Here is a 288,358-nt window from a genome sequence, read left to right as displayed (position 1 = left end):
TCCGGAGGCACGTCAGCACTGGCTGAAGGTTCAGCCTTTGGGGCGGGGCCAAACTGGGAGGTTATTTGCCCCAAATCTGTCCCAAGTAGCACGTTTGCAGGGATCCGATCAGTTACCCCCACCTCCCTCACCCCTCGCCCTGCGCCCCAGTCCACATAAATGTTAGCAACAGGCAGCGCCGGGTCAATGCCTCCAATCCCGGAGACAGCGAGGGTTTTTCCAGGGATCAAGTCTTGGGGGGACACCATCTCAGGCCGCACCAGAGTCACCTCCGAGGCGCTGTCTCGCAGTCCTATGGTCACAGACCGGCCGACGGTGACAGGTTGGAAGCTGTCCAGGGACCTACCACCACCCCCACCCACACAATACACCTTGGGCGGCCCTTGGGACGGGGACGGAGCCGGGGCCTTGGGACGCTGAGGGCACATGGCCTTGAAGTGTCCAGGTAGGTTGCACTGGTGGCACCGTCTTGGTTCTGCCACGGGCCTGGAGAGGGGAGTTGAGGGGGACACCCCCTGCAGTCTAGGGGCAGGTGGGGCAGTCGCAGAGTTCATCTTACCCCCTCTCCAGGTGCTGCTGGTGGCCGCTCTCCTGGCCTCAGGGGCCCGGTTGTTGGTGTAGTCATCGGCAAGGGCAGCTGTAGCCGTGGACCCCTTTGGCTTCTGGTCTCGGATGAACTGGCGGAGATCCTCAGGGCAGTTCCACAAGAGTTGCTCCGTGATGAACAAGTCCAGGATCTCCGGTCCGGTGGAAAGCTGCAGGCCTTGGGTCCAGTGGTCGGCAGCTCGGGCAAGTGCCCGCCGGTGGTCAGCCCAGGAGTCCTTTGGTCCCTTCTGTAGGCTCCGGAACTTCTTGCGGTAGGACTCTGGAGTGAGGTTGTACTGTTGGATCAGGGCCCGCTTGATGGTGTCGTAGCCCTGATCTGCCTCAGCAGGCAAGTCCCCAAGGACATCCAGGGCCTTACCCCTTAAACGGGGGGTCAGGTATTTGGCCCACTGGTCCTTGTTCAGATGGTGCTGCAAGCAAGTCCGCTCAAAAGCAGTCAAGAAAGAGTCCAAGTCTCCATCCTTCTCCAGCACTGGGAAGTCCTCAACACGGACCTTTGGAAGTTTGGTGTCTTGAAGGTCACGTGTGGCTGATGAGGGCCGGAGCTGAGCTAGCTGCAGCTGGTAGTCACGCTCTGCCTGGCGCTCTTCACGCGCTGCCTGCCGCTCTGCCCTGCGCTCTGCCATGAGTATCTCGTAGGTATCCCGGTCTCCAGCCTGGAGAAGGGCCATAGCCATTTGAAGAAGGCTATCCGAGCCTCCCAGGCTCGGTGGAATGGCACGTGGTGATCTGCGGCCCGCTGCGGAGCCTGGTGATTCACTGTCCATTGCAGAGCGGAGGGCTGGCATCTGGCTCGTTGAGGACCCTTGGGCGAGCTGCTCCTCATCTTGTCCAGCAGTGCCCGGTTGTGCAATGTCCTCTGCAGAGCTGTTTTCTGGCGTCGAGCTCCTGGAGGACTCGTGGGCAACCTCCTCATTGCTGTCCACAGCACCGTCCTCCCTCTCTTCGGCTCCTGCTTTAGCATTGGCCAGTTGCATAGCTCTGCTCCTGGTGCCATCAGCCATTCTTGCAGACTTTTGGTCACTGACACAGAACTGACACCTGATGCCTCCACACACCTTACAGTATCTGCACTCTGACACTCTAGTGTTGAGCTAGTCTGAAGACCCCAGCAGCCACAGCTGCTGCAGGCAGTCTTTAGTGTCTGGGAGTATGGGTCTCACACTCACACACACTATTATCTCGATCCCACCGCTATGCCACCAATATGTCACAAACCACCGGGGGGGTCACTCAGAAATCCCCCGCGCTGGCTACCAGTACGTCACAATCGGGGGGTAACAAGTGGGGGTCACCCCTACTTTATACCTCCCGACCGACAGACAGAGCACGTGACGCGCTCTCTAGTGCCCCTCTTATAGTCAGGCCAATTATGGAATTGCCCGACAATAAGCAAGGAGGCCGCTATACTACTTATGCCGATTATTGCAGGGTCCCCGGTGAGAGTAAGGTATATATTCCCCCGACCTCCGCGGGCGGAATATATAAAATCTCCCCGAATCTCACTGGCCTCCCCACAATAATCCTTGGCACAATTCGCTGCCACCAACCGCTTCACGGTAACTATTAGCCGAACACACAGACGTGGGATTCAAGATCGAGATAACAGAACAGCCCAAGATTAATTATATAATTTAATCGCCTAAAGCACACTAGAAACTACAATATATACAATAGGGAATCTACAGAATATACATATGTCAGAGTACAGTTACAAGCAAAGCATGGGTTACAAACAGGTATACAATTACATCAGTTACCTTGTGTGTCTGGCCACAGGGGGGCGCTGTAGACCAGGTTTCCAGGAACTCTCTCACAGGTCTGTCCCAACCAGGCCCCCGAGCAGAAGAACGCTGGAAAATGGCCGAAGTAGGGTTATCAACCTGGGCAGATCCAGGTCCCCTCCTACCTTAGTGACCTCACAGGGAAGCACTGCCACTCCCCCTGCATGGATCAGAATTATCCAGCAAAGGGGATTTTGGCTATAACTTTGCCTGGGAGCGTCGTAGGCAGACGCCAATGCTCTCATTGTGACAGTTATGAATTTAGCTACAGAACGAGGGGACTCATGACCTGTCTGCCAGTTCCCCATTGGCTGATATCACGCCTGGGGCATTTCCCAATGTCCTGTTCCCATAAAAAGGGGGTGCCGGCATCGTCCACATGCGGAGACACCATTTTTATGGTTGCCATATTTATCGGAAATATGGCTTGCGAGATATGAACCATTTTTTACTGGAGTCGTTCTGTCTGGCTATTTCCAGAGCCTTGCTAATTAGATAGCAGCTCCTACTACAGGGTGACGGCAGGGAGCCATCCTGTGTCCATTGTCCCAAAGCCACCTAATTTCCATATCACAGGACATGGCCATGGAGTTTGTTGCTAAACCAGTTGTGTGGGGGAAAGGGGGGTTGACACCAGGAGAGGGCTTCCTGACATACTTGAATATCATGATTTATCGTCATCTCTCCGGATTTACCTCACAATAGTGTATACAGCAGTGGAGCAGGCACAGGCGGTGGGGTCTCCTGCTATCTCTGACACCCATATCCCCCGCTCCTGCTCCCTCACTATACCCAGCGATCACCTGACTGCGGTGTATGGAGGAGGAGGACGTGCTGTCATATATAGTGTATACAGCAGTGGAGCAGGCACAGGCGGTGGGGTCTCCTGCTATCTCTGACACCCATATCCCCCGCTCCTGCTCCCTCACTATACCCAGCGATCACCTGACTGCGGTGTATGGAGGAGGAGGACGTGCCGTCATATATAGTGTATACAGCAGTGGAGCAGGCACAGGCGGTGGGGTCTCCGGCTATCTCTGACACCCATATCCCCCGCTCCTGCTCCCTCACTATACCCAGCGATCACCTGACTGCGGTGTATGGAGGAGGAGGACGTGCCGTCATATATAGTGTATACAGCAGTGGAGCAGGCACAGGCGGTGGGGTCTCCTGCTATCTCTGACACCCATATCCTCCGCTCCTGCTCCCTCACTATACCCAGCGATCACCTGACTGCGGTGTATGGAGGAGGAGGACGTGCTGTCATATATAGTGTATACAGCAGTGGAGCAGGCACAGGCGGTGGGGTCTCCTGCTATCTCTGACACCCATATCCTCCGCTCCTGCTCCCTCACTATACCCAGCGATCACCTGACTGCGGTGTATGGAGGAGGAGGACGTGCCGTCATATATAGTGTATACAGCAGTGGAGCAGGCACAGGCGGTGGGGTCTCCGGCTATCTCTGACACCCATATCCCCCGCTCCTGCTCCCTCACTATACCCAGCGATCACCTGACTGCGGTGTATGGAGGAGGAGGACGTGCCGTCATATATAGTGTATACAGCAGTGGAGCAGGCACAGGCGGTGGGGTCTCCTGCTATCTCTGACACCCATATCCTCCGCTCCTGCTCCCTCACTATACCCAGCGATCACCTGACTGCGGTGTATGGAGGAGGAGGACGTGCTGTCATATATAGTGTATACAGCAGTGGAGCAGGCACAGGCGGTGGGGTCTCCTGCTATCTCTGACACCCATATCCCCCGCTCCTGCTCCCTCACTATACCCAGCGATCACCTGACTGCGGTGTATGGAGGAGGACGTGCCGTCATATATAGTGTATACAGCAGTGGAGCAGGCACAGGCGGTGGGGTCTCCTGCTATCTCTGACACCCATATCCCCCGCTCCTGCTCCCTCACTATACCCAGCGATCACCTGACTGCGGTGTATGGAGGAGGAGGACGTGCTGTCATATATAGTGTATACAGCAGTGGAGCAGGCACAGGCGGTGGGGTCTCCTGCTATCTCTGACACCCATATCCTCCGCTCCTGCTCCCTCACTATACCCAGCGATCCCCTGACTGCGGTGTATGGAGGAGGAGGACGTGCTGTCATATATAGTGTATACAGCAGTGGAGCAGGCACGGGCGGTGGGGTCTCCTGCTATCTCTGACACCCATATCCTCCGCTCCTGCTCCCTCACTATACCCAGCGATCACCTGACTGCGGTGTATGGAGGAGGAGGACGTGCTGTCATATATAGTGTATACAGCAGTGGAGCAGGCACAGGCGGTGGGGTCTCCGGCTATCTCTGACACCCATATCCTCCGCTCCTGCTCCCTCACTATACCCAGCGATCCCCTGACTGCGGTGTATGGAGGAGGAGGACGTGCTGTCATATATAGTGTATACAGCAGTGGAGCAGGCACAGGTGGTGGGGTCTCCGGCTATCTCTGACACCCATATCCTCCGCTCCTGCTCCCTCACTATACCCAGCGATCACCTGACTGCGGTGTATGGAGGAGGAGGACGTGCTGTCATATATAGTGTATACAGCAGTGGAGCAGGCACAGGCGGTGGGGTCTCGGCTATCTCTGACGCTCCCATCCCCTGCTCCTGCAGCCACACTCTTACATCTAGCTGCGCTCCTATGCGGTGAGGTTTTGGAACGTTGCTGCAGTATTGGAGCGGGACCATCCATACGTTTGAAGTCTACAGGCGGTCTGGAAGCCGTGCAAGGAATTATCCACTATTGGACAGCCCCTTATTATGCGCCTTGTTCTGGTTTATTGTACTTGTCTCTATTATGTTACACCCCTTTTACACATGTAGAATCAGTGTAATCCGAGAAACCGTATTCAACAATCATATAATGGAAAAACTCCTGTACAGGTAAATTCAGAAAAACATGGAGTCAGAATCCATAGTAATCAAGAATAAATACATTTTATTAAACAAAAATAATATACATATGAAAGAAAAAATATGTAATAAAACACTGGGGAATAAGAGGTGCAGAAAGGAAGTGATTACATAAACCCTGAGGTCATGGTAAGGATCGGGTATTCTGTATGGATCAATAGAGGTGTATGTATAGCTGAAAAAATGTGTTGCACTGTGCCCGGCACTATATACACTTAAAGAAATTAAGATAGTATAATATCAATATTGCACAAAACCTAGTGTACCATATACTTAACTGTGATAAAAATCTTTTCAGTACCAAAATGTAAGTGTTAATGTATGAATATCACAGAAAGAAAGGGGACAAAAAATTATAATAGCTAGGCTAGTAAAACGTACCACCAAAATGATAGTTGATCCAATGTGAAAAATCACAATAGGACAGCAAAGCCTGTAGTATGTGTTCAAAGCCACTAGGAGGCAACCCAGTACACACAACATTTAAATCCGCATGTGAAGAGATCCATCTTACCCATATTATCCTGCCTCAGGGAATGTAAACAAAAAGGCCCCGACGCGCGTTTCGCGTTGGGCTTCGTCGGGCAGTAGGGGGGGGGCTAATCAACAGCTGAAGCGGTCACAGGACTGATAAGGGATAACCGGGCTCAGAGAGGAGAAGCAAACCTGATTCAGTAGGTGAGGGAATTAATAAGTGGTTCTCCAATAACAGATGATCCCCCCCCCCCCCCCCCCCCGATTCAGTAGATAAATATTTATTTTGATTTTTACACTGCACATTGATACAATTAATAAGTGGTTCTCCACTAATAGATGATCCCCTTAATATGGTTGCTTATAGGTTTGTTTATTTTATGGTTTAATCAGATTTGACAAATCTTTTTTTTTTATCTTAACAGAAAACGCGTATAAAAATTTGAAGGAAATCTTTGTGTTACCACTAAATTACAAAGTAGAAGATGAAGATTTTAAGCAGCGCTCCTCAGAAGCAAACCTCGTTACCCTTAATGTACATCCAAGACGTCACAGTACAGATAATTCCTCTAATTATGAAGAAACTTCTCCTGCTCAATCACAGATTTTAAGAAAGCTCACGGTGAAGAAACTGTACACCTGCTCAAAATGTGGGAAGTGCTTTACAGATAAATCACGATTTGTTACACATGAGAGAAGCCACACAGGAGAGAAGCCATTCTCCTGTTCTGAATGTGGAAAGTTTTTTACAACAAAATCAAATCTTGTCACACATAGGAGAATTCACACAGGAGAAAAACTATATTCATGTGCAGAATGTGGAAAGTCCTATAGAAATAAGTCAAATCTTGTTATACATGAAAGAAGTCACACAGGAGAGAAGCCATATGCCTGTTCTGAATGTAAGAAATGTTTTATAAGTAAATATAATTTGGACTTGCATCAGAAAATTCACACAGGAGAGAAGTCGCATTTATGTTCGGAATGTGGAAAATGCTTTACCGGTAGATCAAATCTTTTTTTACATAAGAAGACGCACACAGGAACAAAGCCGTATTCCTGCTCGCGATGTGAAAAGTGTTTTGTATTTAGATCAAATCTTGTTAGACATGAGAGAATGCACACAGGAGAGAAGCCGTATTCATGTTCATTATGTGGGAAATGCTTTGCTGGCAAACACGGGCTTGATAAGCATGAAAGAATTCACAGAGAGAAGCCGTATTTATGTCCACAATGTGGGAAGTGCTTTATAGATATCTTGGGTCTTAATAATCATTTAACATCTGTTATCCATTAATCCAAAACAGCGGAAATGTAATATTGCAATCACATCCTCTTATTTAACTGTATAGTAAAACCTTCAATTGAAGTTTCCCTGAGCGGTGGGTATACTGGCTGAAAAGATTCATAAAAAGGTTCTATTATTTAAAAATAAGATGGCAATAAAATATAGACATACAGTTAGGTCCAGAAATATTAGCTGCATGAGCTCCTCTAAACCCATGAGTGGTGGTTCACCCTCAGATTGCCTTTCTCAAGAAATGGTCTCTGGAGAAAGTGGTCTAACCATTCTATTTCGGAGAGTACAGTCTGTGTCCTCAATTACAGTTAGGTCCAGAAATATTTGGACAGTGACACAAGTTTTGTTATTTTAGCTGTGTACAAAAACATGTTCAGAAATACAATTCTATATATAATATGGGCTGAAAGTGCACACTCCCAGCTGCAATATGAGAGTTTTCACATCCAAATCGGAGAAAGGGTTTAGGAATCATAGCTCTATAATGCATAGCCTCCTCTTTTTCAAGGGACCAAAAGTAATTGGACAAGGGACTCTAAGGGCTGCAATTAACTCTGAAGGCGTCTCCCTCGTTAACCTGTAATCAATGAAGTAGTTAAAAAGGTCTGGGGTTGATTACAGGTGTGTGGTTTTGCATTTGGAAGCTGTTGCTGTGACCAGACAACATGCGGTCTAAGGAACTCTCAATTGAGGTGAAGCAGAACATCCTGAGGCTGAAAAAAAGGAAAAAATCCATCAGAGAGATAGCAGACATGCTTGGAGTAGCAAAATCAACAGTCGGGTACATTCTGAGAAAAAAGGAATTGACTGGTGAGCTTGGGAACTCAAAAAGGCCTGGGCGTCCACGGATGACAACAGTGGTGGATGAGCGCCGCATACTTTCTTTGGTGAAGAAGAACCCGTTCACAACATCAACTGAAGTCCAGAACACTCTCAGTGAAGTAGGTGTATCTGTCTCTAAGTCAACAGTAAAGAGAAGACTCCATGAAAGTAAATACAAAGGGTTCACATCTAGATGCAAACCATTCATCAATTCCAAAAATAGACAGGCCAGAGTTACATTTGCTGAAAAACACCTCATGAAGCCAGCTCAGTTCTGGAAAAGTATTCTATGGACAGATGAGACCAAGATCAACCTGTACCAGAATGATGGGAAGAAAAAAGTTTGGAGAAGAAAGGGAACGGCACATGATCCAAGGCACACCACATCCTCAGTAAAACATGGTGGAGGCAACGTGATGGCATGGGCATGCATGGCTTTCAATGGCACTGGGTCACTTGTGTTTATTGATGACAAAACAGCAGACAAGAGTAGCCGGATGAATTCTGAAGTGTACCGGGATATACTTTCAGCCCAGATTCAGCCAAATGCCGCAAAGTTGATCGGACGGCGCTTCATAGTACAGATGGACAATGACCCCAAGCATACAGCCAAAGCTACCCAGGAGTTCATGAGTGCAAAAAAGTGGAACATTCAGCAATGGCCAAGTCAATCACCAGATCTTAACCCAATTGAGCATGCATTTCACTTGCTCAAATCCAGACTTAAGACGGAAAGACCCACAAACAAGCAAGACCTGAAGGCTGCGGCTGTAAAGGCCTGGCAAAGCATTAAGAAGGAGGAAACCCAGCGTTTGGTGATGTCCATGGGTTCCAGACTTAAGGCAGTGATTGCCTCCAAAGGATTCGCAACAAAATATTGAAAATAAAAATATTTTGTTTGGGTTTGGTTTATTTGTCCAATTACTTTTGACCTCCTAAAATGTGCAGTGTTTGTAAAGAAATGTGACAATTCCTACAATTTCTATCAGAGATTTTTGTTCAAACCTTCAAATTAAACGTTACAATCTGCACTTGAATTCTGTTGTAGAGGTTTCATTTCAAATCCAATGTGGTGGCATGCAGAGCCCAACTCGCCAAAATTGTGTCACTGTCCAAAGATTTCTGGACCTAACTGTATATATCCCATGTTAGCTTTAGAAGTTGTTCAAGAAAATGATTGTTTTGTTTAACAATAAATATAACCATGTGTAGAGGAGAGAAAACTATTCAGTCTGACTATAGGTACATTAAACAAATATGAAAGATTTGTCGATATACTGTCTTTTTGTTCTACTTCTGACGCAAATGTAATTGCTTTTTTTTTGTCATATTCTAATGACAGTAGTTACGCTGTTGGCACTTCCAGGAGTGCCAATACTCCTCACGGCTAACCACTGCCGCTGCCTCGGTTTGTCCCTGCGGCCTCTGTGACCCTCCTGTTTACCTGCCAGTGCTCCCTGCGCGTCAGGGGCGCCAACGTTTCGCTGCCGTCCCTGCCTGCTCCACAGTGCCTGGTACGTCTTCTGGCTCCCGAGGCCTGTGCATACGTGGTAGGTCTAGGGCGTGGCTGCACTTTTCTCCCTTTTCTTAAAAGGCTGGCACGACTTAACCCGGAAGTACTTCCCAGTCCCCAACATTAGGCACAGTGTATTTAAGGCATGCACCGCTGGGAGGGGCCTGTTTGTGTCTCCGTAGCTAGTCTGCCCATGCTTGTTGTCAGGTTCCCATGCTATAACCCACATTTCGCATTGGTCTGTGACTGTTTCGACTAGCGGTGCTCGTTTGCCTGCCTGTCACTGTCCTGTGTTCTCCAGTCCCTGCAAGATCCTACCGCATGCTAGTGACTGCTAGTATGAGTCTGTTCTGGACTGCACCAGTCTCTGCCTCGTCCTCTCCGGTTCCTGATCTTCATCCTTTGGCGCCAGCTGCCAAGGGATCTGGATCCGCCGGGGCTGCCTCCTGGCGGTCTTCTATCCTCGTGTGTAACTTGCTTCCACCTCTGGTGGTTGTAGTGAAGACTCAGTGGCTGCTCAGGTCTGCTCCTCCGGGTCAGTGAATGGTACCATGGACCACTGGACTACTACCTCCTTGTCCGGTTACCCGGGCATGACAACAATATTCGTTCATTGACTTGATTTTGCGATTTATGCATAAGAAAACTATTAATAAGGGCATCACAGGCAAACCATAGATTTATATGAAGATGTTTCGTCTCATACTAACCCCCCACAATATGTTGACGTCCAGGCAAAGCCTTCCTTTTATCTTTAACGTTGCAAAGGTTGCGCTTTAAAGACTCTCCATAGGGTGGCCTTGGAGTCCCTAACCCGTGGATCTACTATATTGCGGCGCAGCTGCAGCATTTTAGGGAGTGGGGAAGGGACAACACTTATGACATTGGTGGCAAACTGGTGAGGAGCCTTACAAGATGGAGACATCTGGCAGTCTTTTTGGAGGCGGGATACCTTAATGGTGGTGGACAGGATATGGGTGGACACACTGTATACAGCAATGCTACCTAGATACCTTGACAAATTCCCTTTGCAAGCCAGAGATAAGTGGGAGAGGGACTTAGGCCACCTGACAGAGGAACAATGGGATGAGATCCTGTCTCAGACTCCGAGCCTGATCGTATCCGAAAGTCAACGACTGTTGCAGCTATTTTTACTGCAAAGAGTTTACAGGACATCTAGTCTATTGTATAAGATGGGGATCCGGACAGATGACCATTGTCCTAGGTGTCGGAACGCCAATCTGCTGCATATGATGTGGTCCAGTGGGAATATTGAGAAATAGTAGAGGGCAGTATTAACCCTTATTGTGCAATTTTTCAGCATACTTTTGCAGCCAAGGCCTGTCACGTGCATTCTGGGTCTCCTGGAGGGGGAGTGCGGACTTGAGCTCCCCAGCGATGATCGGTATCACAGACTCCTATATCAGGCTAGGAAACTGTTAGCCTACCACTGGCTGGACCTGGCTCCTCCGGCCATTGGGGACTATAGGGAGAGAGGCAACACTATCCTTTGGTTGGAGAGGGGGTATACCTTAAAAGAAATGCGCTAAAAAAATTCTATAAGACTTGGGGGACGTGGTTGGATACTCCGGGGCTTCCGTCTTCAGCACTACTGCAAGATAGTATGGGGGACCAGGTCCTTCTCCTTTTATAACCGAATAATGATTTATTGGACTAGGGAGGACTACTGTGTCTCTGAAACACAGATGGTGGCCGGGGAAGATGTGGCGTATTTCGGCCATGGGTGGTACACCGAAATGAAACCTCTACCTAGTGGCATGTTTTGATGATGGGTCCACCTGTTCATTTTATGTTATTGTATGATTTAGAGGTTGTTTTTGTGATGGAAGATGGTTTTATTCTTCCCTCTGTATTGTTCGTGCAGGTAAATAGACTGTTATATGTGATATGGGTTTTATTGGTTAATAAAAATGATCCTGATTAGTGTTGAGCGGACCCGGATCTTAAAAATTCGGATCCGCACGGTTTGAGGTTCCGATCAGAGTCCGACCAGTACCCGAGATCCGGGGTGCACGATCCGGATCCGTTTTTTTTTCCTTCCCTTCCCTTCCCATAGCCGCGGATTTCGGATCCGGACCTCGGCGGCAACCCGATTCGGATCCTTCGGACCCGGATTATAGCCGATCCGCTCAACTCTAATCCTGATTTAAAAAAATAATCCTCTCCATAACTTTGTTTTAGAAGCCATTAAGGGATGAAACTTGAATTTTGGAGAGATGATTTTACTAATAATGATGCTGGTGATGATGTACAGAGGGTATGGTGCTTATGAGGGTATGTGCCCACGATCAGGAAATGCTGCATCCTGGACACGGCGGGTCCTAACCTACAGGGCCGTGACTCTCCGCAGTAGACTGCAGCTGCTCGTGCCCACGATCAGGGCTCAGGACATGCGGTCTCTCGCTTGTGTTCTCTCTATGGAGGAAACTTGCGACTCCGCAGCAAACAATTGACATGCTGCGGCCTCAGAAAGCCGCACTGCAGGTCAGTTTTCGCTGTGGACCGCACACGCAAAGTGGGCATGAGATTTCTAGAAATCCCATCCACTGTGCTTGTACTGTACAACGCAGCATTTTGGACGCAGCGAAAACACTGCATCCAAAACGCTGTAAACACTGATCGTGGGTGCGCAGCCGAATAAGTGAAAGGTTTTATGCATTTGTGGCTTTTTAAATAGTAATTGGATTTTTTTTTTTGCATTAAAGATTTTCAGGGTTTTTTTGTCTTGTTTTTTTTTTTTTTTAAATTCACAAAAGTTTTCTTCACATCCGTGTAATTTCAGGGATGCTATCCATTACTTCTCATTTATCACACATTAATTTAACTCTTAAACCGTTTATGGATTGTCCTTATATTTAAGGAGCTTGTCACATTTAAGTGAGAAATTCAGCAAATTATCTCTCCCTCCCAAATTCGCACTCCTTACGTTGGATATCTGTTCTTTTTATTCCAATCTTGACCACACTTTGGGATTAATGACATGAATTTCATCTAATTGGCGCTAGTTCCATTTCTCGGGAACAATGTACAGCACAACACCAAACCTACCAAGACTTGGCCTTCCATCTAACCTGACATCCCCAGTGTCACAGTTCTGATTTGTGGAGCATCCTGTGCTCTGCTCTCTTTCAGAGCCGATGCTCTGCTGTTTCTATTTAGCTCGGGTGACGGGTTGTTTTCCAGCCTTTGGTCCTGCGTTGGCGCTGGGAGGGGGCCTGTTCCCGTGCGCCTCTGTCCGGGTGATTGCTTCATTAGGCAGCAACCTCACCGGAATGCCGCCAGTTGTTCCTGTTCCGCAGTGAGTGCTTCCGACTCCTCCTTGTGTACTGTTCTGATCTTGTCGCTCGACCCTGGACTGTAGTTTACCCTTCTCCGCCCGTTCTCCTGACTTTGTCATTACCTCCTGGCTTCTGACCTTCGGCTTGTACCCCGACCTCGTCTCCACCTGCTCCTTGTGTTCTATCCGTGCTCTCCCGGTATCCTGTCCGACGGCCACTACCTCGACCTAATCTCCGCCTGCTCCCTGAATCCTGTCGTGTCCTCCTTCTCTCCGACCTTGGCTTGTTTGACTACTCCTCAATTCACTACCTACTACAGGGGTCTCAAACTCGGCTGGGTGTATGGGCCGCACAGAGGGAAACAAATAATTTAGGGGGCCGCATTCTTTGCGGGACAAAGTAACATTTTTATTGGTACCATATACTGTATAATAATTTTTTTTTTTTTTTTACACACCTTTTTGGATCACTGATTTTGAATATTTTCACTTGTTTATTATAGCAAACGTGCACATTCTTTGTTTTAAATATTTTTTTTTATTTATTTTATTTTTTTTTACATTCTATTTCTTTCTTGTAACTAATAGTCTTACAATTAGCACTATATAGAAATTTTGACCAACATCTTTTAGTAATGTTCCCCATCTTGTTGTAACGTGCCCATCCTTGTCCCCTTGTAGTATTGTGCCCCATCCCACAGTAATGTGCCCATCCTTGTCCCCATCCTGAAGTAATGTGCCTCATCCTTGTCCCCATGTTATAGTAATGTGCCCATCCTTATCACTATCCTATAGTAATGGCCCCAGCCTTGTCCCCATCTTATTGTAATATGCCCATCCTCTACTAATGTGTTCATCCTTGTCCCCAATCTATAGTAATGTGCCCATCCTATAGTAATGTGCCCATCCTATAGTAATGTCCCCAGCATTATCCCTATTCTACAGTAATGTTTCCCATCCTTGTCCCCTTGTAGTAATGTCCCTATCCTGTAGTACTGTGACCATCCTAGTCCCCATCCTACAGTAATAATGTGCTCACCTTGTCCCCTTCCTATAGTAATGTCCCCAGCCTTGTCCCCATTCTATAGTATTGTGCCTATCCTGTAGTACTGTCCCAATCCTATAGTAATGTCCACAGCCTTATCCCCATCCCACAGTAATGTGCCCACCTTGTCCCCATCCTGTAGTAATGGGGGGGGGTTTAGTGACTATAGCTTACCGATCGCTCTCCTCAGCTTCCACAGGCGCCGGAGTGAAGCTGAGGGGACCGGTCTTCGGCCCCAGATCCACAGTGATTGGACAGATCGGTCACAAGGCCGGTCTCTCCAATCAGAGCTGGGGGCGGGTGAAACTGAGGTCACCCAGCTCCAGCCAATGATCGGTGCTACAGCTGCACTGATCATGGCTGGATTTCAATGTTTCAACGATTTTCAATGGATGAAACATTACAGTGGCTGTGATTGGCTGAGCGGCGTTTGTCAGCCAATCACCGCCTCCGTAGGTCCGGGGAGGAGGCACCACCCCTGCTGAGGTCAGGCAGAGGTCCCCTCCTCCCCGAATCTAAGGTATTTGCAAAGCGATTACATCCACCGGGGCCGCGATTTCACCATGACGTACTGGGTATGTCATGGGTCCTTAAGTACCAGGGAGCCATAACATACCCAGTACGTCATAGGTTGCTAAGGGGTTAATGTGCTGTCCTTCACATACACAAAAAAAAAACCCACCATTCTCCTCACCTGTCCCCCGTTCCCTCGGCTGCCTCACCTCTGCTTCGTGCGGCCCCCAGGCCCGTGCCCCTGTTCAGTATCGCGGCCGGTGCAGGGGCCGCAGCCACGATCAGTGTTTTATGTCAGATGATTGTGTTGCCGGCGTGACAGCGCAGCGCCAGAAAAACATTCAAAACATTCATCTGACGTAAAGCACTGACAGTGGCTGCGGCTCCTGCACCGGCCGCGATACTGAACAGGGGCACGGGCCTGGGGGCCGCATGAAGCAGTCTGAGGGGCTGCGTGTTTGAGAACCCTGACCTACTATTTGTATCTAGCGCCACCTAGTGACTGAGCATCACACCCAGCAAGGAAAGCACTAATTAGAAAAGAAGCCACCCTCTCCATGTGTCTGAAGTAACTCCTCACCTTCTAGAGGTTTGGAAAAGAATGAGGGAGAATGAAGTTTTGTATCACAATGCAGAGAGCTCTTGTTAGTAATTGCATATACCAATATATGGACCGTGCTAACAAGACCAGCTGCCAGCACCAAGTCTGTTAGTTGGCTGTGTCACATTTGCTAGGATTGGATATATGCAGGGCCACCATCAGGGCATGACAACCATGACTGGTGTACGGGGCTCAGTGAAGAGGGAGGCCAGGCTCAGGATAATTACTTAATAAAGTTAAGCCCTGGGCTCCCCCTCTTCACCAGGCCCTAGTCACAGCAGCAGAGGGGCCCGGCTCTGTCACTTCAGTCACTACACTGGCTAATTTACATGCAAAGGGGTATCACATGCAAGCTAGCCATGTGTTGCAGGCAAGGTCAGTGGAGCAGGGCACCGATGAGTCAGCAGCGTGATGAGGTCATCACCTAAGACCTCATAACACTGCAGCCGGCAATGTAGATCTGCGGAGGTGGCAAGGACGCGGCAGCTGGCGAGGAGTGATAAGCGCTCTGTGAGTTGAAGACACGTCTGGGATGATCGTCGGGGTGGTGGGGGGGTCTGCTATCTCCAGTCCCTGCCTTGCTTCAGCTGGATGCGTGTCGAAATATGCACATCCAGCTGAAACGCTTCATGGCTCAGAGAGGAGGCCCCGCGACATGGGAGGTGGGGAATGTGAGTAAAATGTTTTGTTTTTTTATCTTTTTGTGGCAGAGAAATCTACCAGGAGTGGCCCAGGAAGAAGACATAAATATGAGGAATGGGACAGAAACCAGGTTGGGGGACATACTGTATATACCAGAATGTGCCCAGGAGGGGGATATATATACCAGGAGGGGCGCAGGATGGGGACATACACTGGAGATCAAAATTAGAGAACACCACTCAATATCCTAAATGTTCGGGTCCTTCTGTCGTCCTATGTGACTATATCCTGTTATGGTACACAAGAGAAAAAGAAAATGTGCAACAAGTGGGATCACCAGAAATGACCATATAATATCATTTTATTAATCAAAAAGGACATACAAACACACAGATGTTCATTAAAAACAATTCAAAAAAGCTTGTACATACATTTGGTGCCAATAATATGAGCCACCAAAATACACCCCACCCTCTCAGCAAGCCAAAGAGAAACCCCACATAATAAGTCAGAGTGAGTGTGATAGCCAAAAAACCTTGTTCAATCAATAACAGGCAGTGAACACGGCATGCTAAATGAGACAATAGCAGGCAGAAGGACAATTGCTGCATACAAATACCTCAAAGCCGCATGAAAATAATCTGCCCTGAGAACAAATGTCTGGAACCAGTATAAGGCAAATCACATACCCAGGGGTCCTGCACGGGGTAAATGGCAAAGCAAATATCATGAGAAGGGTGGGGTGGAAACCCCACGCGTATCGCTACAAAAAGTTGTAGCTTCCTCAGGGGAAAGTGAGGCACACTATGGTAGGTATGTCTTAAATAGCCATTATAATCAAAGAAGATTGCTTACCAGCATGGGCAAGGAGGAGGAGGGAGAGGTCGCTATGCAACCTGAAGATGCCGATGGGCGCCGCCATTGTGAGTCATGTGATCAAATCATGTGGTACCTTTTTTTTTTTTTTGCAGACAAGCGTCACAGCCCAATTGCAAGCTCCAATGCCAGGTCGCTATGCAACCTGAAGACGCCGATAGGCGCCGCCATTGTGAATCATGTGATCAAATCATGTGGTCCCTTTTTGCAGGCAAACGTCACAGCCCGAACGCAGGCGCAGTGATATCAGCGCCACAAGCACGATTAGCAATCCCTTAGTATAGTGAAATAGGTATACAAAAGACATATATATTGTACACTATGCATGCGAAACAGGTAGTACATATGTGCTAGATGAATAACGCAAGTCACTTTGTATATACGGAAATCCACATGAATCTGCGCGTGCGCAGTTTCAGTAAGAGATCCCCGAAGGGACATTTCAAGTGCAGGGATTAAAAAAACCTGACAGCACAGAGGTAATACTCAAGTTACCACTAGAGTAACATTGAGTGTTAATCCATCATACGGGTACCTATGTTATGCACACACAATGCTGATATGTCACGCACAAACACTTGTGGCCTGCATCACGTGTCTATATGACACCATGCCAAAAACAGTGCTTCTCATCGCGCATGCGCTGAGACATCAGCAATGTCCCATTCAAAAGCAGAGAAATGATCTCAGTGGGCAGCACAGCCCATTAAGGCCAGTATAACTGAATAACAAGAACTCAAGCATTCACAATCTGTGCGCACAGAACCACACGCATACATCCAATAAAGATTGAATATGGATACTGCTCCCGAAAAATATTTATCTCACCACTTAATGCGCATGCGCTATGTAAATGCATACTAGCATAGAGGACTTTGTTGCCCAAAATACGGGCCTACAGGGAAACCACACAGCCATTGTATGAATTTGTCACAGAAAAAAGTCTTTGTTCAGAGGACATAACAGAAAACAGTACAGGTACACGAACCCCCATCCCAGATTAGCACAAAAATAGACCTGTGTGCTTGGATGACACAAGCACATAGTCTGAGTACATGAAGTAGGTAATATGCATATGAAGGACCATAAGAGAACCAAGAAGACCAAATTATTAATACAGAAAGCCCCACTAGAGGGTTGGTAACCTACAAGGGGGCTAGCCAGAAACCGCCTCGGAATTACAAGCAGGTCATGAGACCAAACTGAGCAAGCAAAAGGGTGTGTTCTGGTCACCCATACAGGTATAGCATGTTCACATGATATATAAGTGTCCAAAAAAAGGGGGATTGCCAGGTAGAGATAATGTCCAAATAAATGGCAGAGTCCCATTGAGGCGGGTCTTCCAGACGTGGTCAGCAACTTGAATGTATCCATCACCGAAAGGTAGACAAAAGAACGCTTCAGATCATAGTTCGGGTAATCCCACAGCTCCAAAGACCAAGAAAGAAGGAAGAGCCCAGAAGGACGGACTTCAGTCTGCACGTCACTGGACATCAAGGAACGGACGTCCAAAAGTGATTATTTGTGTGTACATAAATTCTTCACGAGCTGTAGGCAACAGACCCTGTTCAGGGCAAATGGAGCCAAGCCCACATGGTCAGAACCCTGGAATGTTAAAAAGGTAAATACATAATCAAGATTGTATCCACACCAAAGAGTGGGGAGGTGGGAAGAGGGGGGGGGGGGGGGGGAAGAGGGAGGGGGGAAGAGGGGGGGGGGGAGAAAGGGGTGGAAGGCCAGACCCACCAAAAATACTGGTGTAAATGTGATGAGGCTCTCACAAATCCCCAAGTGAATGGGATGCCACATCCAACTGGGAATATCCCATGTAATTGGTGCAGGCCAAGCATTTACTTCTTGTAGAAGCCGGTGAACAAAAGTTCCTCATTCAATCCCTGGGGGGAGAGACTCTGAAGTTGGTATATCCATCTCGCTTCCCTTCTCAATAATTCGTCAGATACCCTACCCCCCCTGATGTTCATTTGAACATGATCCAATACCAGGATCTGGACCTTGCGAAACGAGCAACCATGTGAGTCAAGGAAGTGTTTAGCCACAGAGGAAATGGGCTTACCTTGAGCTTGGTCTTTTTGTGCTCGACCGATGTCAGAGAAATGGTGCTGGATCCTGCGGCGAAGCTCCTGTGTGGTCTGTCCGACATAAAGTTTTGGACACTCGCAAATCAGGAGATACACAACATTCCTACTTCGACAGTTTGAGTAAAATTTGGTGGTGATGGTTCCTGGAAAAACACCAATGCGAACACAACTGTCAGCAACAAGAAAAGGGCAAATGGTGCAGTCCCCACACGGGAAAGACCCAACAAGTTTGTGTCCCCGACCCAAAGGAATAGTGGGTCTCTTAAAATGGCTAGAAGAAAGCATATCCTTCAAATTCATCGCACGTTTTGCGGTCAATTTGGGATGGGCGCTGATAAATGGAGTCAACCTGGGCTCACTAAGGAGGATATTCCAATTTTTTGTAAGAACCTGTCGTACCTTATCCCAATGGTTGTTATATGTGGTCACCAGGTTTATAGTACCCATCTCAGTTCTCAGTCTGCCCCGAAACGTGTCGGACCGTGGAGTGTTGGCTGAGTGTTGGAAGGCTTTAGAAACAACCTTGCGTGGGTATCCTCTCTTGATAAATCGCGTGGTCAAATCTTGTGCCTCATTCCTGAAGGTGGTGACATCAGTACAATTGCGGCGTACTCGCAAAAACTGCCCCTTGGGTATCCCGTCTCGCACATGTTTCGGATGAAAAGAGGAATAATGTAACACACTGTTGGTAGCCGTCTGTTTCCGGAACAGGGATGTTGTAATATGGTTATTCTCCAACATAACCCTCAAATCAAGGAATTCCACCATTGTTGTTGATATACTTGCAGAAAGTCGGATGTGCCACGGGTTCTCATTCAGCTGGGCAATAAAATCTTCACAAGACGCACGGTCACCTGTCCAGAGAAAGAGAACATCGTCGATGTATCTAAACCAGTTTGACACGTGCCTCTGGAACAAAGCGATGGGCGCCACCTGTGTCTCCTCCCACCAACCCAAAAACAGGTTGGCGTAGGAGGGGGCACAGCGGGCACCCATCGCGGTCCCAGACGCTTGTTTATAGAAAACACGATCGAACACGAAAAAACTATTTTGTAAAACAAAATGTAACAGTTCAAGAAGAAACGAATCGTGTTTTCTATCACCTGTAGAGCGACGATCCAGAAAGTAGGTGACCGCTTGAATTCCCAAATCGTGTTCAATGCACGTGTATAGCGACTCGATGTCCATGGTGACCAAGAGTGTACCAGCCTGTACCTCCACCTCCAACCGTCTCCCGTTGAAGCACATGCGAAACACGTATCGGGACCGGGTCCACATGTGAGGCTGACAGACTCCCTTTCTGGGTGCTATACATACCACAGGTAGGTCCTTCAGGTGCCATTTTACCCACCACTATATGACTTTTTTTTTCCTCTGAGATTATTCTGGTGGTGTTACATACTGGTGTATTCAGGCCCTGATCTGGACCTTATCCTGTTGGTACCTGGGACTTTTTTCTCAACTCTGTCTCATCTAATTGGATTTTAACTATGTATGTCTAACTACTAACTGTCATCACATGTGATTTTTGATATTTGCACTTTTTGTAATAATAAAAACTGTACACTTTTTCACAACTGTGGTACAGTAGTTTTACTTACAAAAACCATGATAAATACCCCTTCTTGTTCACAAGTTTTTGTATGTCTCATCATACAGTGTCACAACGTGTAAGAGCATTTTGTACTGAAAGCCCACTCTGCAGTGACCAAACCTCTCAGCAGAAAGAATCACAAGGCCAGACTCACCTTTAGTGAGTAGCATGTTGTGTGGACAAAGGAGAAGTGTCCACAGGTCATTTTAGTGATGAAAGCAAGTGTAATTTATTTGGGTCTGATGGGAAACATTATGTTCATCCACAAACTGGGGAAAGACTGAACCCAAAGTGTGTGAAAAAGTTAGTGACAGGCGGTGGAGGAAGGGTCATGGTTTGGGGAATATTCTCTTCAGCAAGAGTTGGACCTCTCATACACCTACATGGCAGAGTGATACAAGTGTGGATCAGAGTCTTCTTCACAACACGCGGCTCCTTACTTGTGTTCATCACTCAATCAGCTGCAATTTTCATGCAGGACAATGCCCCCTGTCACTTAGCAAAATGGGGAAAGCAGGTCCTGTAAACAGAAAACATTGAAACAATGAAATGGCCACAGCCCAGAGTCCTGATCTAAACCCAATAGAAAATCCTTGGTGACAAAGTTATGGCCAAGAAACCCACAAGAGTCAACTGTGGAAGAGACTGGAAGAAAAATGGGGCAAAATTCCCCCAGAGCAGTGTGAGAGACCAGTGATGTCCTGTGGAAGAGACTGGAAGAAAAGTGGGGCAAAATCCCCCCAGAGCAGTGTGAGGGACTAGTGATGTCCTGTGGAAGAGACTGGAGGAAGAGTGGGCCAAAATCCCCCCAGAGCAGTGTGAGAGACTAGTGATGTCCTGTGGAAGAGACTGGAGGAAGAGTGGACCAAAATCCCCCCAGAGCAGTGTGAGAGACGAGTGATGTCCTGTGGAAGAGACTGGAAGAAGAGTGGACCAAAATCCCCCCAGAGCAGTGTGAGAGGCTAGTGATGTCCGCTGGAAGAAGAGTGGGCCAAAATCCCCACAGAGCAGTGTGAGAGGCTAGTGATGTCCTGTGGAAGAGACTGGAAGAAAAGTGGGGCAGAATCCCCCCAGAGCAGTGTGAGAGACTAGTGATGTCCGCTGGAAGAGGCTGGAAGAAGAGTGGACCAAAATCCCCCCAGAGCAGTGTGAGAGACTAGTGATGTCCTGTGGAGAGACTGGAGGAAGAGTGGACCAAAATCCCCTCAGAGCAGTGTGAGAGACTAGTGATGTCCGCTGGAAGAGGCTGGAAGAAGAGTGGACCAAAATCCCCCCAGAGCAGTGTGAGAGGCTAGTGCTGTCCTGTGGAGAGACTGGAAGAAGAGTGGACCAAAATCCCCTCAGAGCAGTGTGAGAGACTAGTGATGTCCTGTGGAAGAGACTGGAGGAAGAGTGGACCAAAATCCCCCCAGAGAAGTGTGAGAGACTAGTGATGTCCTGTGGAGGAGACTGGAAGAAGAGTGGACCAAAATCCCCCCAGAGCAGTGTGAGAGACGAGTGATGTCCTGTGGAAGAGACTGGAAGAAGAGTGGACCAAAATCCCCCCAGAGCAGTGTGAGAGGCTAGTGATGTCCGCTGGAAGAAGAGTGGGCCAAAATCCCCCCAGAGCAGTGTGAGAGGCTAGTGATGTCCTGTGGAAGAGACTGGAAGAAAAGTGGGGCAGAATCCCCCCAGAGCAGTGTGAGAGACTAGTGATGTCCGCTGGAAGAGGCTGGAAGAAGAGTGGGCCAAAATTCCCCCAGAGCAGTGTGAGAGACTAGTGATGTCCTGTGGAAGAGACTGGAATAGTGGACCAAAATCCCCCCCCCCCCGAGCAGTGTGAGAGACTAGTGATGTCCTGTGGAAGAGACTGGAGGAAGAGTGGACCAAAATCCCCCCCCCCCCCCCCCCCCCCCGAGCAGTGTGAGAGACTAGTGATGTCCTGTGGAAGAGACTGGAAGAAGAGTGGGCCAAAATCCCCCCAGAGCAGTGTGAGAGACTAGTGATGTCCTGTGGAGGAGACTGGAAGAAGAGTGGGCCAAAATCCCCCCAGAGCAGTGTGAGAGACTAGTGATGTCCTGTGGAAGAGACTAGAGGAAGTGTGGACCAAAATCCCCCCCCCCCCCGAGCAGTGTGAGGGACTAGTGATGTCCTGTGGAAGAGACTGGAGGAAGAGTGGACCAAAATCCCCCCCGAGCAGTGTGAGAGACTAGTGATGTCCTGTGGAAGAGACTGGAAGAAGAGTGGACCAAAATCCCCCCCGAGCAGTGTGAGAGACTACTGATGTCCTGTGGAAGAGACTGGAAGAAGAGTGGACCAAAATCCCCCCAGAGCAGTGTGAGAGACTAGTGATGTTCTGTGGAAGAGACTGGAAGAAGAGTGGACCAAAATCCCCCCAGAGCAGTGTGAGAGACTAGTGATGTCCTGTGGAAGAGACTGGAAGAAGAGTGGGCCAAAATCCCCCCAGAGCAGTGTGAGAGGCTAGTGATGTCCTGTGGAGAGACTGGAAGAAGAGTGGGCCAAAATTCCCCCAGAGCAGTGTGAAAGACTAGTGATGTCCTGTGGAAGAGACTGGAAGAAGAGTGGGCCAAAATCCCCCCAGAGCAGTGTGAGAGACTAGTGATGTTCTGTGGAAGAGACTGGAAGAAGAGTGGGCCAAAATCCCCCCAGAGCAGTGTGAGAGACTAGTGATGTCCTGTGGAAGAGACTGGAAGGAGAGAGGGCCAAAATCCCCCCAGAGCAGTGTGAGAGACTAGTGATGTCCTGTGGAAGAGACTGGAGGAAGAGTGGGCCAAAATCCCCCCAGAGCAGTGTGAGAGGCTAGTGATGTCCTGTGGAAGAGACTGGAGGAAGAGTGGGCCAAAATCCCCCCAGAGCAGTGTGAGAGGCTAGTGATGTCCTGTGGAAGAGACTGGAGGAAGAGTGGGCCAAAATCCCCCCAGAGCAGTGTGAGAGACTAGTGATGTCCTGTGGAAGAGACTGGAAGAAGAGTGGGCCAAAATCCCCCCAGAGCAGTGTGAGAGGCTAATGATGTCCTGTGGAAGAGACTGGAAGAAGAGTGGGCCAAAATCCCCCCAGAGCAGTGTGAGAGACTAGTGATGTCCTGTGGAAGAGACTGGAAGAAGAGTGGGCCAAAATCCCCCCAGAGCAGTGTGAGAGACTAGTGATGTCCTGTGGAGGAGACTGGAGGAAGAGTGGACCAAAATCCCCCCAGAGCAGTGTGAGAGACTAGTGATGTCCTGTGGAAGAGACTGGAAGAAGAGTGGGCCAAAATCCCCCCAGAGCAGTGTGAGAGGCTAGTGATGTCCTGTGGAAGAGAATGGAGGAAGAGTGGACCAAAATCCCCTCCCCCCCCCCACCCCCCGAGCAGTGTGAGGGACTAGTGATGTCCTGTGGAAGAGACTGGAAGAAGAGTGGACCAAAATCCCCCCAGAGCAGTGTGAGAGACTAGTGATGTCCTGTGCAAGAGACTGGAGGAAGAGTGGGCCAAAATCCCCCCAGAGCAGTGTGAGAGACTAGTGATGTCCTGTGGAAGAGACTGGAAGAAGAGTGGGCCAAAATCCCCCCAGAGCAGTGTGAGAGACTAGTGATGTCCTGTGGAAGAGACTGGAAGAAGAGTGGACCAAAATCCCCCCAGAGCAGTGTGAGAGACTAGTGATGTCCTGTGGAAGAGACTGGAGGAAGAGTGGCCAAAATCCCCCCAGAGCAGTGTGAGAGACTAGTGATGGCCTGTGGAAGAGACTGGAAGAAGAGTGGACCAAAATCCCCCCAGAGCAGTGTGAGAGACTAGTGATGTCCTGTGGAAGAGACTGGAAGAAGAGTGGACCAAAATCCCCCCAGAGCAGTGTGAGAGACTAGTGATGTGTCCTGTGGAAGAGACTGGAGGAAGAGTGGGCCAAAATCCCCCCAGAGCAGTGTGAGGGACTAGTGATGTCCTGTGGAAGAGACTGGAGGAAGAGTGGACCAAAATCCCCCCAGAGCAGTGTGAGAGACTAGTGATGTCCTCTGGCTGCAGATTTGCTGAAGTCATTCACAGCGACGGCCGGTGCACGTCCTACTGATTGTGACTGTTGTTACCTGCAGAATATTTACTGATCCTCTCTCTATAGTCATTGCCGGACTCTAATTATCATCATCGCATTCTGGGCAAAATAAAGGTTATGTTTTTAAACTTTGGATAGTTTGTAAAACATTCTAGTGGCATGCAGCACCCCTTACATAAAATCTTCAAATGTTTATTAATGTAGATTACATTATTTCTTAAAAAAGCAAGTGATCATACATTGTTCTCTACTTTTTATCTCTAATGTACATACCAGGAGGGGCCAAGGATGGGGACATATATACCAAGAAAGGGACAAATAAACAAAGATGGATAGATACATACCAGAAAGTGCCCAGGATGGGGACATATATACCAAGAAAGGGACAAATAAACAAAGATGGATAGATACATACCAGAAAGGGCCCAGGATGGGGACATGGGGACATATATACCAGGAGGGGCCCCTTGATGGGGATATATACCAGGAGGCATTATATGTATATATATATATATTACACATATATACACACACACACATTATATATATATATATATATATATATATACACACACACACACACACACACACACACACACACACGCACACACACAGTACAGACCAAACGTTTGGACACACCATCTCAAAGAGTTTTCTTTATTTTCATGACTAAAAATTGTAGATTCGCATTGAAGGCATCAAAACTATGAATTAAAACTTGTGGAATGAAATACTTAACAAAAAAGTGTGACACAACTGAAAATATGTCTCATATTCTAGGTTCTTCAAAGTAGCAACCTTTTGCTTTGTTTACTGCTTTGCACACTCTTGTTATTCTCTTGATGAGCTTCAAGAGGTAGTCACCGGAAATGGTTTTCCAACAGTCTTGAAGGAGGTCCCAGAGATGCTTAGCACTTGTTGGCCCTTTTGCCTTCACTCTGCGGTCCAGCTCACCCCAAACCATCTCGATTGGGTTCAGGTCTGGTGACTGTGGAGGCCAGGTCATCTGGCGTAGCACCCCATCACTCTCCTTCTTAGTCACATAGCCCTTACACAGCCTGGAGGTGAGTTTGGGGTCATTGTCCTGTTGAAAAATAAATGATGGTCCAACTAAACGCAAACCGGATGGAATAGCACGCCGCTGCAAGATGCTGTGGTAGGCATGCTGGTTCAGTATGCCTTCAATTTTGAATAAATCCCCGACAGTGTCACCAGCAAAGCCCCCCCACACCATCACACCTCCTCCTCCATGCTTCACGGTGGGGACCAGCCATGTAGAGTCCATCCGTTCACCTTTTCTACAAAGACACGGTGGTTGGATCCAAAGTTCTCAAATTTGGACTCATCAGACCAAAGCACAGATTTCCACTGGTCTAATGTCCATTCCTTGTGTTCTTTAGCCCAAACAAGTCTCTTCTGCATGTTGCCTGTCCTTAGCAGTGGTTTCCTAGCAGATATTTTACCATGAAAGCTGCTGCACAAAGTCTCCTCTTAACAGTTGTTCTAGAGATGAGGGGTGTCCAAACTTTTGGTCTGTAGTGTGTGTGTGTGTGTGTGTGATATATATATAAACTTTGCTTTTACTGATACAAAACATATATGGCTGACAAAAGCAAAGCTTGAAAACCTACCCTTTATTGACTTACTGCCACATTATCTTTAAGATGAGGATTATATTATTTTGTCAACCTTACGTTTTGCATCAATAAGTCATGTCTATACATAAATAGCTGGGTGTGCCCATTTTTTACTCTGCATCCTTGTTTCCCTCTCATGTTGCAATTCATTTTTTTGCATAGTTCTTGTTAGCACTCCTCCATTTATATTTATTACACTGTGGGCCCACTACTTTTTTTTAAAGTGTTGAGAAAAGAAGTGTGTAGGGGATATTATACAGAGGGGCAGTGTGTGTGGGAGGATATTATAGAGGGACAGCTTGTGTGGGGAATATTATACAGTGGGGCAGTGTGTATGGGGGGTATTATACAGAAGGGCCATGTGTGTGGGGGATATTAAACAGAGGAGCAGTGTGTGGGTGGATATTATACAAATGAACAGTGTGTGGAGGGGATTTTATACAGAGAGGCAGTATGTGAGGATGTGTGGGATACAAAGGGGCAGTGTGTGTGTGTGTGTGTGTGTGGGGCGGGGGGATATTATACAGAAGGGCAGTGTGTGTGGGGGATATATTATAGAGAGGGGTGGTGTAGAGGGTGTAATATGGATAGGGGCAGTGTAGAGGGAGTATTATTACTTTTCTAAGGGAAATACTTCATTTTCTGTAACAACTTCAAGGATGCTAGCACTTTTGGCCATGTGTGTATGTATATGTACAAGTGCATGTCAAAAAAATTAGAATGTCATCAAAAAGTTAATTTATTTCAGTAATTCAATAGAAAAAGTTAAACAGATATTATAAAGAGCTATTGCAAACAGAGTGATCTATTTATTTCTGTTAATGTTGATGATTATGGCTTACAGCCAATGAAAACCCAAACATTCTGACAGGTTCCCTTTAAAATGAATTGGTGTGGGAGGATGCTAAGTTCCTCATAGCTTCCTCTCCACAATTTATTATATGGCCTCATAGCCTCCTCCACTCCCCACAATTCATTATGTGGCCCTGATAGCATCCGCCCGAACCCCACAATTCATTACATGAACCTCATAGTGTCCTCCTCACCCCACAATTTATTATATGGCTTTGGTTGTGTCGTGTGTCCCCCACCCCACAATTCATTAAGAAGCGATCAAGGGGCTTATGATAATTTGTAGGGGAGGTCACATGACAGGGACTAAGGCTATGTGCACATGGTCTGGATTTGCAGCATAAAATTGTGCTGCAAATCCTGATGTGTTGGCAGGAAGAACACTGCGTAACATAAGTGTTTTGCTTATAACTGTAAAATGCTGCATATTTTCTGTTGCAAAATCACAATGTGTGCACATAATCTTAAAAATAATTTGGTGGAAAGTCAGAGACTGATTAGTTTATATTTATTGGGTGGCAGAGATTATAGTTAATGAGGGCACAGTGCCGGCATATCACTGTATATTGTGAATGGTGGGTGGCTAATTGCATAATATATAGTTGGGTACATATTATATGCAGGCGCACAGTCTGGGGGAGGCGGTAAGGGTAAGTTCACACAGTGCGTTTTTTTGCGGCGTTTTTCGGGTGCGTTTTTGCTCAGAAAACAGCATGACTTTGCTTCCCCAGCAAAGTCTATGAGTTTTCATTTTTGCTGTCTGCACACAGCGGTTTTTTAGGTGCGTTTTTGTGCTGCACACAAACGCAGCATGTCAATTATTTTTGCGTTTTTCACTGCGTTTTCCACCCATTGAATTCAATGAGATGTTCAAAAATGCAATGAAAAACGCAAATTGCAAATATAGCTGCGTTTTGTTGCGTTTCTATGACTAAAAACGCAGCTATAAACGCAGGAGGTGGGCAGTAAAGTGACGTGTACAGGAAGAGAATTCCTTCTGTCAGTAAACACAGAAGCGTGAATCCTCCCGGTACCGTCACCGCCGCTTTCACCTCCAGTTCAGCGCTATGTCTGCTCCCGTGCGGCGCCATGGTCGGGCGGAAAGTGGAAGCAGCTGCGAAAACAAAAGTGAACAGTAGAAAAAAAAAAAAAAAAGTCATGCTCACCTATCTGCAGACTCCCGGTGCCATGCCCGCTCCCAGCACCTCTCCCGGTACCGCCGCTCCGGCTGTGTGCAGTCTCCCCGGGCACCTCCGATGGCTGCAGGACCTGGCGGTGGATCGCCTGGTGCGGTCACCTGACGCACGTGGCGTCTATCTCTGCACAAGAGGTGTTTTACCCTTGGCTCTACAATCCAGGAAAGCTCCCCTGATGAGTTTGACATTGCGAAACGCGTAGGGAAACTGGAGCATGCCTTTCATGGATCTCACCCTGAGGGGTTGGTGGTAGCTAGGCATTAATTAGCTCCCCCCTCTGCGATCCTTCCATCACCAGGCTGTTGAACAAAAGCTATACCGATGAGACCGTTTCATTATATTTGCCTTATCTTTTAAGGTATTTGTCTAGCCTCTGCAAGCTTTATTGTCAGTAGGCAGCTGTTGTGATCGTCCGATATAGGTCAGCTGACCCTTACTGTATTTACAGCTCCCTTACTATCGGATCATCACTCTATGTGTTCATTGTCTGTGGAATTTCTTCATTTCCCCTGTTTTTAAATAGTACCATTAAAAGCTATACTTTAATATTTACCCTTGTATTTCACACCCGGCCGCCTTTAGAAAGACAGCATCGCCCAGGGCTCATCCCAACTGAACGCCGGCCTCCTTAGGCTAAGTTCACACTTCCGTTGTTTTGCATCAGTCACAATCCGTTGCCTTGAGGAATTACGGTATCCTGCAAAATATTTTGCAGGAATCCTGTTTTTCCCCATAGACTTCTATTCGTGACGGATTGCGACTGATGATGCTGCGTTGCATCCGCTGCGTTCAGTCGTTTTTTAACTGACCGCCGGGCGGGAGCAACGCAGCATGTAACGTTTTTTGAGCAGCGCGATCCATAGGATTTTGCTGCGCATGCTCTCTCTGGCTCCCTGCACCCGTAACCAGGATACACATCGGGTAACCAAGCAATGCGCTTTGGTTAGTTACCCGATATTTACAGTGGTTACGTGTGCAGGGAGCCAGCGCTAAGTGGTGTACGCTGGTATCCAAGATAAATATCAAGTAACCAAGCAAAAAGTGCTTTGCTTTTACCCGATACTTACCCTGGCTGTGCACAGAGCCCGACACTTCCCCGCTCGGCTCCGCCCCCTCCCGCACTCAGCATACACACACACACACCTGTCCCCAGCCCTGCAGTCCCCGCGGCACTGACGTCCTCAGTGCCACGGCCTCGCTCGGCTCCACCCACCCCGAACTCCGGTTCCTCGCACTCTGCCCTCCGCACACAAAACGGAGTCCGACAAAGAAAATTCTGTTCTTTGTCATCCGTTGTACAGCGCATCAGTCACATGCGTCAAGCAACGCATGAGACTGATACAAAACAACGGAAATGTGAACTTAGCCTTAACCGTGGGCAGAACACTACTCAGACAACACAGGGTGAGGGAATCACAATAATTAGTCTTTATTGGATGACCAAACAATTAACGGCACATAACACAACCAGCAAAACACACAAATGTAACCGGCAACAGAGTCTCCCACTTCCGCTGCTCACCAGGGATTAGAATGTCTGTGCCTCAGAGCTTCCAGGGCCACTTACTCCAATCCAGCAGCACCCCGCTTTTGGCGGGCACCCACCGAGAATGGAATAACGCCGGATTTAGGAAGCTGGCTGAGGTCCGCAAAGTCTGTAGTCAGATGAATGGATCGCCCCAAGCTGGATTCCTTCCTTAGGTAGTCCTTGATATCTCAGCCGAATCCTTGCATTCGATGCTGAGGTCCATGTAGTGTTATAATCCAGGTTTGGTTATGGCTTGCCAATCGGATCCGCAGGTCCTAGATTAATATCATGTAGCAAGAGTCTACCCGGGCAATGGACAGACCTCCTTCTTATACCCCTGAGCTCTCCATTCAGACCATTGGGGTCTTCACGATTGGTGGAAAAGACTGGGCTCTTATTGGCTAGATTTCAAGCCATATTCAAATATCCGGAGATGAGGGAGAGACAGGTAAGTTACATCACATCTAGCAATTCACTTAGTAATACAATGGGAGGTTCGCATAATTGAGTTATCTGGGTGTCTGGCCTTCATTAGGCAAGGGAATTACATGAGTCAACAAGAGTCTTGTAAAAACAATGAGGGCTTATCCCCCCCGTCTATAAACAAACTGTCTTCATGTCTGGCTAAATTTTAAGAAATGTAACCCCTGACAGAGTCCAGGTCGTCACATATACCACTGTCTCTTATTATTTAGTGTCCTCTCTAGTTATGTATACCACTGTCTCTTACATAGCGTATTCTCCTTATTTTTGCTATTTATAGCGCCCTCTATTATATAATCCTCTCTTGTTAGATATAAAATGACTGCTGATGGAGCGGTATCTGACCAGAAGACCAGTCTATCAGAAAGTAAGCCTCACCATGTTCCATCAGCCGTCATATCATTTTATATCTAACCAGCGAGGATGCTAACAAGAAAATCAGATATGTAAGGGACGGTAATGTACATAACAAGAGAGGGCACTATGTACTATACATGTGTACATAATTAATATATATATGTACCCTCACCTATCCCTTGTAGACTGTGAGCCCTCGCGGGCAGGGACCTCTCTCCTCCTGTAGACTGTGAGCCCTCGCGGGCAGGGACCTCTATCCTCCTGTAGACTGTGAGCCCTCGCGGGCAGGGTCCTCTCTCCTCCTGTAGACTGTGAGCCCTCGCGGGCAGGGACCTCTCTCCTCCTGTAGACTGTGAGCCCTCGCGGGCAGGGTCCTCTCTCCTCCTGTAGACTGTGAGCCCTCGCGGGCAGGGACCTCTCTCCTCCTGTAGACTGTGAGCCCTCGCGGGCAGGGACCTCTATCCTCCTGTAGACTGTGAGCCCTCGCGGGCAGGGTCCTCTCTCCTCCTGTAGACTGTGAGCCCTCGCGGGCAGGGACCTCTCTCCTCCTGTAGACTGTGAGCCCTCGCGGGCAGGGTCCTCTCTCCTCCTGTAGACTGTGAGCCCTCGCGGGCAGGGTCCTCTCTCCTCCTGTAGACTGTGAGCCCTCGCGGGCAGGGACCTCTCTCCTCCTGTAGACTGTGAGCCCTCGCGGGCAGGGACCTCTCTCCTCCTGTAGACTGTGAGCCCTCGCGGGCAGGGACCTCTCTCCTCCTGTAGACTGTGAGCCCTCGCGGGCAGGGTCCTCTCTCCTCCTGTAGACTGTGAGCCCTCGCGGGCAGGGTCCTCTCTCCTCCTGTACCTGTCTGTACCTTGTGTTGTTTATGATTATTGTACTTGTCCCTATTATGTACACCCCTCCACATGTAAAGCGCCATGGAATTGATGGAGCTATAATAAAATATATATATATATATATTACACACACACACACACACACTATATAATATAATCTGCAGCTTTGTCGCCATGAAGGAAAAGGAGGGGCCAGGCACAATTTCTTGCACAGGGGCTCCAGGCTGTCAGTGTCCACCCCTGATCCCATCCTGTCCAAGCAGCTGTCACACATTAGAGGGAGGTGGCAGAGGAAAGAACTACAACTCCCAGTATATTCAAGCTGTTATGTGCTATCAGAAGACAACACAGAAGGAAAATAAAAAAAAAACAACAAAACAACCCACAATTCCCAGCATTCTCTGCTCTCTGTGGATGAAGGACCACTGACTCCATAACTTCTTTACACAGCACAAGCTCCACCTACACAGTGTAAGCTCCACCCAGGTCACATGGTCACTCTGCTTCACAGATCCTTCATCCACCACCTACAATAAGCTACTGTTGAGCTCCGCCCACTCACGTGACTGATCACATGGTAATGACATCATCACAGGTCCTTCAGCTATTTAGAGTACAAACTGCAGATCAGAAAGGAACATGGCTGAGCCTAGAACGTACGGTCTGCAGTCAGGGCCTGGAAGGAACCCATTCATTGTAGTGTCTTCACTAGTGAGTGTTACAATGCACGGGCTGCAGTCAAGATCTGGAAGGAGCCCGTACATTCTAGCTGATTCACTACTGAAGACACTAGAGTGTACTGGCTCCTTCCAGGTGTAGATTACTGAGGATTTTAGATGTACAGGCTCCTTCCAGGAGTATATTACTGAGGATTTCAGATGTACGGGCTCCTTCCAGGTGTATATTACTGAGGATTTTAGATGTACAGGCTCCTTCCAGGAGTATATTACTGAGGATTTTAGATGTACGGGCTCCTTCCAGGTGTATATTACTGAGGATTTCAGATATATAGGCTCCTTCCAGGTGTATATTACTGAGGATTTCAGATATACAGGCTCCTTCCAGGTGTATATTACTGAGGATTTTAGATGTACGGGCTCCTTCCAGGTGTATATTACTGAGGATTTTAGATGTACGGGCTCCTTCCAGGAGTATATTACTGAGGATTTTAGATGTACAGGCTTCTTCCAGGTGTAGATTACTGAGGATTTTAGATGTACGGGCTCCTTCCAGGGGTATATTACTGAGGATTTCAGATATATAGGCTTCTTCCAGGTGTAGATTACTGAGGATTTTAGATGTACTGGCTCCTTCCAGGAGTATATTACTGAGGATTTTAGATGTACGGGCTCCTTCCAGGTGTAGATTACTGAGGATTTTAGATGCACGGGCTCCTTCCAGGTGTATATTACTGAGGATTTTAGATGTACGGGCTCCTTCCAGGAGTATATTACTGAGGATTTTAGATGTACAGGCTTCTTCCAGGTGTAGATTACTGAGGATTTTAGATGTACGGGCTCCTTCCAGGTGTATATTACTGAGGATTTTAGATGTACTGGCTCCTTCCAGGAGTATATTACTGAGGATTTTAGATGTACGGGCTCCTTCCAGGTGTATATTACTGAGGATTTTAGATGTACGGGCTCCTTCCAGGTGTATATTACTGAGGATTTTAGATGTACGGGCTCCTTCCAGGTGTATATTACTGAGGATTTTAGATGTACGGGCTCCTTCCAGGTGTATATTACTGAGGATTTTAGATGTACGGGCTCCTTCCAGGTGTATATTACTGAGGATTTTAGATGTACGGGCTCCTTCCAGGACCTGACTGCAGCCCATACATTGTAAAAGACCCACTACTGAAGACACTAGAATGTACGGGCTCCTTCCAGGGGTATATTACTGAGGATTTCAGATGTACGGGCTCCTTCCAGGTGTAGATTACTGAGGATTTTAGATGTACGGGCTCCTTCCAGGTGTATATTACTGAGGATTTTAGATGTACGGGCTCCTTCCAGGTGTATATTACTGAGGATTTTAGATGTACGGGCTCCTTCCAGGACCTGACTGCAGCCCGTACATTGTAAAAGACCCACTACTGAAGACACTAGAATGTACGGGCTCCTTCCAGGGGTATATTACTGAGGATTTCAGATGTACGGGCTCCTTCCAGGTGTAGATTACTGAGGATTTCAGATGTACAGGCTTCTTCCAGGTGTAGATTACGGAGGATTTCAGATGTACGGGCTCCTTCCAGGTGTAGATTACGGAGGATTTCAGATGTACGGGCTCCTTCCAGGTGTAGATTACTGAGGATTTCAGATGTACGGGCTCCTTCCAGGTGTAGATTACTGAGGATTTCAGATGTACGGGCTCCTTCCAGGTGTAGATTACTGAGGATTTCAGATGTACGGGCTCCTTCCAGGTGTAGATTACTGAGGATTTCAGATGTACGGGCTCCTTCCAGGTGTAGATTACTGAGGATTTCAGATATACAGGCTTCTTCCAGGTGTAGATTACAGAGGATTTCAGATGTACGGGCTTGTCCTACTCAGATATCACAAAATCAACAGAGCGAGAGATGAGTGAACAATCCAAAGAACATTGATTTCATGCAAAGCAGAAGGTCTATATAATAATGCACCACACAGAAGGTAAAATAGTCCAGTAATGAGATAAATATCCCGGAGACGAGTCACACTCCTTCAGCAATCCTTTTCCAGGGAAATCAGAGTTTCTCTAAAGGCCCCTTTACACACTGAGACTTTCTAGCGATCCCACCAGCGATCCCAACCTGGCCGGGATCGCTACAAAGTCTCTGGTGAGCTGTCAAACAGGCAGACCTGGCCAACGACGCAACAGCGATCCGGACCTGCAGAACAACCTAGCTAGTCATTGGGGACGTTGTCAGGCCTAAAACACACATCCGTGAAAACTGTCGGCAGACAGAGTAGCGCGATGAGAATGAACTCGGGTGAACTTCACCCGACTTCATTGTCATGCCGCGGCTTTGTCTTTGTGCCGTGTACTGATTAGCGGTCACCTGTGAAGGATTCACCGGTGACCGCTAATCCCCCGAGTGACTGAAGTATCCCCCCCTCTCTCATACTCACCGATCCCCGGCGCTGCACGGCATTCACACTGCTCCGGCGGCTTTTTCTAATTTGAAAAAGCCGGCCGCTCATTAAACAATCTCATATTCCCTGCTTTCCCCACCCACCAGCGCCTATGATTGGTTGCAGTGAGACACGCCCCCACGCTGAGTGACAGGTGTCTCACTGCACCCAATCACAGCAGCCGGTGGGCGTGTCACCATGGAGTATAGAAATAAATAATTAAAAAAAACGGCGTGCGGTTCCCCCCAAATTTAATACCAGCCAGATAAAGCCATACGGCTGAAGACTGGTATTCTCAGGATGGGGAGCTCCACGTTATGGGGAGCCCCCCAGCCTAACAATATCAGTCAGCAGCCGCCCAGAATGGCCGCATACATTAGATGCGACTGTTCTGGGACAGTACCCGGCTATTCCCGATTTGCCCTGGTGCGTTGGCAAATCGGGGTAATAAGTAGTTAATTGGCAGCCCATAGCTGCCACTAAGTCCAAGATTAATCATGTCTGGCGTCTCCCCGAGATACCTTCCATGATTAATCTGTAAATTACAGTAAATAAACACACACAACTGAAAAATCCTTTATTAGAAATAAAAAACACAAACACATTCCCTGGTTCACCACTTTAATCAGCCCCAAAAAGCCCTCCATGTCCGGCGGAATCCAGGATGGTCCAGCGTCGCTTCCAGCTCTGCTGCATGAAGGTGACCGGAGCTGCAGAAGAAACCGCCGCTCCTGTCACCTCCACGCAGCAAATGAAGAGAGCCACGTGATCGGCTGAGCTGTCACTGAGGTTACCTGGATCCAGCGGTGGATGCAGCGGTGGCCGCGGGTAACCTCAGTGACAGCTCAGCTGATCGCGCTACTCACCGCCGCTCCGGTCAGCTCCACGCAGCAACTGAGGTTAGTATCGCGATCAGCTGAGCTGTCACTGAGGTTACCCGCGGCCACCGCTGCATCCACCGCTAGATACAGGTAACCTCAGTGACAGCTCAGCCGATCACGCGGCTCTCTTCATTAGCTGCGTGGAGGTGACCGGAGCGGCGGTGTCTTCTGCAGCTCCGGTCACCTCCATGCAGCAGCGCTGGAAGCGACGCTGGAGCATCCTGGATTACGCCGGACATGGAGGGCTTTTTGGGGCTTATTAAATTGGTAATGAGGGAATGTGTTTGTGCTTTTTATTTCTAATAAAGGATTTTTCGGGTGTGTGTTTATTTACTGTAATTTACAGATTAATCATGGAAGGTATATCGGGGAGATGCCTGACATGATTAATCTAGGACTTATTGGCAGCTATGGGCTGCCAATAACTCCTTATTACCCCGATTTGCCAACGCACCAGGGCAAATCGGGAAGAGCCGGGTACAGTCCCAGAACTGTCGCATCTAATGTATGCGGCCATTCTGGGCGGCTGCTGACTGATATTGTTAGGCTGGGGGGCTCCCCATAACGTGGAGCTCCCCATCCTGAGAATACCAGCCTTCAGCCGTATGGCTTTATCTGGCTGGTATTAAATTTGGGAGGAACCGCACGCCGTTTTTTTAAATTATTTATTTCTATACTCCATAGTGACACGCCCACTGGCTGCTGTGATTGGGTGCAGTGAGACACTTATCACTCAGCGTGGGGGCGTGTCTCACTGCAACCAATCATAGGCGTCGGTGGGCGGGGAAAGCAGGGAATACGAGATTGTTTATGAGCGGCCGGCTTTTTCAAATTAGAAAAAGCCGCCGGAGCAGTGTGAATGCCGTGCAGCGCCGGTGATCGGTGAGTATGAGAGAGGGCTGCTAACTTTAGTCACTCGGGGGATTAGCGGTCACCGGTGAATCCTTCACAGGTGACCGCTAATCAGTACACGGCACAAAGACAGAGCCGCGGCATGACAATGAAGTCGGGTGAAGTTCATCCGAGTTCATTCTCCTCCCGCTACTCTGTCTTCCGACATGTAGCGTCATTTTGCATCACACACGGACATTTCTCGGAAGATCAAATAACATGCACGTGTGCCTTTAAACATAAAAAAACATATGTGCACGTTTGGTCGTATGTACGGAAACGGACCAAACACGCACGTTTTAAACGGATGTGTGTTGCAGGCCTAAAGCAGCTTTTTGAAAGGGAAGTCGCTAACGAAGTCGCTGTAAAGTCCCCTTTACACACTGAGACTTTGCTGCACAGCGGGAAACAAAGGACCAAAGAATGGTCCTGAACGATTTGTAGCGATCAGCAACTTCACAGCAGGGGCCAGGAGCTGATGTGTTTCACACACTGCAATGTCGCTGGGGAGGTCGCTATTACCTCACCAAACCGGTGACGTTACAGCGATGTTGTTGCGATGTTGCAGTGTGTAAAGCCAGCTTTAAGGCCCAGTCACACATAACGACTTACCAGCGATCCCGAAAACGATGTGACCTGATAGGGATCGCTGGTAAGTCGCTGGGAGGTCGCAGGTGAGATGTCACACAGTCAGATCTTACCAGCGATGCAGGAACGATACAGGTCGCAGTAGCCACCTGTATAATGATCTCAGCAGTCACTGTGACCCTGTCACACAGTGTCAAACCATGTGTCCTGCCCAGCAGGACGTCGCCTTTGAAGAAAATGGCCTGGACCATTCTGCAACGACTAGAGATCTCACAGCAGGGGCCTGATCGCTGGTAAGTGTCACACATAACGAGATCGCTAACGGGATCGCTACTGTGTCACCAAACAGTGACTCAGCAGCGATCTCGCTAGCGATCTCGTTATGTGTGACGGTACCTTAAGAGTCTCTGGGGTGCTAATCTCTAGCTTCTCTAATCTTGCCCCTTCTACCCTTGTCTTTCTCAGCCAGAATCCCTATGCCTGGGTAAGCAGACAGTTAGGGGTGCTTCACACACAGCGACCTCGCTGCCGAGATCGCTGCTGAGTCACGCTTTTTGTGACGCAGCAGTGACCTCATTAGCGATCTTGCTGTGTGTGACACTGAGCAGCGATCTGGCCCCTGCTGCGAGATCGCTGCTCGTTACACACAGCCCTGGTTCGTTTTCTTCAAAGGCGCTCTCCCGCTGTGACACACAGATCGCTGTGTGTGACAACGAGAGAGCGACGAAATGAAGCGAGCAGAAGCCGGCGTCTGGAAGCTGCGGTAAGCTGTAACCAGGGTAAACATCGGGTAACCAAGGTGGTTACCCGATATTTACCTTAGTTACCAGCCTCCGCAGCTCTCACGCTGCCTGTGCTGCCGGCTCTCTGCACATGTAGCTGCTGTACACATCGGGTTAATTAACCCGATGTGTACTGTAGCTAGGAGAGCAAGGAGCCAGCGCTAAGCTAAGCGGTGTGCGCTGGTAACTAATGTAAACATCGGGTAACCATACCCGATGTTTACCTTAGTTACCAGTGTCCGCAGCTTCCAGACGCCGGCTCCGTGCAAGCGCAGCGTCGCTTGCACGTCGCTGCTGGCTGGGGGCTGGTCACTGGTCGCTGGTGAGATCTGCCTGACTGACAGCTCACCAGCGACCATGTAGCGATGCAGCAGTGATCCTGACCAGGTCAGATCGCTGGTCGGATCGCTGCTGCATCGCTAAAGTGTGAAGGTACCCTAAGGAACTCTCAAGCCCCAACCCCCAGATCTAGACATTGAGGCACTACAGGGGGTGATTCCCAGTATTTGGAGAGCTGGTGGTTAAAGAATGGACAGTCAGGATAGGTCTGTGGGGGTTTAACAAAAGGCATGCAAATGGTAACTGAGCTGGGTAAATTAACCTACAGACAACGAATACATAAAATGAACAGAGCAACGCTCCTAAAATATGAACATACACAACCCACCATACCACACTAACACAGGGCTCCTTCCAGGTCCTGACTGCGGCTCGTAGATTGGAACAGACTCACTACTGAAGACACTAGAATGTATGGGCTCCTTCCGGGTGTATATTACTGAGGATCTCAGATATATGGGATCCTTACAGGACCTGACTGCAGTCCATATATTGTAACAGATTCACCACTGAAGACGCTAGAATGTACGGGCTCCTTCCGGGTGTATATTACTGAGGATCTCAGATATATGGGATCCTTACAGGACCTGACTGCAGTCCATATATTGTAACAGATTCACCACTGAAGACGCTAGAATGTACGGGCTCCTTCCGGGTGTATATTACTGAGGATATCAGATATATGGGATCCTTACAGGACCTGACTGCAGTCCATATATTGTAATGCCTGCTTTACACGCTTCAATAAATCTTTCAATCCGTCGTCGGGGTCAAGTTGTAAGTGACGCACATCCTGCATCGTTCGTGACGTATTTGCGTGTGAAACCTACGTGCGATCAAGATTGACCGAAAATACGGTGATCGCAAACACGCCGTTTATTCCTCATACATTGAGCGTTTTGTTGTATGAACCTAGTGAATTGTAACGTGTGACATCTCTCATACGATTTTGGTGTCTGATGCTATGTGCGCAGGTGTGCGCTCTGCACCGCAGCTTATAAAAGGTCCGCTTCAGAGCGCAGCTGAAAAGCTGCGTTCTGAAGCGCCTCACAATGTCTGTCATGCACTAATCTCTGTCAGTCGGTCACTATCTCTGTCCCTCACTCTCTGTCCATGTCAGTCTATCCCCCTCTCTCATATACTCACCGATCCCCGATGCTGCACGGCATTCACACTGCTCCGGCGGCTTTTACTGTTTTGAAAAAGCCGGCCGCCCATTAAACAATCTCGTATTCCCTGCTTTCCCCACCCACCGGCAAATATGATTGGTTGCAGTGAGACACGCCCCCACACTGAGTGACAGGTGTCACACTGCACCCAATCACAGCAGCCGGTGGGTGTGTCTATACTGTGTAGTGAAATAAATAATTAAATAATTTAAAAAAACGGCGTGCGGTTCCCCCCAATTTTATAACCAGCCAGATAAAGCCATACGGCTGAAGGCTGGTATTCTCAGGATGGGAAGCTCCACGTTATGGGGAGCCCCCCAGCCTAACAATATCAGCCAACAGCCGCCCAGAATTGCCGCATACATTATATGCGACAGTTCTGGGACTGTCGCATACATTATATGCGACAGTTCTGGGACTGTACCCGGCTCTTCCCGATTTGCCCTGGTGCGTTGGCAAATCGGGGTAATAAGGAGTTATTGGCAGCCCATAGCTGCCAATAAGTCCTAGATTAATCATGTCAGGCGTCTATGAGATACCTTCCATGATTAATCTGTAAATTACAGTAAATGAACACACACACGCCAGAAAAAATCCTTTATTAGAAATAAAAAACACACACATATACCCTGGTTCACCACTTTAATCAGCCCGAAAAAGCCCTCCATGTCCGGCGTAATCCAGGATGCTCCAGCGTCGCATCCAGCGCTGCTGCATGGAGGTGACCGGAGCTGCAGAAGACACCGCCGCTCCGGTCACCTCCACGCAGGTAATGAAGACAGCCGCGCGATCAGCTGCTGTCACTGAGGTTACCCGCTGTCACTGGATCCAGCGGTGGCCGCGGGTAACCTCAGTGACAGCTCAGCTGATCGCGCTGACATGATTAATCTAGGACTTATTGGCAGCTATGGGCTGCCAATAACTCCTTATTACTGTTAAAGCCGGGCTCTTGTTTCCTCTCAGGTAGCTGGGACGTCGGCCGGTTGTGAGAGCACGCTTAAATCACCATATGACAGACTCAAGTATATAGTGGTTCATCAGCTCTGCTCCTTTATTGGATCTGAAGGTTTCTTTTATACTTTTCAAGCTGATTACGCAATATGAGACATGTGATATAGTTATACAACTTTAGATTTTACCAAATATAGTCATTTGGAACACAAACATGATATCATCACATAAGGAAAGGATTAGTGTTTCAATGCCAAAGAGATATGTAATAAAAAGTGTTTCAAGAGATGTGATTAAAACTATAAAAACTGATTAAAACTATAAAAACAAGTTCCAGTCACTATAAAAACAAGTTCCAGTCAAGATGACCGTATAAACAATAAAAGAATAGCAGATGTGGAATAAAATAGCAGATGTGAATAGAACATCAATTACTCATTCCTTCCAAGCTTGCATAATGGATTGTGTAACTGATTTCATAACTAGTTAGAAGAAGTCTAACTATCGAGGAGTAACTAGTAACTATCAAGGAGACAAAATGGCTTCTCTAACAATTCCCCTCTTTTGATTAATTATGTTCTATCTCATCTGTCCCTTCCTATAGGGTAGACCGCAGAGCCTTGTCCTACATTCACAATACACTAGGCTTTCCCTACGCGCATCATGGGGCCCTGCCATTCAAACGTGCTCTGTGGGATCGGCCTACATGTCCCTATACCCATCCTATCTACTGTTCCTAGAGGGGAACATATACTTAAGGCTATATAAGGCTATATATGTAGTATAATATCATATATGTATGTTCTACCAGTTTATTCATTATATAAATGTGATATATGTTTATATAGTCCTTGTAGTGTGTTTATATATCACACACTTTATGGTTTTTTTACACAATATTAAAGTTCTTTTCATGCTGATGTTCTTGCATCTTGTGGTCAAACGATTCCATAGGACTTCCACAGTAGGCACAGTCGGTTAAGTCCATCAGGGTATCTTTGTCACATATCATACATCTGCATCTCTTTGTGGTTGTTATGGTCATCATTACTTGAGTTTGGAGGGATTCAGTATCAATAGCTTCTCTCTTTTGGGGTTTGCATGTTCCTGAAAAACAGCTACAATTAGCTCCTAGAATTTTCTTTACAAGCATTACAAATAATTTTACCAATACTGTAATTACTAATATTATAAACGCTCCTTGAATGACATAATGTATTATCCCTGTGATCCATCCACCTACACCTTTGAATAAATTCAGTGGGTTTAACCAGGAAAGCCATTCAGGGAAGGGTAGTTCACTCAATGCATTGGCTTACTTAAATCTCTTTTTAAGTCTTTCTGCTTGGTTCATATCATGTGTAACCTGCATCAGTCCTTCAGGGTTTATGAAGTGACAACATGAAGGTCCCACCACCTGACAAAAACCTCCACTAGAAGCAGTGAGATAATCAAGTACCATTGAATGTTGATTGGTAATGATGATGAGCTGTTTTGTGTAGGCTGATTCTATATTTATAGCATCAAACAATAGATCAGTCACATTATCAAAAATATCTCCGAGTTAATATTACTCCTAATGGACCTGTCAGTACCATTCCTGCCTGCATGTACCATGGTGTACTAAACAAATGCTTCTGTGTCTGTTTGCTAGATTTTGTGTCAGTATCACGTTTTGCAAGCATGTGTTGAGGAATGTTTTTGTATGGGAAATCATCCTCACTCCATATCCATGTTGCAGGTTCCAATCTAGCCAATGTACAGGTTCCCTCCGCTCCCTTTGGAATCCATCTACAAGCTTTTTCCCCACAAACAATGTAAATACCTTTTGGAAGTTCAAACTGATATTCACTTAGTAACGCCATTACTACTGATACAAATCGCAAGGTCTCATCATACAAACACCAAGAATCTTCTAAGTCAGTGGTAACTACTCTATAAAATTGAAAGGGCACACAGTATGGTTCTCTATCATTAGCTATGCTATTGACATATCTGCGGCTTCTTCACCCAACTGCCCTTCTTCAACTTCTTCACTCATGTGTATTGCACTGCGATTTGCACAAGTATCAGTGTCACCATGTTCGAACCTATAGGCTCTGGTCCAGTTAGTTTCATGTATGTATCTTTGTAGGGATATACAAGGAGGTCTGGTACAATACGGATTTTGGTTTGGGGCATAACCCCTTATTTCAAAACTATCTTTTAACATTTGATTGGGTATGGGGGTTACAAAAACAAGACATGATATTAATATATATTCATGCATTACAAATTTATTGTCCCACTGTTTATACCTAAAAGGAAAACAACATATAGAAAGAGAAGCAGTACACGATACTTCCCTAATGTCATTTCTTTAATCTTTGTGAACCCTCCTGCAATGGGATGTATGGACTTTTACTGAGGTTGGTGTACTAAGTTGGACTTGGTGTAGATCCAAGTTTCCCCCACACGCCTCCAGACCGTCACCCAGTCCCCCAAACTTCAGAGAATGTGTGCCAGATTGGAAGGATCTGGAATGAAACTGAAATCAACTGTTTATTACATGGTATTACATATTCAATCAATCATTTATATATCAAAAATTACACGTCTGATTACTGGATCTGTGAACAAAAATTGCATTTTGTACCCTTTTATCTTTTATCTTTTATACATATCTTATATATACAATTTCTATCATGTGCTTTTTTAGTAATAACATATCATTTTCTGCACTGGATTGCTTCTAACCAAATCTGGGAAGAAAACTACAGAACACGCACAAACTTGCATAACACTTGCTCATGGTATATCACTATAATTTATCTGCGGTCTCTGAGATGGGAAGAGCCAATGCAGGGTATATTTCTATGAACTATACAGTTTTCCTTCTTACATTATTTTGGGTATGTGTCTTACAAGTCTGGGTAAATCTGGACTAAATTCTGGTGTCACCCATACCTTGTCTCTTAAGACACACATTAATATCCGTTTTTCACAGAGAATTCCTTATTAATCTATTGGTTACCTGGACCATCAATAAGAAGAGAGCTTATGGCAGAGAAATATTACCGCCCTGTGTTCACAGACCTGGGTCAGCTGGGCTTCCTGCGTCTCTATCTCCACTCCTCGTTGAATTTCTTGTACCTGTAGGGATTTAAGAGCACAAGGAGTGGCAGACGTCACGGACGTGACAGGAGCCACCAAGGTGGTCTGTACAGGGAAAGATGGAAAACTCTCAACTCTAGGCCCGGTTATTGTTTCTTTGTTAACTACACCTGTGTAAGCATCTTTTTGTGCTCCATCACTGTCAGCTCAGGTCTAGACTTTATCTTCATTGTACCTGGCTTATTTAATAACAGGAGAGCAATAACAGGGGAACCTTCATTCGGGCTCATACGTATTCTACAGTTTTTAATTTTAGTTGACATTGTAAAGATCTATCGCTTATATTTTTAACTATCTTACCCAGTTCTGCTTTTCCCATTCAGAGAGGGCCTCATCATCACTGCCTTCTGTACTAATATAGGCAAGAAGGGAGTGGTTTAAATTTTAATTTTTTCGTGCTGTGTAAGCCGTAGCCTTTCCAGTGCAGAAGCAACCAATCATCTGTAAAAACAAAGCTAAAAATATGTCATCATATCATTCTTACAACATTACCTACAACCAGTTAATAGTCTTCAGCATTTATACTTTATATGGATATGGTCAAAAATACTGAACAAAACAATTACCGTATTTTTCGCTTTATAAGACGCACTTTTCCTCCCCAAATTTTGGGAGGAAAATGGGGGGTGCGTCTTATAAAGCGGTAGCGGGGGGGGGGGGGGGTCCTGTCTGAGGCGATCGGGCGGGTGCCTGTGGCTGCATGCAAGCGCCCGGGTACCTGTACTTGCATGCAGCGGCAGCCGGGTACCCGTGGCTGTGTACGGGCGGCAGCGGGTGCTGTGTGGGGTCGGCAGCCAGGTACCTGTGCTTGCATGCGGTGGCAGACGGGTACCCATGGCTGTGTGCGGGCGGCAGCCGGGTGCTGTGTGCGAGCGGCAGTCGGGTGCCCGTGCAGGTACTCGGCTGCCGCCCTCACACAGTCACCCATCTGCCGCCCGCACACAGCCATGGGTACCCGGCTGCCACCGCACGCAAGCACAGGTACCCGGCGGCTTGTACGCGGGGTGGGCGGGCAGCCTGCTGGCTGCCACTCTGTGCATGCGGGGCGGGCGGCTGTGCAGCTTACCAGTTGTCCGCGGTCCCACTTTCAAATGATGGCGCCGGTGGAGCTCTTGGATGAGAGCTCCATCTGCGCACGCGCTGCTCCGGGAGTCAGCGCGTGCGCAGATGGAGCCCTTGGATGAGAGCTCCATCTGCGCATGCGTCGCTCCGGGCGCCATTACTTGAATCGGGACCGCGGACACACTCCACCACTGAGCCGTCGCCGCCGCTCCCACTACTGAGCCGCCGCTGCCACCACTGAACCGGGACCGCGGACACACGCCACCACTGAGCAGTCCCTGCCGCTGCCACCACTGAGCAGTTGCCGCCGCTCCCACCACTGAGCCGCCGCCGCCGCTGCCACCACTGAACCGGGACCGCGGACACACGCCACCACTGAGCAGTCCCTGCCGCTGCCACCACTGAGCAGTCCCTGCCGCTGCCACCACTGAGCAGTTGCCGCCGCCGCTGCCACCACTGAACCGGGACCGCGGACACTCACTGCACCGGCCTGCTGCACGGCTCACACGCCACGGCTGCTGCCGCCACCACGGACCCCACGGATCCTGCCACCGCGGACGCCACCGCGCCTGCAACCACGGCACCTGCAACCACGGACCCCGCTGCCACTGACCTGCCGCGCCTGCCAGCACAACCTGTGCCTCCTGTGACCCCGCTTCACCACCACTGCTGCCCCCCTCCGGTAAGAGAACACCGGAGTATAAGACGGACCCCATTTTTCTTTTTTTTACCTTTTTTATGTCTAAGTTTGGGGTGCGTCTTATATTCCGGTGCGTCTTATAAAGCGAAAAATACGGTATATTTTCATTTTTCTGCTTAATAGACATGTTTCATAGTGGCTATTACAAGGGAAGTGCTACTATACTACTAGAGTATATAATAGATAACCTCCTTTCCCCCCTTTTGTATATTTATTCACTCAAAATTTTTGCTGGACAAATATACAATATACAAACAATTCAAAAGTTGTGGGTTTTCGATACAAACAATTTGTCTCTAAACTTCATTTATCATCTGTGTCGAATAACAAAGTAACTGGATTAAATATTATGAGTAGAGCTACCTTACACTTTGCTAGTCAGTTCATTTAATAAATATTTTGTCAATACTTGAAATAGTAATTACTATACTAAGTATAGTGCCTTGTATTTCTAATGTGTATTACCAAATTAACATTAACATACTTCCTTTGCACGGGTAACCACCACTAGAACATATATATATATATATATATATATATATATATATACATATCCCACTAGATGGTGTTTTGCCCTAAATTATAACAAAACAAATAAAATGAGATATCTTCCAGTGCCGGTGTAGAGGGAATTATGAATCCACAGAGAATGTCATCACTCTTCAGCATCTCAAAACCCTCTTTTGATTTTAGAGTTTTGCTGTTAACATTACATGCTGCCAGCACATAAAATAGTTGGCTGCATTTTTTTTTCTTTTTTTTTTTCCTGACACTGAAGGAATGACATTCCCCAACTCACAACTCACCAATTACTCCAATCCTGTTCTTTTAGATAATTTTCTACCTGTTTTGTGATGGCTTCCATTCTGCTTTCTACTCAGGGGATATTATTTTATACACAAATATACAGGTACCTTAATTTTGATGATGGTTCTCATCCAGCTTGCTTTCATCTATTTAAATCAAAGACATCATTACAACAAGCATATATCCTGTAACAATGATTTCCTTTTTATAATGAACTATTCCAGCATTTCTGTTTATTAATTAGTATAAGGCTTATTCTCATATCTATTATACTATATATATCTTTGCTAGTGGGAAGGGTTACCTGTGCAGTGGCTAGGTTTGACCCTAATTATTTGCTTTCCTTGGGGGCTGCCTATTTCCCAGTCCCAGTATGTTGTTTTTATGATTGCAACCTATATCTGTTCTAACAAATGCTCCCTTTCTCTGTACCTCCCGTTGTTGCCCTTTTCTTCTTATCCTGTAACAGTCTCGTTTATAGTGTCCCCTTTTTCCACATCCAAAACACAATCCCTTTTCTTTATACTCATCAAAATCTGGCATCTTATCCATTCTACGCTCAGTCTGTAATCCTTCCACTGATCTTTTTACCGCATTATCAAATGCTCTTGAGTGTATGTTTACCATTACAGGGGTTTGTTCCTGAGCTTTCTTTTTCATCATCTGATCTTCTATAGCTCTTATCATGTGCAATGATTGTTCAAGTGGTACACATTTATAGTCTATACATGTTCTTACTACTTCTTTTCTAAGATCCCTCCTTAACCCTTCCTTAAACATACCCTTAAAGAGCGCTATTTCCCTAAAGTCCTTTAAGTCATAACCATTATCTATAAAAAGGGAAACACATCGAGCATGATATTTGTCTACTCTTTCATCTTGCCCTTGAAACATTTCTGAACACAATATATCAACAAACTTCTCCTCTGATACCTTAAGTCTATCCTTATCGTCATAGTCATTTATAAGAGGATGATGGCGTTCAGAAGTTCGGAGCCACGCTGCGACTTGAGCATGGTATCCGTGCTTCTGAATCCATTGGTAATTCTCTCGGCCGAACTGCTGCCACCGGCAAAAATCTAAACAACCTATCTTAGGCATCCCCGCCTTCTTCAGTATTTTAGCACTGTTCTTAACTGCTTTCTCTCCATTCTCCATTCTGACCAAGTCAATCATCTTGAATCTTTGATCAATACTGTCTGACTTAGTAGAATGTCTGGTAAGACTGGTTCCCATAGTGTGGTAGTTAAAAGGTAGCGGCCCTCCACCTCACACTATCCCCTGATCCGCCCAAAGGGTAGCGATCCCTTGGTTAGCAGCTCAGATGTTGACTTATGCCCACTAGCTACTAATTCCTTTCCGCTAGCTACAAATTCCCCTCTAGAATCTAGTATTTCCACTAGCAGTCAACGAGGAACCCCTATCTTTCAAGGTAATCAAACCAGTTTGTCTTTCTTTTCTAATATACCATTGTCTAAGCTAGTAAAGACACACAAACAAATACAACACAACTCCAATTGCAATAGCTATATATTCCTCATTCATCAGAATCATCTGATGCTGACACTTCTATTCCTGAATCCACCCATGGTACAGGGTGTGCGTCTATTCTGATCTTATTCCCTGATGTTATGCTGGGGACACAAGATCCTGCTCGTTTTCGTGGTCTTGGTCTGCCACAGGCAGCACAATATTCACGCCAATCAGGATTTTGTTCTCCGCACACACAAGTCCATCCTCCTGGTCCCGTTACTAGGGCTGACTCCCAGAGAATGTAATCCAGTGGATCCTCTCTCATTCCTAGTCCAACAACTCTCTATAGAAGATAACTCTCTATATATCTTCTATTGCAACTTTACCTTCATATCACACAATGTTACTAAGCAAAGACAATGTTCACCAATCCTATGCAAATCATATGCAGCTCAAACCATACCTCTAAACATCAGAGATGTAAAACAACTGTTAACAATATACACTAGACTAGATCTTCTGTTTTTGCCCATCTAGAAACAAATGACATACTTCTAACTCAGTTAATACACGGCATTCCAATTCTATGAGCTCTGTTCAGCGAGTGCAGGTTATAAGGTCACAACGCTGCAGTGCAGTCTCTTTCCTCCCCCCTTCACTTTTCACTGTAAGTCTCTGACTATACAGGGGAAAGTGACAGAATTCTATCACACCTAAAAACAAAAAAACAACTTCAATATAATATATCAGATGGAAAAGGTAAGAAGCAGTAGCCAAGTATTATATTATTAGTTAGTGGGTTAGTATTGTGAAACAGATAAAGAAGAAGACAGAAGAAGAAAGGAAAATCTTTTAGCAGCACTACTTATATATAAAAAACTTTGTTTTCAGCATATAGGACAAGACAAACAAACAATAAACATAAAGGCTACCTGAGGAATCGCGAGTTTCTCGTTTATATCCCCCGGAGACTGACTCGTGCCTTCTACCCCCTCTTGAAGAGAAAATACTTTGAGATCAAAAAGATCAACTTACCTAGGTTTAGTATTTTCTGTTCAAGAAGGAAGATCGCTGTGTTCAGTCTTAGACGGATGGAAAGGGGAAAGTCTGGGGTCCCAGTCATGGGGCTCGCTGAGGGCCTCCAACTGTTAAAGCCGGGCTCTTGTTTCCTCTCAGGTAGCTGGGACGTCGGCCGGTTGTGAGAGCACGCTTAAATCACCATATGACAGACTCAAGTATATAGTGGTTCATCAGCTCTGCTCCTTTATTGGATCTGAAGGTTTCTTTTATACTTTTCAAGCTGATTACGCAATATGAGACATGTGATATAGTTATACAACTTTAGATTTTACCAAATATAGTCATTTGGAACACAAACATGATATCATCACATAAGGAAAGGATTAGTGTTTCAATGCCAAAGAGATATGTAATAAAAAGTGTTTCAAGAGATGTGATTAAAACTATAAAAACTGATTAAAACTATAAAAACAAGTTCCAGTCACTATAAAAACAAGTTCCAGTCAAGATGACCGTATAAACAATAAAAGAATAGCAGATGTGGAATAAAATAGCAGATGTGAATAGAACATCAATTACTCATTCCTTCCAAGCTTGCATAATGGATTGTGTAACTGATTTCATAACTAGTTAGAAGAAGTCTAACTATCGAGGAGTAACTAGTAACTATCAAGGAGACAAAATGGCTTCTCTAACATTACCCCGATTTGCCAACGCACCAGGGCAAATCGGGAAGAGCCGGGTACAGTCCCAGAACTGTCGCATATAATGTATGCGGCAATTCTGGGCGGCTGTTGGCTGATATTGTTAGGCTCCATAACGTGGAGCTCCCCATCCTGAGAATACCAGCCTTCAGCCGTATGGCTTTATCTGGCTGGCATTAAAATTGGGGGGGACCGCACGCCGTTTTTTTTAATTATTTATTTATTTCACTACACAGTATAGACACGCCCACCGGCTGCTGTGATTGGGTGCAGTGTGACACCTGTCACTCAGCGTGGGGGCGTGTCTCACTGTAACCAATCATAGGCGCCGGTGGGCGGGGAAAGCAGGGAATATGAGATTGTTTAATGGGCGGCCGGCTTTTTCAAAATAGTAAAAGCCGCCGGAGCAGTGTGAATGCCGTGCAGCGCCGGGGATCGGTGAGTATGAGAGAGGGCTGCTCAATTCAGTTACTCAGGAGTTTAGCGGTCACCGGTGAGTCCTTCACTGGTGACCGCTAATCAGGACGCGACACAGACAGAGCCGCAGCATGACAATGAAGTCGGGTGAAGTTCACCCGAGTTCATTCTGACAGTGCGGCTCTGTCTGTGTCTGCTGTCATCTGCCATTCAGCTCTGCTACATGGCTGTCTGTGTCTGCTGTCAGCGGCCATGTAGCAAAGCTGAACGGCAGATGACATAGTAAAAACGCATCCCTACACATTACACACGCTTGGCAAGTCAATAAATAAAGAAAAAAAAAGGTGCCCAATGCATACGTCACAGAACACATGATCTAAAGGATCGCACACAAAATTGATCAATTTAACATAGACTACTAACGCACGTGTGACAGCAAATGAACGACCAACGTGCAATCTCATTAGATCGCATATGCGACCTGGGCGTGTCACATCGCATACGAGATCGCACACCTAATTGTAAGATGTAAAGCTGGCTTAACAGATTCACCACTGAAGACGCTAGAATGTACGGGCTCCTTCCAGGTGTATATTTCTGAGGATTATGGATTACGGGATCCTTCCAGGACCTGACTGCAGCCCGTACATTATAACACACTCACTACTCAAGACACTAGAATGTAGAGGCTCTTTCCAGGTGTATATCACGGAGGATTTCATATATACGTGCTCCTTCCAGGTCCTGACTGTAGCCCGTACATTGTAACACACTCACTAGTGAAGACACTAGAATGTATGGGCTCCTTCCAGGTCCTAGAGCACAACTGTGAGAGACAAAATGAGAAAACAAATGCAGAAAATCACCTCTGATTTGGCAAGATTTTTTTTGCAAATTATGGAGGAAAATAAGTATTTAGTCATCCAAAAACATGCAAGATTTCTGGCTCTCACAGGCCTGTAACTTCTTCTTTAAGAGGCTCCTCTGTCCTCCACTCATTACCTGTAGTAATTGCACCTGTTTGAACTTATCAGTATAAAAGACACCTGTCCACAACCTCAAACAGTCACACTCCAAACTCCACTATCGTGAAGACCAAAGAGCTGTCGCAGGACATCAGAAACAAAATTATAGCCCTGCACCAGGCTGGGAAGACTGAATGTGCAATAGGCAAGCAGCTTGGTGTGATGAAATCAACTGTGGGTGCAATATTAAGAAAATGGAAGACAAACAAGACCACGGATAATCTCCCTCAATCTGGGGCTCCACGCAAGATCTCACCCCGTGGGGTCAAAACAATCACAAGAACGGTGAGCAAAAATCCCAGAACCATACAGAAGGACCTAGTGAATGACCTGCATAGAGCTGGGACCACCGTAACAAAGGCTACCATCAGTAACACACTAAGCTAGCAGGGACTCAGATCCTGCAGTGACAGACGAGTTCCCCTGCTTAAGCCAGTACATGTCAGGTTCCGTCTGAAGTTTGCTAGAGAGCATTTGGATTATCCAGAAGAGTATTGGGAGAATGGCATATGGTCTGATGAAACTAAAGTAGAACTGTTTGGTAGAAACACAACTCATCATGTTTGGAGGAGACAATGCAGAGTTGCATCCAAGAACACCATACCTACTGTGAAGCATGGGGGTGGCAACATCATGCTTTGGGGCTGTTTCTCTGCAAAGGGACCATGACGACTGATCCGTGTATATGAAAGAATGAATGGGGCCATGTATCGTGAGATTTTGAGTGCAAACTTCCTTCCATCAGCAAGGGCATTGGAGATGAAACGTGGCTGGGTCTTTCACAGCATGATAAAGATCACAAGCACACTGCCAGGGCAACGAAGGAGTGGCTTCATAAGTGGCATACAAAGATCCTGGAGTGGCCTAGCCAGTCTCCAGATCTCAACCTCATAGAAAACCTTTGGAGGGAGTTGAAAGTGTGTTGCCCAGCGACAGGCCCAAAACATCATTGCTCTATGGGAGATCTGCATGGAGGAATGGGCCAACATCCCACCAACAGTGTGTGCCAACCGGAGGAATGGGCCAACATATCACCAACAGTGTGTGCCAACCGGAGGAATGGACCAACATATCCCCAACAGTGTGTGCCAACCGGAGGAATGGTCCAACATACCACCAACAGTGTGTGCCAACCGGAGGAATGGGCCAACATACCACCAACAGTGTGTGCCAACCGGAGGAATGGGCCAACATACCACCAACAGTGTGTGCCAACCAGAGGAATGGGCCAACATACCACCAACAGCGTGTGCCAACCAGAGGAATGAGCCAACATACCACCAACAGTGTGTGCCAACCAGAGGAATGAGCCAACATACCACCAACAGTGTGTGCCAACCGGAGGAATGGGCCAACATCCCACCAACAGTGTGTGCCAACCGGAGGAATGGGCCAACATCCCACCAACAGTGTGTGCCAACCGGAGGAATGAGCCAACATACCACCACCAGCGTGTGCCAACCAAAGGAATGGGCCAACATACCACCAACAGTGTGTGCCAACCGGAGGAATGCGCCAACATACCACCAACAGTGTGTGCCAACCAAAGGAATGGGCCAACATACCACCAACAGTGTGTGCCAACCGGAGGAATGAGCCAACATACCACCAACAGTGTGTGCCAACCGGAGGAATGAGCCAACATACCACCAACAGTGTGTGCCAACCGGAGGAATGCGCCAACATACCACCAACAGTGTGTGCCAACCAAAGGAATGGGCCAACATACCACCAACAGTGTGTGCCAACCAGAGGAATGGGACAACATACCACCAACAGTGTGTGCCAACCGGAGGAATGCGCCAACATACCACCAACAGTGTGTGCCAACCAAAGGAATGGGCCAACATACCACCAACAGTGTGTGCCAACCGGAGGAATGCGCCAACATACCACCAACAGTGTGTGCCAACCAAAGGAATGGGCCAACATACCACCAACAGTGTGTGCCAACCGGAGGAATGAGCCAACATACCACCAACAGTGTGTGCCAACCAGAGGAATGAGACAACATACCACCAACAGCGTGTGCCAACCGGAGGAATGCGCCAACATACCACCAACAGTGTGTGCCAACCGGAGGAATGGGCCAACATACCACCAACAGTGTGTGCCAACCAAAGGAATGCGCCAACATACTCCCAACAGTGTGTGCCAACCTTGTGAAGACAGAAAACGTCTCACCTCGGTCATTGCCAACAAAGAACATAGAATAAAATATTGAGATGAACTTTTGTTATTGACCAAATATTTATTTTCCACCAGAATTTGCAAATAAAATCTTCCAAAATCAGAGGCGGAGATTTTCTCCTCTTCTCTCCTCGCTGTGGTCACCTGATGTCAGTTACAGGCAAATCTCATCTTTATAAGGGGGAGACGCACACAATTGGGGGCTGATGACTTTTTCCCCACTGTATACCCCTGCCAATACCCCAGCATCGTACACCCCATAAAAATGCCACCACAGGCATCCCCCCACAGCACTACGCACCCCCCAAAATCCCCGCATCTACCAGAGGCACCCCACCCCCATTACAGGCAAACCAACAGTGTCATACACCGCCCACATCCCACCGCAGGCACCCCCCAAGCCACCCCCGAAGCATCATACCCCCCCAAACCCACTCAAGCATCGTACCCCCAAGCATTACACCCCTCCCCAGAACCGCACAAACACACTCCAAAACCAAGTGCAAGCATCCCACAGAATTGTACACCCCCCGCAAATCCCACCAGATACCCCCCCCCGCATCACCCCCCCACCCCGCAGAGAGCCCCCAGCCGCATCACACCCCCCCACCCCGCAGAGAGCCCCCAGCCGCATCACACCCCCCCCCACCCCGCAGAGAGCTCCCAGCCGCATCACACCCCCCCCACCCCGCAGAGAGCCCCCAGCCGCATCACACCCCCCCCACCCCGCAGAGAGCCCCCAGCCGCATCACACCCCCCCACCCCGCAGAGAGCCCCCAGCCGCATCACACCCCCCCACCCCGCAGAGAGCCCCCAGCCGCATCACACCCCCCCCACCCCGCAGAGAGCTCCCAGCCGCATCACACCCCCCCCACCCCGCAGAGAGCCCCCAGCCGCATCACACCCCCCCACCCCGCAGAGAGCCCCCAGCCGCATCACACCCCCCCACCCCGCAGAGAGCCCCCAGCCGCATCACACCCCCCCACCCCGCAGAGAGCCCCCAGCCGCATCACACCCCCCCACCCCGCAGAGAGCCCCCAGCCGCATCACACCCCCCCACCCCGCAGAGAGCCCCCAGCCGCATCACACCCCCCCACCCCGCAGAGAGCCCCCAGCCGCATCACACCCCCCCCACCCCGCAGAGAGCTCCCAGCCGCATCACACCCCCCCACCCCGCAGAGAGCTCCCAGCCGCATCACACCCCCCCACCCCGCAGAGAGCTCCCAGCCGCATCACACCCCCCCACCCCGCAGAGATCCCCCAGCCGCATCACACCCCCCCCACCCGCAGAGATCCCCCAGCCGCATCACACCCCCCCCACCCGCAGAGATCCCCCAGCCGCATCACACCCCCCCCACCCCGCAGAGAGCTCCCAGCCGCATCACACCCCCCCCACCCCGCAGAGAGCTCCCAGCCGCATCACACCCCCCCACCCCGCAGAGAGCTCCCAGCCGCATCACACCCCCCCCACCCCGCAGAGAGCTCCCAGCCGCATCACACCCCCCCCACCCCGCAGAGAGCTCCCAGCCGCATCACACCCCCCCACCCCGCAGAGAGCCCCCAGCCGCATCACACCCCCCCCACCCCGCAGAGAGCCCCCAGCCGCATCACACCCCCCCACCCCGCAGAGAGTCCCCAGCCGCATCACACCCCCCCCACCCCGCAGAGAGTCCCCAGCCGCATCACACCCCCCCACCCCGCAGAGAGCCCCCAGCCGCATCACACCCCCCCACCCCGCAGAGAGCTCCCAGCCGCATCACACCCCCCCACCCCGCAGAGAGTCCTCAGCCGCATCACACTCCCCCACCCCGCAGAGAGTCCTCAGCCGCATCACACCCCCCCCCACCCCGCAGAGAGTCCTCAGCCGCATCACACCCCCCCCACCCCGCAGAGAGCCCCCAGCCGCATCACACCCCCCCCACCCCGCAGAGAGCTCCCAGCCGCATCACACCCCCCCACCCCGCAGAGAGCTCCCAGCCGCATCACACCCCCCCCACCCCGCAGAGAGTCCTCAGCCGCATCACCCCCCCCCACCCCGCAGAGAGTCCCCAGCCGCATCACCCCACCCCGCAGAGAGCTCCCAGCCGCATCACACCCCCCCCACCCCGCAGAGAGTCCTCAGCCGCATCACCCCCCCCCACCCCGCAGAGAGTCCCCAGCCGCATCACCCCACCCCGCAGAGAGCTCCCAGCCGCATCACACCCCCCCCACCCCGCAGAGAGCTCCCAGCCGCATCACACCCCCCCACCCCGCAGAGAGCTCCCAGCCGCATCACACCCCCCCCACCCCGCAGAGAGCTCCCAGCCGCATCACACCCCCCCCACCCCGCAGAGAGCTCCCAGCCGCATCACACCCCCCCCACCCCGCAGAGAGCTCCCAGCCGCATCACACCCCCCCACCCCGCAGAGAGCTCCCAGCCGCATCACACCCCCCCACCCCGCAGAGAGCTCCCAGCCGCATCACACCCCCCCCACCCCGCAGAGAGCTCCCAGCCGCATCACACCCCCCCCACCCCGCAGAGAGCTCCCAGCCGCATCACACCCCCCACCCCGCAGAGAGCCCCCAGCCGCATCACACCCCCCACCCCGCATAGAGCCCCCAGCCGCATCACACCCCCCCCCACCCCGCAGAGAGTCCCCAGCCGCATCACACCCCCCCACCCCGCAGAGAGCCCCCAGCCGCATCACACCCCCCCCACCCCGCAGAGAGCCCCCAGCCGCAGTGCCCAAGGCATAATTATAATGAGCAGGGAAAAACATCGCTAGGCCCCCAACCAAGCCGGCCACGCCTACTAACCGTGCAGGAGCCCGTACATTCTAGGCTTAACCATGGCAATGGGAAACCAGAACACACCCCTAACACGTGACGGAAATGACGTCTTACCTGGAAGTAGCCCGTACATTCTAGCATCTACGCTGAAATCACGTTACAAAGTGCAGATCAGACCAAGGAGGAAGTAAAGGAAAGAGGTAATGGAGGCGGGGATACATGGGGGGGCTGTGGGGTGTTAGTGATGTGGGGGCACTGGGGATACATGGGGGGGCTGTGGGGTGTTAGTGGTGTGGGGGGCACTGGGGATACATGGGGGGGCTGTGGGGTGTTAGTGGTGTGGGGGGCACTGGGGATACATGGGGGGCTGTGGGGTGTTAGTGGTGTGGGGGGCACTGGGGATACATGGGGGGCACTGGGGATACATGGGGGGCTGTGGGGTGTTAGTGGTGTGGGGGGCACTGGGGATACATGGGGGGGGCTGTGGGGTGTTAGTGGTGTGGGGGGCACTGGGGATACATGGGGGGGGGGCTGTGGGGTGTTAGTGGTGTGGGGGGCACTGGGCATACATGGGGGGCTGTGGGGTGTTAGTGGTGTGGGGGGCACTGGGCATACATGGGGGGCTGTGGGGTGTTAGTGGTGTGGGGGGCACTGGGCATACATGGGGGGCTGTGGGGTGTTAGTGGTGTGGGGGACACTGGGGATACATGGGGGCTGTGGAGTGTTAGTGGTGTGGGGGGCACTGGGGATACATGGGGGGCTGTGGGGAGTTAGTGGTGTGGGGGGCACTGGGGATACATGGGGGGGGGCTGTGGGGTGTTAGTGGTGTAGGAGGCACTGGGGATACATGGGGGGGGGCTGTGGGGTGTTAGTGGTGTGGGGGGCACTGGGCATACATGGGGGGCTGTGGGGTGTTAGTGGTGTGGGGGGCACTGGGCATACATGGGGGGCTGTGGGGTGTTAGTGGTGTGGGGGACACTGGGGATACATGGGGGCTGTGGAGTGTTAGTGGTGTGGGGGGCACTGGGGATACATGGGGGGCTGTGGGGAGTTAGTGGTGTGGGGGGCACTGGGGATACATGGGGGGCTGTGGGGAGTTAGTGGTGTGGGGGGCACTGGGGATACATGGGGGGCTGTGGGGTGTTAGTGGTGTGGGGGGCACTGGGGATACATGGGGGGCTGTGGGGTGTTAGTGGTGTGGAGGGCACTGGGGATACATGGGGGGCTGTGGGGTGTTAGTGGTGTGGGGGGCACTGGGGATACATGGGGGGCTGTGGGGTGTTAGTGGTGTGGGGGGCACTGGGGATACATGGGGGGGCTGTGGGGTGTTAGTGGTGTGGGGGGCACTGGGGATACATGGGGGGCTGTGGGGTGTTAGTGGTGTGGGGGGCACTGGGGATACATGGGGGGCTGTGGGGTGTTAGTGGTGTGGGGGGCACTGGGGATACATGGGGGGGGCTGTGGGGTGTTAGTGGTGTGGAGGGCACTGGGGATACATGGGAGGGGCTGTGGGGTGTTAGTGGTGTGGAGGGCACTGGGGATACATGGGGGGGCTGTGGGGTGTTAGTGGTGTGGGGGCACTGGGGATACATGGGAGGGGCTGTGGGGTGTTAGTGGTGTGGAGGGCACTGGGGATACATGGGGGGGCTGTGGGGTGTTAGTGGTGTGGGGGCACTGGGGATACATGGGAGGGGCTGTGGGGTGTTAGTGGTGTGGAGGGCACTGGGGATACATGGGGGGGCTGTGGGGTGTTAGTGGTGTGGGGGGCACTGGGGATACATGGGGGGGCTGTGGGGTGTTAGTGGTGTGGGGGGGCACTGGGGATACATGGGGGGCTGTGGAGTGTTAGTGGTGTGGGGGGCACTGGGGATACATGGGGGCTGTGGAGTGTTAGTGGTGTGGGGGGCACTGGGGATACATGGGGGCTGTGGAGTGTTAGTGGTGTGGGGGGCACTGGGGATACATGGGGGGCTGTGGGGTGTTAGTGGTGGGGGGGCACTGGGGATACATGGGGGGCTGTGGAGTGTTGCAGTTTGGATGCATTTTCCATGCGTTTTGGATCCTTTTATCAGTGCGTTCCCCTGTCAATTCAGCTCTGTGCCCGCTGACAGCAGACACAGACAGAGTTGCTCGATGAGAATGAACTCGGGTGAACTTCACCCGACTTCATTGTCATCCCACGGCTCTGTCTGTTGCATCCTAGTTAGCGGTCAACCTTGAAGGATGCACCGGTGACCGCAAATCCCCTGAGTGACTGAAGTGAGCAGCGCCATCAGCGGTGCCGTCACTCAGGTTACCCACGGCCAGCTGGAGTCCTCCACCTGAGACCGCAATTCGCCTGTGATGTCATCGCTGATCGCGCAGCTCACTTCAGTCACTCGGGCGACTTGCTGTCACAGTTGGAGGATCCAGCGGTGGCCGCGGGTAACCTGAGTGATGTCATCGCTGATGGTGTGACTCACTTCAGTTGCTGCGTGGAGCTCACAGAGCAATCGTGATCTGTGGCCGCTCCTGTCAGCTTCATGTAGCAGAGCTGGATGCGTCGCGGGACCTCATGTGGATTACGTCGGACGTGGAGGGGTATTTGGGGGTTTAATAAAATGGTGAAAGAGGGTTTTTTTGTCTTTTATTCCAAATAAAGGATTTTTGGGTGTATGTGTTTATTTTCTTTAACTTACAGGTTAATCATGGAAGGTATCTCGGGGAGACGCCTGCCATGATTAACCTAGGACTTAGTGGCAGCTATAGGCTGCCATTAACTCTTTATTAACCCGATTGCCACCGCACCAGTGCAATTCGGGATGAGCCGGGTAGAGTCCCAGGACTGTCACATCTAATGTATGCGGCAATTCCGGGCGGCTGCTGGGGGGCTCCCCATAACGTGGAGCTCCCCATCCTGAGAATACCAGCTTTTAGCTGTGTGGCTTTACCCTGGCTGGTATCAAAATTGGGGGGGGGGGATTGTTTTATTTCAATTATTTATTTTACTGCACGATAAAGACCTGCCCACCGGCGGCTGTGATTGGTTGCAGTGAGACAGTTGTCACTCAGCGTGGGGGCGTGTCTGACTGCAACCAATCATAGGCGCCGGTGGGAGGGGAAAGCAGTGAATATGAGATGGAATAATGAGCGGCTGGCATTTTCAAAAGAGGAATAGCCGCCGGAGCAGTGTGACAGCCGTGCAGCGAGACGCCCGTGAGCTGTGAGTATGAGAGAGGGGGGGGGACTGACAGACAGAGAGAGACAGAGACAGAGGGAGACCGACCGACGGACAGAGAGTGACCGACCGACCGACGGACAGAGAGTGACAGACAGAGCGACCAACTGACAGAGAAAAAGACCGACCGACCGACAGAGGGAGATTGATCGACATCGACAGAGAGACTGAAAAGACCTGCGTTTTGTTTGTCAAAAAAGCATGCGGAACGCAACAAAAATGCAGTCCAAGTGCATTTTGGTTGCGTTTTGACCCATATCATTGATTTGAATGGGTGGAGAACGCAGCTACAACGCACAAAAGAAGGGACATGCTGCTTTTTTTTCCGCAGCGATTTTTGGCATCCAAAACCCTGCGTTTACAAATGCAGCGTGTGCATTGAATTTTCGGACTTCTCATAGACTTTGCTGGGGAAGCTGAACACATGCAATTTGGCACTGAAACGCTGCAGTTAAAAAACGCAGCGTTAACGCGGGGAAAAAAACGCAACGTGCGCAAATAGTTGTAGTTCGCCGATGCATCGCGACGAGGAAGGAATCCTTGCGGCGAACTACAAGACCCAGGAGGCCGGCGATGAAACGGAAGGTAAGGTGAGCATAATATGTGTACCGTTCGTTCCATCGCTGGTCTCATGGTTCTTGTAGTTCGCCGCTCCAGGCTGTGTATCGGTAACCATCGGCGACGAAGCAGGAACTTCCGCGTCAGATGCTACTCAAAGGCAGCATGCTGACCAATCAGAGGCTCCTGCCTTTGACGTCAGCACTCTGGGTGCGGAAGTTCCTCCCTCGTCGTCATGGTTACCTGATGCACAGCCCATGCTAGCAAATAGCAAGTCCCACCAGGCCGGCGATGGAACGGAAGGTAAGGTGAGCAATATAATATGTGTTTGTGCGTGTGTGGAATGGCACAACCAGGGACCAGGATGGGACATTCAACAAGTTGTGGAACGAATTGTCTGCATTGCAATGATTTCCTATACATACACATTACTGGGGCCTGTGGGGCATACATACTGGCCCTAGGGATGCTTAGCGCACAGGCTGGTAGTGGTGGAAGACGCTGAGGGCCCAAGCTGGCAGCACTGGAGGGTGCTTAAGGCATAAGCTGGCAGCACTGCGGGGGAGAGCTGAGGGCACAGGCTGGCGTGGTGCTGAGGGCACAGGCTGGCGTGGTGCTGAGGGCACAGGCTGGCGTGGTGCTGGGGGGCGCTGAGGGCACAGGCTGGCGTGGTGCTGGGGGGCGCTGAGGGCACAGGCTGGCGTGGTGCTGGGGGGCGCTGAGGGCACAGGTTGGCAGCATTGCATCACCAAAGCCTGAGAGCTCCTCTGGCTGCTTTCTCTGAGTCCCCTGTTTGTCTGCTTTTTCTATTGCAGGCACAGGGGGGACCTAAGAAGACAAGTGCTGGACTCTCCCCTGCTCTCCCCTCCTGCAGGCACCCTGCTCTCCCCCTCCTGCAGGCACCCTGCTCTCCCCCTCCTGCAGGCACCCTGCTCTCCCCCTCCTGCAGGCACCCTGCTCTCCCCCTCCTGCAGGCACCCTGCTCTCCCCCTCCTGCAGGCACCCTGCTTTCCCCCTCCTGCAGGCACCCTGCTTTCCCCCTCCTGCAGGCACCCTGCTTTCCCCCTCCTGCAGGCACCCTGCTTTCCCCCTCCTGCAGGCACCCTGCTTTCCCCCTCCTGCAGGCACCCTGCTTTCCCCCTCCTGCAGGCACCCTGCTTTCCCCCTCCTGCAGGCACCCTGCTTTCCCCCTCCTGCAGGCACCCTGCTTTCCCCCTCCTGCAGGCACCCTGCTTTCCCCCTCCTGCAGGCACCCTGCTTTCCCCCTCCTGCAGGCACCCTGCTCTCCCCCTCCTGCAGGCACCCTGCTCTCCCCCTCCTGCAGGCACCCTGCTCTCCCCCTCCTGCAGGAACCCTGCTCTCCCCCTCCTGCAGGCACCCTGCTCTCTCCCTGCTACTGGTGCACTTACCTCAGTTGTAGAACAAACGCTTTTGAAGCAGCCGCTGTGTGTAGATGAGCCGGTCACACGTGAGGTCCCTGGGTAGAAGGGGCAGGCAGAGGGGGCATGGCCAGCTTCGAGGGCAGCAGGAGGGGACAAGGAAGGCATCCAAGTGTGTCCAGCATTCAGAGGGGGTGTGGACGACCGCAAAGGGGCGTGGCCAGCGGCATAGATGCCATGGAAGGCATGCAGTATGTGTGGCAGGCATCCGGAGGGGGCGTGGTCGGCAGAGTGCGGGGGCGTGGCAGCTGCTTCTCACTGCACTGCGGGACACAGCTTCCCGGGCGTGAGAACGGGGCTGAAGTATAAAATCGGGGCTGTCCCGCTATATCTGGGACGGTTGGGAGGTATGGTGTTAGTGGTGTGGGGGGCACTGGGGATACATGGGGGGGGTGGTAGTGGTGTGGGGGACACTGGGGATACATGGGGGCTGTGGAGTGTTGGTGGTGTGGGGGACACTGGGGATACATGGGGGCTGCCAGCGTGACGCGAGTGTCATGCAGCTGTGGAGGAGAGGGAGTGGTTAATCTCATCACCTCCATTGTCAGCCTGTGCGTATACCACACTGCACTTGGATGTCATCAGTGCAGTCCGATGTTTCTCTCGCACCCATAGACTTGTATGGGAGTGAGTGATAGGAGACTCGCAGATAATCGCAGCATGCTGAGATTTTTTTCCCCAGTCCAATTAGGGCTGAGGAAAAACTCGTAGACCTGAGCTGCAGCATTGTCTTACATGGGGCCGAGTGCAATGTGCGATTTTCTCGCATTGCACTCATGGGAGTCATACTCATGTGAGCGTACCTTAAGAGAAAACTCAGCTCACTCCCTCCTCCCCACAGCAGGCACAGGTAACACAGAGAAATCAACCGGAAACAGGTGAACACTGGCTGAAGTATCAGTACTCGGCCACATATTGGGACACTAGCTGCCCCAAATCTGCCCCAAGCAGCATATTTGCAGGAATAGTCGCAGTTATTCTCACCTTTGTCACCCCTCTTCCGGCGCCCCAGTTCAAGTAAACCTTGGGGAAGGGCAGTGCTGGTTCGACGCCTCCAATCCCGGAGACCGTGAAGGTTTTCTCAGGTACTTGGCTCACTGATCCTTGGCCAGATGGTGCTACAGGCAAGTCTGTTCAAAGGTCATCAAAAATGAGTCCCAAGGCTCCATCCTTCTCCAGCACTGGGAAAGTCCTCAAGACAGACCTTTTGGAGGCTTGGTCTCTCGATTATCCAGGGTGGGCGTCGCAGTGTTGAGCTGAGCTAGCCACAATTGGTGGTCACGCTCTGCCCGTTGTTTTGCCAGATGCTCTTCACTCTCAGCCCTGCATTCTGCGGCCTCCTACTCTGCCCGGTGCTCAACGACCTCACCCTCAGCTTTGTGCTCTGCCATGAAGAACCAGTAGGTGTTCTGATCTCCAGCCCAGAGACCGGTCACCGCAGCTTAAAGAAGGGCATCCGAGCTTTTCAGTCTGGGGGAATGCGTGTGGGGTGAGCTTCCCGTTGCAGAACTCGGGGGTAAGCAGCTCGCTGCAGCACCTGGTGGTGCGCTGTCCATTGCAGAGCTGATGTCTGGCTCCTTGAGTACATTTGGCTGGGCTCCTTACCACGTACAGTATCCCAGGTGGTGCGCTGTCCATTGCACAGCTGACTGGCATCGGGCTCCTGGGGGACTCGTAGCTGAGCTCCTCCTTACTGTGCACAACAGTCTTCCACCTCTTCATCTCCGACCATAGCATTGGACAATTCCATAGCTTTGCGGCTCCTGGTGCCATTGGCAATTCTTGCATTCTATGGTCACTGACACAAAGGTGCAACCTGATGCACTCACACCCCTTACAGTATCTGCACCCTGACACTCTAGTGCTCAGCTGGTCTTAAGACCCCAACAGCCACAGCTACTACTGACAGTGTTTAGGAGTTTGGGGTCTCACACTCACGCACACTGATATCTCGATCCACAGGTCTGCCACCAATATGTCACGAACCAGGAGGGGGGGGGTCACTCAAGATCCCTCCGCTCGGATGTGGACCTGTCAATCTGTGGCAAAACCACAACTCGTAGCCCCACCCTGACGTCTCTAATATGTCAGAGCCACGCTGTCACGGGTATGACACGATAACCAACCAGGGGTATGAGCACCTAGACTGGCCCTCAGACTAGGAGGCTCTAAAGTTTCTAAACTATCCCTTATTCCAGGGGTAAGTTCGATGGTAGCCAGGCCTGGACTATCAACGTGACCCTAACTCCTGAGCAGCCCTGGTCTAACACCCCCACCCTTTTGTCTTGTTTGTCTACTAGGCATTGCTCCCACCTGGCCAGAATCCTACTCCACACTGATGAGGGGCAATATCCCGAAACAGCTGACTGTGGATGGATACCTGGCCTTGGTATTTCCCTTGTCATATCTTTAAACTCGTCAAGAGTTGGATATTGACTAAAAGAGCCACTTAATATGGTGGTTATGGTGGTCTACAAAGAGTCACTCCTTGGCTAGGTCCTTCCCGGAGGGATATCTAGCTATTTTCCGTGTCGAGACTCCTAATAGAGGCTCCATGGACTTTTATTATTTGCATAACCCCCACCCTTTGGGGAGGGCTGGGACTGGAGTAAAGAATCCTACAAACACCAACCGACAGGGGAAAACCAAATCTCAAACTCACTGCAAGCACACACAGGGAAGAGGCAATACGTGCTCAGAGAGCAATAAAGTACAGGTAGGACATAAACAACAAGGTTATTTCCACAGCACATCAAATAGCATACAACTGTTTACCAACAACTGGGTCAGCAAGCACACAGACAGATGGCTCTGCTCCAGCGTTATCTTCGGCACGTGAGACTAGGTTCCACCATCTTTTAAATGGCCGAGGCAGCTGTGATAGAACGTCAGCAACCTGTGACCCCAGCAGCAATTCACCAGCCAGCAGGAATTAACTCCTGCTCAACTGAAGAGCAGAGAGCACAAGAGTCGACGCCCCACTCTGGCTGAGCAGCTAAGCAGCAAGTTGGTTGCCAGACTCTGCAATGTGAATAGTCTGGAGTCGCCATGACACACGCGATACGACCTCGTTACTTCCGTCAACATGTGACGTGCACCCCCTCAAGGGGTACGTAAGATCCGCTTACCACAATGCAGCACTGCCCCTCCTGTTTCCGCAGGCAAGGGGGAACAGAGTAAGCCGCATGACCTCCAGCGCTGCTCCCAGATTTCCCACAACCCTGCCAGGCGAACAGATACTTTCCACTAGCCCCAGTGGAACAGAATTCTGCTGGTCTGGTACGGTGCAGTAGACTGCCACCAGTTCCTCTTTCGATATAGGCCTGGTCTGTTGGAAGGACTATATCGGGCCAGAAACCAGCCCAGGTAGCGTGTAATGTTAAACTGAACACACGGACATGAGGTTTGAGGATCGAGATAAAAGCAACAGCCCAAGATTAAATTTTATATTTAATCGCCTTAAGGGCACACTAGATAATACACTATATACAAGTTGGAATTTAGAGATTAGATGTCAGAAGTGCAGTTACAGATAAGACATGGTTGCAAACAGATTGATCAGTTACCTTGTTCCTTTGTGAGTAGGCTTGATGTTGGCTGGCACAGGGGAGGCGCTGTAGAGCCACGGGTTTTCCTGGGACTTCTCACATGTGTACCGCACATGACCCCTCAGAGAAGAACACTAACAAGATGTCTGCTCTGGTTTTTAAGAACCTACTTTCCCTCACGTCCCATCCCCACTGTGACCTCATTCTGAGCTGGATAGGGGTTGGGCCTTGAGTTCCCAGAAAGGAATGAATTGGCAGTTTTCCCCTTATCTCCGCCTCGAGTGTGTCCCACGCTGAAGATATGACCATCATTTTTACAGTTGAGTTTCCTATCTGTAGATCGATCCAATCATAAGTTGTCTGTGGGCTTCCTACGGCCAGTTATTAATTTTGGGCAATTCGCACGTCACACTATTAATAGGAAATATGCGTGACGTGCATCTCGCCGTCATGAAGCAGGAAATATACCTGCCCTATTTGTGGGAGTGACACTCTCCCCGATGTTGTAACTTTTATACGGGAGCCGTGAAGTCTACGATTCTGGTTTAAAGCTTGGTCCTAAAACTTGTAAAACCTGAAGTTGCCACCCATCCTCTTGGCTGAATGCTCAGTTCTGCAGGGGAACTTGCTGGGGGCTAGAGCTTCTTCCTTCATCTTAATTGGATTTTGTCACCTTGGCCATTTGCTGATTTGTGGCAGAGCAGGATATGTGTTAAGGGAATGTGACAGCTGCTTGACATGAATGAATGTCATAATTCTCACAATATTTCGCAGAATAATCCTCACGGGACACTGGGGCTGTGTGGTGCTAGTGGCGTGGGGGACACTGGGGCTACATAGGGGCTGTGGGTTGTTACTGGTGTGGGGGGCACGGGGGATAAATGGGAGCTGTGGGATGTTGTTTGAGTTCTCGCTTTACTCCCCCTTTTTTCCTGTTCCCTTTTTCCCTTCCCCTCAGCTCTGAAGTGCTGGGACATTTACAGGACCGGCACTGGAGGATTCTGGGTAATGACGCTATCTTTGTGTGTTGTCAGGTTCCTGTAACTTGTCAGGAAATCTCTATCTATTTCTCTGGAGGAGTCGGAGTATCTGGAAGGACAGGAGGATCTGTATGAGGAGGTGATGATGGAGAGCGCCCCGTGCCCTACATCGCAGGGTGAGAGGAGACTTGTATACAGGGGACACGCTTGGGGACGACGTCTCGTTATACGTTATTTATGGTGGAATTAGTTTTCTGTGGAGCAGAATTTATAGCACATAAATCTTATACCAGACGTTCAGGGCCCAGCGTCTCCATTAGTGGCAGATTATCCGGACATACAGGATAGCAGATATCGTCTCGTGTGACGTTTCGGTCCGGTTTGGATCTTTCTCAGGTTTCGGCCGTTATCTTACACCGGAGTCGCCGGTTTGTGCAGTTACATCTTTTAGTCGTTTTCCACAATGTATCGGTCGATGTTCCTCGCGGGGGCAGTGGAGGAATCGGGGCCTTTATCATGTTGTTCTCTGTTGCCCCCGATGCAGATAACGCTGCCGGATTATCAGGATACGGAACGGTTAATATATTTAATGGTTGAAGGTCAACATCAATCATTTTATCCCAAAACTAAGTAATGAGGGATCATTGGTCTCCTGATATGACGCCCTGTACAGTAATGGACGTTCTGAGGCGATCGTCAGATCTTCAGGGCAGGTCTGACTATATGAGGCTGGAGATAGCCCTGGATCAGGAGGTGATGAGACCCGTGTGATACATAGACAGGTCTCCAGCCGCTAAGGTTCTGTCACTATATGTCTCCCACAGATGGAGAAAGAAACCCACCAGAGAGATGTCCCCGTCCTCTGTATCCCCAGGACCGTCCAGAGGAGAAGCACAGCGTCCCGGAGAATCACCAGGTAGATGGCGCTGAGCTCTACATAATGTCTGTACGGGGGGCTCTGGGTCCTGGGGTCATACAGGTCGTCCTATATTATTGGGGGTTTCCAGCACATAAGGGGCTACACTGGGAAAGACGATGGATTAGACGCTTGGAGTTCAGTTTTATGCTTTAGTATGAAAGGAGCAAAATAACACAAAGAAAGTAGACAGCAACATAAAGCGAGGAAAGTGCTAAAAGCGTAAGCGGGAACTGAGACTTATCTTATCATGTATGAGTAGAATAACTTAGTGATGAGTGGGCACTACCATGCTTGGGTGCTCAGTGCTCGTAACTAGTGATGATGGGCACTACTATGCTAAGGTGCTCTGTACTCGTAACGAGCCTTTTAAGACTCTCACAGGCTTGACTTGTTAACTGATAATAATGGGAATCTATGTGGAGCTCGAATATTTTTCTGGAAAATCTGTTTGAAAAATACTCTAGTTCCCCATAGACTTCCATTATATTGGTTAACAAGTAACACCCATCCGAGCGTCAAAATGCTCATTACGAGTACTGAGAATGGCAGCGCTCGCTCGTTACTAGAGACAAGTTCATAACTCCGCGTTTATTAACCCCTGCTGGTGCGTAACATTTACCTGTCACTGACCGGCGATAGGTTTTCCTGGTTCATTCATGTAATAGCGCGGTCGGCCTGTGTGATTGGACGGTCAGTCGTCCATTGTTCTGTTCCCTGAGGCTGTTGCTGTTCTTAACAGCGCAGTTTTTGTTTACACAGGACGATGCGTTGATGAGGACTATGAGCTTTTTGGTGAACCAATACTACTTTTAACCCATTGAACAAGCATTTTTCTTGTTCATTGGCTAATCGGCAGCCGGTCAGCGCCTTATTTATATATAGAGATGAGTGAATCCAAATCAGGTCGAGGTGACAAGTCATACCTGGCCAAAAACAAACCTGTAAGGAGGAGAGGGTGACACAGTTGCAGACCTCTTCCATTACACTGATGTTGATGCATTTGATTTCTCCATCTTTCGGCCATATTGCACTGACGTGTTACACTTGGTCTATCAGGGGGAAGATCTGACTATTATTAAAGTGGAGGTTAAAGAAGAATCTGAGGAGGTGACGATCGATGCCCCGAGTCTGACCGGAGTGGAAGAGGAGATTAGTGCCGATGAATCCACAGGTGTGTAACGCTGCGGTTTGGTAAGGTGGAAAATTGCTGAACCGACAACTAATGGCCTAATAAAGGCCCCAAGGCACGGAGTAATGCTGGAGCTACCGGAGCCGTGACCGGACAGAGCCAGGAATATATGAAGGGAAGGATGGAAGTAGACAGTTCAATGCCCATGACTAGCGGTTGTAAAGGCGGTAATCACACCGGCAGTACGGCCAAAGAAAGGATTCAGCAGGAATAGAAAGTAAAGCCTCGTCCTCCTCCTGCCGAATCCACTTCTGACCGTGGCTCTAAAAATGTATAAAATTGTGTTTCCAGCGTCACCAGTCCAAGCCCCGGCCATTCCCCCGCTGCTGACCGGGCACATTTTCAGGTCTTTTTCATACGTGATCTAAAGAGCTATGAAACAAATTGTATTTGATAATCAAGTAATTTTTGTCATGGTTTTTTTTCCACGGCATATGGGGCTTAATTTTTGTCAGTCATATTCTTTATTATTATTACTATCACAAAGGATGATTAAATATTTTTATATGTGTATAAAAATGCTTTTTTTGTATTGTTTTATGGATGATAATGACAATTATTTGAATTGACAGCCATGGTTTGTCTTATTTTATGGTTTAATCAAATTTGACATCCTTTTTTTTTATCTTAACAGAAACTCCCAGTAGAAATTCACTAAATTACAAAGTAGAGAATGAAGATCTTATGCAGCGCTCCTCACAAGCAAACCTTGTTACCCTTAATGTGCAATCAGGACTTTGCAGTACTGAGAATGAGAATCCCTCTAATTACGAAGAACCTTCTCCTGCTCAATCACAGATTGTAAGAGAGTTTACGGTGGAGAAACCGTACACCTGCTCAAAATGTGGGAAATGCTTTACATCTAAATCACGTTTCGTTACACATGAGAGATGTCACACAGGAGAGAAGCCATACTCCTGTTCTGAATGTGGAAATGTTTTTACAACAAAATCAAATCTGGTTAATCATCAGAAAATTCACACAGGAGAAAATCTATATTCATGTGCAGAATGTGGTAAGTGCTATACAAATAGATCAAATCTTGTTATACACGAGAGAAGCCACACAGGAGAGAAGCCGTACTCCTGTTCTGAATGTGAAAAGTTTTTTTCATCAAAATCAGCTTTTGTTAGTCATCAGAAAATTCACACAGGAGAAAAACTATATTCATGTGCAGAATGTGGAAAGTGCTATAGAAATAGATCAAATCTTGTTATACATGAAAGAAGCCACACAGGAGAGAAGCCATATGCCTGTTCTGAATGTGGGAATTGTTTTATAAGTAAATATAATCTGGTCTCCCATCAGAAAATTCACACAGGAGAGAAGCCGCATTTATGTTCGGAATGTGGAAAATGCTTTACAGGTAGATCTAATCTTATTTTACATAAGAGAACGCACACAGGAGCGAAGCCGTATTCCTGCTCGCGATGTGAAAAATGTTTTGTGTTTAGATCAAATCTTGTTAGGCATGAGAGAACGCACACAGGAGAGAAACCGTATTCATGTTCATTATGTGGGAAATGCTTTACTGGTAAACAAGGTCTTGATAAGCATGAAAGAATTCACAGAGAGAAGCCGTATTCATGCTCACTTTGTGGGAAGTGCTTTATAGATAGCTCAGGTCTTGAGAAACATCTAACAACCGTTATCCATTAATCCTAAACAGCGGAGACGTAATATTGCAATCACATCCCCCTATTCAACTGTATAGTAAAACCTTCAAATGAAGTTTAACTGAGCGATGCAGATACTGGCTGAAAAGATTCATAAAAAGGTTCTATTATAATAAAAAATGGCAAAAAAAAGCAATATGTATCCCATATTTAGCGTTAGAAGATGGTCAAGAAAATGATGATTTATCTTTATTTTTAAACAAAGCAATGTGTAGAGGAGAGAGAACTTCAGTCTGACTATAGATACATTAAACAAATATGAGATTTGTGGAGAGACGGTCTATCTTTTTGTTCTACTTCTGACGCAGATATATATATTTTTTTTTTATCCTAATGACAGTTGTTACGCCATCGGCACTCCCAGCCCAGGAGTGCCGATACTCCCCTTGGCTTACCTCTGCTGCCCCCACTGCCTCACTTCGTCCCCGCGGTCTCCGGGCCCCTCCTGTTCATCTGTCGGTGCCCCAGCTTCCTGTGTGTCTGGGACGTTTTGCTGCTGTCCCCACCTGCTCCACTCTGCCTGGTCCATCCTCTGGCTCCCAAGGCCCGCGCATGCGCGGTAGGGTTCTTGGGAGCCTGCTTAGAACGTGTCCGTGTTGTTCTCCCTTTTCTTAAAGGGCCAGTGTGACTTAACCCGGAAGTGTCTCCCAGTCCCCGCCATTACGCACAGTGTATTTAAGGCATCCACCATTGGGAGGTGCCTGTTCAACGTGTCCCCGTAACTATTCTTCCTGTGCTAGTTGTCAGGTTTCCGTGCTATAACAAACATTCCGTATTGGTCTGTGACTCTTCCGTCTGGCGTTGCCCAGGCGGGTGCCTGTGACCTTCCTTTGTTCTCCAGTTCCTACAAGCTCCTATCACCTGCCTGTGACCACCAGTGCAAGCTTGTTCAGAACTGCACCAGTCTCTGCCTCATCCGCTCCGGTCCTGGTCTATGTCCTTTGGCGACAGCTGCTGAGGTATCGGAACTCCCCAGGGCTGCCTCCTGGCGGTCACTTATCCACGTGTGTACCTGCTTCCACATCCGGTGGTTGTAGTTAAGATGCGGTGGCCGCTCAGGTCCGCTCTTCTAGGTGAGTGAACGGTACCTTGGACCAGTGAACCTACTTCCTCCTCGTCCGATTACCCGGGCTTGGCAACAATATTAGTACGTTGACTTGATTTTGCAATTATGCATAAGAAAACTATTAATAATAACATCCCAGGCACACCTTAGTTTCATCTGATATTAACTGCTCGGGGGAAAAGGAGAGTAGATAATGACTGTGGGGGTAAAGATCAAGCCCTCCCAGCAGTCACTATCTCCTCTCCCCCTCTTACTCCCCAGCAGTCATTATCAGGTAATGACTGCTGATGATTGGCACAGTGATGTTACTGTACAGGGGTGATGCACATAGCAGTCATTATAACCTCTCCCCATCCTTTCCTTCCTCTCCCATCCCCCCAGCAGTCATTCCTCTCCCTTCCCTCCCCAGCAGTCATTCCTCTCCTCACCCCCCAGCAGTCATTCCTCTCCCCTCACCCCCCAGCAGTCATTCCTCTCCCCTCACCCCCCAGCAGTCATTCCTCTCCCCTCACCCCCCAGCAGTCATTCCTCTCCCCTCACCCCCAGCAGTCATTCCTCTCCCCTCACCCCCCAGCAGTCATTCCTCTCCCCTCACCCCCCAGCAGTCATTCCTCTCCCCTCACCCCCCAGCAGTCATTCCTCTCCCCTCACCCCCCAGCAGTCATTCCTCTCCCCTCACCCCCAGCAGTCATTCCTCTCCCCTCACCCCCAGCAGTCATTCCTCTCCCCTCACCCCCCAGCAGTCATTCCTCTCCCCTCACCCCCCAGCAGTCATTCCTCTCCCCTCACCCCCCCAGCAGTCATTCCTCTCCCCTCACCCCCCCAGCAGTCATTCCTCTCCCCTCACCCCCCCAGCAGTCATTCCTCTCCCCTCACCCCCCAGCAGTCATTCCTCTCCCCTCACCCCCCAGCAGTCATTCCTCTCCCCTCACCCCCCAGCAGTCATTCCTCTCCCCTCACCCCCCAGCAGTCATTCCTCTCCCCTCACCCCCCAGCAGTCATTCCTCTCCCCTCACCCCCCAGCAGTCATTCCTCTCCCCTCACCCCCCAGCAGTCATTCCTCTATCCTCACCCCCCAGCAGTCATTCCTCTATCCTCACCCCCCAGCAGTCATTCCTCTCCCTTCACCTCCCAGTCATTCCTTCCCCTCCCCAGCAGTCATTCCTCTTTCCCTTCCCCCCCACCCCCAGCAGTCATTCCAGCAGTCATTCCTCTCCCCTCCCCCCCCCCCCCCCCAGCAGTCATTTTCTCCTCCCAGCAGTTGTTATCTAATATTGACTGCTAGGGTGAGAGGACATAATGACTGTTGTGTGTATCAACTCTGTACTGTGACATTACGGTGCCAATAAGTATAGGCTGCTTATCATAGGCCACTTTTTTTGTGCTTGCCTTCCAGGCCAAACTTTGGCAACCAGCCCCTGCTGTCAGGTAGTAAAGACAGAGCAGCAAGCAGACAGTGTCAGCATCTAGAGGTGGGGAAACTCTCCTACGGAGAGCGCGGCCCGAATGGCGTCATCTTTCCTCCATTAGTGAAAACAGAGCTCCCACCCGCAGATTTGCACGTAGGCAGCTTGAAATGGCGACGGCTCCTGCGGGATAGGAAAGAGGTGTCAGCCGTGTGTGCTAATGACACACGCGTCATTATCTTACAGCAGTTACTGCTCAGCAATACTGGGGGGAAGAGAACTCCTCATCTGAGAAGTTATTTTAACCCCTAATTGCCTGCAGGTCTAAGAGGCCTATCACCACTCCCCCGATGGAGAACCCAGAAAATAAAAAACAAGATTAAATAAAGGAAGTGGTTGTAGCAGTAGCCGACCCTTTGAAGAGATATGGACTGAGACGTAGGGCATTATTGACCGAAAGGGCAGATCATTTTGCGTACGGTGATGAAATGGTAGTAAGCAGAACGTGGAATATAAATAGACATTTTGAAACTAATCATTCCCAGCTCGTGAAAAAAAAACAGGATGAAAGGAAGGAAGGAATACATTTCCAGGCATCTCTGTAAGAGTCAATCAAATTCCATCTTTACATTTATAAGAGTCTACAAATGTAACATCTGCAAGTTTTAGCATTGCTCACTCCATAGCTCAGCATGGAAAAGCCCTCAGTGACGGAGAATTTATAAAAGAAACTCTTCTAAGATGTGCACCAGCTCTATACCACGATATACAGATTAAAGGGACCTGTCACCAGTTTCTTGCCCTATAAGATGCAGCCACCACCAGTGGGCTCTTACAGTGCCTACAAGTAGTATTCAACCCCCTGCAGATTTAGCAGGTTTACACATTCGGAAGTAACTTGGCATTGTGACATTTGGACTGTAGATCAGCCTGGAAGTGTGAAATGCAGCAAAAAAGAATGTTATTTCTTTTTTTTTTTTTTTTTTTTTAAATTGTGAAACGTTTATTCAGAGGGTCATTTATTATTCAACCCCTCAAACCACCAGAATTCTGTTTGGTTCCCCTAAAGTATTAAGAAGTATTTCAGGCACAAAGAACAATGAGCTTCACATGTTTGGATTAATTATCTCTTTTTCCAGCCTTTTCTGACTAATTAAGACCCTCCCCAAACTTGTGAACAGCACTCATACTTTGTCAACATGGGAAAGACAAAGGAGCATTCCAAGGCCATCAGAGACAAGATCGTGGAGGGTCACAAGGCTGGCAAGGGGTACAAAACCCTTTCCAAGGAGTTGGGCCTACCTGTCTCCACTGTTGGGAGCATTATCCGGAAGTGGAAGGCTTATGGAACTACTGTTAGCCTTCCACGGCCTGGACAGCCTTTGAAAGTTTCCACCCGTGCCGAGGCCAGGCTCGTCCGAAGAGTCAAGGCTAACCCAAGGACAACAAGGAAGGAGCTCCGGGAAGATCTCATGGCAGTGGGGACATTGGTTTCAGTCAATACCATAAGTAACGTACTCCACCGCAATGGTCTCCGTTCCAGACGAGCCCGTAAGGTACCTTTACTTTCAAAGCGTCATGTCAAGGCTTGTCTACAGTTTGCTCATGATCACTTGGAGGACTCTGAGACAGACTGGTTCAAGGTTCTCTTGTCTGATGAGACCAAGATCGAGATCTTTGGTGCCAACCACACACGTGACGTTTGGAGACTGGATGACACTGCATACGACCCCAAGAATACCATCCCTACAGTCAAGCATGGTGGTGTCAGCATTATGCTGTGGGGCTGTTTCTCAGCCAAGGGGCCTGGCCATCTGGTCCGCATCCATGGGAAGATGGATAGCACGGCCTACCTGGAGATTTTGGCCAAGAACCTCCGCTCCTCCATCAAGGATCTTAAGATGGGTCGTCATTTCATCTTCCAACAAGACAACGACCCAAAGCACACAGCCAAGAAAACCAAGGCCTGGTTCAAGAGGGAAAAAATCAAGGTGTTGCAGTGGCCTAGTCAGTCTCCTGACCTTAACCCAATTGAAAACTTGTGGAAGGAGCTCAAGATTAAAGTCCACATGAGACACCCAAAGAACCTAGATAACTTGGAGAAGATCTGCATGGAGGAGTGGGCCAAGATAACTCCAGAGACCTGTGCCGGCCTGATCAGGTCTTATAAAAGACGATTATTAGCTGTAAATGCAAACAAGGGTTATTCCACAAAATATTAAACCTAGGGGTTGAATAATAATTGACCCACACTTTTATGTTGAAAATTTATTAAAATTTAACTGAGCAACATAACTTGTTGGTTTGTAAGATTTATGCATCTGTTAATAAATCCTGCTCTTGTTTGAAGTTTGCAGGCTCTAACTTATTTGCATCTTATCAAACCTGCTAAATCTGCCGGGGGTTGAAGACTACTTGTAGGCACTGTATATACAGTGTTCTAACATGCTGTACAGTGCTGGACGAAAGTATTGGCACCCCTGCAATTCTGTCAGAGAATACTCGGTTTCTTCTTGAAAATGATTGCAATCACAAATTCTTTGTTATTTTTACCTTCATTTATTTTGCTTGCAATGAAAAAACACAAGAGAATGAAACAAAAATCAAATAATTGATTATTTCACACACAACTCCAAAAATGGGCCACACAAAAGTATTGGCACCCTTAGCCTGATACTTGGTTGCACAACCTTTAGCCAAAATAACTGCGAACAACCGCTTCCGGTAACCATCAATGAGGTTCTTACAATGCTTTGCTGGAATTTTAGACCATTCTTCTTTGGCAAACTGCTCCAGGTCCCTGAGATTTGAAGGGGGCCTTCTCCAAACTGCCATTTTGAGATCTCTCCACAGGTCTTCTATGGGATTCAGGTCTGGACTCATTGCTGGCCACTTTAGTGGTCTACAGTGCTTTCTCTCAAACCATTTTCTAGTGCTTTTTGAAGTGTATTTTGGGTCATTGTCCTTCTGGAAGACCCATGACCTCTGAGGAAGACCCAGCTTTCTCACACTGGGCCCTACATTATGCTGCAAAATTTGTTGGTAGTCTTCAGACTTCATAATGCCATACACACGGTCAAGCAGTCCAGTGCCAGAGGCAGCAAAGCAACCCCAAAACATCAGGGAACCTCCGCCATGTTTGACTGCAGGGACCGTGTTCTTTTCTTTGAATGCCTCTTTTTTTTTTTCCTGTAAACTCTATGTTGATGGCTTTTCCCAAAAAGCTCTACTTTTGTCTCATCTAACCAGAGAACATTGTTCCAAAATGTTTTTAGGCTTTCTCAGGTAAGTTTTGGCAAACTCCAGCCTGGCTTTTTTTATGTCTCGGGGTAAGAAGTGGGGTCTTCCTGGGTATACTACCATACAGTCCCTTTTCATTCAGACGCCGACGGATAGTACGGGTTGACACTGTTGTACCCTTGGACTGCAGGGCAGCTTGAACTTGTTTGGATGTTAGTCGAGGTTCTTTATCCACCATCCGCACAATCTTGCGTTGAAATCTCTCGTCAATTTTTCTTTTCCTTCCACATCTAGGGAGGTTAGCCACAGTGCCACGGACTTTACACTTCTTGATGACACTGCGCACCGTAGACACAGGAACTTTCAGGTCTTTGGAGATGGACTTGTAGCCTTGAGATTGCTCATGCTTCCTCACAATTTGGATTCTCAAGTCCTCAGACAGTTCTTTGGTCTTCTTTCTTTTCTCCATGCTCAATGTGGTGCACACAAGGACACAGGACAGAGGTTGAGTCAACTATAATCCATGTCACCTGCTGCAAGTGTGATTTACTTATTGCCAGCACCTGTTAGGTGCCACAGGTAAGTTACAGGGGCTGTTAATTACACAAATTACAGAAGCATCACAGGATTTTTCAAACAGTGCCAATACTTTTGTCCACCCCCTTTTTATGTTTGGTGTGGAATTATATCCAATTTGGCTTTATGACAATTTTTTATTTTTTTTTTTCATTGAAGACAAATTAAGTGAAGATAATAATACCAAAGAATTTGTGATTGCAATCATTCTCAAGAAGAAACTGAGTATTATCTGACAGAATTGCAGGGGTGCCAATACTTTTGGCCAGCACTGTATATAAGAGCCCAGACCTCTGTGTAGAACATAAAAAAAACACTAATACCTAAACCGGTCACTGTGATTGATGTGGGTCAAATGGGCGTCTTCATCCTCCGGTGCCGACGCAGCCTCTTTCGGCCATCTTTGTCGCCGCCTCTTTCGTCCTTCTGAAGCCGGGGGTGTATGATGCGTCCGACGTCTTACACACTCGCCGGCATTCAGGTCCTGAGCAGGCGCACTTTGATCTGCCCTGCTCAGTGCACTTGTGCAGGATTGGCGAGTGTGTATGACGTAGACGCGTCATGCACACAGGCTTCAGAAGGAGGACGAAGATGGCTGAAAGAGGAGGCGCTGGCACCGGAGAACGAAGACGGCCATTTGAGCCACATCCACTGCAGCGACCGGTTTAGGTGAGTGTTATAAAGTGTTTTTTATGTACTACACAGCGGCCTGGGCTCTTATACACAGTATTCTAACATGCTGTATATAAGAGCCCACTGGTGCTGGCCGCAGCTTATAGGCTAAAAAACTGGTGACAGGTTCCCTTTTAAAGGTGCAATTATTAAGCGACTATTTGAGTTACCACTCAGTAGAAATGTCATGAAAGACAGAATGAGACTGAACACAAACCTACAGCATTAATTAAAAAGAGACTTAAGCGGGCTTTACACACTACAATATATCTAACGATGTGTCGGCGGGGGTCACGTCGTAAGTGACGCACATCCGGCATCGTAAGTTATATTGTAGCGCGTGACAGCTACGTGCGATTGAACGTTAAAATGTTCCTCGCACGCACATCGTTCAATTGCTAAAATTTGAACGTCGGTTGTTCAATGTTCCCGAGGTAGCACACATCGCAGTGTGTGACACCCCGGGAACGATGAGCTACAGCTTACCTGCGTCCCGTGGCTCCCGCTGGCAATGCGGAAGGAAGGAGGTGGGCGGGATGTTTACGTCCTGCTCATCTCTGCCCGTCCACTAATATTGGCCGGCTGCCGCGTGAAGTCGCTGTGACGCCGAACGTCCCTCCCACTCCAGGAAGTGGACGTTCGCCGCCCACATCGAGGTCGTATGGAAAGGTAACTACGTGTGACGGCAAATAATCGTTTGTGCGACACGTTCAACAAATTGAACATACCGCACATACGATGGGGGCGGTTACGTTCGCATACGATGATATCATATGCGTAATCGTAAGGTGTAAAGCAGGCTTTAAATAATTGTAGATCTCTTTCGATCTGTCTTGATGGAACTAATGATGTCACATCAAATGCTAGGTTGGCTGTGAATGGTCGATATTCTGACAATGAGAGAAGAATCGATGAAGTTAGAATCAGTGTGAACAAGTACTTCAGGAAGTGAAATATGTAAGGTTGTTATACAGTCATTCCGTGACCTAAGCATTGATAGATCCGCAAGTGCAGAATTGTGATGTTCTCCAATAAGTTTATGGTGCACAGTGGGAGGCACAAACCACTTCCATGAAGGGCAAGAGGCTGGGTTGTTCAGCTGGCCTCCAACACTTCCCCCTCCAGGTATGGGCATAAGGTCGACCACCCCTTCTGCAAAATGTCTACCGGATTCACATGATCACTACGACCAGGGAAGCTCCAGGATAATGCATCTGCCTTGGTGGTGGTTTTTTTTTTTTTTTCTTCTGTAAATCAGATTTTATTAATTTGAAAAAGGCTTCTCCCAATCATGAAACATGTATGGACATCTATGAACAATTAACAAGGAGAGAAACAATACTCCCCTTATTATCTAAAAATTTCAACAGATGTCTCTATGACTCGCACTGAATGTCCATATCCAAATATTACACAACTTCCACAAACAGTTTTGTGCTAAATATGCAGAGCTTTATACAAAAACCACATTATTAGATGAATAGAAAAAGCAAAAAAAAAGGGGAAGAAAGAAAAACGGAAGGGAAAGTGTAGATAGGTAAAGGAGAAAAAAAAGGGAAAGAAGTAGAGTCTCATCCGGATGACCACCCCAATCCAAGACAACACAAGACCTCCTGAAAAAGACTTCTACTGACAAGAGGAGTCAAGCTATCTGACATCTATGAGCTCAGCCATGTCCGGGGAGTCCTAGAACATAATCCAGGGTAACCACGTGTCAAATACCTTGTCAGACCTACCATAGGTCTGGCCTATCACATCTTCCATCCTGAATATGTTGGTAATTCCCACCACCAGTTCAGCTTGTGACGGAAACTTCTCCTGTCTCCAGTACCTCGGGATCAGCCTCTGAGCCGCCGACAATATATGTCTAAGTAAGCCATTGTACCTGGAGACAGAGAACTCCCCTAGGGATAGCATTGCCAGCTCCAGTATCGGCGCCACAGGAAACAGTTTGTTGGCTAGATTAATGGCTCCATCCCAAAAATGTTTTATTGGCGGACAAGACCACGATATGTGCCCTTCTCCTTTAGACATCTCCAGCATATGCCCGAGGCCAGAGGAAACCCAACGCTGATGGCCGCGGGGCACCTGTACCATCTGAACAGACCCTTGTAATTCCTCTCCTGTGACACCGTACAAGGCGAGGACTTATGAGTAAACTGATATTTTGGCACACTCCCCCGCAGAGAAGCTTCTGCCTAAGTCCCGTTCCTATCTAGTCAAGAAGGGTGGATTATCGCTGCTTGCCCCAGTCATGCCCCCCCGAAGCATCTTATATAGTAGTGACACGGTGTGGTCTGGAGGGTCCTGTCGGAGACACCGGTTCTCAAATGCGGTATGTGGGTGAAAAACAGCTTGGCGCAGCAGGGATCTAATAGAACTACCTATTTGTCTATGAAGGAACCAAACGTCCACAGAGGCTTCACCCCTAGGAAAAAAGTCTTGTAAAGGTCTAATACCTGTGTGGGATATGAAGTCAGATATAATCGGGTGATCGGTCCTTGGCTTGGGTAGTAGAGCCTGCCTGTGTGCACCTGTTGGGAACGATGGGTTATCGTATATGGTTGTTAAGGGTCCCGGGACGTAAGATATATGATGTAATTTGCTACACCTTCTAAGGCCTCTTTCACACGTCCGTGAAAAACCACGCACGTTTTTCACAGACGTGTCAGAGGTGCGTTTTGCCCTCCGTGATCCGTGTTTATGGCACACGTGTGTTCTCCGTGTGTTATCCGTGATAACACATGGAGAACGTGAACTTTCTGCTCACCTGTCCCTATCGTCGCTGTCCGTGGTGCTGATCTTCGGTCTCTGGTCCTGCCGACTCCCCGCTGCTGCTGCTTCCGGCCGCAGTGAAGTGAATATTCAATGAGCATAATGAGCGGCGGTTGGAAGCAAGTGACAGCAGTGGCAGAGACTGCAGGGCTGGAGAAGGTAAGTAAAGTTTTTTTTGTTTTTTTTTTTATTTTCTCATACATGTGTGTTTTCTTCGGCACGTGTCACACGGAATACCTCCGTGTGGTCCGTTTGCGTTCCATTTGACACCCGTGATGCCTGAGAAAACCGGACATGTCTACGTGTGGAGCACACGGGCACATGTATGCTCCACACATACATACGGTCCATGGCAGACCATGCACGTGAGCGCAGACCCATTGATTTTAATCGGTTTACGTGTGCCCGTGTCTCCAGTACGTGAGGAAAAGGACCAAACACGCACTGGAGACAAGGACGTGTGAAAGAGGCCTAAAGGGTACTTTACATGCTACGACATCGCTAGCGATCTCGTTAGCGATGTGAAATTCTAGATCTCAAGTGCGATCTTTTGGTATCGCACATAGGTCATGTAACGCATGTGCGATCTCAAAAGATCGCACTTGCGATCTAGAATTTGACATCGCTAACGAGATCGCTAGCGATGTCGCAGCATGTAAAGTACCCTAGCAGATTCCGAGTGATGAGGGGGACTGTGTTCCTCCCATAGAGGAACAGAGAAGTGCCAGGGGGCTGGATGTGCACTGAGAAAATTCCACTTCCACCCAGTTTTTCGTCGACCGGCCATGGAACAGGTCTAATATGCATGTTCCCATCGAGGCATAGTGATAAAGGCAAAAGTTCAGAAGACCCGCGCCGTCCATTTCTCTAGATCTGCTAAGTAGAGAATATGACAAGCGGGGGTGCTCATGTGCCCATACAAATTTAGTTACCGCGGACTTAAGACGGGAGAATGAAGCGGGAAGCAGCAGAGGTAACGCCTGAAAGAAGTATAATAGTGGCAGGATATCCATTGTAATGGTATTAATCCTACCAAACCATGACAGTTTCGCTCTACTCCACCGCACCAAGTCCGCCCCAACTGTCTTCACGATACTTGTGAGATTGGTATCCTATAGCGGGCACGGGTCCGCTGTCAGTTTGATGCCTAAACTCGTTTCTGCCTTCTGTCTTCATTCTAGGCTCACTCTGGCATTGTTTTGTACTAATTCTAGCCGTTGTCTGGCATCCCTCTGTCTTCCTTCCAGCCTCGTTCTGGCCTTGCTGTGTCCTCATTCTGTCCTCCTTCTAGCCTTGCTCTGACATCACTGTTCTCGTTCTGACCTCACTCTTTCCTCATTCCGGCCTCATTCTAGCCTCGCTCTGTCCTTGTTCTGGCCTAATTGTAGCCTCGTTCTGGCCATTCTGGTCTGCTTCTGTCGTCGTTCTGGTCTAATTCTAGCCTCGCTCAGTCCTCATGCAGGCCTCACTCTGTCCTTGTTCTGGCATCATTATGTCCTTGTTACGGTCTAGTCTTGTACTCATTCCAGCCGCACTTTGTCCTCGTTCCAGCCTTGTCCTGGTCTACTCCTGTCCTCTTTATGATCTTGTTCAGGCCTAATTCTAGCCTCAATCTTTCCTTGTTCTCACCTCGCCCTGGGTCTCAGACTTGTATTCAGAGCTTGTGACGTAACTTCTGACTTCCAGCCAGTTAGAAGTTATGGGCACAAGATGGCGCTGGAAGACAGGAGAGGCGTCGGTAAACAGTGAAGGTGCCACAAGGTGAGTACAATACAGGGGACAGGTGGCTTACAATTAAAACACCACTCCAGAGCTTAAAAAAGAGGGCAAATATTGTGCTTTAACCCCTTAGTGATGGAGCGCTGCGGCCAAATTTTAGAAATCTGACCAGTGTTACTTTGTAAGGTAATAACTCTCGAATGCTTAAACGGATCCCAGTGATTCTCAGTTTTTTAGGGACATATTGTATTTCATGTTAGTGGTACATGTAGGAAATTTTTTATTTTTTGCATTTATTTGTTAAAAAAATCTGAAATTTCGCAATTTTCAAACTTTGATTTTTTTTTTGCCCTTAAACCAGAGTTATGTCACGCAGAATAGATAATAAATCACGTTTCCCACTTGTCACTTTACATCAGTGGAATTTTTGAAACATAACTTTTTTGTTTTTGTTGAAGTTAGAAGGGTTAAAAGTTCATTAGAAATTTCTCATTTTTCCAACAAAATTTACAAAACCATTTTTTTTTTTTTTTTTTAGAGACCACATCACATTTGAAATCACTTTGAGAGGCCGAGGTGACAAGAAAATTACCAATAGTGACCCCATTCTAAAAACTGCACCCCTCAAACTGCTCAAACCACATCCAAGAAGAGTATTAACCCTTCAGGTGCTTCACAGGAATTAATGGAACGTGGAATTATATTTGTTTAAATTTTACCTAAAAATGTTGCTTTAGCCCCAATTTATTAACTAAATCGGTCGGTCTCTCTCTCTCTCTGTCGGTGTCTCTCTCTCTGTCCATGTCGGTCTATTCCTTTCCCCCCTCTCTCATACTCACCGATCCCCGGTCTTCGGCGCGGCGCTGCACGGCATTCACACTGCTCCGGCGGCTTCTCCTCTTTTGAAAAAGCCGGCCACTCATTAATCAATCTCGTATTCCCTGCTTTCTCCCCCCACCGGTGCTTGATTGGTTGCAGTCAGACATGCCCCCAAGATTAGTGACAGCTGTCTCACTGCAACCAATCACAGCTGCCGGTGGGCGGGTCTCTATCATGTAGTAAAATAAATAATCTAAAAAAATGGCGTGCGGTCCCCCCCCAATTTTAATACCAGCCAGCATAAAGCCACACGGCTGAAGGCTGGTATTCTCAGGATGGGGAGCTCCACGTTATGGGGAGCCCCCCAGCCTAACAATAACAGCCAACAGCCGCATCCATTAGATGCGACAGTTTTGGGACTGTACCCGGCTCTTCCCGTTTTGCCCTGGTGCGTTGGCAAACTGGGTAATAAGGAGTTAATGTCAGCCCATAGCTGCCAATAAGTCCAAGATTAATCACTGCAGGCATCTATGAGACACCCCCAATGATTAACCGGTAATTTAAAGTTCATAAACACACACAGTGAAAAAATCCTTTATTTGCAATAATAAACACGAACAAATACCCTCGTTCACCACTTTATTAAGCCCCAAAAACCCCTCCAGCTCTGGCGTAATCCACGGAGGTCCTGCGTCGCTTCCAGCTCTGCTACAGGAAGGTGACAGGAGCTGCAGAAGAACATAGCCGCTCCTGACAGCTCCATGCAGCAACTGAGGTGATTAGCGCGATCAGCGATGACGTCACTCAGGTTACTTGCGGCCACCGCTGGATCCTCCAACTGTGACAGCAAGTCGCCAGAGTGACAACGATGAAGTCACAGTTGAGTTGCGGTCACGGGGGGTGGACTCAAGCTAGCCGCGGGTAACCTGAGTGACGGCAGCGCTAATCGCGCTGCTCAATTCAGTCACTCAGGTTATTAGCGGTCACCGGTGAGTCCTTCACGGGTGACCGCTAATCAGGATGCGACACAGACAGAGCCGCGGTATGACAATGAAGTCGGGTGAAGTACATCTGACTTCATTCTGATCGTGCGGCTCTATCTGTGTCTGCTGTCAGCGACTATTCAGCTCTGCTGAATGGCAGGTGACATAGAAAAAGGATCCCATACGCATCAAACATGCATTACACACGCTCTGCTAGTCATTAAATAATTAAAAAAAAAACATCGCACTTGCATTGCACACTGACCTAACGTGAACTAAAATCGGCCGAGTTTTTTTCAGGCAAGTCGGACCGATTTTACACTCATAAATGTGTTTCCAGCCTAACTAAAGGCGTTGCACAGGCACCTCCCCTAGTGGGAGTGTGCCTTAAGTACCTAGTGCATCTCAGCTATAGATTAAAAGGCACTTCTGGAAATTGTGTGCCAGCCCTTTAAAGAGGAGGCCCTAAGTGCAAACATCTTATTGGCTGCATTAGCATTTCACTACGGATTGGTTGTATTTCAATATAATTGGAAAGTAATGTCAAACTGTGTTTATCGGTTCCATCTGACATAGTAATCGTAGGGAATTGTCTCTAAAATGGAGACAGCTCATTAGGGTTTCATATCGGGATCTGGACATTACCGCTGTATATACAGGGCTGCTGTGGGCAGATTTTGTTGCACAGTAGGAGTGGAGAGTGGGGTCTTTTTATACCAATGTTGAGTCAGTCCCCAATTTTTTTTTTTCTTCTTTCAGGACATTTGTTGGGATCCAGGAACTGGAATGGAAGGATGTGGGTTTTTGGGGAATATATTGACGGGTATATACATTTGTTTGTTGGCAATGATACAAACTAAGACTTCTTAAGTGATAAAAGTTTAGTAAAATTAGTGACATCTCCCTTTATACCGGGGGTGGCTAAAACCAGGGGTATTTGAGGGGAAAAGGACTGGTTGGGATATCTCAGTGGAGGGGGCTGCAGAACCTGGCCCGGCCTCTGACATTTCAGCAGTGACTATGGACTCTGCTACCATCGGGGAGTGGGATCCCGCGGAGGAGCAGAGTCATCACTGGCTGAGAACGGTTCTGCTTCACTATTGGAACGGCTGGAGGAAAGCCGCGTGTAATCCTGCTCCGCACTAAACGCTGCGCACCACGGTATTTTATGTCACTGCCTATCTAGAAAAAAAATAAACCCAATCTAGCTAGTATTGTTTGTGTTTGTTTTTTTTAGCCCAAACCATAAGGCGTGGTTCCCACAATTAGGTTTCACAGTGTTTTGGACGCTCCTATTTCCGTTGTGTTCCACAGCGCGAGCACAGTGGATGGGATTTATAGAAATCTGCCCTCTGCGCTTTTCTGCGCAGCGTAATCTGACATGCAGCGCAGCTTTCTAAAATGCAGCATGTCAATTTATACTGTGGAGACGCGAGTGTTGTCAGCAGGGAGAACACGCCGATAAAAGGCGCATCCCCGGTCATTAAAAGGCTTCGACGTGACCAGCAGGCGACCTGCGACGGGCTGGAGGTGGCCGCGGCCTGTGAGGGGCTGGAGGTGGCCCGGGGCTGGAGGTGGCCCGCGGCCTGTGAGGGGCTGGAGGGGGCCTGTGAGGGGCTGGAGGGGGCCCGCGGCCTGTGAGGGGCTGGAGGGGGCCTGTGAGGGGCTGGAGGGGGCCCGCGGCCTGTGAGGGGCTGGAGGTGGCCGCGGCCTGTGAGGGGCTGGAGGTGGCCGCGGCCTGTGAGGGGCTGGAGGGGGCCTGTGAGGGGCTGGAGGGGGCCTGTGAGGGGCTGGAGGGGGCCCGCGGCCTGTGAGGGGCTGGAGGTGGCCGCGGCCTGTGAGGGGCTGGAGGGGGCCCGCAGCCTGTGAGGGGCTGGAGGGGGCCTGTGAGGGGCTGGAGGGGGCCTGTGAGGGGCTGGAGGGGGGCCCGAGGCTTGGAGGGGGCCTGTGAGGGGGGCTGCAGGGGGCCCGCGGTCTGTGAGGGGCTGGAGGGGGCCTGTGAGGGGCTGGAGGGGGCCCGAGGCTTGGAGGGGGGCTGGAGGGGGCCTGTGAGGGGGGGCTGCAGGGGGCCCGCGGTCTGTGAGGGGCTGGAGGGGGCCCGCGGTCTGTGAGGGGCTGGAGGGGGTCAGTGAGGGGCTGGAGGCGCCCGTGGCCTGTGAAGGATGGAGGATGCCCGCGGCCTGTGACGACCTCTGTCCGCTCAGCCTCATACAGCGGCACATTCACGGTCACCTCCTCTACAGCCGTCTCCACGGTTACTGCAATGTCAGCGACATACGTAGCCCAGGATCCTTCACATCGTTAGAACTACAGCTCCCAGCATGCCCTGCCAGGCCGTGATGTCAGTGCACAGTATGGAGAGGATTAAAGCGAGAACTACACGTCCCATCGTGTCCAGGCTGTTATCACACATTACATGGAGGTGACATACAGGAAAGAACTACAACTCCCAGCATCCTCTGCTCTGTATGGAAGAAGGGCCACTGACTCCATCACATCGCCACATAGCACAAGCTCCGCCCCCGCAAGTCACATGATCACTCAGCATCACAGGTCCATCATCTACGACGTACAATATCTACTGCTGAGCTCCGCCTACTCACGTGACTGATCATATGGTGATGACGTCATCAAGGGTCCTTTAGCTACAACCTATTATACTCTCCACTGCTAAACCCCGCCCCTATATACCTGTCACACGTTGATGACGTCATCACAGGTCCTTCAGCTATTTAGATTACAAGTTGTGGATCAGAAAGGAAAGGAAAATACAGAGAAATAAAAGAAGAAGAGGTGATGGTGGGGGGCTGTGGGGTGTTAGTGGTGTGGGGGGCACTGGGGATACATGGGGGGCTGTGGGGAGTTAGTGGTGTGGGGGGGCACTGGGGATACATGGGGGGCTGTGGGGTGTTAGTGGTGTGGGGGGCACTGGGGATACATGGGGGGCTGTGGGGTGTTAGTGGTGTGGGGGGCACTGGGGATACATGGGGGGCTGTGGGGTGTTAGTGGTGTGGGGGGCACTGGGGATACATGGGGGGCTGTGGGGTGTTAGTGGTATGGGGGGCACTGGGGATACATGGGGGGCTGTGGGGTGTTAGTGGTGTGGGAGGCACTGGGGATACATGGGGGGCTGTGGGGTGTTAGTGGTGTGGGGGGCACTGGGGATACATGGGGGGGCTGTGGGGTGTTAGTGGTGTGGGAGGCACTGGGGATACATGGGGGGCTGTGGGGTGTTAGTGGTGTGGGAGGCACTGGGGATACATGGGGGCTGTGGGGTGTTAGTGGTGTGAGGGGCACTGGGGATACATGGGGGGCTGTGGGGTGTTAGTGGTGTGGGGGGCACTGGGGATGCATGGGGGGCTGTGGGGTGTTAGTGGTGGGGGGCACTGGGGATACATGGGGGGCTGTGGGGTGTTAGTGGTGTGGGGGGCACTGGGGATACATGGGGGGCTGTGGGGTGTTAGTGGTGTGGGGGGCACTGGGGATACATGGGGGGCTGTGAGGTGTTAGTGGTGTGGGGGGCACTGGGGATACATGGGGGGCTGTGAGGTGTTAGTGGTGTGGGGGGCACTGGGGATACATAGGGGGCTGTGGGGTGTTAGTGGTGGGGGGCACTGGGGATACATGGGGGGCTGTGGGGTGTTAGTGGTGTGGGGGGCACTGGGGATACATGGGGGGCTGTGGGGTGTTAGTGGTGTGGGGGGCACTGGGGATACATGGGGGGCTGTGGGGTGTTAGTGGTGTGGGGGGCACTGGGGATACATGGGGGGCTGTGGGGTGTTAGTGGTGTGGGGGGCACTGGGGATACATGGGGGGCTGTGGGGTGTTAGTGGTGTGGGGGGGCACTGGGGATACATGGGGGGCTGTGGGGTGTTAGTGGTGTGGGAGCACTGGGGATACATGGGGGGCTGTGGGGTGTTAGTGGTGTGGGAGGCACTGGGGATACATGGGGGGCTGTGGGGTGTTAGTGGTGTGGGGGGCACTGGGGATACATGGGGGGGCTGTGGGGTGTTAGTGGTGTGGGAGGCACTGGGGATACATGGGGGGCTGTGGGGTGTTAGTGGTGTGGGAGGCACTGGGGATACATGGGGGCTGTGGGGTGTTAGTGGTGTGAGGGGCACTGGGGATACATGGGGGGCTGTGGGGTGTTAGTGGTGTGGGGGGCACTGGGGATGCATGGGGGGCTGTGGGGTGTTAGTTGTGTGGGGGGCACTGGGGATACGTGGGGGGCACTGGGGATACATGGGGGCTGTGGGGTGTTAGTGGTGTGGGGGGCACTGGGGATACATGGGGGGCTGTGAGGTGTTAGTGGTGTGGGGGGCACTGGGGATACATGGGGGGCTGTGAGGTGTTAGTGGTGTGGGGGGCACTGGGGATACATGGGGGGCTGTGGGGTGTTAGTGGTGTGGGGGGCACTGGAGATACATGGGGGGGCTGTGGGGTGTTGGTGTGGGGGGGCAATGGGGATACATGGGGGGCTGTGGGGTGTTAGTGGTGTGGGGGGCACTGGAGATACATGGGGGGCTGTGGGGTGGGGGGCACTGGAGATACAAGGGGGGCTGTGGGGGGCTGTGGGGTGGGGGGCACTGGAGATACAAGGGGGGCTGTGGGGTGTTAGTGGTGTGGGAGGCACTGGGGATACATGGGGGGGCTGTGGGGTGTTAGTGGTGTGGGAGGCACTGGGGATACATGGGGGGGCTGTGGGGTGTTAGTGGTGTGGGAGGCACTGGGGATACATGGGGGGGCTGTGGGGTGTTAGTGGTGTGGGAGGCACTGGGGATACATGGGGGGCTGTGGGGTGTTAGTGGTGTGGGAGGCACTGGGGATACATGGGGGGGCTGTGGGGTGTTAGTGGTGTGGGAGGCACTGGGGATACATGGGGGGGCTGTGGGGTGTTAGTGGTGTGGGAGGCACTGGAGATACATGGGGGGGGCTGTGGGGTGTTAGTGGTGTGGGAGGCACTGGAGATACATGGGGGGGCTGTGGGGTGTTAGTGGTGTGGGAGGCACTGGAGATACATGGGGGGGCTGTGGGGTGTTAGTGGTGTGGGAGGCACTGGAGATACATGGGGGGGCTGTGGGGTGTTAGTGGTGTGGGGGGCACTGGAGATACATGGGGGGGCTGTGGGGTGTTAGTGGTGTGGGGGGCACTGGAGATACATGGGGGGGCTGTGGGGTGTTAGTGGTGTGGGGGGCACTGGGGATACATGGGGGGGCTGTGGGGTGTTAGTGGTGTGGGGGGCACTGGGGATACATGGGGGGCTTTGGGGTGTTAGTGGTGTGGGGGGCACTGGGGATACATGGGGGGCTGTGGGGTGTTAGTGGTGTGGGAGGCACTGGGGATAGATGGGGGGCTGTGGGGTGTTAGTGGTGTGGGGGGCACTGGAGATACATGGGGGGGGCTGTGGGGTGTTAGTGGTGTGGGGGGCTGTGGGGTGTTAGTGGTGTGGGGGGCACTGGAGATACATGGGGGGGGCTGTGGGGTGTTAGTGGTGTGGGGGCACTGGGGATACATGGGGGAGCTGTGGGGTGTTAGTGGTGTGGGGGCACTGGGGATACATGGGGGAGCTGTGGGGTGTTAGTGGTGTGGGAGGCACTGGGGATACATGGGGGGGCTGTGGGGTGTTAGTGGTGTGGGAGGCACTGGGGATACATGGGGGGCTGTGGGGTGTTAGTGGTGTGGGAGGCACTGGGGATACATGGGGGGCTGTGGGGTGTTAGTGGTGTGGGGGGCACTGGAGATACATGGGGGGGGCTGTGGGGTGTTAGTGGTGTGGGGGGCTGTGGGGTGTTAGTGGTGTGGGAGGCACTGGGGATACATGGGGGGCTGTGGGGTGTTAGTGGTGTGGGGGGCACTGGAGATACATGGGGGGGGCTGTGGGGTGTTAGTGGTGTGGGGGGCACTGGGGATACATGGGGGGGGCTGTGGGGTGTTAGTGGTGTGGCGGGCACTGGGGATACATGGGGGGGGCTGTGGGGTGTTAGTGGTGTGGCGGGCACTGGGGATACATGGGGGGGCTGTGGGGTGTTAGTGGTGTGGCGGGCACTGGGGATACATGGGGGGGCTGTGGGGTGTTAGTGGTGTGGGGGCACTGGGGATACATGGGGGGGCTGTGGGGTGTTAGTGGTGTGGGGGCACTGGGGATACATGGGGGGGCTGTGGGGTGTTAGTGGTGTGTGGGGCACTGGGGATACATGGGGGGGCTGTGGGGTGTTAGTGGTGTGGGAGGCACTGGGGATACATGGGGGGGCTGTGGGGTGTTAGTGGTGTGGGGGGGCACTGGAGATACATGGTGGGTTGTGGGGTGTTAGTGGTGTGGGGGGCACTGGGGATTCATGGGGGGGATGTGGGGTGTTAGTGGTGATGGTGATTTTATTACACTTGGTGTGAATTTGATTTTTATATATTAAACATTTTTTCATTGATACTTTGCATTTTTTCTAATTGTTGTGAAATGATTTTGATGTCGCTGTTTAATAACCCAGGTTCTGTATTTTCTCCTTTTTTCCTTTCTGCAGTCCCAGAATCCAGGACTTCATCGATATTCGGGTTTTTTTTTCTGTACGACCAGTGAAGAATGGAGAAAAACCGTGACTCGATCAGCAAAAGATTGTTAAACTTCACCATGGAGATCATCTACCTGCTGAGCGGAGAGGTGACGTCTGTTTCTTCTTGTTTGGATTGACTCCCTCAGGTTTTGTAGACTCTGTAATTGTGAATGATTTCAGCTCCGGAGCTGGTGCAGTCTCGCTGTTCTCATGTCTGCTGTGCACCGTGCTCTCCTTTTCTCTGTAGACCCTCTGTAATTGTGAATGATTTCAGCTCCGGAGTTGGTGCAGTCTCGCCTTTCCCGTGCTCCCCCATTTCTCTGTAGACCGCCCTCATATCTGTACCCTCGATGTTCTGCAGTGATCGTCGCTCCGCTGGGTGAGAAGCGGCCGCAGTTCTGTGTCTCGTGAGTGGAGCCTGAGGCCGGGGAAGGACGAGGTTTTTTTTTTGCTGAGATGTTGTTGATATTTGACTTTAGTGATAACATTTTACCGACCTTGAACGTGAAGTTAAAGAACTGAGCAGAAAATGCACAAATGTGTCATATGTGCCCGTGGCCTGGGTATTTAGATGATGCTGTGGAGTACAGTGGAGCTGATCAGGTGTCGGTGTCACCTGTGCCCGTGGCCTGGGTATTAGATGATGCTCTGGAGCACAATGGAGCCGTTCAGGTGTCGGTGTCACCTGTGCCCGTGGCCTGGGTATTAGATGATGCTCTGGAGCACAATGGAGCCGTTCAGGTGTCGGTGTCACCTGTGCCCGTGGCCTGGGTATTAGATGATGCTCTGGAGCACAGTGGAGCCGTTCAGGTGGTGGTGTAACCTGTGCCCGTGGCCTGGGTATTAGATGATGCTGTGGAGCACAGTGGAGCCGTTCAGGTGTCGGTGTAACCTGTGCCCGTGGCCTGGGTATTAGATGATGCTCTGGAGCACAGTGGAGCCGTTCAGTGTCACCTGTGCCCGTGGCCTGGGTATTAGGTGATGCTCTGGAGCACAGTGGAGCCGTTCAGTGTCACCTGTGCCCGTGGCCTGGGTATTAGGTGATGCTCTGGAGCACAGTGGAGCCGTTCAGGTGTCGGTGTCACCTGTGCCCGTGGCCTGGGTATTAGATGATGCTCTGGAGCACAGTGGAGCCGTTCAGTGTCACCTGTGCCCGTGGCCTGGGTATTAGGTGATGCTCTGGAGCACAGTGGAGCCGTTCAGTGTCACCTGTGCCCGTGGCCTGGGTATTAGATGATGCTGTGGAGCACAGTGGAGCCGTTCAGGTGTCGGTGTAACCTGTGCCCGTGGCCTGGGTATTAGATGATGCTCTGGAGCACAGTGGAGCCGTTCAGTGTCACCTGTGCCCGTGGCCTGGGTATTAGGTGATGCTCTGGAGCACAGTGGAGCCGTTCAGTGTCACCTGTGCCCGTGGCCTGGGTATTAGGTGATGCTCTGGAGCACAGTGGAGCCGTTCAGGTGTCGGTGTCACCTGTGCCCGTGGCCTGGGTATTAGATGATGCTCTGGAGCACAGTGGAGCCGTTCAGTGTCACCTGTGCCCGTGGCCTGGGTATTAGGTGATGCTCTGGAGCTCAGCGTCGCTCACGTTTGCTTTTCTCGGTGATGCGGCTCCAGCTGGAGAGCTGTGTCCTCTATGCCGCCGTTATGTCCACACACGGCAGTAGATGCATCTTCTGACTACATAGATGATAACTCTGATAGCCAAGGTGCAGGAATATGGTCACTAGCGCTCCATCCATGACCAGAGCTTCCAGGTGCATAGTCACCATCTTTCTCCATGGTCTTAGTTTGGGCGTCACCAGCACAGCTGCCCCTGACCCTGATAGTTACTACCTCCACCACCAGCACAGCTAGCCCTGACCCTGATAGTCACTACCTCCGTCACCAGCACAGCTAGCCCTGACCCTGATAGTCACTACCTCCGTCACCAGCACAGCTAGCCCTGACCCTGATAGTCACTACCTTCGTCACCAGCACAGCTAGCCCTGACCCTGATAGTTACTACCTCCACCACCAGCACAGCTAGCCCTGACCCTGATAGTTACTACCTCCACCACCAGCACAGCTAGCCGTGTCTTGATTGTTCTCAATCTGGTGTTCCATATTCTTAGCACCAGGAGACAAGGCTTCTGACAGTCGCTGGGGCTCGGTGAAGACACAAATTTTATTGTCTGTATTGAAGGTCCCTAATAATGTTTAACTCTTGAGGAAGAGGAAAGTGCAGACACTGATTCACACTGATAGTGTCGGTTTCAGAGGTAACATCCTGCTGGATGACATGAGTGATGTGTCGTGTAGTCTAATAGCCTCGCTATTGGGTGATGCACAGCAAATTAGTGAAACTATCGCAGAAACCGCTGCCAACCACAATGCTCAGATAAGCCCCTCTGTCCAAGCAAGAAACCGCTGCCAACCACAATGCCCAGATAAGCCCCTCTGTCCAAGCAAGAAACCGCTGCCAACCACAATGCTCAGATAAGTCCCTCTGTCCAAGCAAGAAACCGCTGCCAACCACAATGCTCAGATAAGCCCCTCTGTCCAAGCAAGAAACTGCTGCCAGCCACAATGCTCAGATAAGCCCCTCTGTCCAAGCAAGAAACCGCTGCCAACCACAATGCTCAGATAAGCCCCTCTGTCCAAGCAAGAAACTGCTGCCAGCCACAATGCCCAGATAAGCCCCTCTGTCCAAGCAAGAAACCGCTGCCAACCACAATGCCCAGATAAGCCCCTCTGTCCAAGCAAGAAACTGCTGCCAGCCACAATGCCCAGATAAGCCCCTCTGTCCAAGCAAGAAACCGCTGCCAACCACAATGCCCAGATAAGCCCCTCTGTCCAAGCAAGAAACTGCTGCCAGCCACAATGCCCAGATAAGCCCCTCTGTCCAAGCAAGAAACCGCTGCCAACCACAATGCTCAGATAAGCCCCTCTGTCCAATGTGTATCAGTCTCAATGGTTGATACCCGATAGGAGGGTTCATTGATGCTTCGCTAAAGTCTGACCCTTACGTCAGCATGGTGTATCAGGAATCTGGATGTGACCAGGCAGTGGCTGTTCCTCACGTCTCCGGCCTTTGGCACCAGGACCGGTCGTCTGCTCTTCCGGTTGGCGTTTGGACACCAGCATTGTAATTTGCTAACTCTGCATCGCCTTTTTGTCAGAATGGTTCTGGATATCCTACTCTGACGCCCTCCATCAAACAATGATGTCCACAGGATCCCCCTTTCTGCTGGGTCTTTTATATTGATTCTCGCCCCCAAATCTTGCTATATTTTCCACGGGTCAAGAAAACCCAACAATCTTGGCATTGTCTGACCCTGACCGTGGCTAATTTAGTATCTGTAGCGCCATCGTCGGCCTCGTTCATATTCACTGAGCGCTCGATTCTCCCATCTTCTCGTGGCTTCAAACTAAGCCTGATCCATGAGTTTATGCCGCACTCCAGGGTCACAGGGAAGCTCCAATCATGAAAAGACGGATGCCTAATACTATGGTCATTCAGCTTATAATTAACCGCTTCCCAACACTGGATGTGCTGGTTCTGTATGTCCAGTGTCTGGTCTCGGTCCTTGAGGCGAGTCTAGGAGCGGAGTCCCATCTTTCCCCAGAGATGATGATCTAACAGCAGTGATCGGAGCTCTGCTTGCTGCTGGCTCGTTAAATGCCGGTGTCAATCTCTGATAACAGACATTTACAGCATGCGGCTCAGGTGGTGCGCCATTCCATTGGCCTCCCGTGATGCAGCGCTACGATGGTTAGCTATGGCAGCCGAGGTTCTGCTGAAGACCCCAGTGTGGGCTGTTACGGGGCTCCATTGAAATCCAAGCAGTGTTTGGGCTTCATGTGAGACCATGGGTTTTGGAGGATCAAGTTCCCAAAGTGGATTAGAATGTACTCGGTAAAAAAGTGTATTTTTTTTTTTTTGTTTGCTGCACTTAGATTCCCCCCCCCATTTTTCCAGTTTGTTTAGTGATAGAATGAAAGGTGCCCTTCAAAAGTACAACTCTCCCCACAAATAACACACGTCCACGTGGATGGAAAAATCAAGTTATGGCACATGGAAGAAGGGAAAATCTCCACGTTGGGGAGGGTTAAAGAGGACGGATTGGTTATTATGGGAAATTACAAAAAGATATTAAGTGAAATAAGATATTTTTTGAAAATGTAATTTGCAAGTCATTTTGCTCAATATTTCGAGGCGATGGGTTCTCTTCTCTGGAAGACGTCAGCTGTGATGGGAATGATGATCTAGAGCCTTTTACTCAGATTTAGTAGGATTTGGTCCAATTTAGTCTTTGTAACGCTCGCCGTTGTAGAGGCTGTGAGCAGGCATGGACCCACTGGACCACAGGGGAGACCTGGGTGGAACCGGATGTGGGAGGGGCTTAAGTAAGTGCCTACTGGGTATTCGCCAGAGCCTCTGATGGTGTGGATGGGCTGGCTGTCTGTGAATGCCAGATGCCTCTCCCAGGGGAGTGTCCAAGACTGTGGCAGCTGACCCCCAGTGCAGGGACGGGCTTAGCTACGGACAGGCAGTCACTGGTGAGGACAGGTGCAGCTGATGCAAACAGAATGGCAGGTTCGGAGGGTACTGCAGGGAGATGGGTACGGGTAAGTGGGCACAAGTGAAGGTAAAGGGCAGTGGACAAACTGGACCTAATAACAAGCTAGCAAGCCGGACACAGACTATGTTGCTCAGGCACCTTCCCTAGTGGGAGAATGCCTTAAGTACATTATGCTTCCAAGCCATGGGCAGAGAGGCACTTCTGGGTATTAGTGAACTCCCTGGGGACCTTGGCCGCATGCACAGCCCCTGGGAGCACGAGGCATGAGAAGAGCCATAGGGAAGCAAGGGAGTGTGCGGTTCGGCTGTGGCGGTGAGTTAGTCGGTGTTACTACTGGAGGAGGGACGCAGGGCTGAGCATGGACACCGGCACTACACTCTTCACACATCTCACTGGGCCATCCAGTGTTATGCAAAAAATAATTCACCTCTTTTTCTCATTGTAAATAAAGCAAAAGTTGATCTTACCTTCAACTAGAAGCCTTAACTTTATCTCCAACTGGACATTGCTATTTATCAGCCATATAGTAAAATGTCCCTGTATATATTGTAATAGAAGGATTCAGTTTGCCTGTAAGCCGTTCACCCGAGGGTCTCGCTGCATATTGTACACAGGCAGATAGCCACAGTACGCTAAGGAGGAATGGGGACACAATTGCAGATTCTGTTATTTTCTCCTGCTGCAGCATAATACACAGGAATCCATCTTGCACGGCTTGTTGCCTTACTACATCTAATAAGAAGATAACAGCAGCTCCCCTGCGCTTACATGCCACACAGTCCACACAGTGCTATCCCCCAGCTCAGGAGCAGGAAGTCTCTCATAACTGTGATAGGAGACAGCAGAGAGCCCAGAATTCAGCGGACTTCAGCCTCTCATTCTTAAAGGGCCAGAGCTATTATAAATACATTTGTCAGGATATATATCTTTAAATATAAATATTAGAGAATATTTTATATTTCATTCTTTTTTTTTTTTTATGTCATGAATTATTCCAGGAGGTGATTGCTTCTTTCTAAGGAAAAAGGCTGTCTAGCAGCATCTGGAGGAATATCTCTTGATGTAATGATATAAATCTTTCAAAATGTCAATAAAGTTAGCGGTGATGTCACATGGAGTTTTACACAAACTTTGATGACTGTCATGGCGGCGGCGGACTCTGTTCATATTGCAGATTCTAACAATCCGCCCCATGGTTTGTCTGGTGTCTGGGATCAACACAAGCAGACTTGGGGGTCGACCGGCTGTGTGCTGATTGATTGGCAGGCTAGCAAGAATTAATCTCTACTGGACTGCTTGCTCTTTTAATCACATGTTGTGGGGAGACCTATCACATCTCTTCCCCTCCTATTTATGCTGGTGGAATCCTTACCCATGCCAGCTATAGTTTATTCTGTGTTGGTCTGTGAAGTGTGGTGTCCCAGACTCTGGTGAAACTTGTGCTTTAGTTGTGCCTATTTGCTTGGTGTTGTTGTGGAGTTTAGCCCTGTTGTTTTGTTGCTTCCTTCCTGCTCTTGTTTTTCCTCTTGAATCTCTTATCATCTTTACCGTGTGTGTGTGTGTGTGTGTGTGTGTGTGTGTGTGTGTGTGCGTGTGTGTGTCACGTTTGTCTCTGTTTTTGGAGACAAGTGACAAATTCAGGGTTGGGATCCCTCATTTCCATCTGGAACTCTTCATTTAAACATGGTTTCATTTCTTTCAGTACATCAGAAGTTAATTTCAGTTATGTTGTCCATCAGTTCTTAGCTGAGTGTTTCAGCTGCACTTACTTTGTAGCCACGCCCCTCCAGGATTAAATGTGTCTTTCCAGCAATCCTTGCTGAAGATACAAATTAATTTGTTCTCTGTCCGCCTAGGAGGAAGGTTCTGCTGTGGAAGTTTCCTGCTCTCAGGCTTTATCCTTTTTGTTGTTTTTCCCCCCTGTTTGTCTTACCTTACCTTTTTGTCTAGTTAGTGCAGCGGTGTGGTCTAGTGAACCCCACCTGCCCTTCACTAGTCAGGTCATCTATAGGGTCTTGTCAGGGTGCTGCTCTGTGACAATTGCAGAGATTGGCTAGGAGAGTAGGGACAGCTGCAGGTGAGGATGATCCCACCAACCCCTCTCACTAGTTACAGGGGCTCACACTGTTATTGTGTCCCCGGTGTCCCCTTTGTTTGTGGTGTTTTGTTGTGCGTCAAACGCACATAGGTCTGAACTCCCTGCCATGCTTGTCACACCCGGCAAGCGTGACATTATCATCAGCCCCTTACATTATTTCCCTGTCTCTCTATGGCTCAGGCGACTGCATTCGCACAACTGATCCAGACCCTCTCTCAGGTGGTCACAAATCTACACTCCTTGGTTGGGCAGCAACTGGAGCAAATTGCTAGGTTTTTGGTTTCGGCACATGCTCAGGCACAGCTTGAATCCAATATAGCCCTCCCTGATACGTGGGATAAGTTTACTACCTTCAGTAAAGCCTGTAAGTTGTACTTCAGGCTCCACCCTTGAACTTCCGGGAGCGAAGAACAGCGGGTGGGGATTGTAGTCTCTCTATTGCGGGGAGATCCCTAGTCCGGGGCCTTCTTTCTGTCAACCGACTTCCAGGCATTGCGGTCGGTAGATTAATTTTTCACGGTTTTGGTGTTAGTGTACGGAGACCCTGACGGGGTCGCACTCACGTTGTCTAAACTCCAAAAGCTCCAGCAGGGGCGCGGCCAGTGGAGGAGTATTGCTCGGAGTTCTGTAGGTGGGCCACGGACACCCAGTGGAATGACCCAGCGCTTAGGAGTCATTTCTGTCAGGGGTTGTCAGGTAAGCTTAGGGACTCTGGTGCAATACTCTGCCCCGGAGTCGCTGGAGGCCGCCATGGCCCTCCCTATCAGAATGGATTGACGCCTCAGGAAGAGACCGTCTAAAGGCCGCTTTACATGCTGTGATCTCGCTAGCGGGCGTACCCGCCCCCATCGTTTGTGCATCACAGACAAATCGCTGCCCATGGCTCACAAAATTGCGCGGACCCGTCACACTACTTACCTACCTAGCGATGTCGCTGTGACCGGCGAACCGCCTCCTTTCTAAGGGGGCGGTTCGTTCGGCGTCACAGCAACGTCACTAAGCGGCCACCCAATCAAAGCGGAGGGGTGGAGATGAGCGGGACGAACATCCCGCCCACCTCCTTCCTTCCTTCTTGCCGGTGGACGCAGGTAAGGTGAGGTTCCTCGTTCCTGCGGTGTTACACACAGCGATGTATGCTGCCGCAGGAACGACGAACAACATCGTACCTGCAGCAGCAACGATAATTGCGAATAGGGGGGCATGTCACCGATTAGCGATTTTGCACGTTTTTCCGACTATTCAAAATCGCTCATTGGTGTCACACGCAACGACATCACTAACGCGGCCAGATGTGCGTCACAAATTCCATGACCCCAATGACATCGCTTTAGCGATGTCATAGCGTGTAAAGCGGCCTTAAGGACCCTTTCCTCTATCATTCTCCCCAAGGAAGAGCTCCCACTGGCAAGCCGACGAACCTATGCAGTTGGGGAGAGCCTGTCCTCATTCTGAGTTGCTTGCGGTTCGTCGTGGGTCTGGGTCCTGCTTCTGTGGGGATAAAGGTCATTACATTGGGGCCTGTCCAGTAAGACCTATGTCAAGTCCATGTGGCAATAAGTCGCGTTCTACTAGTTCGTTGGAGGGAAACTAACAGGCCGTGTACATCTCCTCCATTTATACGTCCCGGTTCACCATTACAGCAGAGGTGGTTATAGATGGGAAAACTGAGACGATCTCTGGGCTTGTAGGCAGCGGAGCTGGTGCCAATTTGGTGGATTCTTGCTTTACTCAGACTCTGGGTCTGACGTGTAGTGCATTGTCAAAATCCATGTCCATCCAAGCAACTGACTCTGCTCTGCTCAGCCAGAGAGGGTTCACCCATACCGTGCCTAATATCAACCTGTGAGTGGCTTAGTGCATAGTGAACGACTGTCGTGGTATGTTTTGGAGGGTCTGCCCACTCCCATTATGCTGGGACTTCCCGGTGATTGACTGGCAGTCAGGAGAAGTAGTCAGTTGGGGCAGTTTCTGTGAAGCCAAGTGCCTGTGTGCTACCATCTCTGCGGTGCTTATTACAAACCCGCCACCCTGTCTTCCAGTTACGACCACCAAGATGTAAAAAAAAAGTAATGGTGTGCTACCCCCCACCTCAGGGGAAGAGTAGGCCTCAGTGCGGCACCTGTAGAGGTGATCGGGGGAGGGTAGTCATTCCCTCTTAGTATGCGGCATTGGAGCGTAAGGTGTGGTATGGCATGAGAGGCTCCTCTGTGGTTGGTTCGGCCAGGAGTTTTTCCTCTACTACCAGTTGTATGTATTGTAATAAACGTCCAAGTCCAGACCTGTGTAAAAATGACTGTGTGGGTGTCCACCAAAAATGCCAGGTGGAAGTGTGTGTCTGAGGCTCTAGGCTCGAGATTTATCGGTCTCTTTAGGGTAACTAAGATCCTTAAACCTATGGCCGTACGGCTGGAGCTATCCCCATGAACGATATTGCCTGTCTTGAGAGTCCTGAGGCCTCTCGTTAAAGGAGGGGTACTGTCCTGGTTGTCTCCCTGTTTTTGGAGACTAGTATCGAATTCAGGGTTGGGATACCTAATTTCCATCTGGGACTCTTCATTTAAAAATGGTTTCATTTCTTTCAGTACATTAGGAGTTAATGTAAGTTTTGTTGTCCAGCACTTCCTAGGAGTTTTTCAGCTGCAGCTGCTTTGTAGCCACGCCCCTTCAAGTTTAAATAGTTGTGTCTTCCCAGCATTTCTTGCTGAAGATACAAACTCATTTGTACTCTGGCGACCACGGAGGAAGGTTCTGCTGTGGAGGTTTCCTGCTCTCAGGCTTTATCCTTTTTACTGCTTTTCCCCCCGTTTGTCTTACCTTACCGTTTGTCTTGTTAGTACAGCGGTGTGGTCTAGTGAACCCCAACAACCCTTCACTAGCCAGGGCATCTATCGGGTCTTCTCCAGGTCTGAGGTTCCTGTTCGGCAACAGTTGTGGAGACTGTATAGGGACTAGCTAGGAGAGTAGGGACAGCTGCAGGTGAGGATAGGAGGTGTCCCATCATCCCCTCTCACTAGTTCCAGGGCCCCCCACTGCTATTGTGTCCCCATTGTCCCCTTTGTTTGTTGTGCATCAGATGTATGTTGGTCTAAACACCCCCACCATGCATGTCAGACCCGGCAAGCTTAACAGCGTGATATGTGACAGAGTTTTAGTATTTCTATTGTCTGTCTTATTCTGTGGTTTTAAAACACTCCTGTCCCTTCCCTCCCTGGAAGGAGGGGGAATTAGATCAGAACTGGGAGGGAGAATTAGATCAAGACTGGTCAGGAGCAGGGCCAAGGAGGAGACTCCAGGCTCTCCACCATCAAGAGTATCCCTGAGATTAGGGTTAGCATAGGGTCCCCTAGCTTGAGGGACAGCTTGGGTGCAGCGGTTCCCAGTTATCCCAAAGTCATTGTGACAGGTGATTTTTTTTTCCATTACTGATTTGTAGTTTAATAAAGGGGATTTGGGTGGAAGGAGGCCGGTTGTAATCCTCCTAGAAAAGACTATGATATTTCTCTTGTATTATGTATATAATGGCATTAATCAGTGTCTCTCCATAAACAGGATTACACAATAGTGAAGAAGACTTCGGGTGACTGTGGGACTCCCAGTAACCATGAAGCAGACTCAGGAGGGCGGAGCAAGAGGCGGGGCTCAATCACAGAATCGTCTCCTCACTCCCTTGTATGTGACAAGAACAATAAGCAGATGATCCTAGAACTCACCAACAAGATGATTGAGCTCCTGACCGGAGAGGTGAGGACGCGGGGGCATTCTATGGGACCAGCACTGGAGGATTCTGGGCGATGACACTGTCATTGTTTTGTCAGGTTTCCGTAAGTTGTCAGAACGTCAGTCTATTTCTTTGTAGATGTGGGAGTATCTGGAAGCACACAAGGATCTGTATGAGGACGTCATGATGAAAAATTATCGGTGTCCTACATCACAAGGTAATTTGAGACATAAATACAGTGAATGCTCTTTTCCGATAAGATTGGTCTTGTTAAAACGCCAGTATGTGTATTATGTGGTCTGTATGTAAATCTGTAGAGTAAAACCACAGAAATCATTCAATGTTGAAGCTTTAATCCATGAACGATTATTCGGACAAAGAGGGTAACGGTTATCGTCACAGACAACGTTTCAATGCAATGAGGATCTTTACCAGGAAAATCTGCCAACAAAATGTACCCGGGTATAATAGCTATATAACGGTTTGTATATCTACACGGAGAAAAGCCACATAAAGACGCAATAAACAATGCGGTAGTGGAGACGTAGGAATCAATTAGTGACAAGTAAATTTAAAAATCACACCTGTATGAACAAGGGCGTCCTGTAGAAACTGTAAATCTACTGTAAAAACTGTCCTGTAGAAACTGTAAATCAAGCTATGGCTCCTACACAGATACAGAACCAGACAAGCCTTGTGAACCCAGGACCGACGCAGATGGAGAAGGGCAGGAGTTAGACGTTTATTCTGTCATTTCTGTTGCGGCAGATAGAATTAGGTCAACAATCAAAACCAATTGTCATGTGGTCAAATCTGATCACTTAGTTAAAAGTCATTTCCAGGGAATGTGATGAATGAGGACAGATTAGTGCGTTTGCTGTTTATCAAAGAACAGCAGGAAACGTTACCAAAGCGCTGAGATTTGATCTGACTACCATTCACCATATGTGACTTTCCAACATACAGGATTATAACTATCTATTCGCTCCCATATATCTGTATAGCTACACACGCAGGTGCTGATCAGACCTTGCCGGCACAATACCAATCTGCTTTCCAGTGCCAACGACTGCTGTGATTGGTCAGACAAGTGCCGGAGTTTATGACCTCCTTAGGCATTCAATTTGACAAAACAAGGGCTCGATGTCACTTATTCATTTCTATCGCCATGGTTTTGTTTTTGTTTTATTTTTTTTTTTGCACTTTCCTGAACCAAAAACTGCACCTTAGTGTAAAAAAAAACGCACCAAAAAACACGTGCATTTTTGGGTGTGTTTTTGTGCCATGCACCTTTTTAAGTGAAATCGTTGGCTCAACAGGCTACAAAACATAGGAAGACAGGGACCAACAATTGACGCTGCTTCTTTTTTCTGCACCCAAACCTGCAAGAAAAAAATGAGCAACGTGCGTCCAGCACTTCAGAATTCTCAAACACTTTGCTGGGAGCAGGGTAAACATGGAGATTTGGGCACCAAATCTGAAACAAAAAACTCAGCGTGCGCACACAGCCTTCTAGGACAAGCCATAGATTAAAAAGACCCCAGTCATTTTATCTCTCGTGTTTCCCAAAATTACAAAACATTTCCAAGTGTGGGGAAATAATGAAAAATAAAATGCAATTACATCATTTTTTATTTTCTTAGGTTTGATTTTTAAAGATCACCTGACAACGTGATTTTTCAGGTCACCTTGATTATGGTAGTACCCAATATGTATAGTGTATTGTGTTTTGGTTTTTTTGTTTAGCAGCTTTTTTTTATAGATCAGACTTTTATGCACGGCTGAAATACCTAAAATGTTTGTTTTCCCTTTTTTTATATAAATTCTTTATTTCTAACTGTGAAAAAGGGGGATGATTCCAATTTTTGTTTTATTTTTTGTTTCCAGTCACCACAGGACACTTACAGGGAACCTGTCACCAGAATTGGTGACTATAAGCTGTAGCCACCACCAGTGGGTTCCTGTGTACAGCATTCTAGCATGCTGTATATAAGAGCCCAGGCCGCTGTGTAGAACGTAAAAATCACTTTATAATACTCACCTAACGGGCGGTGCAGACCGGGTCCAGCATTTCCTCTTTCGGCCATCTTTGGCCTCCTTCTTCTGAAGCCTGGGTGTACGACACATCCTATGTCATCCACACTAGCTGGCATTGAGGTCCCACACAGGTGCACTACAATACTTTGATCTGCCCTGCTCAGGTCAGATCAAAGTGCGCCTGCGCAAAACCTCAATGCCGGCTAGTGTGGATGACGTAGGATGCGTCGTGCACCCAGGCTTCACAATCACCAGAAATATCAACACATGAATACACTGTCAGAACTATAAGTACATGAATTCAGCACCATAACCACCATCAATATATGAATACAGCATCAGAACTTTGATCGGTACATGAATTAGGATTAAGCAGATAGCTGGGGGCAAGTATTCTCAGGTTGGGGAGGTTCATGGTTATTGGGCGCTCCCCAGCCTAAAATTAGCAGCCCGCTGCTGCCTCAGAATTCTCAAATCCATTAGATGCGCCAATTCTAACGCTTTATCTGGCTCATCCCGATTCACACCGTACTAGTAAAATCAGGGTAATATAAGGGTTAATGACAGCTGTCATTTGTCAAAAAATCACAACTGTCATCAAGCCCGAGATTAGTAATGATGAGGGGTCTGAGACCCCCTCCCCATTACAAGTAAAAAGAAATAAACACAAAACACAGAGAAAAATCCTATATTTAAAAAAAACAAACAAAAAAACAACCCTCTTTCTCTTATTTTTTTTTTTTTTTACACCTTCCACCCATCCTCCAACCACCCCTGCAGGCCCAATGTAATCCACAGACATGATGTCATATGACAATCCCGGCTCTGTTACATGAGGGGTCAAAGTGCGCCCCCACATTAGCAAACATGACCGCGAGCTGCCGAACACACTGATGGAGCTGCAGACGTGAGAGTGGTGACCTTAGTCGGTTCCCACAGTACCCCAGCTGTGACCTCAGGCGTACTCACGGACGTCACAGCTGTGGCCACGTCATTGAACTAATATCTGGTAATCCGTCAATTACCGGATTATTGACTTCAATGGTGTCGGATTACTCAGTGCCAGATTATAGGAATTTGTAAGCATTCCTGTAATCCAGCATTTAGTTCAATGGGTTCACCTGACGTCACAGCTACGGTACTGTAGGAACCCCAGCTGTAACCTCAGGTGAATTAATTGAGCTCAATGCCCGATTACTGGATTAGGCTTTGTGCGCATGTTGAGTATTTGGTTGCAGACATTTCTGCACTAAATCTGCATCTCATGCAAAAAACGCACCACGTTTTTGGTGCATTTTCTTGTCAGGAGATGTAGATTTGGTGCAGAAATGTCTGCAACCAAATACTCAGTTCACTAAATAAGTTAATCTCTGGCAGTCCTAACTCATTGAAACTTGTACTTCCACCAATACAGTGGAACTCTATAAATGATGGGACCTTTTGTAACATTTTGGCCTCAAAATAAAGTGAAGTATCATGTACACTTATGAGCAGGACAAGTGTTGAGACTCTACTCAAATTCCTGAAGCTCTACATCACCGGGTCTAGTACTATAATGTGGACATGATAATATTATCTTGGTATTCTAGCAAGAGATGGTACCAAGCACAACATTGTTATAAGACCCTGATAACCCTAGAACAAGAGGGGAAGAGAGAAGTGTCTGGTACATACACAGATCTCCAGCTGGTTATAGATTCCATCACTGTGTGGTTGTGTCTCCCACAGATGGATCCAGGGGGAGAAACCCACCAGAGAGATGTCCCCATCCTCTGTATCCACAGGACCGTCCAGAGGAAAATCGCAACGTCCCAGAGAATCATCAGGTAGATGACACCAAAATCTTATCACCGAAATACGACCATTGAGAGGTGGAACCAAAGTTCATGTTTAAGTTATTGTCTTCTCTGTTTAGGGTGAAGATCTGATGGGTATTAAGGTCGTGGTTATAGAGGAAGAGGAGGAGACTGAGGCCAATCAGCCGTGTAAGGAGGAGAGATTATCACTGGTTGTAAACGATGGTCAACTGGATACAACCATTATCTGATCATCACATGCAACCAATCTGTTCTGTGTGTCTCCTACAGATGACAGGAACCCACCAGAGAGATGTCCCCGTCCTCTGCATCCCCGGGACCCACCAGAGAGATGTCCACGTCCTCTGTATCCCCGGGACCCACCAGAGAGAAGTCCACGTCCTCTGTATCCCCAGAACCGGCCAGAGGAGAATAACAATGTCCTGGAGAATCATCAGGTAGATGACGCCGAGCTCTTTGCTAAATCTATAGAAGGAAGTGAGGACATTTTTGTGCCTCAAGTCGTAAATGTTGTCGTAGGTTTTTGGTGGTTTGTAGCAGTCAGCGAGTTACACTATAGCAAAGGTGATGGATTCTTGAGAGCCCACGGGGATAAATCTCCACAAACGTCTACACTTTAGAAAAATACAAAAATATGACACAAAACCAGCAAACTAATTAATAAGAATAAGGCCTAATGAGACTTAATCACATCGCTTCTGGTTATTTCAGTATATGAAGACCAAGGTGTTCACAACTTTGACCCTCATTCCCCAAGTTGTGATCCAAGTTTTCTTTTTATTCCCTTATTAGCTCTGGTTTCTAGAGCCGACCACAGTTACATTAGACAAATAAGGTGACGAGATCATAAGGGTGAAAAATGAAGAATATTAGGCGGTTTCATGTCTGCCGCTAACATTGTTGATGATGCTAGAGACCGGGGTTTGAATCTGGCCATAAACATAAAGGTTGTCCCCATGACGGTGTGACGATAAGAACTTCCAAGGGTGGTGGTTTTGGGGTACTTTTTTTTTATTTATATTTTTTTTTTTTTTTTATGGCTGGGAAAAAAAAGAAACCAGCAATTCTGGCAATGCTTTCCTTTATGTTTTTTCTTTACAGTCATCATTGTGGTGAGGAATAAATATTGTTATAACTTTATGGTTTCAATATGACTATGGCTATATAGTTTAACACTGTTTAAAGCATTTATATAGTACCAAATAACTATATATCTAATATATAAAGCTAGTGTGTGTGTGTGTGTGTGTGTGTGTGTGTGTGTGTGTGTGTGTGTGTCCGCTAAAGGAATTAGCACCTTCGCATTTACAATCACAAAATTTTGCACAGACACCCCATGTGAGCCAGGGAACGTCATAGACTATGTTTTGACGGGAAAATTTAACCCTGCGCTTTACAGTTACTCTCCAAAAAAATCTGCCTCCTTTTAAACTGAATGGAGCTGCGAGCTACAGGCTATTAATAGGAGCTATAATTGTTTGCTATAGGAACAAAGGACATTCATAGCATAAGAAACTTATGTGTGAGGTAATATGATGTCAGTGGGGAGATGGATAGAGAGAGACAGACTGAGAGACAGACAGGGAAAGAGACAGAGACAGACAGAGACAGATAGGAAACAAAATGTCAGACAGACAGAAAGACACACGGGGGAAGTGACAGAGAGACAGATAAAGGCAGACAGGGAAAGAGACAGAGACAAACAGACAGAGACAGATGGGGGAAAAAGACAGAAAGAGAGAGACAGGGAAAGAGACAGACAAAGACATACAGAGACAGACAGACAGACCTGGATAGAGACAGAGACACACATGGATAGAGACACACAGAGACAGACACACAGAGACAGACACAGTTACTATCCCGGGCAATGCCGGGTGCTACAGCTAGTATATACATATTTATGTATATAATTTCTGTTGATGCATTCCACAAACCCATATTTTTTTATTCTTTACATTGATGCTACTGTATGACGGCTCGTTTGTAAAGTCCTACTAATTCATATTGCCGTTATTTTGAGGCACCTATGATTTTTTTTTATTGCTCTTTATTGCCATTTTTTTAAATTGGGCGGAGGGGAAAAAAACCCAAAACAGCATTTTTGGCTTTACGCGTCATTTATTTATTTTTAAGTCCTAGTGGACGGTATCGGACAGTTTTCATTAGCCATTTGTACTTCTTTCCCCAGTATGATAAAGAGCAGGCTACAACACTCAAAGAAAAAAAAACACACCCCACCTAATTTTAACACAGATTTCTGTGCATGTGAGATATACAGTGGGTGAAATAAGTATTGAACACGTCACCAATTTTCCATGTAAATATATTTCTAAAGGTAATATTGATGTGAATTTCTCACCAAATGTCGGTAACAACCCATCGAAAGAAATCAAACCATAAATGTAGATAAATTAAGTGATGTGTAATAAGGAGATACGACACAGGAAAAACTATTCAACACATGAAGAAAGAGCGGTGTAAAAAGACCTGTAAAGGCATGACACCAGCTGAAATCTATCAGTAATTAGAAAGCAATCCTGCCTCTTAGTGGAATAATATCAGCTGGCTCAACTGATTACCAAAGTGCCACACAAGAAACACCTCACCAAGGGTAAAACCAGTGAGCTGTATTAAGACCTTCACATCCTTTTTGTTGTAAAACATATTGATGGCATTGCTTACAGAAGAAATCCTACACTACTAAGGGTCGAGGGAGCACTGCTGGGTCCATAATCCAGAACTGGAAAGAACATTGTTTTACCATAAACCGGTCACAACCAGGTATTTTCCCCCAAGATTTCAGACAGAGGAGTGAAAAGAATTATCTGAAGAGTTGTCTAAGAGCCAATAACCCCCTGTAGAGATCTACAGAAAGGGCTGCAATCAGCATGTATAATTGTGTCACAGAAAACAAGAAGTAATGTACCCCTCTTCCCCTTCCATGGCCTGTATGCACCCTCAACATGCAAAACTCCATTGCTGAAAAAAAAGCACGTTCAGGCACATTAAGTTTGCTCAAAAACATTTAGACAAGTCTGAAATACTGGAGAATATAGTCTGGTCAGATGACACGAAAACTGAACTCTTTTCGAGTCTATCATACACACCATGTTTGGAGGCCAAAAGACAAATCATCCCAAAAATACAAACACCAGTGAAGGGTGGAGGTGCGAACATCATGGTGTGGCACTAAAGGAAGGATGAATGGATATATGTACTGAGGTATTCGTGATAAAAATCTACATGGATGATGAAGATGAAACAAGGGATGACATTTCAGCAGATAATGATCCCAAACACACAACCAAGGAAACTCTTAACTGATTTCAAAGAAAGAAATTAAATCTGCTAGAACGTCCAAGCTACTCACCAGAGCTGAATCCAATGGAAAATGTCTGGAAGGAACTAAAGCTCAAAGTACATAGAAGGAGCCAGGACCTGCAGGAGGTGAGGAGTGTGTGCGCGGAACAATGGACCAAAATCCACCTGAGCAATGCAGGCGACTAGTGTCTCCATACAGGATGTGAGGAGTGTGTGCAGAAGAATGGACCAAAATCCACCTGAGCAATGCAGGTGACTAGTGTCTCCATACAGGATGTGAGGAGTGTGCGCGGAACAATGGACCAAAATCCACCTGAGCAATGCAGGCGACTAGTGTCTCCATACAGGATGTGAGGAATGTGTGTGGAAGAATGGGCCAAAATCCACCTGAGCAATGCAGGAGACTAGTGTCTCCATACAGAATGTGAGGAGTGTGTGCGGAAGAATGGACCAAAATCCACCTGAGCAATGCAGGGGACTAGTGTCTCCATACAGGATGTGAGGAGTGTGTGCGGAAGAATGGGCCAAAATCCACCTGAGCAATGCAGGTGACCAGTGTCTCCATACAGGATGTGAGGAGTGTGTGCGGAAGAATGGGCCAAAATCCACCTGAGCAATGCAGGTGACTAGTGTCTCCATACAGGATGTGAGGAGTGTGTGTGGAAGAATGGACAAAATCCACCTGAGCAATGCAGGTGACTAGTGTCTCCATACAGGATGTGAGGAGTGTGTGCGGAACAATGGACCAAAATCCACCTGAGCAATGCAGGCGACTAGTGTCTCCATACAGGATGTGAGAAGTGTGTGCGGAAGAATGGGCCAAAATCCACCTGAGCAATGCAGGTGACCAGTGTCTCCATACAGGATGTGAGGAGTGTGTGCAGAAGAATGGACCAAAATCCACCTGAGCAATGCAGGGACTAGTGTCTACATACAGGATGTGAGGAGTGTGCGGAAGAATGGGACAAAATCCACCTGAGCAATGCAGGCGACTAGTGCCTCCATACAGGATGTGAGGAGTGTGCGCGGAACAATGGACCAAAATCCACCTGAGCAATGCAGGCGACTAGTGTCTCCATACAGGATGTGAGGAGTGTGTGCGGAAGAATGTGCCAAAATCCACCTGAGCAATGCAGGCGACTAGTGTCTCCATACAGAATGTGAGGAGTGTGTGTGCGGAAGAATGGGCCAAAATCCACCTGAGCAATGCAGGAGACTAGTGTCTCCATACAGGATGTGAGGAATGTGTGCGGAAGAATGGGCCAAAATCCACCTGAGCAATGCAGGTGACTAGTGTCTCCATACAGGATGTGAGGAGTGTGTGCGGAAGAATGGGCCAAAATCCACCTGAGCAATGCAGGTGACTAGTGTCTCCATACAGGATGTGAGGAGTGTGTGCAGAAGAATGGGCACAAAATCCACCTGAGCAATGCAGATGACTGTCTCCATACAGGATGTGAGGAGTGTGTGCGGGAGAATGGGCCAAAATCCACCTGAGCAATGCAGGTGACTAGTGTCTCCATACAGAATGTGAGGAGTGTGTGTGCGGAAGAATGGGCCAAAATCCACCTGAGCAATGCAGGAGACTAGTGTCTCCATACAGAATGTGAGGAGTGTGTGTGCGGAAGAATGGGCCAAAATCCACCTGAGCAATGCAGGAGACTAGTGTCTCCATACAGGATGTGAGGAGTGTGTGCGGAAGAATGGGCCAAAATCCACCTGAGCAATGCAGGAGACTAGTGTCTCCATACAGGATGTGAGGTGTGTGTGCGGAAGAATGGACCAAAATCCACCTGAGCAATGCAGAAGACTAGTGTCTCCATACAGGATGTGAGGAGTGTGTGCGGAAGAATGGGCCAAAATCCACCTGAGCAATGCAGGTGACTAGTGTCTCCATACAGGATGTGAGGAGTGTGTGCGGAAGAATGGACCAAAATCCACCTGAGCAATGCAGGAGACTAGTGTCTCCATACAGGATGTGAGGAGTGTGTGCGGAAGAATGGACCAAAATCCACCTGAGCAATGCAGGTGACTAGTGTCTCCATACAGGATGTGAGGAGTGTGTGCGGAAGAATGGGCCAAAATCCACCTGAGCAATGCAGGTGACTAGTGTCTCCATACAGGATGTGAGGAGTGTGTGCGGAAGAATGGGACAAAATCCACCTGAGCAATGCAGGTGACTAGTGTCTCCATACAGGATGTGAGGAGTCTGTGTGCGGAAGAATGGACCAAAATGCACCTGAGCAATGCAGGCGACTAGTGTCTCCATACAGGATGTGAGGAGTGTGTGCGGAAGAATGGGCCAAAATCCACCTGAGCAATGCAGGAGACTAGTGTCTCCATACAGGATGTGAGGAGTGTGTGCGGAAGAATGGGCCAAAATCCACCTGAGCAATGCAGGAGACTAGTGTCTCCATACAGGATGTGAGGTGTGTGTGCGGAAGAATGGACCAAAATCCACCTGAGCAATGCAGAAGACTAGTGTCTCCATACAGGATGTGAGGAGTGTGTGCGGAAGAATGGGCCAAAATCCACCTGAGCAATGCAGGTGACTAGTGTCTCCATACAGGATGTGAGGAGTGTGTGTGGAAGAATGGGCCAAAATCCACCTGAGCAATGCAGGTGACTAGTGTCTCCATACAGGATGTGAGGAGTGTGTGAGGAAGAATGGGCCAAAACCCACCTGAGCAATGCAGGGACTAGTGTCTCCATACAGGATGTGAGGAGTGTGAGCAGAAGAATGGGCACAAAATCCACCTGAGCAATGCAGGCGACCAGTGTCTCCATACAGGATGTGAGGAGTGTGTGCGGAAGAATGGGCCAAAATCCACCTGAGCAATGCAGGAGACTAGTGTCTCCATACAGGATGTGAGGAGTGTGTGCAGAAGAATGGGCACAAAATCCACCTGAGCAATGCAGGGACTAGTGTCTCCATACAGGATGTGAGGAGTGTGTGCAGAAGAATGGGCACAAAATCCACCTGAGCAATGCAGGTGACTAGTGTCTCCATACAGGATGTGAGGAGTGTGTGCGGAAGAATGGGCCAAAATCCACCTGAGCAATGCAGGCGACCAGTGTCTCCATACAGGATGTGAGGAGTGTGTGCGGGAGAATGGGCCAAAATCCACCTGAGCAATGCAGGCGACTAGTGTCTCCATACAGGATGTGAGGAGTGTGTGCGGGAGAATGGGCCAAAATCCACCTGAGCAATGCAGGCGACTAGTGTCTCCATACAGGAGACGTCTGGAAGCTTTGTCACAAAGAAAGGAGAATATACCAAGTATTAAATAAACCTCACTAACGTGTTCAATACTTTCCTTGTGCCATTTCTCATAATTACACATAATTTAATTTATGGACATCTTTGATTTAATTTGTTTATCTGGTTGGATTGGATGGGTTGTTACCGACATCTAGTGAGAAATTTAATTTCAAAAGCATCTTTAAAAATATACTTATTTAGAAGATTATTTGGAACTATTTAAGCATATCAATCCTGTTCAACATGTAATTTCTATCTTATAAGGCACAGGGACTCTTTTTAACCTTTCAGAAAAAGGGAGAACCAGGAGTCACTGTAGGTATGACATAATATGAACAAACTTTATAGCGATATTCTATATCAAACACATGTAATGATCCCATTGATCAACCCAAATAATGGAAAATATATACCCAGACATGTAAACAGCAGTTGTGAACAGGGATTCAGTCTCGCTGGGATTATCCAATTTTATCTTGTTCTAGTTGTTTGATATAGAAAATCTCAATAAAGCTTGTTAAATTCATGTCATAGCTGCAATAACTCCTGGTACTCCCCTTTTTTTTATTATTTAAAAGTTTAGTGTCATGTTCAATACTTATTTAACTTGCTGTATGGCAGACATCCTCATCTCCTGGTCTAACCTCCTGCATGATTAGAGAGCACAGATGACTCCTTTCATATAAGGTCTATGTGTGGGAAGGGGCAGCACAGCTGAGATTAGCTGTGTCACATTACAACCCTTTCTTACAAAGATTTCCTCCTTTTCTAGCACGGTCTAGTGACGGTAATTTGTTAGATTTCTCCATTTCTCTGCCATATTGTACTGACGTGTTACACTTTGTCTATCAGGGGGAAGATCTGACAGTTGTTAAAGTGAAGGTTGAAGAAGAAGATGAGATGAGCGATCCACGGTGTGACCTGGAGAGGGAAGTACCCCCAGATGTTACCACAGGTATGTCATAATAAACTTATAAGGTGAATTCTGCATTGAGATTGTTATATATTGTGCTGGGAAGCGGTCAGTGCGATAGCTCTGTATTTTGAGAATTGTTTTGAAGCTGATCCGCTTTGAAAAATTGCTCAAAAAATGCTCGAAAGACTCTTCCTGATCATTTTTATTGTAAAATCGCTTTGCTGTTCACATCTTCTGTCTTTCAAATGTTTTTCTTCCACTTATGGTTTTCAAAAAAACGCCTGGTGGGAGAAATAAAAGTTCATGACACTTCCTTTAAAGCGATTCCGGATGAAAAACACTTAAATCTAGGTGCTGTCCAATCAAAAAGCTGCAAAAAAAAGATTCCGGAAAAGAAACTTGTTTGAAAAACTGTTCCAAGAACTGTTTCAGCAACCAAAAACTCCTCCAGAAATTCCTTGAGATGGAGCATTTCCTGAAGTCGCCTCGCTAGAAATGTCGTTGTTTTTTACTTTTTTAATCATCTGTGGGGTAGAAACTGAGTGGATATTCTCCAAATCCTCCTTTTAAAAACCCTTTCCACTCAGTTTTTGCTGTAAAAGCTCAGCAATAAGACTCTGGGTGCGCACTCTCAAAACTAGCATTAGTTTTCTGGGTACAGTAGCCAGAATTTAAAAGGAAAAACCTCAGTTTCCTCACTTAAATGTCCCTTACTAGCACAAACTTGTTGAAACAAACTAATAACTGCTTAAAAATGTAATACATACAAGAAAACCGCATAATACCTAGTAAATACTGTATTTTTTTTTACTGATTACTTGTCAGAAGCCAAACAATGAAACTACTGATGGTTTTAAGTAATGTGTTTCCAGCGTAATATGAATGTTATACATGTATCTGCTCTAAAATTAAAAGATAAATCCCAAAATGTATTTTTTATCTTTAACAGAAAATCCCAGTAGAAATTCTGAGGAAAACTTATTATTATCACTCAACTATAAAGTAGAAGATGAAGATATCGTGCATCACTCCTCAGGAGAAAACCTGATCACCCTTCACAATGCAGATATATCACAAAATTCCTTTAAATATGAAGCACTTGCTCCTGACCAGTCACAGATTGGAAGAATTCACACAGTGGAGAAGCCATACTCCTGTTTAAAATGTGGGAAATGCTTTAGAAATAAAACACATCTCGTTACACATGAGAGAACGCACACAGGAGAGAAGCCGTTTTCATGTCCTCAATGTGGAAAATTTTTTACAACAAAATCAATTCTTGTTAATCATCAGAAAATTCACACAGGAGAGAAGCCGTATTCATGTTCAGAATGTGGGAAATGCTTTATAAATAAATGGCATCTTGTGAATCATCAGAAGATTCACACTGGAGTGAAGCCGTATTCATGTTCAGAATGTGGGAAATATTTTACAGAAAAGGCAAATCTGGTTTCACATGGGAGAATTCACACAGGAGAAAAGCCGTATTCATGTGCAGAATGTGGGAAATGCTTTACAGATAAAACAAGTCTTGTTACACACGAGAGAGGCCACACAGGAGAGAAGCCGTATTCATGTTCACTGTGTGGAAAATGTTTTATAGATAAATCCAATCTTGTTCGACATGAGAGAACGCACACTGGGGAGAAACCGTACTCATGTTCTCAATGCGGGAAATGCTTCACGGGTAGACAAAATCTTGTTAGACATGAAAGAAGTCACAGAGGAGAAAAGCCGTATTCATGTCAACAATGTGGGAAATGCTTCATAGATAAATCAAGTCTTGTTATACATGAGAGAATTCACACAGGAGAGAAGCCATTTTCATGTTCTCAATGTGGGAAATCATTTACAACAAAAAAAATTCTTGTTAGACACGAGAAAATACACACAGGAGAGAATCCATTTTCATGCTTAGAATGTGGGAAATGCTTTACAGACAAAACAAGTTTTGTTGCACATGAGAGAAGCCACACAGGAGAGAAGCCGTACTCCTGTTCAGTTTGTGGGAAAAGCTTTACATATAAATCGAGTGTTATTAAACATGAAAGAAGTCACACAGAAGAGAAGGTGTTTTGATATTTCAATATGTGGAATAGGTTTTACAAGTAAATAATATTTTAATGACTAATCTAGAGACCATTTTTGGAAATGCTATAAGAGCAAAAAAACAATGTCACTAGAATTAACCTACATCTACCAAATCCCCTAATTATATTTTCCAAAGCTCACCTTTTGACCAGGAATCATTTAAAAACAACAGAAGGAAAGAGAGCCTCGTTTTACTGTCTAATGCCAAAACGTGATCACGAACTTTGCTTCTTCTTACTGTATCCGCAATGTTATCTAAACTGAAAAAGAATCCATAGTGACAATGAAAAAAAGTAAGGACACCCTATGTAAACTTTTTGTGAAAATATCCAAATTAGAACTTCAGTCAGAAAGGATAAAAAATGAAAGGTGGTGGAACTGAAATGAGTTGGGCACGCCTTTGCTATGTGTGGCTTAAGTACTTGGTATTGCTCATTTGACAAAAACATGGAAATCTTTTCAGTATACTTATCTCCAACTATGTTCCGCTCCAATTTTTGGATTACAAATACTGATGCAATATAATAACCAAAATACGTAGGTGTGAATGAGGTTGGACGGCGTACTTACTAGTTTCTTATATATGGGAGTTTGATTCTTTCCATGGAGAGCGTTCTCTGCCGGTTTTACATTCTCACAAGTGCTCTACTAGTATGGTAATTGGATTTAGACCCCTGCTTTGACTTGACTATTCAAGAACTCTTCTATTCATCTTTATTCTCTGAAGTCAATATTGGGTTGTTCTGGTAAAATGCAGCCTTCAAATTTTGCCTGTCTTCTGACCATGTAACAGCTTCTTCCAACAGCAGGTTCTTCTTAGTTATGTTGTTTGCCTTTATTTTTTTGTTTTGTGCAACATCCTACTGTATTTTCAAGCTTTGCAGCTTTCTGCAGACATCAATAATTGTGAAAGCTAAAGAAATTCTTTGGTTCTTATAGATGCGGACAGAAGTCTGAGTTCTGCTCTTGATGGCATATCATGCTCGTGGCAGAATGGACTTAGTCTGAAATCCCAACTTTTAGATGATTGCCTGGACAGCGGATTTCTCGCCATTCAGTTGTTTGGCCACCTGCCCTTTTCAGACTCTTGGGCATCCATTATCTTTCTGAAGGTTGCAGTTCTGCCTGGATTTTGATATGTTAATGCCATATATCAGTGAAAACAAATGAGGCACATTCCTCCTGGATACTGCTTAAAGGGGTTGTTAAATTAACACTCAAATCATTGTAAAAACAATTACCGTCTTTTTTGCATTACTAGACTCACTTTTCCTCCCAAAAATTTGGGAAGAAAATGAGGGGTGCGTCTTAAAATCCGAATATAGCTTACCGGGGGGCTGTCTGTGCAGCTCTGTGTGCGGGCAATCGGGTGCGTGCGGGCGGCTAGGTGCGTGTCGCTGCGTGTGGGCGGCTGGGTGACTGTCGGTGTCGGTGGTTGGTTGCCTCTCTGTGTCGGTGGACTGCCTGCTGGCTGCCACTCTGGGCAAGCGGGCGGGCAGGCAGGGGGCTGTGGCTGTGTGGCGAGTGTCCCAGTCTGTTTGCGGTCCCGGTTTCAAATGCTGGCGCCGGGAGTCAGCGCGTGCGCAGATGGAGTTCTTGGATGAGCGATCCATCTGCGCAAGTGCCGATCCAGGCGCCATCGTTTGAACCGGGACTGCGGACACTGGGACACTCGCCACACCGGCCTGCTCCACCACTGACCCGCCGCTGTCACTGACCTACCACTGACCCGCTGCCACCACCATCATGGAGCCGCCGCCACTGCTAGCACAGCCTCTGCCTTCTGTGACCTTGCTCCACCACCGCTGTGGCCCCCCTCCGGTAAGACCAGACCGGAGTATAAGATGGACCCCATTTTTATACCTTTTTTTATCTCTAAATTTGGGGTGCGTCTTAAAAAACGGTAATTTTGCCATTTACTTCTTATTAAAAATCCTCTGTTCTAAGAATGGAGTGACTTTTAGTCCTATTTTGTACGGATTGTTGTCACCCTACCATCCTCAGAATGGCCAGCGATCGAGTCAATGAGCTTGCACCACTTCCAGACTTTATGCTTTATAGCTGACAACCTCCGTTCTGAAACTGACTGGATCCGGCCAGCTTCAGCGCTCTGTGCTGCAAACCTGCCATTGCTAACATCATGAGAGAACGCTTAGGCCCGACCAGCGGTGCCACCATAATCCTGGTGATATGGACTCACTGTTCAGAAGCACACCGTCCCCCGGCAGGCAGGCCGCTAGGTGGCCAAGGAGTGGTCAGGAAGTACTCCAAGCAGGTGCAGACACCCCAGACTTTCCTATTCTTCCATATGTGCTTGTCACATAAACACTAGTGATGGGCGAATAGTAACTGTGTTCAGAAAATGCTTACCGAAAACAGAGTCCATGACTGCAAGAAAAATGCTCGGGTTCCCCATTGACTTGCATTAGGTTTGTTATTTATGATGAATAGCAGAATAGTACTGTGAGATTTGTTACGAGTAATCTGAACACGATTAATTATTGTTCCCCCATCACTAATAAACATCTCTTATATTACATTTCTGAAACTAAAAGGTTTTTGCTACACATCTGCGTTGTGTACTGGTACCTTTCTGCTACAGCCACGTCCGTCTGCCATCTGTTGTTTTGCCTTTCCTCAGCACCTGGACTCATAGTAGAACAGTTATATTCACGCAGCTGTGAAAATCACGGATTTGAGACTCTGCGCGGGTCCTACACTCATCCGTGTTTCCGGATCAGACTCGGACGCGTAAATCGAAATGCTTCCATTTTGCTCTCGTGTTTCACTAATTTGTTGCTCAATGATACATTTAAGTAACAACTTTGACATTTCAGGGGATCCGCTCCAGTGGAAAATCAAAAAAAGAAGTAACTAGGATCCCGTCTGAAAAAATAAATCAGTCCGTGGCTCACAGATGTGTGAATGCGGCCGTAGGCTAAGACCAGACAGCGCATCTGTGACGTGGTCAAAAAAAACAAATGCAGGTTTTCATTTACTAACATGGCAACAGTTCGGTTTCCAGAAATGATACAAATAAAATGGACCTAGATTGTGAGGACGGCACACTCTGCACTCTGCGTCTTTCATTTTATTGGGTGACCATTGCCGCCAAGCCTAACCCAACCTCCATGAACGCCGATGACGTCAGGACTGACTACACATGTAACAGTCGCACGCAGTCCTCTCCTATTATCCTGCTATGAGCATTGTCTGATCTTTTTATAATATAGCTCTTTTTTTTCTCATTTTGTGTAAATTATTCATGTTCGTCGTTTGGTAAATTGAGTTATTGATTTATTTCATCATGCAGTGTCACATGTCAAGGCTTTGCCAGAGGTTTTGCCCCAGTTTTCTGCTGTAAAAATGTTGCTACACAACATTTTTGCCTCCCAGAAACATGCAGCTTCTGTTTTCTTGTAACGTTCAATTACCCAGTGTGTGGCTGTGGTTAGCTATGCAAATAAGGGTTAACCCTCTAAAGAGGACCAACCACCAGGATTTTGCAATATGGAGTAAAGGCAGTGCTATACTGGCACTATGATGCTGAATCCAGGCGAAAGATGAGATAGTTGGTTGCAGAAATATCTTTAAGCAAAATTGCAGAAATGCCCTGCACTTTGATGGGTGTAGTGGGGTGTGCCTTTTGTGGGTTGGGTCCTCACTGTAAAATCCTCCTCCAGCTGCCCCTTTTCTTTCTTTGAATATCGCGCCACCATTGCTGTTTTTGGCGGCAAGTGCACATTGACACATTAATTCTGTCTTCGATAAAATTGCCCCCGAGTCCACGCATGCGTGTACCATGATCTCTGGTGCCATTTTAGTGAAGAGACTGCGATGAAGATGATGAGCAGCAGGGGCGCATATGCAGATGAAAAAAAAAATATCTGCAACGTGCCATTGCCTCTCATAGTCTTCATCGCAGTGTCTTCCATACAATGGCACCAGAGATTGCAGTTCGCACATGGGCGGTCTCCGAAGCCATTTTAATGAAGACAGAGTCACTGTGTCAATGCGCACGCACTGCCATTGCTGCTGCTGTTTGCGATATTCAAATAAAGAAAAGGGGGCAAGCCAGAAGGATGCCGGAGACGGAGGAATAAATGTGAGAACCTGACCCACAAAGACCCCGCTCCCGCTGAACCCGTCAATCAAAGTGCAGGGCATTTCGGCAACTTTGATTAAAGATATTTCTGCAACCAAGTATCTGATCTTTGTAGAACAGGTATTCCCGCAATCAGCATCTTACTGCCTGTATGGCACCGCTTTTAATTCATATAGCAAAATCCTGCTGGTTGGTTCTCTTTAATGACATGAAGTATATCATCCGTATAGGCGATCAAGGGCTGATGCATTACTTTGACAGCTCAGGTCTTGTGGCTGCCACCTTCGTCGTTCTCTGAAGTTCAGCCACAGGCTGGTCTACATACGAGAGCTGCTATTGGTGCTGGAAACTACTGTGCTATGGTAGTGCAGTATAACTTATCACAGGTTCTAGTCTCCGGAGCGTCACGCAAACATCTGAGGTGTCGTCTTAACTTCCCGTAGTATTAATTGAAGAGAGCTGTACACATGTGGAGCCACCTCTCCCTTCATTCTCTGCCCAGATGTTCTGCCAGTCTTAGCAGGCTGATTCGGGACCCCTGTTCACCTAAATGTGAGTCCTTGAAGTGGGCCCATATTTATTTAGGGTCTGTAGTAACCCCTTAACACTGACTGACACACATATCTGTCATTCACTCGTCAGTTAGTGCTCTGACGTATATAATCGTCATGCTGATCGCAAAGTTCAGCTTCTATACCGATGCAATCAGCGGCAGGAGCTTGACTGTTACAGTCGGGCTCTAGCTGTAACTAGAAAGACCGACAAAGTGTTTCTTGAAGCTAATGGGATCCCTTCTTTCTTTTCCCGAATTGTTCTTCCAGGGGAAGGGACTGTTCTATATGTCATGTGGTTTTTTTTATCCTCCCTCACAACGTTTATCGATTGGCGAGGGGCTATGTCTACAACGCACAGGAACTATGGGCAGCAAAATGGCACCCCACAGTATGCCAACCTTTTTGTGTCTAAACTGGCAAATGACTTTTCTTTATCGCTTCATTGTGGGGGACATAGGATACCATAGGTGTATGCTTGCTGCCACTAGGAGGCTGACACTATGCAAAGAAGGGTAGCTCCTCCCCATTAGTATACACCCACCAACTGGCAAACTGGACTTCAGTTTAAGCTTAGTGTCCGTAGGAGGTGGACACATGGGGCTGCTCTCAGCCCCTCTGGATTGTATTAAGGTTTTACCTTTTTTTTTTTCTTTTTTTATTTCTTTCAGACACAGCTCGTCAGGATGACTGAGTAGAATTGTTTACCCAACTCTCCCACCTAGATAGGTTGCACAGTATGGTGTCCACCCGCCACTTACTGGTGTCTTCAGAGTCTGTCTGGCAGGACCCCAGCCCCTCCAACACAGAAGAGTGTTTGAGGGGCATCCGGATAAAGTAGACAAGAAGATTCGAACGACGACCGAGGCGGAGGGTCCTGTCCCCTCCCCAACTCTCTCATTCTCCATAGCCTGATTGTGGGGTAGGATGATGAACACGGTACCTGGAAGGAAAGGTACCCCCTCAAGTCGCCCATGGACTACACTCGGGCCAACTGGACGGCTCTTTGTTACCTCCCTCCCGGATCGATTAACGGTGGTGCCTTCAGGACAGGTACACTCCCCTGTCCTGGGTCATGGGGGCTCAGATTTAAATTAACAAAAAAAACTTCCCCTTTTAAGAATACCACAGTTTTTGCGTTCGGGTACTACTTCATGGGCCCTCCCCTCTGCCGCTTTGCTTCAGTTCTCCGGCAGCATCCTCTTGCATAGGCGCCAGTTTTTAACCCCTGCGTCCCAGCACCGCGCTGCTCCAGTGGCCTTCCTTCTAAATTTAGTCCCCGGATTCAGCGTGGCCTTCTTCTCTGGCCGGGTTATGCCTTCGCTCTGTCCAATCAGTTGCGCCCTGGCTTCATGGCCTCTACGCCCACTGCTGTTGGCCTATCACCGCATGGCTTTGTGCATCGAGTGGGAGCCCTGCGCACACTTTATCTTTCAAATCGCCTTACTCCAGCACCTCAGACAGCATTTGCCGCCATCATTTGCTCCAGCCACGCAGCCTCAGCGCTCCACTCCACTCGGCTCCGCAACTTCAGCAGATGGCCCCAACATCCTGCTGCTCCCCACACTCGGCTACTCTACTCTACTGCAGCACAGGGACCTGCCAGTTTTTACCAACCTGGGTAAGCTTGTTGAGGTGAGACTACAATGGGTCTCTTAAGGTCTAACTGCTGTGTTCAAATTATATTGTCATGTGTGCACGCGAGAAATAACGGACTACGTGTCAGTTATGAACCTTCTCCATGACAGATGCCAGAGAATTCTGCTGCAGTTTATTGTTCAGAAAACTTTATAGTTCTAGAGAAGTAAAGGGTGTAGACAAAATATAGCCCAATCAAATATCACAGGCTGGACTCAGGACGTATAGGAATTTGCATAGTCTCTGCTGGATTGGTTGTTCCAAACTTTGGGAATTCCTCTGTTTCTCAACTTCTTGGGCGGTGTCCAGGATGTAGGAGCCACCTTTAAGTTATATATGCTAGTATATTGTATGAAGGAAAATCACTGAATATATATATATATATATATATATATATATATATATATATATATTAGTAAAGAAACAAAAGCATTCATAAATATGTGTTAGGTATGTAGTCTAGTTGATGTAACCTGAGTCTATAAAATGGCTGAATTAAGTATTTTTGGTTACTTAATTCTTATCCTCAACAAGCTCTGCCCTAGAGGCAGCTTCTCTCCCAGCTCCTAACCCTCTGGCATTCCTGTGGCTTCTTCCACAATGTCATCCGCAGAGTCCCCCTCTGCCCGCAGTGAGAATGCGCCCCCCCCCCCAACCAGAGTGGGATGCGGTTCTCTCCCAGTCCATCGATAACTTAACAAAAGTTTCCGAGACTCTGGTTTCAGTTATAGAGCGCCTGCCCATTTCCACCTCCGGGGCCCCTATTACACCCCAGGGCAAATAGGATCCTGTAGATTCCCACTTCCTCATGGCAGATTGCACTGGAGGCCCAGAAAGCTAATGCTTTCCAATCTCATCTTCTAGGTCACGCACTGCTTCCTCAGTGTTGAGTCACCAGATCCCACTCTCCTGATTCGAACAGACTGGCAGCTCCAGATTCAGACCGTGACACCGGTTCCGACTCCAACCTGGTTTCTGAACAAATCTCTGGGCTCGGTAACTTGGTGGACAGTCTGATTATTGCCGTTAATCAGACTCTCTAGGTAAAAGGAGAGGAATCCGCTCTAGTCACCAAGTCGATTTTCTTCAAGAAATCCAAAAGGGCGCCCAAGTTGTTCCATGAGGAGTTCGACGACATCCTTTCAAGGGATTGGGAACATCCCGATAGACGTTTTCTGAGACCTAAGCGTCTGTGGGTTTTATACCCCTTTCCGCAGGATCTGCGTAAGTGGTCGGAGTTCCCCACAGTGGACCCTCCTGTCTCCCACCTCTCCTCCAGTACCATCCTTCCACTCTTGGATGGGGCTGCCCTCAAGGAGACGTCTGATAGGCTCATTGAGTCCCTGACTAAGTCAGCCTTCCTTTTTGGCCCTTTCGACAGTTTTCAAGCGGGACCTTTAACTGCCGTAACAGATCTCTGACGCCGTGGGTAAAAGAGGTTTTCCTCCAAGCCCACACCTTCCTGGCACTCTTGAGGCTACCAGAGCAAGCCTTCATGCTCTACAGTAGATCTAACAGATTCTTCTCGGCATGACTAGCCTCCCCCACCCGGGAATCACCCCAGGGTGGGAGGTAGTTTTATCTGGTTTAAGGACGTATGGCTGTCCGTGATAGATGATGCCTGGGTCAGAGACAAATTCTCTTACGGCTACAAGATAGTTTTCCTCAGTCCCTCTACCACGCTTCTTGAAACTCCGACCTCCCAGAGATCATTCTTTCATCCCAGCCTTTTTCTCCGCCATTCAGACTCTTCTTGACTCCGGAGTTGTTATTCCTGTTACCTCGCAGGAGCGCTTCCTGGGATTTTACTCAAACCACTTTGTGGTCCCAAAGAAGGAAGAGACTGTCCGTCCCATCCTGCATCTGAAACTCTTGAACAAACGTGTCCATCTCCGACACTTCCGCATGGAGTCTCTCTGTTTGGTCATAGCCTCCATGGTACCCGAGGAGTATCTCTGCTCAGTGGACAAACCGGATGCTTACCTATACTGTATACCAGGAAGGGGTAATAAAAAAGGACAGTTGCACTCTGAAATGCTAAAGCATGCAAACATTGAATGTAAGAATATAGACATGCATTACTGCTAAAGGAAACCTAGGAAAAAGTGAGATATTTAGCATACAAAAATGGCCCCTTCAATATCTGTCCAGTAGTTGCTTCAAGGCATATCTCGTTATGGGGAACCTACACTAAAGTGAAGCATCTCTGTGGGTTATAAACCTCCACGTGTATGGGCATGCAGGTGTCGCGGGCGGAGGAGGGGACGCTGCGCTCTCCCACTGCTCGGGTCCGGCCGCTGCTGCGGCTGCTCGGTGGTGACTCGAGTGGCGTTCCTCGCCCATGAGTGAAAAGGGAGATTGATTGGATGGTGGGGGGATTTGGGTGATTGTCCGTGACGCCACCCACGGTTGTGGTGATATTGGTGACACCACCGCTGCTCTAGACGGGGATCCCGGGAGCGGTGAAAGGAAGCAGCTGTGTTGTTAGTTCTCCCCTCCGTGGGTAGGGGGTTGGTTGTCCCGGTGATGGGGTAGGGATGGATGGCAGGCGGATTACGGGGCCTGGTGAGGTGCAGGGTCGCGGGGGCAGCACTGTGCCGCACGGCACGGTGGTACTCACTCAGCCAATGATGAGGACACAGTTCTCAGTAAAACACACGGCTGGATGGACGGGTCCTACAGACGGCTGCGGTATGGTTTCTCCCGGCAGGTTGATGGTGACTGCCTTTCCCTGCACCTATGTACTGTAAACGGTTCCAATGGGTTCCCACCGGTAACCCGCTCCCCAGCTTGGATGGGAGCCGAAGGAGCCCCTTTTGCCCGCAGGCTCTGGCCCTGGGAACGGTAGCCTTGGCGGTGGCTGTGTTTCATTCTCCCGGTTGGACTGTTGCCTTCTGTCGGGACTTGGCTGCTGGGAAACCCAGGAGGTTCCCTTCGCTAACGAATTTGGCAAATTCATGGCGACTCCTAGCCTTGCCGGGGTCCGTAAGCCCCTGCCAGATGGTGCTGACTTCTTTGTGTACCGGTCCGGTACCGCCGGGCCACCGCCCGTCCACGGTCTTTAAGGTAAACTCCGATAAGCCACTCCTGCAGACGGTCACCACCGTCCAGGCCACACACCCGGACTAACTTCAGTCTGCTCAGCTGCCACTTCACTCCTCTCACTTTCTCCTCCAAACTAAAACTATCTGCTTTTCCCGCCTCCAGGACTGTGAACTCCTCGGTGGGCGGGGCCAACCGCCTGGCCCACCCCCTGGTGTGAACATCAGCCCCTGGAGGGAGGCAACAAGGGTTTTTGTTTGACTTCGGTGTGCCTGACCGGGAGTGTGGGGTGTGGGGGTGTTGTTCTCTGTGGCCCCTGGCTTGTCCAGGGAGCCACACAGGCACCTGTTAATGAAGAATAAAATCACCTGTGGCTAATGGAGAAGGGGTGCACAGTCATAGGGTATGACTCCATAATCAAAACAAAAAGACTGACAGCATTCCAAAAATGTAGCCTGAACAGGTGCAAAACTGCATTGTGGGAGTGCAGATATTACAGAGGGGCAATTTGTGTGTGGGGGATATTATACAGAGGAGGTGTGTGTGTGTGTGTGTGTGTGATATACGGATGGGCAGTGTGTGTATGTGTGGGGGGATGTTATATAGAAGGGCAGTGTGTGTGTGTGGATGTTATACAGAGTAGTGTATGTGTGTGGGGGGGATGTTATACAGAGGGGCAGTGTATGCGGGGGGATGCTACACAGAGGGGCAGTGGGTGTCGGTAAGGGGTAATATACAGAGAGGCAGTGTGTGTGGTGGATATTTCACGTAGAGGCATTGTGTGTGGGGGATATTATACAGAAGAGCACTATGTGGGGGGAATATAATACTGAGGCTGTGTGTGTGGGAGGATATTATACAAAGAGGCACGTGTGTGTAGGGGATATTATACAAAGAGGCAGCGTGTGTGTGGGAGGATATTATACAAAGAGGCAGCGCGTGTAGGGGGGTATTATACAAAGAGGCAGTGCATGTGGGGGGGTATTATCGCAATCGCGTACAAGATTTCTCCCGTGCATCCTCCATACTCTGGAACGCTCTAACTCAGCACATCAGACTCTCCCCTACCGTGGAAAGCTTCAAGACCCACCTCTTCCAACAAGCCTACAACCTACAATAGCCCTCAGTCCAGTAGACCACTGCGCAACCAGCTCTGTCCTTACCTATTGTACCATCACCCATTCCCTGTAGACTGTGAGCCCTTGCGGGCAGGGTCCTCTCTCCTCCTGTAGACTGTGAGCCCTCGCGGGCAGGGTCCTCTCTCCTCCTGTAGACTGTGAGCCCTCGCGGGCAGGGACCTCTGTCCTCCTGTAGACTGTGAGCCCTCGCGGGCAGGGTCCTCTCTCCTCCTGTAGACTGTGAGCCCTCGCGGGCAGGGTCCTCTCTCCTCCTGTAGACTGTGAGCCCTCGCGGGCAGAGTCCCCTCTCCTCCTGTAGACTGTGAGCCCTTGCGGGCAGAGTCCCCTCTCCTCCTGTAGACTGTGAGCCCTCGCGGGCAGAGTCCCCTCTCCTCCTGTAGACTGTGAGCCCTCGCGGGCAGGGTCCCCTCTCCTCCTGTAGACTGTGAGCCCTCGCGGGCAGGGTCCCCTCTCCTCCTGTAGACTGTGAGCCCTTGCGGGCAGGGTCCCCTCTCCTCCTGTAGACTGTGAGCCCTCGCGGGCAGGGTCCCCTCTCCTCCTGTAGACTGTGAGCCCTCGCGGGCAGGGTCCCCTCTCCTCCTGTAGACTGTGAGCCCTCGCGGGCAGGGTCCCCTCTCCTCCTGTAGACTGTGAGCCCTCGCGGGCAGGGACCCCTCTCCTCCTGTAGACTCTGAGCCCTCGCGGGCAGGGTCCTCTCTCCTCCTGTAGACTGTGAGCCCTCGCGGGCAGGGTCCTCTCTCCTCCTGTAAACTGTGAGCCCTCGCGGGCAGGGTCCTCTCTCCTCCTGTAGACTGTGAGCCCTCGCGGGCAGGGTCCTCTCTCCTCCTGTAGACTGTGAGCCCTCGCGGGCAGGGACCTCTCTCCTCCTGTAGACTGTGAGCCCTCGCGGGCAGGGTCCTCTCTCCTCCTGTAGACTGTGAGCCCTCGCGGGCAGAGTCCCCTCTGGACCTCTCTCCTCCTGTAGACTGTGAGCCCTCGCGGGCAGAGTCCCCTCTCCTCCTGTAGACTGTGAGCCCTCGCGGGCAGGGTCCCCTCTCCTCCTGTAGACTGTGAGCCCTCGCGGGCAGGGTCCCCTCTCCTCCTGTAGACTGTGAGCCCTCGCGGGCAGGGTCCCCTCTCCTCCTGTAGACTGTGAGCCCTCGCGGGCAGGGTCCCCTCTCCTCCTGTAGACTGTGACCCCTCGCGGGCAGGGTCCCCTCTCCTCCTGTAGACTGTGAGCCCTCGCGGGCAGGGTCTCCTCTCCTCCTGTAGACTGTGAGCCCTCGCGGGCAGGGTCCCCTCTCCTCCTGTAGACTGTGAGCCCTCGCGGGCAGGGTCCTCTCTCCTCCTGTACCAGCCTGTTTTGTACTGTTAATGATTGTTGTATGTATACCCTCTTTCACTTGTAAAGCACCATGGAATAAATGGCGCTATCATAATAAATAATAATGATATCATACAGCGAGGCAGCGTGTGTGTGGGGGATATCATACAGCGAGGCAGCGTGTGTGTGGGGGATATCATACAGCGAGGCAGCGTGTGTGTGGGGGATATCATACAGCGAGGCAGCGTGTGTGGGGGATATCATACAGCGAGGCAGCGTGTGTGTGGGAGATATCATACAGCGAGGCAGCGTGTGAGGGGGATATCATACAGCGAGGCAGCGATGTGTGTGGGGGATATCGTACAGCGAGGCAGCGTGCGTGTGGGGGATATCGTACAGCGAGGCAGCGTGCGTGTGGGGGATATCATACAGCGAGGCAGCGTGTGTGTGGGGGATATCATACAGCGAGGCAGCGTGTGTGTGGGGGATATCATACAGCGAGGCAGCGTGTGTGTGGGGGGATATCATACAGCGAGGCAGCGTGTGTGTGGGGGGATATCATACAGCGAGGCAGCGTGTGTGGGGGATATCATACAGCGAGGCAGCGTGTGTGTGGGGGATATCATACAGCGAGGCAGCGTGTGTGGGGGGATATCATACAGCGAGGCAGCGTGTGTGTGGGGGATATCATACAGCGAGGCAGCGTGTGTGTGGGGGTATATCATACAGCGAGGCAGCGTGTGTGTGGGGGATATCATACAGCGAGGGCAGCGTGTGTGTGGGGGGATATCATACAGCGAGGCAGCAGTGTGTGGGGGATATCATACAGCGAGGCAGCGTGTGTGTGGGAGATATCGTACAGCGAAGGCAGCGTGTGTGTGGGGGATATCGTACAGCGAGGCAGGCGTGTGTGTGGGGGATATCATACAGCGAGGCAGCGCGTGTGTGTGGGGGATATCATACAGCGAGGCAGCGCGTGTGTGGGGGATATCATACAGCGAGGCAGCGCGTGTGGGGGGATATCATACAGCGAGGGCAGCGTGTGAGGGGGATATCATACAGCGAGGCAGCGTGTGTGTGGGGGATATCGTACAGCGAGGCAGCGTGTGTGTGGGGGATATCGTACAGCGAGCAGCGTGGTGTGTGGGGGGATATCGTACAGCGAGGCAGCGCGTGTGTGGGGGGATATCGTACAGCGAGGCAGCGCGTGTGTGGGGGATATCGTACAGCGAGGCAGCGCGTGTGTGGGGGATATCGTACAGCGAGGCAGCGTGTGTGGGGGATATCGTACAGCGAAGGCAGCGTGTGTGGGGGATATCGTACAGCGAGGCAGCGCGTGTGTGGGGGATATCGTACAGCGAGGCAGCGCGTGTGTGGGGGGATATCGTACAGCGAGGCAGCGCGTGTGTGGGGATATCATACGGCGAGGCAGCGCGTGTGTGGGGGATATCATACGGCGAGGCAGCGCGTGTGTGGGGGATATCATACGGCGAGGCAGCGTGTGTGTGGGGGATATCATACGGCGAGGCAGCGTGTGTGTGGGGGATATCATACGGCGAGGCAGCGGTGTGTGAGGGGGATATCATACGGCGAGGCAGCGTGTGAGGGGGGATATCATACGGCGAGGCAGCGTGTGAGGGGATATCATACGGCGAGGCAGCGTGTGTGTGGGGGATATCATACGGCGAGGCAGCGTGTGTGGGGGATATCATACGGCGAGGCAGCGTGTGTGTGGGGGATATCATACGGCGAGGCAGCCGTGGGTGGGGGATATCATACGGCGAGGCAGCGTGTGTGGGGGATATCATACGGCGAGGCAGCGGTGTGTGTGGGGGGATATCATACGGCGAGGCAGCGTGTGAGGGGGATATCATACAGCGAGGCAGCGTGTGTGGGGGATATCATACAGCGAGGCAGCGTGTGAGGGGGATATCATACAGCGAGGCAGCGTGTGTGTGGGGGATATCATACAGCGAGGCAGCGTGTGTGTGGGGGATATCGTACAGCGAGGCAGCGTGTGTGTGGGGGATATCGTACAGCGAGGCAGCGTGTGTGTGGGGGATATCGTACAGCGAGGCAGCGTGTGTGTGGGGGATATCGTACAGCGAGGCAGCGTGTGTGTGGGGGATATCGTACAGCGAGGCAGCCTGTGTGTGGGGGATATCGTACAGCGAGGCAGCGTGTGTGTGGGGGATATCGTACAGCGAGGCAGCGTGTGTGTGGGGGATATCGTACAGGCGAGGCAGCGTGTGTGTGGGGATATCGTACAGCGATGGCAGCGTGTGTGTGGGGGATATCGTACAGCGAGGCAGCGTGTGTGTGGGGGATATCGTACAGCGAGGCAGCGTGTGTGTGGGGGATATCGTACAGCGAGGCAGCCTGTGTGTGGGGGATATCGTACAGCGAGGCAGCGTGTGTGTGGGGGATATCGTACAGCGAGGCAGCGTGTGTGTGGGGGATATCGTACAGCGAGGCAGCGTGTGTGTGGGGGATATCGTACAGCGAGGCAGCGTGTGTGTGGGGGATATCGTACAGCGAGGCAGCCTGTGTGTGGGGGATATCGTACAGCGAGGCAGCGTGTGTGTGGGGGATATCGTACAGCGAGGCAGCGTGTGTGTGGGGGATATCATACAGCGAGGCAGCGTGTGTGTGGGGGATATCATACAGCGAGGCAGCGTGCGTGTGGGGGATATCATACAGCGAGGCAGCGTGCGTGTGGGGGATATCATACAGCGAGGCAGCGTGCGTGTGGGGGATATCATACAGCGAGGCAGCGTGCGTGTGGGGGATATCATACAGCGAGGCAGCGTGCGTGTGGGGGATATCATACAGCGAGGCAGCGTGCGTGTGGGGGATATCATACAGCGAGGCAGCGTGCGTGTGGGGGATATCATACAGCGAGGCAGCGTGCGTGTGGGGGATATCATACAGCGAGGCAGCGTGCGTGTGGGGGATATCATACAGCGAGGCAGCGCGTGTGGGGGGGATATCATACAGCGAGGCAGCGTGTGTGTGGGGGAAATGCCTAGTGGCGGCCCTGTTAGGCCTGCAGCTGCCATCCACTGCATTATCTGCACCGCGCCCCTCATCTATTGCTGTCTGTGAGGAGGACACAACAGGTCCGTCACTTCTCCACACAGGATTGGCTCCACCCATTATCACATGACTAATCTGCTTCCGTTGGACTCCACCCACTCAAGTGAAGGATCACATGATGGTGACGTAATCATAGGTCGTTTAGCCACAGCCTATGATAGGGTTTTGTTATAAACCCCGCCCCCTCATGTTCTGGTCTCACATTAGTGACGTCACAAAGGTCCTGGAGTTGTAGTTCAGACGGACCGTTACCGAGCGCGGCCTCCCGGACTGTGAGGCGTCGTGCTGGGGGAGAGGCGGCGGCTTCAGGTGAGGGGGCGGCGGCTACAGGTGAGGGGGCGGGGACTACAGGTGAGGGGGCGGGGACACAGAGGGAATGTGCCTTCAGTCTCTGCACACGGAGGAGCCTGAGCGTGTGCCGGAGCCGCGTTCACACCGAGCGCTTGTGTCCGGGGGTGGTAGCGCGTCCTGTGCGGTTATGTGGGTCTCGGGAGCAGTGGTGCTGAACTCGCAGCCTGAGGAGTGCGGCCCCGGTGACCCCCCCCCCCCCCTCCCCTTCCCCAGTACTGAGGTCCCGGTGACCCCCCCCCCCCCCCCCTCCCCTTCCCCAGTACTGAGGTCCCGGTGACCTCCCCTTCCCCAGTACTGAGGTCCCGGTGACCCCCCCCCCCCCTCCCCTTCCCCAGTACTGAGGTCCCGGTGACCCCCCCCCCCCTCCCCCTTCCCCAGTACTGAGGTCCCGGTGATCCCCCCCCCCTCCCCTTCCCCCAGTACTGAGGTCCCGGTGACCCCCCCCCCCCCTCCCCTTCCCCAGTACTGAGGTCCCGGTGATCCCCCCCCCCTCCCCTTCCCCAGTACTGAGGTCCCGGTGACCCCCCCCCCTCCCCTTCCCCAGTACTGAGGTCCTGGTGACCCCCCCCCCTCCCCTTCCCCAGTACTGAGGTCCCGGTGACCCCCCCCCTCCCCTTCCCCAGTACTGAGGTCCCGGTGACCCCCCCCCTCCCCTTCCCCAGTACTGAGGCCCCGGTGACCCCCCCTCCCCTTCCCCAGTACTGAGGTCCTGGTGACCCCCCCCCCTCCCCTTCCCCAGTACTGAGGTCCCGGTGACCCCCCCCCCCCTCCCCTTCCCCAGTACTGAGGTCCCGGTGACCCCCCCCCCCTCCCCTTCCCCAGTACTGAGGTCCCGGTGACCCCCCCCCTCCCCTTCCCCAGTACTGAGGTCCTGGTGACCCCCCCCTCCCCTTCCCCAGTACTGAGGTCCCGGTGACCCCCCCCCCTCCCCTTCCCCAGTACTGAGGTCCCGGTGACCCCCCCCCCCCTCCCCTTCCCCAGTACTGAGGTCCCGGTGACCCCCCCCCCCCCTCCCCTTCCCCAGTACTGAGGTCCCGGTGATCCCCCCCCCCCCCCTCCCCTTCCCCAGTACTGAGGTCCCGGTGATCCCCCCCCCCCCTCCCCTTCCCCAGTACTGAGGTCCTGGTGACCCCCCCCCTCCCCTTCCCCAGTACTGAGGCCCCGGTGACCCCCCCTCCCCTTCCCCAGTACTGAGGTCCCGGTGACCCCCCCCCCCCTCCCCTTCCCCAGTACTGAGGCCCCGGTGACCCCCAACCCCCTCAGTGCTGAGGCCCCGGTGACCCCCTTCCCTCCCTCAGTGCTGAGGCCCCGGTCTCTCCTCCCGCTCTTAGTACTGAGGCCCCGGTGACACCAAGCCCCCCTTCCCTCCCTCAATGCTGAGGCCACTGTGACAACCCCTTCCCCCCTCCCTCAGTGTTGAGGCCCCGGTGTGCCCCCCCCCCCAGCTCTTAGTACTGAGGCCCCGGTGACCCGACCCCCCTTCCCTCCCTCAATGCTGAGGCCACTGTGACAACCCCTTCCCCCCCTCCCTCAGTGCTGAGGCCCCGGTGTCCCCCCCCCGCTCTTAGTACTGAGGCCCCGGTGACACCCCCCCCCCCTTCCCTCCCTCAATGCTGAGGCCACTGTGACAACCCCTTCCCCCCCTCCCTCAGTGCTGAGGCCCCGGTGTCCCCCCCCCCCCCCCCCGCTCTTAGTACTGAGGCCCCGGTGACAACGACCCCTTCCCCAGTACTGAGACCCCGGTGAACCCCCCTCCACCACCCCCCTGGTGACACCCCCCCCCCACCCCGAATCCTTCCATCTGGTGAAGGAAGTAGCTCCATATTCATTGCGGTCTCAGCTGCGGAGTCCGGACTGTCCAGTGCCCGCTGCGCTCTGCTCCCTCCCTGCTATCAGTGCAGGCTCTATAACATGTCCCCCCGGAGCCAGGAAGAGGGTCCCCAGGGTGCGGCCCCTCGTGGTCCCTGAAGCGGTACTGCCCCTCGCGCTCCCTGACGTGGTACCTCCCTTTGCGCTCCCTGACACGGCACCGCTCCCCGCCGCCTGACATGCCTCTCCCTGATGTACCACCCCCATTATGTGATCCAATTTTGGCGCTTTGCCCGGCTCTTCCTGATTGACCTGGTGCAGTGGCACTCGGGGTAACCATTTGTGGGGTTGATGTCTGCTGGCATCTATCCCAGGGGTTAGTAATGGAGAGGCGTCTGTCAGACAATGCTGTTACTAACCCTGTAAGTGTAAAGATTATAAAGCACAGGCAGGAAAAAATAGTTTATTTGAATAAAGACTCTGCACGCCCTCGTTCATCATATTATAAAAAATGCCCCCCGGAAGCTCCTCCATTGTGGTCCACGATCCCCGAATACAGCTCTGGAGACTGATGAGCCGTAAAGTGCAGCAATTCACAAGTGGCGGGTGACGGCCAGAGCCGAGGGAACCTTTTGGCAGTTTGGTTCAGCAGGTACAGTTAAACCTTAGATCAGATTTGGTTTGGGACCTTGACTTGATCTGCACCTCAATGGAAGTCAGTAATTGGGCAGTTTGTGTCTCCGCCCACATGCAGGCAGCCATAAGCAGCACATTTCCAGGGGGCGGATGGGCGGAGTTTTACATTGCATTTAATCACGTTGATTTTACCGCCAGTGTGAATTATTCAAACTGAACGTAACTCGCACAGAGCCGCTCGTCACTCACGCCCACGCACAGAGCCGCTCGTCACTCACGCCCAAGCACAGAGCCGATCGTCACTAACGCCCAAGCACAGAGCCGATCGTCACTCCCGCCCAAGCCCAGAGCCGATCGTCACTCCCGCCCAAGCACAGAGCCGCTCGTCGCTCCCGCCCAAGCACAGAGCCGCTCGTCGCTCCCGCCCAAGCACAGAGCCGCTCGTCGCTCGCGCCCACGCACAGAGCCGCTCGTCGCTCGCGCCCACGCACAGAGCCGCTCGTCGCTCGCGCCCACGCACAGAGCCGCTCGTCGCTCGCGCCCACGCACAGAGCCGCTCGTCGCTCGCGCCCACGCACAGAGCCGCTCGTCGCTCGCGCCCACGCACAGAGCCGCTCGTCGCTCGCGCCCACGCACAGAGCCGCTCGTCGCTCGCGCCCACGCACAGAGCCGCTCGTCGCTCGCGCCCACGCACAGAGCCGCTCGTCGCTCGCGCCCACGCACAGAGCCGCTCGTCGCTCGCGCCCACGCACAGAGCCGCTCGTCGCTCGCGCACAGAGCCTCTCGTCGCCCGCGCACAGAGCCGCTCGCGCCCACGCACAGAGCCGCTCGCGCCCACGCACAGAGCCGCTCGCGCCCACGCACAGAGCCGCTCGCGCCCACGCACAGAGCCGCTCGCGCCCACGCACAGAGCCGCTCGCGCCCACGCACAGAGCCGCTCGTCACTCACGCCCACGCACAGAGCCGCTCGTCGCTCACGCAAGTGGTTTGCACTCGAACTTCAAACTCGAACTTTGTTTTGTAGTTGCTTTCCGAACTTAGAACCTCAGGATCCCTCATCTCTAACGACAACAACTCTCATTAGCGTCACTGGGTCTCTCTGACCCCAGCATTGAGCCGGCTGCTCTGATGAGAGTTGTCGTCAATATCCGGCGCCTGTTAGTCGCTGCACTTTACTGCTCATCAGTCTCCAGAGCAGCATTTGAGGATCGTCAACTACGACAGAGCTTCTGGAACATTTTTTATACTAAATTGGTGAACCAGGGATGCTGTGCAGGAGTCTGTCTTCTAATAAACTATCTTTTTTTCTGTGTGGTGTTTTGTTTTTTTCTTTTTCTTTCCCACTTGCCATGCTCAGGTGCTCTGTACTGGTAACTAGTGATGAGAGAGCACCCGAGCATGGTAGTGCCCGCTCATCACTAGTTACCAGTACTGAGCACCCGAGCATGGTAGTGCCCACTCATCACTAGTTACCAGTACTGAGCACCCGAGCATGGTAGTGCCCGCTCATCACTAGTTACCAGTACTGATCACCTGAGCATGGTAGTGCCCGCTCATCACTAGTTACCAGTACTGATCACCTGAGCATGGTAGTGCCCGCTCATCACTAGTTACCAGTACTGATCACCTGAGCATGGTAGTGCCCGCTCATCACTAGTTACCAGTACTGATCACCCGAGCATGGTAGTGCCCGCTCATCACTAGTTACCAGTACTGAGCACCCGAGCATGGTAGTGCCCACTCATCACTAGTTACCAGTACTGAGCACCTGAGCATGGTAGTGCCCGCTCATCACTAGTTACCAGTACTGAGCACCTGAGCATGGTAGTGCCCACTCATCACTAGTTACCAGTACTGAGCACCTGAGCATGGTAGTGCCCGCTCATCACTAGTTACCAGTACTGAGCACCCGAGCATTGTAGTGCCCGCTCATCACTAGTTACCAGTACTGAGCACCCGAGCATGGTAGTGCCCGCTCATCACTAGTTACCAGTACTGAGCACCCGAGCATGGTAGTGCCCGCTCATCACTAGTTACCAGTACAGAGCACCCGAGCATGGTAGTGCCCACTCATCACTAGTTACCAGTACTGAGCACCTGAGCATGGTAGTGCCCGCTCATCACTAGTTACCAGTACTGAGCACCCGAGCATGGTAGTGCCCGCTCATGACTAGTTACCAGTACCGAGCACCCGAGCATGGTAGTGCCCGCTTATCACTAGTTACCAGTACTGAGCACCTGAGCATGGTAGTGCCCGCTCATCACTAGTTACCAGTACAGAGCACCTGAGCATGGTAGTGCCCGCTCATCACTAGTTACCAGTACTGAGCACCCGAGCATGGTAGTGTCCGCTTATCACTAGTTACCAGTACTGAGCACCCGAGCATGGTAGTGTCCGCTTATCACTAGTTACCAGTACTGAGCACCCGAGCATGGTAGTGCCCTCTAATCACTAGTTACCAGTACTGAGCACCCGAGCATGGTAGTGCCCGCTCATCACTAGTTACCAGTACAGAGCACCCGAGCATGGTAGTGCCCGCTCATCACTAGTTACCAGTACTGAGCACCTGAGCATGGTAGTGCCCGCTCATCACTAGTTACCAGTACAGAGCACCCGAGCATGGTAGTGCCCGCTCATCACTAGTTACCAGTACTGAGCACCCGAGCATGGTAGTGCCCGCTCATCACTAGTTACGAGTACTGAGCACCTGAGCATGGTAGTGCCCGCTCATCACTAGTTACCAGTACTGAGCACCCGAGCATGGTAGTGCCCACACATCACTAGTTACCAGTACTGAGCACCCGAGCATGGTAGTGCCCGCTCATCACTAGTTACCAGTACTGACCCCTCGAGCATGGTAGTGCCCGCTCATCACTAGTTACCAGTACTGAGCACCCGAGCATGGTAGTGCCCACTCATCACTAGTTACCAGTACTGAGCACCCGAGCATGGTAGTGCCCGCTCATCACTAGTTACCAGTACAGAGCACCCGAGCATGGTAGTGCCCGCTCATCACTAGTTACCAGTACTGAGCACCCGAGCATGGTAGTGCCCTCTCATCACTAGTTACCAGTACTGAGCACCCGAGCATGGTAGTGCCCGCTCATCACTAGTTACCAGTACTGAGCACCCGAGCATGGTAGTGCCCGCTCATCACTAGTTACCAGTACTGAGCCCCCGAGCATGGTAGTGCCCTCTCATCACTAGTTACCAGTACTGAGCACCCGGGCATGGTAGTGCCCCCTCATCACTAGTTACCAGTACTGAGCACCTGAGCATGGTAGTGCCCGCTCATCACTAGTTACGAGTACTGAGCACCCGAGCATGGTAGTGCTCGCTCATCACTAGTTACCAGTACTGACCACCCGAGCATGGTAGTGCCCGCTCATCACTTGTCAGTGTCTCTATTTTATATAACTCTATTGTCAAGTTTGAATGCAAGTAAGGTACAATTTCCGCTGGCTCAGCCCTGCTCTTACAGCTCTCTGGCCTCTTTCTCTGCCGTCGCCCTCATGTCTGACTGACACTTTGTTCTTCTTTGTCACCTGCTCCCCCACTCGAGACCTCCTGCACCTGTCGTCATTCTCAGGAGCGGCGAATGCACAGTTTGCGTCTTCAACATGTTCTGGACTCTATTGCGCTTGTGTGACGCCCTGGACCAGCCAGGTAGTCACAGGTAGACCCCCGCACTACCCCTGTCCCCCAAAAAGGTGTCATCAGCCAACCATTAAAACCTAGTCACCTCTCTCAGTGCTCGATGGACACACCAGGGGGCGGAGCTAGGCGGTTGGCCACGCCCGCCGAGGAGTTCAGCGGGCCTGAGGCAGGAAACACAAGCAGATCAGTTTTAAAGTTGAGTTAGAGTGTGGAGCAGTAGAGGAGTCTCACAGGTGCCAGGGTTGGAGCCTGGGCACCTTTTGGCTAGGAGGCAAATGGTGGCCTTAGCCTGCTGGAGTCGGGAAGACTGCTTGGTGGAACAGACAAGGTAGTGGCCCGTCGGTACCGACCCGGGGAACCGACTCGGAACCTGGAGCACAAGAGGGGGTACTCAGACCCAGAACGAGGTCCAGAATCCACTGGACTGAGTTAATTAACTGATTGCGGTCTCGTCTATAGGTCCTTTCCCGCCCAAGTCCTGACTGAAGACAACAGCCCACCGAGGGGAATAGAAAGCCACCGCACAGGCAGAGAGATCCCACAGGCCAGCGTCTGTGGGCAAAAGGGCTCTCCCGACATCTACAAAGCCGGGGAGCGGACTCCCGTCGCTGAAGTGCAGGCAGCCCAAATACACAACACGGTGCAGGAGAAAGGCCAAGACCACCGAACCGGGTGGGGGACCAGACGCAGCCGGCTGCGGGCACCAACCACCATCAATTTGTTTACCAGAGACTTGTGTGTGTCATTAATGTGAGTACAACAGTGCCGTACGGCCGCGCACCTCCCTGCACCGCCCAGCTATCCCCAACGGGTCCCGGGGGCCATCATCCCTGCCCACGGAGGGGTTAACAACTTGCTGCATAAACATCTCCCCCTGGTGCCCCATAACCGCAGCGGTGGTGTCCACCTTCACCACATCCCGTGGGTGGCGTCACGAACTCAAACATGGCTCCGGCCGTACACCTACCTAACCCCTACCAAAAGCGCCAGTATTCCCTTTCAGAGCGACGTGACCCCGGGTCCGGAGGTGCTCGAGCCACCCACCAATGAGCCCGGATCCGAGCGGCTCGGCTGCAGCCGAGCGCGGGGCGGTACACATGCATCACCCACGGGAATGAGGGCACTTGCTCCTGCTCCACCTCCGGTGTGGGAGCAGCTCACATCACTCTTCTGTGTTGGAAACTGACAGGAGCCCAAAGAGCTGTAAGCGTAGGAAAAGCCCAACACGTCTGTGGCTCATTTGCAGAAGGAGACACAGACTTACAATACAAAGGTATAGATGTACTCAGCATTTCCTACTGACAGGTTCCCTTTAATGTCCCAAACAAACTGTGCCTTTTAAGGGGTTAATTATTATCTTAACTAAAGTATTACAGGATCAAGCCAGGATCCAATAGTATCGGACTCCTGAGTGTGGCCTGCTCCAAACATCCACACCCAACCCAGGATCTAATCTTGTGTCCTATGTCTGGAAGGTTTAACCTCGGAAGACTAAACATTAGGAGAATATCATTGAGGAGAGAAGGTCTCTCAGAGGATTCCAGTGATTTATCATTGAGGAGATGAGGTCTCCTGGAAGATCTGAGTGATTTATCATTGAGGAGATAAGGTCTCTGGGAGGATCTGGGTCATTTATCATTGAGGAGATAAGGTCTCTGGGAGGATCCAGGTCATTTATCATTGAGGAGATAAGGTCTCTGGGAGGATCCGGGTCATTTATCATTGAGGACATTAGGTCTCTGGGAGGATCCGGGTCATTTATCATTGAGGAGATAAGGTCTCTGGGAGGATCCGGGTCATTTATCATTGAGGACATTAGGTCTCTGGGAGGATCCCGGTCATTTATCATTGAGGAGATGAGGTCTCTGGGATGATTCATGTCATTTATCATTGAGGAGATTAGGTCTCTGGGAGGATCCAGGTCATTTATCATTGAGGAGATAAGGTCTCTGGGATGATCCGGGTCATTTATCATTGAGGACATAAGGTCTCTGGGATGATCCGGGTCATTTATCATTGAGGAGATGAGGTCTCTGGGATGATTCATGTCATTTATCATTGAGGAGATTAGGTCTCTGGGAGGATCCAGGTCATTTATCATTGAGGAGATAAGGTCTCTGGGAGGATCCTGGTCATTTATCATTGAGGAGATAAGGTCTCTGGGAGGATCCCGGTCATTTATCATTGAGGAGATGAGGTCTCTGGGAGGATCCCGGTCATTTATCATTGAGGAGATAAATGACCTGGATCCTCCCAGAGACCTTATCATTGAGGACATTAGGTCTCTGGGTGGATCCCGGTCATTTATCATTGAGGAGATAAGGTCTCTGGGAGGATCCCGGTCATTTATCATTGAGGAGATAAGGTCTCTGGGAGGATCCCGGTCATTTATCATTGAGGAGATAAATGACCTGGATCCTCCCAGAGACCTTATCATTGAGGACATTAGGTCTCTGGGTGGATCCCGGTCATTTATCATTGAGGACATTAGGTCTCTGGGAGGATCCCGGTCATTTATCATTGAGGAGATTAGGTCTCTGGGAGGATCCTGGTCATTTATCATTGAGGAGATAAGGTCTCTGGGATGATCCATGTCATTTATCATTGAGGAGATAAGGTCTCCTGGAAAATCTGAGTGATTTATCATTGAGGACATTAGGTCTCTGGGAGGATCCGGGTCATTTATCATTGAGGAGATAAGGTCTCTGGGAGGATCCGGGTCATTTATCATTGAGGACATTAGGTCTCTGGGAGGATCCGGGTCATTTATCATTGAGGAGATGAGGTCTCTGGGAGGATCCGGGTCATTTATCATTGAGGAGATAAGGTCTCTGGGAGGATCCGGGTCATTTATCATTGAGAACATTAGGTCTCTGGGAGGATCCGGGTCATTTATCATTGAGGACATTAGGTCTCTGGGAGGATCCCGGTCATTTATCATTGAGGAGATAAGGTCTCTGGGAGGATCCCGGTCATTTATCATTGAGGAGATTAGGTCTCTGGGAGGATCCGGGTCATTTATCATTGAGGAGATAAGGTCTCTGGGAGGATCCCGGTCATTTATCATTGAGGACATTAGGTCTCTGGGAGGATCCCGGTCATTTATCATTGAGGACATTAGGTCTCTGGGAGGATCCGGGTCATTTATCATTGAGGAGATAAGGTCTCTGGGAGGATCCCGGTCATTTATCATTGAGGACATTAGGTCTCTGGGAGGATCCCGGTCATTTATCATTGAGGACATTAGGTCTCTGGGAGGATCCGGGTCATGTCACGATGTCATGCAAGTCTTCTCTAATATCAGTAAGGCTAGCAGAGATATTTCCAGGCCTAATTTGTACATTAAACACCAAAAGTTCGGTAAACATGCAACATTCCAAGCATGTGAATGGCAGCCTCAAGACTAGAAAAAAAACAGAGAAAAATTGTATGAAAAATACCCTGACTATAAATAAATAAATTGCAAGTGCTTAATAACAGGGTACTTAGTATATACATTTTTGCCAAAAGGTAAGAAGCTGTCCCACCTCGTCACGGTGTACCCATCTGGGACAGTCCCTAACCTACTAAAGTTAAAGTTGGGACTGTCCCAGATGGGTACACCGTGACGAGGTGGGACGGCTTCTTACCTTTTTTCAAAAATGTATATACTAAGTACCCTGTTATTAAGCACTTGCAATTTATTTTTCTTTATCGTTCCTATGGGAGACCCAGACATTGGGTGTATAGCTTCTGCCTCCAAAGGACACACAAAGTACTACACTCAAAAGTGTAGCTCCTCCCTCTGAGCTTATACACCCCCTGGAGAACCAGATCTAGCCAGTTTATCGCTTTGTGTTCAGGAGGCATACATCCACACATGCATTCTCATCTGATTTTTCATTTTTGGAAAGAGTTTGAAGAAAAGCGGGTCCAAGCCTGGACCCCCGGCATGTCCCTTCTCACCCCACTGTGTCGGCGGTGTTGTTAAGGTTGATTCCCAGGCTGGAGCCTTACATGCCGTGCTCCTTCACCATCCCTCCTGGGCTCTGGCTGAAGTGGGAGCCAGCACTGTTCTCCATGCTTGGCAGGAGACCGGTCTCCATCCGCAGCCCTTCAGGATCCTGCTGGACCGGAGCACTCATCCCCAGTGACTTGGAACCCTGCGTCTCAGCATTATATATGGGGGTCCCTTGTACTTTATTGTTGTGGGAGAGTGTGCTGAGTGATTTTTGTGACATTTCCGGCGGGTTCTCTGGCTGTTGCCTGAGAACCGCGCCGATGGTGCCTGCGCGCCGGCCGCACCGCTCAAATTTAGGCCCCGGCTTCGCCAGAGGCCTACTTTCGGTTTCACTGCCCTCGCATGTCATTCATGCAAAGGGACAGTGCGGCTCCGCCCAGCGGCCGTTCTACACAGGGGAGAGACACTCCTCACTGAGTTCATGTCTCCTCCCCTGTAGGTCTCTATGGCCCTCCAGATCCCGCTCTCAGAGTAGGTCCCGCCCCCTCTCTTCGCTCCGGCGCCATTTTCTCAGCGTTCTTCCCTGCGATCAGCGCTGGCTGCAGCATCCCTGCTGAGGTGCTTGGGGGTCCGGGCTTTGGGATCTGGAGGGCACACAAACCGCTCCAGCGGTCTGGTAAGCCACAACCTCCGGTTGTGGACCTTCTGTATATACTCTCTGGGGGTCATTCTGGCTGAGCCCCCACTCCAGCAGCATGTCTCACACGAGGAGCAAGGCTCCAAAGCTGTATTCAGTATGCACTGCATGTAAGCTCATACTGCCTGAACCGAGCACCTATCCACATTGTGACGCCTGCTCTAACCTGACGATGCTTCAGCCTGGAATCGCCCCCCCAGTGGTCTCTCCGGCTGCTCCGGCCCCGGTGGCTGAACCCCCGGCTTGGGTAGAATCCTTCTCTAGGTCTATCTCCCAGTCCTTTGCTGAGTCCATGGGACTTCTGTCCAGGACTTTGCTGAACATGCATCAGCCCCCTTCACAGGGTGCCTCTGCTGCTAGGGCTCTCTCAGCGGAGCTCACAGAGGATTCATCATCTGGTCCCAGACTCCGTCCTCCTAAAAGGAGACGCAGGGCTCCCTCTCCTTCCTCGTCCCGCGGCTCTGTTTCAGACGCTGACTCGCGGGACGAGGAGGATGCCTTTACAGGGGGCTCGGAGGCTAACTCCATGTACCCCATTGATCTGTCCGAAAGTGACTCAGATGTTAGTGATTTGATTGCGTCCATTAACTCTGTTCTGGATCTCAATCCGCCAGTATCAGAGGAGCAACCCTCTCTGGCAGAAAAGCACCAGTTTACCTCGCCTAAGAGGACAAAGAGTGTGTTCTTTAACCACTCCAGTTTTCAGGCCGCTGTGTCCAAGCCTAGGGCCTGTCCTGACAAACGCTTCCCAAAGCGTGGTTCTGATGACCGGTTTACATTTCCACCTGAGGTGGTCAAGGAGTGGGCTCATTCACCAAAGGTAGACCCTCCGGTGTCTAGGCTCTCAGCCCGGACCGTTGTATCAGTGGCTGATGGCACCTCTTGAGGATTCCACTGACCGCCAGGTCGACCTTCTGGCCAAATCTGTATATGAGGCGGCAGGGGCCTCGTTCTACCCAACTTTTGCAGCAGTGTGGGCTCTCAAAGCCATCTCTGCTTCTCTGGAGGAGATGCATTCCCTCGCCAGGGAATCTATGCCCGAAATGGTTGCTTTAACTTCCCAAGCTTCAGCTTTTTCATCCTATGCCATGTCTGCCATGCTGGAGGCTTCTCACCGCACTGCGGTGGCTTCGGCTAATTCCCTCGCTATCCGCAGGATCCTGTGGCTTCGAGAGTGGAAGGCAGATGCTTCCTCGAAGAAGTTCCTTGCTGGGCTCCCTTTTGCTGGGTCCAGGCTGTTCGGTGAACAGCTGGATGAAATTATTAAGGAGGCTACTGGCGGGAAGAGTACTTCCATGCCACAAACCAAAACCAGGAAACCTGTCCAGGGTAGGAATCAGTCGAGGTTTCGTTCCTCCAACTGGTCGTCCTCTAAGCCCTCGGCCTCGTCCACTAACTCAGCCAAGGACCAAAAATCCAGCTGGCGCACAAAAGCACGTCCACAGAAGACCGCAGGAGCTGCTGCCACTAAGGCAGCCTCCTCTTGACTATCTGTCCGCGCCAGCAACGTCCTTAGTCGGTGGCAGGCTCTCCCACTTTGGCGACGCGTGGTTTCAACACGTCTCCGATCAGTGGGTGCGGGATATCATCTCCCACGGCTACAGGATAGAATTCTCTTCCAGCCCGCCAAACAGATTTTTTTCTGTCAACTCCCCCCTGCTCCAAGGCCGCCGCCTTCTCTCAGGCCGTGGCATCCTTGCAGGCCAACGGAGTAATTGTACCGGTTCCCGCCCGGGAACGGTTCAGAGGTTTCTACTCCAATCTCTTCCTAGTCCCCAAAAAGGACGGTTCCTTCCGGCCCATCCTGGATCTCAAGCTTCTCAACAAGCATGTTCAGGTGCGGCATTTTCGCATGGAGTCTCTGCGGTCAGTCATTGCCTCAATGACCCAAGGGGATTTCCTGGCATCCATCGACATCAGAGATGCCTATCTGCATGTGCCAATTGCAGTTTCACACCAGCGTTGGCTACGTTTTGCAATTGGAGAGGAACATTTCCAATTCGTGGCTCTCCCCTTCGGGTTAGCCACGGCCCCTCGGGTATTCACCAAGGTTATGGCAGCAGTGGTTGTGGTTCTGCACCTCCAGGGGTTGGCAGTGATTCCTTACCTGGACGACCTTCTAGTCAAGGCTTCATCCAGCGCAGGCTGTCAGCGGAGTGTCTCGCTCACTCTCGCCACTCTAGCCCAATTCGGGTGGCTTGTCAATCTGCCCAAATCCACTCTGACTCCGACCCAGAGTCTCACGTACCTAGGGATGCAGTTCGAGACTCTGCCGGCACTTGTGAAGTTGCCCTTAATCAAACAGCAGTCCCTCCAACTGGCGGTGCGCTCTCTGCTGAGGTCCCGCCGTTATTCCATCAGGCACCTGATGCAGGTGCTGGGTCAGATGGTGGCGTCAATGGAGGCTGTTCCCTTTGCCCAGTTCCATCTGCGTCCCCTGCAGCTGGATATTCTCCGCTGTTGGGACAAGCGGCCTTCCTCCTTGCACAGGTTAGTGGCTCTGTCGCCACAGACCACGAGCTCTCTTCAGTGGTGGCTTCGGCCCCTCTCTCTGTCTCAGGGGCGCTCCTTCCTGGCCCCGTCCTGGGTGATCCTCACCACGGATGCCAGTCTATCCGGCTGGGGAGCGGTATGTCTCCACCACCGAGCGCAGGGCACTTGGACTCCGTCTTAGTCAGCCCTCTCGATCAATGTGCTGGAAACCAGAGCTGTGCTTCTGGCTCTCCTAGCCTTTCACCACCTGTTGGCGGGCAAGCACATCCGAGTCCAGTCAGACAACGCGACAGCGGTTGCCTACATCAATCACCAAGGCGGGACACGCAGCCGCCTGGCAATGTTGGAGGTTCAACGCATCCTTCAATGGACGGAGGACTCAAAGTCCACCATATCCGCAGTCCACATCCCAGGCGTGGAAAACTGGGAAGCAGATTATCTCAGCCGTCAAACCGTGGACAGTGGTGAGTGGTCCCTGCATCCGGCAGTGTTTCAGTCAATCTGCCGCAAGTGGGGCACTCCGGAAGTGGACCTAATGGCATCCTGTCACAACAACAAGGTTCCGGTTTACGTGGCTCGCTCCCACGATCCTCAGGCCTATGCAGCGGACGCTCTGGTTCAAGACTGGTCCCAGTTTCGTCTGTCCTACGTGTTTCCCCCTCTAGCTCTCTTGCCCAGAGTTCTGCGCAAGATCAGAATGGAGGGCCGTCGAGTCATCCTCATTGCTCCGGACTGGCCCAGGCGAGCTTGGTATCCAGACCTGCTCCATCTGTCCGTAGAGGTGCCGTGGCATCTTCCGGACCGTCCAGACCTTCTCTCACAAGGTCAGTTTTTCCGCCAGAATTCTGCGGCTCTCAGATTGACGGCGTGGGTCTTGAGTCCTGGATCTTGACGGCTTCTGGTATCCCTCCTGAAGTCATCTCCACTATGACTCGGGCCCGTAAGTCTTCCTCTGCCAAGATCTATCACAGGACTTGGAAGATTTTCCTGTCCTGGTGTCGCTCTTCCGGCCATTCTCCTTTGGCCTTTTTCCTTGCCAACCCTTCTGTCTTTTCTACAGTCCGGTCTGCAGCTAGGACTGTCCCTCAACTCTCTCAAGGGACAAGTCTCAGCTTTGTCAGTTCTGTTCCAGCGGCGTATCGCCCGGCTGGCTCAAGTCCGCACCTTCATGCAAGGTGCGTCTCACATCATCCCGCCTTACCGGCGGCCCTTGGATCCCTGGGACCACAATTTGGTTCTCACGGTTTTGCAGAAACCCCCCTTTGAGCCTCTTAGGGAGGTTTCTTTGTTTCGTCTTTCACAGAAGATGGTCTTTCTAGTGGCCATAACTTCCCTCAGGAGAGTCTCTGATTTAGCTGCGCTCTCTTCGGAGTCACCTTTTTTGGTTTTTCATCAAGACAAGGTGGTTCTCCGTCCGACTCCGGACTTTCTCCCTAAGGTGGTTTCTCCTTTCCACCTTAACCAGGACATTACCCTACCTTCCTTTTGTCCGGCTCCTGTTCATCGCTTTGAAAAAGCGTTGCATACTCTGGATCTGGTGCGGGCGCATCAGATCTATGTGTCTCGCACCGCTGCTCTTAGGCGGTGCACCTCTCTTTTTGTGCTAACCACAGGTCGGCGTAAGGGCCTCTCTGCTTCTAAGCCGACCTTAGCCCGTTGGATTAGGTCGACCATTTCGGATGCCTACCAATGTTCTCAGGTGCCTCTCCCGCCGGGGATCAAGGCACACTCGACCAGAGCTGTCGGTGCCTCTTGGGCTTTCAGGCACCAGGCTACGGCTCAGCAAGTCTGTCAGGCTGCCACTTGGACTAGCCTGCATACCTTTTCAAAGCACTACCAAGTGCATGCTCATGCTTTGGCAGATGCGAGCTTGGGCAGACGCATCCTTCAGGCGGCTGTCGCCCGCTTGTGAAGTTAGGCTCCGCCTACTTCTCAGTTTTTCTGTTTATTCCCACCCATGGACTGCTTTGAGACGTCCCAATGTCTGGGTCTCCCATAGGAACGATAAAGAAAAAGAGAATTTTGTTTACTTACCGTAAATTCTTTTTCTTATAGTTCCGTATTGGGAGACCCAGCACCCTCCCTGTTGCCTGTTGGCAGTTTCTTGTTCCGCGTGTTATCACCGGCTGTTGTCGTAGACAGAGGCTCCGGTTGTTCCGGTTCTTGCTCTGTTTTTACTTGTGGGTGGCTATTCTCCTTCAGCTTTTGCACTAAACTGGCTAGATCTGGTTCTCCAGGGGGTGTATAAGCTCAGAGGGAGGAGCTACACTTTTGAGTGTAGTACTTTGTGTGTCCTCCGGAGGCAGAAGCTAAACACCCATGGTCTGGGTCTCCCAATACGAAACTAAAAGAATTTACGGTAAGTAAACAAAATTCTCTTTATTTATAGTCAGAGTATTTTTCATACAATTTTTCTCTTTGCTTTTTTTTCTTTTTTGTACATAGATTGAGGCGAGTTTGGTTGAAATAGGCAGATTATAATCCTCTAATAAAGGTCTATGTGACATCATGTACTGATATTTACCAGCATCTCTCCATAGACAGGATACAATAGTGAAGAAGAAGAAGAAGAAGTCAGGTGAATCCCAGCATCCATGAGTCAGGAGGGCGGAGCAGAAGGCGGAGCCCCATCACAGAGCCGCCCCCTCACAGCCTGATACATGTGAGAAACAATAATCAGAAGATTCTTGAACTCTCCACCAAGATGACTGAGCCGATGACCAGAAAGGTGGGAACGCTGGGACATTACATGGGATCGGCACTGGAGGGGTTTGGGAGATGATGGTATCATTGGGTCGGGTTCCTATAAGGTGTCAGGACATGACTGTCTATTTCTCCTTGTAGGTTTGGAAGTATCTGGAAGAACACAAGGATGTCCTAATGGAAAACGACCAGCCTCCTACATCACAAGGTAAGGAGAGTCCTAAATACATTGAAAGGGGTTTGAGACGGCCAAGAAAAAGATGAGCGGAGTATCGGTGAAGAACAGCCGCTCCGGGCCTGGTACCTGAATGTGGCTATGACTGGGTTATATTGGTATGTGAGCAGAGAGTTAGTGAGGACCTCAACAGTGTTATAAGGCTCTGATAAATAACCCTGGAATGGGAGGGGATGAGGGAAGTGTCTGGTACATACACAGATCTCCAGCTGGTTATGGAGTCCATCACTGTGTGGTTGTGTCTCCCACAGATGGATCCAGGGGGAGAAACCCACCACAGAGATGTCCCCGTCCTCTGTATCTGGAGAATCACGACGTCCTAGAGAATCATCAGGTAGATGGTACCAAAATATTATCACCGAAATACGACCATAAAGAGATGTAACCAAAGATCATGTTTCATTGTTGTCTTCTCTGTTTAGGGTGAAGATCCGATGAATATTAAGGTTGAGGTTATAGATGAAGAAGAAGAGACTGAGGACGATCAGCCGAGTAAGGAGAGGAGACCATCACTGGTTGTAACAGAACCTCATCTAGATACAATAATCAACGGATCATCACATGCAACCAATGTGTTCTGTGTGTCTCCTACAGATGACAGGAACCCACCAGAGAGATGTCCCCGTCCTCTGTATCCCCAGGACCCACCAGAGAGATGTCTCCGTCCTCTGCATCCCCAGAACCCACCAGAGAGATGTCCCCGTCCTCTGTATCCCCAGAACCCACCAGAGAGATGTCCCCGTCCTCTGCATCCCCAGAACCCACCAGAGAGAAGTCCCCGTCCTCTGTATCCCCAGAACCCACCAGAGAGATGTCCCCGTCCTCTGTATCCCCAGGACCCACCAGAGAGACGTCCTCGGTATCCCCATGAGCGTGCAGAGGTGACTCACGATATCCCGGAGACTCACCAGGTATATGGCACTGAGGTCTCACCAAATCTACGGTTACAAATAACAGATTTTGTTTGTTTTCTATCAGTCCATAGGTTTTTACATAAGAAGAAAGGCAATTAATTTTTTAAACAATATAAAGATAAAACTTTACATCTTTAAGTATAAAGATTACAGAGCTTACAATTAAAATTAAGGCGACAAAATAGAGTGACATTCTGTAAAACAGTCCAAAATCGCCAACAAAATATAGACCTCCATCGGGTTTCTTCTGCTGGGTAGGAAGAACAAGGGTTACGCGACTTTTGTATTTCTGTCCCATGTTTTTGGCCAGTTTCGCACATCCAGGTATCACAGACCAGGTCTTGCAATCTGAGCATGGTCTGACCACTGGGTCTCTAAATCTCAGCTAACATACAGTAAATGCCGATTGGCTCAGATCGGGAGACCAGAGATTAACCACAATCCAATGGTCTGAGATTCACAGATGTCTGATACCTGCCTCATTTTCACCCTTTTTAGAACGAATTTCCCAGCTGTGGCTTTGGTTCCCTTGTATAAGAAAAGTCCAATACTCATTCATACAGTCACGGCTGAAAGTTTTTGCAACGTTGAAATTTTTCCAGAAAATGAAGTATTTCTTCCAGAAAATATTGTAATTACATTTGTTTTGTTGCACACGTTTCTTTTGTTTTGCGTTCTTTATTTAAACAACACAAAAAACATAAAAAAAGGCAAATTGGACATAATTTCACACACAAATCCAAAAATGGACCGGACTAAATTTTTGCCACCTTTCAAAAATTGTGGATAAATAACTTTGTTTCAAGCCTTTGACGCTCATTCAAACTCCCCTGTGGGGGCAATAAGAAAATCACACCTGACCTGATAAAATGAGAAGTTGACTCAATCTTTGCAGTGTGTGTGTGTGTGTGTGTGTGTGTGTGTGTGTGTGTGTGTGTGTGTGTGTGTGTGTGTGTGTGTGTGTGTGTGTGTGTGTGTGTGTGTGTGTGTGTGTGTGTGTCACACTAAAGGGAAAACTTTTCTCCTTGCGGAGACCTGACAAACCAGTCTGGCTGCCAGTGAGGGGTCTTATAGCTCTATGCCCCTCTCGGAGATATTCAAATTGTCTCTCCAGGGAGGAAGGAGACAAACTCTAGCGCCACCTATTGGAAGTAGCCATTCTAAAAGTCAAAAGTGACCTTTTAACGAACCTTATCTAATGACTAAGGATTTATGCCAGATCAGAACCCCAATTTGCAGACACGGTGTTTCGGGGTGATTGCTCCTCATCAGTGCAAAGTATGGGATCTGATCTGGCAGTATGAGAAGCTTTAGTGGGGTCTAAGGGGAAAACATTTCTCCTTGCGGAGGCCTGACAAACCAGTCTGGCTGCCAATGAGGAGTCTTATAGCTGCAATGCCCCACTAAGCTTGAAGAACAGAGAGAGGAGAAGAGGACTGAGGACCTGGGAAGGGTCTGAGAACTTGATAACCAAAATTGTTAAAAAATATCAACCATATCAAGGTTACACGTCCATCACCAGAGATCTTGATGTTCCTTTGTCCACAGTGCGCAATATAAGGAAGACTTGTACAACCCATGGCACTGTAGCTAATCTCCCTGGATGTGGGTGGCAGAGAAAAGCTGCCTAGAGGTTGTAACGCAGGATAGTCCGGATAGTGGATAAGCCCCAAACAAGGTCCAGAGAAATTCAAGCTGCCAGCTCAGGGGGCATCAGTGTCAGCGCAAACTATCCATCCATATCTAAATGTCTTGAAACACTATGGATGAGACCCCGGAAGACCCCACTGCTGACACAGACAAAAAAAAAAGCCAAAATGTGTGCGAGTAACCAAAATCCTTCTGGGAAAGCATCTCTTGGACAGATGAGACCAAGTTAGAGCTTTATGGTAATCACATTATTCTACTGTTTACCAAAAATGGAATGAGGCCTAAAAAGTAAAGATCACAGCACCTACAGTCGCATATGGTGGAGGTCAGAGATGTTTAGCGTTGTTTTGCTGCCCCTGGCACTGGGTGCGGTGACTGTGTGCAAGGCATCATGAAATCTGAAGATTATCAGAGGACTTTGGGTGGCAATGTAGAGCCCAGTGTCATAAAGCCGGGTAAAGTCCTAGGTCAGGGGTCTCCAGCAGGACAATGACCCCAAACACTTCAAGAAGCCACAGAAATGGATGGAAACAAAGCGCTGGAGAGTTCTGAAGAGACCGCAATGAGTCCGGATCTAAATCCCATTCACACCTATGGAGAGATCTGAAAATTGGGAGAAGAGGAGAGGAGAAGAGAGGCCTTCAGATATGAGAGACCTGGAGATGTTTATGAAGAAGAGTCCCGAGATTCGAGGTGAGAGGAGGAAGACGGTTGTGGATGGGGACAGGAGGCGACTGATGGAAGGGATTTATTCTAAGGAGTAAAGGACGAGAAACCAAATAGTAAACTGAGGGGGCAACAATTCTGTTCTGACCATTTTTGCGGTTTTGTGTGTGATCACCGATTGGTGTAAACGCCATAACTCTTATTTGTTGCCGATTTCCATTATTTATGTAATATTTTAAAGTTTTTATATTTTTGCGCAGTTTTTTTCATTGCATTAGAAGAACGATCTCATTTCGTTTTCTCAGCGCTATGAGGACTTAGTTTCTTGAGAGGTTTTCATTTTCTATTACTATGAGATGAAGAACATTTTACTTTTTCTTAGAATTTGATAACGTCACAATTCTGATGGTTTTGGATCCGGCAGTAACAATCATGCTTTTGTTTGTTTGTTTTTCCATTTTTATTTTATTTTTTTTAAATATAAAGATTTTTGTAAAAGACAAAACAAATGTAATTCTTTTTTCCCCCGAGACACTACACTTAATATTTTATTTTTAAGCTTCGAACAAACTATTCTTCACTATTTCTGTAATATTTTGCCATATATCTGTACACCGCATTCTGCCTGTCGGATTCATACTGGCATTACAGGCAGCCTGACAGATGGACTAAGAGGTTTTCCGTATATGGCTGACCTATAGGGGCCATTTTTAGGCTTTAGTCCATAGTAGCACTGTATTAAGACCCTGTCCCACCAGGGCAGTCAGGTGATATCCGACGCCCACTTTATTCAGCGCGATATGTTGATGCAGACCATTGCATAAAACCCCTTAATGGCGGCAGTAAAAAGGCATTCGTGAATTAATCTGGTTAAAAGGTTCCTCTACTTTCGCAGCTTGGGTACAAAGATATCCATTTGTCCGTCTTCTGAAATCTTTCCAAAGCCGGACGCGCTCGGTCTCCTCCATCGTACGTTGAACAATGCAATTTTTCCATCTATCAGGGTGAAGATCTCACTATTATTAAAGTGGAGGTGAAGGAAGAAGAGGAGGAGGAGTTGATATCGGGCGATTTACCGTGCGTGAGTAACATGGAAGAGAAGATTCCAGTAGCTGTTACTCCAGGTATGTAACACTGACTGTAAAAAGTGAATCCATGTCCCTTCCTGGCACAAAAGAAAGAAAATAACAGAAAATCATACACTAAATATAATATTTTTAAATTACTCCTGTTTATCAGAAGTCCTAGACTATAAGTAGTGGTGGGTGGACCCAGACTGTAAAAGTCCAGATCCGCGCTGTTTCAAATGTATTCGGGCGCCGGTTCCAGGCCCGGAGTTCTCTGAGAACTCCGGCTAATGATCTGGATCCGGTAACTCGGGATATAAAGAAAAAATAAAGCAATTGTGCTGTACTTACCGAGTCTCCAGCACGGCTGTAACTGCTCCCAGGCTGCTCATTCTTCTTCCGGAACAGCTCATTTTTGCTCATACATATTCACTGCTTCCCCGCCCACCGGCAGTCCTGGCATCTGTGATTGGGTGCAGTCAGATGCGCCCCCAGCCAGTGTGACAGAATGTCTAACTGCAACCCAACCAATCACAGACCCTGTCTGAGGGGGTCAGAGTAGATTGGAGTAAAAATAGATAAGGAAACAAAATGGGCGTAGTGTCCCCCATATTATGATACCCAGCACAGATAAAGCATATTGCTACAGGTTACAGTCCCCAGCCATGCGCTTATCTTGGCTGTGTATCAAAATAAGAGGGACCACATGCGATTTTAAAAAAAAAAAAAAAAATTAAACGAGTAATTGAAAAAAAAAAATGGCGTGGGGTCCCCCCCTAATTTTGATACCCAGCCATTATAAAGCCGGCAGCTGGGAGCTGGAATTATCAAACTGGGGAGACCTATGCTTATTGGGCTTCCCGAGCCTTAATATAGCAGCCTCAGGCCGCCCAGGATTGTCATAATGATTAGATGTGACAATCCCAGAACTTTACTCAGCTCTTCCCAATTGCCCTGGTGCGATGGCAATCTGGGTAATAAGGGGATAATCAGAGCTGTCACTAAGCCCTAGATTAGTAATGGAAGGGGTCTATGAGATTCCCCCTCCATTACTAATACTTTAAGTGAAAAAGATAAACACAAACACCCAAAAATCCTTTATTTGAAGTAAAATACAAAAACCCCACCCTCTTTCACCAATTTATTAACTGCAAAAACACCAAGGTCCAGCGTAATCCACACAAGGTCCAACGATGATTCCAGGTCTGCTACATCTGAAGTAACAGGGGGCGGCCATAGAACATGCCCGCAATTTGTGGCTTCAGGCAGAGAATGAGCTGCAGCTTTGAGCGGGGTGACTTCACTCAGGTGATTTGTGGTCACAGCTGGAGGTTCCCACGGTCCTTCATCTGTGATCACAGGTAACCGGATTTCAATAAACTCAGTGACCTCACGTCAAGTAAGGTCACTGAGTTCACAGACCTGCATTTTCTGGTAGAAAACCGCTGGTTTTTTTGCCAATAGATGCAGATTTGGTGCTGAAATCTCTACAGCATATTCCTCCACCCAAATCTACACCTCATGGCAAAAAAACGCTTCACTACCACATGTTTTGCCAGGAGATATAGATTGGGTGGCGGAATATGGTGTAAAAATATCAGCACCATTTCTGCTCATCTCATGGCTCAGTCTCTGCCCAAAGGTCATAGTAAGCGGTAACATTCTATGGCCAAACGCTGTGCCTTCAGATATAGCAGAGCTGGAATCGTTGTGGGACCTCGTGTGGACTATGTGTGACGTGAGTGTTAATAAATTGGAGACAGAAGGTGTTTTATTTTGTTGGGTTTTTTTTGTATTTTATTTCAATTATTGCGGTGTTTTGTGTCTTTTCACTTACATATTAGTAATGGGGGGTCTTATAGACGCCTCCCATTAATAATCTAGGGCTTAGTGGCAGCTGTAGGCTGTTATTAACCCCTTATTACAACAATTACGACAATCCTGGGTGGCTGCTATTTTTTTTAGCCTTGGGGAGCCCAATAAGTATGGGTCTCCCCAGTCTGAGAATACCAGCCCCCAACTGTCGGCTGTTATCATGATTGGGTATCAACATTGGGGAGGACCGCAGTCCCTCTTATTTTGATCCACAGCCAAGATAAGCGCAGGGCTGGGGGCTGCAGCCTGTAGCTGTATACTTTTTTTTTTTTTTTTTATGTGTACTGGGTATCATAATATAGGGGCACCTTACGCCAAATGTTTTATTTCTTTGTCGCTCCATTGGGAGACCCAGACAATTGGGTGTATAGCTTCTGCCTCCGGAGGCCACACAAAGTATTACACTTTAAAAAGTGTAACCCCTCCCCTCTGCCTATACACCCTCCCATGGATCACGGGCTCCTCAGTTTTATGCTTTTTGTGGATAAGAGGCACACATCCACTCATGCATTCTCAACTTAGTTATGTCGGTTGGAAGAAAAGAGGGCCCCCACGGGGCCCCCGGCATGTTCCCTTCTCACCCCACTACGTCGGCGGTGTTGTTAAGGTTGAAGTACCCATTGCGGGTACAGAGGCTGGAGCCACATGCCGTCTCCTTCACCATCCCTTAAGCGGCTCTGGGAGAAGTGGGATCCTAAGCGGTCATCCATTTACTGGGACCGTGCTCCATCCGCAGTCCCTGTGGGAACCTGCCGGACCGGAGCCTCTTCAACCTCAGGGACCGGGCCCTGCAACTCAAAGGTACTCTGTGTCCCCATAGGGGACTGTGCAGGGAGCGCACCTTCTTTTCGGAAGCCGCGGCGGCTGCTGAATTCAGGAGGCTGGTGGACTTCCGCGCCGACCGTGCCTGCTTGTCGGGCGCGGTCTCAAATTTAGTCCCCGGCTTCATCGCGGCCTAGTCGCAAAAATCCCGCCCCCGGGCCTGCCTGTCAGGGGTAAGGGCGGGATTACCGACCTGACGTCGGATGTGAGGGCTGGAGCATCCTGCATGTTTCCTCCCCCCTCACTGATCACTGTGGGGACCCCAGATTCCCGCACTTTGCTGGCGCCGCCCACGACTCCACTCCTCCCCTGAGAGCTCCGGCAGCCATTTTTTGGCATTCTGCCGGTGGAGGATTCTCAGTGAACAGCTCTGCAGCTCCGGGGGATCCAAGGCAGGGAATCTGGAGGACACACTCCCCTCGTTAGCGGTCGGTAAGCCACACCGGTCACCCGGTGCTGCTCCCCCTAGGGTGCCGGATTAGATACGTATATATCTATATCTATCTGTTCGGTGGGCTGTATACCCCTTTCCCATATACCCTCAGTGATCACTCTCCTAGGAGACAACAGCATGTCGTCCACAAGGAGCAAAGCTGCTAAGGCACAGGGTTGTTTTGCGGCCTGTACCTCTTGTGGGGCTATGTTACCTGCGGGTTCCACCTACCCTCACTGTGAGCAATGCTCGACCCCTGTTTCGCTTGCTCAGCCGGAGCCTCGGACACTGGTGGGCCCCTCGGCTCATGTAGACTCCCCTGCTCCCCCTGACCAGGCTGCAGGGACAGAGTTCGCCTCTTTTGCTGAGAAACTCTCGGAGTCACTTTCTCAATCCATTGCACAGTCTATGGACAAATGGTCTTCTAAGCTGCTAGAGGCTTTGCAGTCCAGACCGGACCTTTCACAGGCCCCGGCCCCTGTTGGTTCGTCGCCTCCAGGCCCCTCTCGGTCCGCGCCACAGCGCGCTCATAGGTTGGGCCCTCGGTCTCAGGCGGAAGACTCCTGCCCGGACCGTAGTCCTAGACCGGCTAAGCGGCCTCGCTGGGACTCTTCCCCGACTTCCTCTCGCTGCTCGGGATCCCAGCTTGAGGACTCTCTGGAGGACGAGGCGGACGTCGCAGCTCAGGGCTCTGACCCTGACGTCGCCCTTAACCTTGATATACCTGAGGGGGACGCCTTAGTAAATAATCTTATCTCGTCCATCAACCAGGTGTTAGATCTCTCTCCCCCGCCTCCTCCTGTAGAGGAGTCGGTGTCTCAGCAGGAGAAACACCAGTTTCGATTCCCCAAACGTACACGCAATAAGTTTTTTGATCACTCTAACTTCAGGGACGCTGTCCAGAAGCCCAGAGCGGTCCCAGACAAGCGCTTTACTAAGCGCCTCACTGACACGCGTTACCCCTTCCCATCTGAAGTCGTTAAGGGTTGGGCTCACTGTCCCAAGGTGGATCCTCCAGTCTCAAGATTGGCGGCTAGATCCGTGGTGTCGGTTGCAGATGGCTCATCGCTAAAGGATGCCACTGACAGATTGAGCTCCTGGTGAAGTCCATCTATGAGGCCACGGGCGCGTCTTTTGCCCCGGCCTTTGCAGCCGTGTGGGGGCACTCCAAGCTATCTCGGCTTGTCTGACTGAGATTAATGCTGTCACACGTAATTCTGCTCCGCAAGTTGCGTCTTTGACCTCTCAGGCGTCAGCCTTTTCATCCTACGCCATGAACGCCGTCCTGGACTCTGCTAGCCGTACAGCTGTAGCATCCGCTAACTCTGTGGCAGTCCGCAGGGCCATGTGGCTGCGCGAATGGAAGGCAGATTCGGCTTCCAAGAGGTTCTTAACCAGTTTGCCGTTTTCTGGCGACCGTTTGTTTGGCGAACGATTGGATGAGATTATTAAGGAATCCAAAGGAAAGGATTCCTCCTTACCCCAGGCCAAACCTAAAAGACCTCAACAGAGAAAGGTTCAATCGAGATTTCGGTCCTTTCGTCCCTCCGCCAAGTCCCAATCCTCTTCGTCCAACAGGCCGGAGAAAGGCCAGAGGAACTCCTATGCGTGGCGACCCAAGTCTCGCCCACAAAAGGCCGCAGGAGGCACTGCCTCCAAGACGGCTTCCTCATAACTCTCGGCTTCCCCTGACCGCATCCTCGGTCGGTGGCAGGCTCTCCCGCTTTGGCGACGCCTGGTGGCCACATGTTCAAGACCGATGGGTGAGAGACATTCTGTCTCATGGTTACAGGATAGAGTTCAGCTCTCGTCCTGCGGCTCGCTTCTTCAGAACCTCTCCGCTTCCCGCTCAGGCCGACGCACTTTTTCAGGCAGTAGCCGCTCTAAAGATGGAAGGAGTTGTGATCCCCGTTCCCCTTCAGGAACGTGGTCGCGGATTTTACTCCAACTTGTTCGTGGTGCCAAAAAAGGACGGGTCATTCCGTCCCGTTCTGGACCTCAAGCTACTCAACAGACATGTGAGAACCAGACTGTTCCGGATGGAATCTCTCCGCTCGGTCATCGCCTCAATGTCACAAGGAGACTTCCTAGCATCGATCGACATCAAGGATGCTTATCTCCATGTACCGATCGCACCCGAGCATCAACGTTTCCTGCGTTTCGCCATCGGGGACGAACACCTCCAGTTCGTGGCATTGCCTTTCGGCTTGGCGACAGCACCACGGGTTTTCACCAAAGTCATGGCATCCGTTGTGGCGGTCCTGCATTCTCAGGGCCACTCGGTGATTCCCTACTTGGACGATCTCCTAGTCAGGGCCCCGTCTCGGGTGGCGTGTCAACAAAGTCAATCTGTCGCTCTGGCGACTCTCCAGCGGTTCGGGTGGATCATCAACTTCCCGAAATCCAAGTTGACACCGACCCAATCACTGACGTACCTTGGGATGGAGTTTCATACCCAGCAAGCGTTAGTCAAGCTTCCGAGCGACAAACAGCTTTCTCTGCAGGCAGGGGTGCAATCCTTTCTTCGGAGTCAGTCACACCCCTTAAGGCGCCTCATGCACTTCCTGGGGAAGATGGTGGCAGCTATAGAGGCAGTCCCGTTCGCGCAATTCCATCTTCGGCCACTCCAATGGGACATTCTCCGCAAATGGGACAGGAGTTCGGCTTCCCTCGACAGGAACGTCTCTCTTTCCCTTGCAACCAAGACGTCACTTCAGTGGTGGCTCCTTCCCAACTCTCTGTCGCAGGGAAAATCCTTCCTACCCCCAACCTGGGCTGTGGTCACCACGGACGCGAGCCTGTCAGGGTGGGGAGCGGTTTTTCTCCACCACAGGGCTCAGGGAACCTGGACTCCGATAGAGTCATCCCTTCAGATCAATATTCTGGAGATAAGGGCAGTGTATCTAGCCCTATTGGCTTTTCATCGGTGGCTGGAGGGCAGGCAGATCCGTATCCAGTCGGACAACGCCACTGCCGTCGCATACATCAACCACCAAGGCGGCACTCGCAGTCGTCAAGCCTTCCAGGAAGTCCGACGGATTCTGCAGTGGGTGGAAGCCACAGCTTCCACCATCTCCGCAGTTCACATCCCGGGCGTAGAAAACTGAGAAGCAGATTTTCTCAGTCGTCAGGGCATGGACGCGGGGGAATGGTCTCTGCACCCAGACGTGTTTCGAGAGATCTGTCGCCGCTGGGGAACGCCGGACGTCGATCTCATGGCGTCACGGCACAACAACAAAGTCCCGGCATTCATGGCACGGTCTCAGGATCACAGAGCTCTGGCGGCGGACGCGTTAGTTCAGGATTGGTCGCAGTTTCGACTGCCTTATGTGTTTCCTCCTCTGGCGATGCTGCCCAGAGTGTTACGCAAGATCAGGTCCGACTGCCGTCGCGCCATTCTCGTCGCTCCAGACTGGCCGAGGCGGTCGTGGTACCCGGATCTGTGGCATCTCACGGTGGGTCAACCGTGGGCGCTTCCAGACCGCCCAGACTTGCTGTCACAAGGCCCGTTTTTCCATCTGAATTCTGTGGCCCTCAACCTGACTGTGTGGCCATTGAGTCCTGGCTCCTAGCGTCTTCAGGGTTATCTCAGGATGTCATTGCCACCATGAGACAGGCCAGGAAGCCTACGTCCGCCAAGATCTATTATAGGTCTTGGCAAATCTTCCTATCCTGGTGCGCTAATAACGGTTTTACTCCATGGCCGTTTGCCTTACCCACTTTTCTTTCATTCCTTCAATCCGGAATGGACAAGGGTTTGTCACTCGGCTCTCTCAAGGGCCAAGTATCGGCGCTCTCCGTGTTTTTTCAAAAGCGCCTAGCCAGGCTTCCGCAGGTCCGCACGTTCCTGCAGGGAGTTTGCCACATAGTCCCTCCTTACAAGCGTCCGCTGGAACCCTGGGATCTTAACAGGGTGCTAACGGCTCTTCAGAAACCACCTTTCGAGCCGCTGCGGGATGTCTCTCTATCACGTCTTTCGCAGAAGGTGGCCTTCCTAGTGGCAGTCACATCACTTCGGAGAGTGTCTGAGCTAGCAGCGCTGTCATGCAAAGCCCCCTTCCTGGTGTTTCACCAGGATAAGGTGGTTCTGCGTCCGGTCCCGGAATTTCTCCCTAAGGTAGTATCCCCTTTTCATCTCAATCAGGATATCTCCTTGCCTTCATTTTGCCCTAATCCAATTCACCAGTGTGAAAAGGATTTGCACTCTTTGGATCTTGTGAGAGCACTCCGGCTCTACGTGTCTCGCACGGCGCCCCTGCGTCGTTCAGATGCGCTCTTTGTCCTTGTCGCTGGCCAGCGTAAGGGTTCGCAGGCTTCCAAGTCAACCTTGGCTCGGTGGATCAAGGAACCGATTCTCGAGGCCTACCGTTCTTCTGGGCTTCCGCTTCCTTCAGGGCTGAAAGCCCATTCTACCAGAGCCGTGGGTGCGTCCTGGGCATTGCGGCACCGGGCTACGGCTCAGCAGGTGTGTCAGGCAGCTACGTGGTCTAGTCTGCACACTTTCACGAAGCACTATCAAGTGCATACCTATGCTTCGGCAGACGCCAGTCTAGGTAGGCGAGTCCTTCAGGCGGCGGTTGCCCACCTGTAAGAGGGGGTCGTTTTCGGCTCTTTCTATTGGGGTATTGGTTTACCCACCCAGGGACTTCTCTTGGACGTCCCAATTGTCTGGGTCTCCCAATGGAGCGACAAAGAAGAAGGGAATTTTGTTTACTTACCGTAAATTCCTTTTCTTCTAGCTCCTATTGGGAGACCCAGCACCCGCCCCTGTTCCCTTTCGGGCTGGTTGTTTTTTTGTGTACACATGTTGTTCATGTTGAATTGTTCTTTTGGTTCATGGTTTTCAGTTCTCCGAACATCTTTCGGATTGCATTTACCCCAGACCAATTTATAAGTTTCCTCCTTCCTGCTTTTGCACCAAAACTGATGAGCCCGTGATGCACGGGGGGGTGTATAGGCAGAGGGGAGGGGTTACACTTTTTAAAGTGTAATACTTTGTGTGGCCTCCGGAGGCAGAAGCTATACACCCAATTGTCTGGGTCTCCCAATAGGAGCTAGAAGAAAAGGAATTTACGGTAAGTAAACAAAATTCCCTTCTTTTACACCAATCTACAGTGACCTGCATTCAGCATGTGTGATAGCAAGCAGTATAAGACACTATCACACAGGCTGTGGACTTTGTCTGACAGCAATCAATCACAGACACTGGGACTGCCGGTGGGCAGGGGAAGTAGTGAATATGTATGTGGCTAATGAGCAGCCCTAGAAGGAGATTGAGCGTCCTGGAGCATTTATACCCGCGCCGGAGACTCTAAGTACAGCGCGCTTGCTCTAATGCCCCCCCATTTTTTTCAAGCTCTGGATTCTGGTTCCCATAGACTTTTTTATTGGGGTCTGCGGTCAGATATCCGGGATCAATTCCGGGCTGGAACCAAATTTTTTTTTTTTTTTTATCCTATTAGACCCGCTGATCCCGAATATCTGCGGATTCGCCCATCTCTAGTGTTAACTTTTATCCCTGCTAGAATTGAGCAGTCTCGATCATTGCCCAATCCATTCTTCGAGGCTGCAGGAAAATGCCGGGCGCAGCAGTCATCAGCACCATAGGGAATGTATGGAGCAGTGGGAGGACATGTGCGTTGTGGTTCCATTGTAACAGAACAGTGCACTTTTCCATTGATCGGACTTTTGAGCCAAAGAATGGACTGGATTCAAAAGGAATAGGAAATCTAAAGGAAAAGCTTCTCCTCCTGCTGAATCTGTCGGGCCTAATACTAACTATGCATAACACACACAGTTTTTATGTCTTTTTTTTAATTAAAGTTTTTTTCTCAGAATTTCTAAGATTTTTAAGACCATATCACATGCAGTATGTTTGCACCTTCCAGGCCACGTCTAAGATGCTTCGCATCCCTTCTTGCCCCAATCTGGTACAGATATCCTGGTGTCCTGTACACATTGTGAATCAGGTATAATTGGGAAAGTCTGTGCGCTTCACTAAGAGATTAGGGGGATTATGTCCAAAATTTCCGCCTACTGCCCCTCCTCTATTGGACCAATCTCAGCCTCCCACATCTCTTTACTGCGCTAAGCTCCCAATTAGCTGAACTACCTTACTTGTCTGTACAACAACTGAATTCTCCCTTGTGAAATCCCCTATAAATTCATGTCCCAGCTGAAGGTATTTAGTTTTTATGTCTTTTGATAATATTAATGTTATAAGTTTGTCTACTTTGTTGAAATAGAATTAAAAAATAGTGATTTTTTTTTTTTTAACAGAAAAACCCAATAAGAACTCTGAAGAAAACCTTGATGATGAAGGTAGAATTCAGCGGTCCTCAAGAGAAAAACGCATTAATCTTAATGCCCATCCAGGTCTACAGAGTACAAATCCATTGTATAATCCTCCTAAATCTAAAGAAGCTTCTGCTGGTCAATCACCAAATAGAAAAGATCAGGGTGCAGCCAAGCCATACCAGTGTACAAAATGTGGGAAGGGCTTTACCCTTAAATCACGTTGTATTACCCATGAGAGAACACACACAGGAGAGAAGCCGTTTTCATGTTCTGAATGTAAAAAATGTTTTACAAGCAAATCCCATCTTGTTACACATGAGAAAATTCACACAGGAAAGAGTCCATTCTCATGTTCAGAATGTGGGAAATATTTTGCAAGTAAAACACATCTTGTCACACATGAGAAAACTCACACAGGAGAGAAGCCGTTTTCATGCTCAGAGTGCGGGAAACGGTTTACAGATAAAGCAAATCTTGCTTCACACGGGAGAATTCACACAGGAGTGAAGCCGTATTCATGTTCAGAATGTGGGAAATGTTTTATAAAGAAATCACAACTGGTTACACATCAGAAAATTCACACTGGAGAGAAGCCGTATTCATGTTCAGAATGTGGGAAACGTTTTACAGAAAAGGCAAACCTTGCTTCACACGGGAGAATTCACACTGGAGAGAAGCCGTATTCATGTCCCGAATGTGGGAAATGCTTTAAAGACAGAGCAAGTCTTGTTAACCATGAGAGAAGCCACACGGGGGAGAAGCCATATTCATGTTCAGTATGTGGGAAATGCTTTAAACAACATACAAATTTTATTAGACATGCGAGAACGCACACAGGGGAGAAGCCGTACTCGTGTTCACTATGTGGTAAATGCTTTACTGGTAAGCCAAACCTTATTATACATGAAAGAATTCACCGAGGAGAGAAGCCGTATCCATGTCCACAGTGTGGAAAGTGCTTTACAGATAAATCAAGTGTCATAAAACATCAAAAAAGTCACACAGGAGAGAAGCCAAATTGATTTTTTTTTTTTTTATGTGTAAAATGATTTACAAGTAGATCATATATGATTTGTGTATATTCTTGTTGCAAGTGGGAAATGCTGTAAGAGCAGAAAACTATTTTAGTAGAATCAGCTTGGAGCCCTCAAAAAACAGGGTCCATGGAGAAAATAATTGTCTAGCAGGAGGTACACGAGAGCTTTGTTTGCTACAAACACTACTTTTCTTCGTCGCTCTATTGGGAGACCCAGACAATTGGGTGTATAGCTACTGCCTCCGGAGGCCACACAAAGTATTACACTTAAAAGTGTAAGGCCCCTCCCCTTCTGCCTATACACCCCCCGTGGGATCACGGCTGCTCAGTTTTCATGCTTTGTGCGAAGGAGGTCAGACATCCACGCATAGCTCCACTGTTTTTAGTCAGCAGCAGCTGCTGACTATGTCGGTTGGAAGAAAAGAGGGCCCATACTAGGGCCCCCAGCATGCTCCCTTCTCACCCCACTTTCTGTCGGCGGTGTTTGTAAGGTTGAGGTATCCATTGCGGGTACGGAGGCTGGAGCCCACATGCTGCTTTCCTTCCCCATCCCCCTCAGGGCTCTGGGTGAAGTGGGATCTTACAGGTCTCCAGGCACTGAGACCGGGCTCCATCCACAGACCCAGAGAACCTGCTGGATATGGAGCGGAGTATCGTCAGGGACAGGAACAGGACGTGGAAGATATTCTTAGCTTGGTGCTCGGCTCAGGACGTTTCTCCCTGGCCATTGGCATTGACTACTTTCCTTTCCTTCCTGCAATCCAGGTTGGAAAAAGGTTGGTCGCTCGGCTCCCTTAAGGGACAAGTCTCTGCGCTCTCTGTGTTTTTTCAGAAGCGCCTGGCCAGACTCCAACAGGTACGCACGTTCCTGCAAGGGGTTTGTCATATCGTCCCTCCTTACAAGCAGCCGTTAGAGCCCTGGGATCTGAACAGGGTTCTAATAGCTCTCCAGAAGCCGCTTTTCGAGCCTATGAGGGATGTTTCCCTTTCTCGCCTTTCACGGACAGTGGCCTTTTCTAGTGGCGGTCACGTCTCTTCGGAGAGTGGCCAAGCTAGCAGCGCTGTCTTGCAAATCTCCCTTCCTGGTGTTTTCACCAGGACAAGGTGGTTCTGCGCCCGATTCAGGAGTTCTCCCTAAGGTGGTATCCCCCTGTCATCTCAATCGGGATATCTCCTTACCGTCTTGTCATCCAGTTCATCAATGTGATCGGGATTTGCTTTTGTTGGATCTGGTGAGAGCTCTCAGAACCTACTTTTCACGCACGGCGCTCCTGCGCCGCTCGGAGGCACTCTTGTCCTTGTCGCTGGTCAGCGTAAGGGGTTGCAAGCTTCCAAATCCACCCTGACTCGGTGGATCAACGAACCAGTTCTTGAAGTCTACCGTTCTGCGGGGCTTCCGGTTCCCTCAGGGCTGAAGGCCCATTTTGCCAGAGCCGTGGGTGCGTCCCGGGCATTACGGCACCAGGCTTCGGCCCAGCAGGTGTGCCAGGCGGCTACCTGGTCGAGTCTGCACGCTTTTACCAAGCATTATCAGGTGCATACCTATGCTTCGGCGGACGCCAGCCTAGGTAGAAGAGTCCTGCAGGCGGCGGTTGCCCCCATGTAGGAAAAGGCCATTTTACGGCCTATCACGAGGTATTATTTTACCCACCCAGGGATTGCTTTTGGACATCCCAATTGTCTGGGTCTCCCAATAGAGCGACGAAGAAGAAGGGAATTTTGTTTACTTACCGTAAATTCCTTTTCTTCTAGCTCTAATTGAGAGACCCAGCACCCGCCCCTGTTTTTTTTTTTGGGGTATACATGTTAGTCATGTTGAATGGTTTCAGTTCTCCGATATTCCTTCGGATTGAATTTGCTTAAACCAGTTTATTGGCTTTCCTCCTTCTTGCTTTTGCACTAAAACTGAGCAGCCGTGATCCCACGGGGGGTGTATAGGCAGAAGGGGAGGGGCCTTACACTTTTAAGTGTAATACTTTGTGTGGCCTCCGGAGGCAGTAGCTATACACCCAATTGTCTGGGTCTCCCAATTAGAGCTAGAAGAAAAGGAATTTACGGTAAGTAAACAAAATTCCCTTCATTACTCTGTAAATTCATCTACTCTGCAGGACACTACAGGGTAACGTAGTGACAAAGTAAGGACACCCCATGCAAACGTGATTTGTAAAAATATATTTATCTTGAATGAAGCTTAAATCATGTTGGTTAAACTGAAGAAAAAAAAAACAATTACAGATCTGCCATTTTCTTCTGTGGCGCAAATACCTTGTGCTGCCCCTTTTGCAAAACATGAACGACCTTCACATCTTTCCATTACACTTTATGGTTTTCTGACTCTTACAATTTTGAATTTAAAATAATGATGCGATATAGTATCTAAAGTCCACAAGTGTGAATGAGACCTCCCTGTCTTGTATATGGGATTTTCCTCTCACCGGTATCCTGATGGAAACACGCTTTGACTTGCCTTTCATGGCCCTTCCTGTAATCTTATTTTTTAATGGTGTTTGTCGAATTTTGAGGTTTACTTTGTCAGACTCAACATCAGATGCCTGAATGTTTGTTTTTCTACACCAAAATTCCTATGTATTTTATATTTTTGCAATGCAAACATCAAAAGTAGAATAATTAAGGGCTGCTCAGTGGTTAGCGCTCTTGCTTTGTGGTGCTAGGGTCCTGGGTTCAAATCCGACAAAGGACAACATTTGCTTGAAGTCTGTATATTCTCTACTACCATGCTCGTTTGCTCGGCAGTGCTTGGATGGGTGCAACTCGAGTAACGATGTATAATGGGTGTCAATGGGGAACTCAAGCATTTATTTTTTTTTGGAAGAGGTCGCAGAGAAATGCATGAGTTCTCCACTGACTGCCAGAATACTCGGGTACTTGAGTTGCACCCATCCAAGAATCAGCTACTTGCTATGGGACCTGAGCATGGTAGTGCTCACTCATCACTATTCTCTACAAGTTTGTGTTGGTTTCCTCCAGTTTCTCAAATATCCTCAAACACTCCAAAGATACAGACAGTAATAGTGACAGAGGTGATGGCTGTAGCACTGTGCAATCAACGGTGTTGTGACGACTCAGCGTCTGGCCACTTGTGTGGGGGGAGAACTGATCCTAATTAGTCCAGATGTATGTTTCCTTTGTTGAATCAAGAAAAGCTTGCTGTTGCCTCATGTCAGACTGATCAGAGCCCTATTGTCTGTAAATGTGGATTGCCTCAGCCCTTCTAACTATATAGTTCAGAGGAAAATTATGCATTTTGACTGAACTAGCGACCAATGAGAGAGGAGCCATCTCCAACCAATCATGTAAGTCCCAATACCCTGAATTGAGAACTGAGTAGTATAAAAAGTTCCAAAAAACCTGCATGAGTTCACCATTGACTTCTATAATACTTAGGTACTTGAGCTGCACCTAACCGAGCATACGAGACTCGAGCAGGCTAGTGCTCGCTCATCACTATTCTCAAGGTGTTTCTGTGGGTTTCCTCCGGTTTCTCAAATTACCTGCTATACTCCAAAGATACGGGCTATAATAGTGACCGTGGTGACGGCTGTAGCACTGTGGAATCAACGATGTTGTGACGACTCGGCGTCTGGCCACTTGAGTGCGGGAGAACTGTTCTTAATTAGGCCAGACGTATGTTTCCTTTGTTAAATCAAGAGAAGCTAGCTATTGTCTCATGTCAGACTGATGGAAGTCTGTAAATGTGATTGCCTCAGCCCTTCTAACTACATAGTTCAGAGGAAAATTATGCATTCGGACTGAACTAGCGACCAATGAGAGAGCAGCCATCTCCAACCAATCATGTAAGCCACAATACCCTGAATTGGGAACTGAGTAGTATAAAAGGGCCTTGCTTCTGTCACCAGAGAATTATTCTTCATGACCTCAGCTGAGGAGCAACGGTTCCAGCTGGGGGATCACAGAACTGTTTCAAGATTTGTACAGGATTTCAGCCTAGGATTCACAGTTCTAGCTGAAGGTTCACAGAACTGCTCAACACTGAGCCCACAAATTCATTTGAACAACCAAGGTTAGGACGCTCGGTCACCTGGTACATATCTTGCTGTGCCCGGTCAGCTTCCTAAGCTTGCCGCTATCTCTTCTCAGTGGGTGCACGCCAAAAGCGGGGTGCTGCTGGACTGGGATGGTTGGCCTTGGAAGCCCTGAAGTCACAAAGACTCTAATCCTTGGTGGGCCAGCGGAAGAGTGAGACTCTGTTGCTTACACCATCTTGTGGTCTTGCTGGGAATGTACGATATGTTTTTGCCTGCTGAACCAATAAAGTCTTACCAATGTGTGGTTCCCTTGCCCTGTGTTGTCTGAGTAGTGTTCTGCCTACAGGGAAGCAGTGCGAGCGTCCGGTGGGATGAGCCCTGGTCCGTGCAGTCTTTCTGAAGACAGCCAGGACGGTGGACGAGAGCACCCACTGACCCTCTTGTCTCCACAGGTGTTACTCAAGTGAGTAAAAGAAATAATTTTGGTTCTTTGATGCATCCTGTTGGTATAGACTGGCCTAGACCAAATGAAAGTTATCTGGCATTTCTAATTGTAGATGATTTTCTGGACAGATCTGATGAACAAATCTGCTGACGTTTGATTCACATTAAATTTAAGTAGAGATACAGGAATTGGTTTGCTGCAAATTTTGAGTAATTTGCTGGATCCGGAATCTGCCATTTATCACATTGTAAAAGATTCCATCAGCTAGAGAAGGCTTGGGCACGGCTGGTTAGGCTTCCACATAATGCTTTGCAGTTATCACATCTTATAGTATAGCACAGCCAATCAGGGGAGACCATCATAGCCTGTTTAAAAGCAGAAGCAGGAAATCCAGCTCTCAATCTAATCTGAATAGTTAGAGGACATGCACTACTGTAAACACTGTACTATAGAGATTGAGGAAAGTCATAAAACACTGAACAAACTGTAAATGTGTGACAGTAGCGCAGATTGGTGTAAAAGCAAATATGTTTTTCTAAATATTTAAAAAAAATATGAATCTAAAATTTGAGACATGCATTTGTATTCATGCCCCCTGTGTCAATACTTTGCAGGACTACCTTTCAATTACTGCTGCAGGTCTTCTATGGGGTCTGTCTCTCCAGCTTTGCTCATCTAGAGGTGACATTTTCCATTCTTCTCTCGCTCTGTGAGATTGGTTGGAGATGTATGTGATCAGTTATTTTCCCGTCTTGTCACAAGTTCTCAGTACGATTTTAGTCTGAACTTTGACTGGGCCGGTCACACACAGGAGTATGTTCTGATCTGAACCCTCCATTGTAGATCTACAGGATGTTAAGGGTGGTTGTTCTGCTGGAAAATGAACCTACGCCACGGTCTCATGTCTTCTGCACCCTCTAACAGGTTTTTCTCCAGCATTGTCCTGTAGTTAGCTCCATCCCGTCACCTATCACTGACTTCCCTGCCCCTGCTGATGAAAAGCCGCCCCACAGCAGGATGCTGCCTCCACCATGTGTGACGGTGGGGAGGGTTTTTTCAGTGGGATGTGCAGGGTTAGTTTTCCACCACATACAGCATTTTGCTTATAGCCCAAAAAGCTTTCAAAAATGTCTTTCTTTCCACTCTTTCATAAAGGGCAGATTTGTGGAGTCTACAACCAAAAGTCGTCTTGTAGACAGATTGTAACCCCTGAGCTGTGATTTTTGCGGCTCCTCCAGTGACCATGTGCCTCTTGGGCCTTCTCTCATCTTGGGATGTTAGTTTCGGTGGCTGCCATGTCTTGGTCTTATAGGTCTGCAGTTGTGCCATACTCCTTCCATTTTTTTATTTTTTTTTCTAAACAGATAATTTTTTATTTTCTCCAAGTATATAAAACATGTTATATTTTCAGCAATAACGAGCAGAACTATAAACTTTCCCTCCCCAACATCCCCTCCTCCCTCAGCGTACAGATTACCCATATCAATATCAAAGATCTTACATTTTAACCCTTCAATAGCATATATTGGAATGTATAGAACTAACTATCTCTGCCCATAATCCAACATCTCCCAACTCTAATATTTATCCATATTGCAACCACGGATTCCAAAATCTATCAAAAAGTGCAAGTTGTTTCCTTTTCCCATATATGCTTCTCTCCATTCGAACAATATGGTACTCTTTACACTTTTAGATGATGGATTGAAAAGGGCTTTGAGAGATTTTCACAGCTTGGGCTATTTTTTTTTTATGACCTAACCCTGCTTTACACTTCTCCACAACTTTATCCCTGACCTGTCTGGTGGGTTCCTTGGTTTTCATGATGCTTTTTGATCCTAATGTTCTCACACAAACCTGATCACTCAGGATTTTATTTAGGGGAATCAGACTACAGGGGGCTGAATATAATAGACCTCAGAATTTAAAAATTTAGATTTTTAAAATATTTGGAAAACAGGTATGCTTTCCTTTACATGTCACAAATGCTTGTACTTTGTGTTGGTGTCACATAAAATCCCAATAAAATAGGGGTGTAACGTGCAAAAATGTGAATGGGTTCACGGAGTATGGATACATTTTCAAGGCAGTGGATGTAGCACAAGTCTAGAATATTTGAACTTTAATATTTACAAACTTTATGATCATTTTTTATTAAGTGGGCTTTACACGCTGCGACATCGCTAGCCGATGCTAGCGATGCCGAGCGCAATAGCACCCGCCCCCGTCATATGTGGTGATCGCTGCCGTAGCGAACATTATCGCTACGACAGAGTCACACGCACATACCTGCTCTGCGACGTCGCTGTGACCGGCGAACCGCCTCCTTTCTAAGGGGGCGGTTCGTTCAGCGTCACAGCAGCATCACTGACCAATAGAAAAGGAGGGGCGGAGATGAGTGAGCGGAACATCCCGCCCACCTCCTTCCTTCCTCCTTTTCCGGTGGATGTAGGTAAGGAGATGTTTGTCGTTCCAGCGGCATCACACACAGCGATGTGTGGTGCCGCAGGAACGACAAACAACATCGTACCTGTTGCTGCAGCGATATTAAGGAAATGAGCGATGTGACAACGAGCAACGATTTTTTACGCTTGTGCTCGTTGCTTGTTGCTCATTTGCGTTACACGCTGCGATGTCGGTAACTGCGCCGGATGCGCGTCACTAACGACGTGACCCCCGACGATATCTCGTTGCCGATGTCGCAGCGTGTAAAGCCCGCTTTAGACTAAATTAAGGTTTTAAGATTTAATAAAAAGTCTCACAAGTGAGAATAAAACGAATTAGATGATACAAAAAGTGTCTTGCTTATTTGAGTATCGTCAGAACAATAGATATAAACTCAGACCTAGATTTGACTCTTCTGCATTTGAACATTTTTTTTGCCCATGTCTTGCTTTACATCCTACGTCTTTGGATCAGGTTCATAACCCCTTCAGCCCCCGGGCACTTTCCGTTTTTGCGTTTTTGTTTTTTGCTCCTTTTCTTCCGAGAGCCGTAACTTTTTTATTATTCTGTCAATCTTGCCATATGAGGGCTTGTTTTTTGCGGGACGAGTTGTACTTTTAAATGAAACCATAGGTTTTACCATATATTGTACTGGAAAACAGCAAAAAAAATTCCAAGTGTGGAAAAACTGCAAAAAAAGTGTCATTGCACAATAGTTTTTGGGATGTTTTATTCACAGTGTTCACTATATGATCAAACTGATGTATCTATGTGATGCCTCAGGTCGGTGCGAGTTTGTAGACACCAAACATGCATAGGTTTACTTGTATCTAAGGGGTTAAAAAAAATTCACAAGTTTGTCCAATAAAAGTGGCGCACGTTTTGCGCCATTTTCCGAAACACGTAGCGTTTTTATTTTTTGGGATATATGGCTCAGTGATGGCTTATTTTTTGCGTCTCGTACTGACGTTTATAATGGTACCATTTTTTGCGCAGATGCTACGTTTTGATCGCCTATTATTGCATTTTGCGTAAAACTTGCGGCGACCAAAAAACGTAATTTTGGCGTTTGGATTTTTTTTGGCACTACACCGTTTACCAATCAGATTAATTGATTTTATATTTTGATAGATCGGGCATTTCTGAACGCGGCGATACCAAATATGTGTATATTTATTTATTTTTTAACCCTTTAATTTTCAATGGGGGGAAAGGGGGGTGATTTGAACTTTTAGGTTTTTTTGTTTTTTTTTTATTTTTTAAAACTTTTTTTTTTACTTTTTTTTTTATTTTACTAGTCCCCCTAGGGGGCTATAGCAATCAGCAATCCGATCGCTGATCGCTATCTGCTGATCACAGCAATACAGCTGTAATCAGCAGATTCAGTCACTTTGGTTTTCCCTCTGCTCTCGGCCGAGGGAAAACGAAAGTGAAACATCGTAGCAGCAGGCGTCATCACATGACCCTGTGCTACGATGGCAACCACCGATAGTCACGTGATAACACACGTGACTTCCGGTGGGGGCGGCGGTAAGTAACAAACATGGCCGCGCGCATTTAAATCTTGCTGCCAGACTTTGGCAGCAAGATTTAAGGGGTTAATGGCCGCGGGTGGAAGCGATTCCACCCGCGGCTAGCAGGCACACATGTTAGCTGTTGAAAACAGCTGATATGTGTGCCGATCCACGCCGCCTGCCCGCGGCAGGGGGCGGGGCTTAACGGGACACGATCCTGGACGGATATATCCGCCCAAGGTCGTGAAGGGGTTATAGAAGCCCGACAGTTCATTAGCCAAATGTGTTTGTGAACCGGCACTGAAATGATAAATGGGAAAATAACTCTGAATATTAAATATTTCAGTGATCTGTAAATCGCCTGCCATTTAGCCAGGTAGGGCTCTCGCTCTTATTTCAGAGCTTGTGGACCAGGCTTGGGTTTGAAAGGTCTCGTCTTTGTTGTCTCCAATTGATCAGCCCCAAACCTCTACCAGTGTCCAGCACACCCAACTTATGATAGACAACCTAAACACAACCATTCTTTAGACAATTTACTGTGGGGGAAAATATTTGCTCCACTGATGATTTTGCAAGTTTTCCCACCTACAAAGAATTGAGAGGTCTGTAATTTTTATTGTAAGTTTCATTTCAACTGTGACAGAATAAAAAAAAATCTAGAAAATCCCATTGTATGATGTTTAAATAATAAATTTGCATTTTCTTGCATGAAATAAGTATTTACTCACCTACCAACCATCAAGAATACTGGCTCTCACAGACCTGTTATTTTTTCTATAAGAAACTCCTACACTCATTACCTGGATTAATTTCACCTGTTTGGACTCATTATCTGTATAATAGACACCTTTCCACACAATCACACACTAACCTCTCCATCATGGCCAAGACCAAAGAGGTCACCAGGGACAAAATTGTAAACCTGCACAAGTCTGTGATGGGCTACAGGACAAGAGGCAAGCAGCTTGCTAAAAGGCAACAACTGTTGGAACAATTGTTAGAAAATGGAAGAAACAAAAAGACTGTCGACCTTACTCAGTCTGGGGCTCGATCTCGCCTCGTGAGATAAGGATGATTCTGAGAAAAGTCAGGCATAAGCACAGAACTAAATGAGAGGACCTGGTCCCTGACCTAAAGAGAGCTGGGGTCACTGTGTCAAAGATTACCGTTAGTAGCACACTACGCTGTCATAGATTAAATTCCTGCAGAGAGGCAAAGTGCCCCTGCTCATGCCAGCACATGTCCAGGCCTGTTTAAAATTCGCCTGGATGACCCAGAAGAGCCATGGGAGGTTATGTGGTCAGATGAGACCAAAATAGAACTTTTTGGTATCAATGCCACTCGCCATGCTTTGAGGAAGAAGGATGAGTTCAACCCCAAAAACACAGTCCCAACCGTGAAGCTAGTCTGATTGCCGTATGTGGCGTCAGGAAGGAATTTTTTTCCCCATTGGAGCTTGTTTGCCACATTGTTTTTTTGTTTGTTTTTTTGCCTTCCTCTGGATCAACATGTTAGGCTACGGGTTGAACTAGATGGACTAAAGCGGGCTTTACACGCTGCGACATCGCTAATGCGGAGTCGTTGGGGTCACGGAATTCGTGACGCACATCCGGCCGCATTAGCGATGCCGTTGCGTGTGACACCGATAAGCGATTTTGCATCGTTGCAAAAACGTGCAAAATCGCTAATCGGCGACATGGGGGTCCATTCTCAAATCTCGTTACTGCAGCAGTAACGAGGTTGTTCCTGCGGCAGCACACATCGCTGCGTGTGACGCCGCAGGAACGAGGAAGCTCCCCTTACCTGCCTCCCGGCCGCTATGAGGAAGGAAGGAGGTGGGCGGGATGTTACGTCCCGCTCAGCTCCGCCCCTCCGCTGCTATTGGGCGGCGGTTCAGTGACGTCGCTGTGACGCTGCACGGACCGCCCCCTTAGAAAGGAGGCGGTTCGCCCGTCACAGCGACGTCGCCGGACAGGTATGTATGTGTGACGGCTGTTGTGCGACACGGGCAGCGATTTGCCCGTGTCGCGCAACAGATGGGGGCGGGTACCCACACTAGCGATATCGGGACCGATATCGCAGTGTGTAAAGTAGCCTTTAGAGTCTCCCTTCAACCTTAAAAACTATGATGATACTATGATGATGATAAAGCATGAGGGTGGTAAAATTATACTTTTGGGGTGCTTGTCTGCAAAGGGAACAGGACGACTGCACCACATTGAAGGAAGTATGGCTGGGTCATGAATCAAGAGATTTTGGCAAACAACCTCATTCCCTCAGTAAAAGCATTGAAGATGGGTTGTGCCTGGGTCTTCTGGCACGACGGTCACTCAAAACATACAGCCAGAGCAACAAAGGAGTGGTCCCATAAGAAGCATTTCAAGGTCCTGGAGTGGCCTAGCCAGGCTCCAGACATGAAACCAATAGAAAATCTATGGAGGTGACAAACTCAATGTTGCTGTCACGGGTGACATAGTCATGTAGTTTCTGGCCATAGACGGTCACTGTTTTGCTGCACAGGATGCTCCCTGACATTCCATTGTTTCTGCTGTCCGTATTCATTGGTATAGGTGGCTTTCCTGCTGGATTAATCTCTCTCCCCTTAGGACCCAGCAGGAGCACAATTTACACCCAGCTGCTGATCATCAGCAATATCTTGGTGTTTAAATACCCCTTCCTTCCTTCCTTGGACTAGTTCTGGTGATATTTACAGTTCATTCAAGCCTAGGTTGCAAGTAGGTGGTTTGTACTCCTCTGTGCTGAAAACTCTGCTGAACTTCTACCGGAGTCAGCTAATTATAAGTAGTTTATGCTTTTTCCCCTGTGTGTCCCCCTTGTGTCTTCTATAGTTGTTTAGTGGGGTTGAAGAAGAGCTTATCCCATCCATTCCCTATTTAGGGCCCAGTACTAGGGATACCTAGGGTCAGGTATCTGTCTTGGTGCATAGGTGCAGAACCTTTGTAGGGTGGTGAGGATCCACAGGGACAAGCAGCAGGTTTGGTCAGGGGTCACTATCTTCCCTTTCCCTAGACACAGGGATTACTTTTCCTTTCGCCATGCACTTGGTACTTCCCTGTACCTGGTGTGCCAGTTGCCCAGTGACAGCCCCGAAAACGTAAAGATCTGGAGAAGATCTGTATGGAGGAGTCAGCGAAAATCCCTGCTGCAGTGTGTGCAAACCTGGTCAAGAGCTACCGGAAACGTCCAACTTCTGTAACTGCAAACAAAAGTTTCTACCAAATATTAAAGGGGTTGTCCACTACGTTTACATTGATGGCCTATCCTTAGGATAGGTCATCAATGTCTGATCAGCCAGGGTCCGACACCCTGCACTCCTGCCGATCAGCTATTCTTGGTCCCGGTGGCTGCAGTAGGCAGCTGGAAATGCTCAGCTCCGAAGCTGCACAGTCCTATAATAGCAGCCAAGGCCGGGTACTGCTCATCCGCCTCCCCTTCTAATCAATAGCAGGTGGATGTATAGTACCTGGTCGCTATCAGAAGACTGTGCAGCGCCCGAACTGAGCATTTCTGTCTGCCTGCTGCTGCCACTGGGACCGAGAACAGCTGATCGGCGGTGTGCCGGGTGTCGGACCCCGGCCGATCAGACATTGATGACATCCTAAGGAAAAGCCACCAATATAAAAGTAGTGGACAACCCCTTTTAAGTTCTATTTTTCTATATTTTGAAATGCTTATTTCATACAATAAAATGCAAATTAATTATTTAAAAATCTTACAGTGGGATTTTCTGGATTTTTTTTTATTCTGTCACAGTTGAAGTTACCTACAAGAAAAATTACAGATTCCTCCATTCTCTGTAGGTGGAAAAATTTGCAAAATCATCAGTTTATCAAATACAGTGGAACCTCGCTTAATGAGTAACCCAGTTAGCGAGTATTTCGCTTTACGAGTAAAGCTTACTGTAAATTTGTAACTCAGTTTACAAACTATCTTTGCTGTACGAGCAAAATACTCACCGCACACACTTCCGGTTCCGTACATCCACCGCGCTCTAACCCGCTCTTGCAATCCACACAAACACGCACGCGCACACACACTATGCTCACCTTTCCTTACGTTCCATCGTTGGCCTCATGGTTCTTGTAATTCGCCGGTACAGGATGTGTATCGGGTAACCATCGCGACCCGATACACATCCTATACCGGCGAATTACATTGGGTTGCGATGGTTACCCAATACACAGCCTGTACCGGCGAACTATGAGACTGGCGATGGAACGAACGGTACACATATTATGCTCACCTTACCTTCCGTTCCATCGCCGGCCTCATGGTTTTTGTAGTTCGCTGCTACAGGCTGTGTATCGGCAACCATGGCAACGAGGGAGGAACTTCCGCTGTCAGTCGCTACTCAAAGGCAGCGCACTGGCCAATCAGAGGCAAGCGGCTCCTGCCTTTGACGTCAGCGCTCTGGCAGCGGAAGTTCCTCCCTCGTCGCGATGGTTACCAGATACACATCCTGTACCGGCAAACTGCAAGTTCCAGGAGACCAGCGATGGAACGGAAGGTAAGGTGAGCATAATATGTGCGTGTGCGTGCTTGTGTGTGTTTGTACGTGTGTGGAATGGCACAATAGGGGACCAGGATGGGACATTTAACAAGTTGTGGAAGGAATTGTCTGCATTGCAATGGTTTCCTATGGGAAATCTTGCTTTGCTGAACGAGTAACTTGGTTAACAAGCAACTCCCAGAACAGATGGTTCTCGTTAACCAAGGTTCCACTGTACTTAGAGAAGAAAATATCAATATCCATGACCGTTAACCTTCATACTATCCTGGCACACTTGGGGGTTTGGTTCCTATGATTATTCATCTATCAACACCTCAAGCACCAGAGAGAAGGAGGCCTCATATGTTTAGGGTAGTAACATATACATGTAGAATATATTATGTTACACTATACTGGCCAAAGGTTTGGACACTCCAGTTCATGCAATGAATTTCCTTGTTTCTATTATAAGGTGCACATTGCAGATTCAGACTGAAGGTAGCAAAGCCACAAAAGGAACAAATATGGAAACACAGTAGTAAAACAAACCAGAGTATGTGTAATACCTCATGTGCCCCCTTTCACTGTGATGAAATCTTTGCACTCCTTTTGCATACTCTCCGCAGTTTCATCAGGTAATCACCATAAATCGCTTACTAAATGTTCTGGAGGAGCTCCCAAAAGTACTGAGCTCTTGGCTGCTGTATGTTCACTATTCATCCATCTCATAACAAACCATCCCAATTGGGTTTAAGTGGCGTGACGATGGAGGTCAGGTCAATGGTCGCAGCTCCTTTCCCCTCCTTGATCACGTAGCCCTTACATAGCCTGGAGGTGCGTTTAGGGTCATTGCTATAACACAAATGAGCGCAGAGCAGATGGGATGGTGGCTGGTGTAGAACAATATGATATTCCTGCTGAGTGAGTGTGGCTTCCATTTGAAATAAACCGCTAACAGCAGAGCACCGTCATACCTCCCTCCATGCCTCACGGTGGGAATGGCACATGTAGAAACCATCTGTTCACCTTTTCTGCATCTCACACATGGTCTTTGGTATCAAAAATCTCTATATTTTGTCTCATCAGATCACAGTACAGATTTCCACTGATGTAATGTCCGGTCCTTGTGTTGCTTGGCCCAAACAAGCCTCTTCCTCCTCTTGTGGTCCTCAGTAGTGACTTTTTTTTTGTTTGTTGCATCCATTTAATTAATTTGCAGTAATTTTTTGCAGCCTCCTCTGGACATCTGATGTTCACCTGTGTCTGCTCCTTGATGTCTGTGCATCATTTATGAGGGCTGTTATCAGAGGTGCTGACGATTTGCAGTTTCTGAGGCTGATATCTCTGATAAATTTAGACTCTGTATCAGATCATTCCTGGTGTTTTCCTGGTCAGTCAGGGACAGATGGTATCAATATAAACCCATGACTTGGGCCTGATTGTCAATGGGAAATTAGGAAATTTAGCCGTCACTGGCATCTCAAAAGCTATGACAAAGGGGCATGGCCAAAAGAGAAATATCTGCACTTCCAAAGCCAAGGCCTCCCCCCTTCCCTGATTCAGTGCCTTGCTGCTGTTATAGCGGGTGTACAGGGTGCATTTGTCATGGGTGACAGACAGTCATGTGGTTTCTGGCAATAGAAGGTCACAGCATTTGGCTGCGCAAAATGCTCCCTGACTTTCTATTGTTCCTGCTGTCAGTATTCATTGTAATAGGTAGCTTTCCTGTTGGATTTTCATCTCTCCCCCTTTAAGACCCAGCAGGAGCCCTCCTTCCATTACTTATAGCCACTGCCGGCAACGGAGAGCTTTGGAGAACATTTTTAATGCTAGACAACTGACCCTGCAGCTGTGTGTGTGCGACTCTTCTAATTTCCAGCGCTCATTGGCCAGATCCTGAATTATCTGGGTCAGATTCACCACCTGATTGCAAAGTGCGCGAATGGGATCCATGCTGGCAACAAAAAGTATATGGCCAGTCGTAATGTGACACGGACAACCCGTGAACTAGAATGTTGCACTGAGTTGCAACATTGAGTGAATGTTGCACTCCCGAATAAACCGTGAGACAGGTGATTCAGGGGGTCCAGGGTAGATAATAACAGAGCTCATCATAAACAGAGGGATAAGACAAAGGAGTAATCAGGTAACAGTCTGAGGTCAGAATTCCAGGAAGGTTGCGAATCAAGACAGATGGGCTAGGCAAAACAGATGGTCAAAGGCAAGGTCCAAGGCAGCAAAAGATGAGAAAACCAGAACACTATAAACAAGGCACACACACCACTGAGCTAAGGCTATGACTGGCAATAGTCAGAACACAGTCAGCTAGCTAAATAGCAAGATAATCACTCATAATGGGAGACACGTGGAAGAAAGTCGACATGCCCCAGCATGAGATAGGATGGCCAATTGGTCACTCACAACACTGACACTTCAGCACGCCCCACTAGGACACAGTGAGTGGCAGAATCGTAACAGGTAAAACGTTGAATTGAAAGCGTAGAGTGTTGTGAATGTTAGTTATGTCTTGGCTGCTGGGAGGCTCCCTCTGGTGGCCAGGAATGGTTTGGACTTGGACCAGGTGTGTTGTGCAATGGGTGTTTCCATTGCTAACTCTCTGCTTATTTAAGTCCTGGTCTGATAGCAGGCTGTTGCCGGATGTCAGTTGTTCTTTGTATCTCCAGCCTGCTTCATCCTGCTCTACACCACATCTACCCCAGATAAGTGCTTGCTCTTTATTTATTGCCTGGTTCTTTGCTTATCTGGGTTTGTCATTTGCTGTGGTTGGTTTCAGTTTATTTCCTTCCAGGGATTTTCCCCCTCAGTGGATTGTTGGGGAACTCCCTGCAGTTCTGTGTGGAGTATTGCTCCTATAAGTCCATGTGTTTATGGCTTGTTGAATTTGTTATGATTCTTGTTTTCTGTTCATTGGTATGACAAGGGCACCTGGTATAGGACGGAGTTCAGATCGTGCGATCTGAGGGCCTTTTTGTACTATCAGGAAGTTGGTATTTTGCAGGTTTTTTCTCTGGCCACCATCAGTCCCTTTCCTGTCCTTTCCTATTTTAGTCAGTAGGGCCTCACCTTTTGCTAATCCTGTCATCTACCTGTGCATTGTGTTTTTCCTATATCACCGCAGTCTTTGAATGTGGGGGGCTTGCTATTCTTGTCTATTTTCTGAGGCAGAGAGTTATTCATCTTTCCTACCTTTAGGATAGCTAGTTCTCCGGCTGGGTTCGCGGTGCACAGGATGTTAGTTCACCCCTCGGCTACTTCTAGTTGTGATGGTTAGTAAGGGGATGGCGGCGAGATTAGTTGCCAGTGCTCTTGTCACCTTTTACCAATGATTTCTGGTGGTCTTCCATGGTTCCGGATCATAACAGTAGAGTCTGTCAGCCCTGAATGACCATAAATCTCAGGAATTTCTGGTAGGATGGATGGAAGAGGACATTGTAGTAGGCATAATGCAAGTCAATAGTTGCGATAAGAAAGTCTCTTCCTATTAGGAGGATGGTAGATTTTATATCTTGAACCTCTTGTAGGTGATGCGCAGGTTTAAAGGTCTCAAGTTTATAATTATTCTGTAAGGTCCACTTGTTATTCTGAAAGGAAACGAGTGAGGATGATTACCCCTGCACTGTTCAATTTCTAGATCTGGGGAAACCTCTCCCAAAGAGAGCAAATTCTGGAGACCGGACATCAGAACATCCTGTAACCTCCGAGATGAAAGGGGAAGTTACCTTTAGACTCTGCGGTGGGCTAGGAGTAGAAATTTATCTTCTGTCCTTCTCCGAAGGATTTAAGTACGCACTAATTTGAGGCAACGTTCCGCCACTACCGGTAGGAAAAATATTTCTGAGATTCCTCCTTCCACTGCTCTAGAGTCATTGTTCAGCCCGATGCTGCTTCTGAATGAGTAAAATGTTTCTACCCCTCCACTCTGTGGGATAACTCCGACATCTTGATTGTCCTTCCCTTTCCTTGGTACTGAAGTGGTTGGTTTTGGGATGGACTAAAAGAAGACCTTTTCCTGTAGATCTTTAAGTAATGCAATTATTTTTTCTTATCTAATGTTCTTTCCAGTGATTCATCTAATGCTGAGACGCATCTATATGCTTCCAGGAAGTTAACAGACAAACCTTAGATTTGGAAATTACATCTCTGTTCCATATCTTCAGGCAAAGCGCTCGTCTTGTTGCATTCCAAAGTACCAAAGACCTATTTGCTACTCTGAGTCTGCCAAAGCATCCGCTAGGAATCCCGTTGCTTTCTGGAGGAGAGGCAAGGAGGCTAAGAAATCTCAAACCTATAATCCTGAAGGTGTATCTGGAAAGGTGGACTCCAAGCAGGCTACTGGTGGTGCCCTGATCAGAATTGCTATTTTCCCGGTCACAGCTGGAGGTTCCCACAGTACCCCACCTGTGACCGCAGGTAACCTGACCTCAGGTGACCTCATTAAACTCAGTGACCTCACTTTAGGTCACTGAGTTCACAGACCTGCATTTGTTGGCAGAAAACCGCAGAGGTTTTTTTTTCCCAAGAGATGCAGATTTGGTGCTAAAATTTCTAAACCAAATTCCTGCACCAAATCTGCATCTCCTAGAAAACAAAACCACATGTGTTATGATGCGGTATTATGTGATTTTTTTTTTTTGTCAAGAGATGCAGATTGGGTTCAGGAATATATTGTATAAATTTGAGCACCAAATCTATGTCTCTTGGCAAAAAAAAGCATTTTTTTCCATGAGATGCAGATCTGTCAACTCAATTACCTCACCTAAGGTGAGATCACTGAGTTTAATGAGGTCACCTGAGGTCAAGTTACCTACAGTCACAGGTGGGGTACCGTGGGAACCTCTGCAAATGACCGCAAATAAACTGAGTGACATCACCGCTCATCGCTGCGGCTCAGTCAGTCTCTGTCTGAAACCCACAGTGTGCAGACATGTTCTGAGCCCACGTGCTGTGACTTCAGTATGTAGCAGAGCAAGAATTGTCGTGGGACCTCATGTGGATTACTTCGGAACTGGGTGTTTGGGGCTAATGAAGGGATGAAAGAAGGTGGGGTTTTTTGCATTTTATTTTAAAGAAAGTATTTTTTCGGTGTTTGTGTTTATATCTTTTCATTTGCAGATTAGTAATGTGGGGGGGCTGTTATAGACACCTCCCATTACTAATCTATAGATTAGTGACACCTGTGAGCTATTTTTAGCATCTGATATTACCCCATTGCCACTGTACCAGGGCAATCGATATTAGCCAGGTAAAATTCCAGGATTGTCACATCTAATGAATACGACAATTCTGGGGGGCTGCAGGCTGCTATTTTTAGGCGGAGGGGGCAAAAACCATGGACCTCTCTGGCCTGAGAATATCAGCCCCCAGCTGTCGGTTTTATCATGACTGGGCATCAAAATTGGTGGGACCGCAAGTTGTTTTTTTTTAAGTTATTTAAATCATTAAAAAATCCACATGGGGTCCCTCTTCTTTTGATACACAGCCAACATAAGCACAGGACTGGGAGCTGCAGCCTCTAACCCATATGCTTTATCTGTGCTAGGTATCATTATATGACGGGACACTACCCCAAATTTTTTATTTACTTTTACACCATGATAGAGACACACACAGCATATGAGATTCCAAGCAGTAAGACACACTGTCACACAGGGTGGGGGTGCGGTCTAACTGCAACCAATCACAGTCACCGGGACTGCCAGTGGGCGGGGGAAGCAGTGAATATGCATGTGGATACTGAGCGGCCCTGGAAGCAGTGTTACAGTCTCGTGGGATACTGGTAAGTACGCACCTGCTTTCTTCCTATTTTCTTTCTTTTTCCTTAATTTTTTTATTATCTGGATGGCCAGATCTGGATAGTTACCCAGAGTTCCCTGAGAACTCCAGAGTTGGTGCGCAGATACTTGGTATCCCGCGTGGATGCGTGCTTTTACAGTCAGAGTTTTCCCAACAATAGTAACAAGTTGTAGTTTTGAATGACACCATTCCCTTTATTATATAGGTATAACAATTTCGCCATCATACTTATAACACCATGGAGGCCATAAATGGAGACCCCCTATGGCAAGAGCCTACTCCAAATAGCATGCATAATAGGAGGACAAAGGAGATTGGGCAACAACGTGCACATAAAAAATTCAATTTTATTAGATAAAATCATGTGAAAAACAACTAGTACAAAAGACATATAGTAAGACAAGTCGTACCAGGATGAGGAATAATAGAAAAAAGTGGTAAAAATTAGGTGGGCAAATCAATGCCACACAGCCTGCCCATATACTGTACAGGAGTAAAAAGGCGTCACATTCCACAATTATATGGCGTGGTGATATAGCAATAGAGTGACAGCCTAATGGAGAAAAACAATAGCAGGCATAAAGTGGCGTGCAAAATATTTAGAGTCTTAAGTATACAAGACTAATATTAAATTATATTGTCTCCATATAGGCACATCATAAAAACAATAACACCGCGTCACAGGGGCACTCAGGCAAGGACAAAAGGGAAATGCTATCCCAGTATAGGTATGCACTGATGGATATGTCCCAGCATGAGTGACCCGGCTGTCAAAATAACACAGGGAGCGTGAACAATACCTGAGGTGTAGCGGGGCAGGCTGTGGGGGCAGAGAGCCTCCTTAAGGGGCTGTGGGGGCAGAGAGCCGCCATATAATTGTGGAATGTGACGCCTTTTTACTCCTGTACAGTATATGGGCAGGCTGTGTGGCATTGATTTGCCCACCTAATTTTTACCACTTTTTTCTATTATTCCTCATCCTGGTACGACTTGTCTTACTATATGTCTTTTGTACTAGTTGTTTTTCACATGATTTTATCTAATAAAATTGAATTTTTTATGTGCACGTTGTTGCCCAATCTCCTTTGTCCTCCTATTATGCCTTTATTATATAGCCTACAGGAAAATGTAAAAAAGAATTGTAAATGGGGTAAAATAGTAAACATTTTGACACTGTTTTTTTGGGGTTGATTTTTAGGGTGTTCACAATGCAGTAAAAATGACCTGGAAATGTGATTCTCCAGATCAGGATGATTATGATGATTCCAGACTTGTATACATTTTTGTTTTACTACTTTAGAGACTTAAAAAAAAATAATTTTGAACTTTGTAAAAGAAAGAATTTGGCTTTTGTCTCCATAACTTTTTTTGGATGATATTTGCCCCATAAAGAATAAAATAGGATAATTATAGAGAATAAAGAAAAGGCTGAGATATTAAACAGGCACTTTTCATAAACGTTCACCAAGGAACTGACTGTTCCAGGTACCATTCAACGAGGCAAAAATCAAAATCCCTCGATATAACTAATTTAACACAAGAAGAAGTACGCCTGCGTCTGAGTAAATTAAACATTGACAGATCCCCCGGGCCAGATGGCATTCATGCTCGGATATTAAGGGGGGCTGAGCTCAGTAATTGACAGACCGCTGTATCTCATCTTCTTAGACTCTCTTGTAGCAGGGTTAGTATATCAGGAATGGAGAATGGCTAATGTGGTACCGATATTTAAGAAAGGTAAGAGGGTGCATCCAGACAACTATCGTCCGGTAAGTCTGACATCAGAGGTGTGCAAGGTTTTTGAGGACATTTTTAGAGATGACATGCAACGATATATTAGAAAGAATAATATAATAATTGATATCTTTCATGAGTCCATGCTGGTTAATTTGTGTCCGACCAACATGTTGGGTTTCTATGAGGAGGTAAGTGCAGATCTGGATATAATGCAGCTGATGGGATTTATTTGATCCTGTGCCACATAACAGTGTTGTAATAAAGCTCCAGAGGCCGCCACCAGGTAAAACTTTAAGCAGATGGGTAAGAAACTGGCTAAAAGAGGAAACAAAGAGTTGTCATAAATGGTGCATTCTCTAAATGGGCGATAGTCAGCAGTGGGGACCGCAGGGATCTGTACTGGGAGCAGTGGGGACCGCAGGGATCTGTTCTGGGCAAGTGGAGATATCAGGGATCTGCACTGGAACAAGTGGGGACAGCAGGGATCTGTACTGGGAGCAGTGGGGGCCGCAGGGATCTGTACTGGGAGCAGTGGGGGCCGCAGGGATCTGTACTGGGAGCAGTGGGGGCCGCAGGGATCTGTACTGGGAGCAGTGGGGGCCGCAGGGATCTGTACTGGCAGCAGTGGGGACCACAGGGATCTGTACTGGGAGCAGTGGGGGCCGCAGGGATCTGAACTGGCAGCAGTGGGGGCCGCAGGGATCTGTACTGGCAGCAGTGGGGGCCGCAGGGATCTGTACTGGGAGCAGTGGGGACCGCAGGGATCTGTACTGGGAGCAGTGGGGACCGCCGGGATCTGTACTGGGAGCAGTGGGGACCGCCGGGATCTGTACTGGGAGCAGTGGGGACCGCCGGGATCTGTACTGGGAGCAGTGGGGGCCGCGGGGATCTGTACTGGGAGCAGTGGGGACCGCAGGGATCTGTACTGGGAGCAGTGGGGACCGCAGGGATCTGTACTGGGAGCAGTGGGGACTGCAGGGATCTGTACTGGGAGCAGTGGGGACCGTAGGGATCTGTACTGGGAGCAGTGGGGACCGCAGGGATCTGTACTGGGAGTAGTGGGGACCGCAGGGATCTGTACTGGGAGCAGTGGGGACCGCAGGGATCTGTACTGGGAGCAGTGGGGACTGCAGGGATCTGTACTGGGAGCAGTGGAGACCGCAGGGATCTGTACTGGGAGCAGTGGGGACCGCAGGGATCTGTACTGGGAGCAGTGGGGACCGCAGGGATCTGTACTGGGAGCAGTGGGGACTGCAGGGATCTGTACTGGGAGCAGTGGAGACCGCAGGGATCTGTACTGGGAGCAGTGGGGACCGCAGGGATCTGTACTGGGAGCAGTGGGGACCGCAGGGATCTGTACTGGGAGCAGTGGGGACTGCAGGGATCTGTACTGGGAGCAGTGGGGACCGCAGGGATCTGTACTGGGAGCAGTGGGGACTGCAGGGATCTGTACTGGGAGCAGTGGGGACCGTAGGGATCTGTACTGGGAGCAGTGGGGACCGCAGGGATCTGTACTGGGAGCAGTGGGGACCGCAGGGATCTGTACTGGGAGCAGTGGGGACCGCAGGGATCTGTACTGGGAGCAGTGGGGACTGCAGGGATCTGTACTGGGAGCAGTGGAGACCGCAGGGATCTGTACTGGGAGCAGTGGGGACCGCAGGGATCTGTACTGGGAGCAGTGGGGACCGCAGGGATCTGTACTGGGAGCAGTGGGGACTGCAGGGATCTGTACTGGGAGCAGTGGAGACCGCAGGGATCTGTACTGGGAGCAGTGGGGACCGCAGGGATCTGTACTGGGAGCAGTGGGGACCGCAGGGATCTGTACTGGGAGCAGTGGGGACCGCAGGGATCTGTACTGGGAGCAGTGGGGACTGCAGGGATCTGTACTGGGAGCAGTGGAGACCGCAGGGATCTGTACTGGGAGCAGTGAGGACCGCAGGGATCTGTACTGGGAGCAGTGGGGACCGCAGGGATCTGTACTGGGAGCAGTGGGGACTGCAGGGATCTGTACTGGGAGCAGTGGAGACCGCAGGGATCTGTACTGGGAGCAGTGGGGACCGCAGGGATCTGTACTGGGAGCAGTGGGGACCGCAGGGATCTGTACTGGGAGCAGTGGGGACTGCAGGGATCTGTACTGGGAGCAGTGGAGACCGCAGGGATCTGTGCTAGGACCAATTGTTTTGAATCTCTTTATTAATGACCTTGTGGATGGGATTGAGAGTAAAGTGTCAGTCTTTGCTGATGTTGAGGATAAGAATTAAGTAACCAAAAATAGTTAATTCAGCCATTTCATAGACTCCGGTATGTAGTTTAGTTGATGTAACCTAACACACATATTTATGAATGCCTTTGTTTTTTACTAACACAAAAAATATAAATATATATATATACTAGCTGTAGCACCCGGCGTTGCCCAGGATAGTACCGGTGTCTCTGTCTCTCTCCCAGTCGCTGTCTGTCTGTCTCTTTCCTTGTCTGTCTGTTTCTATCTCTCTTTCTGTATTTGCATCAGTCTATCTGTATCTGTCTCTCTCTCTGTCTCTTTGCCCGGCTGTCTCTTTGGGCATTTGTTTCTTTGCCCGGCTGTCTCTTTCCTGGGCTGTCTCTTTCCTGGGCTGTCTCTTTGGGCATTTGTCTCTTTGCCCGGCTGTCTCTTTCCTGGGCTGTCTCTTTGCCCGGCTGTCTCTTTCCTGGGCTGTCTCTTTGCCCGGCTGTCTCTTTGCCCGGCTGTCTCTTTGCCCGGCTGTCTCTTTGCCCGGCTGTCTCTTTGCCGGGCTGTCTCTTTGCCGGGCTGTCTCTTTGCCAGGCTGTCTCTTTGCCAGGCTGTCTCTTTGCCGGCTGTCTCTTTGCCCGGCTGTCTCTTTGCCCGGCTGTCTCTTTGCCGGGCTGTCTCTTTGCCGGGCTGTCTCTTTGCCAGGCTGTCTCTTTGCCAGGCTGTCTCTTTGCCGGGCTTTCTCTTTGCCCAGCTGTCTCTTTGCCCAGCTGTCTCTTTGCCCGGCTGTCTCTTTGCCCGGCTGTCTCTTTCCTGGGCTGTCTCTTTGGGCATTTGTTTCTTTGCCCAGCTGTCTCTTTCCTGGGCTGTCTCTTTGCCCAGATGTCTCTTTGCCCAGCTGTCTCTTTGCCCAGCTGTCTCTTTCCTGGGCTGTCTCTTTGCCCAGCTGTCTCTTTGCCCGGCTGTCTCTTTGGGCATTTGTTTCTTTGCCCAGCTGTCTCTTTGCCCAGCTGTCTCTTTGCCCGGCTGTCTCTTTCCTGGGCTGTCTCTTTGGGCATTTTTTTCTTTGCCCAGCTGTCTCTTTCCTGGGCTGTCTCTTTGCCGGGCTGTCTCTTTGCCCGGCTGTCTCTTTGCCCGGCTGTCTCTTTGCCCGGCTGTCTCTTTGGGCATTTGTTTCTTTGCCCAGCTGTCTCCTTGCCCAGCTGTCTCTTTGCCGGGCTGTCTCTTTCCTCGCCTGTCTCTTTGCCCGGTCCGGGGTACTAGCGCAACGAGGGGCATAGGACTTTTTCAATATACAGTCCAGAAAATTCCAAGCGTGAACCCTGAGAGCAAGCTCACTCCGTTAGCCTTACGGTTGAGCGGGACCCGACTACTTTCACACTACAGGGGCCATGCAATAAAGAAAGGGCTAAGGAAAAGGTCGCAGGCTATCAAGCAACACCATTGGGCACGGGATCCCAGCGTGCTTCCTCCCTGCTACAGCGGTGCTAAGAATTCCGGTTTACAAGTTGTTGGTGTCAGCGTTATTGGACTGAGTATGCAGTGACCCTTTCCTCCCCAACAGAGCTCCCCTCTCACCACCACCAAGCCCTGGAGCATTCTCCCCCTACCCACGGAGGGGGTTAAACACCTAGCTGCCATACCATCACCACCGGGCGCTCTCCACAGCAGCGGTGGTACTACACCTTACCACGCACCATGGGTGGCATCACGAACTCTAATAACAAAATCCCTTGTAAATACCCCCCCTTTTATTTCGGGTGTCCGCGCGGCCCCTCCCGGGTACGGAGATCCCTTGAGCCACCGCGGATCTGGATCCGAGCAGCAGCCCGGCTGCTGATGCTGGGGCAGTACACGTACGTATTAGATTCAGGGAGCAGACAGAGATGTGGTCAGGTAATGGTCTGAGGACAGAAGTCAGGAGGTAACAACAAAAACAGGGATTGGGCAGAGAGGAGTCAAACAACGGTCCAGGGTCAAGAAACTTAGATCAGAACACGAGCACAAACACAAGCCAAAAGCACAACTGCAGAACCAGAAAGTATGACTGGCGAGGTTCTGGGAGAGCATGTGTACCGCCCCGTGCTCGGCAGCCGAGCCGCTCGGGTCCGGACCTTTAGTGGGTGGCTCGAGGGTCTCTGGACCCAGGGGTCCTGCGGTCACTCCAATCAAAAGGGGGTTTGTGGTTTGGGGATGTAGTTGTACGGCCAGAGCCGTGTTAAGTTCGTGATGCCACCCACGGGATGTGGTGAAGGTGGACACCACCGCTGCAGTTACGGGGCACCTGGGGGAGATGTTGCGCAGCAAGTTGTTAACCCTTCTGTGGGCAGGGATGGTGGCCCAGGGACCCGTTGGGGGGGGATGTTTGGTGGTGCAGGGAGATGGGCGGCCGGAGGGCACTGATGTACTCACTTTTAGTAAACACACGAGTCTCTGGTAAACCAAGGTGATGGTGGTCGGTGCCCGGAGCCGGCTGCAGTCTAGTCCCCCACCCGGCTGGTGGTCTCTGTCTTTTTTGATGGTGGACTACCTGCGCTTGCAACTTCAGGAGTCCGCTCCCGGCTTTTGGTTGCCTGAGGAGCCCTTTGCCCGCAGACACTGGCCCGTGGGATCTGTGCCGTGCCGGTGGCTTTCTATCCCCCTCGTTGGGCTGTTGCCTTCAGTCGGGACAGGACCTCTAGTCCTGGCCGCAATCAGTTAACTAGCTAGCCACCAGTAGCTTCTGGACCTAGCTTCAGGGTCTGAGTACCCCCCTTTGTGCTCCGGTTTCCGAGTCAGTTCCCCGGGTCGGTACCGGCGGGCTACAACCCTGTCCCGGTCCACCTCGGTTCCACCGAGCCGTCTTCCTGGCTCCTGCAGACAGAGGCCTCCGTCTGCCTCCTAGCCAACGATACCATGGCTCCTACCCTGGCACCTGCTCAAATTGGGTTTTTCTCTCCTCTGCTGGAGCTTCACACAGCTCCAGCCCACATACCTCTCAAACTTGAACTCTGAAACTCAACTCTCTACTTTCCCGCCTCAGGCCGTCTGAGACTCCTCGGTGGGCATCTTCCAACTGCCTGGTTCCGCCCCCTGGTGTGTCCATCAAGCTCTGAGGGGGTGACTAGGGTTTATGTGTTTGACTGTATGTTACCTATGAGGGATAGGTGTAATGCAGGGCCCTATTTGTGACTACCTGGCCCGGGCAGGGCGTCACACATGCTCAGTAATGAAACACAGCAATTAGCAGGAAGGCGAAACACCTGACTAAAAGCACCTCTCAGAACCTACATGGAATCCTGTTCTATCAAACAACCTGGCAGATAGTGCTCAAACACAGCAGAGCATCTCCAAATGCAAGATGCTCTGCACAAAGGAATAATGTCACTGCCGGCTCCGTAATTCAAGAAGACGCAGCAGAGCATCACCTGTGTGCAAGATGCTTGTCACAGAGGAATCGTGACAGAACACCTTCTTCAAGAGGGGCCACTGGACCCCCCAGATTTCTCAGGAAATTTCCGATTGTAGGCCTTGACCAATCGACTGGCTCTCACAGAACGAGCCAGAACCCATGATCTCTCCTCGGTTCCGTATCCCTTCCAATGAACTAAGTATTGAAGGGAATTGCGAACCCTACGAGAGTCAACAATCCTGTGCCCCTTATACTCCAAACCTCCACCAATGGGAACAGGAGGAGACGGGGATGAGGAAGACAAGGCTAAGGGAACTTACGGGGACTTATGGAATACATTTAGGATAGGCAGAGACTGAGGAAATCTCAGTCTAAAGGCAACTGGATTGACCTCCTCCAAGATTTCATATGGCCCAATTCAGGACCCAATTTAGGCGAAGGTACCTTAATCTTAATATTCTTGAAGGACAACCACACTTTATCCTCCACCTTAAAGATGGGACTTGAAGAATGTTTCCTATCAGCCTTTTGTTTCTGGCGACTTTGGGCCACCCAAATATTTTTTTGTACCTCCCTCCAGACATCCCCAAGTTTTTGCATGGCTGTGTCTGCTCCAGGACACCCAGAACTTAACCTATAAAATGCTCTAAAATGGGGATGAAAGCCATAATTACAAAAAAAGGAGAAGTCCCAGCAGAATGATTGACCCGACTATTGAAGACAAACTCTGCAAGAGTATAGAACCCATACATAGAAAAACAGCCGAACAACCAATAAAATAATTATTGCTTTATTAATCACATAATCAAAAACAATATTTAAGCAAGGGAAATGGTGACAAGAGACTATCCATGGCACGGGACAAATTTATCATAAGCTATAAATATATAAATAAACAGTGTAATTTTATAAAAAGGCCACCAGATGGCAGTAAGGGATCAAAACAGGAGGGCATACACAGAAAATTACTGCCATGTAGTGCCAATACAAATTAATAAATATAAAGTGCATGTGCTATAAAGCAAACATAAAGTGCACAGAGAGTACTAGTAAAGTTTTCAATAATAAAGTGCACTATAGTTAATAGTAATATATATGGCAGTAAGTTTAATGCATGGCCACGTGTAAAGACACCCAAGCCAGCCACTGGGGTAAAATCCACAGATGCTAAGTCAAATGGAATATATAACATGCATAATGCAAGCAAATGTAAAAATATTATCTATATGAATATACCTGAGGCCATCAGGACCGTGTGTAGGCAGTCTCCAACCCTACACGTGTTTCGGCGCACCTTCGTCAGGGAAATGTATTGAGACAGCTGGTATGGTCTCTTTTTAAATGGCAGCATTCGGTAACCCCGATAAAAGAACAAAGTGTGCTTCCTTATTAAATCGGTCACCTACTACCCAAATCAGCATCTTCCCACCAGACATAGGTATGTCAGTAATGAAACCCAGATGGGTCCACGCACGGTTTTTCAGGAATTTGTATTGGAGACATTTCCCCGGCCAGCTGGTCACGACTTACTTTAGCGCGTGCGCAAGTTTCACAAACAAATACACAATCCTTCACATCAGTATACAAACAAGACCACCAGAAGAACCTGGAAATAGCCCTCTACGTGGCCGTGACCCCAAGGTGACCACTTAACACATAGTTATGAAATTCCTGCATCAAACGCAACCTCAGGTGCACAGGAATAAATATCGACTCAGGAGTAGTGGAAGGAGCCGACGAATGAGCATCACAGATCTCTGCCTCGAATTCAGAGGACAACATGGCAATTACAATACCCTGGGGAACAATGGAGGATGGAGGCTCTGGAGGAAATACAGAATCCAGACTGCGTGATAGAGCGTCAGCCTTCACGTTCTAAGGGCGGCTTTGCACGTTGTGACATCGCTACTGCGATATCGTTGGGGTCAAATCGAAAATGACGCACATCTGGCGCCGGTAACGACGTTGCAACGTGTAAAGCCTAGATGCGCCGATAAACGATTGCAAAAGCGGCATAAATCGGTGATCTGTGTAGTGTCGGTCATTTCCATAATTTCGCTGCAGCGACAGGTACGATGTTGTTCCTCGTTCCTGCGGCCGCGCACATCGCTGTGTGTGAAGCTGCAGGAGCGAGGAACTTCTCCTTACCTGCCTCCACCAGCTATGTGGAAGGAAGGAGGTGGGCGGGATGTTTACGTCTCGCTCATCTCCGCCCCTCCACTTTTATTGGCCGCCTGCCGTGTGACGCCGCACGATCCGCCCCCTTAGGAAGGAGGAGGGTCGCCGGCCAGAGCGACGTTGCAGGGCAGGTGCGTGTGAAGCTGCCGTAGCGATAATGTTCGCTACAGCAGCTATCACAAGAGATCGCATGTGGGACGGGGGTGGGGACTATCGCACTCGGCATCGCTACAATCGGCTAGCGATGTCGCAGCGTGCAAAGTGCCCCTTAGACCCTGGCCTGAATGTGATGAAAATTTAATCTTGAGAAAAATAATGACCACCCGGCCTGTGTAGGGGTCAATCGCTTAGCCAAGTCAATATACGCCAAATTTTGTGATTTGATGGACAGCACCCTCCAAAAAATGCCTCCATTCCTCAAACGCAAGTTTAACAGCAAGCAGCTCACGATTCCCAACATCATAATGTCTCTCTGCAGGCGAGGATTGAGAAAAGGCAGATGGCCGCAAGTTGGTTAACGTTTTAGGATCTTGAGACATTGCCAGTCCCACCACTACCTCAGAGGCATCCGCCTCCACAAGGAACGGCCTCGTGAGGTCCGGCTGAATAAGAACCGGCGCGGACATAAAACAACTCTTCAACTCCAGAAGGACCCCAACACCTCCGACGACCAAACCCCCAGATCCGCCCCCTCACGTGTGAGATCAGGCAGAGGTTTAACAATTTGAGAAAACCCCTTGATACATTTTCTGTAGTAATTGGCAAATCCCAGGAAACGTTGCAATGTTTTAAGGTCACTAGGTTGGACTCAATCAATTATCGCTTGCATCTTTCCAGGGTCCACCACCCAATCGCTGACACAATGAACCCGAGGAAGGAGATTTCCTGAACAGCTAATGTACATTTTTCCAACTTATCAAACAAGGAATTCTCTGTAGGTCTTTATAACACAGAGCGGATATGTTCATAATGAGAATCCAGATTAGGCGAAAAAAATCAAAATATCATCCAGATAAAGCACAATAAACCTTCCAATGTAATCAGAAGACATATCATCCATAACAAAAACAGCGGGTGCACTGGTCAGTCCAAAAGCATCACCAGATTCTCACACAGACCCTCGGAGGTTAAAAATGCCGTCTCCACTCATCACCCCCCGGATGCATATTATAAGCCCCTCTAAGATCGAGCTTGGAAAACCTTTTGGCCCCAGTCACCTGAGTATAAAGGTCGGGGAGAAGTATTTTTAATCGTTATTTTATTCAATTCCCAGTCCAGCGTTACAGCGCACACCATTACGGCCGCCTTCCCTTCCCGCTGTCCCTGTCCACACTCCTCGGGGCTCATACAGTTAGGTCCAGAAATCTTTGGACAGTGACACAATTTTGGCGAGTTGGGCTCTGCATGCCACCACATTGGATTTGAAATGAAATCTCTACAACAGAATTCAAGTGCAGATTGTAACGTTTAATTTGAAGGTTTGAACAAAAATATCTGATAGAAATTGTAGGAATTGTCACATTTCTTTACAAACACTCCACATTTTAGGAGGTCAAAAGTAATTGGACAAATAAACCAAACCCAAACAAAATATTTTTATTTTCAATATTTTGTTGTGAATCCTTTGGAGGCAATCACTGCCTTAAGTCTGGAACCCATGGACATCACCAAACGCTGGGTTTCCTCCTTCTTAATGCTTTGCCAGGCCTTTACAGCCGCAGCCTTCAGGTCTTGCTTGTTTGTGGGTCTTTCCGTCTTAAGTCTGGATTTGAGCAAGTGAAATGCATGCTGAATTGGGTTAAGATCTGGTGATTGACTTGGCCATTGCAGAATGTTCCACTTTTTTGCACTCATGAACTCCTGGGTAGCTTTGGCTGTATGCTTGGGGTCATTGTCCATCTGTACTATGAAGCGCCGTCCGATCAACTTTGCGGCATTTGGCTGAATCTGGGCTGAAAGTATATCCCGGTACACTTCAGAATTCATCCGGCTACTCTTGTCTGCTGTTATGTCATCAATACACACAAGTGACCCAGTGCCATTGAAAGCCATGCATGCCCATGCCATCACGTTGCCTCCACCATGTTTTACAGAGGATGTGGTGTGCCTTGGATCATGTGCCGTTCCCTTTCTCCTCCAAACTTTTTTCTTCCCTTCATTCTGGTACAGGTTGATCTTGGTCTCATCTGTCCATAGAATACTTTTCCAGAACTGAGCTGGCTTCATGAGGTGTTTTTCAGCAAATGTAACTCTGGCCTGTCTATTTTTGGAATTGATGAATGGTTTGCATCTAGATGTGAACCCTTTGTATTTACTTTCATGGAGTCTTCTCTTTACTGTTGACTTAGAGACAGATACACCTACTTCTGTTACGGGGGGCTGTCTGATAACCTAAAGGAGTATCAGACAGTCAGGGTCCACCGTGCAAAGACTCTGCTGCAGACTATGGCAGAGTGCAATACCTCTGTTAACTCACAGAAGGATATAATAAGTAAGTAAAGCAATTCCTCCCTTACTTGGAGGGTGTGTGGAATGATCTCTGTTAATACTCACAGAGACAAAGGCAATGTGTGCGAAATGGCACCTACCTAGGTCCGCTCTTCTAGTGGTGCAAAAGAGACGAACAGCAGCGTAAGCCGCACAAAGCTCCTACCTGCGTTCGCTCCACTAGTGTGCGAGGACACGAACCACTACATATGGCACCTGCCTAGGTCCGCTCTTCTAGTGGTGCAAAAGAGACGAACAGCAGCGTAAGCCGCACAAAGCTCCTACCTCTGTTCGCTCCCCTAGTGTGCGAGGATACGAACAACTGCCAGACGCAGTATAAGGAACGTTACCCTAGCGGCAACGTCCACCTACGAGTCGAACCACAAGGCCCAGCCAGACCATGTGCCTCAGGCACCTGCCTATGTCCGCTCCCCTAAGAGGTAAGGATACGGACAGCAGCCGAAGCTGTAAGGTATAAGAACGCTACCCTGCCGGTAGCGCTCACCTAGCATAGACAGAGGAATGCCTAGAGGAACGCGCACAGAGCGTCTACTCTTATGCATGAACCAAGAGGACTGAGCGCCATGCGGCGTGTGTCAGGGTCTTATATAGACTCTGTGCCTCATCCAAGATGGAGGACACCAGAGCCAATCCGCTGCCAGAACGACAGGAGTGACGTCATGCTGGCCTATCACCGAGCAAGGCATCACAAGCACATGACCAGCGACCAATCGGCATAGAAGGTGTCAGAGACATGTGACCTCGTGTCAGCGATGATGTCACCCGCACATGTGCAATGGCTCCAAGATAGGACTTAGTCTCCGGCGCTCGCACATGTGCAGTAGCAAGAAATCTGGACTTAGTCTCCAGCGCTCGCACATGTGCAGTAGCAAGAAATCTGGACTTAGTCTCCAGCGCTCGCACATGTGCAGTAGTAAGAAATCTGGACTTAGTCTCCAGTGCTTGCAGCAACCGTAACAGTACCTCCCCCTCAAGGGCCCCCCTCCCGGCAACGCAGGTAATCGGCAACTAAGTCGGGAGCATGGACAGCCTCCTCAGGCTCCCAAGAGCGATGTTCCGGGCCGTAACCCTCCCAATCTATCAAGAAGAACCTGCGCCCTCTAACCATCTTAGAACCAACTATGGCTCGTACCTCATAGCTAGAGCGAGAGGAATCAGAGGCAGGAGAGTGCACTTCACGAGCGTGAGGTAAAATAGCCGGCTTTAGCAGTGAGACATGGAATTTGTCATGAATCTTAAGATGGACGGGTAACTTCAATTGGTAGACTACAGGATTTACCTGTCGAAGAACCTCATAAGGACCCAGGAAGCGAGGAGCAAATTTGACAGAGCTCACTCTAAGTCTCACGTGTTTTGCAGAGAGCCACACAAAGTCCCCTGGAGAAAAGACAGGAGCCGGGCGACGAAACCGATCGGACACCGTCTTCATACGGTCCTTAGCTGCTTGGATCGACTCTTGAGTCCGATCCCAAACCTCTCTGGCATTAGTTGCCCAGTCGGCCACAAGAGGAGGAGGTGCAGCAGCGGGAAACGGTACCGGTACCCTAGGGTGTTGCCCATTATTGAGTACGAACGGTGTCTGCCCAGTGGCCTCAGCCAGCGAATTGTTAAAGGCAAATTCTGCCCAGGGTAGGAGGGAGGACCAGTTATCGTGGTTCTCAGCAACAAAGTGTCGAAGGTATATAATCATAGATTGATTGGTACGCTCAACCAAACCATTGGTCTCCGGATGGTATGCCGAAGAGAGATTCAACTCAATTTGCAGAAGGCTACAAAGATCTCGCCAGAAACGGGAAGTAAATTGCGGGCCTCTATCACAAATGATACGATCTGGCATCCCGTGAAGCCTAAAGACATGCTTGAGGAATAGTTTGGCTAGTACCCTGGAAGATGGGATTCTCGATAACGGTACGAGATGAACCATCCGGGAGAAATGGTCCGTAATGACCCACACAAATCTATGTCCCTGTGAACATGGAAGATCACCCACAAAGTCCATGCCTACCACCTCCCATGGTCTATCTGGCACTGGTAAAGGATGCAAGAGTCCAGCCGGTCTCTGCCGTAATGGACGGTTGCGAGCACACGAGTAGCAGGAACCGACATATCTCTTGACGTGGCTGGCTAAGTGTGGCCACCAATACCACCTCTCCAGTAACTCTCGTGTCCGCCTAATACCAAAATGCCCACTGTGAAGATGTAATTTACCCTCTCACTGTATATGCTGTGATACTATGTCATGATATGCATATTTCCCTGGTTGTATTAGTTGTAATTCATGTATTTCCTTGGGGGAGCTACTGGTCTCAATGTGTCTCTCTCATACAATTGTAGTCTTGGCATCTAATGTGATTATGTAAATAGCCTGTCCTCTTCTTTCCAGAGTTGTGTATCTAATCTGTAATTGAATTGGCCAGTGAAGGAATAGTCATTGTTCTGCACAGCAGGGGATCCCTTCATCTACTGTGGCTAGCAGACCTATTGGAGCCCTGTGATGGACCAAACCATTGATGATAGGATGTGTGACCCCCACCCCCTGAACATGGTGGGCTGGTCAAGGAGCACAGACAATGCATTTCCCTTTTTGTGACTTCAGAGTGAGCTGAAACTTGAAGGGAGCAGGAGCTCCAGCCTGTGTGGCTGTGGACAGGGACGGAGCTAGGCCTGTGTGGCGGCCCGTGGGATTGTGTGGAACTCTTTGGACTACTGTAAGGACGATTGCTTTGTAATCCGGTCCGAGGATTGTCGGGAAGGGCCCCCGAATCTGTTTTACGTGGACTTATCGTGTGCTGTTCCAGTGTTCTTGTGAATAAACCTGTTGGATCGTTCCTCGGCCTGTTGTCTCTCCTTGCTCTGCTGTACACCCCGTCACAAACTGGTGGCAGCGGTGGGATCAGAGCAGAAGGAATGGAGGACAATGGCTCAACATCAGGAACCAGCACTGCAGAGTACAAGACCTGGACTTTGGGGAGCCTGCAATCAAAGGCCCGTGAAGTAGGAGTTCGTTTCAAAGGACTCTCCAAGGAGCAGCTGATTGAGGCGCTAGAAGGAGTCTGCTCGCAAAATGACGTGGAGGAAGGATCCTCACAGCAAAGGGAGGAAAGACGGGAGCTGGAGGTAAATACCCATAAAAGTCAATGGATTGTGTGGTACAAGGAAAAGATGGCACTGCTTGGAGATGAGGCCACCATAGAAGATAAGAGGGAGGCCATGCGTGGAGCTGAAGAGAAGGAGCGCAGGATGGAGGAGATGGCATTGCTGGATAAGCAGCTCGCTGTGGAAGCCGCGAGAGGTTCCAGACAGACTGTAACCCCAGCACCCATCATAAGGGAACTTCCCAGAGTGTCCCGCAAAGACTTTAAGCCGTTTAATGAGGCTGCAGGTGACATTGAGGGCTTCTTCCAGGACTTTGAGCATCAGTGTCGATTAATGGAAGTCCCAGAAAGGGAGCGCGTCCGGCATCTGGTTGGGCTCTTAGAGGGTGGAGCTGCTGAAGCCTATAGAGCTATGGACCCTCGGTGGAACTGTGAGTATGCGGAGATTAAACAGACTATTCTAAAACATTATGCTGTGACCCCAGACACTTACAGGACTCAGTTCCGTGCTTTAGCCTGTGATGGGGAAGTGTCTTTTAAGATATATGCTCATAGACTCAAACAAATATGTAATCGCTGGCTGGAGGCAGAGGAGGCCTTATCTTGGGAGACCTTCCTGCAGGTCATCCTAAAAGAACAATTCTTTGCCCAGTGCCCCGCTGAGATCCGGGAATGGGTGCGTGAGAGAAAACCAGCGACAGTGGAGGAAGCTGCTGCTCTCGCTGATGAGGCTCTCACCATCAAGCCTCAGTGGAGGGTTCTGTTGGAGGATGGAGAGACGCCTAACAGCTCCACAACACCGGATGCCCCCAGTTATTCTGTCCCCATTGTTCCCCGTTCCTCTAAGCCAACACATGTTGATACCCGTGTTAATGTGCCTCCAGTTGCTTCTACTGCACTTTCTGGAATACGCCGGGGAGAGGAAGTAACAGAGCGCAGGTGTTATGTTTGTAGGCATCCCGGGCATTTGCAGGCCTCATGCCCAGCCAGGCCATGGAGGAATCATCCTCAAACCCCTACAGCACCTTTAGGTGGGAGCCGGCCTCCAAGTTCCCCTACCCCTTACCCAAGAGGACGCCTTGGATGGAGGGAGACCCAGCACAGATGCTATCAATGTGGACAGCCAGGGCATCGGCAAGTCTCCTGCCCAGCTGTTCAAATGAGGACTGATCCTGCACCCAATCGGATTGTTAATTATTTACAGCCCAGCGCCATGGAGGAAGATGTGGCACCGTTATGTGAGGACTGGCCTAGTGACTCAGCCCCCATGTTGCACCACCAGGAGTTTACGGGGTGCGACCCGCAGTTATGACGACTTCTGCTCATCGAGGTAAGCACTTGCAGGAGGTTGTGCTGGATGGACAGAGACTTGTTGGATTTTGTGACTCGGGTGCTTTCCTCACACTGGCTGATCCCCGAGTGGTTCGGCCTGAGGCAATCCATAGAGGACCTGGGATTGTTATTGAACTGGCTGGTGGACAATGGAGGACTATTCCCACAGCCACTGTGGATCTGAACTTTGGTTTTGGGGTCAGGCGATGTGTGGTTGGGGTGATGGGTGGTCTGCCTGCAGCTGTTCTCCTGGGCAATGATGTGGGAGAGCTACGATGCCAATTCGTGGCTGCATGAAGCCACATGTAAGTAACGCTCTGCCTGTGTGTACTTAACCAGTGACCTGTAGAGGTCCCTAGTACGTACACAAGTTGGGAGGGGGAGGGATTGTGAAGATGTAATTTACCCTCTCACTGTATATGCTGTGATACTATGTCATGATATGCATATTTCCCTGGTTGTATTAGTTGTAATTCATGTATTTCCTTGGGGGAGCTACTGGTCTCAATGTGTCTCTCTCATACAATTGTAGTCTTGGCATCTAATGTGATTATGTAAATAGCCTGTCCTCTTCTTTCCAGAGTTGTGTATCTAATCTGTAATTGAATTGGCCAGTGAAGGAATAGTCATTGTTCTGCACAGCAGGGGATCCCTTCATCTACTGTGGCTGGCAGACCTATTGGAGCCCTGTGATGGACCAAACCATTGATGATAGGATGTGTGACCCCCACCCCCTGAACATGGTGGGCTGGTCAAGGAGCACAGACAATGCATTTCCCTTTTTGTGACTTCAGAGTGAGCTGAAACTTGAAGGGAGCAGGAGCTCCAGCCTGTGTGGCTGTGGACAGGGACGGAGCTAGGCCTGTGTGGCGGCCCGTGGGATTGTGTGGAACTCTTTGGACTACTGTAAGGACGATTGCTTTGTAATCCGGTCCGAGGATTGTCGGGAAGGGCCCCCGAATCTGTTTTACGTGGACTTATCGTGTGCTGTTCCAGTGTTCTTGTGAATAAACCTGTTGGATCGTTCCTCGGCCTGTTGTCTCTCCTTGCTCTGCTGTACACCCCGTCACACCCACCCACCTTTGAGGTGTGGGCCCATGACAGTATATCATTCTGTCGATCAGGTGGAACAAAGGTCTTGCCCGGTGGGATTTGGTCTAACGTCACAGGGGAGAGCGTATGAAAAACCCTGGAGGGAAGGATAAGACGAGGTTCGTCAATCTCCTCCTGGGTAGAAAGCATAGAGCGAGACAGGGCGTCTGCCTTGTTATTCTTACTCCCAGACAGATAGTTGATGGAGAAGTGAAAGCGGGAGAAAAACAAGGACCAGCGGGCTTGGCGAGGATTCAGACGCTGAGCGGTTTGTAAGTACGTCAGATTCTTATGGTCTGTATAGACCTGGAAAGGATGTTTCGCTCCTTCCAGCAAGTGACGCCACTCCTCCAAGGCTAATCTCAAGGCGAGCAGTTCCCTATCCCCAATGGTATAGTTTCTCTCTGCTGGTGAAAAGGTTTTCGCAAAGAAGAAACACGGCCTTTTTCTACCTGCACCGTTCTTTTGATACAAGACCGCACCAGCACCCACTGAAGAGGCATCAACCTCTAAGAGGAAGGGCTTACTCTCATCGGGTCTTTGAAGAACGGGAGCAGTTGAAAAGTGTCTTTTTACTGCCTCAAAAGCCTGAGATGTCTCAGTAGACCAGGCTTTGGGATTAGCACCTTTCTTAGTCAAGGCCACCAAAGGGGCCACCAAAGTAGAAAAATGGGGTATGAACTGCCTGTAATAATTTATGAATCCTAAGAAGCGTTGCACCGCCTTCAAGGAATGAGGTTCGGACCATTGCAGGACAGCAGAGAGCTTCGCAGGATCCATAGCCAGGCCCTCTTGTGAGATAATGTAACCCAAAAAAGGCAATGAGGACTGCTCGAATACACATTTCTCGAGTTTAGCAAACAATGAGTGCTCCCTTAAACGGGAAAGGACACGAACGACATCCTGACGATGAGTCTCCAGATCAGGAGAAAAAATCAGGATGTCGTCCAGATACACCACTACTGAGGATAACAGTAAATCCCTGAACACATCGTTTACGAAGTCCTGAAATACTGCGGGTGCATTACATAACCCAAAAGGCATGACGAGGTATTCATAGTGACCGTCTCGGTTGTTAAAAGCGGTCTTCCATTCGTCACCCTTTCGAATTTGTACCAAGTTATACGCACCCCGCAGATCCAACTTTGTAAAAACTTGAGCTCCTCTCAATCTGTCAAAGAGCTCCCAAATTAAAGGTAATGGGTATTTGTTCTTTATTGTGATTGCGTTGAGACCCCTGTAATCTATGCAGGGACGCAAATCACCCTCTTTCTTCCGAACAAAGAAAAACCCAGCTCCCGCGGGAGAGACAGACTTACGAATGAACCCCTTCTCTAAACTCTCTCTTATATAGGTCGACATGGCCTCCGACTCAGGTATCGACAGGGGGTAAACCCTGCCTTTAGGTGGAACCGAACCTGGGATAAGGTCTATGGCACAGTCATACGGCCTATGGGGTGGAAGAACCTCAGCACCCTGTTTGGAGAACACGTCAGCGAAATCCAGATAGGGTGTAGGTATGGGAGAGAGATCAGTAGATGCAACCGCAATGACCTTAGGTGGTAAGGGAAGACATCGGGACTGACATTTCGAACCCCAACTAATAATGCTGTCAGACTCCCAGTCAATGTGAGGAGCATGAGTCCGAAGCCATGGAAGACCCAGAAGGACGTCGTCTATACCCTCAGGCAAAACAAGAAAAGAAATCTCCTCTATGTGACCCTGAGACAGGGAAAGGCGCAAGGGAACTGTCCTCAATGTAATGGAGTCAGACAACATAGTTCCATTAACAACACGGACAGGAATAGGCGCCTCTAACATGATAGAGGGAATATTGTGTCCCTTTACAAATCCTGAGGACACAAAAGTCCCGTCAGCTCCGGAATCCACAAAAGCCATAATAGGCCATGTATTCTCAGATAACGAGAGCTGACCTGGGATACAACACTTAGAGGGTGCAGAAGACGTCTCTAGTAACCCCCCTCTAATGGTTACTAGGCCAGGGAGTTTCCCTGACGACTAGGACACTTGTTGGCATAGTGCCCAGCCTGACGACATACGTAACATATAGGAGGACCAGACTTGCGTAGTCTGGAAGACGTATGACCTAACTCCATAGGAGTGGGAGATGTTTCAGATGCTGAGGAAGATGGTAGTGGACCCTCAACAACTGGAATAGCCCGATGCTTAGGGCGTGAGGAAGAGACCTCGAGTCTACGTTCCTTATGGCGTACATCGATCCTCGTTGCTACTGTGATCAAGTCCTCCAGAGAAGCAGGGACCTCACGAGTAGCAAGAGCATCCTTGACATAGCCTGCCAACCCTCTCCAGAAGATAGGAATCAACACCTTCTCTGGCCAATCTAGTTCTGCCACCAGAGTTCTAAAAGCAATGGCATAAGAACTAGTGGATAACGAACCCTGAGATAGATCTAACAGTCTCAGGGCCGCATCATGGGTAACCTGCGGACCCATGAATACCGCCTTAAGAGCATCAAGAAAGTCTTGATGTCTCAGAGTAACCACATCAGAGCGCTCCCATAGGGGAGTCGCCCATTCTAAGGCTTTGTCCTGAAGTAAGGAGATGATAAAGCCTACTCTGGACCTCTCCGTAGAGAAGCGAGAAGAGTTGACCTCTAGGTGTATCTGACACTGACTAATGAAACCACGACATGATCTGGCATCGCCAGAATATCTGTTTGGCAGAGCAAGTCGAGGATCATGTGCAGATGTCACCATGGTCTGAGGTTTATCCTCTATACTCTTGAGCCGTGACTCAAGTACTTGTATGTAACGGTGTAACTGCTGATATTCTGCCATAACTGCCAGACCCTTGGCTCAGTCCTAATGTTACGGGGGGCTGTCTGATAACCTAAAGGAGTATCAGACAGTCAGGGTCCACCGTGCAAAGACTCTGCTGCAGACTATGGCAGAGTGCAATACCTCTGTTAACTCACAGAAGGATATAATAAGCAAGTAAAGCAATTCCTCCCTTACTTGGAGGGTGTGTGGAATGATCTCTGTTAATACTCACAGAGACAAAGGCAATGTGTGCGAAATGGCACCTACCTAGGTCCGCTCTTCTAGTGGTGCAAAAGAGACGAACAGCAGCGTAAGCCGCACAAAGCTCCTACCTCTGTTCGCTCCCCTAGTGTGCGAGGATACGAACAACTGCCAGACGCAGTATAAGGAACGTTACCCTAGCGGCAACGTCCACCTACGAGTCGAACCACAAGGCCCAGCCAGACCAATGTGCCTCAGGCACCTGCCTATGTCCGCTCCCCTAAGAGGTAAGGATACGGACAGCAGCCGAAGCTGTAAGGTATAAGAACGCTACCCTGCCGGTAGCGCTCACCTAGCATAGACAGAGGAATGCCTAGAGGAACGCGCACAGAGCGTCTACTCTTATGCATGAACCAAGAGGACTGAGCGCCATGCGGCGTGTGTCAGGGTCTTATATAGACTCTGTGCCTCATCCAAGATGGAGGACACCAGAGCCAATCCGCTGCCAGAACGACAGGAGTGACGTCATGCTGGCCTATCACCGAGCAAGGCATCACAAGCACATGACCAGCGACCAATCGGCATAGAAGGTGTCAGAGACATGTGACCTCGTGTCAGCGATGATGTCACCCGCACATGTGCAATGGCTCCAAGATAGGACTTAGTCTCCGGCGCTCGCACATGTGCAGTAGCAAGAAATCTGGACTTAGTCTCCAGCGCTCGCACATGTGCAGTAGTAAGAAATCTGGACTTAGTCTCCAGTGCTCGCAGCAACCGTAACAACTTCACTGAGAGTGTTCTGGACTTCAGTTGATGTTGTGAACGGGTTCTTCTTCACCAAAGAAAGTATGCGGCGATCATCCACCACTGTTGTCATCCGTGGACGCCCAGGCCTTTTTGAGTTCCCAAGCTCACCAGTCAATTCCTTTTTCCTCAGAATGTACCCGACTGTTGATTTTGCTACTCCAAGCATGTCTGCTATCTCTCTGATGGATTTTTTCTTTTTTTCAGCCTCAGGATGTTCTGCTTCACCTCAATTGAGAGTTCCTTAGACCGCATGTTGTCTGGTCACAGCAACAGCTTCCAAATACAAAACCACACACCTGTAATCAACCCCAGACCTTTTAACTACTTCATTGATTACAGGTTAACGAGGGAGACGCCTTCAGAGTTAATTGCAGCCCTTAGAGTCCCTTGTCCAATTACTTTTGGTCCCTTGAAAAAGAGGAGGCTATGCATTACAGAGCTATGATTCCTAAACCCTTTCTCCGATTTGGATGTGAAAACTCTCATATTGCAGCTGGGAGTGTGCACTTTCAGCCCATATTATATATAGAATTGTATTTCTGAACATGTTTTTGTAAACAGCTAAAATAACAAAACTTGTGTCACTGTCCAAATATTTCTGGACCTGACTGTATAACCTCTGCATTATACCTTACACAGGGATATCCCACTACACAACAATTCACAGCTCACCGCACTATTTACAGAAGACGCAGGACACCATTCACACTACAGAACGTGATTGGTGGATTCAGAGGCAGGAACACGACCACCATTGTCCACCACTGCTACATCAGGAGCGAAAGAGGGAACTACAAGGCCCAGCATGCCCACCCTGCTGTGATGGGATATGTGAGGACATTACAGGGAGGAAGTAGAACTACAATTCCCTGCATGTCTGGGCTTTCACTGATATCACAGGTCATACACAGAGGAGATAGATAAACACTACAACTCCCAGCATTTCCCCGCCCTCTGCGGACGAAAACCACCGACCCCATCACACAGCACAAGCTCCACCCCCTCAGGTCACATGATTTTATCCCTCTAAAGGGCCTTCTATCACCATTTATAAGCTACTGCTAAGCTCCGCCCCCTCACATGACTGGTCACATGGTGATGACATCATCACAGGTCCTTCACTTATTCAGGTGACAAGCCGCAGATCAGAAAGGAAAAAATTCAGAGGAAGAAAAAGAAGAGGAAGAAAGAAGAAGAGGAAGAGGAAGAGGAGGAAGAAAGAAGAAGAAGAAGAGGAAGAGGAAGGAAGAGGAGGAAGAAAGAAGAAGAGGAAGAGGAAGAGGAAGAAAGAGGAGGAAGAAAAGAGGAGGATGAGGAGGATGAGGAGGTGAATATTATTATTGTTCATGAATAGTTTTCCAGTGTAACCCATGCAGTGTATCGGCGGCTGTGGCAGTGGCGCAGTGCGGATGAGACAATCTGGTTTTGCCCTTTCTCTGTAGTTGTTATATCCTTGTTATTGTATCTTGAAGCTGTGATGTCCGGAGCACAGGGCTGTGCATCAGTGGCTATAGACCCCCCTATGTGGAGTACGAGGTCCCCTCCTCCCCCCGCCCCGCCTGCTGCAGCGCCTTATACTGGCAGAGAACGCAGAGTCACCCTGATTAATTCTGTAATATCTATAGGTGTGAATAGTCTCCACACCCCGCCACCTCTCCCTCCATCCCCCGCCACCTCTCCCTCCATCCCCCGCCTCCTCTCCCTCCATCCCCCGCCACCTCTCCATCCGTCCCCCGCCACCTCTCCATCCATCCCCCGCCACCTCTCCATCCATCCCCCGCCACCTCTCCATCCGTCCTCCGCCACCCCTCCATCCGTCCTCCGCCACCCCTCCATCCGTCCTCCGCCACCCCTCCATCCGTCCTCCGCCACCCCTCCATCCGTCCTCCGCCACCTCTCCATCCATCCCCCGCCACCTCTCCATCCGTCCTCTGCCACCTCTCCATCCGTCCTCTGCCACCTCTCCATCCGTCCTCTGCCACCTCTCCATCCGTCCTCTGCCACCTCTCCATCCATCCATCCTCTGCCACCTCTCCATCCATCCTCTGCCACCTCTCCATCCATCCATCCTCTGCCACCTCTCCATCCATCCATCCTCTGCCACCTCTCCATCCATCCATCTATCTTCTGCCACCTCTCCATCCATCCATCCTCTGCCACCTCTCCATCCATCCATCCTCTGCCACCTCTCCATCCATCCATCCTCTGCCACCTCTCCATCCATCCATCCTCTGCCACCTCTCCATCCATCTATCTTCTGCCACCTCTCCATCCATCCACCCTCCGCCACCTCTCCATCCATCCATCCTCTGCCACCTCTCCATCCTCTGCCACCTCTCCATCCATCCTCTGCCACCTCTCCATCCATCCATCCTCTGCCACCTCTCCATCCATCCATCCTCTGCCACCTCTCCATCCATCCATCCTCTGCCACCTCTCCATCCATCCATCCTCTGCCACCTCTCCATCCATCCATCCTCTGCCACCTCTCCATCCATCCATCCTCCGCCACCTCTCCATCCATCCATCCTCTGCCACCTCTCCATCCATCCTCCGCCACCTCTCCATCCATCCTCCGCCACCTCTCCATCCACCCTCCGCCACCTCTCCATCCATCCATCCTCTGCCACCTCTCCATCCATCCTCCGCCACCTCTCCATCCATCCTCCGCCACCTCTCCATCCATCCTCCGCCACCTCTCCATCCATCCTCCGCCACCTCTCCATCCATCCATCCTCTGCCACCTCTCCATCCATCCATCCTCTGCCACCTCTCCATCCATCCATCCTCTGCCACCTCTCCATCCATCCATCCTCTGCCACCTCTCCATCCATCCATCCTCTGCCACCTCTCCATCCATCCATCCTCTGCCACCTCTCCATCCATCCATCCTCTGCCACCTCTCCATCCATCTATCTTCTGCCACCTCTCCATCCATCCACCCTCCGCCACCTCTCCATCCATCCATCCTCTGCCACCTCTCCATCCATCCTCCGCCACCTCTCCATCCATCCTCCGCCACCTCTCCATCCATCCTCTGCCACCTCTCCATCCATCCATCCTCTGCCACCTCTCCATCCATCCATCCTCTGCCACCTCTCCATCCATCCATCCTCTGCCACCTCTCCATCCATCCTCTGCCACCTCTCCATCCATCCACCCTCCGCCACCTCTCCATCCATCCATCCTCTGCCACCTCTCCATCCATCCACCCTCCGCCACCTCTCCATCCATCCATTCATCCTCCGCCTCTGTAAGGATGGCTGTGTTGGGAGTTTTCCTCTGACCCAGGTGGTGAAGACTCTGAGAAGCCACTTTCCTAGATGCTCTGCACTCGCGGTTCTGCATTACATATGTCTCATGTGTGATCAGGAGCCTCTTTATGTGTTCAGGCGTCTGCAGGACGACATCCCGTTTAATAGTTGTTTTCTTGTGTTTTCAATAGGATGGAGAAGGACGATGCGATCACCGGAAGATTATTCAGCTTCTCTCTGGAGATCCTGCAGCTGCTGAGCGGAGAGGTGACCTCTCTGGATTTCTATCATCTTTGTTGGATTGTAAAAAGCACAGCTGTTATTCAGAATGAGCTTCTTCTGTGCACGCGGAGAACCTGCCTCTGCCATGACTTGTATTCTGCATTTATCACCAGTTCTCTCCCGGCAGACTCTACCTCTGATTGGCCGAGCTCCAAAGGTGGAGGAGATGATTTACCTTCATATCCCCTGTGCTGAGAGCAGAGAGAAAAGATCCCACTCTCCCGCTTTCCTGCTCTCCTGTTCTTTTGCTTTCCTGCTCCCTCACTCTCTTGCTCTCTTGCTCTCTTGCTCTCCCACTTTATTGCCCTCTCTTTCTGTTGCCCTCCTGCTTCCCCATTCTGTAGCCCTCCTGCTCTCTTGCTCTCAGGTTCCCCCACTCTATTGTTCTCCTGCTCCCCTGTTCTCTTGCTCTCCTGCCGTCAGGTTCTCCCACTTTCTTGTTCTTCTGCTCTCTTGTTCTTCTGCTCTCTTGTTCTTCTGCTCTCTTGTTCTTCTGCTCTCTTCTTTTTCTTTTGCACTCTTCTTCTTCTGCTCTCTCGCTCAATATTTCCCCCTCTCTCTAGCTCCTCCGCTCTTTTGCTCTCCGTCTCTTTTACTCTCTCGCTCCCCTTCTGTCTCGCTCCCCTTCTGTCTCGCTCCCCTTCTGTCTCGCTCCCCCGCTCTCTGGTTCCTGCCCTCTTGTGCTCCTGCCCTCTTGTGCTCCTGCCCTCTTGTTCTCCCCCGCTGTCTCGCACCCCCGCTGTCTCGCACCCCCGCTGTCTCGCTCCCCCGCTGTCTCGCTCCCCCGCTGTCTCGCTCCCCCGCTGTCTCGCTCCCCCGCTGTCTCGCTCCTCCGCTGTCTCGCTCCCCCGCTGTCTCGCACCCCCGCTGTCTCGCACCCCCGCTGTCTTTTTCTCCTGCTCCCTTCCTCTTCCTTGTATCATTATAATGAACGCACCAATAATAATGTAGGAGCAATTTGTGTGGCCACTAGTCACATTTTAATGAGGTGGAGAGATTTAGAAAGGAGTCAAGAGAATTAGGTGACCAAGTGTAACCAGGAGGCAACTATTATTGCCAAAAGTTATACTAGTTTCGTATCCCTATTACACTGTCACTATAAGGCTAAGTTCACACTTCCGTTATTTTGCATCAGTCACAATTAGTTGTGTGACTGATGCAATGGATGCGTTGCAGATAGTGGCACAACTGATGTGACTGATGATGCAAAAAAAAAAAATCAGTTTTTTTTTTTTTTTACTGTTTTACCGCTGGCTTTTGTGAGCAATCAGCTGATCGCCCGGCGCCCGAGTGATCAGCTGATCGTTCACGGCCGGTCGCCGGGCGAACAGCTGATTGCTCACAAAAGCCGGCGCCCGGGAGATCAGCTGTTCCGGCCGCTGGAACTGGAACTGCATTTACAGTGGATCATGTTTTTTTACTGTGCGCATGCTCCCAGTAAAAAAAACAATCCGCTGCACAAAAAAAACGTTACATTCAGCGTTGCTCCCGCCTGACGGTCACTCAGTAAACAACTGATCGTCAGGCAGCGGATGCAACACAGCGCCATCAGTCACAATCCGTCGCTAATAGAAGTCTATAGGGAAAAATGGATTCCTGCAAAATATCTTGCAGGATACCGTAATTCCTCAAGGCAACAGATTGTGACTGAAGCAAAACAACGGAAATGTGAACTTAGCCTAACAAGGAGATGTCCTCTGCATTTAGAGGAAAAAGGATTTCTACGCCATCATTAAAGAAGATTCTATACTGTTAGAGCAGGGGGAGGAACCTTTACTGGCGGGGGCCATTTGTAAATTTCTACCAGCCTTCGGAGGCCGCACAAAACTATCAATGTAAAAATTACCCGGCTATATTTGATCAAGCAATTAACTCCCCCTAATGTGGTGGCCGGAGCTGCTTCTCTTTGGTTTGGCAGTTAATTTTCGGTGACATTGAGCACGTAATGTGGCTTTTCACAACTACTTTTCCAGGTTTGTCTCTGTCTGGAGCGCAGTCGACTCTTTGTGATAATAAGATTGGTAAATCATATACATAACATAACAGACACCGTATATACATCATAGGAGATACTGGGGGCACGTGCATCACATGAGAAGTGGGGGACATTTATATGCCCCAGCCCCTCCTGTGATGTACAGTGCCTACAAGTAGTATTCAACCCCCTGCAGATTTAGCAGGTTTACACATTCGGAATAACTTGGCATTGTGACATTTGGACTGTAGATCAGCCTGGAAGTGTGAAATGCAGCAAAAAAGAATGTTATTTCTTTTTTTATTTTTTTTTTTTAAATTGTGAAAAGTTTTTTCAGAGGGTCATTTATTATTCAACCCCTCAAACCACCAGAATTCTGTTTGGTTCCCCTAAAGTATTAAGAAGTATTTCAGGCACAAAGAACAATGAGCTTCACATGTTTGGATTAATTATCTCTTTTTCCAGCCTTTTCTGACTAATTAAGACCCTCCCCAAACTTGTGAACAGCACTCATACTTGGTCAACATGGGAAAGACAAAGGAGCATTCCAAGGCCATCAGAGACAAGATCGTGGAGGGTCACAAGGCTGGCAAGGGGTACAAAACCCTTTCCAAGGAGTTGGGCCTACCTGTCTCCACTGTTGGGAGCAGCATCCGGAAGTGGAAGGCTTATGGAACTACTGTTAGCCTTCCACGGCCTGGACAGCCTTTGAAAGTTTCCTCCCGTGCAGAGGCCAAGCTTGTCCGAAGAGTCAAGGCTAACCCAAGGACAACAAGGAAGGAGCTCCGGGAAGATCTCATGGCAGTGGGGACATTGGTTTCAGTCAATACCATAAGTAACGTACTCCACCGCAATGGTCTCCGTTCCAGACGAGCCCGTAAGGTACCTTTACTTTCAAAGCGTCATGTCAAGGCTCGTCTACAGTTTGCTCATGATCACTTGGAGGACTCTGAGACAGACTGGTTCAAGGTTCTCTGGTCTGATGAGACCAAGATCGAGATCTTTGGTGCCAACCACACACGTGACGTTTGGAGACTGGATGGCACTGCATACGACCCCAAGAATACCATCCCTACAGTCAAGCATGGTGGTGGCAGCATCATGCTGTGGGGCTGTTTCTCAGCCAAGGGGCCTGGCCATCTGGTCCGCATCCATGGGAAGATGGATAGCACGGCCTACCTGGAGATTTTGGCCAAGAACCTCCGCTCCTCCATCAAGGATCTTAAGATGGGTCGTCATTTCATCTTCCAACAAGACAACGACCCAAAGCACACAGCCAAGAAAACCAAGGCCTGGTTCAAGAGGGAAAAAATCAAGGTGTTGCAGTGGCCTAGTCAGTCTCCTGACCTTAACCCAATTGAAAACTTGTGGAAGGAGCTCAAGATTAAAGTCCACATGAGACACCCAAAGAACCTAGATAACTTGGAGAAGATCTGCATGGAGGAGTGGGCCAAGATAACTCCAGAGACCTGTGCCGGCCTGATCAGGTCTTATAAAAGACGATTATTAGCTGTAATTGCAAACAAGGGTTAATCCACAAAATATTAAACCTAGGGGTTGAATAATAATTGACCCACACTTTTATGTTGAAAATTTATTAAAATTTAACTGAGCAACATAACTTGTTGGTTTGTAAGATTTATGCATCTGTTAATAAATCCTGCTCTTGTTTGAAGTTTGCATCTTATCAAACCTGCTAAATCTGCAGGGGGTTGTATACTACTTGTAGGCACTGTATATGCCCCAGCCCCTCCTGTGATGTATGTGTCCCAGCCCCTCCTGTGATGTATATGCCCCAGCCCCTCCTGTGATGTATATGCCCCAGCCCCTCCTGTGATGTATATGCCCCAGCCCCTCCTGTGATGTATATGCCCCAGCCCTTCCTGGGATATATATGTCCCCAGCCTCTCCTGTGATATACTGTATATGGCCCCAGTCCCTCCTGTGATGTATATATCACAGAAGACGCTGGGGGCATACACATCACATCACTCTGCTCACTGAGATATTGAGCGCAGGCACAGGGGGAGATTGCTGAAGGATGAAGCGGAGCGTTCTGCTCCATCCTTCATCTTTACTTTGTGCAATGACGGGCGAGGGCGTCCGGTACCTTATCTGGCACGCACTGGGCCCCCTTTACTCACGGGCCCCATAGCGGCCGCATGGTCTGCCACTGAACAGCGCAGCTCCTCTCTCACAGGGGTGCAGAGTCCGGTTGCAGTCGCGATCTCTGCGACTGCGATCGTTATGCCCGTAATTATTACCTAATTGGTCATTGACTCGGATTTGGAGTTTGAAGGGATATGTTTTTGTTTTCCTTTGGACCAACACTGAGGAGGGTGTCGACCGGACTGGACGGACAGATCTCTACTGTTCAACCTTATGCAATATATTAGTATAATCGTCAGTTTTGTGGCTGCACCGGAGTTTAGATGCGGAGCGGTTTGTGGACTTGGGATTCGATGGCCGCTGTAAATTCCTCATATGTTTAATGCTCATTTTTTAACCAATGAAGACAAGATGATGGGGAGAAGACGCCATTAATGAGATTGGGACTGTGCAGGGTCCGGGTCACGATGTGGTGATGGATTCTGCACAATGTCGGGAAGGTTAGCGTTGATGCATAGCGTGTAGATGGGGGAGTTTGGGTGGAAGGAGGCAGAATATAATCCTCCAGAGAGGTCTGTGTGACATTATATGGAGCGTATAATGATATTTACCAGCGTCTCTCCGTACACAGGATTATATCGTAGTGAAGAAGGCGTCAGGTGACTGTGTGACTCCCGGCAGCCATGAGTCAGGAGGGTGGAGCAGTAGGCGGGGCCACATCACAGCCCCTCCCCCTCACTCACTGATACATGAGAGGAGGAAGAAGAAGATCCTAGAACTCACCAATAAGATGATCGAGCTGCTGACCGGAGAGGTGGGAATGCTGGGACATTATAATATGACCAGCACTGGAGGATTCTGGGTAATAACGCTATCATTGTGTGTTGTCAGGTTCCTGTAAGGTGTCAGGACGTCACCATCTATTTCTCCATGGACGAGTGGGAGTATCTGGAAGGACACAAGGATCTGTACGAGGAGGTGATGATGGAGAGCGACCGGCCCCCGACATCACAGGGTAAGAGGAGACGTAAATATAGTGAGAGCTCTCTGAGATGACGACCCAAAATGGCAACATAAGTTGATTTTCAAGGGCGATGCTCTTCTAAAAAAAGGAAAAAGAAGCCGCTGTGCACATTATATAATGGAACTAAGAATCTGTAAAGCAAAATCCACATCTCACCCGACTATCGGTGGCTGAGGTGTAAATCCGTGCGAGTTCACTAAGGCCGACAGGATAACGGATATTGTCACACGCATCATTCTCATCCAATGCGCGGCGTCATGAGGGATATCTGCAAATACATTAGTATTATCATCACACATAACGTTGCGATCCAAGACATTTTCTATGTACAAAAGGCCTTTTTCTTTCAAATATTGTTCCCATATTTGTGTATTTCTGTGGTAGTGATCTGCTGCTGGGAACCCGACCTTGCACAGGCCAAATGTAAGAAACATCAAACTATTCCCAAAAAAAAAAAAAAGTAATAATTTTTGGACGGATTGATAGAAATCCATTGCTTCTTCACCATCCAAACAATAAAACTTACTGATCCTGAGATTTCTGCATAAGTGTGTCCATTTTTTTACTAGCAATTCTACCTTCATTAAATATTTAAAACATCAATTTTAATTAGATAGGTTTAAAAATACAAAATAATCCCACACCGTGAGTAAATACACACAATCAACATAAGCAAAAATGTAGACACAAATGAGGCCACAGTCAGGGACCTCCTTATATGCGGAGTTATTGTGGAATTCTCAGTACTATCTATCTAGATTAGGGCAAAAGTCTAAATACACCCTACATCAATCTGTCCGCTACCTATCAATGGAGATATAACTTACGTTACACGCACCCTATTCCACGGCGGCTAGCCCCTGGAAGCTGTCCCTAAACTCCCTCACTAATACAGATATAGGCAGTTTAGATATTTAAATAATTATTCCAAAATGGTTATTCAACATACTCACAGCAGCTTTTCACATAAATACAATCCGCAGATGAGTCCAAAGAAAAACTCATGAGGCCACAATTGGAGACCTCTTCATATGCGGGGTTATTGTAGAAATCTTAGTACTGTCTATAAAGATTAGGGTAAAAGTATCTAAATACACCCTACATCAATCTGTCCGCTACCTGTCAATGGAGATATAACTTTCGTTACACGCACCCTAAAGTTAAATAGGTGCCCCCATTCCACGGCGGCTAGCCCTTGGAAGCTGCCCCTAAACTCCCTCACTGATTCAGATATAGGCAATTTAGATATTTAAATAATTATTCAAGATGGTCACTTATCTTAAACATTCTCACGGCAGCTTTTCCACATAAATATCGTCCGCAATGAGTCCAAAGAAAACTCGCAATAAGTCCAAAGAAAACTCGCAATGAGTCCAAAGAAAACTCGCAATAAGTCCAAAGAAAACTCGCAATGAGTCCAAAGAAAACTCGCAATAAGTCCAAAGAAAACTCGCAATGAGTCCAAAGAAAACTCGACGCGTTTCCCCCCATTAATGTGTATTGGGGTTCATCAGGAGTTTAAAGGCACAATCGCCTGTGGAATAAATAATACAATTAAAGATCCTGTCCCAAAAGAAAAAGATACCTCTGCCCAGATGGAGGTTCCCCATATCTTATTACGTACCGTTCTGATGTTCAGCTGCACATGTGGCAGCAAGAGTCCCTCAAAGACGGTGCTTGTGGCAGACCAACTTATGTCATGGCCTGAAGCTCTTAAATACCTTCCCTAATAGCAAGATGCAACCCACCTGGATCTACATTGCGGACGATATTTATGTGGAAAAGCTGCCGTGAGAATGTTTAAGATAAGTGACCATCTTGAATAATTATTTAAATATCTAAATTGCCTATATCTGAATCAGTGAGGGAGTTTAGGGGCAGCTTCCAGGGGCTAGCCGCCGTGGAATGGGGGCACCTATTTAACTTTAGGGTGCGTGTAACGTAAGTTATATCTCCATTGATAGGTAGCGGACAGATTGATGTAGGGTGTATTTAGACTTTTGCCCTAATCTAGATAGATAGTACTGAGAATTCCACAATAACTCCGCATATAAGGAGGTCCCTGACTGTGGCCTCATTTGTGTCTAAATTTTTGTTTGTTGATTGTGTGTATTTACTCACGGTGTGGGATTATTTTGTATTTTTAAACCTATCTAATTAAAATTGATGTTTTAAATATTTAATGAAGGTAGAATTGCTAGTAAAAATTTGATATACTGCCTCTAAAAACCATTCTTTCTAGTTGAAAAATAAGTGTGCCCATGTTATCACGGGCTGCTGAGCTCAGCTGTTGCTTCATCATTATTTATGACAGTAAGGATGACCGCATAGTCCCGCCGCTTCAACCATGAAATTTTACTTTGCACAGGAAAAAAAAGTAATTTCCTTTATCGGTGTCAGATTGCTGAAATAAGCCAGTTCTTCTTTGTTTTTGGTGAGAATGAGGATTACCCTGGTGTCCTGATGATATAGGAAAGGAAACAATGGAACAAACTTTTTACTGCTGCCCCCCCCCTTCTCCCCTCCAAACAAAAAAAAAATTGTCATGGCTAAAATACTGTGTGGGCCCTGGGCTGGTGTTTCCATTGCTCCTTCATTGGCCATACTGTCTGCCCCCAATGTCTATTTACTTTATGAACAATCACCAAACCTGTTGATGCTCCACAAATAGAGATAATTTTTTTGACAGCTTAGACTAAGCCAATGCTTCCTTAGTGGACAGCACCAAATCTGTGGCCATCTGTCACACAGCCGTGGCTCCTGTAGTCTGCACTACACGTGGACAAACATCAGCACAATAGGCAATTCATTATTTAGCAATCTGTTGGTATATGCAACAGATGAGGACTTCTTTGACTGTGTGAAGGAGGACTTTTTACTGATCTAACAGTAGATGGCGATGTTGTGCAAAGTTTCCTTACTCACTGAATTGTAAAATGTCTTTTGTTTTTCTTTCTGGTTTCACTTTCTCTTCCTGATGCAATGCTGTATGACTGCATATTGTTACCTTATGTTTTCTGAGAAGTAAAAGAACTTGTTATCCCATGTAATCTGCTCTGTGAACTTTCTTCGGTAACTGGAACGCTAGAAGCTGTGCAACACAATCATACAATGGGATTGTCTGGATTTTTTTATTCTTTCACAATTGAAGTTACCTACAATAAAATTTACAGATTTCTCCATTCTGTGTAGGGGGAAAACTGCAAAATCAGCAGAGAATCAAATCATTATTGTCCCCTCTGTATCAGGCAACTCAACGCTCTGTTCCTCGCCCGAGCGTTGATTCCTAGTCTTTTCGTCTGCTGCTGCCCTGTTTATGCATTTGTTTGATTCTCCCGTTTGTTGCCTGGCTTGAATACCCATCCTGTCTGACCTCTCCGCTCCTGACCGCGGCTTTGTTCTCTGAACCTGAGCTGCCTGCTTGGAACTTGGACCGCCTAACTATGCCTCTGTCTCGTCCTCCTGTACCTCGTTCCTACATCTCTTACCCGCTGGTCAGCTACTGCAGTCCCGGTGACTGCCCTGGAGTGGTACAAGGTGTCTACCGGCAGCCCAGCCTATGCTCAGCATCAGGGACGCGAGTGCAGACCCGGTAGACAGAGATGAGCAGACCCGTGGAAGTTCAGTCAGCGGGGTCAGCCGACCTTTAAATTAATTTCGGTTTGGGAACTGGACTTGACCTGAACTCCAATTGACGTCACTAATTGGGCAGTTTGGGTCTCCGCTCGCATGCAACCAACCATAAGCTGATCACTTCGGATGGATTTTTTTTTATTATTCATTTTTCCTTTGGTGCACACTACATCCGATCATGCTGTTATTCCCCCAGTGTGATCCAAACAAACACTGCAAGTGGCTCGCACTGGGCTGAGGATTGAGCGTATCTGAGCACCGAGCGTACACAAGCAAAACGATGCTCGCGCGAGTGAAGTTCATACATAAAGTGCCAGAACTCAGTTGTTTTATAAAAGTCCGAACACCGAACTTCGGGTTCCTTCATCTCTACCAGTAGACACCTATCAAGCCCCTCCAGGGTAAGCCGGGCCCATGGTGCAGGGGGTCCGCACCCACAAGCATCACACCCTGGAAAATAAACCTTGAAGTGAAGGTGATGAGAAAAGTGTATGATATATAGACCATGTTTCTGTGTCTCCCACAGATGGATCCAGCAGAATAAACCCACCAGAGAGATGTCCCCGTCCTCTGTATCCCCAGGACCTGCCAGAGAGATGTCCCCGTCCTCTGTATCCCCAGGACCCGCCAGAGAGATGTCCCCGTCCTCTGTATCCCCAGGACCCGCCAGAGAGATGTCCCCGTCCTCTGTATCCCCAGGACCCGCCAGAGAGATGTCCCCGTCCTCTGTATCCCCAGGACCCGCCAGAGAGATGTCCCCGTCCTCTGTATCCCCAGGACCCGCCAGAGAGATGTCCCCGTCCTCTGTGTCCCCAGGACCCGCCAGAGAGATGTCCCCGTCTTCTGTATCCCCAGGACCCGCCAGAGAGATGTCCCCGTCCTCTGTATCCCCAGAACCCACCAGAGAGATGTCCCCGTCCTCTGTATCCCCAGGACCCGCCAGAGAGATGTCCCCGTCCTCTGTATCCCCAGGACCCACCAGAGAGAAGTCCCCGTCCTCTGTATCCCCAGAACCCGCCAGAGAGATGTCCCCGTCCTCTGTATCCCCAGGACCCGCCAGAGAGATGTCCCCATCTGCTGTGTCCCCAGGACTGTCCAGAGGGGAATCACAACATCCCGGACAATCACCAGGTACAGTAGATGACGCTGAAGTCTCATCACCAAAATATGACGATAAAGTGACCGAACCAAAGTTAATTTTGCTTTTTCTTTTTAGGGCGATAATTTAATTGATATGAAGATTGTGGTTATAGATGAAGAGGAGACAGCGGCCGATCTACAGGGTAAGGCCGGGAGAGGGTCACTGGTTATAAAAGAAAAACCTTTTTCTGAGTGTCTTCTAGATACAACTCCCATCATCTGATCATCACATGTAAACCATCTATATCCTCACAGTGTGTCAGGTGCGCACCAACACTGATTCCAGTCTGATTCTAGCTATTGTTGTCCCACCCTGAGATCCTCTGTAGGCCATGCATCCTTGTTTTCCATGGCTTCCTTCAATTTCTTGATGACCATTGCCGTGTCATTCTTGGTGGCATCCAGGCTTTGGCATCCACCATATATTCAGACTATAAGACACACCTCCCACTTTCCTCCAAAATTTGGAGGGAAAAAAGTGCGTCTTATAGTCCGAAAAATATGGTACTGTTCTTTTGGTGGCTGGTTATTCTGCCATGGCGTTCCCCTGGGGATTTGTATAGATATTACTAGATATTACAACAATTGTAGTCCTCAACCCACCGCAGCACAGTACAGACACGGGGGGCAGAGTGACGCATGAGGTGGGTGTGGAGGTGGTACCTTTCTGCACCTTCACGTCTGGAGACTCATCCTGCTTCTCCGGATCCCATTCACTTTGTTCAGCATCACACAGCGCTTTCAGTAACGAGTCCACTGCCGGTTAAAACCGTAACAACTTTACTGCAACATCTTTCAACCCACAGCTTCTACTCCACCAAGGAGCATTTTTCCTTTCTTTCCTGACCCAATCATTAAGCATGATGGCTGGTCTGACGGCTCGGCTCTTTAACAACAGAAGGACTCCTTCTGACTAGGATCCTATTGTGCTAGTGACACAGCAGGCCAGATGTCTGTAACACTTACAGCTGCCGGCCTAAGAAAGGGACGCGCTATTCCTTTTCTCTCTCTACTGGAATTACGCTCATTAGCTGAGGGGCTCACACTCCAGTCTCCTTTACTCCTCCTTCCTTCTGTCTTCTCTCTATGCCTGACTCCTCCACACCACCCAACTCCACTCTGTTATGTCTGACCCTGCAGGTCCATTCTCTCTTTTTTATTATTATTATTATTATTATTATTATTTATTTATAGAGCACCATTGATTCCATGGGGCTGTACATGAGAAGGGGGTTACATACAGAATACATATACAAGTTACAATAGACAGACTAGTACAGAGGGAAGAGGACCCTGCCCTTGCAGGCTTACATTCTAAAGGATTTTGGGGAGGAGACAGTAGGTGGGGTGGGGGGGGGGTCGGGCGGCAGCTCCGCACGGTGGTCGGGCGGCAGCTCCGCACGGTGGTCGGGCGGCAGCTCTGCACGGTGGTCGGGCGGCAGCTCCGCACGGTGGTGGGGCGGCAGCTCCGCACGGTGGTGAAGCAGTGAGGTCATTGAAGGTTATAGGCATTTCTGAACAGAAGCTTGCGAGTGTAGCAGATAGTCTGACGTGTTGAGGCAGCGAGTTCCAGAAGACTGGGGATGCTCGGGAGAAGTCTTGGAGGCGGTTGCATGAGGAGCGAATGAGAGAGGAGGAGAGAAGGAGATCTTGGGAGGACTGGAGGTTACGTTTTGGAGTGTAGCGAGAGATTAGTTCAGAGATATACGGAGGAGACAATTTGTGGATGGCTTTGTAAGTCAGTGTTAGTACTCTCTTGTTTTCTCTTCTCTTTTTGTCACTACTCCCTATCTGCCTTGAAATAAGAAGCTCCTTTCCTATATCCTCCTGTGCTGGGGACTCTCCTCCCCCTATTATCCCATGCTGTCCTGTCACTCCCTCTACATTCCCTACACCAAGGGACCAGAGACGGGCAAATTACACAGTAAAAATAAATACATTACTCTACTTGATCATAACTCTTCAGGGGGCGGTAGGACACTGGACACCCTTTTAAATATGTACAGCAAGGAAAACATCCATTTTTTTTTAGAAGGAGTTTGGGTCACCTTCCACCCACTGACGTGAGTGTCTCCACAGATGGAGTCATCGAAAGAAACCCACCAGAGAGATGGCCCGATCTTCCATCTTCCCAGGAGTGCACAGAAGAAGATCACAAAGTGCCAGAGAATCTTCAGGTAGATGAAGCTGAGCCCCAAAAAAAGCCAAAAACTCAGCAAATATTGATAGTGAGCGCATACCCTTATCTTATTCCTGCAGATCCTCTGAGTATTGTGGCTTTTCATTATTTATCCTCTACGAGGTTCCAGAGATGAAGCTGTCTGTTTACGGCTAGGTTTGATGGTTTTTACAAGAGTTGTGGCTCACAGGATCCTCTGATACATAATTACCACTGCTCATTAGTAAAGACCATAAAAATCAGTACTAAATATGAAGGCTCCTATCTCTGGAGCCACATGACAGAAAAAATAAGGAAAATACGCAGCGGAACAGATGAAATAAAATAAAAGCATAAACTGACCACTTTTGACCCGGTGACAGGTTATGGTCGGCCAAGGGTTACATTTTCCTGGTTATGTTGATCGCTTTCTTTAATCTAATGTTGAATAGTGAGATCTTTCCGTCTGTCAGGGGGAAGATCTGATGATTATTAAAGTGGAGGTACAAGCAGAAGACGACCAGATGGCGGGCGATCCATCGTGTGCGAGGAACGCGGAAGAGGAAATTCCAGCAGATGTCACTGCAGGTAATGAGGAATGTAGAAAGTGACTCTGTGTCCCATCGGGGCCTGAACATTTTCTGGGCGCTTATGTTAAACTATAAATGTCCTTTTCTGACCCCAACAAAAGGCCACTTTACACATAATGATATCGCTAGCGATGTTACATGCCCAGATCATTGCTACGATTTGCCGCGATCGCTCATAGGTCGTTTTGTAGAGGTCACATGTACCCATCTCACAAACGACGCTACAGCGTTCAGCGATATATTGTTTGACTAAGACGGTCGTGTTTGACCAAGACCGTCACACAGCATTCCTCCCAACGATTTCGGCAACGACAGAGGCGTATTATTGTCCATAGCATCAACCATGGCTGCCAAATCAGAACGCAGTTGAGACCACCAATCAGAGCGGAGGAGGCGTGGAGCATTGCTCGTAACGACACGCCTGCGTCGCTGATGACGGACGCACTAACAATGTTGTTCGTCGTTGGCAGGGTGTCAAAACGTAGCAATATGTCTGCTGCGTTACAAACGACGAACAATATTTTAAAACTAAACAACGAGTCAACGATCAACGATTATTGCTATTTTTAAGATCCTTCGGAGTTGCTCGTAGGTGTCACACGCAACGACCTCGCTAACGACAACGGAAGTGCGTCACAAAAACCGTGACCCCGATGACATATCGTCAGATAAATCGTAGCGTGTAACGGGGCCTAAAGTTAAAGTGACCAAAATAACAAAGAATGAAATACATACAAGAAACCGAACAACAAATCCGCGAAGCTGTAAGCACTAATATTACGAGTGTGAACCCGTCCCTGACGCTTGTAGCTGCACGGAGCCGACATGTCCACATCTTCCCAAATTCTATCTAAGAATCTGTCAAATTGTCAGAGAGAATAGATTCATATCAAATAAATCTAGTGTTTCCAACCAAAAAGAAAGGAACCATAAAACCATAAAATCATAGGAGTGATTCATATATAAATACACTATAAACAGCACAAATGAACAACATAAAAGGACAGTGTGTATAAACCAGAGCACACACAAAAATAACAATATTGGGACAAAATATTACCCAAAAAATAAATGTACAATAATACAAACACATATTGAAAGCACTTAAAGGGAATCTGTCAGGTGATTTTTTAGTACAATGCTAATGTTATCTTCAAATAGAGCTTAAGGAGACCTTTCAGGATCAATAGCTTATATTGGTCTACCTTATCCTGTTATCTTGCTGTAAGCTGATAGAAGTCACTGTCTTGTGCATGCTAGTCAAGTATACACTTTGCATTTTAAGGCTATGTGCACACAGTGCGTTTTTCGCGGCGTTTTTGCGCGTTTTTCGGGTGCGTTTTTGGCCTCAAAACTGCATGACTTTGCTTCCCCAGCAAAGTCTATGAGTTTTCATTTTTGCTGTCCCCACACAGCGTTTTTTTTCAGCTGCGTTTTTGTGGTGACCACAAAAACGCAGCATGTCAATTATTCCCGCGTTTTTCACTGCGCTTTTCATCCATTGAGTGCAATGGGATGTTGAAAGACGCAATGAGAAACGCAAATAGCTGCGTTTTGGTGCGTTTTGGTGCGTTTCTAAGACCAAAAACGCAGCTATAAACGCAGGAGCTGGGTAGTAAAGTGACGTGTACAGGAAGAGGATTCCTTCTGTCAGTATATACAGAAGCGTGAATCCTCCCGGTACCGTCACCGCCGCGTCCACCTCCCGTCCTGTGCATGTATGCTGCCGTGCGGCGCCATGTACAGGCAGGAGGTGGAAGCGGCTGCGAAAACAAAAGTTAACAGTAGAAAAAAAAAAAAAAAGTTATACTCACCTGTCTGCAGCCTCCCGGTGCCATGCCCGCTCCCATCTCCTCTCACGGTATCGCCACCCCCGCTCCGGCTGTGTGCAGACGGCCGGGAGCCCTACGATGGATGCAGGACCTGGCGATGGATCACCTGATGCAGTCACCTGACGCATCAGGTGATCGTAAGTATCGCGGTGACGCGGGCGCCCGGCCGGTATCAGCGGATGCGTCAGGAGACTTCATCCCTGATTACCGGCAGCTGCTGCAGCGATCGGACAGGATCAGACTCCCGCCCCATCGCTCCAGGAGCTGCCGGTAATCAGCACATAAGTGAGTATTATTTTTTTTATTTTTTTTTGCACCGATGCATCTGCTAATTGTATAATCTGCTTTTATACAATCAGCTGCTGTGTGATGGGATTCAGGCACTTGAACCTGACACATCATCTGATCGCTGTGCCTTCCAGCAAACCGATCAGATGATATTGGATCCGGGGATTGGACGGCGCGGGACCCTGACCCAGGATTACTGCGGAGGGGGGTTCTTTATTTCAATAAAGATGGAGTCCCTAATTGTGTTGTGTTTTATTTCTAATAAAAATATTTTTCTGTGTTGTGTTTTTTTTTTTATCTTTACTAGAAATTCATGGTGGCCATGTCTAATATTGGCGTGACACCATGAATTTCGGGCTTAGGGCTAGCTGATAATATACAGCTAGCCCTAACTCCATTACTACCTAGCTAGCCACCCGGCTTCAGGGCAGCTGGAAGAGTTGGATACAGCGCCAGAAGATGGCGCTTCTATGAAAGCGCCATTTTCTGGGGTGGCTGCGGGACTGCAATTCACAGCGGGGGTGCCCAGAAAGCATGGGCACCCTGCACTGTGGATTCCAATCCCCAGCTGCCTAGTTGTACCCGGCTGGACTCAAAAATTGGGCGAAGCTCACGTCATTTTTTTTTTAAATTATTTCATGAAATTCATGAAATAATTTTAAAAAAAAGGGCTTCCCTATATTTTTGGTTCCCAGCCGGGTACAAATAGGCAGCTGGGGGTTGGGGGCAGCCCGTACCTGCCTGCTGTACCCGGCTAGTATACAAAAATATGGCGAAGCCCACGTCACTTTTTTGTTTGGGGGGGGCAAAGAAATCCTGCATACAGTCCTGGAAGGAGGATGCTGAGCCTTGTAGGTCTGCTCCCCCTGACTCTCCCTCAAGCATATAGTCCTGGATGGAGCATGCTGAGCCTTGTAGTTCTGCAGCTGCTGTCTGCTCTCCTGCATACACTATTGGATGGAATATGCTGAGCCTTGTAGTTCTCCAGCTGTCTGCTCTTCTGCATACACTAGTGGAGAATGAAGAACACATTGAAGAAGGAAATGACATCAGACCTTTTTTTTTTGTTCACTGATAAAAAACGCATAAAGACGCAGTGAGCAAAAACGCAGCAAAACGCAGCAAAAAAACGCACCAAATCGCGGCAAAACGTGTGCGTTTTTTGCCGCGTTTTTTCGACGCAGGTGCGTTTGTGCGTTTTTAGCGGCCAAAAACGCACAAAAACGCAGCGTCAAAAAGACGCAGTGTGTGCACATAGCCTAACTGCTTCCCCCCCTCCCCCGCAGGTCCCAGTGCATGCACTATCACTGCTGAGAGGTGGGAGGGAGTATGGGTGGGGACAGCAGAGCAAATTCAAAATTCAGTTCAGATTTACTATCACTGTCACGCACGTGACTAACAGGGTTTAACAAAATACCCAGTAGGTTTAACTACACACAGGGGTGACAATACAATGGAGGTTGCTGGCAGTAGGGAGAGAGTCACCATCTGCACTCACCTCACCTGATGGCTGAATCCTGCACTACCTGACATCCCTATAAGAGTTTTTTTAACCCCTCGCCGATCACGTTCCTAAACAGTCTCTTGCCCTAAACTCACCCTGGCTAGTGAGCAGGCCAAAGAGCTCTCTAGTCTCACCCACCACTACAATACAGTAACACAAGGGTTGGAAAATAGTTATGAAAAGGGAAAGCACTCTAGGCAATTTCAGTTCAGCTGACACAACCGCTACACACAGCACGACAGACTTCTTCCAGAACTCGCTCCTTCCAAAGTGGACTCCATAGAAATGAGGTTTCTATCACAGGCATCTGCTGATCAGGTACATGATCTTAAATAGTAAAGGGAAGTGAGCTCAAAGAGCCATACCTGAGATTGAATACTATAATCAGCAGCCAGGCAGGAAAAAGTGCTTAACCCTTAGAGCACCACTAGCAAAAAGATGTTATTCAGGTAACAGCAGTGGATCTGTCAGCAGTAAGGTGCTGTGACTTTCTGATACCAGACTCGCCCAAGGTCTGCCCTGGGCAAGACACCCTCATGACAATCACTGATGCCAGCACTGAGAGCTGGGAGGGGGAGCAGGACGTATGCAGTTTGTATTTACAGAAGCTTGACTAGTTACTGCATCACACTGAAATCTACGGAGCCGACAACAAGATAACAGGATAACATAGAGCAATACAACTTACTGTTCCTGTAAGGTCTCCTTAAGCCCTATTTAATGATTACATTAGTATTGTACTAGAACATCACCTGACAGATTCCCTTTAAAGGCCCTATTAGTGGGGCAAAACATAGACTTTGTGGTAGGGGTCATAATAACAATAGCAACAAGTCCCCTCTAACATAAATCTGATATAGTAGTGACACCGTAATACAAAAAAAACAACAACCCCCAAATATATACCAGGTCTATGAGTAGCATTGTAATAAACACAAGTCACTAAGAAACAAAAAATGAGAATATCAGTCACCCTAAATAAATACAGTAATCAATCTGATCAGTAGATAAGGAACAATATGAGCAGAGCCATGTTCACTAATGATGATATGGCTGAAGAAAAAAGAAAAGGGAAAGACGTAAGGCTGCCCCAGGGGGTGAAGGGGTAAAGAAAACCCACAAGACGTCTCCAGTAAAGTGACAAGGAATAATATCATATAGTGTGATCCTCAATAAATAGAACAATCGAAAGTCTGATCAATAAATAAGGAACAATTAGGGCACAGAGATGAGTGATGATGAAACTAAAGAATTTAGAAAAGGAAACAATCTGTCACAGGAGCTTAAAAAGGAGAAAAATCCCCACGAGTATCAATGGTAAAATAACCGGGGACTTCCTCAGGGGTAAAATGACCAGTTTCCTCAGGGGTAAAATGACCAGCTTCCTCAGGGGTAAAATGACCAGCTTCCACAGGGGTAAAATGACCAGCTTCCACAGGGGTAAAATGACCAGCTTCCACAGGGGTAAAATGACCAGCTTCCTCAGGGGTAAAATGACCAGCTTCCTCAGGGGTAAAATGACCAGCTTCCACAGGGGTAAAATGACCAGCTTCCACAGGGGTAAAATGACCAGCTTCCACAGGGGTAAAATGACCAGCTTCCTCAGGGGTAAAATGACCAGCTTCCTCAGGGGTAAAATGACCAGCTTCCACAGGGGTAAAATGACCAGCTTCCTCAGGGGTAAAATGACCAGCTTCCACAGGGGTAAAATGACCAGCTTCCACAGGGGTAAAATGACCAGCTTCCTCAGGGGTAAAATGACCAGCTTCCTCAGGGGTAAAATGACCAGCTTCCACAGGGGTAAAATGACCAGCTTCCTCAGGGGTAAAATGACCAGCTTCCTCAGGGGTAAAATGACCAGCTTCCTCAGGGGTAAAATGACCAGCTTCCTCAGGGGTAAAATGACCAGCTTCCACAGGGGTAAAATGACCAGCTTCCTCAGGGGTAAAATGACAAGCTTCCACAGGGGTAAAATGACCAGCTTCCTCAAGGGTAAAATGACCAGCTTCCTCAGGGGTAAAATGACCAGCTTCCACAGGGGTAAAATCATCAGCTTCCTCAGGGGTAAAATGACCAGCTTCCTCAGGGGTAAAATGACCAGCTTCCTCAGGGGTAAAATGACCAGCTTCCTCAGGGGTAAAATGACCAGCTTCCACAGGGGTAAAATGACCAGCTTCCACAGGGGTAAAATGACCAGCTTCCTCAGGGGTAAAATGACCAGCTTCCTCAGGGGTAAAATGACCAGCTTCCTCAGGGGTAAAATGACCAGCTTCCACAGGGGTAAAATGACCAGCTTCCACAGGGGTAAAATGACCAGCTTCCACAGGGGTAAAATGACCAGCTTCCACAGGGGTAAAATGACCAGCTTCCACAGGGGTAAAATCATCAGCTTCCTCAGGGGTAAAATGACCAGCTTCCTCAGGGGTAAAATGACCAGCTTCCACAGGGGTAAAATGACCAGCTTCCACAGGGGTAAAATGACCAGCTTCCACAGGGGTAAAATCACCAGCTTCCTCAGGGGTAAAATCACCAGCTTCCTCAGGGGTAAAATCATCAGCTTCCACAGGGGTAAAATCATCAGCTTCCTCAGGGGTAAAATGACCAGCTTCCTCAGGGGTAAAATGACCAGCTTCCTCAGGGGTAAAATGACCAGCTTCCTCAGGGGTAAAATGACCAGCTTCCACAGGGGTAAAATCACCAGCTTCCACAGGGGTAAAGTGACCAGCTTCCACAGGGGTAAAATGACCAGCTTCCACAGGGGTAAAATCATCAGCTTCCTCAGGGGTAAAATGACCAGCTTCCTCAGGGGTAAAATGACCAGCTTCCTCTAACATAAATCTGATATAGTAGTGACACCGTAATACAAAAAAAACAACAACCCCCAAATATATACCAGGTCTATGAGTAGCATTGTAATAAACACAAGTCACTAAGAAACAAAAAATGAGAATATCAGAGTCACCCTAAATAAATACAGTAATCAATCTGATCAGCAGATAAGGAACAATATGAGCAGAGCCATGTTCACTAATGATGATATGGCTGAAGAAAAAAGAAAAGGGAAAGACGTAAGGCTGCCCCAGGGGAGAAAACCCACAAGACGTCTCCAGTAAAGTGACAAGGAATAATATCATATAGTGTGATCCTCAATAAATAGAACAATCGAAAGTCTGATCAATAAATAAGGAACAATTAGGGCACAGAGATGAGTGATGATGAAACTAAAGAATTTAGAAAAGGAAACAATCTGTCACAGGAGCTTAAAAAGGAGAAAAATCCCCACGAGTATCAATGGTAAAATGACCAGCTTCCTCAGGGGTAAAATGACCAGCTTCCACAGGGGTAAAATGACCAGCTTCCACAGGGGTAAAATGACCAGCTTCCACAGGGGTAAAATCATCAGCTTCCTCAGGGGTAAAATGACCAGCTTCCTCAGGGGTAAAATGACCAGCTTCCACAGGGGTAAAATCACCAGCTTCCACAGGGGTAAAATCATCAGCTTCCACAGGGGTAAAATCATCAGCTTCCTCAGGGGTAAAATCACCAGCTTCCTCAGGGGTAAAATCATCAGCTTCCACAGGGGTAAAATCATCAGCTTCCTCAGGGGTAAAATGACCAGCTTCCTCAGGGGTAAAATGACCAGCTTCCACAGGGGTAAAATGACCAGCTTCCTCAGGGGTAAAATGACCAGCTTCCTCAGGGGTAAAATGACCAGCTTCCTCAGGGGTAAAATGACCAGCTTCCTCAGGGGTAAAATGACCAGCTTCCACAGGGGTAAAATGACCAGCTTCCTCAGGGGTAAAATGACAAGCTTCCACAGGGGTAAAATGACCAGCTTCCTCAAGGGTAAAATGACCAGCTTCCTCAGGGGTAAAATGACCAGCTTCCACAGGGGTAAAATCATCAGCTTCCTCAGGGGTAAAATGACCAGCTTCCTCAGGGGTAAAATGACCAGCTTCCTCAGGGGTAAAATGACCAGCTTCCTCAGGGGTAAAATGACCAGCTTCCACAGGGGTAAAATGACCAGCTTCCACAGGGGTAAAATGACCAGCTTCCTCAGGGGTAAAATGACCAGCTTCCTCAGGGGTAAAATGACCAGCTTCCTCAGGGGTAAAATGACCAGCTTCCACAGGGGTAAAATGACCAGCTTCCACAGGGGTAAAATGACCAGCTTCCACAGGGGTAAAATGACCAGCTTCCACAGGGGTAAAATGACCAGCTTCCACAGGGGTAAAATCATCAGCTTCCTCAGGGGTAAAATGACCAGCTTCCTCAGGGGTAAAATGACCAGCTTCCACAGGGGTAAAATGACCAGCTTCCACAGGGGTAAAATCACCAGCTTCCACAGGGGTAAAATCATCAGCTTCCTCAGGGGTAAAATCACCAGCTTCCTCAGGGGTAAAATCATCAGCTTCCACAGGGGTAAAATCATCAGCTTCCTCAGGTGTAAAATGACCAGCTTCCTCAGGGGTAAAATGACCAGCTTCCTCAGGGGTAAAATGACCAGCTTCCACAGGGGTAAAATCACCAGCTTCCACAGGGGTAAAATGACCAGCTTCCACAGGGGTAAAGTGACCAGCTTCCACAGGGGTAAAATGACCAGCTTCCACAGGGGTAAAATCATCAGCTTCCTCAGGGGTAAAATGACCAGCTTCCTCAGGGGTAAAATGACCAGCTTCCTCTAACATAAATCTGATATAGTAGTGACACCGTAATACAAAAAAAACAACAACCCCCAAATATATACCAGGTCTATGAGTAGCATTGTAATAAACACAAGTCACTAAGAAACAAAAAATGAGAATATCAGAGTCACCCTAAATAAATACAGTAATCAATCTGATCAGCAGATAAGGAACAATATGAGCAGAGCCATGTTCACTAATGATGATATGGCTGAAGAAAAAAGAAAAGGGAAAGACGTAAGGCTGCCCCAGGGGAGAAAACCCACAAGACGTCTCCAGTAAAGTGACAAGGAATAATATCATATAGTGTGATCCTCAATAAATAGAACAATCGAAAGTCTGATCAATAAATAAGGAACAATTAGGGCACAGAGATGAGTGATGATGAAACTAAAGAATTTAGAAAAGGAAACAATCTGTCACAGGAGCTTAAAAAGGAGAAAAATCCCCACGAGTATCAATGGTAAAATGACCAGCTTCCTCAGGGGTAAAATGACCAGCTTCCACAGGGGTAAAATGACCAGCTTCCACAGGGGTAAAATGACCAGCTTCCACAGGGGTAAAATCATCAGCTTCCTCAGGGGTAAAATGACCAGCTTCCTCAGGGGTAAAATGACCAGCTTCCACAGGGGTAAAATCACCAGCTTCCACAGGGGTAAAATCATCAGCTTCCACAGGGGTAAAATCATCAGCTTCCTCAGGGGTAAAATCACCAGCTTCCTCAGGGGTAAAATCACCAGCTTCCACAGGGGTAAAATCATCAGCTTCCTCAGGGGTAAAATGACCAGCTTCCTCAGGGGTAAAATGACCAGCTTCCTCAGGGGTAAAATGACCAGCTTCCACAGGGGTAAAATCACCAGCTTCCACAGGGGTAAAATGACCAGCTTCCACAGGGGTAAAATCATCAGCTTCCTCAGGGGTAAAATGACCAGCTTCCTCAGGGGTAAAATGACCAGCTTCCTCTAACATAAATCTGATATAGTAGTGACACCGTAATACAAAAAAAACAACAACCCCCAAATATATACCAGGTCTATGAGTAGCATTGTAATAAACACAAGTCACTAAGAAACAAAAAATGAGAATATCAGAGTCACCCTAAATAAATACAGTAATCAATCTGATCAGCAGATAAGGAACAATATGAGCAGAGCCATGTTCACTAATGATGATATGGCTGAAGAAAAAAGAAAAGGGAAAGACGTAAGGCTGCCCCAGGGGAGAAAACCCACAAGACGTCTCCAGTAAAGTGACAAGGAATAATATCATATAGTGTGATCCTCAATAAATAGAACAATCGAAAGTCTGATCAATAAATAAGGAACAATTAGGGCACAGAGATGAGTGATGATGAAACTAAAGAATTTAGAAAAGGAAACAATCTGTCACAGGAGCTTAAAAAGGAGAAAAATCCCCACGAGTATCAATGGTAAAATGACCAGCTTCCTCAGGGGTAAAATGACCAGCTTCCTCAGGGGTAAAATGACCAGCTTCCACAGGGGTAAAATGACCAGCTTCCACAGGGGTAAAATGACCAGCTTCCACAGGGGTAAAATGACCAGCTTCCTCAGGGGTACAATCACCAGCTTCCACAGGGGTAAAATGACCAGCTTCCACAGGGGTAAAATCACCAGCTTCCACAGGGGTAAAATCACCAGCTTCCACAGGGGTAAAATCATCAGCTTCCTCAGGGGTAAAATGACCAGCTTCCACAGGGGTAAAATGACCAGCTTCCACAGGGGTAAAATGACCAGCTTCCTCAGGGGTAAAATGACCAGCTTCCACAGGGGTAAAATCACCAGCTTCCTCAGGGGTAAAATGACCAGCTTCCTCAGGGGTAAAATGACCAGCTTCCACAGGGGTAAAATGACCAGCTTCCACAGGGGTAAAATGACCAGCTTCCACAGGGGTAAAATGACCAGCTTCCTCAGGGGTAAAATGACCAGCTTCCTCAGGGGTAAAATGACCAGCTTCCACAGGGGTAAAATGACCAGCTTCCACAGGGGTAAAATGACCAGCTTCCACAGGGGTAAAATGACCAGCTTCCTCAGGGGTAAAATCACCAGCTTCCACAGGGGTAAAATGACCAGCTTCCTCAGGGGTAAAATGACCAGCTTCCACAGGGGTAAAATCACCAGCTTCCACAGGGGTAAAATCACCAGCTTCCACAGGGGTAAAATCACCAGCTTCCACAGGGGTAAAATCATCAGCTTCCTCAGGGGTAAAATGACCAGCTTCCTCAGGGGTAAAATGACCAGCTTCCACAGGGGTAAAATCATCAGCTTCCACAGGGGTAAAATGACCAGCTTCCTCAGGGGTAAAATGACCAGCTTCCACAGGGGTAAAATGACCAGCTTCCTCAGGGGTAAAATGACCAGCTTCCTCAGGGGTAAAATGACCAGCTTCCTCAGGGGTAAAATGACCAGCTTCCACAGGGGTAAAATGACCAGCTTCCACAGGGGTAAAATGACCAGCTTCCACAGGGGTAAAATGACCAGCTTCCTCAGGGGTAAAATGACCAGCTTCCACAGGGGTAAAATGACCAGCTTCCTCAGGGGTAAAATCACCAGCTTCCACAGGGGTAAAATGACCAGCTTCCTCAGGGGTAAAATCATCAGCTTCCTCAGGGGTAAAATCATCAGCTTCCTCAGGGGTAAAATGACCAGCTTCCTCAGGGGTAAAATGACCAGCTTCCTCAGGGGTAAAATGACCAGCTTCCTCAGGGGTGCATGTTAGTAATTTTCAGTGCATATTATATGGAATCAATTAACATAATTACCAATACCTGAGTATCCAAAGGTTTACACTCATGAAGCAGAGAGAGTCACAAATTAATGATGTAGTATTATTATTATTTTTTTAATTTTTTTAAACTACATGAAGACAACGGCCCAAAGACACATGGGAGTTACAAAAGAGGGGCAGCAGAAAGAAAGCCACATTGGGGACTCTGGACGCCATCTTTCTTTTTGCCTCAGCTGTGTCCACCTTAATTGCGCTTGCACTTCTGCTGCCTTCACTATGTAACGCCTCCTACCTTCCGGTATCCCTCATCTCCCCTCTTGATTTGTCAGAGGTATGTGCTGTTTTCATTGTGGCCTGATGCACATGACGCTGGGTGCGTAAATGAGGAATCAGGAAAACCAACAAGTATGAGACAATCCGGTAGTCACGGAATACAGATGTGGCCACTGGATCAGGATCCTCAGAGTTTATTTGCTCATCTCTAGCTTACATTTCTCCTTCCGGATCTACTTCTGACTTTTGACCCTAAAGATACATAAAAATTGTTTACAGTGTTCTAATAATGTTATACGTTTGTCTAGACTGTGGCTTGAAACATAAATTAAAAAATCTATTTTTAATCCTAACAGAGAATCTAAGTAAGAACGATGAGGAAAAAGTTATGTATAAAGTAGAAGATGGAGATATCATGGCGGATTCCTCAGGAGAAAACCTCATCACCCTTAATCTACATCCAGGACTTCACAGTACAGAGCCATCGTATAATCCTCCTAATTATGAAGAACCTTTTCCTGACCAGTCACAGATTGGAAGAATTCCCTCAGTGGACAGACGGTACCCCTGTTCAAAATGTTGGAAATGCTTTATAGTTAAATCGCAACTTGTTACCCATGAGAGAATGCACACAGGAGAGAAGCCGTTTTCATGTTCTGAATGCGGGAAATGTTTTACAAAAAAATCAAATCTTGTCGCACATCAGAGAATTCACACAGGAGAGAAGCTGTATTCATGTTCAGAATGTAAGAAATGTTTTGTAACTAAAGCTCATCTGCTTACACATCAGAAAATTCACACAGGAGAGAAGCCATATTCATGTTCAGAATGTGGAAAATGTTTTAGAGAAAAAGCAAACCTTGCCTCACACGGAAGAATTCACACTGGAGAGAAGCCGTATTCATGTCCCGAATGTGGGAAATGTTTTAAAGACAGAACAAGTCTTGTTAACCACGATAGAAGCCACAGAGGGGAGAAGCCATATTCCTGTTCACTATGTGGAAAATGCTTTATAGATAAATCACATCTTGTTACCCATGAGAGAACGCACACAGGAGAGAAGCCGTTTTCATGTTCTGAATGCGGTACTTTTTTTACACGAAAATCAAATCTTGTTGCACATCAGAGAATTCACACAGGAGAGAAACCGTATTCATGTTTAGAATGTAACAAATATTTTGTAAGTAAATCACGTCTTGTTGCACATGAGAAAAGTCACACAGGAAAGAGGCCATTCTTGTGTTCAGAATGTGGGAAATATTTTGCAAGTAAAACACATCTTGTCACACATCAGAAAACTCACACAGGAGAGAAACCGTTTTCATGCTCAGAGTGTGGGAAAAGTTTTACAGATAAAGCAAATCTTATTTCACATGGGAGAATTCACACAGGAGTGAAGCCGTATTCATGTTTAGAATGTGGGAAATGTTTTATAAAAAAATCACAACTTGTCACACATCAGAAAATTCACACTGGAGAGAAGCCGTATTCATGTTTAGAATGTGGGAAACATTTTAAAGAAAAGGCAAACCTTGCTTCACACGAGAGAATTCACACTGGAGAGAAGCCGTATTCATGTCCTGAATGTGGGAAATGCTATAAAGACAGAGTAAATCTTGTTACACATGAGAGAAGCCACACAGGGGAGAAGCCGTATTCATGTTCAGTATGTGGGAAATGTTTTAAACAACATTCAAGTTTTTTTAGACATGAGAGAACGCACACAGGGGAGAAGCCGTACTCGTGTTCACTATGTGGAAAATGCTTTACTGGTAAAACAAATCTTGTTATACATGAAAGAATTCACCGAGGAGAAAAGCCGTATCCATGTCCACAATGTGGGAAATGCTTTACAGGTAAATCAAGTGTCATGAAACATCTAAAAAGTCACATACGGGAGAGAAGCCATGCTGATTTTCAAAATGATTTACAAGTAGATTATATTTTATAATTTGCGTATATTTTTGTTAGAATGTGGGAAATGCTGTAAGAGCAGAAAACGATTTTAGTAGAATCAGCTTGGATCCCTCAAAAAACAGGATCCATGGAGAAAATAATTGTCTATTAGGAGGTACACAAGAGCTTTGTTTGCTACAACCACTACTTATTACTCTGTTTGTAAATTCATCTACTCTGCAGAACACTACAGGATGACATAGTGAAAAAGTAAGGACACCCCATGCAAATGTAATTTGTAGAAATATTCTGATTTGCGCTTCAATTCAAGATGAAGTTGGTTAAACTGAAGAAAAAAGAACAATTACAGATCTGCCATTTCGTTCTGTGGCGCAAATACCTGGTGATGCCCCTTTGACAATACATGAAAGACCTTCACATCTTTCCATTACACTTTTCTATAGTTTTGCGACTCTTGAAATTTTGAATTTAAAATAATGATGCGATATAGTATCTAAAGTCCACAAGTGTGAATGAGACCTCCCTGTCTTGTATATGGGATTTGCCTCTCGCCAGGATCCTGATGGACACACGCTTTGACTTGCTGTTCAAGGCCCTCCTGTAATCTTATTTTTTAATGGTGATTGTCGTATTTTAAGGTTTACTTTGTCAGACTCAACATCAGATGCGTTCACGTTCTCCTCAAGCAGCCTCTGGTATAATGAAAAATTAATAGTGGATTTTAGGTTGATAACCTGTACCAGAGGATAATATTTCCACCGTTATGCTCTGCAGTCATTATCGGGTCTTTTTGGTTAAACTCCGTCTTTACATTTTGCTCAAATATGTCTTCTGGTCCTGTGACCAAATAAATGCTTGTTTAAATAGACACTTGTTCTAGAAGAAATGTTATTTGCCTGAATGTTTATTTTTCTACTCCAAGGGCATCACGGTGGCTCAGTGGTTAGCACACTTGCTTTGTGTGGTGCTAGGGTCCTGGGTTCAAATCCCACAAAGGACAACACTTGCTAGAAATCTGTGTATTCTGTACTAGTGATGAGCGAGCACTACCTATAGGTAAAATGCTCAGCTCAGTGTAAAGGGGTCACACCCTATTTGTACTGAGTACAAGAGACTACTAAGAAGCAAAAAAAATGAGCCGGAACATGAGTTGGTATACATGCAACTTATAAGCGCATGTTCACACTGGTCATAGGATAAAGAAAACCCCAAATGAAAATAATATGTTCATACTGCCTTCCAAAAAGATAGGAATAAAAAATTATCCAAAAATATTATGCTCCTGGAAGTGATACTAATAGAAACATCAACTCGTCCCGCAAAACTGGAAACCGCAATGTAAGTTCTCAGCGTAGATAAGACGATAAATGTGATAATAAAATGTTACCAATAAAGCTTCAACTCAATCCACAAAAAAAAGTCCCCACTCAGGTCCATGAACTGTCAATGGAAATATAGGGGGTTTTCAGGCTATTGATAACACAAAGGCTCTGGAAAGGTGCAATGGCTCTTCTCCCCACAAAAGAAATCCAGAAAAACCTGCAGTCTCAAATCTAAATCCCTCCCTGCTGAGCCCCACAGTGTGCCTAAACCACAGAGTATAGGTTTGGCATTACTGTAGTGAGAAGAGCCTGCTTAATTGACAGGGCGCGTGTCTCCCGAAGGATGAGCTGAGCACAATGTACAAGCACTACAGTGTATGGGCACTGCAATGTATGGGCACTTCAATGGCAGACTTGCAATTTTCACTGAACTTCCACTGCTTGTTTCTTTCTGGAAAACACCAATGGAGTCAAAATCATCACTACACCTCTACAGAAATTCCCACATGGGTGTAGTTTCCAAAATGGGGACATTTGAGAGGGATTTTGTTCTTCTGGCACTGAGGGGCTCTGTGTATGGTGTCTTAAATCTATTCTTGAAAAATCTGTGCTCCAAGAGTTGAAAAGCGCTCCTTCCCTCCCGAGCCTCACCACATGGCTGAGCAGCACTGTACTAACACATGTGAGGTATTGCCACGTTTAGCCGAAATTGTGTGACACATTTTGGTGCCTCTTTGACCCCTTTATTGTGGATAAACACAGCACTTCTGTGTGGTAGGTGCTCAAGTAGGATCCAGTCCCATATGTAGCAAAGAGCAAATACTTGGCACTCAAATAGTTGAAGGAACTGGTATTTTATTGCGCAAGCTTGACCGGATACAGCGCAGACATAGACCTTCATCAGCGTGCTGAGGAAACAAAGGAATAAAATCATGGGATTAAAAAATAATGTAGAGTATCATGTCATAAGGCATACGCATAAAATATAACGCTGGAGGGAAGGAAACAATGGATGGGAGATAAAAGGGTGGAGTGATTGTAGCTAATCATGGAGGCAGAGGACCTGGCTAAAGTGCATGTGTCCGGTAACAGACTGGGTGGAGAACTCTTACCAGTGTAGATGGCCTGCTCAGCTTGTGAGTGACAGCAGCGCTGGTGTAGATCGCGGTGTCCACCGCTGTGTGGTCGGGGGAAAGAAGCAAGAAGTATCAGGTGCTGACAAGGGGGATGATGTCAGCGTTGGGGGCTGTAGCATATGTATAGATTTCCATCCATGGCTGAAAGGTCCAAAATACATGCAATATACATGGGATAAATGCAACTATGATGGAAATCTCATAGGCTAGTTTCATACTTGCCTTGAACGGCATCCGTAGCATTGCGTTGTGTGACGGATGCAACGCATGCGTTGCATATAGTGGCACATCGGATGCAACGGATCGTACAAAATAACGCAATCCATTATAGTTTTTCCTTCTTGACTTTACACATCTGGGCATGCGCAGTTGTGTAAAGACTGTTGCGTTAACGGAATCCGTCAAATGACGGATTCTAACGGAATCCGCCACCATAGGCGTCCATTATAAAAACAACGGACGCTGACGGAATCCTGCTGGTTGAGTTTTTTTGACGCTCTGCCAAGCGCAGAAAGACGCTACATGCAGAGTTCCATCCGCCAGGTGGATGCAACGCAGCGTCGGCTGACAGATGCAACGCAAGGCCAACCGTTGCTATCCGTAGATTATAGAAGTCTATGAGGAATAAAACAGTTTCCTGCAACGGTTACCATAATTCCTCAAGGCAGCAGATAGCAACGGATGCCGTTCAACGCAAGTGTGAAATCAGCCTTAGTGGAGAATAAGGCATGAATGAAGGGTAAGTTATGGCGTATAAACATAAGTAAATGACATTATAGGACGGATTGGAGATCATACTCCCTGTTGAGACTTTTGGGATGCAGGGACTGTAATTCGAGGATCCAGTATGCCTCTCTACGTTTCAATAGTCGGACTCGGTCACCATCCCTTTGAGGGGGGTGTACTTGTTCGAGTACTTAAAATCTCATGGGGAACCAGTAGTAAAGTATTTTTTGCAACAGATTGTGGACTTATGTTTGGAAATCCTATCTCTGATGGGTTGCGTTGTTTCACCATTGTAAATCAGACCACAGGGACATTTAATCAGTTATATCACAAAAGATGTATCATAGGTGAAAAAATCTCTGATTGGGTATCTCTTGCCTGTATGTGGGTGATGGAAAGTGTCGCCTTTCAGGACATTGTTGCACTAATTGCAGTGGAGACATGGAAAAGTTCCCACTTTTGGATTCTGTAGGAACCATTGTCTGGGTTGAGAGGAGCTTGGTCCCAGATCAGTCCTGACCAAGCTATCCTTTAAATTTGGTGCCCTTTTAAAGCATGGGAGAAAAGGTGTTTGAAACGCCTTCACCCGTCGGTAAACAGTTTGAAGAATATTCCAGTTCTTTCTTAGGGCCCTATGTAAGATGTAGGTGTGACGCCCTGGGCAAGCCAAGGGTCACAGGTCACAACATCTCATGCACCCCACATTCCCGGCAGGTACACCTAGGCTAACCTAAAATCCTTGTTGCCTTCCTCCAGGGGCTGATGTCCACACCAGGGGGTGGGCCAGGCGGTTGGCTCCGCCCACCGAGGAGTTCACAGCCCTGGAGGCGGGAGAACCAGGCAGATGAGTTTAGGAAGTGAAAGTAGAAGGAAGTGAAGTGGTAGAGGAGCAAAGGAGAGAAGCTGAAGTGGAAAGAAAGTGACAGTTAAGCAAGCCTGAAGTTGGTCCGGGTGTGTGCCCCGGACTGAGACAGCAAGGTCAGCAGACGGCGGTGATAGTCTGCAGGGGGACTGCTTGGAGGTTGCTGGAAGGACCGCGGACAGGTGGTGACCCGGCGGTACCGGAGCAGTATACGAAGAACAGTCAGCACCAGGGCAGGGGCCTTTCGGATCCCGGCAAGGCGAGGAGTCGCCATAATTTGCCAAATCCGTCAGTGAAGGGGACCTTTGTCTCCTAACAACCAAGTCCCGATTGAAGGCAACAGTCCGACCGTTAAGGGGAGACACCGCCACCGCCAAGGCACCAGTTTCCCAGGGCCAGCGCCTGCGGGCAAGAGAGGGGCTCCTCCGGCTCACATCCAGGTCGGGGAGCGGGTAACCGGTGGGGACCCATCGCTACCAAAAGACTTTACATAGGTGCAGGGAAGAGACCATCACCGCTAACTGCAGGGAACAGCAGCACCGTAACCGTCCGAGGGACCCGTCCAACCAGCCGTTTGTTTACCGAGAACTGTGTCGTGTTTACTGGCTGAGTGAGTACCTCCGTGCCGTGCGGCACAGCGCTGCCCCTGCGCCCCTGCACCTCCACAGGCCCCATACCTGCCTGTCCACCATCCCAACCCCATCACCGGGCCCCGGGAGCACCAAACCCCCCTACCCACGGAGGGGCAAATCAACAACTGGCTGCTCCATACCATCACTCCCGGGCTCCCCAGACAGAGCAGCGGTGGTGTCCACTAAATCACCACAACCGTGGGTGGCGTCACGGACAATAAACTATCCCAAAACCCAATCCCCTTTCACTCACGGGCGAGGAGCGCCGCTCGAGTCCCCGGGATCCGGCCCATCGCTCGAGCCACCGAGCAGCGGCAGCAGCAGGCCGCAGCAGCCGCAGCGGCAGCCGGACCCGAGCAGTGGGAGAGCGCGGCGTCCCCTCCTCCGCCCGCGACAACTTGGCATCACGAACAGGATCTTACCGCTCTGCCGTTGGGTAGAGGTGCGCCTTGTGACCGCCGGAGGTGTCCGGCCGAAAAATTTCGGAAGTCGCCATCTTTGGCGCGAAAAGTTCCCGCTCAAGCGTCTTCTCGAGTAGTAGAGGCGCGAAGGCCAAAACCCCGCCCCGATGGAGGAGGGGCCGAAAAGAGGCTGAAGGAGACGGAATGGCGGCGAGCTGCATGTGAGCACGGCTATAAAAGCAGGGACGCCAGGACCCTGCAGCCATCTTGTTCCTGGGAGAAGCCGCCAGCAACATGTGGATGCCGTCCCGCAGCACCGTAGCCCCCGCGCCTGGAACCGCGGCGTGGGTGGAGATCTGGACCGCGCAGCTCTATCAAAGGCTGCAGGTCAAGATGCAGCTCCTCATGGAGGAGTGGGAGACCGACATGGCGGACGTTATAGCGACTGTGCGGAGACGCGAGGAGGAAGCGGAGGAAGGGAGGGTGAGTGACCCACGCTCCGATGCCCTTGAAGGGCCAGTCATCGCGGCTGCGGGACCCGGTCCAAGCCCTCTCCCCCCGCTGCCTCCCTCGCCACCCGTCTCGGAAGCCGTGACCCCGCCATTAGGCCCGCTACCACCGCAACCGGTAGCGATACCCAGCTTGCCCGCCCAGGCGGGCCGACCTGTAGCCAGAGCCCGTAGCCGACCGGAGGTGCTGCCCTGGAAAGCCCCGAAAACGGAACCGGAGGCGTCCCCCGAGAAAGTCCCTGAGCCGGAGCCGATGACCCGCTCCGTGCCGAAGGCCCAACTGCGGAAAGCCCCTGTGCCCATCCCCCACACCTCGGCTGAGGTTGCGCCGGGTTGCCGATGCAAGGCAGCGTCTAAGGCCAAGTCACCGCGGGACCTGTCGCCCAGAGTACCAGCAGTGGGCAATGTCAAACAGGTCTTGCGGGGCCCGACCCGTGCGCCGGAGCTCGCAGCAGCGCCGTACTGGGACAGGGAGCCGGTACCGTTGGGCCTGGAGATCGGTGAGAGGGAGAGGAAGAAAGCGGAGCTGGTGGCCCGTGCAATCAGAGAAAAGGAGAGTCTGAGACAAGCGACTTTCCGTGTCCGGGGCCCGCTGTATGAGGGACAGGTGAGGCGGTTTGATGTCCGCCGGGGCTATGGGTTTATTTATGAACCGGGCCTGGAGGCCGAAGTGTTTATAGCCCGGCGGGATGTGAATGCCCACGTGCCCGAGGAGCACCCCGGTCGTAACTTGATGCCGGGCGACATAGTGCAGTACACCCGGCACTGTGGAGAGAGGGTGTGGTTTGCCCTAGATGCAAAGTTGAGAGGCAGCCAAGAATCCCGTGTGAGTGCTGCACCTCCTCCCCCAGAAGAAGTCGAAGACCCTGAGTAGGACAGCGGAACCCGTTGTCCAGTCCCCGTTGGGACCATAAGTGTGTTTGTTTGAAAGTTCTGCAGATAATGATAAGAGAAATTGATTACCGAACAGTCACCTGATTCAACCGTGATTTGGAAACCGGCCGTTGCCGGCATCGTTGTCCCCGTGGGGACCGCTTGAAAATTGTTGCATAGAGAACTTTCTATGGACAAGCCCGTGAACTTGCAGGGCAACCACAGACGCTAGTGGCTTGTAAATAAGTTGTGTTACCGTTACCGTTTCTGCATTTACCGCCTCCGGAGAGGCAGGTTGGAGGGAGGGCCCACAGCAGAGCAGGCTGGGGCCCAGCCACCACAGGAACCGGTGGCTACCCTCTGGAGGGGAAGGACAGATCCCGCTCGGGTAACTGGTTCAGGACTGGGGTCAAGGGGTGCTGCCTGGGCTTTAGGGGCAGCATCAGGGCCAGGTTACTTGGGTGGGAGAGAGCGGAGACCGTAACCGTTAACTGTTTAAAAACCGTAACGTTTAAGAACCGAACCTCCCGATGTGGGATGATGTCATAAATTGTATATATGTTACCGTTTTTTTTTTATCTTACAGAAAAACAAAAGAAAAATAAAACCGGTGTTGGACGGGCAGCCCGAGGACGGTCTGCGTTTTGCTAAGGGGGAATGTGACGCCCTGGCAAGCCAGGGGTCACAGGTCACAACATCTCATGCACCGCACATTCCCGGCAGGTACACCTAGGCTAACCTAAAATCCATGTTGCCTTCCTCCAGGGGCTGATGTCCACACCAGGGGGTGGGCCAGGCGGTTGGCTCCGCCCACCGAGGAGTTCACAGCCCTGGAGGCGGGAGAACCAGGCAGATGAGTTTAGGAAGTGAAAGTAGAAGGAAGTGAAGTGGTAGAGGAGCAAAGGAGAGAAGCTGAAGTGGAAAGAAAGTGACAGTTAAGCAAGCCTGAAGTTGGTCCGGGTGTGTGCCCCGGACTGAGACAGCAAGGTCAGCAGACGGCGGTGATAGTCTGCAGGGGGACTGCTTGGAGGTTGCTGGAAGGACCGCGGACGGGTGGTGACCCGGCGGTACCGGAGCAGTATACGAAGAACAGTCAGCACCAGGGCAGGGGCCTTTCGGATCCCGGCAAGGCTAGGAGTCACCATAATTTGCCAAATCCGTCAGTGAAGGGGACCTCTGTCTCCTAACAACCAAGTCCCGATTGAAGGCAACAGTCCGACCGTTAAGGGGAGACACCGCCACCGCCAAGGCACCAGTTTCCCAGGGCCAGCGCCTGCGGGCAACAGAGGGGCTCCTCCGGCTCACATCCAGGTCGGGGAGCGGGTAACCGGTGGGGACCCATCGCTACCAAAAGACTTTACATAGGTGCAGGGAAGAGACCGTCACCGCTAACTGCAGGGAACCGCAGCACCGTAACCGTCCGAGGGACCCGTCCAACCAGTCGTTTGTTTACCGAGAACTGTGTCGTGTTTACTGGCTGAGTGAGTACCTCAGTGCCGTGCGGCACAGCGCTGCCCCTGCGCCCCTGCACCTCCACAGGCCCCATACCCACCTGTCCACCATCCCAACCCCATCACCGGGCCCCGGGAGCACCAAACCCCCCTACCCACGGAGGGGCAAATCAACAACTGGCTGCTCCATACCATCCTTCCCGGGCCCCCCAGACAGAGCAGCGGTGGTGTCCACTAAATCACCACAACCGTGGGTGGCGTCACGGACAATAAACTGTCCCAAAACCCAATCCCCTTTCACTCACGGGCGAGGAGCGCCGCTCGAGTCCCCGTGATCCGGCCCATCGCTCGAGCCACTGAGCAGCGGCAGCAGCAGGCCGCAGCAGCCGCAGCGGCAGCCAGACCCGAGCAGTGGGAGAGCGCGGCGTCCCCTCCTCCGCCCGCGACAACAGCGTATGGGTGAAACGTATGCAGGAATGGGATACGATTCTCATTTTTAGGGCGTGGTTTGGGGCGAGTTTTCACACTGCGTTCGGATAGGATGTTTATAGGGTAGTCTCTTTGTGTAAACTTCTCTTTCATCTCCCCAATGTGTTGTGTGCGTATCACTGGATATACTATTCTGGAGATACGCTGTAATTGGTAATTGGGATGTAGGGATGGAGTGTTTCATGGGTAGTGGGGGAAGGCTATCAAAGTGCAAGAGAGTATTCCAGTCCGTTTCTTTAACAAAAAGATCAGAGGTTAGTGTCCCGTCTATGCCCTTAGTAATGGTCATGTCCAAGCAGTTCTGCTTGTTAAGGACAAAAGAGAGGGTGAACCAGAGGCCTGGCCATGAGGTATCCAATACCTGAAAGAATTCACACAAAGTTTCTAGTGGGCCCCCCATATGCAGAAGATATCATGAATGTATCTTTTCCACAGCAATGAGTGCTGTTTAAACAGAGGATTTGGATAGACTATAGCTTCCCCGAATGAAGCCATGTAGCAATTTGCATATGGAAGGGCCACATTGGGGCCCATAGCGGTGGCTTGTCTCTGTAAACAGAATTGGTCCTGAAAGATGAAGTAGTTTTCAGTAAGTACAAGTATGAGAAGGTCCATGCAGAGGCAGATAGTCTTGGAGTCTAGGGTGGAATGGTAAAGTAAGTCCTGCAGAAATGCCCCTGTCATGGGGGACAGAGGTGTAAAGGTTATTTATATCAAGTGTCACCAATAGGGCTTCAATGGGAATGGGACCCAGAGAGGAAATGATTTGGAGAAAAGTGCCAGTGACTAGAATGAAGGAAGTGGTGGTTTTGATGAGGAGGGGGGTCAAGATTTTCTAAAAAGAAATTGAAAAAGTAATAACAAAGAATTCGTAGAGGCACCAATAGGGTTTCCGGGTGGCTTGCCAAGTCTTTTGTGGATTTTGGGTAGGGTGAAAAGACAGGGGTAATGGGATGTTACGTAAGTACTCATAAGTTTTTTGGTCAATGACGTTACTATTTAAATATTTCGATAAAACAGTATCTATATTGCGGTCTGGTTGGCTCGTAGGGTCACAGCGAAATGGTTCATAAACAGTGGGATTGCTCAATGGTCTCAATGCTTCTTCTAAATAGTCTGAACGGTCCATGACCACAATGGCTCCACCTTTGTCTGCAGGTTTAATGACCAACTCCTTATTTTTTTTTAATGCTCTTAGGGCTCGTTGGCCAGTATTAGACAGGTTCGTGAGGCAGTGTAGATGGCCGAGTTCAATGTCTCTCCTCAGAATTTGGAATTCAGAATCTACAAAATTAATAAATGTTTCTAAAGTATGGGAGCCTGTGGGGGGGTCTGAAAGAACTCTTTTTACGAAGTCCCAACTGTGCCGCTGTAATCATGGCTGATGGCAAGAGAGTGGAGGTCGTGGATTCGGGAGATTTCGCAAAGTTGGCTTTAAGCCGTAATGTGTGGTAAAAATGATTGAGGTCCATGTCGAGATTGAAGGTATTATAGCGGTAGGCAAAATGATAGTCCCTTTTGTAGGATAGTTCAGAGATGCTGAGAAAGCTAGATGAAATATTCACCACTATTGAGATTAAAAAATAAAGTAGAGTATCACGTCATAAGGCATAAGCATAAAATATGACGCTGGAGGGAAGGAAACAATGGATGGGAGGAGATAAAAGGGTGGAGTGATTGTAGCTAGAGGATCATGGAGGATAAGGACTTGACAAAACAAAAAGTTTCCTTCCCTCCAGCGTTTTATTTCATGCTTATGGCTTATGACATGATACTCTATTTTTGAATCCCATGATTTTATTACTTTGTTTTCTCAGCACGCTGATGACGGTCTATGTCTGTGATGGATCTGATCAAGCTTACTCAATAAAAAAAAAAATCCAAAATTTGTTTCTTCATCTATTGAGTGCCAAGTATTTGTGCTCTTTATTTTTACTCATTTAGCCCCACATGGGGAAACTTTTTGTAGCAAAACTAATTATTTTTTCTTCACCACCCAATGGTGTAAAATTCTGTGAAGTACCTGTGGTGTTAATTTGCTCACAGCAAATTAATTGATGAATTAATTGAGGGGTGTAGTTTGTAAAATGGCATGACTTATGGGGGGCTCTGCAGACCTGGCACCTCAGGGGCTCTGCCAATGTGACATGGCACCTGCAAACCATTACAACAAAATTGTGGTGCTCCTTTCCTTACGAGCTTTGTACTGTGCCTCAAAAATAGTTTTCAACCACACATGGGGTATTTACTTTCTCAGGAAAAAATGCACAACAAAATGAATGGTCCATTTTCTCCAGTTACCCTTGTAAACATGACAAATTTGGGGCTAAAGATACATTTTTGTGGGAAAAATTCATTTTTTCATTTTCACGTTTCAACATGATACAATTCTGTGTAGCACTTGTAGGTTTAAAGTCCTCACTATACCTCTAAATAGATTCCTTGGGGAGTATAGTTTCCCCAATTGGGTCACTTATGGGGGTTTCCGCCGTTTAGGCACTTCCAGAGGCTCTACAAAATGCCCCATATTCCTGTGCACTGATATTCCTGAGCCCCCATATTCCTAAGTCCCCATATTTCTGTGTCCCCATATATTGTGCCCCGATATTTCTGAGCCCCCCTATTTCTGATCCCCCATATTCTTGTGCCCCCATATTTCGAGCCCCGCTATTTCTGTGCCCTCATATTTTTGTGCCCTCATATTTCTGTGCCCCCATATTCCTGTGCCCCATATACTGTACTCTAAGTGCTGAGAGGAGAAACTGCCAAAACACCAGGCTGACGAGAAAAGCTGCCGGCCGGGATCAGAGGTCTGAGGTGACATGCGGCTAGGAGGGGCGATCTGCAGCCTGAGCCCGGCACTGCACTACAGATGTCACATTGCGATCAGTGCTCCCAGCCGCATACACTCACCTCAGACCTCTGTCCCCGGCAGCCTCTCCTGTCAGCCTAGTGTCTCAGCTGTTCCTCCTATCAGCGATCAGAGAGGAGTGATGAGCTGCCAGGAGCAGAGGCCTGAGGCAAGCACACGCGGGGGAGGGTGGGTGGAGGTTAGCGGGGGGGAGTGGGGGCAGGGGGAGCAGCATACCAGGATCAGTTAAGGTGTGATTGTGGCACCCCAGTGGTCTTGGTAGCCACAGTGGCGTTGTTCTCATCACTGGGAGCATTGCCATGCTTGGAAACAGTGGGAAAGTCTCTGCCAGGTACACTAACATGGAACACCACTTCCTACTCTGGACTAGTAGGGGGAGCTCATAACCTGTGTTAAAGGGAGTCTCTCTGGACTTACTGATTTGGAGGAAGGATTAAGGACCAACAGGAAGCCAGACCTCAGAACAGTAGTAGAAAGCAAGGAGAACGGTCGCTGTCTGAGAGCTGCTAGCTCTCCAGGACCAAGCGCATAGACCGGGACACCGGCGTCCGAGGCTACTGGGTGCTAACGGTCCAGTAGTAGCGCCGGAGGGCAGAAGAGTTCATCTTCTCTGGCTCACCTAAAATCCGGAGGCGAAGTGGCAAGAAAGAGCCCAGGAGCCACTGCTACAGAATGGGCTCCAGCACCAGCTCAAGCTACCCATCAGATGGAAAACTTAACACAGTTAGAAAGAGGGATGCTGTGCAGCTACAGGCCACAGCAACCTACAACTGCGCACAGAAGAAAGCTTACAAGTACCGGGAAGAGAGAAACTCCCCTGCTGCTTCCAGGCTGACTGGGCCACCAACTGGTGGACTTCACCTGATACCAGTAAAAAGGTAAGGGAGATTCTAACCTGTGTCCTCCAGTTCTTGTCGTCACCCTCAGCCCTGCACCCCCAACGTAACACTCCATTCCACAGTCATCCTATCCCTGGGGTCTAGCTTCACCTGCGGGAAGCAAATCTCCCCTAGCTGCAGAGACATCTGCCCCAGAGGACAGCGATAGCAGCGGCGACTGCTACCTGGCCACATACCGCAGGTGGCGTCACAATCATTTTAAGACTTTCCTTCCCTTCCTGTATACCTCGGGGCAACGGAACCAGGCCAAGCCATCCCATGACGACGCAGAGGATCTTTACCCCCGGCCCGGTAACGAGTAGGTTAAAACCCCTGCCCCATGGGGCGCTACACAATTACTGCTGCCCGGCACCGATACTTACCCCATTCCTGATCTCCGCTCTCTATACCTCTTCCTGTGAGGTTGTTGTCTTGTCAACTCCTGTCACAGCTCGAATAGCGCTGAGCACAGAGCAGGCGACAGGGAGAAAGTGCAGCACACAGCATACGCTGTGGGCTCCACAAAGATGGCGGCAGTCTCCTCCCAAAGCTGTGATCTGGACAGCCAAGGGGGCGTGTCCAGCTCACATCAGGAAGCAGTCTCAGTGTAAAAGATAGAGTTGGAGCGCGACTATGAGCCCTAATGCACAGGGTCTGCCGTATTTGAGTTACACACAACAAATCCAAGATGGCAGCCCCCAGTGTTTCAGTAAAAATAGAATTAAATAAAAACTAAATAAACAGTGAATTTAAGTTTGTATTTAAAATAATAGATTTCATAATCACTATTATTAATATAAAAGTTAAAAAACACGACACCTTCCCTTTAACAGGAGTGGATGCAAAACATTTTCAATCTTTTAAAAGCCTCAGTCGCATCTGTTGACCAAACCTTAAGATCAACCTCCTGACATGTAAGATCAATGAGAGGTTAAACGATTTAATAAATAAAATTAATACATTTCCTATAGTAATTGGCGAATCCTAGAAAACGTCACAATGCTTTGAGGTCATGAGGTTGAACCCAATCAATTACGGCCTGCACCTTCCCTTAAACCCTTCTGCCAATACAATGAACCACAAGAATGAAATTTCCTGAACAGAAAAAGTAAATTTTTCCAATTTAACAAACCTTAATTTTGTTTAGTTCATGTAAATCGAGACAAGGACGGAGGCCACCTTCTTTCTTTTTACCAAATGAAAACCCAGGAGCTACAGGCGAGGAGGAAGGATGGAAATGACCTTTCCGTGAACTTTTGTTCACAAAATCTTTCATGGTGTTACGTTCAGGTCCAGACAAATCGTACAAGTGAGCCTTAAGTAATTTGGCATTGAGGACAATATCGATGGCATATTTATAAGAACGATGGGGTAGTAATATCTCTGCCACCTCTTTTTCCGAAGTCTGGAACTGTAATCCTCCCTTGTCAGGTTCATGATCCTTGCCTCAGCACCCTGGATCTTGTCTGGTTCGTCATGGGTCAAACCTAAGGCATCAAAAAGGTGTCAACAGAAGACCATTCTGGAGCCTGTAGGAACAAAGAAAATACCCAGGTCTGAGGGCCATTTGCAGTAGGAAACATGATTCATCCTCTGAACACCGAGGGCGCATGGAAAAAAAAGCTCTCCTTCAATACCCTAATTTTTCTCCCCTGAAAATTTATCAGGAAGAGGCACTATTGTTCGGGAAGACCAACTGCATGTCAAAAGGTTCAGACATCATAGCCACTGGCAACAGAGAGCTATGGCAGGCAAACATTTATTATGCTGGATAGCCGACCCTGCAGCAGTGTTTGCAACGATTCTAAGTTCCAGCGCTCTTTGGCCAGACCCTGAATTATCTGAGTCAGATTTGCCATCTGATTGCAAGGTGTGCGAATGGGATCCATGCTGGCAAAAAGAAAAGTATATGGCCAGTCGTAGTGTGACATGGAATCACTACGTATGGGCAATCCGTGAGCTAAAATGTGATGCTGAGTCACTACTCATGGATAAACCATGAGACAGGGGATTCAGGAGGTCCAGGGTCAGATACCAAGAGAGCTCATCATAAACAGAGGGATAAGACAAAAGAGTAATTAGGTCACAGTCCGAGGTCAGAATTCCAGGAAGGTAGCGGATCAAGAAAAAGGAGCTAGGCAAAACAGATGGTCAAGGTCCAAGGTCGGGCAGAAAAAGATGAGAAAACCAGAGCAGTATAAACAAGCCACACACCACTGAGCTAAGGCTATGACTGGCAACAGTCAGATCACAATCAGCTAGCTAAACATCAAGGTAAATACTCAGAATGGGAGACACGTCGAAGAAAGTCAACATGCCTCAGCATCAGATCGGATGACCTAGTGGTCACTCACAACACTGACACTTCAGCACGTACCACTAGGACACAGTGAGTGGTGGAATCGTAACAGGTAAAATGTTGAATTAATAATGTAGAGTCTGTCAGCCCTGAATGACCACAAATCTCAGGAATTTCTGGTAGGATGGATGGAAGAGGACATTGTAGTAGGCATAATGCAAGTCAATAGTTGCCATAAGAAAGTCTCTTCCTATTAGGGTGAGGGTAGATTTTATATCTTGAATTTCTTTTAGGAGATGCACTAGTTTCAAGTTTATAATTCTGTAAGTTCCACTTGTTATTCTTACAGGAAATGAGTGAGGATGATTACCCCTGCACTGTTCAATTTCTAGAACTGGGGAAACCTCTCCCAAAGAGAGCAAATTCTGGAGACCGGACATCAGAACATCCTGTAACCTCCGAGATGAAAGGAGAATTTACCTTTAGGTGGGCTTTGCACGCTGCGACATCGGTAACAATGTGTTATCGATGCTGCAGCGATAGTCCCGCCCCCGTCGCACGTGCAATATCTAGTGAAAGCTGCCGTAGCGATTATTATCGCTACGGCAGTTTCACACGCACATACTTGCCGTGCGACGTCCCTCTGGCCGGCGACCCGCCTCCTTCCTAAGGGGGCGGGTCGTGCGGCGTCACAGCGACGTCACACGGCAGGCGGCCAATTGATGTGGAGGGGCGGAGATGAGCAGGATGTAAACATCCCGCCCACCTCCATCCTTCTCATTGCAGCCGGGAGGCAGGTAAGGTGAGGTGCCTCGCTCCTGCGGCTTTACACACAGCGATGTGTGCTGCCGCAGGAGCGAGGAACAACATCGCACCTGTCGCTGCACCGGCATTATGGAAATGTCGGAGGCTGCAGTGATGATACGATAACGACGCTTTTGCGCTCGTTCATCGTATCAAAAAGGTTTTACACGTTGCGATATCGACTGCGACGCCGGATGTGCGTCACTTTCGATTTGACCCCATCGACATCGCACGTGCAATGTCGCAACGTGCAAAGCCGCCCTTAGACTCTGCGGTGGGCTAGGAGGAGAAAATTATCTTCTGTCCTTTTCCGACAGATTCAAGAACCCACTAATTTGAGGCAACGTTCTGCCACTACCGGTAGCAAAAATATTTCCAAGATTTTGCCTCCCACTGGTCTAGCATCATTGTTTAACCCGATGCTGCTTCTGAATGAGTAAAATCTTTCTACGCCTCCATTCTTTGCGATAACCCCGATGCCTTGTTTTTCCTTCCCTTCCCTTGGTACTGAGGTGGTTGGTTATATGATGGACGAAAAGAAGACCTCTTTCATAGCCAAACTCGGCTATGTAACTGAGACCTTGCATCAGATCACACCCAGGATCATTCCACTGGAAGACAGCTTTAGGTAATGCTCCTTGAAAGAGATATCCGACCTTACCTTCCTTGAGTATCAGCTTTACTCCCATTGGCTTCAAATATAGTCAAGCCTCTCAGATCGATAATGAGTTGCCATATTCTGGCTTGGTAATTCTCTTCAAGTGAAAGCGAGCCCAAACCTGGTTCTAATGGGAGTCCCGGATTACCCCCTGAGGGGCGTCAACTTCCTTTAGGGGCATGACTAGTTCACCCACTTCGACCTCTAAGCGGCAGCATTCGGTGCTGGTCACAGTAACAGGGAGTTGCCACGCAGCCATTCTACAGGTCAGCTCTTTTCCTCTCCTTTCTAACTCCTTTTTACAAAAAGGTGCCATCCTACTATTCCCTTGGCAGTCAGTTGTATGGCTCTACCTCAGGCAGTGTGGGGTCCCTTCCCGCTGACCCGCTGTCATGATTGACTCCTGCCTCAGCTGGAGCTGAGCCTTTTTTTTAGTTTCACTTCTGATGCAGGTCACGTTAGGGGTTAATCCTTCCTGCCTCGTTCTGGAGGTCAGGCTGCTTTATTAGGGCACTGTGTCTCTTGGACTTCGCCAGTGATATTTCTGGCTCTGCTGTGTTCTGCTCGTGAGTGACCTGTTGTCTGCCCTGACCCCTCCTGACCTCCGTGTTCACCTGACCTGTTAACCTCCTCTGTTGTCTGTTTCCATCAGTGTCTCTCCCGCTGTCTCCCTGTTCGTTCCTTATCGGTTTACCTTAATTCTGTCTTGTCTTCCCACTCCCCCTCGCTTCTAGGCTCTGATTTCCCAGCTACTGACTATTTGCTTCCCTCTGACTACGTTTAGACTTTGCCCTTGTGTACTTACAAGACCTCATGCTGTGACACGGCTTTCTGACGATTCTACTGCCATCTGGTGGGCTTGACTAGTATTACCTCTGCTAGGGAATTCCCTGCTCATACGTTTCCTCCACTTTTACGCCCCCTAGTGGTTTACCAGCTAACTACCTTCTCAGATAGTTTCAGGAATCCTCTCAGTCCCACATTACTGCGCTGTACTGCTATTGTACATCTTAGAGTACAGCGTGACACCCGCCTGTTTCTTTCAGGTCTCCTGTTCTGTACTCTCAATCTTCAATAAGCGGACCTTCTCCTTCCACTTTGTCCAATGGGGTGTACACCAGTCGTCATAGGCTGATATCTCCAGATGTGGGACATTTGTCGATAGGCACAGCTTTTCAAGGGATCGCCAGATTACCCGCTTTGTTGTCCGCCATCTTGAAGTTGATACTCAGTGCCATCTTCAACGTAGCCCGTCTCTTACACAGAACACTTGGATCTTCCATCGGCAAGGCTTGACACTGCTGACTACGCCATGTGTAGAGTGGCGCGGAGTGGTAGTCATAGGAGAGGCACTGATTTAGGATGCCCCAGCACATTACATAAAATATCTGGTCCTGGTTGGGTGTGTATACTTCGGCTGTGTGGGCTGGGAACCCCTGCAGGCCGCATATTTTTGCTGGTGTCAGCCAGGACCAGATGACGACTACCACGCGCCAAGAGACCAACAATTCACTTTACATCACAACTCTTTACTGTACGGTTCACAGTCGTTTACACCTTTACACTCCAGATAGCAGCACATATCTTGCAGAACTTTAGTTTTGTACAACATTATCAGACACAGTTCAGCTTCCCTCTGTGTTTCTTCTGATCTACCTGGGCTGGTGAGTCCCAGTACAGCCCAGTCCAGCGTTACAGCGCACACCATGACGGTCACCTTCCCTTCCTGTAGTCCCTGTCCGGTCTCCTTGGGGCCCATATTACCTCTGCATTATACCTTACACAGGAATATCCCACTACACGACAATCCACAGGACATCGCAGTACACTGTGTGCAGAATTATTAGGCAAATGAGTATTTTGATCACATGATGCTTGTTATACATGTCGTCCTACTCCAAGCTGTATAGGTTTGGGAGCCAACTACCATTTAAGTAAATCAGGTGATGTGCATCTCTGTAATGAGCAGGGGTGTGGTGTAATGACATCAACACCCTACAGTGCTGGCCAGAAGTATTGGCACCCCTGCAATTCTGTCAGATAATACTCAGTTTCTTCTTGAAAATGGTTGCAATCACAGATTCTTTGGTATTATCTTCATTTAATTTGTCTTCAATGAAAAAAGAAAAAAAAAATGTCATAAAGCCAAATTGGATATAATTCCACACCAAACATAAAAAAGGGGGTGGACAAAAGTATTGGCACTGTTTGAAAAATCATGTGATTAATCATGTAATTAACAGCACCTGTAACTTACCTGTGGCACCTAACAGATGCTGGCAATAATAAATCACACTTGCAGCTGGTGACATGGAGTAAAGTTGACTCAACCTCTGTCCTGTGTCCTTGTGTGCACCACATTGAGCACGGAGAAAAGAAAGAAGACCAAAGAACTGTCTGAGGACTTGAGAATCCAAATTGTGAGGAAGCATGAGCAATCTCAAGGCTACATATTCTGTATCTTCCTCATAGCAATGAATCCAACCGCTCTAATTATCAGTCCCTTAGATAACTGTATGGTTTTACTCACTCTACGGCTTCCACAGATAGCTCAACTCAGCCCAACGATGACTTGTAGGAAGACAAGGAGAAACGCTGTAGTTTTCTTCTAGAATCTTGTATTAAGTACAAAGTAAAGGCAGGTGAAAAGGAATAATCTGTACAGGGTTGCAGAGATGTCTCTTCAGCAATGGTTTCTCTAGACTAAACTGAAGGAGAAGGGAGGAGCATTCTATACAGAAGCCAACTAAGGGAGGTACATAGGGACAAACTTCATACAGTCTAATCTACCTAGTAACAATAAAGGAATTTCCTGATAGGAGGAAAAATATGCAATGCAAGAATTACATACAACAGGTTGTTCCCATTCATGGGACACAACACTCCCCGTCTGAAATCATATGATTTCACAAGTCCTTCTACGACGTAAGGAGTCAATCCTGTCCCTCGATGTCACGAAACCTGTAACGAGATAAGAGACAACACAAAAAATGCAACGTAATGCACTGAATTCAAGTCCATGCTTTGTTGATGACGCATTGTCCTTGCGTAAAAAATGAAAAAGTAGAAAAAATGTTAAACATGAATTCAAGTTCAACAAACCCATCTTCAGATTGGGGAAGCCGCAAACATGCCAACTCTTCCTCCAACCCAATGATCCAACGGTAAAGTTTTAATCCAAAGGAAAAGTTCAAGGTTCAATTGGACACGGACAGTTGTGTCTCCGTACAGCAGGGGTAAGGAAAGGTACGCTCCCCGCCGTGGCAGTGTCCAACGACAAAGTTAGTTCATGTAACATCCTCCTTTGGTAAAAGTAGCACGAGTTCGGTGACTGGACGAATCACACACATGTGCCAGCCGTGGCACGTTGAAGACTTGTAGTCGGTGAAACAGTGAGCAATGTGAATAAGACAAGTTACGGCTCGTACCTCAGATGACCAACTTGAGAAGCACTCGAAGCGATGAGATCTCAACTTCTGTTTTGATGTCACTGAAGTGTAGCGAGCGGAGACGACCGGTCTAATTTCCTTGTCGGATTCTGGTTCCACCAGCTCGTACATGTTGCCGACGTAGTTATCGCTGGTCTCCTCGTATAAGATACTTGGAGGTGTCAGCCACATGTTGTCGCCGAGTTTGGCCGCTGCAGTGAGTCTCATTCCTCGGTCAGCTGGATTTTGTTCGGTGGGAATGTGGTGCCACTGTTCAGCGTGATCTCTGTCGAGGATATTTTGCGTAATCTCGACAAAGCATTTCTCCATTTCTGGTTGTCTTTCCAAAGTGCGTTTTAGAGAGGAGGACCTTGCGGTTGCTTGCTGGGAGTTGTTTGGCAACCTTGGCCTTGGAGACCAAAAGGGTAATGGGGCTACCCAACTGTTAGAGTCATTTTGAGAGAACTCTTTATCCATAATCTTTATGAATTCCTTGTCTTCTCTCGTCGGTGCCAACTTGTTGTCTTCATTTGTAGACTCAAACACTGTTGACCCGAAGTCGTCATCCCAGAGATAGTATGCGTCCGCGCAGTCGGGCGGCTGCTGTCGCCACCTGGTGTCGCTCAGCCTCTCTTTCACCCAGTAGTGATGTGGACATGGTTGAAAGTTAGTGCCGCGACCGTTTGGGAGGATGTGCGTCTTGTAGGAGGAGATCGCGTCGGGACTCTTCACTTTGCCTACGCAGACGTTTCCTATGATCACCCAGCCTAGGTCGTAGCGCTGAGCGAATGGCGCATCGTGTGGCCCGTTGATGTGTTGGCGTACTTTGTGTAGCCGGAGGATGTCCCTTCCAATCAGAATCAGGATTTTTGCACTATGATCAAGAGGTGGGATCTTGCTGGCAATAGTTCTCAGGTGAGGGTGGTGAAGAGCTGCCTCTGGCGTTGGAATCTCTTCCCTGTTAGCCGGTATCTGGTTGCACTCGACGAGTGTCGGTAGAGGTATCTCTACGGTATTTTCCAGAGATGTTACCACGAGACCACTGGCTCTTCTTCCGCAGGCTTCTGAGATGCCGCTGCAAGTACCTAGTGTATAAGGGTAGGCATTTCCTTTTAAGCCGAACAAGTCGAAGAGTTCAGACCTGGCAAGTGACCTGTTACTCTGGTCGTCCAGGATGCTGTACACCTTCACAGCCCTTTCTGGGTGACCTTTGGGATATACCCTTACTAAGCATATTTTCGCACAAGACTTGTCCCAGAGATCTTCTCCGCAGACTGCGGTGCACGAGGAGGATACTGTGAGGTGGTTCGCAGCTTGGCCTGTACTCTCCCCGCCATGACTTGTGGTAGGAGAAGGTGTAGGTGCAGGATCAGGCTGAGATGGGTGCAGCGCTTGTACGTGATCTGTGCTGTCACACTCCATACACTTAATTGTAACATTACAGTCCTTGGCAAGGTGTTCTGTAGAGGCACAACACCTGAAACATACCCCAAACCTTTTCAAGAGTTCCTTTCGTTCTTGAAGGGGTTTCTTCCTGAAGCCAATGCACTTCTTCAGGGGGTGTGGCAGTTTGTGAATAGGACATTGGCGGTTCGGATTTTCCGCCTTCCCGCCTTCAGTGCCATTGTCTGGTGCTGATGGTGTAGGTGGTAGAATGTCGGTCTTCTTGACTGATACTGGGCCCCTACGTTTTCTGTCATTTTGACGAGGGCTCTCATATCCGGGAGCTGGTGAAGTGGAGCCGGTTGGTTCTCCACAGGTGAAGCTGGGGTCTGCCTTACGTTCCGCGATGCCGTTGATGAACTCGCAGAAGTAGGAGAATGGAGGGAAGGAGACTTGGTGCTCTTTTTTATAGTTTGTTCCTACCGTAGTCCACCTTTCCTGCACGTTGTAAGGTAACTTGGCGACTATGGGTTTCACCCCACGAGCGGTGTCCAGGTAGCTGAGGCCAGGTAGGTGTGTGTCTGTTTTGGCCAGCTGGAGCTCGGACAGCAGGTCGCTGAGTTCCTGGTACTTTGAAGCATCCTTGCTAGATATTTTGGGAAGGTCGTATAGTTGTTTCAGCAATGCATCTTCAATTGCTTCAGGACTGCCGAAGCCTTTCTCTAGCCTGTCCCATGCGGTTGCGAGACCAGTTGTTGGGTCGCTGATGTAGACGGATCTGAGTCTCTTGATTCTCTCAGTAGACCGTGGCCCTAGCCACCTGATTAGCAAGTCCAGCTCTTCAGCAGCCGTAATGCCAAGGTCACGCGTTGCGGTTTTGAAGGCACACTTCCACCCTCTGTAGTTTTCAGGCTGGTCGTCATACTTTGTGAGACCGGTGTTGGTGAGTTCTCGGCGGATCATGTACCTCGCAAAGTCGGACATGTCTGATCTTTCCGATAGTTGGGGCACATTTGCTGACTGCATGATGCTGGTTGCGTTGTTCGTAGCTTCGTGGTTCGGGAACATGGGAAAGTACGGAGTGGCGTAGGCGTTTAGACTAGTGACCGCCGGTTTGGTGTGTACAGTCTCTGTTGTATGCGGGTCTGGAACTACACGGTTGTTGGGAGTGTAGCGCCTTGCCGGCATGTTAGGTTGCATGTAGACATGGGCATACGGAGGTTGCTGATGCGCAGGGTGTGGCTGTGCATTGGAATATGAAGCTGGTTCAGGCTTGAAAGTCTGAGGTGCATTGGACTGACCTGGAAGGCTGGAAGCTGTAGGTGGATCAGTGTCTTGAGGCTCTGGAGAAGTGTTAGCACTGACGGGAATGTTGATGGTAGTTGGCAGTTCGTCGGCTTGGCTCAGCACGTAATCTCTTGTACGCTTAAGTGAGTCTTCTGTGTCGAGATCACGCAAACTGGCGCTGCCTTCCTGGCTCCCACCCAGAGCTTGCTCGAAGACTTTTAGCCTTGCCATGGCCGCCACATGTTCACATTCCTTCTGAAGGGCTTCAATTTCTGCTTCCTTGCGTGCAGATTCTGCTTTCATCTCTGCTTCTCTGCGTGCAGATTCTGCTTTCATCTCCGCTTCCTTGCGTGCAGATTCTGCTTTCATCTCCGCTTCCTTGCGTGCAGATTCTGCTTTCATCTCTGCTTCCTTGCGTGCAGATTCTGCTTTCATCTCTGCTTCTCTCTGGGCGAAGATGGCGTGTACTTTTGTTGTTTCTGCTTCAGCGCGCGCCTTTATGAGCTGCTCGCTGAGGGTTGAGTACCTTGATGAGCCTGATTTGAGTGAGTGCCTTGAGCTCTTAATGGACCTGGATTTGTAAGATGCCGCTCCTGACATTTGTGCAATTTTTGCTTCAGTCTCGCTCACAATGTCACGCACGGTGCGGTCTCATTCAGCATTAAGCTGTTGGAAGTCCTGTAGTTCTTTTTGAGACTCAGACGTATTTGCTCTCAGCAGGGTAGAGGAATATTTTTTACAAATCTCTTTGTAGGACTGGTATGCTGAGTACAGTTGTTCAAGGGCTCCCTCTGATGGTAGCTCATGAGCACCGGGAGCGGATAAAACAGTCACTTGTTTTTGCACTCTTTGCCACAGTAATGCTGCCTGGGTGTGCAGTTCACTTCTGGCTGTTTCTAGGTTCTCTTTAACCTTCCATGTTGGTTTGGTCAACCGCTTAGATCTTTCACTGCAATGTAAGTGTGAGTCTCTGTCTTCCTCTTGTTGCTTTAAAGCAGGTAGTGAGATAGTTCTCTTTGACTCCATCAGGAAGGGTGAATGCTGCTCTGCACTGGTTGTCAGGGAAACAATACAATGTTGCAATCTCTGCAGCCAGCAGTCTGTGTTTTGCAGGATGTATTTGCAGAGTCTCTGGCTGCAATTTACAATTAGCTTATGGGAGATTCTAGGTTTATAGCTGTACACAGTTCTGATAACAGGTAAATACTTTACAGGGCACTTTGTCTGAAGCTGCTATAAAGTTTTATGCTGTGGCTTGTTATCAGCCCCTTGGGGTAATCCTTTCTCTGGATTGTATGCAGTATAGCACTCCTGGAAACAGGTTATTTACTGATATATGTATACTAATCCCAGTCACAGCTAGTCCTTTTCACTATTCTGTATCTTCCTCATAGCAATGAATCCAACCGCTCTAATTATCAGTCCCTTAGATAACTGTATGGTTTACTCACTCTACCGGCTTCCACAGATAGTGTTAACTCAGCCCAACGATGACTTGTAGGAAGACAAGGAGAAACGCTGTAGTTTTCTTCTAGAATCTTGTATTAAGTACAAAGTAAATGCAGGTGAAAAGGAATAATCTGTACAGGGTTGCAGACATGTCTCTTCAGCAATGGTTTCTCTAGACTAAACTGAAGGAGAAGGGAGGAGCATTCTATACAGAAGCCAACTAAGGGAGGTACATAGGGACAAACTTCATACAGTCTAATCTACCTAGTAACAATAAAGGAATTTCCTGATAGGAGGAAAAATATGCAATGCAAGAATTACATACAACAGGTTGTTCCCATTCATGGGACACAACACTACAAGTCCATCTCCAAAGACCTGAAAGTTCCTGTGTCTACGGTGCGCAGTGTCATCAAGAAGTGTAAAGCCCATGGCACTGTGGTAACCTCCCTAGATGTGGAAGGAAAAGAAAAACTGACGAGAGATTCAACGCAAGATTGTGCGGATGGTGGATAAAGAACCTCGACTAACTTCCAAACAAGTTCAAGCTGCCCTGCAGTCCGAGGGTACAACAGTGTCACCCGTACTATCCGTCAGCGTCTGAATGAAAAGGGACTGTATGGTAGGATACCCAGGAAGACCCCACTTCTTACCCAGAGACATAAAAAAGCCAGGCTGGAGTTTGCCAAAACTTACCTGAGAAAGCCTAAAACGTTTTGGAAGAATGTTCTCTGGTCAGAGGAGACAAAAGAAGAGCTTGGGAAAAGCCATCAACATAGAGTTTACAGGAAAAAAAAAGAGGCATTCAAAGAAAAGAACACAGTCCCTACAGTCAAACATGCCAGAGGTTCCCTGATGTTTTGGGGTTGCTTTGCTGCCTCTGGCACTGGACCGCTTGACCGTGTGCATGGCATTATGAAGTCTGAAGACTACCAACAAATTTTGCAGCATAATGTAGGGCCCAGTGTGAGAAAGCTGGGTCTCCCTCAGAGGTCATGGGTCTTCCAGCAAGACAATGACCCAAAACACACTTCAAAAGCACTAGAAAATGGTTTGATAGAAAGCACTGGAGATTACTAAAGTGGCCAGCAATGAGTCCAGACCTGAACCCCATAGAACACCTGTGGAGAGATCTCAAAATGGCAGTTTGGAGAAGACCCCCTTCAAATCTCAGGGACCTGGAGCAGTTTGCCAAAGAAGAATGGTCTAAAATTCCAGCAGAGCATTGTAAGAAACTCACTGATGGAACCGGAAGCGGTTGTGCGCAGTTATTTTGGCTAAAGGTTGTGCAACCAAGTATTAGGCTAAGGGTGCCAATAATTTTGTCTGGCCCATTTTTGGAGTTTTGTGTGAAATGATCAATGATTTGATTTTTGTTTCATTCTCTTTTGTTTTTTTTTTCATTGCAAGCAAAATAAATGAAGATAATACCAAAGAATCTGTGATTGCAATCATTTTCAAGAAGAAACGGAGTATTATCTGACAGAATTGCAGGGGTGCCAATACTTTTGGCCAGCACTGTATATAAGAGGTGCTTCATTATTAGGCAACTTCCTTTCTCTTGGCAAAATGGGTCAGAAGAGAGATGTGACGGGCTCTGAAAAGTCCATATTGTGAGATGTCTTGCAGAGGGATGCAGCAGTCTTGAAATTGTCAAACTCTTGAAGCGTGATCACCGAACAATCAAGCGTTTCATGGCAAATAGCCAACAGGGTCGCAAGCAGCGTGCTGGGCAAAAAAGGCGCAAAATAACTGCCCATGAATTGAGGAAAATCAAGCGTGAAGCTGCCAAGACGCCATTTGCCACCAGTTTGGCCATATTTCAGAGCTGCAACGTTACTGGAGTATCAAAAAGCACAAGGTGTGCCATACTCAGGGACAGGCCAAGGTAAGGAAGGCTGAAAACCACCACCTCTGACCAAGAAACAGAAGATAAAACCTCAAGACTGGGCCAAGAAATATCTGAAGACTGATTTTTCACAGGTTTTATGGATGATGAAATGAGAGTGACTCTTGATGGGCAGATGGATGGGCCAGAGGCTGGATCTGTAAAGGGCAGAGAGCTCCACTCCGACTCAGACGCCAGCAAGGTGGAGGTGGGCACTGGTATGGGCTGGGATCAGCAAAGATCAACTTGTGGGGTCTTTTCGGGTTGAGGATGGAGTGAAGCTCAACTCCCAGACCTGCTGCCAGTTTCTGGAAGACAACTTCTTCAAGCAGTGGAACGGGAAGAAGTCGCTATCGTTCAAGAAAAACCTGATTTTCATGCAGGACAATGCTCCATCACATGCATCCAACTACTTCACAGCGTGGCTGGCCAGTAAAGGTCTAAAAGATGAGAAAATAATGACATGGCCCCCTTGTTCACCTGATCTGAACCCCATAGAGAACCTGCGGTCCCTCATAAAATGTGAGATCTACAGAGAGGGAAAAACAGTCCACCTCTGGGAACAGTGTCTGGAGGCTGTAGTGGCTGGAGGCTGCGGTGGATGGAGGCTGTGGAGTCTGGAGGCTGCGGTGGCTGGAGGCTGCGGTGGCTGGAGGCTGCGGTGGCTGGAGGCTGCGGTGGCTGGAGGCTGTGGAGGCTGGAGGCTGCGGTGGCTGGAGGCTGCGGTGGCTGGAGGCTGTGGAGTCTGGAGGCTGTGGTGGCTGGAGGCTGTGGAGTCTGGAGGCTGTGGTGGCTGGAGGCTGCGGTGGCTGGAGGCTGCGGTGGCTGGAGGCTGTGGTGGCTGGAGGCTGTGGTGGCTGGAGGCTGCGGTGGCTGGAGGCTGTGGTGGCTGGAGGCTGTGGAGGCTGGAGGCTGCGGTGGCTGGAGGCTGCGGTGGCTGGAGGCTGTGGAGTCTGGAGGCTGTGGTGGCTGGAGGCTGTGGAGTCTGGAGGCTGTGGTGGCTGGAGGCTGCGGTGGCTGGAGGCTGTGGAGTCTGGAGGCTGTGGAGTCTGGAGGCTGTGGTGGCTGGAGGCTGTGGAGTCTGGAGGCTGCGGTGGCTGGAGGCTGTGGAGTCTGGAGGCTGTGGTGGCTGGAGGCTGCGGTGGCTGGAGGCTGCGGTGGCTGGAGGCTGTGGAGTCTGGAGGCTGCGGTGGCTGGAGGCTTTTGGGGTTTTGTTTTTGCACGTCAGAAATGTTTATTTCTATATTTTGTGCAGTTATATTGGTTACCTGGTGACAATAAACAAGTGAGATGGGCATAGATTTTATTAAGTTGCCTAATAATTCTGCACAGTAATAGTCACCTGCACAAAAAGATCCTCCTAAGAAGCCAAATCTAAACCCCTCCAACTGCCAAAATATTAAGCTCTGATATTTATGAGGCTTTTGGGTGATTGAGAACATAGTTGTTTATCAATAATAAAAAAATCCTCTAAAATACAACTTGCCTAATAATTCTGCACACGGTGTATATACAAAACGCAGGACACTATTCACACTACAGAACGCGACCACCATTGTCCACCACTGTCACAGAGCGAAAGAGGGAACTACAAGGCCCAGCATGCCCACCCTGCATGTCTGGGCTTTCACTGATATCACAGGTCATACACAGAGGAGATAGATAAACACTACAACTCCCAGCATTCCCTGCCCTCTGCGGATGAAAACCACCGACTCCATCACACAGCACAAGCTCCACCCCCTCAGGTCACATGATTTTATCCTTCTACAGGTCCTTCTGTCACCATTTATAAGCTACTGATAAGCTCCGCCCACTCACATGACTGGTCACATGGTGATGACATCATCACAGGTCCTTCACTTATTCAGGTGACAAGCCGCAGATCAGAAAGGAAAATAAAAATACACAGAGGAAGAAAAGAGGAAGAAAAGAACGAGGAGGGAGAAGAGGAAGAAAAAGAGGAAGAAAAGAGGAAGAAAAGAGGAGGAAGAAAAGAGGAGGAAGAAAAGGACGAGGAGGGGGAAGAGGAAGAAAGAAGAAGAGGAAGAAAAGAGGAGGAAGAAAAGGACGAGGTTGGAGAGGTGAATATTATTATTGTTCATGAATAGTTTTCCAGTGTAATCCATGCAGTGTATCGGCGGCTGTGGCAGTGGCGCAGTGCGGATGAGACAATCTGGTTTTGCCCTTTCTCTGAAGCTGTGATGTCCGGAGCGCAGGGCTGTGCATCAGTGGCTATAGACCCCCCTATGTGGAGTACGAGGTCCCCTCCTCCCCCGCCCCGCCTGCTGCAGCGCCTTATACTGACAGAGAACGCAGAGTCACCCTGATTAATTCTGTAATATCTATAGGTGTGAATAGTCTCCACACCCCGCCTCCTCTCCCTCCATCCCCCGCCTCCTCTCCCTCCATCCCCCGCCTCCTCTCCCTCCATCCCCCGCCACCTCTCCCTCCATCCCCCGCCACCTCTCCCTCCATCCCCCGCCACCTCTCCATCCATCCCCCGCCACCTCTCCATCCATCCCCCGCCTCCTCTCCATCCATCCCCCGCCTCCTCTCCATCCATCCCCCGCCTCCTCTCCATCCATCCCCCGCCACCTCTCCATCCGTCCCCCGCCACCTCTCCCTCCGTTCCCCGCCACCTCTCCATCCATCCCCCGCCACCTCTCCATCCGTCCCCCGCCACCTCTCCCTCCGTTCCCCGCCACCTCTCCATCCATCCCCCGCCTCCTCTCCATCCATCCCCCGCCTCCTCTCCATCCATCCCCCGCCACCTCTCCATCCGTCCCCCGCCACCTCTCCCTCCATCCCCCGCCACCTCTCCATCCATCCCCCGCCTCCTCTCCATCCGTCCCCCGCCACCTCTCCATCCGTCCCCCGCCACCTCTCCCTCCGTCCCCCGCCACCTCTCCCTCCGTCCCCCGCCACCTCTCCCTCCGTCCCCCGCCACCTCTCCATCCGTCCCCCGCCACCTCTCCATCCGTCCCCCGCCACCTCTCCATCCGTCCTCCGCCACCTCTCCATCCGTCCCCCGCCACCTCTCCATCCGTCCCCCGCCACCTCTCCCTCCGTCCCCCGCCACCTCTCCCTCCGTCCCCCGCCACCTCTCCCTCCGTCCCCCGCCACCTCTCCCTCCGTCCCCCGCCTCCTCTCCCTCCGTCCCCCGCCACCTCTCCCTCCGTCCCCCGCCACCTCTCCATCCGTCCCCCGCCACCTCTCCATCCGTCCCCCGCCACCTCTCCCTCCGTCCCCCGCCACCTCTCCCTCCGTCCCCCGCCACCTCTCCCTCCGTCCCCCGCCACCTCTCCCTCCGTCCCCCGCCACCTCTCCCTCCGTCCCCCGCCACCTCTCCCTCCGTCCCCCGCCACCCCTCCATCTGTCCCCCGCCACCCCTCCATCCGTCCCCCGCCACCCCTCCATCCGTCCCCCGCCACCTCTCCATCCGTCCCCCGCCACCCCTCCATCCGTCCCCCGCCACCTCTCCATCCGTCCCCCGCCACCTCTCCATCCGTCCTCCGCCACCCCTCCCATCCGTCCCCCGCCACCCCTCCATCCGTCCCCCGCCACCTCTCCATCCGTCCCCCGCCACCTCTCCATCCGTCCCCCGCCTCCTCTCCATCCGTCCCCCGCCACCTCTCCATCCGTCCTACGCCTCCTCTCCATCCATCCCCCGCCTCCTCTCCATCCATCCCCCGCCTCCTCTCCATCCATCCCCCGCCTCCTCTCCATCCATCCCCGCCACCTCTCCATCCGTCCCCCGCCTCCTCTCCATCCATCCCCCGCCTCCTCTCCATCCATCCCCGCCACCTCTCCATCCGTCCCCCGCCTCCTCTCCATCCATCCCCCGCCTCCTCTCCATCCATCCCCCGCCTCCTCTCCATCCATCCCCCGCCTCCTCTCCATATGTCCTCCGCCTCCTCTCCATTCGTCCTCCGCCTCCTCTCCATCCATCCCCCGCCTCCTCTCCATCCATTCCCCGCCACCTCTCCATCCGTCCTCCGCCACCTCTCCATCCATCCTCCGCCTCCTCTCCATTCGTCCTCCGCCTCCTCTCCATTCGTCCTCCGCCTCCTCTCCATTCGTCCTCCGCCTCTGTAAGGATGACTGTGTTGGGAGTTTTCCTCTGACCCACGTGGTGAAGACTCTGAGAAGCCTCTTTCTTGGATGCTCCGCACTCGCGATTCTGCATTACATATGACCTGGTCAGGTGTTTAGGTGTCCTCAGGACATCCCGTTTAATAGTTGATGTTTTCTTGTGTTTTCAATAGGATGGAGAAGGACGATGCGATCACCGGAAGATTATTCAGCTTCTCTCTGGAGATCCTGCAGCTGCTGAGCGGAGAGGTGACGTCTCTGGATTTCTATCATCTTTGTTGTATTGTAAAAAGCGCAACTGTTATTCAGAATGAGCTTCTTCTGTGCACGCGGAGAACCTGCCTCTGCCATTACTTGTATTCTGCATTTATCACCAGTTCTCTCCCGGCAGACTCTACCTCTGATTGGCCGAGCTCCAAAGGTGGAGGAGATGATTTACCTTCATATCCCCTGTACTGAGCTCAGAGAGAAAAGATCCCACCATCCCACTTTCCCTTTTTCCTGCACTTTCCCACTCCCTTGCTCTCCAGCTCTTGTGCCCTCCCTTTCTATTGCCCTCCCTCTTTCTAGCTCTCAGGCTCCCCCACTCTCTTGTTCTCCCACTCTCTTCTTTTCCTACTAACTCGCTAACTAGATCCCTCCCGCTCGCTCTTGCCCTCCCGCTCGCTCTTGCCCTCCCGCTCGCTCTTGCCCTCCCGCTCTCTCTTGCCCTCCCGCTATCTTGCTGTCCCATTATCTTGCCCTCCCGCTCTCTCTTGCCCTCCCACTCTCTCTTGCCCTCCCGCTATCTTGCTGTCCCATTATCTTGCCCTCCCGCTCTCTCTTGCTCTCCCTCTCTCTCTTGCTCTCCCTCTCTCTTGCTCTCCCTCTCTCTTGCCCTCCCGCTCTCTTTTTTTCTTCTCCCGCTCTCTCTTGCCCTCCCGCTCTCTCTTGCTGTCCCATTATCTTGCCCTCCCGCTCTCTCTTGCCCTCCCGCTCTCTCTTGCCCTACCGCTCTCTCTTGCCCTCCCGCTCTCTTTTCTTCTCCCGCTCACTTTTTCTCCTTTGTATCATCATAACTAATGCTATAATAGTAATGTAGGAGCAATGTGTGTGGCGACTAGACACATTTTAATGAGGAGGAAAGAGATAGCAAGGAGTCAAGAGAATGGGGTGGCCAAGTGTAACCAGGAGGCAACGATTATTGCCAAACGTCATACTAGTTTCGTGTCCTTATTACACTGTGACTATAATAATGAGACGTCCTCTGCATTTAGAGGAAAAAGGATTTCCACACCTGTTTAATAGTCAGGTTTGTGGCTGGACCGGAGTTTAGATGCGGAGGGTTTGTGGACTTGAGATTCGATGGCCGCTGTAAATTCCTCATATATTTAATGCTCATTTTTTTAACCAATGAAGACAAGATGAGGGGGAGAAGACGCCATTAATGAGATTGGGACTGTGCAGGGTCCGGGTCACGATGTGGTGATGGATTCTGCACAATGTCGGGAAGGTTAGCATTGATGCATATGTACCGCCCTGAGAGGTGCCCGGCCGCTTCCTCCGCTTGCTCGGGCCGAGCCGCTCGAGGTCCGGGCTCGGGTTTTCGGGCCACATCGCTCTTGTTAAGGGAAGGCGGTGGGGGGTGGTGGTCATGTAACGGGTCGTGATGCCACCTACGGGTCGTGGTGACGGGAGATGCACCACCGCTGCGGCTGAAGTGATGATGGGCTCGTCCGGGATCGGTGTTGTGGCCGCAGCTGAGATGTGAGAGGCCTCCGTGGTTAGGGGCGGTGTGTCCCGGGGCCTCGGTGGGGGACTGCAAGGGGTGATGTTGTCGTCGGGGTGCAGGGCGCCGTGCCGCGGTGTAGCGTCGTGCCCGGATGGCACTGGTGTACTCACTATTGATTCACACTCAGAGTCACTGCTAAACCAAAGTTTGGGTGTGGTCGGTCCCCGCGGCCGGCTACTGATGTCCCCTCTGGGGTTGATGGTGGCCCCTTTTCCCGTGCACCTCTGGATGTTTGTGTTTCGGCCCCCCTGCCTAAGCAGTGGTAGCCTGCTCCCCGGCGTTGAGCTGCCGGAGGAGCCCTCGGTTGCCCGCAGGCGCTGGCCCGTCGGGTGTTTGGCCCTTGGCGGTGGCGCTCACCCGGTCTCGGTGGGCTTTTGCCTTCTTTCGGGACTTTGGGTGTGGATGAACCTGTGAGGTCCGGCCAGCAATCAGTCAATTTGCCTATATTCAGTGGCTTCTAAGCTAGGACGGGGTCTGAGTACCCTCCTGTTGGTGCTCCGGTACACGTTTGACTCCCCGGTTCGGGACCGGCGGGCTCCAACCCAGGCCCGGTCCCTACGGTTCCGCCGGTTGCTGTACCGGCACTCCTGCAGACGGCCACCACCGTCTGCCTTCCTGACGTTCTCCAAGGGGCCCAGGCTCCTACCCGGGTCCCTGACAGCTGTTCCTCTACCACTCACTATCAACTCCAAAGCTTAACTGTTTGAACTTCCTGCCCCAGGACAGTAGTCTCCTTGGTGGGCGTGTCTTTCTGCCTGACTCCACCCACCTGGTGTGCTCTACTCACCCTGATGGAGGCATCAGGTCTCCCTTTCGGGTGACATGTGTGTGACCTCACAGGGGATGGGGGTGTGTGTGTATGTGGTAGATGTTATTACCTGTGACCCCTGGGGTCCAGGGCGTCACACATAGCGTGTAGATGGGGGAGTTTGGGTGGAAGGAGGCAGAATATAATCCTCCAGAGAGGTCTGTGTGACATTATATGGAGCGTATAATGATATTTACCAGCGTCTCTCTATACACAGGATTATACCGTAGTGAAGAAGGCGTCAGGTGACTGTGTGACTCCCGGCAGCCATGAGTCAGGAGGGCGGAGCAGGAGGCGGGGCCACATCACAGCCCCTCCCCCTCACTCACTGATACATGAAAGGAGGAAAAAGAAGATTCTAGAACTCCTCAACAAGATGATCGAGCTGCTGACCGGAGAGGTGGGAATGCTGGGACATTATACGGGACCGGCACTGGAGGATTCTGGGTAATAACAGTATCATTGTGTTGTCAGGTTCCTGTAAGGTGTCAGGACGTCACCGTCTATTTCTCCATGGAGGAGTGGGAGTATCTGGAAGGACACAAGGACCTGTACGAGGAGGTGATGATGGAGAGTGACCGGTCCCCGACATCACAAGGTAAGAGGAGATGTAAAATATAGTGAGAGCTCTCTGAGATGACGACCCAAAATGGCAACATAAGTTGATCTTCAAGGGCGATGCTCTTCTAAAAAAAGGAAAAAGAAGCTGCTGTGCACATTATAGGGTGGAACTAAGAATCTGTACAGCAAAATCCACATTTCACCCAACTATCGGTGGCTGAGGTGTAAATCCGTGCGAGTTCACTAAGGCCGACAGGATAACGGATATTGTCACACGCATCATTCTCATCCAATGCGCGGCGTCATGAGGAATATCTACAAATACATTATTATGATATATAGCTATGACATACAGTGTGTCCACCCATATCCTGTCCTCCGCCATTAACCTGAGAACGGCGGCAGCTATAGGCTTAGAAGTGGTGTCTAGGTAAAGTAAAGAATCCATGCGCTACGCAATGAAACCACTTATAGCGCCACCTGGTGGAAAACAACGGAGTTAGCATTTTTATCTCGAAAACAGAACGAGAAAGAGAGAAAAAGTGAATTACAAAGTTTTGGGCATCATCAATTCAATAGGAATCCACACCTTGCACAGAAATGCTGTGATTAGAAGGTGTAAACCTCACAAGGCTGCGGACGTGAAGCGACACCTCATGGAAACCTTCCTACAAGTCATTGGGTATGGAGGCTGCGTGGAGTGGCCTCCACGCTCACCTGACCTGACCCCATTGCACTTCTTTCTGTGAGGTCACATCACACAGCAGATGCATGCGACCCCTCCCCCAACATTGCAGGACCTACGACCACGTATCACAGATGCTTGTGCAAACGTGTCACCTGCCATATTACACAGCGTGCAGCAAGATACAGTATGCTGTGCAGAGCCCAGATGTGCATTGCAGCTGACGGGGGCCACTAATGAGCGCCACATGCGTGACCAGCATTCAATGTTTGGGGGTCATGGGTTTCATATCAGCATTTCTGAATGCAAGGTGGCGATTCGTATTGAATTGATGATGCCCTACAACTTTGTAATTCACTTTTTTTCTCTATCTCGTTCCGTTTTCGAGATAAAAATGCTAACTCCGTTGTTTTCCACCAGGTAGCGCTATAGGTGGTTTCATTGTGTAGCGCATGGCTACTTTACTATACCTAGACTCCACTTCTATGTCTATAGCTGCCGCCGTTCTCAAGTTAATGGCGGTGGATAGGATATGGGTGGACACACTGTATAGACAGATCATGTTTCTGTGTCTCCCACAGATGGATCCAGTGGAATTAACACACCAGAGAGATGTCCCCGACCTCTGTGTCCCCAGAACCCACCAGAGAGATGTCCCAGTCCTCTTTGTCCCCTGAACCCACCAGAGAGGTGTCCCCGTCCTCTGTGTCCCCAGGACTGTACAGAGGATAATCACAACATCCCGGAGAATCACCAGGTACAGTAGATGACGCTGAAGTCTCATCACCAAAATATGACGATAAAGTGACCGAACCAAAGTTAGTTTTGCTTTTTCTGTTCTGTTTAGAGCGATAATTTAATTGATATGAAGATTGTGGTTATAGATGAAGAGGAGACAGCGGCCGATCTACAGGGTAAGGCCGGGAGAGGGTCACTGGTTATAAAAGAAAAACCTTTTTCTGAGGGTCTTCTAGATACAACTCCCATCATCTGATCATCACATGTAAACCATCTATATCCTCACAGTGTGTCAGGTGCGCACTAACACTGATTCCAGTCTGATTCTAGCTATTGGTGTCCGACCCTAAAGTGGGCTTTACACGCTACGATATCGTTAATGTTTTATCGTCGGGGTCACGTTGTTTGTGACGCACATCCAACGTCATTAACGATATCGCAGTGTGTGACACTTATGAGCGACCTAAAACTATCGCAAAAGTGGCAAAAATCGTTTGCCGCGGAGAGGTCGTCCTAAAACAAAAAATCGTTTACCTTTCATTAGCGATGTTGTTCCTCGTTCCTGCGGCCGCGCACATCGCTGTGTATGAAGCCGCAGGAGAGAGGAACATCTCCATACCTGCCTCCACCGGCTATGCGGAAGGAAGGAGGTGGGCGGGATGTTTACGTTCCGCTCATCTCCGCCCCTCCGCTTCTATTGGCCGCCTGGCGTGTGACGTTGCTAGGCAGGTAAGTAGTGTGACGGGGGGTAAGCGAGGTTGTGCGACACGGGCAGCGATATGCCAGTGTCACTCAACCGACAGGGGCGGGTACCATCGCTTCCGATCTCGCTAGCTAGATCGCAGCGTGTAAAGCCCGCTTTAGATCCTCTGTAGGCCATGCATCCTTGTGTGACGCCCTGGCCGGGCCAGGTAGTCACAGATAGGGGACTGGTGTAGTGCGGAACCCTAACAAGGTGACAGCAGCCAAACATTAAAACCCTAGTCCCCCCTTCCTCAGTGCTTGATGGACACACCAGGGGGTGGAGCCAGGCGGTTGGCCACGCCCACCGAGGAGTTCAGAGAGCCTGAGGCGGGAAAAGTAGTCAGTTTCTAGTTGGGAGTTTTCGAGTTGGAGTCTGTTAGTGGAGGAGGTCAGGCCTGTGTGACAGGCCTGTAGCAGACTGATAGATGCCAGGGTAGGAGCCTTGGCACCTTTGGCTAGGAGGCATACGGTGGCCTCTGCCTGCAGGAGCCGAGAAGACGGCGAGGTGGACCGGGACAGGGTAGTGGCCCGCCGGTACCGACCCGCGGAACCGACTCGGAAACCGGAGCACAAAGGGGGGTACTCAGACCCTGAAGCTAGGTCTAGAAGCTACTGGGGGCTAGCTAATTAACTGATTGTGGCCAGGACTATAGGTCCTGTCCCACCCAAAGTCCTGACTGAAGGCAACAGCCCAACAAGGGGGATAGAAAGCCACCGCCACGGCAGAGATCCCACGGGCCAGCGTCTGCGGGCAAAGGGCTCTTCCGACATCTACAAGCCGGGGAGCGGACTCCTGACGTTGCAAGTGCAGGTAGTCCACCATCACAAACAGGTGCAGGAGAAAGGCAGGGACCACCAACCGGGTGGGGGACCAGACTGCAGCCGGCTGTGGGCACCGACCACCATCACCTTGGTTTACCAGAGACTCGTGTGTTTACTAATAGTGAATACATCAGTGCCCTCCGGCCGCCCGTCTCCCTGCACCGCCAAACACCCCCAACGGGTCCCGGGGCCACCATCTTTGCCCACGGAGGGGTTAACAACTTGCTGCATAACATCTCCCCCGGGTGCCCCATAACTGCAGTGGTGGTGTCCACCTTCACCACATTCCGTGGGTGGCGTCACGAACTCAAACACGGCTCTGGCCGAACACCTACGTCACCAAATCACCAAACCCCTTTTGATCGACGTGACCACAGGACCCCCGGGTCCGGAGACCCTCGAGCCACCCACTGAAGGTCCGGACCCGAGCGGCTCGGCTACCGCCGAGCACGGGGTGGCACACTTGTTTTCCACGACTTCCTTCAATTTCTTGACGACCATTGCCGTGTCATTCTTGGTGGCATCCAGGCTTTGATTTTCCCTGATAACTTCTACCACTTACCTTCCCGAGTAACATATTCTCCTTTTCTAATGAATTTGTTCTCACCTGTCCCAACACATGTTTCCATTTTCCGCTTGATAATGTCCAGGCCTCCAAGGTTCATTCCTCCCACGATGGGATTTCCTTCTTTACTGCTCAGGTAGCCCTTTTCATCAGTACGTCAGTAATTGTCCCCTATGTGGGTTCCCCCTCTTGTGTGATCCTTGTCCTGATTTCTTCAGATTTGCCTTCGCTCCTCCCCAGTTGCTTGAATGATGGCATCCATGGGGCCAATGTCGAGATCCATATTTGAAGCATATTGATTCTGATTCTTACAGTTTAATGGTGAAGCTTTTATGGGAGGTCACCAGGTGTTTCCCCATCCGGTAGCACTTAGCCACTGAACGGCTGCAGTTGGTCCGCCATGTGTTTCCATCCTCCCAACACTATTGTTCCAGCAGCTTCTTATCAGTGTCCCTGCTAAGCCGTCCTTAGCATTCCTTCTCTGATCCTCCTCAGCCGGCGCACAGGTCTCTCCACACTGTACAGGGCGACTAACACCAGCCCCCTTGGTCTCGGCCTTCTCCTCACAGCCTTACGTCAATTCCTCCTCACTCTTCTCTGGAGGCCCTCAGACATCTCCACTGCTTCCATCTTGTTTCACATATTCCCCCCTCACAGCTTCTTCCAATAATTCACAATTTCTCTGAGTTTCTCCTTTACATGGCTGTTTCTCACTATTCAGCCAGTCTGAATTATATTTACAAGCAAAATCACTTCTCTTCTGAAAACCCCTCCATGAATGGCCGCTCAGTCCTCTAGTACCTGCAATGACTAATAGATGGAGCCCAAACCATCTGCAGCGCCCAACACAGGGCCTGTGTGCTAACACTACAAAATATACAAAGGAAATGACCTCTGTCAGGCATGAAGTGCAGAGTATAATATCTACCACAAGGAAAGCATCCATTATTTAGAAGGAGTTGGGGTCACCTTCCACCCGCTGACATGAGTGTCTCCACAGATGGAGTCATCGAAAGAAACCCACCAGAGAGATGGCCCGATCTTCCATCTACCCAGGAGTCCACAGAAGAAGGTCACAAAGTCCCAGAGAATCTTCAGGTAGATGAAGCTGAGCCACAAAAAAGCCGAAAACTCAGCAAATATTGATAGTGAGCGCATACCCTTATCTTATTCCTGCAGGTCCTCTGAGTATTTCAGGTTTTATTTTTTTATCCTCTACGAGGTTCCAGAGATGGGGCCTAAGGGGTACTTTGCACACTACGACATTGCAAGCCGATGCTAGCGATGCCGAGCGCGATAGTCCCCGCCCCCGTCGCAGCTGCGATATCTTGTGATAGCTGCCGTAGTGAACATTATCGCTACAGCAGTTTCACACGCACTTACCTGCCCTGCGACGTCGCTCTGGCCGGCGAAGCGCCTCCTTCCTAAGGGGGCGGGTCGTGCGGCGTCATAGCGACGTCACACGGAAGGCGGCCAATAGAAGCGGAGGGGCGGAGATGAGCGGGACGTAAACATCCCGCCCACCTCCTTCCTTCTGCATTGCCGGCGTGAGCCGCAGGTAAGGAGATGTTCCTCGCTCCTGCGGCTTCATACACAGCGATGTGCGCTGCCGCAGGAACGAGGAACAACATCGTAACAGTGGACGCACCGACATTATGGAAATGACACACGCTACACAGATCACCGATTTACGACGCTTTTGCGATAGTTTATCGGCGCATCTAGGCCTTACACGTTGCGACGTCCTTACCGGTGCTGGATGTGCGTCACTTTCGATTTGACCCCGACGATATCGCAGTAGCGATGTCGCAACGTGCAAAGTACCCCTAAGTGTAATGGTCTGTATAAGAAGTTGTGGCTCACAGGGTCCTCTGGTGCATAATTACCACTCCTCCTTGGTAAAGACCATAAAAATCAGTACTAAATATGAAGGCTCCTATCTCTGGAGCCACACTGCAGAAAAAAAAACTAAAATACTCAGCGGCGCAGTGGGAATAAAATAAAAGCATAAACTGACCACTTTTGACCTGGGGACAGGCCATTTTTAAAGGTCATGGTCTATAGGAAATTACGTGGTCATGGTCGGCCGCTGATCGCTTTCCTTAATCTTATGGTAAATTGTGAGATCTTTTCGTCTGTCAGGGGGAAGATCTCATGATTATTAAAGTGGAGGTAAAACCAGAAGAAGAAAAGATGGCGGGCGATCCATCGTGTGCGAGGAACGCGGAAGAGGAAATTCCAGCAGATGTCACTGCAGGTAACGAGGAATGTAGAAAGTGGCTCCGTGTCGGGGGCTGAACACTTTCTGAGCGCTTAGGTTAAACTATAAACGTCCCTTTCTGGCCCCAACAAAGTTAAATAAAGTGATAAAAATAATAAAGAATGAAATAAATACAGTGGGTATGGAAAGTATTCAGACCCCTTACATTTTTCCCTCTTTGTCTCATTGCAGCCATTTGGTAAATTCTCATTAATGTCCACTCTGCACCCCATCCCCCATCTTGACAGAAAAAAAAAACAGAAATGTAGAAATTTTTGTAAATTTTTTTTAAACAAGAAAAACTGAAATATCCCATGGTCATAAGTATTCAGCCCCTTTGTTTAGTATATCCCATGGTCATAAGTATTCAGCCCTTTTCTCAGTATAACACATGGTGATAAGTATTCAGCCCCTTTGCTCAGTATAACACATGGTGATAAGTATTCAGCCCCTTTGCTCAGTATAACACATGGTGATAAGTATTCAGCCCCTTTGCTCAGTATAACACATGGTCATAAGTATTCAGCCCCTTTGCTCAGACACTCATATGTAAGTCCCATGCTATCCATTTCCTTGTGATCCTCCTTGAGATGGTTCTGCTCCTTCATTGGAGTACAGCTGTGTGTAATTAATCTGATTTGTGGGAAGGCACAGATCTGGCCATGGTTACAAAAGAATTTCTGCAGGACTCAAGGTTCCTAAGAGCACAGTGGCCTCCATAATCCTTAAATGGAAGAGGTTTGGGACCAGCAGAACTCTTCCTAGACCCGGCTGTCCAGCCAAAGTGAGCAATTGTGGGAGAAGAGCCTTGGTGGGAGAGGTAAAGAAAAACCCCAAGATCACTGCCGCTGAGCTCCAGAGATGCAGTAGGGAGATGGGAGAAAGGTCCACAAAGTCAACTATCACTGCAGCCTCCACCAGTCGGGCCTTTATGGCAGAGTGGCCGGACGGAAGCCTCTCCTCAGAGCAAGACATATGAAAGCCCGCATAGAGTTTCCAAAAAAACACATGATGGAGACCCAGACTATGAGAAATAAGATTCTCTGGTCTGTTGAGACGAAGATAGAACTTTTTGGTGATAATTCTAAGCGGTATGTGTGGAGAAAACCAGGCACTGCTCATCACCTGCCCAATGCAATCCCCACAGTGAGACATGGTGGAGGCAGCATCATGCTATGGGGGCAGGGACAGGACGACTGGTTACAGTTAAAGGAAAGATGAATGTGGCCACGTACAGAGAGATCCTGGAAGAAAACCTCTTCCAGAGGCTCTGGACCTCAGACTTGGCCGAAGGTTCACCATCCAACAAGACAATGACCCAAAGAACACAGCTAAAATAACAAAGAAGTGGCTTCAGAACAACTCTGTGACCATTCTTGACCGGCCCAGCCAGAGCCCTGACCTAAACCCAATTGAGCATCTCTGGATATATTTAAGAAAGGTAAGAGGGTAGATCCAGGCAACTACCGTCCAGTAAGCCTGACGACAGTAGTATGCAAAGTTTTTGAGGGCATTTTAAGGGATGACATGCAAAAATATATTGCAGAAAATAATATAATAACTGACAGACAGCATGGATACATGAAAGATAAGTCGTGTCTAACCAACCTGTTGGGTTCTATGAGGGGGTCAGTGCAGATCTGGATATTGGTAATGCAGCTGATGTGATTTATTTGGACTTTGCAAAGGCATTTGCTCCTGTACCACATAATAGCCTTATACTAAAGCTCCAGAAGCAAGGACCGGGGGAAACTATATGCAACTGGGTAAGGAATTGGTTAAAAGATAGGAAACAAAGAGTTGTCATAAATGGTACATTCTCTAAATGGGCTATAGTCAGCAGTGGGGACCGCAGGGATCTGTACTGGGAGCAGTGGGGACCGCAGGGATCTGTACTGGGAGCAGTGGGGACCGCAGGGATCTGTACTGGGAGCAGTGGGGAACGCAGGGATCTGTACTGGGAGCAGTGGGGACCGCAGGGATCTGTACTGGGAGCAGTGGGGGCCGCAGGGATCTGTACTGGGAGCAGTGGGTGCCGCAGGGATCTGTACTGGGAGCAGTGGGGACCGCAGGGATCTGTACTGGGAGCAGTGGGGACCGCAGGGATCTGTACTGGGAGCAGTGGGGGCCGCAGGGATCTGTACTGGGAGCAGTGGCGACCGCAGGAATCTGTACTGGGAACAGTGGGGTCAGCAATGATCTGTACTAAGAGCAATGGGGACCGCAGGGATCTGTACTGGGAGCAGTGGGGGCCGCAGGGATCTGTACTGGGAGCAGTGGGGGCCGCAGGGATCTGTACTGGGAGCAGTGGGGGCCGCAGGGATCTGTACTGGGAGCAGTGGCGACCGCAGGAATCTGTACTGGGAACAGTGGGGTCAGCAATGATCTGTACTAAGAGCAATGGGGACCGCAGGGATCTGTACTGGGAGCAGTGGGGGCCGCAGGGATCTGTACTGGGAGCAGTGGGGGCCGCAGGGATCTGTACTGGGAGCAGTGGGGACAGCAGGGATCTGTACTGGGAGCAGTGGGGACCGCAGGGATCTGTACTGGGAGCAGTGGGGACAGCAGGGATCTGTACTGGGAGCAGTGGGGACCGCAGGGATCAGTACTGGGAGCAGTGGGGACCGCAGGGATCAGTACTGGGAGCAGTGGGGACCGCAGGGATCTGTACTGGGAGCAGTGGGGACCGCAGGGATCTGTACTGGGAGCAGTGGGGACCGCAGGGATCTGTACTGGGAGCAGTGGGGGCCGCAGGGATCTGTGCTAGGACCAATTCTTTTTACTCTCTTTATTAATGACCTTGTGGATGGGATTGATAGTACAGTGTCAGTCTTTGCTGATGACACCAAACTATGTAGGATATTAAAAACTGAACTTGATAGTATAATATTACAAAAAGATCTGGATAAGATGTCAGAATGGGCAGATACTTGGCAAATGAGATTTAATGTTGATAAATGTAATGTAATGCACCTAGGACGGAGTAATCCTATAGCTGCGTATACATTAAATGGAAGTAAACTCGGGACTACAGAACAGGAGAAGGACTTGGGTATTCTCATTACAAATAAGCTGAGCAGCAGCATCAATGTCAAGCAGCAGCTGCTAAAGCAAACAAGATTCTAGGGTGTATAAAAAGAGAGATTAGATCCCGGGATCCCAACGTATTGTTACCTCTCTATAAATCACTTGTAAGGCCACATCTGGAATACGGGATCCAGTTTTGGACTCCACATTTTAAAAAGGACATTCAGAAGTTAGAGTCAGTTCAAAGGCGGGCAACTAGACTACTACAAGGAATGGAGGCCGCCCGTATGAGGAATGGAGGCCGCCCGTATGAGGAATGGAGGCCGCCCGTATGATGAGGAATGGAGGCCGCCCGTATGATGAGGAATGGAGGCCGCCCGTATGATGAGGAATGGAGGCCGCCCGTATGATGACAGGTTGAAAAAGTTAGATATGTTTAGCTTAGAAAAAAGACGTCTCAGAGGAGATCTCATTTATATGTATAAATACACGTGTGGTCAATATAAAGGACTGGCACCTAACTTATTTTTTCCGAAGACAGTACTAAGGACCAGGGGGCATTCACTGCGAGTGGAAGAAAAGCGATTCCGACAGCTAAATAGGAAAGGGTTCTTTACAGTTAGAGCAGTCAGACTGTGGAATGCCGACCACAAGAGGTAGTAATGGCAGATACTATAACAGCTTTATATCAGGGCTGGATGAGTTCCTCAGTACACACAACATTGTTGGTTATAAATGACTTGGTGACCAGGTGTAGAACTGGTGGAGGAAGAGGAACTAGATGAACCTAGGTCTTTTTTCAACCTAAGTAACTATGTAACTATGAGAGACTTGAAAACGATGTCCACCAACGTTCACCATCCAACCTGACGGAACTGGAGAGGATCTGCAAGGAAGAATGGCCGAGGATCCCCAAATCCAGGATCCCAAGAAGACTCATGGCTGCACCAGCTCAGAAGGGAGGATACATCTACTCAATAATGAGCAAAAGGGGCTGAATACTTATGACCATGTGATATTTCAGTTTTTCTTTTTTATAAAATTTGCTAAAATTTCTACATTTCTGTTTTTTTTCTGTCAAGATGGGGGATGGGCCGTAGAGTGCACAATAATGAGAACAAAAAATGAACTTTTTTGAATTTACCAAATGGCAATGAAACAAAGAATGAAAAATTTAAAGGGGTCTGAATACTTTCCGTACCCACTGTACAAGGGAGTTACAAAAGAGAGGGTCGCAGAAAGAAAGCCACATTGAGGACTCTGGGCGCCATCTTTCTTTTCGCCTCAGCTGTGACCTCCTTAATTGCGCTGGCATTTCTGGTGCCTTCACTTCATAACGCCTCCTACCTTCTGGCATCCCTCATCTCCCCTCTTGATTTGTCGGCGTTATGTGCTGTTCTCATTGTGGCCTGACACACATGACGCTGGCTACATATACGAGGAGTCAGGGATATGAGACAACCCGGTAGTCATGGAATACAGATGTGGCCACTGGATCAGGATCCTCAGAGTTTATTTGCTCATCTCTAGCTTAGATTTCTCCTTCCAGATCTACTAGTGACTTTTGACTAAAAATACATAAAAATTGTTCACAGTGTTATAATAATGTTATAGGTTTGTCTAGACTGTGGCTTAAAACATAAAATAAAAAAATCTATTTTTAATCCTAACAGAGAATCTCAGTAAGAACGATGAGGAAAACATTATGTATAAAGTAGAAGATGGAGATATCATGGCGGATTCCTCAGGAGAAAACCTCATCACCCTTAATCTACATCCAGGACTTCACAGTACAGATCCATCGCATAATCCTCCTAATTATGAAGAACCTTTTCCTGACCAGTCACAGATTGGAAGAATTCCCTCAGTGGACAGACGATACCCCTGTTCAAAATGTTGGAAATGCTTTACAGTTAAATCGCATCTTGTTACCCATGAGAGAACGCACACAGGAGAGAAGCCGTTTTCATGTTCTGAATGCGGGAAATGTTTTACAAGAAAATCAAATCTTGTCGCACATCAGAGAATTCACACAGGGGAGAAGCCGTATTCATGTTCAGAATGTAAGAAATGTTTTGTAAGTAAATCTCATCTGATTACACATCGGAAAATTCACACTGGAGAGAAGCCGTATTCATGTTCAGAATGTGGGAAACGTTTTACAGAAAAGGCAAACCTTGCTTCACATGGAAGAATTCACACCGGAGAGAAGCCGTATTCATGTTCAGAATGTGGGAAATGCTTTAAAGACAGAACAAGTCTTGTTAACCACGAGAGAAGCCACACGGGAGAGAAGCCGTATTCCTGTTCAGTATGTGGGAAATGTTTTAAAGATAAATCAAATCTTGTTCGACATGAGAGAACGCACACGGGAGAGAAGCCGTATTCTTGTCCTGAATGTGGGAAATGTTTTACGGGTAAACCAAATCTTATTATACATGAAAGAATTCACCGAGGAGAGAAGCCGTATCCATGTCCCCAATGTGGGAAGCGCTTTACAGATAAGTCGAGTGTCATTAAACATCAAAAAAGTCACATACGGGAGAAGCCAAGTTGAATTTCGATACATTGAATATGTTTTACAAGTAAATAATAAGTTATTACTTATCAGAGAATTCACATTGAAAAGGAACCATATTCATGTAGGATTGTGTGAAATGCTAGAAGATGAAAATGAGGTTAGTAGAATTAGCCTGGTTCTTCCAGAAACCCAGCTATGACCAGGATTCTTGGGGAAAACTTCTCGTGGATATTAAGAAGAAAGAGTCATAGTTACTTTCTAAGCCGTGAAGCTGAATTGTCTCCTCGCACTTTGCTTCTTATTACTCCATACATCATTTCAGCCTAAACACCTTGCAGAACGTTCATCTTTCCATTACGCTCCTCTCTGTTCATGCTCCACTTCCAGTCTTGGATTACAAATGATGAGCTATAATAACTAAAACACACAAGTATGAATGAGGTCTGACTGTATCTGTGTTTTACATAGGAAATGTTGACTCCTCCCAGGCCGAACATGTGCAACTGGTGTCACAGTCTCCCCAACATCTTGATGGGATATAGACCCAACATTTTTTTTAGACTTTGTGACTTGAGTTTTGTCAATTTATACTTAAAAGGCGTTGTTGGTCTGTTTCTAGTTACAAGGCGTAATGTCAGGGGTCAAATGTCCAGAATTTCCAGGACAGTCAGTAAAATTAGGGCACTTTTTTGCCCTGTCCGTAAAAAAAAATGGAAGGCTTCTGTGATTTTTATTTAAGCTGAAGAAGCGTATACAATTTTTTTTATTTTTTTACTGTAATTATCATTTTACAGTTTACAGTGAATGATGCAGCTGATGTCTTTATCAGAATTATGGGCTGTAGACATTGATCACTTATCAGAATCATTTACTAAGGTTTTCCAATGTGTCCATAAACAATATCGTTTGTCCATGATTTTTTTTCCTGTGTTGTTCAGAAAAAATAAAAAGTCAAGTTGGCATCCCTGATGGTGGAGATAGAAGCAGGTGCCACCTCACTGACCTGCACACATATAGAGAATGGTGGTCCTTTCACCCACTGACACTGCATGTATATGAAGGATGACTGGAGAGATGGCGCACGTTTATATGGCTCTGTGTACTTTTTATACTTAAGTAGTATCTGAGCCACTTGGCAGCTTATCTTCCTGTAGAGGTATTTTCAGTGAACTGCACTTTTCTGACTGCTTCTCCATGTAGATGTGCCACCATCGCAGGCTGTTGCAAGAAGCCCTGTTCTCCACATACAATTGATATAAAAGAAGTGTTCATAATTCCCTCCACTTTAACTAAAGCCAAGTTACAACTGTCAAAAAAGAGCCCCAAAGCACAATGCTGCCTCCACCATGCTTCACTGTAGGTATGGTGATCCTCTGGTGATGTGCAGTGCTGGGTTTGTGCCAAACATTCATGAAAAAGTTCCACCATCAGACTATAACATGTTTTCACACCTGCTTTTGGCAGCCTTGATGTAGGTTTTGGTTTATCTTTGTAAGAAAAGGCTTCCATCTTGTCCCCTCCCATGGAGGCCAAACATGAAGAATATGGGAGATTGATGTCACATGGAAATTCCTGCAGCTCCTTTAGTATTGCTGTTGGCCTGTTGTAGCCTCCTGGACCAATTTTCTCGTATTTTCATCAAGTTTTTGGTGACGTTTAATTTGAGGTAATGGAGAGTTGCAAAAATATATAATCAATGGAAAGGTATGGAGTCAGAACATTGTGCACATTCATGGACTCTTTCTATCCATGTATAAAAGATTACCAATATAATGCACAAACAAAAGTCAAGATGCATTCAAAATATTTTCTGCAATTATTTCCATATACAAAAATAGGAAGATTTTTACAATTGGTATATTCACCCTAGATGGGTGTGCAATATCCTTATTTAACGGTCTTTTTCCATACATTCACATTGTCCTTAAGAATAGATAGTACAAGCCAAAAAATGTCACAGTCACAGAAACAGCATGTTCCACACGCACCATGTTTCGGGGAACGCTCCCTTACTCAAGCATGCATGTGAAGGAATGACACAGGTTTAAATAATAGACAATTTTCAATCTTATTCTATCCAGACATATAAATATACGGTAATTCAAAAGTGAAAACAGATACAATATAATTAGTAAAGCAGTAATGTCATAAAGCCAATATTGGTCAGATGATTCCGAGCAATACATTCCACAGCAGTTGCTCATTGCTTCCCTTCACACAATGCTTGTCGTTGGAGTAGGTGTTGTAACCTCATCGTTTTTACCTTCAATTTCTTTAAGTACCAACCATTTAAGGTCAGAAACTGTGTCTTTTTTTTAATAAAAAAAAAAAATATTATCTGCTCCTGTCTCTGCTTTCTTTTTATTGTTTTACATCAATATCTTTAGTTTGATCTCCTATAGAAGCATGTGTTGTAATCCGTGTACTGTAGAGCAGTTTCACGTAATCTCATTTTAATGGATCTACTACCTGGTCTAATATAAAGCATACCACAAGTGCATTTTAACAGGTTTGTCACATTTTGAGTGTTACATGTATAATATCCAGAGATTTTTATCTTTTAGTTGGATAGTTAATTTCTGATCATTTTATTATTGATGAACAGTTTTGACAAGATAGACAAGGATTAAGATTTTTCCGATTAGTCAGTAAAAGCTGAGCAAGCATCCTTTTCTAAAGTTTTCATGGTATTAAGGAATTCTCTCTTTGGTTAGAAGCCTAAAGTGGTCTTTATGTCGTGGGCGCAGGAGGGGACGCTGCGCTCTTCCACTGCTCGGGTCCGGCTGCTGCTGGTGCTTCTGCTCGGTGGTGGCTCGAGCGGCGTTCCTCGCCCGTGAGTGAAAAGGGGATTTTGATTGTGGGGGTTTTGATTATTGTCCGTGACGCCACCCACGATTGTGGTGATATTGGTGACACCACCGCTGCTCTAGACGGGGATCCCGGGAGCGGTGACAGGGAGCAGCTTGGTTGTTATTCCTCCCCTCCGTGGGTAGGGGGTTGGTTGTCCCGGGGCCCGGTGATGGGGTAGGGATGGATGGCAGGCGGGTTACGGGGCTTGGTGAGGTGTAGGGTCGCAGGGGCAGCGCTGTGCCGCACGACACGGTGGTACTCACTCAGCCAATGATGAAGACACAGTTCTCGGTAAAACACACGGCTGGATAGACGGGTCACACTGACGGCTGCGGTGGTTTCTCAGGGCAGGTTGATGGTGACTGCCTTTGCCTGCACCTATGTACGGTAGATGGTTACGATGGGTTCCCACCGGTAACCCGCTCCCCAGCTTGGATATGGGCTGGAGGAGCCCCTTTTGCCCGCAGGCTCTGGCCCTGGGAAACGGTTGCCTTGACGGTGGCGGTGTCTCCCTCACTTGGTTGGACTGTTGCCTTCTGTCGGGACTTGGCTGTTGGGAAACCCAGGAGGTTCCCTTCACTAACGAATTTGGCAAATTCACGGCGACTCCTAGCCTTGCCGGGGTCCGTAAGCCCCTGCCAGATGGTGCTGACTTCTCTTTGTGTACCGGTCTGGTACCGCCGGGCCACCGCCCGTCCACGGTCCTTACGGTAGACTCCAATCAGCCACTCCTGCAGACGGTCACCACCGTCTGCCAACCTTGCTGTCCCGCCCGGGCCACACACCCGGACGGTGTCAGTTAGTTGCTCCACTACCACTTCTCCTCCTTCCACTTTCACCTCCAAAACTAACCTGTCTGTTTTCCCGCCTCCAGGACTGTGAACTCCTCGGTGGGCGGGGCCAACCGCCTGGCCCACCCCCTGGTGTGGACATCAGCCCCTGGAGGAAGGCAACAAGGGTTTTATGTGTGACCTCGGTGTGCCTGCTGAGAGTGTGGGATGTGGTGGGGTTGTTCTCTGTGGCCCCTGGTTTGTCCAGGGCGCCACATTCCCCCTTAGTTAAATGCAGACCGTCCACGGGCTGCCCGTCCATCACCGGTTTTATTTTCACAAACTGAAAAATAGAAAAACGGTAAAACACAGATTACATTTATAATAACATCTTCCCACATCGGGAGGTACTCTTACTTAAACGTTGCGTAACGGTTACGGCTTCCACTCTCTCCCACCAAAGCAACCTGGCCCTGATGCTGCCCCTAAGCAAACAGGCAGCACCCCTTGACCCCAGTCCAGCACAAGTTGCCCGAGCGGGTTCTGTCCTTTTCAGGGGACCCACATCCATGGGGAGCCCCTGAAACCCCCAGAGGATCGCCACCGGTTGCGGTAGTGGCTGGGCCCCAGCCTGCTCCACTGCGGGCCCTTCCTCCAATCTGCCTCTCCGGAGGCGGTAACGGTGAAAGCCACAACAACATTATTTACCTGCCACTAGTTTGTGGTTGCCCTGCTAGTTCTCGGGCCTGTTCATAAGGAGTCCCTTATGCAAAATGGTGAAGGGGGTCCCAACAGGGACCAGTTGCCGGCAACGACCGGTTCAATCAAGCTGTAAATCAGGTGACTTTTCGGTAAATCATTTGCTTATTTCTCAAAAGTTTAAACAGTACTCTGGTGGTCCCAACGGGGACAACTTGCAGCGGAGCTCCACTGACTCTGGAGCGGCTACCACCGCAGGGGGTCGGCCCACTCGGGGACCGGTCGATACATCGGTTTCTCCTTCCACAGGCAGTTCAGCCCAGAACCACTAACGGCCGTTAAGAACGGTGGCGGGGGCAGCGTGGTCGGAACCCCCTCCTCCATCAGCGACATTCTCTCTGGGCCTCCGGCTGCGGTGCTGGCCCCCGGCTCCCATGCAATCAGGGCTGGTTCTGGAGTTTGGGTGGACTGGTCGCGACGCGGCACGGCTGCAGCGGCCCCTTGCTCACGGACCCCCACTACGGCAACCATTCTGCGCATCTCCGCCTTCCAATCCAGCAGCTGCTGCAGGCTCTGCGCCGTCACCTTCAAGCAGAACTGGCCCAGCTCCCGCTCCAGCCACGCAGCGGTCCCGGTGGGGAGCTCACCCGGGCCGCAGTCTTCAAAGGCTACTCCTCCTCGGTTCCCCCAGAGCTTGGACGCTCCGGTAGCGGGCACTCCCGCGCTCCAATTCGAGGACGCCGCCATCTCTCCATCCGTGTCCCCCTTAGTCTTTTTCCGGCTCCTCCTCTACAGGGGAGGGGTCTTGGCCTTCGCGCCTCCACTACTCGAGGAGACGCTCGAGCGGGAATTCTTCGCACCCAAGATGGCGGCTTCTCAAATTTTCCGGCCGGACACCTCCGGCGGTAACAAGGCGCACCTCTACCAGACGGCAGAGCGGTAGGATCCTGTTCGTGACGCCAAGTTGTCGCGGGCGGAGGAGGGGACACTGCGCTCTCCCACTGCTCGGGTCCGGCTGCTGCTGGTGCTGCTGCTCGGTGGTGGCTCGAGCGGTGGGCCGGATCCCGGGGACTCGAGCGGCGTTCCTCGCCCGTGAGTGAAAAGGGGATTTTGATTGTGGGGGGTTTTGGTTATTGTCCGTGACGCCACCCACGGTTGTGGTGATATTGGTGACACCACCGCTGCTCTAGACGGGGATCCCGGGAGCGGTGACAGGGAGCAGCTTGGTTGTTATTCCTCCCCTCCGTGGGTAGGGGGTTGGTTGTCCCGGGGCCCGGTGATGGGGTAGGGATGGATGGCAGGCGGGTTACGGGGCCTGGTGAGGTGCAGGGTCGCAGGGGCAGCGCTGTGCCACACGGCACGGTGGTACTCACTCAGCCAATGATGAAGACACAGTTCTCGGTAAAACACACAGCTGGATGGACGGGTCCCACTGACGGCTGCGGTGGTTTCTGCTCCCGGCAGGTTGATGGTGACTGCCTTTCCCTGCACCTATGTACGGTAGATGGTTACGATGGGTTCCCACCGGTAACCCGCTCCCCTGCTTGGATATGGGCTGGAGGAGCCCCTTTTGCCCGCAGGTGCTGGCCCTGAGAAACGGTTGCCTTGGCGGTGGCGGTGTCTCCCTCACTTGGTTGGACTGTTGCCTTCTGTCGGGACTTGGCTGTTGGGAAACCCAGGAGGTTCCCTTCACTAACGAATTTGGCAAATTCACGGCGACTCCTAGCCTTGCCGGGGTCCGTAAGCCCCTGCCTGATGGTGCTGGCTTCTCTTTGCGTACTGGTCCGGTACCGCCGGGCCACCGCCCGTCCATGGTCCTTACGGTAGACTCCAATCAGCCACTCCTGCAGACGGTCACCACCGTCTGCCAACCTTGCTGTCCCGCCCGGGCCACACACCCGGACGCTGTCAGTTAGTTGCTCCACTACCACTTCTCCTCCTTCCATTTTCACCTCCAAAACTAACCTGTCTGTTTTCCCGCCTCCAGGACTGTGAACTCCTCGGTGGGCGGGGCCAACCACCTGGCCCACCCCCTGGTGTGGACATCAGCCCCTGGACGAAGGCAACAAGGGTATTATGTCTGACCTCGGTGTGCCTGCTGGGAGTGTGGGGTGTGGTGGTGTTGTTCTCTGTGGCCCCTGGCTTGTCCAGGGCGCCACATATACACGCAACGACATCGCTAACGAGATGTCGTTGGGGTCACGAAATTCGTGACGCACATCCGGAATCGTTGTACAGAAATTTTTTCTTTTTGTCTAACGACTGAGTTGCAAAAGAAATAAATGTTATTAATACAATAGCATAATAGCAAATAGAAAAATATGTAATATTAAAAAAGCAGAGACAAGTGGTGGATGCCAGCTGGTGGCGCCCTCACCACACACAAGGCACATAGGAGCACACTATGAATAAATCTATAAATACACAGCTAGGGCATACCTGTGGAATAGGCAGCCCAAAGCTGGACTAAATATAAAAAGACAAACAGTGCCCTTATATAGTTAATCCAAGACATAGTAAAGTCAATAGAACATGGTGAGCATGAACATAGCCCTGAATCAAATACAAAGTACAGATCTAACGTACCTATGAGTGTAGTGAGAGCCCAGAGCCCCGACCTATAGGTTTCGGTGTTGATCCTTCTTCCGGCAACACCGAAACCTATAGGTCGGGGCTCTGGGCTCTCATTACACTCATAGGTACATTGGCCCTGAATCAAATACAAAGTACAGATCTAACGTACCTATGAGTGTAATGAGAGCCCAGAGCCCCGACCTATAGGTTTCGGTGTTGCCGGAAGAAGGATCAACACCGAAACCTATAGGTCGGGGCTCTGGGCTCTCACTACACTCATAGGTACGTTAGATCTGTACTTTGTATTTGATTCAGGGCTATGTTCATGCTCACCGTGTTCTATTGACTTTACTATGTCTTGGATTAACTATATAAGGGCACTGTTTGTCTTTTTATATTTAGTTCAGCTTTGGGCTGCCTATTCCACAGGTATGCCCTAGCTGTGTATTTATAGATTTATTCATAGTGTGCTCCTATGTGCCTTGTGTGTGGTGAGGGCGCCACCAGCTGGCATCCACCACTTGTCTCTGCTTTTTTAATATTACATATTTTTCTATTTGCTATTATATTAATAAAATTTATTTCTTTTGCAACTCAGTCATTGTACAGAATTTTTTTTTCTTTTTGTCTATAAGATATTCTGTATATGGCTTCATCCATATTGCAAATATGGCACGGGACTGACCGTGTCTTTTGGTATTGTGTATTTATCCGGCCTCGTTAGCGACGTCGTTGCGTGTGACACGTTCGAGCGACCGCTAACGATCAAAAATACTCACCAAATCGTTGATCGTTGACACGTCGTTCAAATCCCAAATATCGTTGCTGCTTTTAGACGCAGGTTGTTGGTCGTTCCTGAGGCAGCGCACATAGCTACGTGTGACACCCCGGGAACGACGAACAACACTACCTGCGTCCTCCGGCAATGAGGTGGGCGTCTTTCATGCGGCTGCTCTTCGCCCCTCCGCTTCTATTGGACGGCTGTCGTGTGAAGTCGCTGTGACGCCGCACAAACCGCCCCCTTAGAAAAGGGGCTGTTCGCCGGCCACAGCGACATGCTTGGAAGGTAAGTCCGTGTGACGGGTATTAGCGATATTTTGCGTCATGGGCAGCGATTTGCCCGTGACGCACAAACAACGGGGGCTGGTACGATGGGCAGCCCTGAGGCTTCAAATATATTGAAGCAGGGGTTTCAAAACTCTTTTTTTTTATCTCCTGGCAGACATTTGCAAATTAAAATTCATGAACCATGTGGGGGAAACTTCTCCAATCCACCCTGGGGAACGAACATTACAAGACCTTTGTCCATTTATTCACACAAGAGGTGCATTTCGGCCTCCCATTGTATGAATACATCTTTTTTAGTTTAACTCCTTTTTTTTCTCTTTGCTTAAGTTTATTCCATGGGTTTTTAGTGCTGCTTGAGGCATAATAACTAATAAGCACCTCCGCCTGTCAACTGAAAATGGGGACAGGCTGACTGTTCTCAAAATGAACAAGACCTGAATTAGCCCCGACTCAACCAAAATGTTTGACAGCAGCAAAACATAAAGTCAATTCAAATATTCCTTTTTCCCCTGGTGTATTACATGCACCCCTTCCATCCTCAAAAAAGGGTATAAAGTTCATGGTTTATTATTTTTCTTGTCCTTCTCCTCCTCCACCATATCCTCAGAGTCACCAGGCGACCCTCACTCAATATTGAGAGAGCTATCAGAGGCAGTGGGGTGGCTAGAGGGAGAAGGCGAGCAACTGTTCCCCAAAGCACCCACACGCAGCAATGTCCGAGGCCAAGGGTGTTTCCCAGGCTGGCACATTTTAAAGAAAGTGGGGACAATAAAAGAATGGTCATTTGCAACGTGAACTGTACCAAGATCAGCAGGGGCCTGAGCACTATTAGCGTGACTACTTCCAGCATGCTATGGCACATGTCATCAAAGCACCCGACTAGGTGGGCTGAACGCCTGGGTCCACAATCGGTGTCTTCAGGTGACACCACTGCCTCTTCCCTTGTGCTACATGCTAGCAAATCCCCTGTCCAGGATGTAGGTGTAGATGCATCCCACCCTTCACTTGCCATTGCACATTTATTTAGCCCAGACTTTGGAATGCAAATACCCAGCCACTCACCAATCCACAGACCCCAACGGGCACATTTCCAGACTGCTTGACCTAGAAATGTTGCCATTTAGGCTTGTGGACACTGGGGCTTTCTGCAACTTCATGGCAGTGGCCATCCCATTGGTACTCATTCCACAGCGTTCACTATGTTTTCAGGTGTGCCATCTTCGCCTTAAAGCAGCATGTGTCCCATAGCGTCATTCATGCCCTACCCAACACAGTTACTAGGACGGTCTACTTAACAACTGACACAGGGACAAGTGCTTGTGGCCAGGGATGCTACATTTGCCTGACGGCACACCGGGTGAGCCTTGTGGAGGCCGGGACAGAGTTGAAAACTGGGACGGTACACGTACTACCAACTCCCAGGATTGAGGCCCTGTTACATGATGGTTTCTTACACCAGTTCCTGCACTCCCTCTTCCTCCTCATCCTTCATCTCCAAATTGTCATTTCTGAGCACGTCATCCATATCAGTCACAAGCTGCCGCACTGCCTCTGCTGAAACTAATTTCTTTAGATGCGAGAGCAGACTGGAGCAGAGTTGTTGAAAGGTCAAACAGAACAGACAGATCTGTGGCTCTCACCGCTGAACCCATAACCAGGCATGGTCATATATAATAATGGCTGCAACCTGGTGGCTTCTCTAAAGCTTGGCAATCTTGCACACATACTATGCCTGGCCCAGATGCTGAACTCAGTGGTTCAGCGGTTTCTGAAAACGTACCCAGGTGTGCACCCAATTTTGCAAGTCGGCTTTCGCTGCCGCTGGTCTGGGAATGCTGCAGCAGCACTTGCAAGTGCCAGCTCACCGACGGGTGTGTGACACGACCATGCTCTAGAACTCCACGTTAAACATGCTAGCAAGCTATGAGCAGTAGAGGACAGTAGTTGAATACAGCTACAATATGCCCGTCATTATTCCGCTTAGCCTCGGCACATAACAATCAATGAGTGGGCATGGATATCTGACATCTTTGAGGTTCTTCTAAACTTTGAGGAATCAACCAAGATGATGAATGGTGATGGCAGCATAATGAGCTAAACCATCTCGCTTCTGTGTCTACTTAAACGCTCGTTGATCACAATTATAAAGGAAGCTTTGCATGTGGACCAGTTGGAGATGGTGGAAGAAAGTACACAGGGTGATACTACCCAGCCTCGTCTCATCATCTCAGCGCAAATTGGGTGATAATGAGGAGGAGGAGATAGAGAGTTGTCCTCCTGGTGAGGACAGGGAAGTCTTGCCTGTTGGGGGCCCGGCATACATGGCTGACTTTATGTCCCACAGCCTTTCCCCTGACCCTCACGTTATCCACATTTTGTTGGAGGAGATGGAAGAGAAAGGTTTATCTGCGCTGCCAGAAGATCACTGAAGATCAATGGGGATTAAGACATCAGATTTTATTGTTCTACGTGTTTCGGAGCTGTATAACCCCTTCTTCACAAGCAAAAATCAATAATGTACATTACCGCATCTGATAAGGACAGTCTAAAAAGAGGTTGGTGACTGTCAATGTTACAATATTAAGAAAGATATACATACAGATTAATGTTTATATAGAAATACCCAACATGAGCATCAGATAATAAAATGGTACATAATGAAAAAACTTTTTTCACACAAGGATTATGTTACTAGTAGTAATTTTTTCAATCGCACCAAAGTATAGTGAGGAGTGTCAGAGTCTGTGGTCTGAACAGCATCTGATGCCGCCATGACACTCATCGAGTTTAGAGTAAAACACCTTGTGACAAGAAGGCCCTAATCAAACAATTAGTAAAAAATGTCACATCTGACAACAGTGGTGGCAGAGGTCTTAGTTCCTTGGGCAACCAGGGAAGAGAGAGTAGGGAGACACACCGCAGGTCTAACAGAGGGAGGGGAACACTATGAAAGGTCTGGGACAGTATCATTAGACCCTCCCAGTTCCCAGGCCCTGATGCGCGGGGTAGTCTGACAAGGTGGGAAAAGTTTCTGAAGATGGTGAAGGCGTACCTAGCCGACTGTACCAACGTCCTTCGTAAATTTCTCTGTGCCAAACAATATTGAGTATCCAAGCTGGTCACGTGGCATGAACTGTCCCTCTATGTCTTGGAGGTGCTGACCTGTCCTGTCGCTAGTGTTTTATCAAAGCGGGTTTTTAGTGCCGGCTGAAAATGCTGACAGGCTGACTGACCTCAAAATGAACATGGCCTGGATTGGCCCCCGACTTTTCGACCCCAGCAGAGGAGGCATATTAAATGTTCCCTCACTCATAAATTTTAGAGAAAAAGCAAATAGCCCTCACTCAAATTTTGGGGGACCATCAGGCATACATTCTTTTTCATGGCTACATTTTTTATTTTCAAAAATAAACCAATTGAATTTGAAGGTGGAAACACAACAAACACAGTCATCCACAAAACCTAGCTTCCTGTCCCACTTTACAGGGGGGGGGAGGGGGGCGCAGGACAACATTCTTGAAACCCGAACAGTGTGAACAGGTGGTCGGTTGGATAGCAGACAGTCTGTTTACCAACACTACGTAGTCTTCCGCATGGCTCAGTCTCATGAGCCAAGAGTATGTGTGGTGCCCCTGAGGATTCAGTCGCCACAGAGTACTACACCTCATTTAAGGTGTAGTATTCGCCTTGGGTAAGGAGGGGGTTAATCACCGGTGTTCCACATTCACACCTTACATAAAGCTTAGGAGCCTTCTCAAAGGGGAGCTGGACTAGGGTAGTCAGGGGGTTGGCAACGCAAAGTTTGGGACTATCCTGGTCACTAGGACAACCACCTGGGTGTGCGGATTCCACTTGGGGTAGAAAGTAGTCAGTCTTCCCCAGAACATCAGTACTGGGGAATGACACCAGCACCACTTTCTTCTCTTCATGGGGCCTACGGCTTGGAGCGGAGCGCTCAGCCCAGGCTCCTCACGGCAGGAAGGGCAACTCTAGAAAAGGACTTTCTTCTTCTTTCAAACACAGGTGACTTCTAAGTTATCCGGAGTCGAAGGGGCCCATCACTATCTGGGCGAGCGGCACAAAGAGTGAGTAAAGACACCTGGAACCGCAGCCACTGATTCTGACTCTTATTACCGGCGCTTCTGCCTCGGCGCCAAAGGCCATCGCCATCACTACTCCCCTCATCATACTCCCCGGGGCCACCATCTCTGGCTGCTACTACCATCCGGAGGACAGCGACAGCAGTGGCGGCTAAATCCCTGGCCGCATACCACAGGTGGCGTCACGACATTCATCCTACTACTACCCCCATCATCTTCCCTCCTTATTGGTGTACACCTCGGGGAACGAAGTCGGGCAGGCCACAGCGACATCCCAGATCATCACACCAGCCCCCTGGGTGCTACATATGGACCACATAATCCTCAACCTGATCGTCCTTCCTTCCATGGCGAGTCCCAGCAGACAAGTGATTTCACACTTGGACACTTCGAGGAGTGAGTTTTTACATTTCCATTGATTCTGGCCTCTAGCCCTGCACATTTCAAGAGGGATATTAGGAGGTCATGTATAGCAATGCCCAAATATTTTAGCAGTCATGGTTAGAGGAAGACAACGGTGTGCAACGGCAATTAGTGTCTCAAGCAGTCGATGATGAGACACAGTTGCTAACAAATGATGTTTTTAAGTCAATAAGTCAGGAGGACCAGAGTGTGGAAGTGGAAGACGCAGTGGTGGATGATGAAGTCACTGACCCAACCTGGCAAAGTGCCATGTAGAGCAAGGACAGCAGTGTAGAGGTGGCGGGATCAGCAGCAGGAATTGGGAGTGGGGTGGCCAGCAGGAGAAGGCGGATAACTGTTCCCCAGAGCACCCACTAATGGCAAATTCCATGGCTTCTTGTCTCACTCTACACTGCCCTAATTGGACCGAACATCAGCAAGTTTGGCTTCCAGTTCCATCTTTATGCCGATGACACACAATTATACACCTCATCCCCCAACCTCACCCCCGCTGTACTACAGAACACCAGTGACTGCCTGACTGCAGTTTCCAACATCATGTCTGCTCTCTATCTGAAACTTAACCTCTCGAAAACTGAACTTCTTCTACTCCCTCCGTCTACTAACCTCCCCAAACCCAACATCCCCCTCTCTGTGTGCAGCACCGCGATAACTCCTAGACATTAGGCTCGCTGTCTGGGTGTTATGCTTGACACCGATCTCTCCTTCACCTCCTATAAACTCGCCCGCTCCTGTCGCTTGCGTCTGAAGAACATCTCTAGAATCAGCCCCTTTCTCACTATGGAAACTACAAAAACCCTCACCGTGGCCCTGATCCATTCTCGCCTCGACTACTGTAATTCTCAAATAATTGGCCTCCCCCTAACTAGACTTTCTCCTTTACGGCGCATCCTTAGTGTTGCAGCCAGGGTCACCTATATGGCTAACTGCTACTTGGGTGCTTCCGATCTGTGCCAGTCATTGCATTGGTTGTCCATATATCATAGGATCCAATTCATATTGCTTGTTCTCTTCCACAAAGCTCTCTACAATCCTCTGGAATGCTCTGACCCAAGAAACCAGGATGAACCACAACCTACACAGCTTCAGACGCTTCCTAAAAACACATCTTTATAGGGTGGCCTATCAGACTCCCTAATCAAAGTCAATTCATATACTGTATATACATTCCACTATTTCTTAGAACATAACTCTCCATCAAACTCCACCGCACTCAAAAGCATCACAAAGATTTGCTGGTGACGGCTCGTGCAGCCTTTATCTATCCCCCATTTCTGGCCGTCATCCCCACCTCACCCCATTGTCGAATGTAAGCTCTCACGAGCAGGGATGTCATTATTTGAACCTTTGAATTGTAAAGCGCTGCGGAATATGTTTGCGCTATAGAAATAAAAATTATTATTATTATTATTATTATTAATAATAATAATTATAAGACCAAGGGTTAGGTGTTCCATTTTTTTCTGGTGTATTTGTAGTGCCCCACACGGCGGGCGGTCAACCTACTCGTTGCCAGGCCGTCGACAGCCGTTGTCACGGGCGGCCTACCCCGGCTCCGTTGCCCCGAGGCGTACAGGAAGATGGCTGGGGAAGGATGATGGGGGTAGTAGTAGGATGGATGTTGAGACGCCACCTGTGGTATGCGGCAAAGGAATTAGCCGCCGCTGCTGTCACTGTCCTCCGGGGCGGATGGTGGTAGCAGCTATGGATGGTATTGCTCCTCACAGGTGCAGCGGGCCCCGGGGTGGATAATGAGGGGGAGTAGTAATGGAAGGCACCGAGGCGCAGGACGGCGGTGCCGGTAATCAACAGGCAGAGTCTATGGCTGCGGTTCCAGGTGTCTTTACTCACTCTTTGTGCTGTGATGCTCGCGCGGTTAGTACTGGTCACCCGCTGTGATGGGTTCCGCCGACCCCAGATAAGTTAGGAGAAGTCACCGGTGTTGGAAAAAAGAGGAAAGTCCCTTGTCAGAGATGTGCTTGTAGCTGTGAAGCACCTAGGCTGAGCGATAGCACCCCCACCCCAGGTCCTGTGAAGAGAGAAGGAAGTGGTGTCGTGTCCCATGACTGATGTCCCGGGTTGACTGACTAGTACTACATTGTGTGTGTGATGCTCCTCTACTACCCCAAGTGGAACCCGCCCCCCCAGGTGGTTGTCCTGGTGACCGGGGCAGTCCCAAGCGTTGTGTTTGCCACCCCCCTGCCTACCCTAGCACAGCTTCCTAGAAAGAAGGCTCCTAAGCTTTATGTAAAGTGTGAATGTGGGACACCAGTGATTATGTGACGCCGTGGACTAGTCAGGTCGTCCCAGGTAGTCCCATGCACACACACCCCCTCCCTAAGAAGGTGACAGCAGCCAAACTTAAAAACCTTGTCACCACCCTCCAGGTTTGATGTCTACACCAGGGGGCGGAGCCAGGTGGTTGGCTCCGCCTATCAAGGAGTTCACAGGCCTGAAGGCGGGAAAAGACACAGAAGTTCTAGAGCAGAGGAAAGTTGTCTTGACAGTGAAGGAGAGAGGTTGAGTTCAAGGGCAGACCTCTGACCAGGCCTGCCAATAGTCTACTCAGGTGGCTGGGTCAGAGACCAGTCACCTCTGGCAAGGAGGCAGACGGTCGTGGCCGCCTGCAGGAGCTGGGATTACAGCTGGTGGAACCGTAGGGACCGGGGTCGGGCGGTGGCCCGCTGGTGCCGAACTGGGGAACCGATTAGAAACCGGAGCAACCAGGAGGGGTACTCAGACCCAGTACGAAGCCCCGAACTGACAGGGCCGAGTCAAATCAACTGATTGAGGACTGGACTTAAGGACCTATCCCACACAAGACCCGTTAGAAGACAACAGCCCAACTATACAGGGTAACGCCACCGCCAAGGCATAGAGACCCAAAGGGCCAGCGTCTGCAGGCAAACAGGGCTCTTCCGACAACCAGCAAGCTGGGGAGCGGACTACCGTTGCTTAGGCATAGGAGTCAAACATTTATACAAAGAGGTGCAGGAGAAAGGCGGAAACCACCAACCTGTTAAGGGGAAGCTGCAGCCGGCTGCGGGCCCCGTTCATCATCCCGTTTGGTTTACCAGAGACTCAAGTGTATTGTGTCATAGTGAGTACACCAGTGTCTTCGGGCCGCGCACCGCACCAGCATACCCCCGCACCCACTCCTCAGCGCCTCCCTCGGGCCCCCGGGACCATCACTCCCCTACCCACGGAGGGGTCAACACCAAGCTGCGCAACACTGTCCCCGGGAGGCCTAGTTAACGGCAGTGGTGGTGTCCATCTATTCACCACAACCCGTGGGTGGCGTCACGAACTTACACCCCCACCAAGCCACCGCGGCCCCGGCCGTGGAACTCCCCACCGAAGTCCCCGCGTGTAGCGCCAACCCCCTTGCAGAGCGACGTGACCCCCGGGTCCGTGAGGAGCTCGAGCCACCACCCACCGTACAAGCACGGATCCGAGCAGCTCGGCGGTCGCAGCCGAGTCCGCGGGGCGGTACAATTAACCCTCTCCTTACCTGAGGTGAATATCACACCTAAAATAAGGTGCAATATTCTGTGGAGACTGAAGCCTCAGAGGCGCCACATATTCCCAAGCACCACTCCCCACCAAAAAAAAAAAAAAAAATAATATGTGTATACACTGCATGGTTTCCTTTTTTTCTTGTCGTCCTCCTCCATCAAATGAACAGGGTCTTTATGTAGATCTCGCTCCACACTTTTAGAGGAACATCATCACCTTGGAGGCCTCAGAAAGACCTTTTTGAACCAGGGCTTCCATCCAAGAGCAATTGAAACCCAGATTACAAAAGCCACCAGAATATCAAGAAACCATCTCCTACATTAAAAACCTAGAGAAGAAAACACCCGGGTCCCTCTTGTAGTCACCTACAATCCACATCTGGAGGTGTCACGAGAAGCTGCACGGACACTACAACCATTACTGCAAAAAGATGCCCGGTTACAATCTATATTTCCAGACCCCCCACTTCTATGTTTTATTCAGCCCCCGAATCTAAGAAGCATCATTGTCAGAAGCTCCCTGTCCTCTCCAACAACAACAGGAACATTCCCTGCAACCAGAAAAAACG

The 288,358-nt window shown here is 49.1% G+C and overlaps 2 protein-coding genes and 1 long non-coding RNA gene across 4 annotated transcripts; 2 read left to right on the top strand and 1 right to left on the bottom strand.

The window, feature by feature from the left end:
- Positions 1-39,792: 39,792 nt before the first annotated feature.
- LOC142316927 (uncharacterized) lies at positions 39,793-55,099 on the bottom strand. The gene is made up of 3 exons (XR_012754641.1): positions 55,064-55,099; positions 45,546-45,584; positions 39,793-42,243 (listed from the first exon to the last, which is right to left on the bottom strand). It is a non-coding gene; the product is annotated as an uncharacterized LOC142316927 (long non-coding RNA).
- A 29,425-nt stretch (positions 55,100-84,524) lies between these two features.
- LOC142316916 (uncharacterized) lies at positions 84,525-228,732 on the top strand. 2 transcript variants are annotated; one of them, XM_075352693.1, is made up of 11 exons: positions 84,525-84,611; positions 88,337-88,473; positions 98,577-98,768; positions 98,884-98,962; positions 102,511-102,608; positions 102,698-102,767; positions 102,870-103,036; positions 110,038-110,140; positions 111,051-112,122; positions 157,605-158,324; positions 226,488-228,732. In XM_075352693.1, exons 2-11 carry the CDS (start codon positions 88,396-88,398, stop codon positions 227,878-227,880), a joined length of 3,972 nt encoding a protein of 1,323 aa, XP_075208808.1. In that variant the 5' UTR covers positions 84,525-84,611; positions 88,337-88,395; the 3' UTR covers positions 227,881-228,732. The 2 variants fall into 2 exon arrangements, with proteins under 2 accessions (XP_075208808.1, XP_075208807.1); XM_075352692.1 differs by lacking the exons at positions 84,525-84,611; positions 88,337-88,473; positions 98,577-98,768; ... (5 more) ...; positions 111,051-112,122; positions 157,605-158,324 and adding exons at positions 199,583-199,764; positions 201,883-201,958; positions 206,689-206,871; ... (3 more) ...; positions 213,934-214,031; positions 214,486-214,600 and having other exon boundaries at positions 226,286-228,732.
- Positions 228,733-255,085: 26,353 nt separating this feature from the next.
- Positions 255,086-266,227, top strand: LOC142316919 (uncharacterized). Its single transcript, XM_075352697.1, has 7 exons — positions 255,086-255,277; positions 257,462-257,537; positions 260,085-260,267; positions 260,342-260,465; positions 261,695-261,870; positions 261,961-262,027; positions 266,125-266,227. Exons 2-7 carry the CDS (start codon positions 257,463-257,465, stop codon positions 266,145-266,147), a joined length of 648 nt encoding a protein of 215 aa, XP_075208812.1. The 5' UTR covers positions 255,086-255,277; position 257,462; the 3' UTR covers positions 266,148-266,227.
- The last annotated feature ends 22,131 nt before the right edge of the window (positions 266,228-288,358 follow it).

Source organism: Anomaloglossus baeobatrachus, chromosome 6 (assembly GCF_048569485.1).
Source record: "Anomaloglossus baeobatrachus isolate aAnoBae1 chromosome 6, aAnoBae1.hap1, whole genome shotgun sequence".
In the NCBI taxonomy this organism is placed as follows: domain Eukaryota; kingdom Metazoa; phylum Chordata; class Amphibia; order Anura; family Aromobatidae; genus Anomaloglossus; species Anomaloglossus baeobatrachus.
The sequence above is the reverse complement of the archived record's forward strand: the minus strand, read 5'-3'. Positions and strand labels throughout refer to the sequence as shown.

Coding starts and splice junctions, on each gene's coding strand:
- LOC142316916 (XM_075352693.1), top strand. CDS start 88,396: ATGGAGAAAAACCGTGACTCGATCAGCAAAAGATTGTTAAACTTCACC. Junction 110,141..111,050: donor ACCCCCAGATGTTACCACAG/GTATGTCATAAT, acceptor TATCTTTAACAG/AAAATCCCAGTAGAAATTCT. Junction 158,325..226,487: donor AAAAGTCACACAGGAGAGAA/GCCAAATTGATT, acceptor CTCAGTGGACAG/ACGGTACCCCTGTTCAAAAT.
- LOC142316919 (XM_075352697.1), top strand. CDS start 257,463: ATGGAGAAGGACGATGCGATCACCGGAAGATTATTCAGCTTCTCTCTG. Junction 260,466..261,694: donor CCGGTCCCCGACATCACAAG/GTAAGAGGAGAT, acceptor TGTCTCCCACAG/ATGGATCCAGTGGAATTAAC. Junction 261,871..261,960: donor ACATCCCGGAGAATCACCAG/GTACAGTAGATG, acceptor TGTTCTGTTTAG/AGCGATAATTTAATTGATAT.